Source organism: Ovis aries, chromosome 11 (assembly GCF_016772045.2).
Source record: "Ovis aries strain OAR_USU_Benz2616 breed Rambouillet chromosome 11, ARS-UI_Ramb_v3.0, whole genome shotgun sequence".
Lineage (NCBI taxonomy): Eukaryota > Metazoa > Chordata > Mammalia > Artiodactyla > Bovidae > Ovis > Ovis aries.
This window is the reverse complement of record NC_056064.1, coordinates 62,305,344-62,532,925: the sequence shown is the minus strand read 5'-3', so window position 1 is coordinate 62,532,925 and position 227,582 is coordinate 62,305,344. Positions and strand designations below refer to the sequence as shown.

Genomic DNA, 227,582 nt, shown 5'->3' with positions numbered 1-227,582 from the left:
GTCCAGCGGTGGGCTTGCTGGGTCATATGGCATTTCTATTTCCAGGTTTTAAGGAAGCTGCACACTGTTCTCCATAGTGGCTGTACCAGTTTGCATTCCCACCAACAGAATAAAAGTGTTCCCTTTTCTCCACACTCTCTCCACCATTTATTGTTTGTAGACTTTTTGATGATGGCCATTCTGATTGGTGTGAGATGGTACTACATTGTGGTTTCGATTTGCATTTCTCTAACAATGAGTGAAGCTGAGTGCCAGGGTCCAGCTCCAGCAGCGGGGGAATCAGTCTGAAGAGATGAGCGGTGTCAGCGGGGAATGAGGTAGTCTCTGACTCAGGTGCGGGACTACATGTTTATTTTAAGCATCCGGTCTTCTTTTATACTTTGACAAAAGCATTAGGTCAGAGGCTTGACATTTTCAGCTCCCCTCACCCAGATTTACTGTCTCCTTGTTGCCCTTCAGACAGAGCTCCTGCTCCGGGGATTCTCTCAGAACCCTGTTTCCTTGTGATGACACTGTGACCCATGCTTATGTCTGGGCTGCCTACCACATTCCTCAGTTTATTTCTTATCTTTCTGAATCCTGCTTGCCCCTAGGATCCTAAGCTCACTATCTCCTAAAAAGGCTTCTGACTACCCTTGCATGTTGAATGTTAGTCACTCAGTCATGTCCGACTCTTTGTGACCCCATGGACTGTAGCCCACCAGGCTCCTCTGTCCATGGGATCCTCCAGGCAAGAATACTGGAGTGAGTTGCCATTCCCTTCTCCAGGGGATCTTCCCGACCCAGGGATCGAACCCTGGTCTCCTGCATCACAGGTAGAGTCTTTACCATTTGAGCTACAAGGAGATCTCTAAACTATTCTTAATAATCCTAAACCATAAACTCTGCAAACTTCCTTTGCCATAAACATTTCCCTCACAAACAGGTCCCAGATAACAATCCTTTCCATGGCCTCAAGCTGAGGCCTACCTGCTCATCCTGGGACATTCTTTGTAAAAATCCTTGAACAATGTCAATGGTTACTTTATAGATTATTTTCTGGGCACAATTGTAGAAGGCTTTGTGCTTTCTCATGCCTCTCTCAAGAACAATAAGCACCTTAACATTCTTTCCAGCCAACTTAACCAAAGAAAGGAAAGACCAAGTCAGAATCACAAAACTTAACTCCTTCATCCTGGGACCATGACTGTGGACTGAGGAGAGGGGGTTGGGGCCATGCCTCCATTTTGTCAGTGATGCCTGACACAGCTCCCAACAGTTGAGCATCTTTTCATGTGTTTATTAGCCATGTGTATGTCTTCTTTGGAGAAATGTCTGTCTAGGCCTTTTACTCATGTTTTGATTGGGATATCCACTTTTGTAGTATTGAGCTGCCTGAGCTGCTTGTATATTTTAGAGATTAATTCTTTGTCAGTTGTTTTGTTTGCTATTATTTTCTCCCATTCTGAGGGCTGTCTTTTCACCTTACTTACAGTTTCCTTCGTTTTACAAAAGCTCTTAAGTTTAATTAGGCCCCATTTGTTTATTTCTGTATTCATTTCCATTACTCTGGGAGGTGGGTCATACAGGATCTTGCTGTTATTTGTGTTGGAGAGGGTTCTGCCAATGTTTTCCTCTAAGAGTTTTATAGTTTCTGGTCTTACGCTTAAGTCTTTAATTCATTTTGAGTTTATTTTGGGGTATGGTGTTAGAAAGTGTTCTAGTTTCATTCTTTTACATGTTGTTTTTCAGTCTCTCAATTGTGTCCAACTCTCTGCAACCCCATGGACTGCAGCATTCCAGGCTTCCCTGTCCTTCACCATCTCCTGGAGTTTTCGAAAACTCCTGTCCATTTAGTCAGCGATGCCACCCAACCATCTGGTCCTCTGTCATCCCCATCTCCTCCTGCCTTCAGTCTTTCCCAGCATCAGAGTCTTGTCTAATGAGTCAGCTCTTCACATCAGGTGGCCAAAGCTTTGGAGCTTCAGTTTCAGCATCAGTCCTTCGAATATTCAGGATTGATTTCCTTTAGGATGGACTGACTGGATCTCCTTGCAGCCCAAAGGACTCTCAAGTCTTGTCCAGCACCACAGTTCGAAAGCATCAATTCTTCGACGCTCAGCTTTCTTTATGTCTCAGCTCTCATATCCATACATGACTACTGGAAAAACCATAACTCTGACTGGACAGACCTTTGTCTTTTCTCCATTGTACATTTTTGCCTCCTTTGTCTGAGATAAGGTGCACACCTTATCTTAGGCCTGCTCTCCCCCAGGGGCCCTTTTTGAAAGTAGGAAGAAGAGCAGAACTTGGCTAGGCTCCTGCTGAATTGGATGCAGTGAAACCAGCAGAGCCGCCCGGCAGAGACAGATGAGGGAATTCTGGCAGTTAGTAAGTCTGCGCAGCAAACAGAGCCCCGGCTGTGCTTGGCAGCCCTCCTCCTGTTTTGATCCGCTTCCCAACATGTGAGCACCTTTGACCTCTGAGCGCAGCCCTCTCATCTATTAGAGGGGCCTTGTCAGGCTTTACAAATAGACAGGCAATAAAATGAATTTAACCCTGAAGCAAGCAGCTCAGCGAGGGAGATGAAATCATCAGAAGCCAAGCTGATGACATCAATAGGGTGGAGCGGCGGTTAGGTGGCCGAGTCCCAGCATGGCGGGTCCATACGGACCCACACAGACCTGCACCCCGCAGGAGAAGCAGGTGCGCCCCACCCCCGCCCCCGCCCACACACACCCTCCCCGGGGCCGAGCTCGCTGGGCGGAGGGAGGGCCCGCGACGCTCCCTCGCCCAGCTCTTCAGCGCCCTGCCACAGGGGAGGGGGCCCGCGGCACGAGGGATGTGTCTGCAGCGCACGAACCAGAGGGCGGACGGGGCTTGGGCGGGGCGCCCCAAAGCGGAGTTCTGGATGGGCATGGCCTCCCAGGGAGGGGCGGAGGGGCTGTTTGCCCAGCCCTCCCCTCTGGCACCTGCCAGGCTGATTTGGGCCCTTCTCTTTCGGTCCAAACAAGGATAAAAGGAGGGTGGCACCCCACTCCCTCCGAAGTCCTGCCCTTCCTGGAAGCTGAGTGCACACACAGTCTGTACGGTGGGCCCAGGTGTGAAGGCTCAGTTGCCCCCTTGGCTCCTGCCTGCTCTGTGTAGGGAATGCCCTCCACTCGGGAGAGCGGCTCCAGGCTCGTGGAAAGAGGAAAGCACTGGTATACGTTGGGGCTGGTGCTCCAGGTGAGGATGACTGGGGTGTAACTGCCAGGGGCTGCCAGTATCAGGGAACAAGCCGAGGATGTGGAAAGCCCAGGCTGCAGATCCGAGTCCACGTCACCCCCAGGTGGCTCTGGGTGGAGCCGAAAGGTCGTGGGCCCGGACTGCCAGCTGCCTGTCTGGAAACTGCCTCCTGGAGAAGTAGTGGGCTGGAGCTGAACTCGGCTGTCACCCACACAAGCGGGGGCTGGAAACGTCAGGCAGCTGCCTCCTGGGAGCGGCTGGACCCAAGGGACCCATGAGAAATATCCCCTGGCACTGCCATCCTGCTTAGGACAAGGCTCAGCGGCTGGAACCAATGCCCTACCGCTGAGAGGCAGATGGAAGTTGGCACCCCTCATGCTGGGTCTGGAGGCGGACAGTCCAGGGCGGGTCCAGGAGGCTCCTGTCCCTGATGCCCCTTCCTCCAGAGGAGGTGCCTCATCCCCATGCACAGGACAGAGAGAGAAGAAGGAGGGTCTGCTTCTCTCTCCTAGGGTGGATTCTAGCACTTGTGCAAACCACTCCCTTCCCCGTCTGGAGAGAGCTTAGTCGCACAACCAGCCTCGCTGGGAGGTGGGAGCTCTGTAGTCCTGGGTGGACGCGTGACCTGCCAAAGCTCAGCCTGAGCTCTGGGAAGTGCGTGAGGCTACTGGAGCCGCCTGGATGCCTTGGCCCCACTGCTTCCAATGTTCCTTCACAACCGCTCCACTCTGTACCTAGGGGTTATGTTTTATGAGAGATAAAATTGCATGAATTCCTGATTCATAATTCAGGAATCAATTGAAAATCATGGGCTGGCGGGTGCCTGTCGTGAGTTTTGCAGATTACTGGCAGGGTTGAGCTACTGATGCTGGAACCTGGAGGCTTCCCTCGGCCCCACAGAGCCCATGGGCATTGGCAGCCAGAGGCGTCCTGTCCAGCGGAAGTTGCCCATGTTCATTCCCTGCTAGTGGCTTCTCTGCTCCCTCAGTCCCTGTGGAACAGAGCTGGGGACAATGAAGGTGACCTGAGGCAGCTGTGGCCCAGCCAGCCCACCCAAGGCTCACAGAGGAGCAGCCAGTCTCCTGTGCCCAGTGTCCGTCATGGGAGCTGACTGCCTTCCAGCCCTGAACTGAGGGGTGTTTCAGTTTGGAGACACGGAGCACAAAGTGCCAGCCGAGGTGGTCCTGGAAGAGAGGGATGCAGCCCAGTGCCCACTTTCCAGCCTCAGTCCTGTGTGTGCCAGACACTCCAGCTTCCCCCTGCCTGGATGCCTATTCCCCAGTCCCTGTGGTCAAACCCATGCGTGGGGACCCACTTCCTTCAAGCAGCTGCCCTGACCCCGCCCCTGCAGGGAGCACGTAGTGTGCTGTGTGTCTTCCTGGGTCCCTGGACCGCTGACTGCACTGTCACTGGGTCCGTCTCTTCTTCCCAGCTGGACTTGGACCTGCACGGTGGGCCTGGAGGGGCCGGCCACAGAGGGTCCTGAAACCTCAGTGAGGAACTGGGACTCACCGGGAGGGGATGAGAGGTGTGGACAGATTTCCAGGAGCACAGCACTGGTTAACGGCACACTGGGCTGCTTGGTGCAGAGAAAGCCAGAGCAGGGAAGATAAAGGGCGCAGCAGGGCCCCGACCCCGTCCCAGCCCTCTTGCTTCCCAGCCCGCTCTCTGGGCCTGGAGGAGGGTCCTCTCCAACTGGTCTGGTGTGGACCCATGGGCAGCGTCACTGCGCAGTGACAGCCGGGCACACAGGGCCCCTGGGCCACTTGCAGCCGCCCGGGGCTTCCAGGAGCCCATGTGCAAGCGCCGGGACAGACATCTGACACACAGACTCACCATCTAAAGAGGAAACACCTGGTTCCTGGGAATCTGGAACTTAGCTTTTTAAAGGCCCTTTCCTTGGCCCTCGCCCTTCTGGGCTGCTGTGTCTCCTGACTCCTCCCCCTGAGACGTGTGGCTCACAGGAGCCTCCCCAGGACCTGAGCTGCTCAGCAGCTCCCACTGTGGTCCAGCCTCTCAGAGGGGCTGCTCCACCGCCCGTTGTAAACAGGGGGACTCGCCGTGGAAAGGTCCCCTGCGCGATGGTCAGGAGACAGCTGCGCAGGGACGGCCACGGCCACACCCACACCGCCTTTTCCGCCTGCCCAGGCCCCTGGGTTCACAGACCCTGTTCTCCTAGTTAAGGGCCTCGGAGATCCCCTCAGTCCTTCTGGAAGTGTTCTGGAATGCGAGTGCAGGAAGCTAGCACACACTTTCCATATTCCAGTCCTGCAATGCGGCTCAAGCCTTTCCCCTTCACGACCACACTGGCAGTGTCGGGAGTCACTGTGATAATTTTCTTAGATCGTTTTTCCATTTAGTTGCTCTGATTAACTCCAAGGGCCACATGCCTACATGCGTCTCTAACTGGAGCATGCACGGCCCCAGTTCCAGGCACGGAGGACGCAAAACAGAGTGTCTGTGATACAGCTTCCTGGGGCATCATGTTTATTCCCAGTGCTTTAGAAAGACCGTCCCCTCCCCTACTCACTTGGAAGAAAGGACAGGGAAGAGGTGGGGAGGGGAGAAGTGCTGCAGGAAAGGCCGTCCAACCTCTGGCAGTCCAGCCCCAACCCAAGGGCTGGGACCAAGGGATGGGCTTGCATCAGGGCGGCCTCTTCTCTTGTCCCCAGGCAGTGCCAGGCCGTCATCTGAGCTGGCCAGGTATTTTGAGTACGATGCTTCTGACGGCCGTGGTGGTGTGGGACATCCTCCTGATTTGAATCTGGGGCAGAGAACACCCCCAGGTTCTCCTGGACCGTGTTCTCTCTCCCCAGGCATCTGGGTACACACAGTGCGCACTGCCTACACCACCCCCAGGGTGCACACAGAGCTGGGCGGTGTGCACCCAGCCCTGGCCTACAGGGGCCCAGGGTTCAGCATCTTCCTGCCCTCCACTTCAATGCAGGAGGTGGGGCCTGACCTTCCTGCCTGGCTGGCCATGGGGAATGACCCTAGGCTCACTTTGTGGTGAGAATTCTGGTTGGGCAGTCTGCAACATAACTGCTTTAAAGTAAAGTTCTAGAATCTCCCAGCCACCCCGACTGTCTCTGGCTGTGGCTGGAGGGGGGCTGGGACACTCAGGCTGCCCAGCATTGGGGTAGCTTCTGGAGGGCAACACACCCATGGCAGATGGTTCCTCTGGGGCCCCAGGCCTGCTGGTGTAAGGGGAGCCCCAGGGCCTCACCAGGGCTGGGGGCATGGACCTCTGACCCTCCGGGTTGCTGCCCCTCCCCCTCACAGAACTGTGCGGGGATAAGTGGTTCATCCTGGGTGCCCACCTCAGGGCCCAAGAGGCTCAACCCATGCTGAGGTCAGCAGAAGGGGAGGGCCTCGGGGTGACAGAATGACCCCACCTAGGGCTCCTATCCCCCTGTATATCCTGCATGCAGGACACATGCAGAGGCCATGTCATCACCTGTCACCCGGGGAGTCCTCGTCACAGGGCAGCGCACTGGGTGGCCTCAGCGGCTCCTCCTGGTCCACGTTCACTCACAGAGGCCTCATGGTCACTTCAAGTGACCCCTTCATTGTGGGGGTCAATGGTTATCATTGTTTCAGAGAGATTTTTCCATCTCAAGAGAGGGATAAAGTGGGAACATGGTGTTGCCCACTCAGGATCCGCTGCTGCAGCTCCCAGAAGTCCAGTCCCATGAAGGGCAGGGACCCAGGCCCCACGAGTACAGAACCACTCCCAGGCTCCACACATCCAGGTGACTGGCCATCACAGAAGGTGCTGACTGAGTGGGAAAGTCTGTGATTCTTATACTCAGCTCAGCATCAAGAAGTAGGGTCTCTGGCCTCAGGTCTCTTCTGCAGCCGACACCTTCTGCTGGCAGCACTGCCCAGCAGGCACCAGCTTCTGGGACAGGCTTTGGCCGCCTCATCTGCCCGGCAGCCACCACCCAGGAAACAGTCAATCACGTCTCGTCCACTCATATACTCCGTGACAAGGAGTAACATTTATTCAGTGTCGATCACCTGGAGGAGCTTTCAAGACCCTGATGCTCTGGACTTTGCAAGAAAAGTCTCTGGAGGCTGAAGGAGTTCTGCTGACTCTTGTTAGTGGCCTTCCTGAAAAGAAGACCACCCTCATCATATTTACCTCAATAAGGTCATCAGCAAGCTCATCATTAGAAAGTTTGGGAGACCAGGAGACAGTGGGTTGACTTACTCAAAGCACTGAAGGAAAAAGTATGTCAACCAAGAATCGTGTGGCTGGCAAAACAGAGAGTGCTTTAGCACTAGGCCCGTTTTGCATAAAGGACACTGGACAGTAACTCAAACACAAATGTATATAAGGGGAAAATAGGAAGTAACCACATAAGCCAAAAGAAAGATTCAGAAAAGATGTGAGATCTTAAGTTTACATCTCAAGCTGGTCTTCAGCTCAGAGACTGCCCACAACAATTACAAGCACAAAAACAGTATCAGTAACTTTCACAAACAGCAAACTCTAGGGAAGAGGGGGAACCTTATTTCCAGAGTTACCACATTATTGCACTCAAAAGTCTAGTTTTCACCAAAAAATATCACAAGGAAGAGGAGCAACATCAAAATCGTGGAACAGGAGATTTCTACTACCTTCCCCCAAAGAAAACCAATTTGGATGGCCACCCACAGACCAAACAGCCTTTGTGAGAGGCCCAGAGTCCAGGAGTGGGTGCCAGCACAAGGCTGGATGAAAACAATCAGGTACTGGGCGCATTCAAGAGGGTGAGAGGAACAGCCGGAGTTTTCTCATGTTGCCCCTCCCTCAAGGGGACAATTTAGAACTAAACTAGGCCTTCCTGGTCTGAAGAGCCTGCATGGTAAGCACCCACCTGACGCCTCCCCCCGCACCCTTCCCTGTGGATGCGCTGACAGCGGTGAGAACACAGTCGGGCAGTCAGGGAGCCTGAGCAGAAAACTGGGTTGGCAGACCTAGGAGAAACCACAGAATGGACCACCGAGCAGGCCCCTAGGGAAAGCAAAGGGATACTGTCAGCCAGGCTCTGCAGGATCCAGAGAGAGCACCTGAGCTTCAGCGTTCGCCACAAGATGTGTGGAGCAGACGTCCCCACAGTAACGATGTGAGAATTCCTAGCACAGCCCATAGAGGGTGTTTCTCTCCTGAAGTCAGCCAGTAAGGACTGGAAGAGGTCACTTCTCTTCAGATGTGAAGACAGCAACACAGGGCTTCAAGGAATATGAAATATCAAGATCAACGGGGAGGTAGTGTAAAGAATAGGGAATACAGTCCATAAAATTGCAGTAACTTTTTATGATGACAAAAGGCTCCTGGACTTATCATTGTGATCAATTCATAATATATAAAAATGTTGACTCACTATGCTGTACACCCCAAACCAATATTGTACGTCCACTATACTTCCATAAAAAATCTTTAAAGAAATAAAATTTAAGGAAACATGACACCCTCAGTGGAACACAGTAACTGTCTAATAACTGACCACAAAGAAATGGAAATCTGCAATTTACCCAATAAATAGTTCAAAATAACTTTTAAGGAATCTCGGTGAGCTAATAACCAGAGGACAATTCACCAAAATTCAGAAAACAATACATGAACAAATGAAAAGCTGTGCAGGAAGAAAGAAACCATTTAAAAAAAATAATTACGTAGACATTCTTAGACTGAAGAATACAATGGATGAAATTAAAAATGCAATGGACAACATCAACAGCAGAATGGATCGAGAGAAAGAACTGTGAAGTAGTAGATAGGATCTTGAAAGTATTCAACCAAAGGAGAAGAAAGGTAAAAGAATGAAGAGTGAAAAAAATCCTGTGAATCCTGTGAACAATCTAAGAAGTATTGGAGTCTCAGAAGAGAGAGACAAGAGGTCAGAAAGTATATTTAAAGAAATAATGGCTGAAAACTTCCCAAATCTGGGGAGAAATTTTGATATCTGAGTTTACGGAGCTCATAGGTCATCTGAAAATTTCAATACGCAACCATCTTGTCCCTATTTTTTAACAATACTGTCTCAAATAAAAGACAAAGATAGACTTTTAAAGCAACAACACAGAAAAGAGTCTATCTCATACAAGGGAACCCCTAGAACGCTATTAGCAGAGTTCTCAGCAGGAAGCTTTCAGGCCAAGAGAGTGGGATGATATAATATTAATACACATTCTAAAAGAAGGAAAACTGCCAACAAAGAATACTTTACCTGGTAAAGTGTTCTCTCAGAAATGAGGTAGAGGCTTTTCCAAACAATCAAAAACAGAGGGAGTTCATTACCACTAAAAACTGAAAGGGACTCTTCAAGCTGCCTTGAAAGGGCATGATACTCATATGAAAACAGAGGATGCAAGTAGATAAAGAAGATAAAGATAAGCTTGTAGCCAAATTCAGCATATGATGTTGAAGCTGAAACTCCAACACTTTGGCCACCTGATGCGAAGAGTTGACTCATTGGAAAAGACCCTGATGCTGGGAAAGATTCGGGGCAGGAGGAGAAGGGGACGACAGAGGATGAGATGGTTGGATGGCATCACCGACTCAATGGACATGAGTTTGGGTGGACTCCTGGAGTTGGTGATAGACAGGGAGGCCTGGCATGCTGTGGTTCATGGGGTCACAAAGAGTCAGACACGACTGAGCAACTGAACTGAACTGAATGCTGAATATGGTTGTGTGTTAATCATTTAACTCTAATATAAATATTAAAGGACAAAGGTAGTAAAAGTAACTATAGCTATAAAATTTGTTAATGAACACATGATATAAAAAGAGGTAAATTGTGGCAACCAAAACATGGGAGGGGAGGTAGAGTTTTAATATACAATCAAAATTAAGTTATCAACATGAAATAGACATATCTGTAAGATGATTCATGTAAGCCTGGTGGCTCAGTGGTGAAGAACCTGCCTGTCAAAGCAGGAGACATGGATTCAACCCCTGATCCAGGAAGATCCCCTGGAGAAGGGAATGGCACTTCTCAGTAAAAATCCACTCCAGTATCCTTGCCTGGGAAATCCCATGGACAGAGGAACCTGGAAGGCTACCGTCCATGGGGTTACAAAGAAGTCAGATGACCTGGGGACATACTGGGCTATGGCTAATGGAAGTTCTTGACTTAAATTCTTACTTATGACCTTACTAATAACTGATAGCTATATTTTCTATGTCACTTGCTTCAGAAATTTGTACCAAATACGCAACTGAACCTCTGATAAAATGATGCGTGCATGTTAAGTCACTTCAGTTGTGTCCGACTCTTTGTGACCTCATAGACCATGGCCCACCAGGCTCCTCTGTCCATGGGATTCTCCAGGTAAGAATTCTGGAGTGGGTTGCCATACCCTTCTCCAGGGGATCTTTCCGACCCAGGGATCGAACCTGCACCTCTTACACCTCCTGCATTGGCAGGTGGGTTCTTACCACTAGCACCACCTAGGAAACCCCATAAATTATCATGCTGCTGCTGCTAAGTCACTTCAGTCGTGTCCAACTCTGTGTGACCCCTTAGATGGCAGCCCACCAGGCTCCCCCGTCCCTGGGATTCTCCAGGCAAGAACACTGGAGTGGGATAATCCCACTACTGGACATATACCCTGAGAAAAACATAATTGAGAAAGACAAATGTACCCAATGTTCATTGCAGCATTATTTACAATAGCCAAGACACAGAAGCAACCTGTATATTCACCAACAGATGGATGGATGAAGTCGTGGTACTATGCACAGTGGAATATTGTCAGCCATGAAAAAGAACACATGGGAGTCAGTTCTAACGAGGTAGATGAACCTAGAGCCTATTAGGCAGAATGAAGTCAGAGAGAGAAAAACAAATATTATAAATTAATACATATATATGGAATCTGGAAAGATGGTACTGATGAACCTATTTGCAGGGCAACAGTGGAGATGCATACACAAAGAACAGACTTGCGGACACCAAGAGGGAAGGCGAGGGAGGGATAATTCAGAGAGTAACACTGAAACATACACAGCACCATACGTAAAATAGACAGCCAATGGGAATTTGCTGTAAGACGCGGGGAGCTCTAACTTGGTGCTCTGAGACAATCCCAGAATGGGATGGGATTGGAGGTGGGAGGGAGGTTAAAGGGAGGGGACATGTGTATACCTAGGGCTGATTCATGTTGATGTATGGCAGAAACCATCTCAGTATTGTAAAGCAATTACCTCCAATTAGAAATAAAAATGAAAAGCATCTCTATTAAGTCAATGTCCTCCAAAACACAGGGCCTCCCTGGTGGCTCAGACAGCAAAGAATCTGCCTGCAATGCAACGAACCCGGGCTCTATCGCTGGGTCAGGAAGATCCCCTGGAGAAGGAAATGGCAACCCACTCCAGTATTCTGGCCTGGAGAATTCCATAGACAGAGGAGCCTGGGTTCATGGGGTCGCAAAGAGTTAGATACTCCAGAGAAAATGAACCAGTAGGTTACACATGTGGAGAAGGGAATGGCACCCCACTCCAGTCCTCTTGCCTGGAAAATCCCATGGGCAAAGGAGCCTGGTAGGCTGCAGTCCAAGGGGTCGCCGAGGGTCGGACACGACTGACTTCACTTTCAGTTTTCACTTTCATGCATTGGAGAAGGCAATGGCAAGCCACTCCAGTGTTCTTGCCTAGAGAATCCCAGGGACGGGGGAGCCTGGTGGGCTGCCATCTATGGGGTCGCACAGAGTCGGACATGACTGAAGCGACTTAGCAGCAGCAGCAGCAGGTTACACATGGATGGCTAGAAAGAGATTTTTTAGGTGGGATTGGCTCACATGATGATGGAAGCTGAGAAGTCCCAGAAACCGCCGTGCCATCTGCAAGCTGGAGGCCTGGGAAAGCTGGTAGTGTGGTTCCTCTCCAAACCTGGAGGCAGGAGAACGGGGGCAGTAGCAGCACAAGTCCCATTCTGAGCCTGAAGGCCTGAGAAGCAGAACCAAAGGCAATTTTAGGAGACAGAAGTCCAGGCTCAGAAAACAAGCTCCATCCTCCACCCTGTCACCCCGCTAATCCTCCGTGCTTCTTCCCCCAACCCTGCCTTTTTGCTGTCTCTGGGCCCTCAGAGGACTGGGTAAAACCCTCACTGATGACCATGACCCTTTCCAGAGTCTCTGAATTCAAATGCTAATCTCTTATGGAAACAACCCCACAGACACACCCAGAATAGTTCTACCAGCCTTCTGGGCATCCCTTAGCCCAGTCAAGTAACCATCTCAGCACTGAACTCTGCAGTCTGGGTCCACTCCCTGCTGCCCACACTGCCCTGCTGGGCCAGCCACTCCCCCACCCCCACGTTGCCTGCCTTCCTCTGGGGAGCCCCTTTTGGTCCATTTTCCTTTCTTCCTGGGCCTTTCCCTGATGCCAGCATCCACCCTACTCTCCTCCATCTCCCTCCTTCTGTTACTGAATAACGCAAGTCCCTGTGGCCTAAAGCACAGTTCAGTTCAGCTCAGTCGCTCAGTTGTGTCTGACTCTTTGCAATCCCATGGACTACATACAGCACGCCAGGCTTCTCTGTTCATCACCAACTCCCAGAGCTTACTCAAACTGATGTCCATGGAGTCGGTAATGCCTTCCAACCATTTCATCCTCTGTCATCTCCTTCTCCTCCCACCTGCAATCTTTCCCAGCATCAGGGTCTTTTCCAATGCGTCAGTTATTCACATCAGGTAGCCAAAGTGTTTGGAGTTTCAGCTTCAGTATCAATCCTTCCAATGAATATTCAGGACTGATTTCCTTTCGGGTGGACTGGTTCAATCTCCTTGCTGTTCAAGGGACTCTCAAGAGTCTTCTCCAACACCACAGTTCAAAACCATCAATTCTTTGATGCTCAGCTTTACTTTTAGTCCAATTCTCACATCCATACTTGACTACTGAAAAAACTATAGCTTTGACTAGATGGACCTTTGTCAGCAAAGTAATGTCTCTGCTTTTTATATGCTGTCTAGGTTATTCATAGCTTTTCTTCCTAGAAGCAAGCGTCATTTAATTTCATGGCTACAGTCACCATCTGCAGTGATTTTGGAGCCCAAAAAAATAAAGTTTGCCACTGTTTCCACTATTTCCCCATCTATTTGCTATGAAGTGATGGGACCAGATGCCATGATTTTAGTTTTCTGAATGTCAAGTTTTAAGCCAGCTTTTTCACTCTTCCACTTTCATCAAGAGGCTCTTTAGTTCTTCACTTTCTGCCATAAGAGTGGTGTCATCTGCATATCTGAGGTTATTGATATTTCTCCCGACAATCTTGATTTCAGCTTGTGCTTCATCCAGTCCAGCATTTCTCATAATGTACTCTGCATATAAGTTAAATAAGCAGGGTGACAATATACAGCCTTGACCTACTCCTTTCCCAATTTAGAACTAGTCTATTGCTCCATGTCCAGCTGTGTTTCTTCTTGATCTGCATACAGATTTCTCAGGAGGCAGGTGAGGTGGTCTGGTATTCCCATCTCTTTCAGAATTTTACACAATTTGTTGTGATCCACACAGTCAAAGGCTTTGGCATAGTCAGTAAAGCAGAAATAGATGTTTTTCTGGAACTCTCTCGCTTTTTCTATGATTCAGCAGATGTTGGCAATTTGATCTCTGGTTCCTCTGCCTTTTCTAAAAACCAGCTTGAACATCTGGAAGTTCATCGTTCATGTAATGTTGAAGCCTGGCTTGGAGGATTTTGGGCATAACTTTGCTAGCGTGTGAGATGAGTGCAATTGTGCAGCAGTTTGAACATTCTTTGGCATTGCCTTTCTTTAGGGTTGGAATGAAAACTGACCTTTTCCAGTCCTGTGGCCACTGCTGAGTTTTCCAGATTTGCTGGTATATTGAGTGCAGCACTTTCACAGCATCATCTTACTGTAAAGCTTAGTAAGGCCAAATAATACTAAAACATTGGAGTCTGGGGCAGAGAAAGGTTTGTTACAGGCCATGTGAGGAGATGGGTAGCTCATGCCCATAACACCAAAGTTAGTAAAAGTTTTCAGCAAGCCTCTTTAAAAACAAAAGGTGAGGGAGGGGAGTGGTTAGTTGTTGCGTATTTCTTGCTGTCAGATCCTTTGTTCCTGAGGTCAGATCATAGTCTGGTAATGATGTTCCTGTAAATTGCTACCAAACGATGTTATTCTCTGTCCTGACAAGAAAGGGCAAGGTCCCGCGGCCCAGCTGTCACAGGGTCTCAGCCCTGGCTAAGAAGAGGCAGAGCTCAGCTCACAGCTCCCTCAGAGCCAGTCCCCATAGCCTGCCCAGCTGTCATCGCTGAGGCAGCCAGGCACCCAACCCAGCTGGCCCTCAGCCACCCAAAGGCAGAGAGACCAGGTCTCTCAGACTGCGACCCAGGCAGATGGCCACTGCTACTGGGTCACAGGCCAGCATGGAGGCGAGGTTTAGCACTCCTCAAGGCCTCGGCCTCGGCTACGGGGTGGTCTTGGCAAGGGCTCTGGAGTCCTGCAGGACACAGTCCCCAGCCTGTTCTCTGGGGCCCGCAAGGCCAAGTGAGCTGGAGGGCTTCGGGGAGAAGGCCGGGATCCACCTCTTACCTCACTCTCCTCCACCTCAGGACCGCCACTCGTCTGACTCCTCTAACTGTCACTCCTTAACCGACTGTTACTTGTGGGCGGGGCTCACTGCTACACTGTCCAATGACTGAGCAGAACTACTAATGGCAGCTCACTGACAGTTGGTTGCCAGTGGGCGCAGTCCCCGAGGCACCAACCAATGGCTGAACAGGACCTGCCCTAATGGTGCGGAGAGATGATACACAGCAATGGCTGCTCTGCTAAGGGCGGAGCTCGCTGAGCGCTGCTACACTTCCTCCTCTCTTTCCTCCTCAGCTCCCCACCCCCAACCTGGACATTCAGGGGATGAAATGAGGACGCCATCACCCAGAAAGGCACACTTGCCAGTGAGAACTCAAACACCCCTTGGGAGGCAGGGCCAACGGGGTGTCACAGGAGAGGGGCCGGTCTGGAGGTGCAGGGGCCTCTCTGAGGGGTGACGTGCAGGGGACACTGGGGAGGGGCAGGGCCTGGCTGTGGGAGGAAGAGGGGGTTTCTCAGGAGAGGACTGGCGTCCAGGGAGGTCCCGGAGGGGAGAGGCTAGGAGCCGGGGAGAAAGCCCACCCCCCAGAGGGGACCTGACATGTGTGGGCTCAATCAGGAGACCCAGGTGCTACGCTGTCCACACGGGCCAGAGTGCCAAAGGGCCGGTTGGGGGATTAACAGAAACGGCCTGGTACCTGGGGCGGAGCAACCCTCACCTGCCCTTCTGGGGACTAACCTCAGCCTGCACAGGCCAGTCAGTGTGTGGTTTCCTGGATGATGCAGCTCCTGCGGAGCCTGTGAGATGATACTGAGCTGGGAGGGAGGGGAGATGCCCGCCTGGACCTGCAGGGAGCGTCCAGCTCTGCAGGAACGCCTTGATGGCCCCAGCAGATGGCTGCTCCCGCCCTGACTCCACCCCCACGGTTCCTGACCTGCTCCAGCCCTACTCCCCTCCCTGCTGGGCCCCCCCACAACTGGTCACCCTCCCACTGCCTGCACCCTGGGCCAACTCTCATTCTACAATAAGGAAAGCCCAACCATATGATCTGGGGCATTGGGTATTATATCAATTTTCCAGTAGAATCTATTCCACAGTAGAGGACCTGGTTTCCCTGAGGGCCAGCTGTCAGGAGGGGTCCCACGGAACTTTCTGCGTTTGGGGAAACATCATTGTTATACCGAGGATGACCCACAGTTTGGCTCTGCTGGAGCCCCTCATGGAGACGAAAGTCGGCCATTCATCTCCTCGGCATAGTAAGTGAAGTCAGAGAGAGAAAGATAAATATCACTGAAAACTGGGATTTATAAATTCATACAAATGAGCTCATTTACACAGCAGAAACAGACTCACAAAGTTAGAAAAACAACTTAGGTTTATTCAAAAAAGTATTGTGTGTGAGTAACTCGCTCACTCCTGTCCAACTCTTTGCAACACCATGGACTGTAGCCCGCCAGGCCCCTCTGTCCATGGAATTTTCCAGCCAACAATTCTGGAGTGATTGCCATTTCCATCTCCAGGTGACCTTCCTGACCCAGGGATTGAACCTGGGTCTCCTGCATTGCAGGCAGACTCTTTACCATCCGAGTATTAAGGAGGAGGGATACATGAGGACTTTGAAATCAATATGCACACATTAACATATATCCAAAAGATGATGAAAAAGAACCCACTGAGTCGCACAGGGAAGTCTACTGAATACACTGTAAAAACCTCTGTGGGAAAAAGAAACTGAAAAAGAATAGACACATGTCTATAGATAGATGAAGCGGGTCCCTGTACACCTGCCTCCAAAAAAAAACACAATGAAATCAAGTCTAATATAAAATTACAATGAAATTACCAGAAAAACAAAACAAACAAACAAACAAACAAACATGGGACATGAAGAAATGCTGCCACCTTGTGGCCATTTCCCATAACAACACCCTTAAAAGCTGTGCTGAACGGCACTGAAGATTCACAAGGCCTATGGGGCTCGAAGTGAAAAACATTTGCCCTCAAATAATGTCATAGGCGGAGTCACCAAAAAAGGATTGAAAATTGGACAATCCTTCAAGAAGCCAAGGTCCAAAGGTACGTATAACTTACACCCTTTGAAGAAAAATCACATGAATAGAGGCCAACGGCACTAAATATTAGAAAAATGCAAATCAAAGCTACAAAGAGCTACAAGCAGTAAGTGTTACAGAGGGTGTTGAGGGAACCCTCCTCCATGGATACAGGGGATGTCAACTGTTCACAACCACTATGGAGGATAAGGTGGAGGTTCCCTAAACAATGAAAACCAGCATGAAATTAGAATACTCCTACCACCATACCTAAAATAAACTCCAAATAGTATAAATATCTAAACATCAGGATGGATACTATGAAATACTTGAGGGAAATACAGGCAGAACATGCTTTGATGTAAATTACAGCGAGTGCTTTTGGATCCGCATCTTAGAATACCGCAAAGCAAACCTAACATAAACTGAGACTGAATTAACCTGAAAAGCATTTGAACAGCTAGGAAACCCTGAAGGAAAAAGGCAAGACTCAGAATGGGAAGTTACAATATTTGAAAACGAAGATACCCACAAAGAATCCATCTCCAAAACATACAAACACACGTTGCTAAGTATTAAACAATAACAAAATCCAACCACACACACAAAAAAATGGGCCACAGTTCAAAATGGACATTTTCATGTAGAAAACATACAAATGGCCATGAAGCACATGGAAAGATACTCAACATCACTGCTTATTACAAAATTGCAAATTAGATGTCCAATGAGGTATCACCTCACATCTGTTAGAATTGCCATCTCAAAAATTCTCCAACAATAAAGCTTGAGCTGCTGTGGCGAGAAGGGAATCCTCCTACAGTCCTGGGACTGTAAATTGGTAATTGGCTGGAAAGAACAGTATGGAGGTGTTTTTTTTTTAAAAAAAAAAAAAAAACCTTAGAACTACAATAATGTCCAGGACCGCAGAAGACAATGGGAACTCACTCCAGTACTCTTGCCTGGAAAATCCCATGGGGTCGCAAAGACTCGGACACGACTGAGCGACTTCACTCTCATTTTTCACTTTCATGCATTGGAGAAGGAAATGGCATCCCACTCCAGTGTTCTTGCCTGGAGAATCTCAGGGACAGAGAAGCCTGGTGGGCTGCCGTCTATGGGGTCGCACAGAGTCAGACATGACTGAAGCGACTTAGCAGCAGCAGCAGTGTCCAGGACTCCCATGCCTAGGCATAAATCCAGAGAAAACCAACATTTTAAAAGACACTGGCACCTTTGGGAATCCCACCTGCACCAGGGACCAAAGCCAAGACACGGAAACAACCTAAGTGGAAAAGGACAGACGAAAGGATAAAGGAGATAGGGTGTGTATGTTGTTGTTGTTCAGTTGCTAAGTCCTGTCTGGCTCTTTGTGACCCCATGCACTGCAGCACACCAGGCTTCCCTGTCTTTCGCTATATCCTGGAGTTTGCTCAAACTCATGTCCATTGAGTCACTGATGCCATCCAACTGTCTCATCCTCTGTTGCCCACTTCTCCTGCCCTCAGTCTTCTTCTCAGCATCAGGGTTTTTTCCAATGAGTTGGCTCTTCAAATCAGGGGGCCAAAATATTGGAACTTCGAATGAATATTCAGGGTTTATTTCCTTTAGGATTGACTTATTTGATCTCCTTGCTGTCCAAGGGACTCCCAAGAGTCTTCTCCAACACCACAATTCAAAAACCACCCCCAAAGAAACAGAAATGCAAGAAGGCAAAACGGTTGTCTCTGGAGGCCTTATAAATGGCTAAGTAAAGAAGAGAAACGAAAGGCAGAGAAAGGGAAACAGATACCCAACGCATATGACTGAGCCATCAAGAAGGAGGAAATAATGCCACGTCCAGCCACACGGACACGGGTGAAAGCAGAGGTGATCATACCAAGTGTGCTAAGGGAGTCAAGGAGAAGCTACTGTTATATGACCTCACTGCTAGGTGAGATCTAAAAATGTAACAAATTAACTTCTTATCCAGGGTAAATAGCCTCACCTGGCTTAGAAAGTAAACATAATGTTACTGAAGGAGGAAACAGAAAAGGCTCTGTCTTAAAAGCAGGACTCCATCTTGGGCCGGACTGTGGACTTTGAGCTATATGCCCAGTATCTATAGAAGTATCAACTGGAAAACCAGGCCCTTGGAAGGAAGAGCCCCAGGGCTCTCCATCACCTAAAAGAATACCCTGATTACCTGTGTAACTGAATAGAATCATACATTCTATTATGTTTATTGGGGTATGACCATAAGACTATTGATAATTGTCCACTATTAACTACCTAGGCTTAAGGCTTATGAATCACGGGTTAACTTTGTGACTTTCTTTTTCCTTTGTTCAGACTAGTTTCAGGGAATTTTGGGGAGGTGGGTTTGGGCACATACACTTAGGGTATATAAGGTTTACACAAAAACTGGTCGGGGTCCTTGGCTAAAAGCAGACTTGGCCTTGGGCCCACCAGTGTAATAAACTGCACCCACTGTCTGCATTGTCCTTCTGAGTGAGTTTGTTTCCCGAAACGCATGGCTACAACATTACCAGTAAAGACAACGGGCGGCAGGGAGAAAGGGGCCTGTTCATACTGACATATGCGCACTACTATCTATAAAAACAACCCACAGGGGTTACAAGAACCCTTGTTTGCCTGGAGAATCCCAGGGGGGCTGCAGTCCATGGGGTCACAAAGAGTTGGACATGACTGAGCGACTTCACTTTCACTTTTCACTTTCATGCATTGGAAAAGGAAATGGTAACCCACTCCAGTGTTCCTGCCTGGAGAATCCCAGGGATGGCAGAGCCTGGTGGGCTGCCATCCATGGGGTTGCACTGAGTCAGACATGACTGAAGCGCCTTAGCAGCAGCAGCAGCAGCAATAACATATATTGGAAAAGAACCTGAAGAAGTAATTCATAGGGCCTGGACTCCATCTTAGGCCTGTTCATGCTGATCATGCTCGGCCACCTTTCCAATGGACTCTGAACTCTGTGTTTAGCGCCTATGAAAACAACAACAGAAGGATAAGACCCCCTCCAGACAGAGGAACCTTGAAGATTGTATCTAGGTTACTCATCGCCTAAGAGAAAACATACACTAATCACCCCTTTGTCCAGACAGGCCATAAATTTTTCTGTATCTATTGGAGTGTAACCTCAGGTTTATTGATTATCGGCTAATTGTTTGACTGTTTGAGCACATGAGCACATAGTACGTGAATAATGGGGTTATTGGGATTGTATTTTCCTTGGTTTATGTACGTCTCAAGGAATTTGGAGTGGTGGGTTCAGACACGTACACATGGGGTATTTAAGATTTTCACAAATGCTGGTTGGGGTCCTTGGCTAAAAGGAGACTCTGCCTTGGGCCCACCGGTGTAATAAACTGCACTTCACTATCTGCATTGTCCTTCTGAGTGAGTTTGTTTCCTGGAACGTGTGGCTACAACAAACCCAAAAAATAACATATATACCTATGTATTATTGAATCATGTTGTTGTATATCAAAAAGGAAAAAAACAACCTCAAAACACTGAACTTCATCCATATAGGACAATGCAAGTTATAGAAGAAGGAGAAGATGAAAAGAGGAAAAATGCTGACTCTACTCCTCTCTCGCCATGGTGACCTGGGCTTTGTCACACCCCTGGAACCTAAGCAGGCTTGCATCCCAAGGCCGGGTTGTCGTCTCACTGAAAGAGCTGGGAATCCGCTCTAATGCGGTGGATGAACCTAGAGCCTATTACACAGAATGAAGTAAGTTGGAAAAAGAAAGATAACTATCGCATACTGATGCACATATACGAAATCTAGAAAGGTAGTGCCAATGACTGTATTTGCAAGGCAGCAATGGAGAAACAGAGAGACAGACTTATGGACATGGAGAGGGGAGGAAAGAGTGAGAGGTATGGAAAGAATAACATGGAAATTTATTACCATATGTAAAATGGATATTTGCTGTATGTCTCAGGGAACTCGAACAGGGGCTCTGCATCAACCTAAAGGGGTGGGATGGGGAGGGAGATGGATGGGAAGTTCAAGAGGAAGGGGACATATGTACACCTATGTCTGATTCATGTTGATGTTTGACAGGAAAAAACAAAATTATGTAAAGCAATTATCCTTCAATTAAAAAATAAATAAACTTTTAAAAGATATTTTTTTAAACCTGGGAGATTTGTGCCAGGCAGGCGCCTCCGATGTACCAGGAGCAACTGTTGCCTTCTTCCTGAGCTTGCATTCTTTAGACAGCAGTGAGCCTTACTGCAGAGAAACCAAGCCTGCTGCACCCAAAGTACAGCAGAGCCTCTAGGCTGGAAGAGCTTTGAAAAGTTCCCTGGGCTCAAAGTCTCCTGCTGGGGGGTTCCCACTTCCAGCCTCCAGCCTCAGGGTCACCCCAAATGCAGATGACTGCACCCTCCACACAGTTCAGTTCAGTTCATTTCAGTCGCTCAGTCGTGTCCGACTCTTTGCGACCCCATGAATCGCAGCACACCAGGCCTCCCTGTCCATCACCAACTCCCAGAGTTCACTCAAATTCACATCCATCGAGTCAGTGATGCCATCCAGCCATCTCATCCTCTCTCGTCCCCTTCTCCTCCTGCCCCCAATCCCTCCCAGCATCAGAGTCTTTTCCAATGAGTTAACTCTTCACATGAGGTGGCCAAAGTACTGGAGTTTCAGCTTTAGCATCATTCCTTCCAAAGAACACCCAGGACTGATCTCCTTTAGAATGGACTGGTTGGATCTCCTTGCAGCCCAAGGGACTCTCAAGAGTCTTCTCCAAAACCACAGTTCAAAACCATCAATTCTTCGGCACTCAGCTTTCTTCACAGTCCAACTCTCACATCCATACGTGACCACTGGAAAACCATAGCCTTGACTAGACGGACCTTTGTTGGCAAAGTAATGTCTCTGCTTTTCAATATGCTCTCTAGTTTGGTCATAACTTTCCTTCCAAGGAGTAAGCGTCTTTTAATTTCATGGCTGCAGTCACCATCTGCAGTGATTTTGGAGCCCCCCAAAATAAAGTCTGACACTGTTTCCCCTGTTTCCCCATCTATTTGCCATGAAGTGATGGGACCAGATACTATGATCTTCGTTTTCTGAATGTTGAGCTTTAAGCCAAGTTTTTCACTCTCCTCTTCCACTTTCATCAAGACGCTTTTTAGTTTCTCTTCACTTTCTGCCATAAGAGTGGTGTCATCTGCATATCTGAGGTTATTGATATTTCTCCCGGCAATCTTGATTTCAGCTTGTGCTTCTTCCAGTCCAGCGTTTCTCACGATGTACTCTGCATATAATTTAAATCAGCAGGGTGACAATATACAGCCTTGACATACTCCTTTTCCTATTTGGAATCAGTCTGTTTTTCCCTGTCCAGTTCTAACTGTTGCTTCCTGACCTGCATATAGTAGTCTTGCAGAAATTGAGATGTGTCCTAGGGATAAAGGGGGGAGGAAGTTCCTTAACACCAGCCTTAGGTGTTTCTTCTGGCACATTCCACTTTTAACTGACAATGCAGGAACAGGCTTTGCCTAAGGCTCTGGTTGCCCAAGCAACAAGGCAGGAAGAAATGCTGTTTCCTTGTTACTGCTTCCCTTAACTTTAAAATCGGTGCTGATGGGCTTTTGATATTCACAAGACCTTTGGGGCTCTAAATGATACCTGCCCTCAAGTAACGTCCTGGGGTAAATCATCAGAATGGAATTCACGATAGGGCAGACTTTCAAGAAGCCGATTTCAAGAGATAAATTGCACCACACGGTATAAGATCAAAAACACCTGGAAAAATACTCCAACTCACTAAATAGTAAATCAATGGAAATCAAAACTACAATGAGGCATCAACTCATATTGGTCAGAATGGCGATCATCAAAAAGATCTACCGAGAATAAGTGCTGAAGAGGGCATAGGGAAAAGGGAATCCTCCTACACTCTTGGTGGGGATGTAAATGGCTGCAGGCACTATGGAAAACTGCATGGAGGTTCCTTACAAAACAAAAGGAGAGGAACCATATGACCCAGCAACCCCACTTCTGGGCTTAGATCTGGAAATAATCATAATTCAAAATGAAGCATGCAACTCTTGACTTAAAAAATAGTTACAACCTACAATTTGTGTTTATGTTTTATTTGGTGGGAATTTTCAGGACCTCACACCTGGGAGACAGCATCTCAAGTAACCCTAGAGAACTGACCCTCAACTTCTAGGTTGTGACTATTTTTTAAGTTGACAACCTCTTTTCAGGGCAGCACAATTTACAATAGCCAATACATAGGATCAACCAAAATGTCCATCCACCAAAAAATAAGACTAAGTGGTACACCTCTACACAGGAATACTACTCATCCACAAAACAGGACAAGATAATGCCATTGGCAGCAGCACACACAGGGCGAGTGATTATCATACTAAGTGAAAGAAACCAGAGAGAGAAAGACAAATATCATGACATATCACTGACAAGTGGAATCTATAAATTTATACAAATCAACTCATTTACAGAAGAAAAATACTCACTAACTTAGAAAACTTACTTATGATTATCCAAAAAAAAGTGTTAGAGCAGAGGGACACATGAAGAATTTGCAATTAACATATACACATTAATATGTATCCTATAGATAAGCAAAAAAACCTACTAGAAAGCACACGGAAGTCTACTGAACACACTGTAACAAAAACTTCATGGGGAAAGAACCCTGAAAAGAATAGATACACATATATGTATACTGAATTAAGTTTCTCTATACGCACACAGAGAAAAACCCCACAACATCCGAAATCAACTCTAATATAAAATAAAAATGAAATTCCAAAGTGTGGCACATGAAGAAATGCTGCCACCTGTGGCCATTTCCTGTAACAACTTTAAAAGCTGTGCTGAGGGGCACCACCAAGTCCTGTACAGCTGTAAGTAAAAAACACCTGCCCTCAAGAAATATCTTAGGTGTAGTCATCAAAAAAGGATTCAAAACAGGGCAGTCATTCGAGAGACTAATTTCAAGAAGTAAGGTTAACTCACATCCTTTAAAAAAAAAAACACACATAAAGATGCCAACAGCCCTAAATAATATTTAGGAACGCAAATGAACACTACAATAAGGTATCATTTCACTTTGGTTGGAATAGCCATTGTCAAAACTCTGAAGACAATAAATGCTGGAGAGGGTGTGGGATAAAGGGAACCGATGCTGGGAATGTAAATTGATTGCAGCCACTATGGAGGACGGTGTGGAGGTTCCTTAAATAATGACAACCAGCATGAAATTAGAAGACTCCCTAAGCCATGAAATTAAAAGACGCTTGCTCCTTGGAAGAAAAATTATGGCCAACCTAGACAGCATATTAAAAAGCAGAGACATTACTTTGCCAACAAAGGCCTGTCTAGTCAAACTATGGTTTTTCTTATAGTCAAGTATGGATGTGAGAGTTGGACAATAAAGAAAGTTGAGCGTCGAAGAATTGATGCTTTTGAACTGTGGTGCTGGAGAAGACTCTTGAGAGTCCCTTGGACAGCAAGGAGATCCAACCAGTCCATCCTAGAGGAAATCAGTCCTGAATATTCATTGGAAGGACTGATGCTGAAGTTGAAATTTCAATACTTTGGCCACCTGATGTGAACAGCTGACTCATTGGGAAAGACCCTGATGCTGGCAAAGATTGAAGATGGGAGGAGAAGGGGACGACAGAGGATGAGATGGTTGGATGGCGTCACCGATTTGATGGACATGAGTTTGAGTAAGATCCAGGAGTTGTGATGGACAGGGAGGCCTGGTGTGCTGCAGTCGCAAAAAGTCAGACACGACTGAGCAACTGAACTGGACTGGACTGAACACCATACACCAGAATAAACTCCAAATAGTGTAAAGATCTAAACAATAGCATTAGATGCTGCTGCTGCTAAGTCGCTTCAGTCGTGTCAGACTCTGTGCGACCCTATAGACGGCCCCCCACCCACCTGGCTCCCCCGTCCCTGATACTATTAGAGTTTTCAGGAAAATATAGACTGAACATGCTTTGGTGAATTTCAAGAGAAAAAAAAGCAGATTGGTAGTTACCAGTGACAAGAACAAGGAGAGAATGAAAATAACTGTTTAATGTATATATGAGGTTTTATTTTGGGGTGATAAAATGTTATGGAACTAGACTGATGTGATGTTTGTACAACATTGTGAATGTATTATTTTCCACTGAATTTTTTACTTTAAAATGGTTAATTTTATGTGAATTTCACCTTAGGTGTTTTGGGTTTCTTTTTAAATAAGAAGATAGGATCACAACTCCTGTGAACACAAAATACACACATCCAGGACAGGTATTATTTGCATCACTAGTGGGCAGAAATATGAATTAATCTCTGCACCAACCGAATTTCAAAATAGCACAAAATCAGAATCAGTACTGCCCAGAAAGAAACCTCAGCAATCTTTCACCTATTTTCAAGTTTTAAATACTTTTCCTATGCTTAAAAGTTGTTTAAATGGTACATTTTATGTTATTATATTTTACTGTAATGAGAAATAATACATACACACATACATACAATACTTTCTCTGATACTGTATATAGCCCAGGAGAGGAAGGGCTAATCATGTGGGTAACAGGTAAAGTCTCATTAACGATGAGCAAATGGTCCTTCTGGTGTCATGCTCCAGTATTGCAATGGAGACAGTGAGCAGCGACAGGGTCGATACTGCATCTCCCTCCTGGTAGTGCCTTCTCCTCCTTTTGAGCCTCCCTGCCCTGGTCCCTCACTCCCACCCACTGAAATCCTATTTCCTAACACACTGGTAGCACAAAGCTTCTGCTTCAGGCTGTGTTTTCGAGAGAACCCAGGCTAAGACAACTGATACTTTCCACATGATTACACTCATTTTAAGCCATTAGTAAATCTTCCTAGTGATCAACATATTTTATTTTTAATAAAACAGTGAATTCTTGGGATTGTAAAGGATGGTAAATAGCAAATGCAGACCCCTCCCTACTCTTTAGGACCTGAGAGGTATGAGGATGAGGGGGTCTTCCCAGGTGGCGCTAGTGGTAAAGAATCCGCCCACCAATGTATGAGACACAAGAGACAGGCTCCATCACTGGGTCCAGAAGATCTCCTAGAGCAGGAAACGGCACCCCACTCCGGTGTTCTTGCCTGGAAAATTCCAGGGGCAGAGGAGTCAAAGAGTCAGACGTGACTGAGCAACTGAACAACAAGAGGAGGAAGGGTCTAGGCAGAGGCGAATACGTGGACACAAACATTTCCTCTAGTCTTGTTCACTGTGTCTGCTTCTCCCCTTTTCTCTCATGTGCCCTGTGACCTGTCCTTCATCTCTGCCAATTTTGAAGAGGCCTTTTGGAGGACATCCGTGCCCTCTAGCGTGTCATATCCAATGGCCAGGTGTCCTGCTCCCATCTTACTTGGTTTCTCAGGAGCATTTAGCTCAGCTGCCTTGTTGAAGCCTCTTCTTGGCTTCTCCGCCAGAGTCACCATCACACTCTGCCTCAGGGGCTGTTTCTCCAGCAACGTCATCAGACCAGTGGCTCTGAGTGGAGGGCCTGGGTTTCTCCGCAGCCGTCTCCACTTCTCCACCCAGACTCTCTCCCTAGAGGCTCTCATCCAATCCCTTGGCACTAGACACACGTCTAGGTTGATGACTTTCAAGTCACTATCTTCTACCTTGCTTCGAGGTTGTTCAAGGTTCTCTCTTGAACCTCAGACTCCAGGCATCAACTCATTTCTACTTGAATATCTAACTGGATATTTTCAACTGTCAACTCATTCCTCCTTGCACATCTCTAACATGTTGACTCCTCTTGGGTCAGCATCTCTCACATGCTAATGTCTCTCGTCTGAGACTGTTCCCCAGATCGTGGCCCAGCTGGCTCTCCTTGGGCTCTTTCTTCCCACTTGGGTCTCTGTCAAATGCCATGTCTCAAAGGACTTCCCTGGCCTCTCCGGTTAAGGTGGTCCTGAGAGCCTCTCTGTCCCACTTCCTAGATTCATTCCAGTCATGTCGTCTGCCACCGTCTGAAATGACTGCATGCCTCCTTCTTTATCTGAGCACCAACTGTCCCCTGTCCTCTGTCCTTACTGCTGCTGCTCCCTACTGTGTCCCTGGAGTTCTGTTCTGGAAACACAATCGGATCTTTATTCTTTGGATACAAAATACATACTTGTGGAATTAATGGGTATGTGTGGTAGCATTCTGAGTTGGTTACTTCCCTTTGGCAGGCTGTCTTAAATGACTTGAAACAAAGGAGATCAGAGGGTGGTTCGCAATCTTTGGAAATAACTGTCTTTTCTGCTAGAAAAATTTCTGCCAAAGAAAAATTTCCCTGGCCTTCATTTCTTTACAATTATTATAATTTGGTCCAATGACCTAGAGTCACAGGTTGCTTACTGGACTGTGGGAAGTAAAAATCAGTTTGTGCCTCCCTCCATGTCTGATGGGTATGGAGAATGTCAGAGTTTCGAGGGGGGGGCCGAGACACAGATGAGGGAATATTGGTAAGCCCAGAGGACAGGAGGGTCCTGAGAACCCTAAGTCTCACTGCTGGTTGGCTCAACAGAGGAGTTAACATGTGGTCCTGTGCCCAAAACTTGGACAGGATCCCAATTTCAGACTCAACAGCTCAGCACCCCCAAGTAAGTCGGGTTACCTCTCCTTACTCCAGTTTCCTCATTTCTATGGGGATGATGATGATGATCAAAATAAAAGTGCCTCTGTCTAGGTTTTATGTAAGAATTCAATAAAATAACCTATCCCAGTAAAATAATGCTTGATACAGTTACCAAGCTGACTTTCTAGCTAGTTTGCTAAAAGGTGCCAAACTTGAAGTGTCACAGAGCAAGCAGACTAATGGTTCTTTCATGGGGATGTTTAATTGCGCCTTTATCTAACATGTAGTTAAATGCCCCTCCCATCTTGTTTCTCTGCTTCCCATCTCCTTCCTCTATTCCTCAGCACTATAGGGAGGAAAAGGAAGAAAAGAGAGAAATCAATATTCTCTCCAATAGTTAATTTTTTAAGTTTTTATTTATTTTCTAAGGAACTCTTAAAACATGACTTGGGCTTCCTAGGCGGAGCTAGTGGTAAAGAATCTGCTTACCAATGCAGAAAATGCATACGTGGGTTTGATCCCTGGGTCGGGAAGATCCCCTAGAGGAGGGCATGGCAACCCACTCCAGCATTCCTGCCTGGAAAATCCATGGATAGAGGAGTCTGGCAGTCTACAGTCCATAGGGTCACAAAGAGTCAGACATGACTGAGGGGACTTAGTACCCACGCACACAAGACATGACTTCCTGGAGAAGCCGGCCTGGCCCTAAGGAGCCACTAGAGGGCAGCTCTGCGCTCTGGTCCCAGCTAGCTCTCCTATCACCTTCGCTGTAAGAAAGATCAAATCCTTTCTCCCAAAGAAAAGGGCTTCCCACGTGACACAGTGGTCAAGGATCCCTGCCACTGCAGGAGATGCAAGAGACGTGGGTTCAATCCCTGGGTTGGGAAGATCCCCTGGAATAGACAGTGGCAACCCACACCAGTATTCTTGCCTGGAAAATCTCATGGACAGAGAAGTCTGGCAGGCTACAGTCCATGGAGTCATGAAGAGTCGAAGAGTCCTATACGGCTGAGGGACTGAGCAAAAAGGCTAGGAAAAGCGGGTCGGCACTGAGCAAGCTCTCTGATCCCTCTCACAGCTACAGGAACCCGCTGTTTTCTCCTTCTGTAGTCTCAGGGGCCCAGCGCAGAGGGGTTGAGTCGCCCAGAGCTTTGGGACCAGTCCCTTTTGTTAGGGCAGCCCCAGGAATGAAGCAGGGTCCCCAGAGAGGCAGGGCTGGGCCCTGGGGAATTTCCCTTTGTGACCTGGAGGGACAACAGGAGGGAACCAGGTGGAGAACAGGAGGAAAGGAAGCAGAAGGACAGACCCACAAGGTCGGCCCAGCTTCAAGGTGGGCCCCAGACCAGGTTTGGGGTGGATGTCCCCATTCCCAGCAGGAAATCAAAGGGCTCAACTCGCTGTCTGGATATCTCATGGACAGTGGACAGAAGGGTGCTGCTTCCACAGTTCGTTTATCAGCCCCTCCACCTCAATAGACAACCTCTTGCCCACCCAATGTGTGTGTATGTACGTGTGTGCACACGTGTATATGTTGCCCCAAGATGAAGTCCAGAGGCCCCTGGGCCCAGTGAGGACTGTGGGACTATGTACTAGTTTGCTCAGGGTGCAATCAGAAAATACCAAACTCAGTGGTTCCAACAGAAATCCATCTTCTCACAGGTCTGGAGACTGGAAGTCCAAAGTCATGGTGACTGCAGGGTCAGTTTCCTCTGAGGCGTCTTGCTGCCACTTCACACAGTTATGCCTCTGACCCAGGAGGCCCTCCCTCTGTTTGAAAGACACCAGGCATGTTGGGTTAGGACCTCATTTAAACTAACTACCTCTCAAAAAAGAAAAGAAAAAAAAATAAACTAACTACCTCTTTACCGACTTCATCTCCAAATAGGCTACATTCTGAGGTACTGGGGGTTGGGCTTCACTGAACCTGAGAACACGATTCAGCCCGTGTGACTCAGGGGCTCACTTCTCTTCAATGTCAACAGCTTAAAGGTCCACCAGAAAGTTCACATCCTCTGACTGAGATGACAGAGGCAAGGAGGGGAGGCGAGGGTGGGGAACTCTGATGAGGATAAGGATGACTTCAGCTGGCGGGAAGGCTGAAAGGGATTGTGATGCTGCTAGTTGGGGGAGGGGCAGAGGATGCTGTGAATTGTGCCAACTTCGTGTGGTCAGTGCCCTGCTGGTGATGGGCAGAGGTGGGGCTGTCCTTCCTGCACTGTGACAAGAGTCAGGCCCTGCAGAGAGACCCAGGACATGACGCAAAAAGGCGCCTCCTGCAGTGGCTACCTGGTCCCTTGAGGGGGATTCTGATGCGCTTCTTAGTCTTATCTTCCCAGGATGAAGCCCTGTGTCTCAGGGGAAGGACAGAAAGCAAAAAACATACTCAGGGTCCCATTCAGGCCAAGGGGGCTCACCAGAAGCCCAGGAAGAATGTTAAAGGGCCCATACCTGATAGGCAGGGGTGGGGGAAAACCAGGACCTTCCTTGACATTTAAGCCCTCCTCCTGCCCTCTTTCCTTCATTCCCATTCCTGGAGTAACACCTTGAGAGATCATAGCCGGAGACACGATGATCTGAAGATGCCCCCTCCTCCCATCTGCAGTAGTGTGTGTGTGTGTGTGTGTGTGTGTGTGTGTGTGTGTGTGCACGTGCGTGCCTGTGCACATGCACGTGTGCAATTGCACGCCTGTGTGTGTGAGATCAGGCCATCGAGACGGCTGTTTTCCTGCTCTCTGTCCATTCCTGCTCGACCATTCCCTGGCTATTGTGTGCCCTACTCACCTGGCTGGCTGCCCCTCTTAATTGAAGAGCCTAATCAACAAATGGCTACATCTTTGCCCCTGCTGCAGCTAGTGACCATCCAGATCTTCAGATCAGAACCACCTGCACCGTGGCAGCCCATCAGAGGGCCAACGGGGCGGGGCGGGGGCCGCCTTTGCTGTTTTCTCTGGTAACTGCTGTGCCCACTTGACATCAGTCTCCACTTTACCTGGTCACTGCCCTCTCTCCCAAGCAGCAAAGGCTGCTCCCATGTCCCACCTGCTGTCTGCAGCCCATGTAGGGTGTTCTCCAGGACCCTTGAGTAAGATCCGTTAAACCACTGATATCTCTGTCACTGACTGCAGGCTCTTTGAGTCTGGGCAAGTATTGGGCATGCAGGCCTTCAGGGGACAGCCGCCCGTGGGTGTGTGTGCGTGTCACCCCTGGAGGTGCTGCCCCTGTGGCAGAGGCAGCTCACTCTCCCCACACACTTTTCTGCTGGGCTTCAGTCTCACCAGCATCTCCTCGCGGTGTTCTCTGCTGTTAGACCATCCTCCAGAGCAACTGGAACTCTGTGTCACATTCTGGGGTTCCCTCCAGCCCGCCCACGGACCCCCACCATGAGGCGAGAGTTCTGAGGAGGCAACTGGAAACTGACTTGTGAAGAGGCCAGGACTCCTCTGTTCAGCATAGTGTTTACTGTAAGGCGGCCCCGGGGGCCATGATGGGCCGCCCCTCCTCTCCCGCCCCCGTCGGGGGGGAAGTCCCTAAGGGCAGGCGCCTCCCAGATCCCGGGGGCCAATGACAGCACATTTCACCAGCTCCAGCCGCCCCACTCCAGCCACGTAGAGGGACTTGTCAGCCCGCGACGCCTCGGCCTGGCGACCTATCCGAGCCCCCGTCCATCTAGCCTGACCATCCCTCGCAACTAACGTATAAAAACCACCCCCAACACCGTCTGGGCGCAGACTTCCTCGACCTGCCTTGTTCGGTCCGGGAACCCCGCCTGGGAGCACTTTGCCATGAAAAAGCCTGTTAGACACTGTTTTGGTGTCCTGGTCGTCTTTACCTAACATTTACGTGAAGAAAATTCAATATTTAGGCAATTAGGGACCACAGAAAAATGTCTAATGATAGATGCTGACTTCCCTGGCGGTCCAGGGCTTGAGACTTCGCCGTCCCATGCAGGGGATGTGGGTTCCGTTCCTGGTCAAGGAGCTAAAAACCCACATGCCTTGGAACCAAAAAGCCAAAACATAAACCAGAAACAATCTGGTAACAAATTCTATAAAAACTTTAAAAATGGTCCAAAAGTTTTTTGTTGAAAGTCTTAATAATAATATAAAAAGCCAAGAAACGGATTTCTGTGGAACCTAGAGATGACTGTACTGGCCCCAGCTCTGCCCTGTTTCTTGGGATGAGCTCCGTTTTTCCTAAGGAACTTGCCGAGTGTCTCCCAAGGACAACCTGTCTTGGCCGTTTTCCACAGCGGTGGCTGGCCTGAGCAACACGGTCCACACTCGGCGAGGCGGCAGGAGGGACGGTTTAAGCGGAAGCAGAAAACGGAGGCCCCACCCCAGCCGCAACGTGGGCCACAGGCTGAAGCGCCCAGACGGGGTCTGAGGAGGGGCGCCGGGAGGGCGTCTGTGGAAAGGCCCCGGAGTCCCGCGCGGGCGTTCTTCTGAGGAAAACCCATCTGCAGCTGCGGATCTCGCTGTATGGGCGCGCGCTCAGGGAAAGCAGAGGGCCTGCGGGAGAAGCCGTGAGTGAGGCCGCAAAGCCTTCCCGGCGGTGCCCTCCCGCTCGGCCGCCGCTTTCTCCCCGCCAGACACGCCCGGCCGGCCCGCCCGCCGAGGGCTGGGGTCCGCACGCGCCCGCGAGTGCTGAACCCGCCCTGTGGTCGGAGGAGACGTTAACAGCACAGAAGACGACGTGAAGGGAGGTAAGCAATTACCTGTCGTCCGTCTGCGCAGGCTCCGGGAGACGGTGACGGGCAGGGAGGCCTGGCGTGCTGCGGCCCCGGCGTCGCCAGGCCGGGGACTGAGCGCCTGGACGCCGGGGACTGAGCGCCTGGACGCCGGCGGAGCCAACCGGCCGGAGAACGGCTCTGACACGACTGTCGTGCGTTTCTCCCCGGCCTTGTCCGTCAACGCTCGGTTACCTTGACCTCTCCTTCCACATGCACCACGAGCCTTTTCCACAGGCGGCGCCCTTTTGAGAGACCCCGCAGACGCTGGGGAGCCTACCGCGCAGAGCCTGCGGGCCGGCTGCCCCTTTCCTCCCCCGAGGGAGCGCGCGGTGCGGACGACGCCCAGGCCTGGACCGCACCCGCCCGGCGCTCCCGACGCTTCGCCGCTCAGGCCAAGTTTCCTCCCCTGGGACCTTCTGAAGCTTTCACAGCTTCAGTATCAACGACACTTTTGTCTGTGCCCCTAGGGGGGGGAGGGCTGGGCAGTCTGTTTTTTGTGTCCCTGATGGATCCAGCCCAAGGTCGATGGACCCCTGGACTTGATCAGTTTCTCCTGATGACCCCGCTCCAAGCACAGCGCTGAAGCCAAGGAAATCAAAATCCCTGCCTGTGCAGCCAAAATGGACAGGCTGTTTCCTAACCCTCCGTGTGTTGTGTGTGTGTGTGTGTGCGTGCGCGCCTGCGTGTGTGTGCATGTGTGGGTGCGTGCCTATGTGTGTGTGCATGCCTGCGTGTGTGTGCGGCCACAAACTGTGATTTTTATATCTGTCGTAATATGAAGCTGTTTAATGCAGTTTTCCCCCTGCTTTCGTTCAAATAGATGATCTACTCTTCCCCAGCTGACTCAGTTGTGAAGAATAAGTGACGGGGAATGGAAATTTTTGCAAATGAATCCAACCAACGACTGAGCCAAGGCTTTGCTGGTGATGAGAATAATGTTTCAGTAGATGTATAGGTGCTCCCTCACGTGTGACTATATTACAGGTAATTTGTTTCTTGTAATAAAATGCCAGTGTTTGTGAATAGCTTATTTTTTACTTGTGATAAAAGACTTGCCATCCTAACCAAGTGCACAATTCTAGGCATTAAGTCCATTCACAGTGTTGTGCAACCATCACCACATATCCATCTCCAGAATTTTTTCATTTTTCCCGATTGAAATTCTATATCAAATAAGGTATAACTCCCCCTTACCCTTACCCCTTACCCCAGCCTCCAGCAACCATTCTTCTACTTTCTGGAAAATGACTCATTTTCACATCAGTTAGAGTATATTCTAGAGTATCCTTATATCATCACTCACATTCATTCCCTCGTGTATTCATTTTACAAATATCTGCTGAATGCCTGTACTGGAAAATAGAACAAAACACCTGCCCATGTGAAGCTTACATTCTTAAATGGCAGACTGATCTAAAAAATAAAAGTAAGTGTAGGATGGTAATAAATGCTATGTAAGGAAACAGTTACCAGGTGGTGCAAGAGGGTTTCTCAATGGATATGAAATTGTTGTTGGAGCCTTAAGTGAAGTGAGAGGGAGTCAAGCAAGGACCTAATGGAGGAGAATGTCGGGGAGGTTCTGGGAGGGGAGGAGGCCTGGAAGGAACGGATGCATCAACCCTGAGGAGGTGTTATCAATTACAGGATTTTCACTCCAGGTAGTAAACCCAATCAAGAAGGGTTTATGGGAATTCCAGTGGTCAGGATTCCGCACTTCCACTTCTGGGTTTGATCCCTGGTCTTCCCTGCAGAAGGAAACGGCAACCCACTCCAGTACTCTTGCCTAGAAAATCCCATGGACGGAGGAGCCTGGTATCCATGGGGTCGCAAAGAGTTGGGCACGACTGAGCGACTTCACTTTCACTTCACAGGGAACTAAGATCCTGCAAGTCCCTGGTACAGCCAAAAAGAACTGCTTAGACCACCACTGCTCAAAATGAGATTGGGGGAATTCCCAAGGATTCCTACAACACTTTTAAGGCATCCATGAAGCTAAAGCATTTTTACAGTAAGACTGAGACCCCTTCATTCTTCCAGCGGCTATGTGATATGTGCCAGCACAGAGATCAAGTGCGGGGCGGTTATTGTTAGAGTCCAGCCATCTCCTGTTCCCTCAGACATTAAAGGGGTTTGCAGAATGGTAGAATAACCACTCTTCTTACTAGTTCTTTTTCTTTTAGAAAATATCATCATGTTTTCATAAATCCATGTTGTTTATATGAACATCAAATGAGTTTATCTTTGCCTATAAATATACAAACTTTGTCTCAGTTTCTAATATGGTAAATGCTGATCCATAGCACACTCAGACAGAAGCTCTTTGGGGTCCTTGGTAATTTTCAAGACCCGAAAGGGGCCCTGAAACCACTAGCATAGCCAATAAGGATATTTATTATTTCACATGATCAGAGGTTCAAAGGGTCAGTGGTGGGCCCTGGGGTAGAGGCAATGGTTCAACTACAACTCTGAGAACAATGGTGCTTTCCAATTTCTGACTTTCCATTTGTCTACTCTCAGCTTCTCAGCAGTATCCCTTCCTTATGGTCAAAAGACAAAGTTGAGCATTTATAAACACTGCAGGTACTCACACATCTAGCCAAGAAAGGAATTTCCTCTCTTGAATCTGCAGGAGGGGAAAAATTGTGCCTAAATGCTTTCCCACAGAAACTGTTGGCCAGGATCAGGCCACATGCCCATCCATACTCCAGCCCTACAGAGTCTGAGAGGCGAGCCTTGGCATTTTTAGCTTCTATGACAAGAAAGGTGGGGGGGGAGGGTACTGTGGGACTGGGCCATTGGAACAGCTTGGCCTGTTGGAGAAGCGGCAAACCATCAGACCGGGAGCATGGGAATACTGTTGGCGACACACGCAAAGAAAAGTGGGGAGAAGGGTAAGATCTACTACTCTAGCTTAGAAAATGTTATTATACCTGGGTCTGAAGTTGACATGCATCTTAGGTACTTTGTAACAAGGTTCAGTCAACAGCAAGAATGAGGTCCATCTGATTTGCTGGATGAAAATTTGATACGAAGTTTGAATCCATTATCCTAAATTCCTCAGGGGCTTCCCAGGTGTCTCAGTGGTTAAAAACAACAACAACAACAACAAAAAAAAAACCCACCTGCAATGCAGTAGATGCGGGTTCAGTCCCTGGATCAGGAAGATCCCCTGGAGGAAGAAATGGCAATCCACTCCAATATTCTTGCTGGAGAATCCCATGAACAGAGGAGCATGGTTGGCCCCAGTCTATGGGGTCACAAAGAGACAGACATCACTTACATGTGGAATCTAAAATATACAACAAACTAGTGAATATAACAGTGTTAGGGGAAGCACACCGATTGAAACCGCCCACCCTGGCCAGGCACCATAGTAATCATTTGCATGAGCTGTTTCACAACAGGAGGTCCTGGTAAAGAACACGGAGCTGATAAGCTCCCACCAACCAGAAGAGTTCAGGAAAGGTCAAAAGGAGACATCTCATGTCCGACCACCTCCCAGAATCCTTCTCTCTGGCATCCATCTTGGCTGAACAAGGTGTGCACCACCAGGAAGGACTGGCTAGTCAGAATGATTGGCTAACGACAACCCGGAAACTAATCCTATCACCATAAAGCCTGAGACTGCAAGCCATGTGACAGAGCTGTTCGCCTGGGTTCCCTTACCCTCCTGTTCTCCCCTGGGGGCCCTTTCCAATAAAATCTCTTGCTTTGTCAGCACATGTGTCTCCTCGGACAATTCATTTTCGAGTGTTAAACAAGAGGCCGGTTTCAGGGCCTGGAAGGGGTCCTCCTTCCTGCAACAATAACAACCACCGAAAAAACAGACTCACAGATATACAGAACAAACTAGCAGTTACCAGTGGGGAGGGGCAAGGTAGGACAAAGGGATTAAGAGATACAAACTATGTGTAAGACAAATAAGCTATAAGGGTATATCATACAGCACAGGGAATATAGGTAAAATTTTATGAAGTAACTGTAAAGGGAATGTAATGTTTGGAGCTGTGAAGCACTATGTTGTCCACCTGAAACTTACAGAATATTGTACTGTGTTGTTGTTCAGTCTCCAAGTCATCTCTGACTCTGCAACCCCATGGACTGCAGCGTGCCGGGCCTCCCTGTCCCTCACTCCCTCTCTTGGAGTTTGCCCAAGGAATATTGTACTATACCTCAATTAAAAGGAAAAAAAAAAGGTGATCTGATGAAGGGAGGTGGGGCAGGAAGGACTGCCAGAGGGTGGGAAAAGACATTTTGTAACTATGGCAGGAGTACCAGGCTTTTCACCTGGAAAGTCTAGTGAGCTGTGCCTGCATCTTGGACTTGGCCTGCAACATCCCCAGGCAAAGGGCAGAAGTGTGTGACCCCTGAAGACAGTTTTCCTCTGTGCTCTTTGCTAATGAGACTTGTCAACTAAAAATTACAGTCACAAGCTGCAAGTAGAGAGTGATTTTATTTGGTGGGAATGTTTAGGACTCTGACCCCAGGAGACAGCATCTCAGTAGCTCTTAGAAAACTGCTCCAAGGAGGCAGGAGGGGGAGTCAGGCTATATGCAAGTTTGCAACAAAGGGAACAGGCTGGCTGAACAGTAAAGATCAGATATCCAGTTAAGGAATTTAGCATTCTATCTGTGAGAACTTGCAAGCCTCTGGGCTCACTGCATCCATTCCTTTCTTATGCACCTCAGCTATCTGGGGCCCATCCTGTTTCCTACTTCACCCTGCTTCTTGCATTCCCCCACCTCCTCAGCAATCACCGTGGGGGTGGCAGCATCCTCTGGAGCTCAGTTTGGGGAGCCCTCATTCACATTTGGAGGCCAGAAATCGCTGATGGCTGTGACATTTCTTGTTTATTAATATGGCAGTCATTCACAGTCTGGACTCCAAAAAAATACCCAGATAAATCCAAGTCAGATGGATCACAATTTTGTTTGTCTTTTGTATTACCATTTCACATCAAATGATCTTTAAAAAAAAAAATTCAATCACATGTTTATTGATAATATTCTAAATCCTGGTTAATTGACCCTTGACACAAAAATAGACTTGATCAAGTATCAGATAAGGTCAAGAAATCTCCAAGTGGAAAAAATGTCATGCCCTTAAAAAGTTGTGTCACATGAGTGTATGTGCCTCGGTTCTTTGTCTCGTCACAACAAAGATTTGGAGTGACGGACATTAAAGCCCCCTCGGCGTGTCACAGCTCTCAGGTCTTGGATAGACCGTGTTATAGCTCTCAGGTTTCTAATGGACCATGTTATAGCTCTTAGACAAATCAGTGTTACAGCTCAGTGTTACAGCTCTACTTTATTTAGAAGATAGCAGGAAAATCCATCTTCCAGGCGTGAGGGCACGTCAATCTAAAGACATGAGAAGAAGAGCACCCCAGCACGCAGGAGAGAGAGAGAGCTGGCTTTGGCTCCCCTGTGTATATGTTTATCTCTCTCTGGGCCTGTCCTATGTAAATTGGGCCAGCCAGGAGTGTTGTTTGTTTTATCTGAGGTCCTCACTCCTGTCCTCGGACCTTCTTTTGTTTCATTTTCGCGGGCTTTTCGCTTCTTTGTCTTGTAGCCACCGCCATTTTGGACTCCTTTTCCCTGTTCTACCTACCTGACATTCCCCCCTCAAGAGATGGGAGGCCCAATTCATTGGGAGTAGGGGCGTCGAGGTCTTTCTGGCTACTTCCTGCTGAACTGGGACGGAGAGGGGTATTGGGCCTCCCCCTCTTGCTACTCTCAAGCCTGAGTCCTTATAGTGGTGTCCATTTAAGGATATTGTCGTGGTCGGCTGTAGTTTTACATCTTTGTTGAACTGGCACTGTATGTTGCAGCTTGTTGACCTGGGCAGAGACAAAACAGGTTAGACAATGGACAGCACATGGAAGAATCATAAGCATCATCAATGTAGCATAACTAGGACTAGTAGGGGCATTAGTCGATTTTAAATTCACATTGCCAGGATGGCTCAAGTCCCTCCTTGTTCAGGGATCAGAAGATCTATCTCCTGTCTGTTTTGGAGTATAATCTGTCAAGCTGTGTTGGCTCTTTAGAGCTATCTTGAGAAATCTTATCCCCATAAACTAGATTTTGGGGGTGTTCATTAGAATGGCACTCACCTGTAGTCCTGAATAGGCATCTGAGATCTCCCAGGGGCTCACGGGTGTGTTGATTTTGGGGGTGTTCATTAGAATGGCACTCATCTGTAGTCCTGAGTAGGAATCTGAGATCTCCCTAGAATGGCACTCATCTATAGCCCTGAGTAGGCATCTGAGAGCTCCCAGGGCTCACAGGTGTATTGAGTGTCCTCTTCTGTTTTCTTCTATGGCTTGACTTGTGAGTAGTGAATCCAGGTGTCATGCCCTGGTACCTTGACTGCTGTGGGGGTAGAAAGTATTACAGGGTAGGGGCCCTTTCATGTGGGCTGGAGTTGAGCTTTTGGGGACCCATCTTTCCAGACTTTAATTAGGACTTGAGTTCCTGGAGCATATAGTGGTGACTCCTTAGAATCTTTTGGGTCCTGGTTTATACCCCACAAATGTATATCCTGTTGGAATTGTCCAATCGCCATGGTATAAGACTGGAGGGTCTGAACCTCTGGATCTAGGAAGAGGTCATTGACATAAACAAAAGGTCTCCCGTATAGCATCTCATAAGGACTAAAACCAAGCTATTCTTTAGGGGCAATGTGGGTACAGAGGAGAGCTATCAGTAAAGCCTCCTTTCATCCTAGGGAGGTCTCCTGGGTTATCTTTTTTTATTGCTGATTTTAAGAATTGATTGGCTCTTTCTATTTTTCCTGAAGATTGAGGCCTCTAGGCACAATGGAGATAATAAGTAATGCCCAATGCTTTCGAGACCCCCTTGGGTGACCTTAGAAGTAAATGATGTCCCATTGTCACTTTGTAATGACCTGGGCAGACCAAATCTTGGAATGATTTCATGGAGCAGCTTTTTTCACCACCTCCTCAGCCTTTTCAGTCAGGGTGGGAAAGCCTTCAATCCATCCTGTGAATGTATCTATCATGACTAATAGGTATTTACACCCTTGAGAAACTGGCATCTGGGTGAAGTCCATCTGCCCGTCCTCTCCTGGGTAGGCCCCATGTCGTTGGATGGGCTGGGCCAGCTGGGGTCTTCGAGCTCCTTGGGGGTTGTTTAATTGGCAAGTGGGACAAGAGGAGACCACCTGTCTTATAGTTGTTTGGAAGCCTGTTCCTCTGAAGGACCTTTTTAGTAATCTTTGGAGGGCCTTTTTTCCTAAATGCGTAGTGGCATGTAAGGAGTTAACCAACTTCCATTGGAGGTTCCCAGGCAGAAAAAGGAGTCCCTCCTTTTGGAACCACCCCATATGATCTTCTTGAAAGCCCTCGCTCTTAGCTTTAAGAGTCTCACCTTCAGTATATGAAAGAGTTTTTGGCAAATTAGTCTGTGGAACTAGGGTGGCAACCCCTACTAAGTCATGGTTCTGTAACGCTGCTCTCCTAGCTGCCTGATCAGCTGCCTGGTTCCCTCGCGCCACTTCTGTGCTCCCTTTGTGGTATCCTTTCCAGTGGGAGACTGAAACCTCAGCGGGCAGATGGACTGTCTCCAAGAGCCTAAGGATTTGATCACCATATTTGATTGGGGACCCTCAGGTGGTCAAGTGGCCCCTTTCTTTCCAAATAGCCGCATGTGCATGTAGCACCAGAAAGGCATACTTGGAGTCAGTGTAAATGGCTCTTCTTTCTCCTTTTCCCAGCTCTAAAGCTCGAGTCAGGGCTATGAGCTCAGCTAATTGGGATGAAGTACCTGGTGGCAGAGGCGTAGCCTCTATGGTCTCAAAATTGGAGACCACTGCATACTCGGCTCTTCTTTTTCCATCCAAGACAAAGCTTCTTCCATCAGTGTACCAGATTTCCTCAGGATTGGTCAGAGGATCTTCTGACAATCCTTTTTGGGGTTTTGTCCAGTGGTCCAAGGTTTCTAGACAAAAGTGAAAGGGGAGAGAGCCCTCGGGGGTAGGCAGGAGGGTGGCTGGGTTAAGAACCTCACAAGGGGATATAGTGAGGCCTGGATTTTCCATCAGCATTACTTGATATCTGAGGATTTTTTGATCAGACATCCATAAATGGCCTCTCCCATTTAGGAGTTGTTTTACTTGGTGGCTGGTAGAAATAGTTAGTTTGCCCCCAAAGGAGAGTTTTAAAGCATCTTCTATCATGATTGCAATAGCTGCAAGATTTCAAAGGCAGAGGGGCCAGCCTTGGGTAGTTGGATCAACCTTTTTGGATAAGTGAGCTACAGGCTGGGGCTCAGATCCCAACCTTTGAGTTAACACTCCCAAGGCTATTCCCTCTCTTTCATGGACATAAAGTTGGAATGCTTTTTCTGGGTCTGGCAACCTCAAAGCAGGTGCCTGAGTTAAGGCCTGTTTTAGTGTAGCCTCTGCCTTCTTTTGAGGAGTTCCCCGCATCAGTGGGATTGAACCATCTCGTCCCTTTAAGCTTTCGTATAAGGGCTGGGCAATTAGACCATAGTTGGGTATCCAGATTCTACAATATCCAGTTAGCCCCAAGAAAGCTCGCAATTGTTTTTGAGTCGTGGGGGAGGGCAACTGGAGGATTCCTTGTACCCGATCAGAGGGCAGCCTCCTGGACCCGTGAGTAATCTGAACTCCCAGGTAAGTGACCTTTGTCTCGACCATCTGTGCCTTAGCACGGGAGACTTTATATCCTCTTTCTGCCAAGAAGTTTAGAACCTGAATTGCGTGCTGTTGGGCACTTTTCTCATCTGGACAGCAGATTAGTAGGTCATCTACGTATTGTACTATTTTCCCATTAGGTCCCAGGTCCAGATCTAGGAGATCCCAGCTAAGGGCCTGTCCAAACAGGTGGGGGCTGTCTCTGAACCCCTGAGGTAATACTGTCCAAGTCATCTGTTGGTGTTTTTTCCCTGGGGCCTGCCACTCAAAAGCAAAAAGATATTGGGATTTTTTAGCCAGTGGTATGCAAAAAAAAATGCATCTTTGAGATCCAAGACTGTAAACCGCTTGGCACTGGGTGGGATTTCTCCCAAGATTACATAGGGATTGGGTACTGTGGGATGGAGGGGGACTACAGCTTCATTTATGATCCGGAGATCTTGAACCATTCGCCGGGTACCGTCTATTTTCTTTACTGAGAGGACTGGGGTGTTACGTGGTGAACTGGTGGGGACCAATAGCCCACAAGCAAGGAAGTTATTTATTAAAGGCTGTAGTCCCTCTCGAGCCTCTCTTTTGAGAGGGTATTGTTTCCGGTTAGGAAACCGAGTGGGATCTTGGAGGACAATGATGACTGGTTCAGCTTGGGGGGCTCGTCCAGGAATCCCCTGGTCCCACACCTGGGGGTTAATTTTGTCTTCCCATAGTTTTTGGTCCCTCTCTATTGAAGGTGTAATGGGTTTTTCAGTAGTAACCAGGAGCTGCAGGGCTCTAGGGGCTGAAAAACTTCCCATCACAAGGGTGGTTCCCAGTTTAGTGAGTATATCTCTTCCCAATAAGGGAGTACGACACTCAGGGACCACTAGAAACTGGTGGGAAAATATTTGTCCATCCCAGCAACAAAGAAGTGCGCGGGTGAATCTTTTAGTAGTTGCTTTTCCTGTAACACCCACAATGGCACAGGTTTGGGAGGAGAAGTGTCCGGAGTAGGAGAGCAAGACAGAGTAGGTAGCCCTGTGTCAACCAAGAAATACTTGGCCCTACCTGCCACATCCAGTTGCACCCTTGGCTCCAGCCCCATGCTGGTTATCTGTGACAGGCAGGCTGGCTGAAGCGGGTGCTTCAGTCCTGTTGAACCATCGTGAGGGTAGGCTTGGCGTGACCTTCAGGCTCTTGGGTCCCGAGGGCAGATTGCCACCCAATGTCCCAGTTGATGGCATTTGTGGCAAGCCATTTTAGGAGACTTGTCACGGTTTGGACACTCTTTGGCCCAATGCCCCGCCTGTCTACAGATCAGGCATTTGTCTCATGCCTTGTCCTTCAAGGACTCAGGGTTTGCCATAGGGCTTCTCTGGAGGGCGGCTAGCATCTGGGCATGCCTTGTCTCTTTCTTTTTCTCCTTCTCCTTCTCCTGGGCCTTGGCCTCCTTCTCCTGTTCTCTGTTATAAAAGGTATTGGTGGCCGTCTGGACCATCTCATCTAAAGAGACAGCGGGGTCCTGCTGTTGTAGCTGTTGTAACTTAATTGTGATATCTGATGCACATTGGGACAGGAATTTGTCCTTTAAAATCACCTGTCCCTCGTAAGAGTGTAAGTCCAGATTGGCAAACTTTTGGAGTGCCTCCTTTAGCCTTTCCAGAAAGGCAATGGGGTTCTCATTGGGCTCCTGAGTTATTGCTGAGACTGGGCACAGTCTCACAAGTAATAGGCTTCCTTTTGTTTCCATGGGTAGACTTCCTTAGGGGTGAATTTTTCTGACGCTTATCCTACCCAGAACTGTTGCAACCTGAAAGCCAGGCATCCCCGGGTCAGGGTGCAGATCCCCAGGCAGGCTGAGGCGTGACAGCCTCCTAGAGATCGAATCCCCAGGCAGGTCGAGGCATGACGGCCTCTCGAGAATTTGGTCCCTGGGCAGGTCGAGGCGTGACGACTTCCTGGGACTCCTGGGACTGGCGGATCCCTGAGCAGGTTGAGGTGTGACAACCTTTCGAGGATCAGATCCCTAGGCAGGTCAAAGCGTGATGACCTTCTGGGACCCCTGGACTGGAGCTGGGCGTCCCCAAGATCTCCAGTGTGACCAGTACCGTGTAGGAGTAGGGGGTTGGATATTATAGAGTATTTCCCTCCCAAGACCAGTTATTTTCTGGTTGTCTCTCCAGAAGATTGTAGAGGCAACCTTGTGGGTCTGGATGGGGCTCAGGAAAAGAGCATGAAACAGGAGGGAAGGGGGCAGAGCACAACCTTTGAAAGAATGACATAGCGCAAGGGGATAATGTAAACCAGTTAAAATCAACTGGGTCTAAGATGACAACTCAAATTCAAGTAAAACTTAATCTCCAATCTATAAGCCAACAGACACACCAGAGGTGGCAGGACAGCTCCAAGGCACTGTGAAAGAGACGGAGGAGTGGGTGGTTCCCCAATGGCTGGGATGATCCTCCCACTCATTAGCATATGAATTCACCCCTTTCGCAAAACCTAGCCAGGCCGCATTCAATGGCCAGTACAGTACCCTGTAGAGTGCAGCGCTTTTCTCTGAATCTTAACAAGTCTACCTCTTATCTATCGCTTTGACTCTCAATGAATTTTTGTAATGTGACCTCAGAGCCTGAACTTTATTAGTTTTGGCCGGGCTTGAGTCCCGGGAGAGAGCTGAAGGACAAGAGGGAAAAGCAGTGGGAAAAACGTGCCAAGGGATCCCCTTCATAGCCCTCCGGAAAATTTGTTAAATATCTGACCAGTGCTCACCGTTTCTTTGGTCTGATCCTTGGCACAGAGAAGAGAAAGGACAGAAGAACCCCACCGGCTTGTGTAACAGCTACTGGGGCTCAGCAGATAACACATTTGGGACATGCTGAGGAGTAGCCTCTCCAGAGTCCCTCAACTGTGCCCCCTGCTGCCTGCCTGTTCGCAGGTGGTTCGAGGAAACAAGAAACAAGAGATTGTAAAGGAAGCAAGATTTTGTTAGGCATGTCCCTCCAGCCAGAGGAGCGAGGACCTCCGACCTTAACTGGAGGTCTTCTGGGATCTGAGACTGGGCCGCGTGGGCTTTCCGCTGTCCCAGTTTCCAGCAGGATGGGCCTTTCCCTGCACTGGATTTTCTTTCGAGTTCCGCCTCTACCGCAGGAGCTTCGCTGAGCTGGGCTCCGGCTGTGCTTGGCCTCTTCCACCCGGAGGTTGTTTCAGCCAGGTTATATCCGAGTCACGGCACCATAGATGTCACGCGAGTTTATGTGCCTCGATTCTTTGTCTCGTCACAACAAAGATTTGGAGTGACGGACATTAAAGCCCCCTCGGCGTGTCACAGGTCTCAGGTCTCGAATGGACCATGTTATAGCTCTTAGACAAATCAGTGTTACAGCTCAGTGTTACAGCTCTACTTTATTTAGCAGATAGCAGGAAAACCCATCTTCCAGGCGTGAGGGCAGGTCGATCTAAAGACACGAGGAGAAGAGTTCCCCAGGGCGTGGGAGAGAGAGAGAGCTGGCTCTGGCTCCTCTGTGTATATGTTTCTCTCTCCCTGGGCCTGTCCTGTGTAAACTGGGCCAGCCAGGAGTGCTGCTTGTTTCCCCTGAGGTCCTCACTCCGGTCCTCGGACCTTCTTTCGTTTCCTTTTCGCGGGCTTTTCCCTTCCTCGTCTGTAGCCACCGCCATTTTGGACTCCTCTCCCCGGCTCTGCCCGCCCGACAGCTGGTTTTTAGATATAGTGTCGCTTGATTTCCTTTAGTCAAAATGGCTCTAAACCTAAATACCTCTGTTAGAATGTGCTTTGCTTAATTTTACAAAAACTCTCAAAAGGGCAATCATGGGGTTTTATGATGGGAATTCTGATTTTGAAATTGATGGCCCGAAGATGGGAATGTCAGGGTGTCAATAATATGTATGTATTTCAAAGGCAGAACACAGGACAGTCTGTACGGTAAACCTGATCATCTGGCCTAACACAGATAATCAAATCAAGCCTTAAGAAGCACAGATTTGTTGCTGTATTTATGTTGTTTTGTAATCGATGTTCTAGTTATTAGAGATTTATATTTAGGTCAGACATTTGCTGATTCAGTTTTTAAAGAATTTGCAAACAGTGCTTCCTCTGGGCTCCCCCAGCCAGAGGGGTGTAGAGCAGAGGCATGAATGCTAATTGCAGTTGGAATGAGGCCTGTGGTCAGAGAGAAACTTGCTTGTAATTTGCACTACCAGCACTGCCAGCTGAGGTAGGGTGCTTTGTCTTGCATTGGAGGTCAAAGAAAATGCACAGGTTTACGAAGCGCGGGTTTTAGCAGATTAGTTATGGGACCAGTCAAAGCTGTGTTAAAAGAAGGAATGCAAATTTCCTATGGAGTCTAGAAAGGAGGGGGTTTGAGGAGAAAATTAATCCTGGTCAAGACAAGAGATGTTTGGTTTTAAATAGGCCAAGAGAAACCAGCAGCTGTTCCGAGTGGAACTCCCCCATCTTTGAAATCAGAGCTGATTCTTCCCCTCTCCCTGGGAAGCACTGAGTTCCTGCAGCACACTGGCCACGCTGCAGAGGCACCGGTAACCTGGCGCAGGAGAAAGGCGTCAACTTCCTTTTGACACCAGAGGCTTGTGAAATTTGTAAGACAAAAGAAGGAGAAAGAGGGAATTGAGGCTTGATCCTTCCTGTAAAGGAGGGTCATGGATGGGGGAGAGAGTAGGGAGTCTGGGAAAAGGAAGGGGTTTACCCGCAAGAGCTGCCTGCAGAGAGGGAACAGAGAGATCTCAAAAAAAAAAAAATCTCTAATACAACACAGAATATGCTATTTCTAAATTGGCAAAAGAAAAAGGTTGAATTGTATTCAGGATTCGATAGATTTAGTATACTTTACAAGTAGCAAAGTAAAGTGTACTCAATCTACCCGTGGTGGCTGTGTGGTAAAGAATCTGCTTGCAATGCAGGAGACATGGGTTCAATTCCTGAGTCGGGAAGATCCCCTGGAAAAGGAAATGGCAGTCCACTCCAGTATTCTTGCTTGGAAAATTCCGGGGACATAGCAGGCTGGTAGGCCTCAGTCCATGGGGTCGCAAAGAGTTAGACATGACTTACCGACTAAAAAACAACACCAACAACTTGTAGCAAATGGCTAGGTGTTTGTGGCTAGGGCTTGGAGATTCAATACAAACTCAAGACATTCCCCAAGAGAAATGGCAAAGAGAACTTTGAAGGATGAGTAGCTGAACCTGCCTCCGTGAACGGTTTCAGCTTCTCCATCAGGCCTGCTCCTCTTGGATGTAAATGCTGGACGCTGGTTGCCCTTAGTTTATTTTTTGAAGGTGAAACAGAGACGTAACACTGGTGGTAAGAGCCCATCCTCGTGTCCAAGAGAAGAGTAGTGGCAGCTTTGAGGCAGATGAGGTCAGGGTAGGTGGCTCTAGTTTCTACGAAGGCACCCTGGGAGGCTCTGTGCAACTTCCTCTCCCTGGCAAATCTGGCCTTGGGTTCCAGCCTGGGCCAGGAGCTCCGTCGATGCCAGGCTTGAGGGAGCATGTGCTTCGGTCAGCAGTTTCATGGCAATGGAGCAAGAGTGAAACTGGGTCCCAAGCAAGAGTGGGTCACACCTGGATTCTGGGTCACAGTGTAATGTGGAAGCTGGTGTTGCATCTTGGGAAGGGGCCAAGAAGGAAATAAATTTGAAACCAGGATTTGAAGGAGTAGGTTGGTAGCCCTGAATTGGGACCAAGATGAGGCTGGGAGAATGACCTCTGAAAGATTCCAGAAGAAGATCTATGTAGGCAAGAAATATGGAGTGGAGTGGATAGAACTGTTAAGAAGCAGCATAAGGACTGTGGAAATTAGGACTTGCTCGGGCCCTTGGAAAACCAGAATGGCTAGGTTGCCCAAAAAGAAAGGGCAAATCATCTGGGCTTCTTCCCGGGGGAGGGCAGAGTCTGCCTGTGTCCAGGGAGCCTTCCCTCCCAGCACTCCTCCCCAGGTCCCAGCCTTCTCGATCTACACAGTGTCTCTAGTTGTTCTTTGTGGAGCCAGTAATTGGACAGGTTCCCCTGATGTGCAGTCACTCAGGTAAGCGTTCTTTGCTGCCAGTGACCCATGAAGAGGGGGTTACTGATGCCTGCAGGGGATTTTGGACAGAAGAGGTCCCCTCTGCCTGCTCTGCAGATCTTGAGTCTTTGCATCCTCCAGCATTGTATGAGCCACTTCCTTAGACTGTCACTCTCTCACACATACACACAGAGGAGATACGGGAATCTAAATCTGTATATTCTGTATATCTATATCTTTCTGGTCCTGTTTCTCTGCAGAACCTTCACTGATGCCCTCTCTACCTCAGCCCTCCGTTCTTTTTAATTTTTTAAAAAATTTTATTTATTTATTTATGGCTACCCTGGGTCTTCATTGTTCTGGGCAGGTTTTCTCTAGTTTCAGTAAGTGGGGACTTCTTTCAAGTTGCGATGTGCAGGCTTCTCATTGCTGTGGCTTATCGTGTTGCAGAGCGCAGGCTCTAGGGCATGCAGGCTTCAGTACCTGGGCTGAACAGGCTGAGTTGTTGCAAGGCATGCAGGGTCTTCCACATGGACCAGGGATCGGACCTGTGCCTCCTGCATTGGCCGGTGGGTTCTTAACATTTGACCACCAGGCAAGTCCCTCCCCTTCATTCTTACTGCTTCTCCTGTGTGACCTCTTTTCCTTCCAGTGTCCCTCCCCTCTCCTGCTCTTTCTTCTTCCCTATGCCAACAAAGGTCCATCTAGTCAAAGCTATGGTTTTCCAGTAGTCATGGATGTGAAAGTTGGACTATAAAGAAAGCTGAATGCCGAACAATTGATGCTTTTGAAGTGTGGTGTTGGAGAAGACTCTTGAGAGTCCCTTGTACTGCAAGGAGATGAAACCAGTCAATCCTAAAGGAAATCAGTCCTGAATATTCATTGGAAGGACTGATGCTGAAGCTGAAATTTCAATACTTTGGCCACCTGATGCGAAGAGCTGACTCATTGGAAAAGACCCTGATGCTGGGAAAGATTGAGGGTGGGAGGAGAAGGGGATGACAGAGGATGAGAGGGTTGGATGGCATCACCGACTCGATGGACATGAGTGTGAGTAAGCTCAGGGAGTCGGTGATGGACAGGGAATCCTAGCGTGCTGCAGTCCATGGGGTCACAAAGAGTCAGACACATCTGAGCAACTGAACTGAACCGAATCATTCTTACAGAAATAGTGAAGTTTCAGAAATGGCAATCTGCTCCAGTACTCTTGCCTGGAAAATCCCATGGACAGAGGAGCCTGGTAGGCTGCAGTCCATGAGGTCGCAAAGAGTCGGACATGACTGTGCGACTTCCCTTTCCTTTCCTTTCCAGCCCTTTTTATTCTCTCTTTCAGCTGTGCCTCTGAAGCTGGTGTAGAAGGAAAAGCTGCATCTGAGTAAAGGCACCAGATTTTTAATCCTGGCTTTTTCATCTATTAGCTATGTTGACTGGACATGTGCCTATGAATTGGGGCTGGATGTTGATCACCACTGTGGTTAAGCTGAACAGAGACCTCACCACGCCAGGACCCGTGTGCTCTCAGCACCCCAGGAAGTGCTCTCAGACAGATGTCCCCTCAGCCTCCTGAGAACAGACTCTTGTCTCGTGCTGTGATGGTCCCTTCAACTCCACAGATGTGTGGGACACAGACTAGGTGTTCAGCATATGAATGCCTTGTGTCAGGAGCACAATGTTATAAGCACCAAATTTGAGACCAGCTGTGCCTTGAACCCACCTGTGAGACACAGAAATGAATGTTTGAAGGAGAATGCCTGGACTTTCTAAAAGGCTGGACAGTGGGAAAAATACCCATTTGTCTCTAAATCCAACTATAAGGTTACCTAGGCTCCCAATCATAATGTCGTCTCTGGTTTATCTCATGTTTTATTACCCTCCTGGTTTTAATGTCTCTGTTTTATCCTGCCTTCCTAAGTCCTGACATTGGGTTCCTGATACATCTCTCCATCCAGTATTCTTGCCTGGAGAATCCCACGGACAAGAGGAGCCTGGTAGGCTATGGTCCATGTGGCCACAAAGAGTTGGACACGACTTAGCAACTAAATAGCATATCTCTCTATTTCACTGCAGTTTTGGCCCATCTATCTCTTTGGCCTGAAGTCCCTGCTCCAAACTCCTTGCCTTGGAATCCACAGATAATTCCTCCCATTCCTAGGCCCTTGCTGGATCCTGACAAACTGCATCACTAGGGAGAGTGCAGGGGCTCCCGTTCTGCATTGTGCGTAGTTTTACAAGTCAGTGAGTACAGATGAAGCCTCATTTCAGTGAATGCCCAAATCTTAATTGCTGAGCTGTCGCCTTTCCAATCTTTCATAGTAGCCATTCCTACTTTTGCTAGCATGTGAGATGAGTGCAGCTGTGCAGCAGTTTGAATATTCTTTGGCATTGCCTTTGTTTGGGATTGGAATGAAAACTGACCTTTTCCAGTCCTGTGGCCACTACTGAGTTTTCCAAATTTGCTGGCATATTGAGTGCAACACTTTAACAGCATCATCTTTAGGATTTGAAATAGCTCAGCTGGAATTCCATCACCTCCACTAGTTTTGTTCTTAGTGATGCTTCCTAAGGCCCACTTGACTTAGCACTCCAGGATGTCTGACTCTAGGTGAGTGATCACATCTTGGTTATCTAGGTCAATAAGATCTTTTTTTGTACAGTTCTTCTGTGTATTCTTGCCACCTCTTCTTAATATCTTCTGCTTCTGTTAAGTTCATACCGTTTCTGTCCTTTATTGTGCCCATCTTTGTACAAAATTTTCCCTTGGTATCTCTAGTTTTCTTGAAGAGATCTCTACTCTTTCCCATTCTATTGTTTTCCTCTATTTCTCTGCATTGATCAATTAGGAAGGTTTTCTTATCTCTCCTTGCTATTCTTTGGACCTTTGCATTCAGAAGGATATAGCTTTCCTTTTCTCCTTTGCCTTTTGCTTCTCTTCTTTTCTCAGCTATTTGTAAGCCCTCCTCAGACAACGATTTTGCCTGTTTGCGTTTCTTTTTCTTGGGAATGATTTTGATCACTGCCTCATTTCACACACTAGGAAAGTTATGCTCAAAATTCTCCAAGCCAGGTTTCAACAGTATGTGAACAGAGAACTTCCAGATGTTCAAGCTGGATTTAGAAAAGGCAGAGGAACCAGAAATCAAATTGCCAACATCCACTGGATCACAGGAAAAGTGAGAGAATTCCACAAAAACATCTACTTCTGTTTCACTGACTACGCTAAAGCCTTTGACTGTGGAAATTGTGGAAAATTCTTAAAGAGATGGGAATCCCAGACCACATTATCTGCCTCCTGAGAAACCTGTATCCAGGTCAAGAAGCAACAGTTAGAACCGAAAATGGAACAATGGACTGGTTCCAGATAGGAAAAGGAGTATGTCAAGGCTGTATATTGTCACCCTGCTTATTTAACTGATATGCAGAGTACATTGTGTGAAATGTCCAGCTGGATGAAGCACAAGCTGGAATCAAAACTTCCGGGAGAAATATCAATAACTTCAGATATACAGATGATACCACCCTTATAACAGAAAGCAAAAAGGAACTAAAGAGTCTCCTGATGAAGGTGAAAGAGCAGAGTGAAAAATCTGGCTTTGTTCAGAAAACGAAGATCATGGCATCCGGTACCATCACTTCATGGCAAATAGATGGAGAAACAATGGAAACAGTGACAGAGTTTATTTTCTTGGGCTCCAAAATCACTGCAGATGGTGACTGCAGCCACAAAATTAAGATGCTTGCTCACTGGAAGAAAAGCTGTGACCAACCTAGACAGCATATTAAAAAGCAGAGATGTTACTTTGTCAACAAAGGTCCCTATAGTCAAAGCTATGGTTTTTCCAGTATCATGCATGGATGTGAGCTAGACCATAAAGAAGGCTGAGTACCAAATAATTGATGCTTTTGAACTGTGGTGTTGGAGAAGACTCTTGAGAGTCCCTTGGAGTGCAAGGAGATCCAACCAGTCAATCCTAAAGGAAATCAACTCTGCATCTTCATTGGAAGAACTGATGCTGAAGTGGAAGCTCCAATAGTCTGGCCACCTGATGCAAAGAGGCAACTCATTGGAAAAGACCCTGATGCTGGGAGAGATTGAGGGCAGGAGGAGAAGGGGGCGACAAAGGATAAGATGGTGACAGAGGATGAGATGGACAAAGGATTGGATTGTATCTATCACCAACTCAATGGATGTGAGTCTGAGCAAGATCCGGGAGATAGTGAAGGACAGGGAAGCCTGCTGTGCTGTAGTTCATGGGGTTGCCAAGAGTTGGCCAGGACCTAGCGACTGGACAACAACAGCAAGTTCTCAGAACTATTGTAAAACTCAGGTGCTAAGACAAGTCAATGAGGGAAAAAGTAGTCTTTTCAACAGCTGTTGCTGGGACAACTGAATATCCACATTTAAAAGAGCTAAGTTGAGGGACTTCCTTGGTGATCTGGCAGCTAGACTCTGTGCTCCTCAGCTCCCATCCCTGGTGGGGGTACTGGATCCCACATGCTGCAGCAAAGATTCCGTGTACTGCAACTAAGCTTTGGTGTAGCCAAATAAATAAACAAATATCTTTTAAAATTTATTTGAAAGGAATTAAGTGGAATTCATATCTTATACCATACACAAACATTAACTCAAAATGGCAAATAGACTTAAATGTGAGAGTTAAAGTTATAAAAGTCTTAGAGGAAAAGGGGAATAAATATGATCTAGGGTTAGGTAACAGTTTGTTAGATATGACATCAAATGCACAAATGATAAAAGGAAAAATTCACAAATTGGACTTTATCAAGGTTAAAAACTTTTACACTTCAAATAACATCATCCAGAAAGTGAAAAGATAACTCACAGAACAGAAAAAGTTAGCAGATTATACAACTGATAAGGGACTTTTATCCAGAATATATAAAGAAAGAACTCTTACAGCCTAAGAAGAAAACAAATATTTCCATTTTTAAAAAATGGGCAAAGGATTTGAAGAGACAGTTCTCAGTGAAGACATACAAATGGTCAGTAATCACGTGAAAAGATGTTCAACATCATCAGTCATTAGGGAAATGCAAATGAAACCAAAATGAGATACCACTTCATACCTACTAGGGGGACTAGAATAGGAAAGACAACAGCAAGTGTTGGTGAGGATGGAGAGAAATGGAACTCTCATTCACTGCTGGAATGTAAAATGGTGCAACCCCTGGACAGTTTGGCAACTTCTCATAATGTTCCCACATGACACAGCGATTTCACTCTTAAGAAAATGTCCATACAAAGACTTGCACAAAATGTTCACAGCAGTGTTGTTCACAATAGCCAAAAACTGGGCACAAGCCAACTGCCTGTCAACTGGTGAATGGATAAATAAACTGTGCTATTTCCACATAGTCTGATGCACTGCTCACAGTGAAAAGGGATGAAGCCCCGACAGGCTGCAGCAGGGAGGAACCGGAGCATTAGGCGGAGTTGAAAGAAGACAGCTGTAAAAGACCTGGCATTACATGTTTTCCGTTTACAATAAATGTCCACAAGAGGCAAATCTATAGAGACAAAAAGTAGTTTGGTGGTTTCCAGGGACCAGGGGAAGGGTGGGGAGTGACTTCAAGTGGCTACAAGGTTTCTTTCTGCAGTGATGAAATGCTCTAAAATTAGATAGTGGTGTTGGTTACACAACTCTGTGAATGTACTGAAGACCACTGAATCCTATACTTTAAATGGGTGAATTTTATGGTATGTAAACTGTATCTCAATAAATTTTTTTGAAAAGAAGTTTGATTAATTCAGAGATATTTGTCTCCCAGACAAATAAAACTTCTTGCAACTTAAAAATAATTGACCAGTTATTTCAGATGCAGTTCCTAGGGCCTAGGAGATTTGCGAGAATCTACAAAAAGATATATATTTTTTTGAGACCTAAAAAAAAAAAATGAATTGGGTTTAAACTGTAAAGATTTGAAATAAAAGCTGACAAAATAGAATATCATGTCAACGAGACAATGAAAACCAACTCATCTGAAACTAACACGCATACACACCAACTGATGCAAAATGGGAATATGGGGTATTCACGTTTGACATAAAAAGGGCTGAGACCCCCACGAACAGGGGGCTAGGACTACGAGGGTCTCAGGACAGGGAGGCCGCTTCACGTAGCTGGTTCTTCCTTTCCTGCGGCTCCCATAATCCTCTGCGGTAGTCTCGCCCTGTCTGCGCTTCCACGTTCGTCAGTCAAAACAGTGATAGGGCTCGTTTTTGCCTTCCAGAGAGTTTGTGATCCTACAGAAAAATCAGTGTGTGCAACGTGGCTTTATGACAGCAAATCAAGTGCTCTCATTCCACTCCAAGTTCCTCAGGAGGAACCCAGCCCTGCCACACAGGGTACCTGCTCCTACAGCTGCAACGGCCCTTGCTGCGCTGCAGAAAATACGCGCTCACATCTCTGCCCCTACGCCGGAAACAGCGTGCTCCCTGAGGATCCGGGTGTATCTCGTTCACTTTTGAATCCGTGGCCCGGCATGGCGCCACGCACGTGCTCTGGGCCCCCAGAGATTTCTTAATAGTGAGTTATTTTTATTTATAGTGTTCACTGTGACAGTGACCTGGGTTCTTGCTTTCATCTTAAAATTCCAACCCTCACATGCCAATAAAGCAGCTTCTGCTAAGTCGTTTCAGTCGTGTCCAGCTCACTGCAACCCCGTGGACTATAGCCCTCCACGTTCCTCTGTCCACGGGATTCTCCAGGTAAGAATACAGGAGTGGGTTGCCATGCCCTTCTTCAGAGGATCCTCCTGACCCAGGAATCAAACCCACGTTAAAAAAACTAAAAACTTTTAAAATAAATGATTTCAATCCTCTTTTGGAAAGAATATGAGAGAAAAAGTGTTATCATATCACTATTGGGCAGCCATTAAAGTAATATTTTCTTCATGCAAGGAATGGAAGCTTGGAAGCTCAAGTTAGTGGGTGAAAGTTGAAGAATTAGCAGGATATCTGCCCAATCAGGTTTCCCAGGTGGCTCAATGGCAAGGAGTCCACCTGCAGTGCAGGAGACACACAGGTTTAACCCTGGCCCAGGAAGATCCCCTGGTGAAGGGAATGGCAACCCACTCCAGCATTCTGCTGCTGCTGCTGCTGCTGCTGCTGAGTCGCTCCAGTCGTGTCCGACTCTGTGCGACCCCATGGACGGCAGCCTACCAGGCTCCTCCATCCATGGGATTTTCCAGGCAAGAGTCCTGGAGTGGGGTGCCATTTCCTTCTCCGACTCCAGTATTCTAGTCTGGATGATTCCACAGACAGAGGAGCTTGGCAAGCTACAGTCCATGGGGTCGCAGGGTTGGACATGACTTAGTGACTAAACAACTACACCGTCTCAAAGTGTCTTTCCACAAGATTGTGACATCATGATTTAACAGAGATAAGTATTTGATCATTCGGATGATCAAAAAATTTATTTCTCATTTATTTGGACTTCATCTACAGTTCTGGCTCCCTGCTCCCCAAATATTTGGGATTTCTTGAGCTATAAGACAAGTGGGATGATATTTGGTCTTTCCTCAGCTCCTCAAAACACTTTGGGGAAAGTGACTCTTGGATCCCACCCAAGAGTGGGCATCAGCTGCCCGGAAAACCAACCATGATATTAGAGGGTTCGAACTTCAGTATCACCCCTGTCTCAGTGGTAGGGGGCTGCAGGTGCAGTGAATCACTAATGGCCAACGATTTAATCAATTGTGTCTAAGGAAGCCTCCAAAAAAACCCCACAGGAGAGGGTTTGGGGAGCTTCTGGGCTGGTGAACACGGGGAGATGTGTGAGTGGAGGGACCCCTTCCCATACCTCATGCTGTGAATCTCATCTAGTGGCTGGTTCATATCCTTTAATACCCTTTTTGTAGTCTGGTGAGCAAACAAGTTTTCCTGAGTTCTGTGAGCCATTCTAAAAACTTAATCAAACCCAAGGAGGGGTTGTGGGAGCCTCTGATTTGTAGTCAGTTGTCAGAAGCACAGGTAAAAATAACCTGGGCTTGTGACTGGCATCTGAAGTGGAGGCCCATCTTGTGGGATGAGCCTGATTTTATTTCCAAGTAAGTGTCAGAGTTGGGTTGAATTCTTGGACACCCCACTTGTGTCTAAGAATTGCCTGTTGGTGTGGGAAGCCTAAACACACACACACACATACTGGAACTGGGTCCAAGGGCCTTTTTCAAAGGTACTAATAATTTTACAAGATGAATAATTTTCAGAGCAGACACCATTCCAACCCACGATCACCGTCAACATCCCCAGTAATGAGACAGTGGCCTCCATATACGCCTCATGAAAGGACACGCTGAGACACACAGCAGTACTTCTGGAAGATTCTGGCGCAAAAATACAAAAAAATGAATCTAATTGTGAGAAAAGCATCAGAAGTACCCAAATGGAGGGACGTTTCATAAAATAACCGACTCCTCAAAAATGTCAAGGCTAGGTAAAACAGGGCAAGACAGAAATTTTTGCAGGTTGAAAAGGACTAGGAAGACACTAGAACTGATGGCAACATATAATTTGGGGTTTGCTCTTGTTTGTCTTTTGGGGTATTAAAGGACATTATTGGGCCAACTGGTAAAATCTGACGAAAGCCTATAGGTTAGCTCATAGTATTGTATGAGGGTGAATTTTGCTTGTCTTCCTGTGGTTACTTTGCACATAAGCCCTTGTTTTTAGGAAATAGCCACTTAAAGTGTTTCTGGGTAGAGGGGCAGTGCCTCTACAACTCATTCTCAAATGCTTCAGACAAGAATTGATATACAAACAATGATAACGTGAATGTGCTAGTGTTAACATTTGGGGAATGCTGGTAGAGGTTAAATGGAACTCCTTTCACTGTGTTTGCAAGTTGCTGCTAAGTCTGTAATTACCAGCCCCCCACCCCCCAAAAAAAAGATTAGGAAAGTTAACATATCTTCTGTCTTTCACCATTAAAGCCATTATTGGATGTCATTTGTGACACCAAAGGAGTCTAGTAAAGATGAAAACTTGTCAGAATGACTTGGAGTCATTAGAATATCTTACCTTTCTACTTGTTCTCTTGGCAAGGCCCATCCTCTGCTGTGTACAGATAAATGTGACATGTGCAATATGAATTTATAAGTTCTGTATGTTAGAATGTACCTCTGGATATGTATCTGTAAAAAATAATAATGGCTCAAATGTGATAGAAGTTTAGTTTCTCCCTCGGGTAACAGAACTGGGCAGGCGGTCAGTCCAGGGCTGATCTGGAGGGAGGTTTAGACCGTGTCTTGCTACACCCCTCCCATGTGTGCAGCCTGGGGTCTCATGATCCAAGCCGGAAACTCAAGCTGCACACAGCACATCTCCATTCTAATCAGCAGAAACTGGGAAGAACAAAGAAAGGCATCCAAACCCCATTTAAGGACACTTTCTGTACACTGCACAACAGTTTCAGTAACATCCTTTTTTCCAAGACAACTTCTAGCTTCAAGAGAGGCTGTGCATTGCAGTCTGGGCTGTCAAGTTCCATCCAAAAATTAGAGAGGAAGAGAGTGGTAATTGGGACATGTAACAAGCCTGTGTTCTCAGGTGAGATATGTCCCCTGTAAGGAAAGTCCTGCAACGGTGACTCCAGGGACAGTGCTGGTGCCGCCCAGCGGCGTGAAGGACAGGCTGTTGGGTAGGTGGTGGAGGACGTTGAAGTGGAGACAAGTGCTGCTGGCAAAGAGAAGAAAATGAAAACGACCACACGGACGCCAGGACGCAAGAGGAAATATAGCTACGGCTTCTGCTTAATTGAGTGCGACTCCATCTGAATAGGGAAAAAAGGAAGATATGGGAAGCAGGGCAAAGGGAAAGACGGGACGAAAGGACAAGAGGGCTTGAGCAAGGGCGGGGGGTGGGCAGGAAGAGCAGGAGGGCGACGTCCAGCTGCTGGATCCACTGGCGGCTGGCTCTGTGGTCCCTGGGGCTGAGGCCTCTTCCTCATCTGTAAGCAGAGTTCCGGGAAGCAGAGCTGGGTCTGGGTTCAGGAACCATCGTCCACCTCCAGTGGTCATCTGTAGTGCTGGACGTGCTCCTGACTTCAAAGAAGCCTTTATACAACTAAGTTGTGTGAGCGAACACAGCACAAGGGCCAGAAAAATAAAACAGGCTACACTGAAAAGAAACCCAACTCTGTTCAAGTAGGAACTGTAATAACTCCTGACAACTTGATCCAGGCCTGAGCAGCTGTCTTCAGGGGCACCACAGTGACTGGAAGGCTTCTTCCTTGTGAGGAGAATCAGCAGGGATATTGACGTTTCAACCAAGCCTATGGGTCAAAAAGATGGACTGAGGTCAAATTATGCAGTTGACCTTTCCGAAGGTATAGGCAAGCTGGTTAACAAAGTACTTCATTTAGAGAAAAATGGTTCTACTTCCGCATCCGAGAGCTGGAAGGGACTCTTCTTTGGGTACAGATGTTTTCACAGAAGGCTGGGGAGACTGGAGTTTGCTTTATGGAAGTCTGCCCCACCCTGCCCCGGAGAATTTCACAATGGAGGACCTTTCCTGTGCGGACAATTCCCAAACCTAAAACTGGCGTGCATTTGCAGGCTTTTCAGAACACCAATTAGATCCGAACTCGAAGCCACGGTCGAGGGCCTCGCCTGCTCCCAGGACGTCACACCCGTGTGGCCTCAACTGTTCTCTAGAAACACAGCCGGGGGGTGGGCAAGATACCAAAGAAGTGACGAGGCAGCGGGGGGGTCCCAGGGTCTCTGAGTCTAGACCCAAGCACTGCAGACTGCCTGTCCGATACAAACACACTGAGAGCAACACACGCTTGTTTCATAACATATGACAGGGCAGGAGGCCAAGTCCTTGGTCATGAGCGTGGAACCCATTTCAGCCCTGCGTGTGTCATCGCCCTTATGCTGGACCAGCCCCGCGGTGTCAGAAGTGGCGCCAGGGATCCCCGCAAGTCTCTTTAAAGTGATGCCTTCTCTCTTGGCAGCAACTTTCGATAAAATCCAGCGAGTCCCTTCTGGTATGTAAACTGGCCTGTAGGTAGAAAGTGTGAGAAACCTCCCCCAAGCCCTTCAACTGAAGAGATATCTGCTGGGGAGAAAGATTAAAGTTAAACTAAACAGAACAGAAAATGCCTAAGGGTTGTTTTTTTCCCTTGAAACTGAAATTCGACTTGTAATTTAAAAACACACTTTAAAAAAAAAAAAAAAAGACCTTCAGGGCCTATTTTTTCCCCTGGCTGGTTCTTAGCCCAAACCTTCATGACTCCTTTTTATTTTGCGGGTGACATTGCTGCTGCTGCTAAGTCACGTCAGTCGTGTCCAACTCTGTGTGACTCCATAGACGGCACCCAACAGGCTCCTCTGTCCCTGGGATTCTCCAGGCAAGAATACTAGAGTGGGTTGCCATTGCCTTCTCCAATGCATGAAAGTGAAAAGTGAAAGTGAAGTCGCTCAGTCGTGTCCATCTCTTAGTGACCCCATGGACTGCAGCCTACCATGCTTCTCCATCCATGGGATTCTCCAGGCAAGAGTACTGGAGTGGGTTGCCATTGCCTTCTCCAGGGGTGACATTAGGAATCCTTAATTATTGAACTGAAGGAACTTTAAACACCACTTAATCTAATGTGCCTATCTAACAGGCAGGAAAGCCCAGGAAAGCGAAGTAATCAGCCCAGGGTCTCATCCAGACTGAAGCCTGGGTCACCCACCTTTGAGTTCAAGCTTTTCCCAGTACATCCTAATGCTTCTACAGACCAGGCTGCCACATGAGAGTTCATCACTGAACCGGGTACTTTCTGCTGTCTGTGCATATGAAAAAGCTCCACTTTGAACCTTCAACGACTAGAAATAGGGGAGTTAGACTTGTGGGCCCTAAATACAATTGCCAGTTACAACCAGGTCTAGGAAGGAAATGTCCTTAAACACATTATCCTGTTTAAGTGCCACTTTCCCATGAAAGAAATCTTGGTTCAACTGCAAAATGCCAAAATATAGGTTACTAGGGTGGTTCAGGTTTTTTTTTGTTTGTTTGCTCTTTCGGTATCAGTTCTTAACCGGAACATGGCAGAGGAAAGGCAGGAAGAAAATAGATGGGTATTTTTTTAACTCCCCTCTTAGAAATCTTTGAAAGGAGTTAGCGCTAGCCCTTGTGCAGACTTTTTCTATCCAGGCCATGGCTGTTGACGCCTGAGATCCTCGCACAGCCATTCTCACTTTATATCTGGGCAAATGACTGCAGAGAGGCAGAAGGCTTGCTCAGGGTTGGCTGACCCAGGAGCCAGTGTTTCAGGGGCCGTGTTTTGGAATCAAAGGAGTGGACTCTCCTCCAGACCTACAGAGAAGTGTCAATTCTGCCTGTAGGTTGGCAGCTTCCTCTCTGACTGCTCTGTGGCCTTCATTTCCTTTCCACTCTGCTGACTCAGGACCCAGGAAGCCCAGCTTCCTGTCAAGATCAGTGTGAGGACCGCCAGCAGAGAAGCAGACTCAGCAAAGCAGCCCTTGCCCTCCGAGAGAGGCTGCAGGAGGTCAGAAAGCCAGAGGCAAAGGCAGACCCATGGAGGCGCCTGTGCACGGCTCATATGTGTAACTGGCCAGGGGAGATGGGAAGGGCAGATGTGAGAAGGGCTGAAAGGCAAGACAACACGGAAGCACCCAGAGGACACAATGCGAAGAGAAGCTAGCTGGATACAGAAAGACAACCACGCTGTGATCTCACCTACATGTGGAATCTAAAGAAGTCAAACCCCTAGAACCAGAGAGTAGAATGGTGGTTGTCGGGGGCTGGGGAGTGGGGGAAATGGAGAGAGGTTGGTCAAAGGGCACAAACTTTCAGTTACAAGATGATGAAGTTGTAAAGATCTAACTACAGCATGTTAACTCCAGTTAACAACACTGCACTGAGCACTTGAAATCAGCTAAGAGAGTGGATTTTTAGTGTTCTCACTCCTCCCCCAAAAGGTAAGGTGATGAACGTATTAATTGTAATCATTCCACAATGTGTATGCACGCTAAGTCATCGTGTGATACACCTTAAAAAACTTGCTTTGTACAACCTAAAAAAAACTGAGAAAAGCAAGTAGGCAACTTTGAGGATGCCAGAAATCCTTTAAAAATCTATTTCCTTTCAGAAAGAAATATATGCCTTTGTTAGGAAGGAGAAAAATATGGTCTTTTGTTTGTTAAATCTATCCAATGAGTTTTATTTGTTTTTAAATTGGGATGAAACTCACATAAAATTAATCAAATTTAGTATGCCTTCGTGATGTGCAGCCTCCAAGTTTGGTTTCAAACATTTCCAGCACTCCAAAAGAAAACTCCACACCCACCAGTCACTGCCCCGCCTTCCTGCCCCAGTACCTGCTTACACGGCTGCTCCATGAGCTCAGGGGCTGCACCCACAAACGGCTGGGAAGAGTGACAGGACTGCTGCAGGAAGGGGGACCCCTTCCAGGGCCTGAAACTGGGCTCTTGTCTAACACTTGGAAATGAATGGTCCGAGGAGACACGTGTGCTGACAAAGCAAGAGATTTTATTGGAAAGGGCCTCTGGGGGAGAGCAGGAGGGTAAGGAAACCCAGGAGAAAGCTCTGTCACATGGCTTGCAGTCTCGGGTTTTATGGTGATAGGACTCGTTTCCAGGTTGTCTTTAGCCAGTCATACTGACTCAAGTCCTTCCTGGTGGTGCACACCTTGTTCAGCCAAGATGGATGCCAGAGAAAAGGATTCTGGGAGGTGGTTGGACACGTGGTGTCTCCTTTTGACCTTTCCCGAACTCTTCTGGTTGGTGGGGGCTTATCAGTTCTGTGTTCCTTACCAGGACCTCCTGTTGTGAAACAGCTCATGCAAATAGTTACTATGGTGCCTGGCCAGGGTGGGCGGTTTCAATCGGTGTGCTTCCCCTAACCGGACCATGAAACTAGAGTACAGGATGGCGCCTTCCATCTGCCTTCACTGGGGCTGGGAGGAAAAGCCCAGCGCTGCTTGTTACACGGCTGCTTCCGCTGCTCCAGGGCAGACTGGCGCCCTGTGCCCACTCTCACTGTCTCTTGCCCCCAGACACTACTCACCCCCAGATTATTGTCCTTGATGCCAGTCTGGCCAGGGACCAGCAGGTAAATGTTAGGGCCCTTCACAGAGTATCATGGGCGTGCGCTAAGTTGCCTCAGTTGTGTCTGACTCTTTGCAACCCCATGGGCTGTAGCCTGCCAGGCTCCTCTGTCCACGGGATTCTCCATGCAAGAATACCGGAGTGGGCTGTTATTTCCTCCTCCAAGGGAATCTTCCCAGCCCAGGGATCAAACCTGCATCTTTTATGTCTCCTCCACTGGCAGGCAGGTTCTTTACTACTAGCGCCACCATCACTGAGGCTTAAAAAGACTAAGACAACAGTCCATACTATAGATCCATGTTAGAAAACGTCACCTAAGGCAACTCAGAGCGTCCACATGTGCTTTTCACCTCCCTGTGAAGGTGATCTCAAGCTGAATTTTATGGCAATCATCGCCTTGCTAAATGTGTATCTTTCAACACCATAGCTTAGTTTTACTTGCATTTTGAACTTTGTATAAATGGATCTACAAGGCACGGACTCTTTTGTAATGAAGTGTGTTAGGCTTAGCATCCTTTGTGAGATTTGTTCATGCTGTTGAATGGAACAGTTCCTCATTTTTTTTCATGGCTGCATAGCTTGCCACTGTATAACTTAGAGTAGTTTACTTATTTTTGTATGGATACACTTTTAGGTAGCTTCTTTTCCCCAGCTTTTATAGTTATAATTGACAGACTAAACTGTATACATTCAAGGTGTACAATATGATGATTTGATTATTTTCCTGCTGTGGCTAACAGGTTCTACCCAACTCCTGATTGTTACAAATAGTGCCACTATGAGCACTCGTGTACATGTCTTTTGCTGTACAAGTTCACACATTTCTGTTAGGCATATTCCTAATGTGAGATGGTGGATTATAGTGCAGGTTCATTTAGCAGATGCTGCCGAACAGATTCTCAAAGTGGTCACACCGATTTAAACTCTCCCTAACTCCATCTGAGAGATGCTCTTGTTCCAGTCTTATCACTAGTCTTGTCAATTTTTTATTGGATTTTAGCTATTCTGCTGGGTGTGCTGTAATAATTCATGAAGATTTCAGTTTGTGTATCCCCGATTACTGGTGAGCTTGAACACTTTTAAACATGTTAATTGGTCATTTGGATACTCTCTTTGGTGTGCTGCCTGTTGAAGTCTTTTACATACTTTTCTTCAGGATTTTTTTCTTTTTGATCTGAGAGTTGTTTATAAATCCGGAGATGAGCCCTTTGTGCTGCAAATCTCTCTTCCTACTGTAGTGTGCCTTTGTGCCTCTTTCTATTGAAGTATATCATGGTATCTTTAAATGCACAGAAATTCTTAATTTTAATGCAATTTTTTTTCCCTCTTTTTGGTTAGTGGTTTTTGTATCCCACTGAAGAAGTCTTTCACATCCTCAGGTCATGAAGAGTGTTTGATATTATCTTCTAATTCTGAACTGTTGGCAGCCACTTGGGGCTATTTAAGTGAAAATTAATTAAACAGAAATAAATTCAGTCCTTCAGCTACCTGCACTGGACAGTACAGGTCATGGAGTATTTCCATGTCCTCTTCAGCTGCGCTGTTCTAGAAGCTTTTAGTGTTTTGTCCTTCACAGTTAGATATAAAATCACCTGATGCTAATTTTTGTTTATGGTGTGGGGTGGTCAGGTTCCATTTTCTATAAGGATATCCAACTGTCCTAGCACCATGCAATGACAAAGACGTCTTCCACAGTCTAAAGTCCCACCTTTCACAGAAGTCAAGCATTCAAAAAGGAACTGTGCTGTGTTTTCTATTCATGTATTTGTTTTTTTTTTTTAATTTATGTTTTTGGCTACATCAGGTCTTAGTTGAGGCACATGGGATCTTCATTGCAACATGTGAACGTAGTCACCCTGTGGCACGTGGGATCTTACTTCCCTAACTAGGGATTGAACCTGTGTCCCCTGCATTGCAAGGCGAGTTCTTAACCACTGGACCACCAGGGAAGTCCCTATTCATGTATTTGTATCCAAACCACATTGTCTTCATTTCTGTAGCTTTATACTGTTTTCATATCTGGTAGAGCAAGCCCACCTACCTCCTGTTTCTTCAACAGTGTCTTGATAATTCCTCACCCTCTGCATTTCCTAACACATTCAGAATTGCTTTACCATTCTATGGTGTTTGTATCTTTTTGTCTATTTTATTCTTTTTAAAATAATGTTTGCATTTGTCCTGAATATATATATATATATATATATATATATATATATATACATATATATATATATACATACACATACATATTGCATAGTATATAAAGCATTTCTCCTCCAAATCTGTCAACCCTTAAATACAGCCCCACAGAACATTTGTTAACTTCCTACTTTCAAAAACTTACTATGGGAAATACTCTTTGGAAATAAATGTGTTTTAGTGCAAAAAATATTGCATAAAGATCACTTTTTTGATATGGTTCATATAATCTATAGAGCATTCAGCAGTGAACTGACCTCTTGAACATTCCGAGTCTTTAAAAACCAGGAGTATGGTATGCAGGTCATGGTGCAGAAACGGATGCTTAGTGGAATCTGGATGGCAAAAGTTTACGAGGGAAAAGGCAAGCCCCAGAATTGGGCAGAGGAAGCAATCTGAGCCAGACCAGAGCGCTGGCTGCCCTAGTGTGCTGCTCTGGGGCAGCTGCTGTTGTCAGAGTGTCCTCTGTTGGGCTGCATGTCCATGCTGAGTCACAGCGCAGGTTGCCCTGGGCAGGGCGGGCCGAGTATGACCCCAGGCAAAACAGCACCCGGCAGCCCAGCCAGGCCCCAAGGTGCTGCCGGCTCGAAGCTGTCACTCCCCACAGCTGGGCAGCATGTCCCTCCCCAGAAGAGGTGGGATGTGTCTGGTTATTTCCAGGTCTGCACAGTTCACCCTAAAGCCTTCTGCTTCCCGCACCTCCTATCCTGGAGATCCTCCAACTCCCACTTTTCTAACAGTGAGCTTGACCCGGAACCCTTAAGATGTTAGACCCTGCATCTCGAGAGCGCTCTCCCAAGCCAACAGACTTTTCTTCACCCAGTTTTATATTTCAGTCCCTTGATCAAGCACGCTTAGAGTTCAGTTCCCGGATGCTGGCGAGGGCCTGCAGGTCTTCTGTGGGATGTAATCCCTTAGCGTCCCTAATCCTATGTACTGAGAGTTCAGCCAGTGATAGGCCTAGTGACCCAGGAGGGAACCTATGCTCTTCTCAGGGGCAGGCTTCTGTGTGGTGTGTTCCAGAAGGTTGGGAGTGTTGGCTCTTCCAGCGGGTTTGGGGATGGGCCACTTCTCCAGGTTCAGAAAGTCCACAGGAAGCTGGGGAGTCAAAATCTTCCTCATCGGCCATCTGCCTCCATCCCATCCAGGGCCTGACCTTGGCATGAGACCGGCCTTTGCTGGGTGCTTAATCCGCATGGTCTAGGTCCTCAGCTTTCTCTGCCTTGTCACTGTAGGAGATGAGAGCTTCATGCAACCAGGGAGGCCTCTAGTCTTCACACCTGGCTTTCAGCTGCTCATTACTTTCGGCTCTTTGGCATCTTTCCATGGAACACGGACAATGCACATCATTGGCCGTCCAAGCCACTCATCTCTACAGCAGCTGCTTCCTCCACTACGCCTGCCAGTGCTTCCACTTTGACCAGCACACCCCCCTTATGCACCAACAGAGTGTGAACAACTGGCCCAGCACCTTCTGCAGAGCACTGCCTGAGACCCACCTGCCTCCACCAGGGTGGGGGGCCTCCTCTGAACCCATCTCATCACTTGCTCTCTGAGACCTCTCCTGAGTCAGCTGTCACAGGTTAGTCTTCAGAGGCTGAGTTGAGGTGCACAACGTTTATGAGGGATCAACACTTGTGGGAGGAAGTGAAGGCAGCAAGATCAGGCTCAGGAAGGGGCCAAACAGCAATGCTGGCCCCACAGAGCTCCAGTCAAGGCAGCAGGGAGTTGCCCAGGATTTGGGGGTGCCCTGTATTTGGTAGAAATGGCCCTAAGGATGCCCCTGTCTCGCTTCTCACTGGTTGTATGCAGCTCTGGGACCTGCGTCGCCCCAGGGAAGGGAGCTCTCCGCAGCTGGAGGCTTCGTGCAGGCCACACCTGCATGGCTGAATGGAAAGTTCCTTCCTGAAGGGCAACTAGAGGACAGTTCCCTGTCTGCCACACACGGTGCCCTCTAGTTTATTTAGGCTTTCCTCCATTCCCTTCCAGAATGGTTAGTTTTGCACAGAATTCTGGTATATGTTTCAACTCATATAGTCTTCTGTAGCCAATATTTTGCCATTGTTGTAGGCTCTGTTTTTGTGTGATCACCTTTAAATTAAAAAAACTGAACTGTAGATGATTTATAATGATCGTTTTAGGTATACAGCAAAGTGATGCATGCATATATATGTGTGTGCGTGCGTGTGTATATATATATACACACGCACACACACACTTTTTCAGACTCTTTTCCCCTACAGGCTATTACAAGATATTAAATACAGTTCCCTGCACTATACAGTAAATACCTGTTTATCTGTTTTACATATAGAGGTGTGTATCTATTAATCCCATACCCCTAATTTATACCTCTCCACTTTCCGCTTTGGTAACCGTAAGTTTGTTTTCTATGACTGTGAGTCTATTTCTGTTTTGTAAATAAGTTCACTTGTGTTATTTCTTTTAGACTCCACATGTAAGTTGCATCATACACTGATTTTCTTTGTCTGACTTACCTCACACAGCATGATCACCTCTAGGCCATCCATGTTGCTGCAAATGGCTGAGTAATCCCCCATACCTTGGTTATTGCAAACAGTGCTGCTACAAACATTGCTGCACATGTATAGGATTTCTTTTTAAACTTTTTATATTCTACCTGATTATTGCTTTATATAGGATATACTAGTATGTAGAAATACATTTTAATATTAACAACCTTGCTAACCTCACTTGTTAATTCTCATTGTGCATTTGTGGATTTTTAAACACATGTATCAGGTTATCCTGTAAACAGCATTTCTTCCATTTCAGACCTACACCTTTCAGTTGTCTTTTTTGGATTATTTATTGCACAGGCTTGGTGCTCCACTGTGACAGTGAATGGAAGTGGTCAGGGTAGGCATCCTTGCTGTCAAGCCAAAGGGACAGCGTTTAGCATTTCACTACTTGGTAAGATACGTATGTCTGTACACTACTTAGTGTGTTTGTTGAAGAGTGTGTGCGCCATTTATCAAGTTCAGAAAATTCCTCTTTATTCCTACTTTGCTAGTACTTACATAAAAAAAAAAATCATAAGTAGTGCTGAACTTTATTCACCATCTTTTACTGATTTTTGAATGTCAAACCAAACTAACATTCATTGAAAATTCCACCTTGGTTGTGATGTACATCAGCTTTACACATTGCTGGATTCATTCTGCTAATCATTTGTTTAAAGTTTTATGAGTGAGATTAGCTTGTTATATTTTTGTAATGTCTTTGCTAGGTTTTAGTATCAAGGCAGTGTGGCCGTCATAGAATGGTTAGGGATTATTTCCTTTTTGTAGTCTTTGAAAATAAGATTGGTGCTATATTTTCTTTAAACATAACTCACTGAACTCACTGATGAAGCTGTCTGGGCCTGGAGTTCTCTTAGTAGGAAGAGTTAAAATTATAGACTTAATTTAAAATAGAGGATTTAAGACCAGTCAGATGTAGGACTGATCGTGCCAGTTTGGAAAAACTGTATTTTCAAGAAACTTGTTTATTTCAATCAAATTTTCGTACTTATTGTCATAAAGCTGTTCATAATATTCTCATTATCTTTTGAAAAATCTGTAGAAATGTTTTCATTGTTTTGGCTATTTGTGCTTTAATTACTCCCCCATGAGGGGTTTATTCATTTTATCACTTTTCAATTAACTTTTGACTATTTCCATTTATTTGCACGTTCTTTGTGCTTAATTGTTTTAGGTATACAGCAAAGTGATGCATGCATATATATATACACACACACACACTTTTTCAGACTCTTTTAAAATACTTTATTTGTATTTCAAGCTTATTTTTTAATATATGCTTTAAAAAACTTTCCAAGTTAGCATGGCCCTAAGGAACTAAAAAGCCTCTCGATGAAAGTGAAAGAGGAGAGTGAAAAAGTTGGCTTAAAGCTCAACATTCAGAAAACGAAGATCATGGCATCCGGTCCCATCACTTCATGGGAAATAGATGGGGAAACAGTGGAAACAGTGTCAGACTTTATTTTGGGGGGGGGCTCCAAAATCACTGCAGATGGTGGCTGCAGCCATGAAATTAAAAGACGCTTACTCCTTGGAAGAAAACTTATGAGTAACCTAGATAGCATATTCAAAAGCAGAGACGTTACTTTGCCAACAAAGGTCCGTCTAGTCAAGGCTATGGTTTTCCAGTGGTCATGTATGGATGTGAGAGTTGGACTGTGAAGAAGGCTGAGCACCAAAGAATTGATGCTTTTGAACTGTGGTGTTGGAGAAGACTCTTGAGGGTCCCTTGGACTGCAAGAAGATCCAACCGGTCCATCCTGAAGGAGATCAGCCCTGGGTGTTCACTGGAAGGAATGATGCTAAAGCTGAAGCTCCAGTACTTTGGCCACCTCATGCGAAGAGTTGACTCACTGGAAAAGACTGTGATGCTGGAAGGGATTGGGGGGAGGAGAAGGGGACGACCCAGGATGGCATCACGGACTCAATGGACGTAGTCTGAGTGAACTCTGGGAGTTGGTGATGGACAGGGAGGCCTGGCATGCTGCGAGTCATGGGGTCGCAAAGAGGTGGACACGACTGAGTGACTGAACTGAACTGAACTGAACTGAACAACATCTTAATTACGGGATGTAAGTTTCAAAACTTTCAGCATATTTCCAGTTCCCACTGTGATTTTCCAAATCCATCAGTTATTCAGGAGTATATATAGACTTCAAATGTGTAGATATTTTCTACTTACTTTTTCTCTTGTTTTCTGGCTTAATTGCATCACTGTCTGAGAATGTACTCTATATGACTTAGAGCATCTGAAATTTGTTGAGACTTGCTATATGGCCCAGCATATTCATAAACGTTCCATGTGTACTCGGGAGAGCTCTGTGATCTGTGGTTGCGGGTGTAGTGTTCTGGGTCTCTGTCTATAATATGTATCTTTTAGGGCAAGTCTGCTTATCCAGTTGTTCAAATCTGCATCTTACCATTCTCCACCTGCTCCTTTGAACAGTTACTGACACACACATCTCACGAGGCATCTGCAGGTCTGTCTCTACCTCTTTGTAACTCTGCCCATGCTTTCTCCTTTGTCTCATATGTGTTGAGGCTATGTGTGCTGCTGCTGCTGCTGCTAAGTCGCTTCAGTCGTGTCCGACTCTGTGCGACCCCACGAACTGCAGCCCACCAGGCTCCTCCGTCCATGGGAGTTTCCAGGCAAGAGCACTGGAGTGCTAGGCACACACAAATACGAAACTGCTGCGTCTTCTTGGTGAATGAACACCTTTATCATGGAGTGTCCCTCCTCACTTCTAGCAATGCGTTTTTTTTTGCCATAAAGCCTACTTTCTTTTGGTCATTTTTGCATGGTTTATCTACATTTTTGTTTTTCTTTTAGAAATTGTGGTAAAATGCACAGAGAATTTACCATCCTAACCATCAAAAATTTTCAACGTTGTGCTCAACACTACGTAACAAATGCACCATTCGACAGCTGTGCCGCTCGGCGATGCCAAGCGCTTACATTGTTCTGTCATCTCCAGAAGTCCTTTCGTCTCACCAAACTGAAAACTCTACTCTATAGTTCAGTTCAGTTCAGTCGCTCAGTCGTGTCCGACTCTTTGCAACCCCATGAATCGCAGCACGCCAGGCCTCCCTGTCCATCACCACCTCCCGGAGTTCACTCAAACTCACATCCATCGAGTCAGTGATGCCATCCAGCCATCTCATCCTCTGTCGTTCCCTTCTCCTCCTACCCCCAATCCCTCCCAGCATCAGAGTCTTTTCCAGTGAGTCAGCTCTTCACATGAGGTGGCCTGAGTACTGGAGTTTCAGCTTTAGCATCAGTCCTTCCAAAGAAATCCCAGGGCTGATCTTCAGAATGGACTGGTTGGATCTCCTTGCAGTCCAAGGGACCCTCAAGAGTCTTCTCCAACACCACAGCTCAAAAGCATCAATTCTTTGGTGCTCAGCCTCCTTCACAGTCCAACTCTCACATCCATACATGACCACAGGAAAAACCATAGCCTTGACCAGACGGACCTTAGTCGGCAAAGTAACGTCTCTGCTTTTGCATATGCTGTCTAGGTTGGTCACCCAGCTAACAAATCCCCACCCTTCTTTCCCCTTACCCCTTGGCAGTCACCCTTTCTGCTTGCTGTTTAAGAGTCTGACTACTACAGGTTGCTGCGGTTCAGTCACTAGGTTGTGCCCAACTCTTTGTGACCCCTAGACTGCAGCACACCAGGCTTCTCTGCCCTCCACTATCTCCTGGAGTCTGCTCAAACTCATGCCATACAGCTATCTCATCCTGTGTCATCCCCTTCTCCTCCTGCCTTCCACCTTTCCCAGCGCACATAGAGAGTGAAAGTGAGGGGCTGGAAAAAATATTCCATGCGAATGGAACTCAAAAGAAAGACTGAGTAGCAGTACTCACATCAGACAAAGCAGACTTTAAAGATTATCATAAGTGATAATAAATTAAAGACCCTTGCTCCTTGGAAGAAAAGCTATGGCAAACCTGTGCTGTGCTTTAGTTGCTCAGCCATGTCTGACTCTTTGCGACCCCACGGACTGTAGCCAGCCAGGCTCCTCAGTCCATGGGGATTCTCCTGGCAAGAATACTGGAGTGGGTTAGCACACCCTCCTCCAAGGGTATGGCAAATGTAGACAGTGTAGTAAAAAGCTGAGACATCACTTTACCGACAAAGGTCTGTCTACTCAAATGCACCGTTTCTCCAGTAGTCATGTATGGATGTGAAAGTTGGACCATAAAGAAGGGTGATTCAAGATGGAGTTTGAAAGACAGGAGTGATTGTGGCCTGAACAATTAAAGGATGGAGTCACAGCAGGGGAGCTGGGGAAGACCGTGGTGGAGCACGTTTGTGGGGGGAGGTCAAGAATGCCCCTCTGGACATGCGAGTGTGACTCTATCAGAGGTTCAAGTGGGGATGCTAAGAAGTTGTTGGCTAAGAGTCTGAAGCTCAGGAGAAAGCTCTGGCCTTGAACTACAGCTTTAGAGTTCTTTCTCAGGGTAAAGATGGTATTTAAAGCCTCAAGCCTTGAAGAAGGGCTTCCCAAGTGGAGCTAATAGTAAAGAACCCACCTGTCAATGCAGGAGACATAAAAAACATGGGAGTGATCCCTGGGTCAGTACTGTTCTCTGGAGGAGGGCATGGCAACCCACTCCAGTATTCCTGCCTGGAGAATTCCATGGACAGAGGAGCCTCGGGGGTATAGTCCACAGAGTCAGACACGACTGAAGCAACTTCGCACAGCACAGACTGGATGAGAAGGGGAGGCGGTATAGCTAAGTAAGAGAGACCCAAGGGCTGAGCTGCGGGGCTGCGAGGAAGACAACGCAGCCTTTGCAGGGCGGGGCTGAAAACACGCAGGAAGCAAAGAGGGGTGACTGGGGAGTTATCTGAAGCTGTCCTTCTTCAGATTAGAATCAGAATGGAGTCCCATTAATGGTGGTCAAGGAGTCTGTGTTCCTCAACTCCAATCCTGCCTGCCTGCCTCCAGCTGTGTGTAATCCGAGTGTTCTGGTGCGCCCGCCTCTCGCTGCTCATTCCATGCTTCTGCACTCTCACCACCACCCTCACTCTCATAAAGGTTTGGTCATTCATTCAACAAATGTTTGCTGAAATGTTTTTGTATGCTCCAGGCCCTGGTGGAGGCACTGAGTGAGCAAGCTGAACAAAGCCTGTGCCCCTGTGCAGCTCATTCTCCAAGGCCGTGGGCAGATTAACAGTCAATCAACAGACAGACAGACAAGAGCATTTCTAACCCTGCTCTGGTTAAGGGGATCAGGAAAAGTCTCTTCCAGGAGATGCCATCTGAGCTGTGCGAGTGCTGAACAGATGATGATCGTCCCATCTGGGGGACAAGGATCCGGCTGGAGGGACACAGAAGGCCAGCGTGCTGCCATGGTGAGGGGCGGTCCCAGGAGCTCCCAGACTGCTGTTAGGGATCTGATTTTATTCTAAGGTGTTGGGGACACCTTCCTGGCGACTGAGGAGTCAGGTGATAAATTAACATCGCACAGACCTCGCTGGGTTGGTGGGTCAGATGGAGAAGAGACTGTCAGGGGCAAGGCAGAGGCAGGGAGAGGAGTTTGTAGGGTTTTCTAGTTCAGGTCACAGTCTTGGAGGAGGACTGGCCAGACGCACCTTGGACTGGATGAATGGGTGCAACAGTCGCCAACATCGCTCTTCTCTGGGTCCAGGCCCACACGGGGCCAAGAAAAGTGCCTACTCAAGAAATGCTGGTCCAGGCACAGTTGTTGCCCTCGGCTTACTGAGTGCTGAATTATAGGAAACTCAGACCACACATATAAACGTCCCGGGTAAACACAGGGCAAGCAATAAATCAGTGCACAGGAGTGGGTAGCCAGGTGCAGAAGAGTGACGGGCTACCCTGTGGAGAGGAGTCTTTGGAGCCTTCTCTAGCCCAGAGAGACAGTCCATTTCCCAGCGGGCAGGGGCTAGAGGGTCGTGAGCAGCGCGGCCTCCGCTCCTCTGGTCAACGCCCCTCCCGGCAGCAGGGACGGTGGGGGTTGGATTGTCTAAGAACCTGGCTCCAGGCTCCAGTTTCCCAACTCTGTCGGAGCTCAGAGAAGCGGTGACTCAGGGGAGGCCGGCCTGGAGTGACTCATTACCTCGCTCCCTCCCTCACTGCTGACCCCGGGCCAATCTCTTAATGAGTCTACACCCCACTCTTCTCTTTTGGCCGGGACGATTGCCTGGTGGAGTTTTTAATTCCCCGGGGGCAGGGCTCAAGTCAGCAACCGTCCAGGTTCCTCGAGAGAGGCTTCTCCTAGGGTCTGGAGGAGCGGAAAAGTTGGGTGGACCCCAAAGCCCCTGGCGCTCCCCGTGCACTGAACGGGGCGTTTAATGCCTGTGCATTCCTCTAATTTCAGAGCCTTTCAACAGCATTCACACAGAATACAATTTCGCAAGTCTCGATGTCCTGGAGGATTTTCCCTTTGTAAAAATCTGCTTGGGGGTGGGGAGGAGCAATCTGAGTCTCCAAAGTCTGCAAAGCACAGCCTAGAGGCAATGAATGAGAGCTCCGCAGACTGACCTACGCTCCCCGGGGCAAGGGGCCCGCTGCGCGAGGGCGCCGGCCGGTGCTTGGCCCACCCGCGCCACGGAATGCGGGCGGAGGGCGCGGGGGACCGTCTCGCCGCCCCGCGAGGGGCCCTCGGGCAGCAGCCGGGGTGCGGGCGTGGGCGGCGGGGTCGCTAGCCCGGGTCTCGGCCGGGCGACTCAGAGCGCCCCCCACCCCCCCGGGACCCGGCAGGTGGACCGTGGCGCGCGCTCCCCCTCTCGCCCCAGCCCGGCGCCGGGACCCTCCCCCGAGCCCTTCGCGCCCCTGCGCCCCGGCCCGAGCGCGCAGGCGGCGCCCCCGTTACCTGCAGGGGGGAAGTCCTAGCTGGCGCGCGGCGCGGACTGCAGAAGGGCGGACTCGGCCGAGCGAGGCCACATTCCTAGGGGAGGGGTCTCCGTCTGAGGGTCGCGGATCGCGGTGCCGGCCCGGGAGGAGCCCGCGGAAGGGAGCCGCAAGCGGGTAAAAGTTGCTTTTCGCCTCGTGCCCCCTGCCCCTGCCGCGAAGCCGGCCTCCGCAGGGTCCTGGGCCGTTGGGCGGCCGGACACACCTTCCGTCCGCGTACGCGGAGGCCCAGCGCCGGCGCTCGGGCCCCGGCCCGGGGAGCAGAAGCCCGCCGGTGGGTCCGGGGCCGAAACCGACGCAGCAGCGCGCACAGACCAATCTGAGCGGCTCCTCGCCGCCGGCGCGGGTAGCCCGCGGCCGATCAGACGCAGACTCGGGGTGTCCGCCCGCCCCGGGGGTCGCCGGGGCCCGCGTGGACGCGAGGGGTGGGGGAAGGGAGGCCGGGAGCGGCGGCGGCCGCAGAGACCCGGAGCCCCGTTTTAAAGATGGGGGCGGATTTTAAACGCAAACAGCCGGCGGAGGGGAGGGGCCGCGCGGCAGGCGGCGGGCAACTTTCCGCGCCGGAGGTGCGGCCGGAGGGGCGGCGCCGGCGGAGGCGGGAGTCGGGGGCCGAGGGGAGTCACTTTAAAGGCTCTTTCTTACCCACAATGCTTTGTGGGGACGTTGACAAGTGGATCCAAGATGGCGTAGAAAGTAATGACAGGTAAGTCCTGACTTCCCCTTTCGCCGCCGCCGGGACCGCTCCGCGAGCTGCCGGCGCCCTCCGGGGAGGCGCTGGGCTCCCCTCCGGCCCCTCGGGCCCCGGCAGGGGCGGCCCCGGCGCGAGCCGGGGGCCGGGGCGGCCCGCGGTGGGGCCTGGGAAGCGGGGCTCGTCGAGGCGAGGCCCGGACGCTGGGGCTGTTTACAGCCGCTTCCCCTCCCGATCCCCTTCCCCTCCGCCGGGGGCCGCGCCGCCCTCCGCCCAGGCCTCGGAGCAGGCCTCGCGGACCCCGCCGCGGGCCCGCGGCAGGCTCGTCCGCGCCGGGCTCCCGGGAGGCTCGCGCCCCTCGGCGGGGTCGCCGCTGGGGCGGGGAGCGCGCGGGCCTCCCACGCCCCGCTCGATTGCCCCTCTGGGATCCGACTTCTGCCCGCGCGGGGGTGGGGGCCGGGAAGAGTGGGCCGGGGGCCCCTGCCTCCCCAGCCGGGGGCTGTTTCCTGAGCTTCACTTTCTTACCCACCCCCCTTTCTCCGCCCCCTCCTCGGAAATTCTCATTGGCCCACGAGCGCATCAACAAAAATAAAAACAGACGATCTTTTCCGGAGATTCCTCTAAGACTGCCCTCTTTTAGACCTAAAGGACTGCAGTTTCATCTAAGGAACTTTGATTCCTCTCTCCCCAAATTATTTGAGCTTTCTGCACCCTCTCCTTTGCTGAGGATCCTCCAGCCCGGTTTGGAAATCAGGGTTTTAGGATTCTTCTTGGATTGAGATCCTCAGGTTTTGTTTGAAATTCAGAATTGTTGTTCCTTCACCCTCGCCCCTTACACTTTTCAGGCAAATCATTAATATAATAATGTATAACTCCAGACATAGTGGATTCCTAGAGTTGGGTGTGGGGGAGGGGGTTGGGGAGTAGAGTTGTCCTGGCTCGCTTGTTCTGAATTTTGCACTCCCTTAAACTCATATGAAAGGATTTCGTCCCCTTTGTCTCTTCTTTTTAATTCTTTTTGAAAGTCCAGTCTGTAAGAGATGACTTTTTTATGTTTTGGATTTTAAGAGTGTTTTATAATCTATTCTTTTATCACACAGAGAGGAAATGTTTTTATTTTAAAGTGAAACAAACAGACCCATTTATAAAGCTGCATACTGTACCATTTTGGTAGCTTTTTCCATTTGAAATTTAGGTGCCCTTTCACGTCACGCTGATAGAACGTTTGCTACTACTGATCTTGTCTCTTACTGTTCTTGTATAGACACATTTTACTTTTCTATTTGCCTCAGGAATTGGATGAAGTAATTGATCACTAAAGAACTACAGTGCTGGTGAGATGTGTAAGGTGAGACTGCAGTTAAAAATGATTTACCTTTTTTCCTTTATTTTAATCAAGTCATAAGGGTGAGACTGAAGCTAAGTAATTGGATGGGACTATCTTATTTCCAAATGAGTCCCTCTGTCAGATGGGTGTAGAGGCTGAATTTGGAAAAGACGACTGTGTCAAGTGTACAGACTTTTCAGGGACTCCAGCACACACAACGGTAGTGGAGCTTATCCAGAGCCAAATGTTATTTGCAGCCATCCTTGATGAGTGTCTTCTCCAGGGGTAATTATAGTTTTCCTATTTAAATTTCCTTGTGTAACTTCAATTGAATGTCTTAATTTTATCTGTGTCGTCGTGTTTCTCTCTCACTGTACATGGAGTGCCACTGATTGTGTCTGTGGGTTTTGTGTGTCTTGTGTCAGGTACACCCTTTCCATTGGAAAGAATTACTTTAAGCAAATCCTGCTTTTATTTTCTGAAAAATGGAATAATGCTGGTCTCCTAATTATTTTCAATTATGATAGTGTTGAGTTTTGGCTAACTTACTGTGGAGAAGACTGGCTTTTCATTATTTTCTGGTCACATGTAATATGTGAAATCAAAGTGCTGCTTTATTTAAGCCAACTTATAAGTCTTTGGATTTATAGAACAGCACTGATATAGTGTCAATGAACAGTACTGGGGAGAAGGAGACTGGTTTGCTAATTTTACATTCTTCACAAGCAGTTTTCTCAACTTGAAAAAATAACTTTTAAAAAAAATTTTGGGCATTGTAGATGTGCTATACAGTGTGTGTGTCTATAAAAATATTTTACTATGGTTTATTGAGAACATGTAAGTTTTGGTAGATTGGTTACTGTAGGTTCCCCCCCCCCCCTTAATACAGCTGGATAGCCTTTGTATTTTGAAATCCTCTCTATCACATGTCTAGAAGAATAAGCTGTGCTTTATTTTTTTTCAAGATTGAGGCATACAATTGACATTTTTGCCTTAAAAAAAAAAAACTTGGGAGAGGAAGGTGGACATAAACTAAGGCCCTTTCTAAATGCACAGACCACGCGTGGATGCGCTTTGAGACTCAACAGTGCCTATGTGTGTCACGTGTATTTTTTATTTTTATCCTTAGAGCAAATATGGATTTAAAATTTATTTTCAGCTTACTAATGGAGGCATATTCATGGCTTAGATCCACCAATGTGTACCTTTTTTTAAAAAATTTACATATTTGTGGAAAGAATCACTTAATCTACTTTTTGGCCTATGGAGATGTTTGTTTATAATCCAAAAGGGAATATTTAGAAATAGGTAATCTTATATGGCTAGTGTTGTTTGGCCTAAACTGTGTTAAGACATTTTCCACAAAGATGTTTTCCACAATTTTCACACCTGTAGATCCTGTGAAGTGTTAGTATTCACTTCAAAGTGAAGCTGGTATTTGGCCACCAAGCAGGTTTTTACACAAAGCATTCTCAAATGCTTTAGTGTAGTGCCATAGTGTAGAAGTTTGGATGAAGTGAGAGCCTGTGTCTTTGACATGAATGAAGACACAGCTTTTTCAGTCTGTCCTTTTGGCTGGGGAGTAGGACACTGTTTCAGGGAAGGCTGTAGGTTTTGGGAGTCAGTAAGTACCTATCAGCTGGTACACTTGGATTTTGCGATTGTTACCAAGAAGTTTCATTTCTGATACCATAAATACTCAGTCTGGATTGTTTTAAAGTCTGCACACAATTTGTGGACAGTCCAGTGTTTTACTGGAAAAGGGAGTGATGCCAAAGTAACAGGAGAAATCATTCCTACTTACAAAGTGCCTTGTGGAGTTTAAGAATATAGAGCATACTCACGAAAGGCTAAGAATGTTGAGGAGGGCTCTGCAAATAGGTAGACCAGACCTTACACGTGCAGTTTTGCTCTCCGTTTAAGAAGCAGGCATGGCATTGATATCAAATGCAAATAAGCCTGTCATTATCTATCAGACTCTATTTTTAAGACTCCAGATACACGCCCAGCACAAGAAATAAGGTCCTTTGTCTGTTGTTTTAATGCATAGAAAATTTGGGGCCAAGTTTATCAACTTGACAAACGAGAGGCAGAGGAGCTACTTAAAAGTTATAAACAGATTGTTATGGTTGTTTATTTCCATCAACTTAGATAAGTGTACATGCAAATATTTGATTTCTGAGTAATATTTTGAAATGTTTTCTAGGAGGGAACTATGATATGTGTGGAGAGTGTGGCCCCTCCAGCTTACGTCCGTCTGAGTTGCTGGGTGCAATCAGGGTGATCTCTATAATGCTGGCTAGGGGCAGCGTAAAGCTCGGTGGTCTGTCACCTCTGAGGTGGCTGGGATGATACCTCTGAGTTATTACCTCTGAATTTAACAGAGTTAATATTCCTCTTTCAGTAATAAATAGTAGATGTAACATGAAGATTTTTAATTTCTATATATATATGTATACATATGTGTGCATATATATATATATATTTTTTTTTTTTCTTTAAGCTACCAGTTGTCTAAAGCACATTGAAAGCTTTTCAACATACTACTAAACAGTCACACTAACTGGTTTGCTCATGTAAGTGGTTCTGGGTCAGTTTCTCCAAGAGCAGGAAGTTGTCTGGTAAAACCAGAGTTGGTGTGTTCAACTTGTTTTGACCCCTAGAAACCCCTGATTCATCATTAGGTTCTTCAAAGAATGCATGGCATATTTTTTGACTGAGCCATTCTGAAGTGTGAATGTTTGTGATTTTTGTCATTTCTATGCCATATTTTAGGTGTTCTCTGCACATCTGAAATTGCCTTTTTGCTTTCTTCTGTGGATATTCTCCTTGTGTGACAACATTCCTGTGAGGCGAGCTTCCTATCAGTGAGCAATATGTGTAAATAATATAGGTTTAAAAAATTACTTATTTTTATGTAAAACTGATGCATGCCACAGTAAGCAAACCTGAGCCGAGCTTCAGTGTATAAAGTAGACAAGATGAAGGAAAAAGCCTCTCCTCCTTCCGCCACCTGCGGCCCTGCCCCGTGACCTGAGGCAGAAGCAGTTGGTGTCACTCGGCCTCTGGAGGAGCTCTTTGCTGCAGCCCCCTGGCAGCAGTGGCGGGTGGGGAAGGCACGGCCACCGGGCCCGCTCGCGTGTTGTGCAGGGATGCTTCTGCCCTTGTTTCCTGTGATGTTGAGTGACGTTGACAGTCTTGCACTTCCACCACTGTGAGACAGCTTTCATCGAATTGTTTCCTGTGATGTTGAGTGATGTTGACAGTCTTGCACTTCCACCACTGTGAGACAGCTTTCATCGAATTGTTTCCTGTGATGTTGAGTGATGTTGACAGTCTTGCACTTCCACCACTGTGAGACAGCTTTCATCGAATTGTTTCCTGTGATGTTGAGTGATGTTGACAGTCTTGCACTTCCACCACTGTGAGACAGCTTTCATCGAATTGTTTCCTGTGATGTTGAGTGATGTTGACAGTCTTGCACTTCCACCACTGTGAGACAGCTTTCATCGAATTGTTTCCTGTGATGTTGAGTGATGTTGACAGTCTTGCACTTCCACCACTGTGAGACAGCTTTCATCGAATTGTTTCCTGTGATGTTGAGTGATGTTGACAGTCTTGCACTTCCACCACTGTGAGACAGCTCTCATCGAATTGTTTCCTGTGATGTTGAGTGATGTTGACAGTCTTGCACTTCCACCACTGTGAGACAGCTCTCATTGAATTGTTTCCTGTGATGTTGAGTGACGTTGACAGTCTTGCACTTCCACCACTGTGAGACAGCTCTCATCGAATTGTTTCCTGCGATGTTGAGTGACGTTGACAGTCTTGCACTCCCACCACTGTGAGACAGCTCTCATTGAATTGTTTCCTGTGATGTTGAGTGACGTTGACAGTCTTGCACTCCCACCACTGTGAGACAGCTCTCATTGAATTGTTTCCTGTGATGTTGAGTGATGTTGACAGTCTTGCACTCCCACCACTGTGAGACAGCTCTCATTGAATTGTTTCCTGTGACGTTGAGTGATGTTGACAGTCTTGCACTCCCACCACTGTGAGACAGCTCTCATCGAATTGTTTCCTGTGATGTTGAGTGATGTTGACAGTCTTGCACTCCCACCACTGTGAGACAGCTCTCATTGAATTGTTTCCTGTGATGTTGAGTGATATTGACAGTCTTACACTTCCACCACTGTGAGACAGCTCTCATTGAATTGGTTCCTGTGATGTTGAGTGATGTTGACAGTCTTGCACTCCCACCACTGTGAGACAGCTCTCATTGAATTGTTTCCTGTGATGTTGAGTGATATTGACAGTCTTACACTTCCACCACTGTGAGACAGCTCTCATCGAATTGTTTCCTGTGATGTTGAGTGATATTGACAGTCTTACACTTCCACCACTGTGAGACAGCTCTCATTGAATTGGTTCCTGTGATGTTGAGTGATGTTGACAGTCTTGCACTCCCACCACTGTGAGACAGCTCTCATTGAATTGTTTCCTGCGATGTTGAGTGACGTTGACAGTCTTGCACTCCCACCACTGTGAGACAGCTCTCATTGAACTGTTTCCTGCGATGTTGAGTGACGTTGACAGTCTTGCACTCCCACCACTGGGAGACAGCTCTCATCGAGTTGTTAGTCAGACACTGAGACTGTTCATCGCATTGTCAGGTTGGCACAGTTCTGATTTGTTGATCTTCTAAGAAAATAAGTATTTGGAAATTGTATTCATGTGACCTTAGGGCTGGGAGTAATGTTGGTAATTACCATCTGTGGAATTTTATGGTGAGACGCACAGTATATTTACTATAGACTTGTTATAACTCATTATCTTTCCTTTAGTTTTCAGAACAATTTCAAGATAGTTGTTATTTCCGCTTTGCAGAGGAAATTTAGGCTAAATGTGAATTTATTCACGTAATGTCACAAGACTAGTAAGTAGCGGTGCTGGCGTTGTGCCTTGGAAGGGGTGTGCTCTTTGCATGTTATGTGCTCTGAGGTTTGTGTCTAGTCTCTCTTATTTTCCGCACGAGGAAATTGAGGCCTGGAGGAGGCAAGTGACTTGCCCAAGGTCACACAGCTAATCAATAGCAACATTCAACCAAGCTTTTATCTCTGGACCCTTATCTCAGGACTTTTGGTCCTGGCTGGTTATGCTACATTTTACTGAAATACTATGGACCAAAAGACCATCTTCTGTGACTACTGGATACAAATGCTTCAGAACTGATACGTCAGCAATCCTGTTTTCTACTCTGTATTAAAAGATTCCTTCTCTCTCTTTCAGAAATTATAAAGAGCTCTGATGGGCTATTTGGGTAATACCCAGTGCAGTGAACTGCAGGTGAGTAAGGCTTGGGAGAACCTTATTTAGAAAGAAAGAACTTGATGGTGCGTGAGAAGAGTCTGAAACTAGAGGAGTGTCTGCTCAGGAGGAGTGAGGTGGGACAGGGTGGAGTGAGCAGGGCTCTGGCGCAGCAGTTGGACCTGGAGCTTCGGGTACTGATGGGATGATGGTGAACAGTCCACCTGACTCTTCGTCAGTGTGTTTGAAGAGAAGTGAGGATAGGTTAATCTTACACTTCTGTTTTGAATGAGTAACCGCACAGGAGTTCAACCTATCTGCACAAGATGGGATCTTAAGAGGTGCTTCCGGTTTCCTGTCAACATTCTTGGGTGGTGATCACCCTGTGCTCTGATGAACTGGTTAAGTATTAACTTGCTTGTTTCTCCTGTTGTCTGCTCTGTGCGTGTTGTCATGAATGACTGTACGTGTCTGCATTTCTGAGGACCTAGGTACTGAGAGCAGATCAGTGGAATGCAGGTTCAACTTTTTTTCTGATGGTTGTGTTCCCTCCATGCAATGGCGGTTTTAGTCTTTCAGATTATTTATTTTTTGCTGAAATACCCTAAGAAAGACAATTTAGTCTTGAGTGTTATTTCACAGTAATTAGTATTCTTAGTCTGTTACAGTATCTTGACCATTCAGTAGTAAACCTAGAAAATGACTGTACTACAGAAAAACAGTTAGAAGACTGCTTTAATATTGTCCTTCTGGGACATCAGCGCTAAAATTAGTTTTTGATGTATTTTCAGTGCTAGCTGCAGAGACTTGATGTGACAGTGCGATATGTTTTTGAGGTTTGTAGTTACACTCTGGCTTGGCTGCTTGTTGGTGGCTGAAGTGGAGCATAGTTGTAGGGTGCTTTGTTTCTTTTGCGGGATTCATTGTCCACAGGCTCCTGGGGATGATCAGAAGACTAGTTGAGCTAGTTTGTTAGTCCTTGGAAAGCTGGAGTCTGGGTGGTTGTTGTGATAAAACAAGTACATGAGGGCTCTCAGTTAAGGCCAAAATGAGTAGTAGAAGAGAGGCATGGACCTCTTCTTGAGACTGTGTCAAATTTCCTCAGTATGGTAAAATTTTGTCTTGTATTATGAAGTAACTTAAAAGAATTAATATTAAGTAAATTGTTAAATATTTGAGGTACCACCCTCAAACAGTTGATTTTCCTTTTGGCATTCCATTAAAATATATATACCTATTTACTGTACTCATTTTAAATTATGATGCACATAATTTGTATTTTTCCCATATACTAGATATGAAACATTTCCATATTATAGGTGTCACAATTTTAATTTACATGATTACACTTTGAGAGGCTGCAAAATATTTTATCAAGTCATGCTGTCAATAATTTATGTTAATCTTTTTATCTTAGATATTTGTTTTGCTCGATGATTTTCAGTTAATACTTTAATCTACATTGTTGTAGTTATATTTTTTCTAGCTAATTATATCTCTAGGATAAATTTCAGAATGTATTGTTGTGTTAAATGATGTGAATGATTTTATGGCTTTTGATGTTGGGTTGGCGATAAAGTTCGTTCTGGTTTTTATGGAAAAACCCAAGCAAACGTTTAGGCCACCCCAGTACATACTGTGGCACTGTTTCTCGAGAGTGTTACACTGGTTTGTACTAGTAACAGATACACAGATTTACCCCTTTGACAAAACTGGATAGAAATACTTTTCTCTTTATAAGCCCTTCCTTGTTTCATAGTGTAAAGTGGCGCTTGCCCTTCTTAGTTCCATAATGTTGAGTTTTTCTCTTTGAGTCTCTTCATGGTGAATTGTTTGTTCCTATCGTTTGCAGTTTTAATCAATAAACTATTGATGTGGGGCTCTGGTTGGTAAGGCAAATAGAACCAGCTAATAAACAGGTAGTTGTTAAAAACATGATCGGAACAAGTTCAGTGAGAGTATCTAAAGAGAGCCGGGTCTGGATGGTGAGCTTTCTTGGGAGGAGTGGGGAAGGGGAACAGGCGAGTTATGTAAGGTTCAGCTCCTCAGTTACCGCTAGGTGCCCGCTGTGCACCACGCGAGGAGCGAAGGCCCGCTTAGGCTGGCGGGGCGCGTCCCGGGCGAGGAGGAGGCTGCCCGGGCCTGACCAGCTGCGGGCGCTGGCTGCCGAAGGCGCGCTGCAGGGCAGAGGGGAGCGCTTCCCGCAGCCGCGTGCGCTCGTGGCCGCTGGGCTTCGGAGGCTCAGTTCAGAGGGACGCAAAGATGAACAAGGCAGCGTTTCCTCTTGCAAGGAGCAAATCCCCTAGTGGCGAGAGTTAGGGGCACCAGAAAGGACTAACGGGAACTTGAAGGGTGCCGTCAGAGGGGCTCAGTGGCGGGGTGACACTGCCCCTCTTGGGGCTGTCGGGGAGCACGTCAGCTGAAGAGAGGCCTTTAAACGGCACCCGCGTGAACGCGAGAGGCCGTGGAAAGAGGAGGGCGCTCCGGAGCGCTGGCCAGCCTGAGCAGCGGCGGCGCCGCGGGCCGGAAGCGAGGCCGCGTCCGGAAACCGCGTTATCCCGGTTTCCTGGACTCTGGTTGCCTGAAGGAGTGTGTGGAAGGGGATGATTCTGAGAGGTCGGGACTGGGTTTAGGAGAATGAACGTGAGGGATTGGCACTGGGGCTTTTAGTTAGGTCCGTGGTGATAGCCCAAGACAGGGGTGACTGCCTGAATTGGTGTCCCTGAGAATGAAAAGAGGTGATGGAGTCAAGAGAGATCTTGGAGGTTAAGCATAGAGATGTGCTGATTAGGTAGGAGGGAAGGGAACCGTCAGTTCCGTGTCTCAAGTCAGAGATGAGGCGGAGGTTTTTATGGCCGGATAGCTGGAAGACATCAGGAATATGGCAGAACTGGTCTTAGGGGTTCAGAATAGAGAAAAGACAAGTTTCATTTTGTGTGTTGAGTTTAAGGAACTAGTAGGAAGCCGAAATGAGTATTTTAACCCTGGAAGGAACAGATGAGTTTAGGGCCCAGAGGAGTTAGAGGAATCAGTGAGGCCTCATAGTTAAATCAGAGTGAAGAATGAAGGGTCCTGATTCCCAGTCTAGCTTTCTCTTCACTGCCTCATACAGAGAAGGTTCTCTGCTGTGGTATGCTCAATAGAAAGTTAGAAGTGGCAGAGTTTATGTTGGGAGTAAAGAGTTTATTTTTTATTTCCTTTTTTTTTTGCTATGGACAACTTCAGACACACGGGAAGTAGGGTATAGTCACTCTCACTGTACCTATTAAGCCAGCTTCAGTAGTTATTACTCTTGTGTCACCTGTTTCCATCAGTTGTACTGAAGCAAATGGGATACAGCCTCTCGGTGCACTTGGGTTGTGTGTATTTGCAGGCAAGGGGAGCTGAGCAGTTTAGCGGGGTGTGTGCTGAGCTTTCTGAGTGGGGGTCTGTAGTGAACAGAAGTGGGATTAATTGCCAGAATCCCTTGGGCAAATCACTTACATCTTCTGAGTATTACTTTCTCTGTGAGATGGAGATAATAATGCCAGCTTCACAGAATCACTTGAGATGAGATACATAAAAACCATCTGTGAACTTTGAGGCTCAAGTGTGATACAGATTTAGTTGTCCATAACAACAAAAAGGTAGTGCTGTTCCTTTGGGCTTCTATGTTGCTGGAATGAAATTTATATTATCCAATACATTTTTATTCAATAAATACTTATGTGAAGCACCTGAGGCTTCAACAGTGAACAAAACAGACAAAATTGCAGCTCTCCTGGAGCTCATGTTCTAGGTCTAGAGGATAATAGGAAGCTCATACCTTAATAGTGCTTAGTGTGGGCCAGACACTGTTCTAAGTGCTTTCATATTTCACCCTATTTTATTCTTACAGCAACGGTGAAGTGTAGACTGTTATTATTCCCATTTTGCAGATTTGGAGATGGAAGCAGATTTTTAGGCAGATAGCCTCAGGTCACAGTGCCATGACTCAAATGCTGGCAGGTCTGGCTTCAAGCCTTCACTCTTACCCCTGTGCTTTAGAACTCTCCAGCTCATTCATGGCATACTAGTGTTTGATACAAATAAAAAAGGTAGGCCCAGATTGAAATTGAAATGAAGACACAAACACAGATGAAAAACATGGCAGTACATAGTTCTCTGTGGATGGGGGTATATTAGTATTCTTACATAGGGAAGTAGTTTTCTCCCTAACTTTTTACAGGCTTCACCAGCTTTCTTGGATTCTTTAGATTCAGACGGCCACGGCAGGGGAAGGAAGTCATTTCTCTGCTGGTGCTTGGGGAGAATCTCTTCTTGAAAGAATCTCCTTGTTTACAGTTCTTCTTCCTTTTTTCTCTTACTCCTCTCTCTTTCCTTATCTTGAGGAAATTCCCTTCTCTGACTTGCCTGTTCTCTGACCCTCCTTTTCCTCACAGTCTCCCTTCCCAGTCTCGTCAGCTGCCCACATTCTGAAGGACTTCCTGCCTTCTGCCTCTGCCTTCTCCTCCCTAGTCTGCCTCTGTCAGCCATCCTGGGCCTTGCCCTGTGTTTTGACTCCCCTAAGTTTGTCCAGTGGGACTACTGTCAGGGCCTGTTTCCCGTCTCCGGCCATGGCTCTGCCAGCCCCCAGCCCTCGTCTGTGGGCAGGGGAGGTTGGGAAACGGGCCGCGCACGTTCCTCCAGTTTGCGCCAGGGTTAGGACGCGGGCCTCACTGCTTTCAAGGAGGGTGGGAGGGTGTCATGACTTGTATACTTGAGGTTGTTTTTTTTTCTTTAATTCTGGTAAAATATACGAAACATAACATTTATTTTAGATCATTTTAGAAGGCAATGGCAACCCCCTCCAGTCCCAGGGACGCAGGAGCCTGGTGGGCTGCCGTCTCTGGGGTCGCACAGAGTCGGACACGACTGAAGCGACTCAGCAGCAGCCGCAGATGCAATTCAGTGGCATTCAGTGCTTTCACCTTGTTGTGCAGCCATCGCCACCGTCCACTCCATCTCAGAACTTTGTCATCGTTCGAACTTGAAGTTCTCTACTCATTAAACACAAACGCTCTGTTCCTGGCTGCCTCCTGGCAGGCATCGTTCTCCTTGCTGTCTCTGTGATGACTGTAAGTGAGGTCCATTCACACCATGGGGATCTCCTATAAGTGCACTTAGGCAGTGTTTGTCTTCTTGTGACTGCCTTATTTCACTTAGCATGTCTTTGAGGTTCATCCATGTTGTAGCGTGTGGCAGGACTTCCTTACTTTTTAAGACTAAATAATACTGTTGTATTACTTGCTTCCCAGGTGGCGCTGGTGGCAAAGAACCCCCCTGCCAATGCAGGAGACCTAAGAGATGTGGGTTCGATCCTTGGGTTGGAAAGATCCCCTGGAAGAATACACAGCAGACTACACTCCGGTACTCTTGCCTGGAGAATCCCATGGACAAAGGAGCCTTGTGGGCTGTGGTCCATAGGGTTGCATAGAGTCGGACACGACTGAAGTGACTTAGCATGCACACATACAATACTGTTGTATGTAAATACATTTTTAAAAATCCATCCAACTTTTGATAGACACTTGGGTTGCTTCCGCCTTTTGGCTTACTGTGAATAATGCTGCTGTGAACATGGGTATACACATATCTGTTCAAATCCCTACTTTCAGTTCTTTGGGAAATACCAGAAGTGGAATTGGCAATTCTGTGTCTGGTGTTCTGAGGAGCCCCCGTCACTATTCTCTGTAGCAGGGACACCGTTTTATGTCCCCCAGCAGTGTGCAGCGCCCTAACTTCTCCACTGGCTTGCCAGCACTTGCCTTCTGGTTTTTGATAGTAGCCTTCCTAATGGATGTGAAACGATAATGTATTCTTGTTTTAAAGGTATTTTATGTAGAACTATGGGCTTCCTTCGTGGCTCAGTGGTAAAAGGATCTGCCTGCCAATGCAAGAGACACAAGAGACACGGGTTCGGTCCCTGGGGATCCCCTGGAGTAGGAAATGGCACCCCACTCCGGTATTCTTGCCTGAGAAATCCCATGGCCAGAGGAGCCTGGCAGGCTGCAGTCCATGGGGCTGCAAAGAGTTGAACACAAGAGCTGAGACTGAGCAGCGAAACAACAGCAACATGCACAATCGCAGGATTCCAGGCCTAGAGCCGGTGTGAAGACTTCAGTTCAGTTGGCTGCCGACAGGAGAGAGTGCTCTCCTGTGTCGGCGTTCCCACCTCTCTCCCCTCTGAGAAAGGCGTTTTGGGCAGATGGGTCCATAGTGAGTCTTAGGGTCAGAGTGAGCTATGTCTGACCCAAGGTTTGTGGAATACAGCTTTGTAAGAGATCTGCTCTTCTGTTCAACCAGTGACTATTTCCTAGGCTTCTTTTACAGTTTCCAACTGTGTCTTCTGAGTTATTTCATCATCTTTCCAGCTTCTTTAAGGGATGAGGTAATGGAATTCAAATAAACAGATTTCTTTTTAAAAAACTAGGTAAGTTAGAAATTAATGAGCCGAAGATCAATATAAACTGCTCCGATGATAAAATGACTATATTCAGTATTAATTGGAAGGAAACGTAAATATTATTTCTGGGTGTTAGCTATAATTTCTTAATATGTAAAATAAGCCATCCCTTTTCAATCTTTTTTTTTTTTGAAAAGATGAATTAAACTATAAAATACTTTATATTTTATATTTATGAGAAAATTATAACTTCTGGCCTAGTTTGGGTTTTGGATCATTTTTTTAAGTTAAAGAAAATTTAGTTTAATTTATATTATGACAATCTTTAGGCCTAGAGCAAAGTTGTAAGAATAGTATAATCAATACCCAGTTCTTTGCCTTGTATCAAGATTTGCCTTCTCTCTTTCTCTGTTGAATAGAATTTTTTTTCTTCTGAGCCAGCTGAAGGTAAGTGGCAGATATCTTAGATGGCATTTCATTCACACTTCAACGTCTCCTAAGAAGGAGGGCATTTCTCTTTCTAGATATAATACCATTGTCACACCTAAGAAAATAATTCAGTACTACTAATGGTTATCCTGCCAGATATCAAGTCCATATATAATTTTTCCCATTTTTCCCCACTATATTTATTTTTATCTCTTTAATTTCTCTTGATCTAGAATAGCTGTCTTCTCCCCTTTTTGTCTTTCAGATAACTAAGCATTTAGAGTGAAAGTCGTTCAGTTGCGTCAGATCTTTGTGATCCCACGGACTGGACAGTCCATGGAACTCTCCAGGCCAGAATACTGGAGTGGGTGGCCTATCCCTTCTCCAGTAGATCTTCCCAACGCAGGAAGTGAGCCAGTGTCTCCTGCATTGCAGGCGGATTCTTTACCAACTGAGCTATCGGAATTAATAAGCATGTTGCTTGTTAAAAAATTAGGAAATGCAAATGAATTTTTAAAACTCTGTCATCTACCACTCAGAGATACCTACTTTTAATACTGGAATAACTGTAGACTTAGAGAAAGTTGTAAATGTAGGTGAGAGTTCTCACATATTCTTGACCTGCCATTGTTAATATCTTACATTTTTAAGATACATTTGTCAAATCTAAGAAATCATCATTGGAAAATTAGTCTTAGCAAACTTCCAGACTTTATTTGAATTTCTCATTTTCCCAAAAAGCCCGATTCCTGCCCAGCATCCACACTGGATGTTGTCGTCATGTCCTGTGGGCTCTGACAGTTTCTCAGATTTTTCTTTCTTTTTTTAATGACAATTTTGAAGAGTCCTGGTTCAGGTATTTCATAGAATGTCCCTCAATTTGGATTTATCTGACGTTCTCCCCATGATTAGACTGGAGTTAAAACTTTGGGGAAGGAGATATTTACTTTTAATATTTTGTTTCATCTCTCTCTCTCTCTCTCTGGACTTTTTATATAAAATATTCTCTCTCTATATAGATAAAATGATATATATAGATATCTCCCTCTATATATTATCTCTCTATAGATATATAGGGATCCAGGCCCAGGATGTAGACTATTACTTTACACTCTGCTAGTTTTCACTTATAAAATGGGACTCACTATAGATACTATTTTATAATATGCTTTTGTTATTTCACATCTTTCAAGTAACCCCTGGTCTTAGTTTCTGTAAAACACTGCTCTGAATTTCAAACATTTATTTTGAAATTATAGTTCTAGAACATAGACTGTTGGTAATTTGAAGACGGCCTTTGAGAGGGATGATGGTGGTCATTGCTGCGGCGCCCTTTTAATTGTGCAGTTGGCTCTCTTAGGTTGGTTTGTGTTTAATTACTGAAGCTCAGCTGTTTTGGATCATTATGTGTTTGCAAGGCTACACAGATAATCTGGAAGGGAAAATGAAGAAATACAAATGACAGAAAATGTTTCATAATAAAGTTCTCTTGGGAAGCAGCAACCTTATCGCAGAGTCAGCCTTTTAATATAATTTACTTGCTTTATAAATATGGGTTTTTGTTTTTCCATGTCTTTATTGATTAGTAAGCATGTTAAATGATTTCGGAGGAGGCTCAAAGTCTTCAAGAAATAATTTGGAATTACTGATCCAGAACTGCTGACAGTCCTCAAAAATGAGTTAGGAAAAGTCAAAGTGATGGATGGAAAAAAAGTCTTAATTTTAGCTCGTGATGTAACTTTTCTTAAATTTAGAGTTTCTTTTTTTATAATTTAAGTTACTAAAACAGATAGTAGACTGTCCATCAGGATATTATTTTATGTATTTAAAGCATTTTGCTTTGCTATATTGAATTTCATTCATTCTGGAAATTAGAATTTGCCTCTTTATGAAAGAGATTATTCAAATTAGAACATGATTGATGACCTTGGCTTTCAGTTTTCTTCTCAGTAGGCATACTCTTCTAATACTTCTTGCAAACTCAGTGATTTATAAGTTTTAGACAGAAATGCAAGTCTGGCTGAATATTAGGCACAGTACAATGAATAAAGCTTTTTTACTTCACAGAATATTCTGTCTGTGTATCCCATAGATTCATCACAGATTCTAGTTTTGGATAAAAGCAAGTGCACTTAAAGAGAATACATCCCTCTATGGCACTGCCGTTTGAATGAGAATTGAGTTTGGTTCAGGACAATTCTTGGAATGCTTGGCATTTAGGTTACCTTAGGTCAACTCTTTTGGAAACTCAATTAAAGTATTTTTTGAATGGTTTTAGTGAATAGGATGGTTGTCATGGGAATATAGATGATATAAAACAGGACTCCTATTTCTAAGATAGTTGTGTTGGTCAGATAAGGCATCCAAGATACTGATGATTAAGAGGGAGACCATCCGTTCAGTTCAGTTCAGTTCAGTTCAGTCGCTCAGTCGTGTCCTACTCTTTGCGACTCCATGGACTGCAGCGTGCCAGGCCTCCCTGTCCATCACCAGCTCCCGGAGTTTACTCATACTCATGTCCATTGAGTCAGTGATGCCATCCAGCCATCTCATCCTCTGTCGTCCCCTTCTCCCACCCTCAGTCTTTCCCAGCATCAGGGTCTCTTGAAATGAGTCAGCTGTTTGCATTAGGTGGCCAAAGTATTGGAGTTTCAGCTTCAACATCAGTCCTTCCAATGAATATTCAGGACTAATTTTCTTTTTTTTTTTTTTTTGGCTATTACAAAAGTTTATTTAACAAAAAAGTTAAGAAAATGTACACAACCCAATTTTTCTGGTAATAATATGTGGAGAGGGGACACATGGAAGCGTTGATTTCTCTGGTGAACACAGCCATTGTTCATACTCGTTCCAAGGCTTCTAACATGATGATACTATTTCCTCGTATTACCACCATTCCAATATTGTTCTGTTGCCCACTAGTTGCCATCTCCACACATTCATCTATCACAAGATTCATAAAGGGATCAAGTCCCCGCAATATTCCTTGGACATGTCTGCCACCATTTAATTTCAATGATAACTTCTTGTCCATAAATTTCTTCAACTCGGGAGGGTGAGCTTTGCTCATGATGTCTACTGTGAGAGATCAAAGAAGCCTCCAAACGCAGGACTAATTTTCTTTAGGATTGACTGGTTGGATCTCCTTGCAGTCCAAGAGACTCTCAAGAGTCTTCTCCAGCACCACAGTTCAAAAGCATCAATTCTTCGGCTCTCAACTTTCTTTATAATCCATACATGACTACTGGAAAAACCATAGCCTCTACTAGATGGACCTCTGTTGGCAAAGTAACATCTCTGCTTTTTAACATGCTGTCTAGGTTGGTCATAACTTTTCTCCCAAGGAGTAAGTGTCTTTTAAAAAATCTCATGGCTGCAATCACCATCTGCAGTGATTTTGGAGCCCCCAAAAATAAAGTCTGACACTGTTTCCACTGTTTCCCCATCTATTTGCCATGAAGTGATGGGACCGGATGCCATGATCTTTGTTTTCTGAATGTTGAGCTTTAAGCCAACTTTTTGACTCTCCTCTTCTACTTTCATCAAGAGGCTCTTTAGTTCTTCACTTTCTGCCATAAGGGTGGTGTTATCTGCATATCTGAGGTTATTGATATTTCTCCCGGCAATCTTGATTCCAGCTTGTGCTTCATCCAGCCCAGCATTTCTCATGATGTACTCCGCATGTAAGTTAAATAAGCAGGGTGACAATATACAGCCTTGATGTACTCCTTTTAGGAAGACCATCCTATAGGAAGTAATTTTGGTTTTGGGAGGATCATTGTTAGGGAAATAGACCTTGAAGTGTGCATTTAAAGCTGGGCAGGATTTAGGTCCACAGAAAGGAGGGAAGGGTGTTTGTGTCGAGCAAAGGCGTTGGCAGAGACTCAGGCCAGACTGTGCTTGGGGCGTGTGTGGAGAAAGGTGGGAAGGTTCTGCTGTAGTCAGACTGTGAGTGGCCTGGTTATTTGGTGAGCTTGGGTCTGTCGTTTTAGAGGCTGCATCCTGACCCCTGTCTGTCTCACTCCCGAGGAAACAGCACACGCTTTACTGGCCCAAGGTCTCCCCCTGCTGTGCTGCCCAGCGGGGAGGAGGAGGCACGCTCTGCGGTGGGTCCCTTAATAGCGGATCCGTCTGGCTTTTCTTTCGACACAGTACAGTCACTTTCTAAAACAGTCTTGTTTTCAGGATAATAATTGGGTTTTCCACAGGGAAAATAACGTGTGAGGCAGACAAAACGCAAATTACAGGCTTAAAAAAAATAAATCTCTAATTTTTTTATAGTACTTCTTTTGTTTAAACTTTGTTATGTAAAAAACATGTATTTTATTGTATTTTTCTTCAGGTTTCATATGGTTTTTATTATTTATATAGTTTAATAATTAAAGAGAAGGTGGGATCTAATGAAGGACTGATCATGGATGTTAGTAATTTCTGTTCAGGTGGAAATAATGGTAACGTTTAGTACAACTCATCAGTCTTCTAAAACTTTTACAAATGCAGTCTGATTCATTCCAGCCAAGTTAATTATGAGGTAGATAATTCTTTTCCCCTAATGGAGACAAATGTAAAAGACAGAGATAGAGAAATAATCTTCAATTTAAGCTGGAGAAATTTTAGTTACTGCTATTGGTTCCTGCTGTTTGCTCATAGTTCCTTTTTGTTTTTTGAAGTCTGTCTCTAATCAAGTAGATTTAATTTTTTAGAAATAAAAGAGGGCCATGACTAATAAGAAAAGTCAATTTAAGGATAATAATTGAATATTTTAAAAAAGTAATGGTATTAATACATTTCTTGACTTGATTTCAAGGTGATCTGTTGGTTTTCCTTATACCGTCGCAGAAAGAAGTCCACGCTGGTGTGAGAATGATGCTTATAAAGCACCACCCTGCTTATCAGCTGTCACTGAACATGTCATAGTCCAGGCCATTCTGCCTACCACCTCTGTGGTGAACTGCTGATTTCATTTTTCTTCCAGTATTTACTTTTGGTCCTGGACCAGTTTTCTAGCTATGATGGAATTCTTCAAAAGTATCATATGTTTTTTACGTAGTGAACTACTCATTGATCTATTCGGAGAAATTCTTTCTGAGGCTACACTCTTGCCTCTGAAATGTATGCAGGGAAAAGTACAGGCTTTCCATTTATTAACAAGCTTACCCTTCTTTATCTCTTTGCAGTTTTTAAAATCCATGTCCATTGTGACACTGATACTCATATTTTAAAAATGAATAACATTTTTTTCTTAGAATAATCAAACAGTAAAATGGACTTTTTCCTTTAGTAATACAGTCTGTTAATAGAACATGTATAATTGTGCAGCCATCAGTACAATCAGAATACAGAATATTATCACCCCCTAAAATTCTTTAATGTTATCCTTTTAGTTAGCTGGCCCCATCCTATAATCTCTGCAACCACTGACGTTTTCTCCACCCCTTTAGTTTTGTCTTCTTGAGGGTGTCATATGAATAGAATCAGGCAGTAGGCAAACTTCTAGACGGGGCTCTTTTACTCTGAGCTCCATCTAAGTTAGGGCATAAATTGAAAGCTTGTTCCTTTTTATTACTGAGTAGTTTTCTATGATCACTAATTAAAGGACATTTGGGTTGTTTCCAGTTTTTTTCAACGTTTTTGAATAGAGATGCTGTAAACATTTGTGTACAGATTTTTGTGCAAACATAGATTTCATTTCTTTAAGGTATCTGCCTGTAGGGAGGCAGGATTGCTGGATGATACACTAAGTGTATTTTATTTATTTTTTTTTTTTGGTTTTTTTTTTTTTTTTTTGGGTGTATTTTAAATTTTATAAGAAACTGTCAACCCTCTTCCCAGAGTGGCTATACCATTTTATATTCCTACTAGCAGTGTAAGAGAGTTCCAGCTATTCTGCGTCACTGATATCACCATTATTTTTCATTTAGCCATTCTAATAGGTCGGAGAAGGCAATGGCACCCCACTCCAGTACCCTTGCCTGGAAAATCCCATGGACGGAGGAGCCTGGTAGGCTGCAGTCCATGGGGTCGCTAAGAGTCAGACACAACTGAGCAACTTCACTTTCACTTTTCACTTTCTTGGATTGGAGAAGGAAATGGCAACCCACTCCAGTGTTCTTGCTTGGAGAGTCCCAGGGACGGGGGAGCCTGGTGGGCTGCCGTCTGTGGGGTCGCACAGAGTCGGACACGACTGAAGCGACTTGGCAGCAGCAGCAGCAGCATTCTAATAGGTATATAGTAAAATCTAATCACGGTTTTGTGTTTCTCTAATGACTGATGCCATTGAACATCTTTTCATGTGCTTATTTGCCATCATTATATGTTCTTAATGGAGTATCTTTTGAAATCTTTTGCCCAGCTTTTCATTGGGCTGTTTTCCTACTCTTGAGTTTTGAGAATTCTTGTGTATATTTGGATACAAATCCTTTTTCAGATATTTGCAATTGGTTTTCTCTGCAGTTGCAGTAATTTGCAATTGGTTTTCTCTCAGTCTTTAACTTTGCTTGTCATTCTTTTTCATTCTTTTAATAATAGCATTTTTCAAAGAGCAAAAATGTTTAATTTTGATAAAGTCCATTTCATGCTTTTTTTTTTGTATTATACTGAAATGGAAAAAAATTTTTTTAATTTCTATTTTATGAAAGTGGTAAAAAGCAACTTAGTGATGGGAATGTTCTCATAAAGTTGACTTTCGGGGAAGGTGTGAATTTTATCATTTTCTGGAAAAGTGGTGCTAATTAATATATTCCTTAGTTTGGGGACCATCTAGAACTTTTGCTTAACAAAAGGATGCGATTGGTTTAGGTTGGTGAAAGTCTTCACACTTTTTATAAAAAATGGTAATCACTAGCTGGTCATAATGGAGAACTATGTAGGAATTAGTCCTTAAGACTGTTCCAGGGTTAAAGTAGTGATATATTATATTCACAATTGATGCTTTGGGGAGTGTCTTCAGTTTCTGCTCCACTGGAACATCATTAGAACTCACAGTCAGTGTCCTAGCTAAAAGTGTGAGCTACATCAGAATGTCTGGATTTGAATCCTGCCCTTTATGTACATTATACCTGTGGGTGAGCAACTTCACTTCTCTGTGCTTCAATTTCCTTATCTGTAAGTGGGAATGATAATAACACCACCTTGTAAGGTCATTATGAGGAAATGAGATGACACAATATACATTATGTATCTCAGCAGCGTCTGGCACAGCATGCATTCAGCAAATGGCTCTTGCTATTTTATTATTATTGCTGAAATAGCTTTATGATAAAATTATTTAAACAAATGTTTTGGAATATTTTCAATAGTCAAGATACTAAGTCATTTTTCTTCCATTTTTTCTCTTTATACTAGTTATTATTAAAATGCCCACATTTTTCTCTTTATACTTTTTATTATTAATCAGTAATTGTGGCCTAATTGTTAGTAATTATCATGTATATATACACTGTTTTGTAAGAGAACTATCAGTTTATTTTTCGCATCCTGTGAGGTACTAATCAAATATGCACATACACATCAGTTAGCTTCCCGCTGCCTGAAATAGCACCAAAACTGGCTTAGTCCAGAGAGAAATTTGAATTAGGCTCACCTGACGACAAAGTCCAGGCCCAGCAGGCTGGATTCGGGACTCAAGTGAAGTTGTCGGGGCTCAGGTTCTCCTCGTGACTCAGCTCTGCCTTTTCCTGGATGGACTTAAGTTGTTGGCATTGCTTATATAAAAATGACTGCAGCATATCCACCCCCTGTAGCCGCTCAGAGTTTAGATTCAGCGGGAAAGAGCACCAGCCTATTTCCCAGAAGCCTCAGCAAAAGTCTCATGATGTCTCATTGGTTCTTATGGGGTCACATGTCTGACCTTGAGCCAATCAGTCCCTGAGTTTGGGGCTATGAGACTCGGATTGGCCAGTTCTGGTCACATGATACCCCTTGATTTTTTTTTTTTTTTCCTTTCCTTTCCTTTTTTTGGTGGAGCCTCCTCTTCAGGGGCCACGTTTCCTCAGAGCAGGGGAGAGGTAATGACTCAGAGGGGAATCATGGGCTTTTATTACCAGAAAAGGGGGTGGATGGATACTGGGATGGAAACAGCTTAATGTGACAATAAGCTCTTTCTGTAGATCAGAAGGGGATCGTAGGAGTCAGTGGATTTGGATTCGAATTTTGGTTTCTGATTCCAGCTTTTTTGTCTGTGAAGTTTTTTGTATTGGTGGGCAAAAATCCCACACGATACTGACTTTGATTCTCTGTAGCCTTAGTTGCAGAATTATTAGACTGAAAGTTGGAGGTTGCATAGGAAGCATTTCTCCACCTTCTGGTTATAAAAGAAAAGAGGGGCCTTATGGCTTGCTAGGCTTTGTAATACTCAGCATCGTGCTTCATTCATAAATTTGCCTCACTTGTAAATCTGATGCATTGTTGGTAGTGTGGTCCTGAATTGGGAAGTATAGATTTTGTAGCATCATTAGCTGCTGCTCAGCTGTGACTTTGATCAAAAGGCTGGTTGGGAGTAACTGTTCAGATAGATAATTAAGCCAGCTGAGATAGGAATGGGGCTAGAATTTACAATTAATAGGTTTTTGAAACCTCCGCTTGCTCTTTCTCCATGTCTTTAGGATTCTTGTCCCTGAGTCATGGAAGACAGAAGAGCTGAGAAGTCATGTGAACAAGCATGTGAGTCGCTGAAGAGGCAGGACTATGAGATGGCCCTCCAGCACTGCACAGAGGCCCTCCTTTCTCTCGGCCAGTACTCCGTGGCTGACTTTACAGGGCCCTGTCCGCTGGAGATAGAGAGCATCAAGATCGAGAGTCTTCTTTATAGAATTGCCTCCTTTTTGCAGCTGGTGAGTAGACACTGTCAATGAGCCAATGGTAAACCATGTTAAATGACCTTTTTCTTTGAGTGGGGACTGTTGGTGGTCGATCCCTCTGCGTGCGAATCACCAAATTCTGGGCTGAGGAGCCGTGTGAAGTGGCTAGGGATTGCTGAATATCTTTGATGGCAAGCAACTGTGTTTTTAAGATCTGAAAGTTTTACTGTTGTATAGCATTTTTGACTGTCCGCTCAGTTCAACAAATATTTATTGAGTGCCTACTATGTGGTGGACACTGTCCTAGGTATTTGTTTTATGTTGGTGAAAAAGAGGGATCCCTCCTTCGTAGTACTGTTTCTAGTATTGTGGAGGGGCAGGCAATAAAGAATACCCATTATAAGTAAGTGAACACTTTGGATTGTTAGAAGGTAACAGTTTGCATGAGAAAAGACATAAAATTGAAGGTTTCTAGGGTTAGGGGTAGGGTTGCAATTTTTAAGTTACAGGCAGAGGGAGCTATCAGTACAGACTTGCTCAGGCAGGAGCATGCCCGCTGCATTTGAGGGACAGCCCTGGAGTCCGCAGTGTGGGAGTAAAGCACCCTGTGGGGTCTCCAGCTCACTGTGAGGTCTGGTTTCTGTTCTGCTTGAGGCAGAGCACTCCTGTGGGATCTTGAGCAGGGCCGTGGCGTGATCTGATATAATAGGAATTATTTGGTCTCTGTTGAGAATAGAGTTTAAAGTGTAAGGGTTAAGAGTAGATGCAAAGAGGCTAGTGTGGAAGCTATTAGAATAATCTAGGCCAGAGATTAAAAGATGCTTACTCTTTGGAAGGAAAGTTATGACCAACCTAGACAGCATATTAAAAAGCAGAGACCTTATGTTGTCAACAAAGGTCTGTCTAGTCAAGGCTATGGTTTTTCCAGTGGTCATGTATGGATGTGAGAGCTGGACTGTAAACAAAGCTGAGCTCCGAAGAATGGATGCTTTTGAACTGTGGTGTTGCAGAAGACTCTTGAGAGTCCTTTGGACTGCAAGGAGATCCAACCAGTCCATCCTAAAGGAGATCAGTCCTGGGTGTTCATTGGAAGGACTGATGTTGAGGCTGAAACTCCAGTACTTTGGCCACCTCATGCGAAGAGCTGACTCATTTGAAAGACCCTGATGCTGGGAAACATTGAGGGCAGGAGGAGAAGGGGACGACAGAGGGTGAGATGGTTGGATGGCATCACCGACTCAATGGACATGGGTTTGAGTGGACTCCAGGAGTTGGTGATGGACAGGGAGGCCTCGCGTGCTGTGGTTCATGGAGTTGCAGAGTCAGACACGACTGAGTGGCTGAACTGAACTGAACTGAGGCCAGAGATGAAGTGGCTTAGATCAAAATGGTAACCATGGAGGTGGTGAGAAGTGGCTTGGTTCTGGCTATAATTTGAAGGTAGAATGAAGCAGATTTCCTAGTGTACGGAAGGCAGAGAGTGAGCGATCTAGAGCAGTCATAGTTCACTTACTTTGACTTTTTCTGTCTGAGCATTTGGAAGAGTGGAGTTGCCTTCCACTGAGATGAGGTTCTGTGGATGGGGAGCAGGTTTTATAGGAAAGAGTTCGTTTTGGACACAGTGAGTTTGAGATGACACTTAGATACCCAGCCAGAGATGCGGAGTAAGCAGCTGGATGTGCATGTGTGAAGTCTGGGCTGCAGATGTTACTTTCAGAGCCTGTGGTCTGTGGGTGATAAGAGCCTCAGGCCTGGGTTAGATCACTAGGGAGTGAGTGTAGACAGAGAGGAGGAGATGACTGAGGACTTGGTTTTACGGCACTGGTTTAAGAGTTGGGGAGAAGAAGCAAAGCATCCTGAAGAGCACCCCACGAGGCTAAGGGCAACCATGAGAGCAGGGTGTCCTGGGAGCCAAAGGAGGAGAACCTGTCCAAGTGAGCAGATGTTCAGCATGGCCATTGCTGGAATAGATGGGGAGAATTGAGAATTGACAAAAAATGACAGTGTATCTAAATGGGTGCATGTAAATATATCTGACTGGTGGCAGCCACTGGTGATTTACATGGTGTGGGGAGTGAAAGCTTGATAAAAAAGAGTTTAAGAGAAAGTCAGAAAAAAAAAAAAAAAGAAAGTCAGATGGAAGGGATTTGAGTACATGATACAGACAGTTCTTGAGGAGCTTTGCCCCATTGAAGCACACACTCACACAAAAAGGAATGGAAACTAGTGGGAGAAGTGAAGTCAAGAAAAGGATTTTTTCAGATGAGAGAAATAAGAGCTTGTTTGTTTATAGGACTAAACTGAAAGAAAGCAAAAAATTAATGATGTATGAGAAATAGAATAGGCTTGCCAGAGTGATGTTCTTGAGTAGGCCATGGAGCATATCTGCTCGGGTGGTAGGCCTGGCTCTACCTGGGACAGGTGGGAGGCAGAGGGGGGGCAGGAAGTAAGCAGCCAGGGTGGTGACCCTCATGGACAGTCTCTGCAGGACAGCCGTTCACTCAGCAGAGTGAGGAGCTGAGAATGAGGATGGGGTAGAGGGTTCTGGTGGCTTGAGGTTAGAGGAGGTGAGAAACAGGGAGTATATGGCTAGGGAAGTATGCGGTGAGGTTTACTTGGAAAGGATTGTGTAATCCTCAGCACATGAGTTAGCCTTGGTCTGTAAGTAGTAAATTTGCAACATTAATGATTAAACTTTGAAACAAAGCTGCAGCCTTTTGATGAAATCTCTGTTTTAAGAGGCCTTGAACTACTTAACTTTATCTTGTATCTTTTGTTTTGCAGAAAAACTATGGGCAAGCTGATGAAGATTGTAGGCATGGTATGTTTAAAAACAAGATTCTCTTCTGCTGTGAAGATTTTGAATTATTTCATTGAGTAATGTTTAAGATTTGATATTTTCATGTACTGATTTCAGTGGTGATTTTAATATGAAAAAAAACCCCACTTTGTGGTGCTGACTAATCTGGGTGGCTCTCCTGGCGTGATGGGTGTGCACGTGAGCACGGTCCCTACTCCCGAGTGGTGGCGTTGCTACCACTCCTTTGGGAACAGGGATAATGCCCTTTGAAAGTGTGTAAGTATTTTCAGTCAACAGAGAGCTATATTTTAAGAACTATAACACATAACACACATTAGTTAAAATGTTAAGCTTGGATAAGTTGGAAAGCTGGACCTCTTTTCCCCTTCAGTAGAAGATTTTCCTTGGAGAGAAGAGACCTCCTAGGACGCTCGTCGGTGCTTTTTCCTGTTTTCTTGTGGTCAGGAAAGTGGTTAATAAGGGTCTTGCTCTTTGGTGCTCATTGACTAGAAATCCTCTTCGAGATAGCTCCGTTCTCTAGCGTGAGTCTAGGAGTGAGTGGGAGAAGCGTTCAGTGTGCGTTCTCACGCACTCTTGGTGAGAGTTTTGCACAGCTCAGTGATTTGGATAATGGAGTGTCTCAGTCATCTAACTGCGGAGGAGGGCCGAGGTGTTTAACGCGAATGAAAGTTCTCTTCCTGTTTGCTCTTTTGTGTCAGGACTTTTCAAAGTGCTGGCTGTTTTTGTTGTGAACCTTACAGAACGTAAATCTTACCTACTCCTGTGACATATTGGACACATCGAACCATTCATTGACGATTCAGTGACCTCTCTGTAAACCTGGCTTCATAGAATTGTGCACTTTGGGAGATGACCGGCGTTTGAGAGATACTGAGTACAGTCTTTACTACCTATAGACGTTTAAAAGTTACTAACAAGCCAGATAATAAGTCAGATAACTTAGAAGGGCCCACTACCCATGAGAGGAAGTCGTGCCATTAGTTTGCTGCGTCTCTTCACCTTTCTCTATAGTGAGCACAAATGCTTGTAATACGCTACATACATACGTAGGGTTCTTTCTTTAAAAATTGAAAAGAATTATGTGATCATAACAAAATTGCTTGCTTTCTTCTGTAGCAATATAGATCATGGCTATCTTCCTGAGTTGATGCGTCAGCTCCAGCTCCTGCACCATGTCCATGGTGTAGATAGCCAGCATTTACTCAGCTGTTCCCATGGTGGTGGGCATTCGAGTGGTTCTGGTTTTCTAGTTTGTCACAATTCACCCTGTAACAATCATACATTGTTTCTCACTGCTGCCTTTGTTTCTGTGTGGTAGTCTTAAAAGTTAGATGCCTGGATGAAGGAGTTTTAAAAGTTGAATGTCTGGGTTAAAATATACATATAATTTTAACAGACACTTTTAGACTAGTTTCAAATGCACACATGTTTAAATAGTTCAGAAAAAAATTAATGAAGTAAATATGGCAAAAGATGGCAACCTAAGTTTCAAGAGTATGAATGCTTATACTATTTCCCCCAGTTTCTCATTCTGTTTTTCATAATTTAGAAAATTATGAAAAATTCTCATATCTCATTTCACAGTGTCACATATCAGCAATATGTGAGAATGCCTGTTTCCTATGATCTCACTAACTGGAACCTCTCAGTCTTGACATTGTGACAATCTCATGTGTGAGAAATTACCTCTTTCTTTAATTTTCGCTTCCTTGAGTACTAATGAGGTTGATACTTTTCGTTTGGAGACATACAAAGTCCCAGTAGATTAGATGACTTGTAAGAAGTTGTGGAAGAGTCGGTGCTGTTGGTGCAGGAGCGCGTGGAAGAGTGTCACACTCTTTGCTAATTGCTTTACTTGGCGTTTAAAGGCAGGTGTTATTTTACAACTGCTGGATCAACAGTATAAAAATTTAACCTGGAAACCTTGGAGATGAAGGCTAGGTCTGTTACCTGGATTGTGATCATAGTAACATGAAAGTTTGTGTATGTCCAGACTCGCCAGATGGTACACATCAGTCACATGCAGTTTTTGTGCACTGATTCTGCTTCTGTAATGTGGGCAGAAAACCGCTGTCTCAGGTGAGGTTGCAGTGAGGTGAGTGCATGCTTGTGATGGTGGTGGGGGGTACGAGGCAGAACACAGCTTGGTAATATGTTCATACCTTTGACCCACTAATCTCAGTTCTGGGAGACTGTCCCAAGTAAATATTTCAAAAGAAGGAAAAAATTGTCTGTGGAATGGTGTTCACTGCGGTACTGTGTGGAAGAGGGGGAAATTGGTCAGCTTGCAGTAGTGGTTCAGTGATTACATTCTGTGCATTCCTTGCTACCACTTATGTGACAAGTAAGAACATGGAAATGCTTGTTTAATGTAAAGTTGTTCCTTTGAAGCAGATTTTGGGAAATATTGTGAAAAGTTTATGTGTATATTGCTGGTTGTAGAGCTCTGCTTTTATATTACATATAATTTTTTCCTCTTCCCTTTTGGTAACTTTTTTTTTGAAGTATGGTTGATTTACAGTATTACTTTAATTTCAGGTGTACAGCAAGGTTATTTTTATATAAGATAAAATGCCACGGTTAGGCAGTCAGTCAGTAATAAACAACAAGACCCGAGTCTCGGCCTTCGTTAATCATCACACTGGTTTGTGTGCTGGGTGCCGAGCAGCCTCCTCTGCAGGGCCCCAGACCTTGTTTGCATTTGATGTGCTGGGGGATCCCTTGCTGTCAGTATCAGCTTGCAGTCCTTGCAGCTCTCAACAGGCCTCACTGCAGCTACCCTCCCCGCTTCTCCCTCCACTTGCTGCTTCTGACCCTGATTTCACTTTCTCACACAGGGATGGGAAACCCAACAGGCAGTCTTTGTCATGGAGTTAAAAAATGTAAATTCTTTTTCATTATGAAAAACTTACAAGGAGAAACTAAAGGAAATAGTATAATAAGCATTCATATTCTTGAAACTTAGGTTGTCACCTTTTGCCATATTTACTTAATTAATGTTTTGTTTTTTCTATTTAAAAGTAATTATAGATACCATGATATTTATTCCTAAATACTTCAGTATGCATCTGTAATAAATAAGATCATAACTGTATAACCACAGCATTATTATTAACCTAATAAAAGTGACCATAATTCCCTAATATCCAAAACCCAATCCATAGTCAGATTTACCTGGTTGTCCCCAAAATGTGTTGTGTTTTTTTTTTTAATGGCTGATTTTTTTAAGCCAGGAACTACTCAGAGTCATAAGATTTGAAAGTTGGAGTTCTCCTTAAATAAACAGATACTGAGTGAGGACTCAAGGGCATCTTGAAAATAAACTACACAGACTTTAAGTTCAGAGAGTTTAGTTCTGAGTTTGGTGTTGTGTTCTGGATAGTGAGGATTGTCAAGCCAGTGGCAATGAGTAAGTCTGTTTCATTACCTGAACATAAGCTGTATTTGGCATAACAGGAAAACTTCCATAAAATAAAGATTTTTCCTGTGCTTTTGAAATATTCATCATATAGGAAACTCACATTTTTTACACTAACAAAATAGAATGAGGTAAATGGAGAAAGTGAAATCAAATAGGAGTCTTAGCAGCTGAAAGAGATTTGTGCTGCATGTAATGTGTCAGTCAAACTCACGTCATGATAACAGCAGATATTTTTCATACAGCTGCAAGATCCTTAAACTCTAGCTGAGAGTGTCATTAATTAAGAAAGTAATACAAGCAGGAGTTTGGGGCGTCTGTTGAAATCTATTATGCTAATACTTCCCCTGTGAAGTGATTCTGCAACCAAAAGCCCGCTGGACAGATGCTGACTGCCTGCCCTGGAAAGGCAGATTGATGCATGATTGATGGAGCCTTCCACGCCTTCCTTTCTAGCTGAAGAGTTTTCATTAAATAGATTTTATGGTAATTAAACATTTTGGGGGAAAAATAGTTAATAAGGGTAATAATATTTATTCAGAATTTTCTCTAGGTCAGACCCTCTGAAATAGTTTGTTTAACCACATTGTAATATCATTCCAATTTTACAGGTGATGAATGAGATTAAGTAACTTGCTTAGGAGCACAGAGACTGTCCAGAACTGGACTGTGGTTTCAAAGTGAAGTCTTTCTGACCTGAAAGGCCGTGCTCCTTCTCTTTTATCTGTCCTAAGCTATAATCTGTATATTCTTTGGAGTTTTATAGACATTATTCTGTTTAGTATAATAAATTTGGGGGAGGAAAGGTATATGGGTATTTTATATTCTAGAAAGGATTAAAAAAAAAACTGAGGCTCAGGATGACATTGATAATCATTAGTAGAGTTGGACAAGAATTTGGATCTTCAAGCCAGGTTTTTCTATTGCCAAGACTTTTAAATAGTGGAGCAGTTGCAGTAATATTTCTTATTCTTCAGATCCAGTCGCTGCAGAGTCACTGGACGTTGCAGAGATGGTGCAGAGTGACCCCATGTGCTGTTTCCCCCACTGGTTGCATCTTACGTAACCATGGTACATCTGACGTAACCATAGTACAATCCCAAAGCTAGGAAGTGGGCTTTGGTTCAATGACTATGTGTAATTCTGTGTCATTTTACTGTGTGTGGATTCATGGGACCACCAGCACAATTGAGGTTCAGAACTGTTCCATCATGTAAAGACCTGTTTTTGTGCTACCCTGTATAGTGACACTCATGGTCCTACCTCCCTGTGTAACCCTGGCAACCACTAGTCTGTTCTCCATCTCTGTAATTGTGTCCTTCTGAAAATAACGTACAATAGAACCATATTGTTTGTGACCTTTTTAAAATAACTTTTTCCCCTCTCACCATGTATTTGAGATCCATCCAAGTTTTTGAGTGTATGAATAGTCCATCCGTTTTTATGGCTGAGTAGTATTCCACGGCCCCTTCATTGATCATAGCCTTGTGGTGGTGAAGGGGCTTACGTAACCCAATGAGGCTATGAGCCACCCAAGACAGACAGGTCATGGTGAAGAGTTGTTACAAAATGTAGTCTACGGAGGAGGAAGTGGCAACCCACTCCAGTATTCTTGCCATGAGAACCCCACGAACAGTATGAAAAGGCAAAAAGATATGACACTGGAAGATGAGCCCCCTAGGTCAAAAAGTTGTCCATTCTGCTACTGGGGAAGAGTGGAGGGCAATCGCTCTAGAAAGAACACAGCAGTTGAGCGAAAGTGGGAATGATGTTCAGTTGTGGATGTGGCTGGTGGTGAAAGTAAAGCTAGATGCTGTAAAGAACAGTATTATATAAGAACCTTGAATGTTAGGTCCATAGATCATTGGACATGGTCAAGCAGGAAGTGGCACCAGTGAATATTGACATCTTAGGAATCAGTGACTAGAATGGATGGGAATGAGTGAATTTATTTCCGAGGACCATTATATCTACTGTGGGCAAGAATCCCATAGAAGAAATGGAGTACCCCTCATAGTCAACAAGAGAGTCTGAAATGCAGTATATTGGGTGCAACCTCAAAAATGACAGAATGGTCTTGATTCTTTTGCAAGGCAAACTATTCAGCATTACAGTGATCCAAGTCTGTGCCCAGCCACTGATGCTGAAGAAGCTGAAGTTGACCAGTTCTATGAAGACCTACCACACTTCTGAGAACTAACACCAAAAGATGTTCTTTTCATCACAGGGAATTGGAATGCAAAAGTAGGAAGTCAGGGGTTACCCAGAATAACAGGCACATTTGCCCTTGGAGTACGGAATAAAGCAGGGCCAACAGAGTTTTGTCAAGAGAACACACCGGTCACACCAAACACCCTTTTCCGACAAGCCAAGGGACAGCCCTACACGTGGGCATCACCAGATGGTCAATGCCAAAATCAAATTATGTTCTTTCAAACTGTGGTGGTGAAAAAGACTCTTGAGAGTCCCTTGGACAACAAGGAGATAAAAAGGACATCAATTCCAAATATCCATTGGATAGACTGATGGTGAAGCTAAAGCTCCAATATTTTGGCCACCTACTGCAAAGAGTTGACTCTTTGGAAAGACCCTGATGCTTGGAAAGCTTGAAGGCAAAAGGAGAAGGGGACAGTAGAGGATGAGATAGTTCATCACTGACTCAATGGACATGAATTTGAGCAAACTCTGGGAGGTAGTGGAGGACAGAGGAGCCTGGTGTATTGCAGTTCATGGGGTCACAAAGACTGAGACACGACTTAGTGACTGAAAACAATAACAACGTGTTCCACAGCGTGGCCGCACCACAGTCGGGTCTCCAGCAGGAACCTAAGGCTTTGTGGAGTAGGATCTCCACTGTCACTCTTCATTTGCCCTTAATGCCTATCAACTATTTTAAGTAAAGTTCTTATATTTAAGTTGATAGGGATTAGAAAGTTAAATTATAAAATGCTAATTTTGGAATAGAATGAAAATCAGGAAGGTGAGTGAATACTTAGTGTTTGAGGACTGTTATCTTTCAAGTGTGCAGACTCCCTTTTTCCTATGTGTAGATGTTTGAGAAAGCAATAGTCTTTGAACTTAGGTCCTCTGAACTCCATTGGAAGAGGCTTATCGTGGTCATATGACTGTTCTGTGCCTTTTCTCATTTATGCTGAATGTCAGTTACAGTCAGAAGTGACATTATACGTTTATTCCATGTTGTTTTTCACTCATGGGATAAACACTAGCATTACTTTTATATTAGCTGAAATTATACATAAAAAAGAGATTTAAAATGAGTGGTAGCTTGCCCTTTAAAAATTTCAATTGAAACTATGCCAGAAGAGGGCGCTGAAGTCAAGATGGCTGTGAACACCTGAGCACAGTGCTCTCCCCCAGGGCCAGGTCAGTGGAAGAGCAGCAAAACATGGGTGTTCCTCCTCAGCAAGCAAATCAGCCAGGGAAACAGTGAAGTGAGGGACGGTCTTAGCACAGAACTTCCCATAGTCAGGGTTTCTTCCGAGTGCTTGACAGTGGAGATGGCAAGATGGTGGCTTTTGACACTGAAATGAAGGCTGTGAAAGAGTTTTAGATTAACAAAAAAATACAGTTAAATTGATCTTTTTAAGTTGAAAAAGCTTCTTCCAGTTTTTGAATAGTTAACACAGATGAACTTTCCGGTAACTATATAGCAGATGCATCGTGGAAATTAGAATTCTTTTTGAAGAGAAGGTTGAAGTCTCTGCAAGCAGCGTATTCTCTCTCTCTTTCTAATGCACACACAGTATGACAGGTACTTTTGCAAATACTGTTTTAACAGTGCCTTATGTGAAAAGTTAATTCAAGCATGTAGATGAAATAAAAACCTTTTATGATATGCTGGTGAATGAAGTTTCAGGTTTGTTTCTATGATTATGTGTGTTGTTAGCTTTTTACTGTGTATAATTTTATATTTGTATAGTGATGAGGAAGTTGAGGTATATTCATTGTGCGTCTCTTGCTCCTTGGAAGAAAAGTTATGACCAACCTAGACAGCATATTAAAAAACAGAGACATTACTTTGCCAACAAAGTTCCATCTAGTCAAAGCTATAGTTTTTCCAGTAGTCATGTATGGATGTGAGGCTTGGACTGTAAAGAAAGCTGAGTGCCCAAGAATTGATGCTTTTGAACTGTGGTGTTGAAGAAGACTCTTGAGAGTTCCTTGGACTGCCAGGGAGATCCAACCAGTCCATCCTAAAGCAAATCAGTCCTGAATATTCATTAGAAGGACTGATGCTGAAGCTGAAATTCCAGAACTTTGGCCACCTGATCGGAAGAATTGACTCACTGGAAAAGACCCTGATGCTGGGAAAGATTGCAGGTGGGAGGAGAAGGGGACGACAGAGGATAAGATCGATGGATGGCATCACCAACTCAATGGACATGAGTTTGAGCAAGCTCCAGGAGTTGGTGATGGGCAGGGAGGCCTGGCTTGTTGCAGTCCATTGGGTTGCAAAGAGTTGGACGTGACCGAGCGACTGAACTGAACTGAACTGTAGTTGCTTCAGTAATGTCCAGCTCTTTGTAACCCCATGGACTGCAGCCCACCAGGCTCCTCTGTCCATGGGATTCTCTAGGCAAGAACACTGTGGTGCGTCGCCATGCTCTGCTCCAGGGGATCTTCTCAACCTAGGGGTTGAACCCCCTTGCTTCTCCTGCTTTGGCAGGCGGGTTCTTAACCACTCGTGCCACCTAGAAAGCCCCATCTTACTGAATTAGCTCTAAAATTTAAGCTGGAACACTGAAAATAAGCCAGGAGAAATAACCTGCTTTTCTATAGTATGAAAACATCCAGAAGAAAGTAGTCCCAAGAGCCTTTACACTGAACTACAGTTGAAGGAAAGTGTACTTTCAAGAGTATACAATAAGATCTCAGCTTTAAAGTGTACTGTATACGCAAGGGGTGGTGAAAGAGATAACAAAGATTGTTGTGACTGGGTTGAAGGACCAAGTACTGACACAGTAAGAGCAAGGTAGCAGGGATGTGGGGACAAAAAGAGAAAGCGAGAGAATGAGAGGAAGTATATTAGAGAATGGAACCCTAGGGGGAAACACTTAGAAGAGGTCGAATGGTCCCAAGCATTGAATTTTGTTACGGCCTTTCATTTTCCAAAAGCATTTTATTAAGGAAATATTTTATCTGCAAAAGACTTTGGTAGGAAGGACATAAAGTTTCACTAAAGCTGCAGCCCACATGCCTTAAAGTATTATGTATTACAATTGGAAAAAAAGAGAGAGCAAGGGTAAGAAGGGTAGAGACAGGAGAAGGATAGTGGGGAAAAAAAGACTGGTAACATGGACACTGGTGAGAGATCTGCCACAGAACTGTTATTTTGATTTATGTCATGTTTTCTGATACTTGTTATAAATGGACATTTTGAGGTGATTTAAGTCTTCCACCATTTGGAGTCTGTTTATATACTCCTCCCCCATCCCTAGGATATATTCAGCTACAAGTTTATGGCCAGAGATTAAATGGCTGATATTTAGGAAAGAATTTATTTATAAATTACAAATTCTTAGTGTATTTATTCAATGGATCTATTTCTATTTATTTTAAATTGGAGGATAATCGCTTCACAGTGTTGCACTCCTTTCTGCCATACAGTAACATGAATCGGCCATAAGGATATATGTGTCCCCTTCCTCTTGAGCCCCCCCCCCACCTTAGTTTTGATCCAGTCCCTGATGTTTGTTTTGGGGAACGTGATCATGTCCAAGTGGTAAGCAACTTCATTTGGTTAGTGACTCAGAGACTTAGTTTAGTGATGATTCAAAAGTTTCTTTTGAGAATATTGGAAAAATACCACCTTGATTAGGCTATGGTCTTCAGTACAAGATTTTAGAAATAACTAGGGACTTGATAAGAGAAATCATGTAAAATGGTCATGTTACTGAAAAAATGCAGACTAATACTCAGCACTTACTGAACTTTAGACTTGTTGTGAGTGATCTTACTCGTGGCGGGCAGTGCTTTGCAGGCAAGGGGGATTGGACTTCAGTTGTTTGTCCTCTCTTTTTGGTGGCCGGGGGCTGCCTTACAGAGACTGCTTTGGTCAAAGCAGTTGAATGAATGCATGCGTGGATGTCATTCAGTTGTGTCCAACTCTTTGCGACCCCATGGGCTGCAGCCTGCCAGGCTTCTCTGTCCATGGGGATTTTCCAGGCAAGAATACTGGAGTGGGTTGCCATGCCCTCATGGACTGCAGCCTGCCAGGCTCCTCTGTCCATGGGAGTCTCCAGGCAAAAATACTGGAGTGGGTTGCCATGCCCTCCTCCAGGGGATCTTCCCATCAGGGATTGAACCCAGGTTTCCTGCATTGTAGGCGGATTCTTTACTATCTGAGCCACCAGGGAAGCCCAAGAATACTGGAGTGGGTAGCCTATTCCTTCTCCAGAGGATCTTTTCAACCCAGGAATTGAACCAGGTTCTCCTGCATTGCAGGTGGATTCTTTACCAGCTGAGCTGCCAGGGAAGCCAAGTTGAATGAATGAATATTCCTTTAATATTACTCATTTTCTGGTCCAGAACATTCCAAGTAAGAGATATTTTAGGTCTTAGCAAATCTTACAAAAACTTAAGAATGAAAAGGGATAGAGCCTTGAATTTCACATCACAGCTAAGGTGCAGGAAGGAGTTCTGTGCTCACAAAGTTCCACAGATAGCTGGTGGGGAGAGAATTTATTTGTAAGGAAACATAACTTTTTTACAGTTGCCCAAGATTAGACTATGTTTGGCAGGTTCAATAAATGAGGCAGATTTTATTATATACTAGGCCATACTTTGTATTCTTTCAGGCTTTTTCAAAATGTTAAAGATAATACAGTACCAGAGAGGCAGCATTGCAATTTGATTGTGTCGTATGACACAACAGCAGGGTAGCTTTTTACCTAGAGTCGTTGACTGTTTCTTTGCCACAGTTCTTCATGTGGGGTCCTACAAGGCATAAACTGAATCGCACTTAAAGACAACAGTTAGAAGGAAGTGCATCAGCAGTGTTTCTTGTCTGAAAGGTTTAGAGAGAGGAAAAGGAAAAGAATGATATGGAGACATTCAAATACCGAGAGAGTGGCAGAACTTTTGTAAAATAAAATTCAGCTAATACCTTGTACAAACCAAAGACCTTTGAAAAGTGTTTGTAAAATATGTTGTTTAATGCTTTTTAAACAAAGTGACATACTCATCTGAGACTGAAATATTCTTAAAAAATTTTTTTCATTTCCCTGAAACATTCCTCAGCTCTTGATAACTAGTTTCTTAATATCCCAGCTACTCAAAAGGAGCTCAGATGTTTCCTCAAGTTTTTGATGCTATTTTATAATTTTTAGAGGGTTAGGGAACATCTAGGGAACTCTTATGAGGGGATTGTGCTAGCTATTTCATATAGTCAGTCTTTACCACAGCCTCGTTAGGGAGCTGTGGTCACCTCCGTCCTCCAGGGGAGGGAGCAGGCTTGGAGAGTGTGAATGATCCAGACTTTGGCGGGACTGTTGGTTCCTTTAAGACGCTTTCCTGGCTTTCTGTCATTTGATTCTTGCAGCACAGTTTTCGTGTTTCAGTTCCATAAATGACCGTGCTGAGGGCCAGAGAGAGAAGATGACCTGCCAAAGGTCACATTTGAATAGTTTCAGGAATAGTAAGATCAGAGGGAGATGTGGGCTTACTGTGGAATTTTCTAAGGTGCTCAAGACATTCTCAAGGATATGTTACTCATGTATTGGAATTGTCAGTTGAGCACATGAGTGATCTGTAACATGGATGGAGTGAGAGCAAGTTGGTCTAAACTAAAAGTAATTGAACAAAACCTTCTTGAATATAGAGACTACAACTTTCAAATCAGTTGCAGTTGCAAAAATCAGTTTTTAGTAGAACTGATGCAGTACAGTGAAACCCAACATTCAAAAAAATAAGATCATGGCATCTTGTCCCATCACTTCATGGCAAATAGATGGGAAAAAAATGGAAGCAGGGGTAGACTTTATTTTCTTGGGAAAAATCACTATGGATTGTAACTGCAGCCTGAAATTATAAGATGCCTGCTCCTTGGAAGAAAAGCTATGACAAACCTAGACAGTGTATTGAAAAGCAGACATCACTTTGCCAACAAAGGTCTGTATAGTCTAAGGTATGGTTTTTCCGATAGTCATGCATGAATGTTGCCCCATAAAGAAGGCTGAGTGCTGAAGAATTGATGCTTTCAAACTGTGGTGCTGGAAAAGACTCTTTAGAGTCCCTTGGACAGCAAGGTGATCGATCCTAGTCAGTCCTAAAGAAAATCAGCACTGAATGTTCTTTGGAAGGACTGATGCTGAAGCTGAAGTTTTCATACTTTGGTGACCTGATGCGAAGAGCTGACTCATTGGAAAAGACCCTGATGCTGGGAAAGATTGAGGACAGGAGAAGAAGGGGGTGACAGAGATGATGGCATCTCTGACTCAGTGGACATGAGTTTGAGCAAACTCTGAGAGACAGTAAAGGACAGGGAAGGCTGGTGTGCTGCTGTCCACTGAGTTGAAAAGAGTTGGACATGACTGAGCGACTGAACAACAACGAGGGATGAGGGAGGATGCTGCATGATGATCAAGGGATCAACTGAAGAGGATACAACAGTTGTACATATTTGTGGACCCAGCATAGGAGCATCTCAACACGAAAGGTAAATGCTAAGTCATAAAGAGGAAACTGAAGTAACACAGTAACAGTGCGGGACGCCAGCACTGCACTTACGCCAGTGGACAGATCGTCCACACGGAAAATTAATAAAGAAATACAGGTCCTAAATGACCCATTGGATCAAATAGACGTAATTGATGTTTATAGTATAAATATACTAAAACATCCATCCTAAAACTTCAGAATATACTTTCTTCTCAAGTGCACATGGAACATTCTCCAGGATAGAGCACATCTTGGGTCACAGATGAAACCTTGGTAAACTTAAGAAACTTGAAATCATGTTAGGTCACATGTGATATGTTACACCAGTTCTTCAGCACTCAGCCTTCTTTATGGTGCAGTCATATCTGACGACAGTACTATGAGATTAGGAATCGATTATAGGAAGAAAAATTGTGAAAAATGGAAACACATGGACGCTACATAGCACGCTACATCATAACCGAGAGATCACTGGAGAGATCCAAGAAGAAACAAAACGAACGTCCAGAAACAAAGACAACGAAAATATGGCGGCCCAGAACCTATGCGGTCCACCAAAAGCGGTTCTAAGAGGGGAGCTTACGGCTGTGCAGCCCCACCCCAGGGAACAGGCGATTTCAGATAGGCAGCCTAGCCTACACCCAAAGCAACCAGACTCAACAAAAAACCCCAGAGTTAGTGGGAGAAAAGAAATCATAAAAATCAGAGCAGAAATAACAGAAATAGAAACCAAAAAAAACAATAGAAAAGATCAGTGACACTAAAAGCTGATTTTTTTGAGAAAGATTAACAAAATGCCTAAACCTTTAGCCAGACTCATTATGAGCAAAGAGGGGAGCACTCAAGTTAGAAGTGAAAAAAGAAAAAGTTACAACTGACACCACAGAAATACAAAGGCTCATAAAGACTACTACAAGCAACTATATGCCAAGAAAATGGAAAACCTGGAAGAAATGGACAAATTCTTAGAAAGCAAGCAACCCAATCAAAAAATGGCTGTAAGACCTAAATATACATTTCTCAGAGAAGACATACAGACTACCAAAAAACACATGAAAAGATGCTCAACACCACTAATTTTTAGAGAAATGCAAATAAAAACTGCAATGAGGTATCACCTCACACAGGTCTGAATGGCCACCATCCAAAAAAAATCACTGCAGATGGTGACTGCAGCCATGAAATTAAAAGACTCTTACTCCTTGGAAGAAAAGTTATGACCAACCTAGACAGTATATTCAAAAGCAGAGACATTACTTTGCCGACTAAGGTCCGTCTAGTCAAGGCTATGCTTTTTCCTGTGGTCATGTATGGATGTGAGAGTTGGACTGTGAAGAAGGCTGAGTGCCGAAGAATTGATTCTTTTGAACTGTGGTGTTGGAGAAGACTCTTGAGAGTCCCTTGGACTGCAAGGATATCCAACCAGTCCATTCTGAAGGAGATCAACCCTGGGATTTCTTTGGAGGGAATGATGCTAAAGCTGAAACTCCAGTACTTTGGCCACCTCATGCGAAGAGCTGACTCATTGGAAAAGACTGTGATGCTGGGAGGGATTGGGGGCAGGAGGAGAAGGGGACGACCGAGGATGAGATGGCTGGATGACATCACGGACTCGATGGACGTGAGTCTGAGTGAATTCCAGGAGATGGTGATGGACAGGGAGGCCTGGCGTGCTGCGATTCATGGGGTCGCAGAGAGTCGGACATGACTGAGCGACTGAACTGAACTGAAATGCTGGAGAGAGCGTGGAGAAAAGGGAACCCCTTACACTGTTGGTGGGACTGTGAGTTGGTGCAGCCACTATGAAGAACAGTGTGGAGGCTCCTTAAAAAACTAAAAGCAGAATGGCCATATGACTGAGCATATGCCCCGTGAAAAGCATAATTCAAAAATTACATGGACCCCAGTGTGTATTTCAGCTCTATTTACAGTAGCCGGGACATGGAACAACGTAAATCAACAGAGGAATGGATATCTGGTACATATTACAATGGAGTATTTGTTGTTTAGTTGCCAGGTTGTGTCCCGACTCTTTGCAGTCCCATAGTTTATAGCTTGCCAGGCTTCTCTGTCCATGGGATTTCCCAGGCAAGAATACTGGAATGGGTTGCCATTTCCTTCTCCAGGAGATCTTCCCAACCCATGGATCAAATCGGTATCTCCTGTATTGGCAGGCAAGTTTTTTACCACTGAGCTATGAAGGAAGCCCACAAATGAAATATTCAGTTCAGTTCAGTCGCTCAGTCGTGTCGGACTCTTTGCGACCCCATGAATCGCAGCACGCCAGGCCTCCCTGTCCATCACCAACTCCCGGAGTTCACCCAAACTCATGTCCATCAAGTCGGTGATGCCATCCAGCCATCTCACCCTCTATCATCCCCTTCTCCTCCCAGCATCTGCCCCCAGTCCCTCCCAGCATCAGAGTGTTTTCCAATGAGTCAACTCTTCTCATAAGGTGGCCAGAGTATTGGAGTTTCAGCTTTAGCATCAGTCCTTCCAAAGAACACCCAGGACTGATCTCCTTTAGAATGGACTGGTTGGATCTCCTTGCAGTCCAAGGGACTCTCAAGAGTCTTCAACACCACAGTTCAAAAGCATCAATTCTTAGGCGCTCAGCTTTCTTCACAGTCCAACTCTCTCATCGATACATGACCACTGGAAAAACCATAGCCTTGACTAGACAGACCTTTGTTGGCAAAGTAATGTCTCTGCTTTTGAATATACTATCTAGGTTGGTCATAACTTTCCTTCCAAGGAGTAAGCGTCTTTTAATTTCATGGCTGCAGCCACCATCTGCAGTGATTTTGGAGCCCCCCCCCCCCAAATAAAGTCTGACACTGTTTCCCCTGTTTCCCCATCTATTTGCCGTGAAGTGGTGGGACCAGATGCCATGGTCTTCGTTTTCTGAATGTTGAGCTTTAAGCCAACTGTTTCACTCTCCTCTTTCACTTTCATCAAGAGGCTTTTAGTTCCTCTTCACTTTCTGCCATAAGGGTGGTGTCATCTGCATATCTGAGGTTATTGATAGTTCTCCCGGCAATCTTGATTCCAGCTTGTGCTTCATCCAGCCCAGAGTTTCTCATGGTGTACTCTGCATATAAGTTAAATAAGCAGGGTGACAATATACAGCCTTGATGTACTCCTTTTCCTATTTGGAACCAGTCTGTTGTTCCATGTCCAGTTCTAACTGTTGCTTCCTGACCTGCACATAGCTTTCTCAAGAGGTAGGTCAGGTGGTCTGGTATTCCCATCTCTTTCAGAATTTTCCACAGTTTATCATGATCCACGCAGTCAAAGGCTTTGGCATAGTCAATAAAGTAGAAATAGATGTCTTTCTGGAACTCTTCCTTTTTCCATGATCCAACAGATGTTGGCAATTTGATCTCTGGTTCCTCTGCCTTTTCTAAAACCAGCTTGAACATCTGGAAGTTCACGGTTCACATATTGCTGAAGCCTGGCTTGGAGAATTTTGAGCATTACTTTGCTAGCGTGTGAGATGAGTGCAATTGTGCAGTATTGGAATGAAAACTGACCTTTTCCAGTCCTGTGGCCACTGCTGAGTTTTCCAAATTTGCTGGCATATTGAGTGCAGCACTTTTCACAGCATCATCTTCCAGGATTTGAAATAGCTCAACTGGAATTCCATCACCTCCACTAGCTTTGTTTGTAGTGATGCTTTCTAAGGCCCACTTGACTTCACATTCCAGGATGTCTGTCTCCAGGTGAGTGATCACACCATTGTGATTATCTTGGTCGTGAAGATCTTTTTTGTAAAGTTCTTCTGTGTATTCTTGCCATCTCTTCTTAATATCTTCTGCTTCTGTTAGGTCCATACCATTTCTGTCCTTTATCGAGCCCATCTTTGCATGAAATGTTCTGTTAGTATCTCTAATTTTCTTGAAGAGATCTCTAGTCTTTCCCATTCTGTTCTTTTCCTCTATTTCTTTGCATTGATTGTTGAGGAAGGCTTTCTTATCTCTCCCTGCTATTCTTTGGAACTCTGCATTCACATGCTTATATCTTTCCTTTTCTCCTTTGCTTTTGGCTTCTCTTCTTTTCACAGCTATTTGTAAGGCCTCCCCAGACAGCCATTTTGCTTTTTTGCATTTCTTTTCCATGGGGATGGTTTTTATCCCTGTCTCCTGTACAGTGTCACAAACCTCCGTCCATAGTTCATCAGGCACTGTATCTATCAGATCTAGGCCCTTAAATCTATTTCTCACTTCCACTGTATAATCATAAGGGATTTGATTTAGGTCATACCTGAATGGACTAGTGGTTTTCCCTACTTTCTTCAATTTCAGTCTGAATTTGGCAGTAAGGAGTTCATGATCTGAGCCACAGTCAGCTCCCAGTCTTGTTTTTTCTGACTGTATAGAGCGTCTCCATCTTTGGCTGCAAAGAATGTAATCAATCTGATTTCGGTGTTACCATCTGGTGATGTCCATGTGTAGATTCTTCTCTTGTGTTGTTGGAAGAGGGTGTTTGCCATGACCAGTGCGTTCTCTTGGCAAAACTCTTGTTAGCCTTTGCCCTGCTTCATTCCGCATTCCAAGGCCAAATTTGCCTGTTACCCCAGGTGTTTCTTGACTTCCTACTTTTGCATTCCAGTCCCCTTTAGTGAAAAGAACATCTTTTTTGGGTGTTAGTCCTAAAAATGAAACATACTCAGCCATAAAAAGGAACAAAACCATGTCATTTGTAGAGATGTGGATGGACCTCGTGTTTTTCAATACAGAGTGAAGTAAGTCAGAAAGAGAAAATACATGTTAACACATATTTGTGGAATCTAGAAAAATGGTAAAAATGATCTCATTGCAAAACAGAAATAAAGGTACAGAGGTAGAAAACAAATGTAATGGATACCAGGAGGGAAAAGGAGGGGATGAACTGAAAGAGTGGGATTTGCCGTATACACTACCATGTATAAAACAGGCAACTAACGAGAACCTGCTGTACAGCGCAGGAGACTGCTGGGTGCTCTGTGGTGACCTACATGGGAAGGAAATCCAAAAACCGGATATATGTTGATGTCTGGCTGGTTTACTTCGCTGTAGAGCAGAAACTGACTCAGCGGAGTAAAGTAACCACAGTCCAGTTTAAAAAAAAATAAGTCATGCCTAGGACAGCGTGCTGACAATGAAGTTGAGAAGGATGTGTTTCGACTGCCGCGCGGTTAATGCTGGCTGTTTCTCCAGGACAGTGGGATGTGTTTCGACTGCCGCGCGGTTAATGCTGGCTCTTTCTCCACGACAGTGCTGGGAGGAGGACTGGCCGAGGGGGATGGCGCCTTCCAGGCGGTGCTCTGCTGCATGCAGCTGGAAGGGAAGCTCCAGCCTGTGACCCGCATTCTCGCCAAGTCGCTGACGGGAGAGTCCCTGGTATGTTGGCTGGTTCAAATTTGAATGTCCGAAAATGTATTCACCCACTGGACTTCTTAGGTGTATGCCTGCGTCCTGTAGGTCCTGCCGGAAATCAAAGTCTATGAGTAGCTACTTACTTCTTTTCAACATACTCCTATTTAAACATTGGATTCTTTTATTAATGTAGTTTGTGATTAAGAGATAATTTTTAAAACTTTGGAAGTATAGAATAACTGATTTTCTTTAAAGGTATAATTTAACAGAACCTGAAGGTATTTTTGAGTTTTAGAATGCTTCTGTGGATGTATGATCTTATATGTTTCTTTAATTTAGTCATTTATTGTATAAAATGCTTAAATTTATCTAAACAAAGTAATAATTACTTTTCTTTCTGACGATGTTCATATTCATGGCTGCTCTGATGAAGTTATCTCATTCTATTCAGACCTTGGGATAAATTTTTGTATGCGCTATTAAATTTTCTAGAGTTTTTATTTGTTTTTGGATGACTTAATGGAAAGACTTCCTTTTTTGAACTTTAGAGTTGGCAATCTATAGAAATTGGAAGAAAAGATATGTTATGACTTTTTTTCACCAGTTGGTAACTGTTACAAAACTGATACTTTTTGAGTCATAATGAAATATGGTGAAAGTAAAAAAAACACATATGTATACTTTGTTATACAGCTTGAGTTCTCTATACTTCTGAATTATCATAAACTGTGGAAAACAAAGAGCAAAGTTGTGTTTTCACTGCAAATAAATATATACATGGTGAAAAAGAAGGAAATCAGGAAAGTACTTTGTATATTGTTGAGTGTAATATAATGACCCATCTTGGAGGGTAATTTAGTTATTTTCTAAGGAATTATTGTGCAGTGAATTATTTAATTGGTTTAATAGTATCTTTTTATTTTACCATCTTAACAAATGAATATAAAAGCTAAGGTATCTTATTAATATAGCAAAATTGTATGGGTCAGTTCAGTCGCTCAGTTGTGTCCGACTCTTTGCAACCCCATGAATCACAGCACACCAGGCCTCCCTGTCCATCACCAACTCCTGGAGTTCACCCAAACTCATGTCCATCGAGTCGGTGATGCCATCCAGCCGTCTCATCCTCTGTCGTCCCCTTCTCCTCCTGCCCCCAGTCCCTCCCAGCATCAAGATCTTTTCCAGTGAGTCAACTCTTCCCATGAGGTGGCCAAAGTATTGGAGTTTCAGCTTCAGCATCAGTCCTTCCGATGAACACCCAGGACTGATCTCCTTTAGAATGGACTGGTTGGATCTCCTTGCAGTCCAAGGGACTCTCAAGAGTCTTGTATGGGTATTGAGTTCTAAATTGGTGATAAAGAATATTTCTCTTCTTTATTGTTTAGATAATTCTATCTTTAAGGATCTTTTCTATTTAAATTGAGCATATTACACTGTTTTACCTGTTGGATTTTTAAATTTAAAATTAAGAAGCAGTTTGCTTTCAAATCTCAAGTGAAATGTGAATTTCTCAAGAGCTAATGTTTTGTTTTCCTTCAACAGCTTTAATGAACCGTCTTTAGGTAGGGTGACCATTGTATGTGGATCTGAATCTCAAGTGACCGAGCTCACCTGTTTGGTTTAGGAAAAGGAGTTTTAAAAAGTTAAAGTTTATTTTTCTTTTTGCTTATCCTACTTTGAGTGATACTCATTGTGAACATGTTATTGAATTAATCTTAAATTCTTACAAGTTGAATCCAGTGTTTTAGGGCATACTGTATATTTTAAAGATGTTCTGTTCGTCTTTTTAACTTCCCACACAGAAGGTTGGCTTTGTTATCACCGCTAATAGTAATGAGGAGAGGAGAGGAGCATAGCACTGGTTTTCTTTTTATGGGTAAACCTTAAAAATAGCCAAAGAGTCAAGTTCAGAGTAAAAAACTAATATGCTGCTTGGTTTCCCCCTTTTTCATTTGCCCTTTCAGAATGGGATGGTAACAAAAGATTTGACAAGGCTAAAAACACTTCTCACAGAAACAGAGGTAAGACTATTTCAGCCAATCTCTTTGGGCAGAGTCTGACTTATTCTGAACGGCACGTGTTCGGTATTAAGATGTGGATGCTCACTGGGCATCAGAGGCTTTAGCGGTGGGCGGGGAAGCTGTCAGACTTTCTGTAGCCGAGCTTGCTCCCATCCTAGGAGCTGTGCTTCCTCTCAAGGTGCTTGTGCATCCCAGGCCTTCTGTTTTGTCCCTGATTCTTTTTAGCTGTCTCTGTCCAATAAATGGAAAGGCGACTGGGAAATTTCGGTTTTTAACTACATCTGGCTATTAGAAAATATTTTCTAAGTAACTAATAAAAGTCTGTGATGTTTTTATGGAATGAGTTTAGGTGATGGAAATAATGTGTAACAGGGTAAATGGTGAACAAAAATATGCTCTGGTGATGAGTTGAAGGCCAGGGACATCAGGGTGTGTAAAAGGCCCGTGGATTTGAAAGTCTCAAACTCCTGTTCTCATAAAGTCATGTGAATGTATTTTTACTTAGCTGTCTCATTTTATTTTTTGTCTTATTTTTAAAATAGCTGTTTTGGTCAGCTTTTATCATAAATGGAAATCCATGTAAAATGACTGACTGATTGGCTTATTTATTTAAAAACTGGCACCTACTGTATGCTAGGTATTATGCTTGGTGCTGTGGGTTCAGCCCTGAACGAGACACTCGTGGTCCTTGTCCTTGGGGAGGTTAGAGTCTTGGGGAGGACATAGACAATAAACTAATTAATTAAACACAGGCACAGGTGTAATTCACATTGAGGTACATGGGATGAGCTTTCTGTGATGGAAAAATAACTGGAATGGTAGTGAGGGGATGAGACACTTAAGCTCAGTTGAGAATTAAGAAAGTGCTGTGTCCTGGAGAGTGAGGTGAAGGGTGTTCCCGTCAGGCCGAGATGATGAGAAGAGCACCCAGGTGTAAACCTTGACCTCCTGTAGGTTACATTCACACTTCAAATCTCATAATGCATTACAGTTCATAGCAACAAATAAGTATGCAGAGAAGACAGTCATCTTGAGTTACATAAGCTGGATAAAGGTACTGTTTTGCTACAATTCAATAGGCTTTTAAAATATATTATTTTTTTAGTCTTATTATGAATTAACTGAAAATCAAAAAGCTCTAACTTCAGAGCCATTTCCCTCTGGTATTTATGTGGTCTTTATAATTTCTAAGAAGTAAAAGAAGACAATTATAAATGTTTTAGACTTTTAAAATGGAAACATAAAATAAGATGATTTTTGTTTTAAGATTCTTGGCCTTGTTCTCCTCTCTTATCACCTTGATTGAATTAGCAGCTTTACATCTGATAATCATGCACAAATATATGTAGAGTTTTATTTTTGATATTTATAATCCTTTTCTGTATAAGTTCACAAATATCATTTGACTCTCATTTTGTTACCGTACTTTTGGAATAAGTGACTTAAGTTTTGTTTATAATTTCTGTGTAACCAGAGTAGTAGTATTTTTGGTTAGTGAACTGGTACTAATAAAAAAATCCATCCAGAAAAAGCTAACAGACAGTGTTACTCTTATTTATAATTACACTTGATGTACTTAAAAATAGCAACAATTTGTTATTTAAAGATTGGGCTAAGCTGATATCTAACCTGTAAGTGCTAGTGGATTGGAATAAAGACCTGAAACTAAAGGCTGACTAATGAAAACAGAGAGACAATACATATTCTTCAGAGAAATTTCAATTCCAAATCAATATTTGATTCTAAGAATTCTAGCAGTGTGAAATGTGTCTGCTTTCCCTGAAGGTCTCAGTAAAGACCTTATTGATGCTGCCTTTCTGTCTTGGGGTCTGAGCATATAAAAAGGGTGTTTTAAAATATACAATACGTTGGAACCTAAAAGCCACAGTGGCCAATTTTCTTATTCTTACCAGCTCTTCTGATGCGGGTGGGCAGTTCACCAGCACCCCTGCCTCCCCGCCCCCCTGCCCACGCCGAGAGCTACAGTGTCAGCACAGACGTACCTGCCACTGCAGACTGTCGTAGGTGCGGGCTCAGAAGCGCGCCGTGTGTCTTTCCCTTTTAGCAGCTGCAGATGCTTTAAGCTTTATTTCATCACTAAAACACCTTCCCCCATTTTCTCTTGCATATTTGGTAAATTTATTTTGATAAATTTTTTTAGAGGAGATACTTTCAATTCATGCTTGAAGTGAATTTTTAGCTCTTATATTTATAAATTCTGTGTAATTGGAATCATATTTTAAGGGCTAGTGTGGGACTATACCATTTAGATCTTGCTTATAGAATTTTAAAGGATCATTTAATACGTATTTTTGGTGGGTATAGAGTCTTCATAATGTGCCAAGGTCTAGCCCCGGTGGATCCAGGGAATTCAAAGGGGAGACAGTGTAGGCGAGGAAAAACTTATTTATTTAGAAATATAAAAGAAATTAAGAAGAAATACTATAGTAGGAAAATTTAGTGGAGAAAAGAGGCTGAGTAACTTGGTTTACGGGGAAAGCCAATAAAACTTCAGGACAAGAAGTTTGCACCGTGGGCGTTAGGCCACCAGTGCTCCTTTGAATAGCGGAGGGTGCCCCGCCTTGGGCTCCCTCTCTCACGGGGCGGGACTTAAAAGCCAGGGCAAGTTAGTAGACTTGGCGAGCCTCCCCGCTCCAGATGGGAATTCAGCCAGAAAAGGAGAGGGAGGGAGAGGGAGAAAGAGAGAGAGAGAGAGAGAGAGATGGGGGAAACCAGATTTCCAAGAAAGTAGTTCGAGAGACTAGTCCGAGAAACTGGTCCATCCCTTATTGTTCAGAAGGCCTTTTATACTTTTGATTGTACATAGAGATCAATGGATAATACAAAATTATGCAGTGTCAACCACCCTGACTCTTATCGAGACCAGGCTTTCTCTGTGCATACCTAGTTGTATACATAAGTCTTAGGTGATTTACATCATCTTCTGGCCAGAAGGCCAATTAACATTTTATGGCCCTTTTCTGATAAGGGTAATAGTGTTGTTCTTCCCAAAGTCTGGTGCCACTCTCAGAAAGCACTAAATAAAGTTACATTCTTACATAGCAAGGACACAACAATTTATAACAATGAAAGAAGTACAGTGATTTATAACAAAGAAAAAAGTAATTAACTCAAAAGTCTAGTGTTGCTAACATCAAAACTACTATATTCCTATTTCTGCATCCCGATTACATTGATTAATATCCTCCCAGGTGCCTAAAAGATAAAGGATATGGAGGCCTGGCAGCAAACATTAACTCAACAAACTCTTCACCAAATTAATTCTTAACTCTAAAAGGCTCTATATCTTTAAGAAGTTTAAGCTTTGTGCCTCTCTCGGTTGGGGGACTGTAAGCAATTCACAAATTGTAAAAATCCGGGGAACCTGTCAGGCAAGTTAGAGAGCCATCAAAGGGGTTTGAGCTGAAACATTCCTTTCATATGCAGGAGACTGAAGCCCTGAGTTAACTTTTTTCCAGAGAATGTTAGAAGAGTGGAAAGCACAGTAATGAAGCAGGCAGACTCTGGTTTTTTGGGGGTAGATGTTCAGGAAAACCCAGGGGAGCCCCTGAAGCCTGACTCGCCTTGCCCATCAGGCCTCTCCGAATGACCTTGTCATGGGTGGGGTCTCCCATGCTGGCTCCCGGCAATAATGTGAATTATGTCCCGATTTATTTGCTAGCTTCTACATAGTCTTAAACTTGGTCCTCATTTTATGAAAAAAATTGAGTTGTCTTCAAAAACTATTTAGTAAGTAGTTTGAGAATCAGAAAGCTTTTTCCTGGTTTAATTCCAGCCCAACCTCAAAAGGGTCCAGTTTAATCAGTGACATGTAAATTATGGTGATATTGCTTCAGGCATATCCAATTACCATTTACGACATTCTATGAGAAAAAACATTCCAAATTTCGTCTTGGGGTACTGTTTGCTCCTTGTGATTCAGTTCAGCATTTACTGAGTGCTATGCTGTTCACGGGTCTGTGGGTTTTGGAAAGCTGAGAGATCCTTGGAAAAGTCTGAAGGGCCAACCCAAGCTGTGCGTAGTTACTGTGCCCACAGGGCTACCTGTGGTCAGTAAGTGCTGTACCCGAAGAACAAGCAGGGAGAGGGGAGATGGAAACCAGGGAGGCTAGGGTGTGAGAACTGCAGTTAAAGGACGGAGGCGGCTGAGGGCAGACCCAAAAGTGACTTGCTACTAAGTTGGCAGTTGGTTGGCTTTGGGGCAGATGAGACGAGCAGAATGAGGTGCTTACAGGGCAGTGGCAGTAGGGTCAAGTATGAGAGAGACACGAGGGACGTTCTAGGCCTCGCTGGGCAAGATTTGGAGACTGGTCAGAGCAGAACAGAAAAGGGAGGGCTCAAGATGTCTTTCAGGATTCCAGTCTGGCTCTTTTTGGGGAAGGTGAATCCATTAGCTTGAGACAAGCAGCCCTGGAGCATGATGAGGTTTGGAATTAAAGTTGGTGAATTTTATTTTAGACATACTGCAGTTTGAAGTGCTTGGGTAGTTACCCAGCCAGCCAGCCAGCCAGCTACCCACCTTCCATCCATCCATCCATCCATCCATCCATCTATCCACCTTCTATCCATCCATCCATCCATCCATCCATCCAGCTACCCACCCACCCATCTACCCATCCATCCATCCACCCATCTATCCACCTTCCATCCATCCATCCATCCATCTATCCACCTTCCATCCATCCATCCATCCATCTATCCATCCATCCACCCAGCTACCCACCCACCCATCTACCCATCCATCCATCCATCCATCCAGCTACCCACCCACCCATCTACCCATCCATCCATCCACCCATCTATCCACCTTCCATCCATCCATCCATCCATCTATCCACCTTCCATCCATCCATCCATCCATCTATCCATCCATCCACCCAGCTACCCACCCACCCATCTACCCATCCATCCATCCACCCAGCTACCCACCTTCCATCCATCCATCCATCCATCCATCCATCCATCCACCTTCCATCCATTCATCCATCCATCTATCCATCCATCCACCCAGCTACCCACCCACCCATCTACCCATCCATCCATCCACCCAGCTACCCACCTTCCATCCATCCATCCATCCATCTATCCATCCTTCCACCCAGCCACCCACCCTTCCATCCATTCATCCATCCATCTATCCATCCATCCACCCAGCTACCCACCCACCCATCTACCCATCCATCCATCCACCCAGCTACCCACCTTCCATCCATCCATCCATCCATCTATCCATCCTTCCACCCAGCCACCCACCCTTCCATCCACCCATCCATCCACCCATCCATCCACCCGTCCAGATTTACTGGGCCTTCATTATGTGCCAGACCCTCTGAGGCACAGGAATGCAGACAGGCAGTTAGGTGTAGGCTGTTAACAGTGGATCCGTATGTGGCTGACAGGGACCTAGCAGGTAAAATGCTATGGAGTCGTTAAGTGAAAATGCTTTAGCTGGCACTCAGTTGAAATTGGGGATGTGGAGCTTACTTAGAGTAAAGTAAGAGCCAAAGGGGCAGATGGAGGACTTGTCTGCATTAGAGGAAATCAGAGTGAGTGGGTCCTCAGCCACGGCCTCTGCTGTGGGAGAATGGCTGATCCCAGGCAGTGAGCAGTGGTTATGCACTCGATGGAGGTGGGGTGGGGGTGGGGGTGATGCCGCCCCAACTGGCCCTGCTCCAGATGTTAGAAGAGAGAGCTATATACACAGCAGGGGAGGGTGCTGCTCCCTGGGGCTCAGGACTGGGGGCTGAGACTGCTTTTGCGCACAGGTAATTTTTATGTAGGGAGTTTTTATCAGTTTCCTTAATGAGGGCCACACAATTACTTCTTTTTCATATTTAAATATGGAACCATAGAGCAAAGAGCAAAAAATACCACTTGCAATATTAGTGTTATTAAGTTTCTAAATTTTCCATCTCAAGCTTTTTAAAATGTTGAAATTTTCCAAGTTTAATTCAGATCAGCTAGCTATTTCTTATATAAAAATTTCTTTCATTTGAAACATTGCAGACAGCAACTAGTAACGTCCTCTCTGGATATCATGTGGAAGACTTAGAGGAGGGTAAGTACTAAACTGTGCACCTTCTGTAGCTGTAATCACACTTGGGCATTGCTTCTGGTTGATTAATGGGAGGAAATTTCTGTGTTACAGTACAGGTTAGTGGAAGCATAGAAAAGAATATAAACATTTCATTTACGAAGTGTGGATGAAAGCAATTTTTCCCTAGCCCCTATTCATAGAATAATAGAGGAATGGAGGTGGGAGGTAATTGCAGAAGTCATCTGTTTCATCCCTTTTCCACCATATATGTAGCTTTAACTTTAAACCCCATTCGTAACGATCTGTGGAGGGAGGTCTTTTCTCCTCTCTCACGCTCTATCACATGCGGTCGCAGTTATTACCTTTTGGAAATTGTCCTGCCGGTTTAAGGTCTGTGGGCTCTTCTTCTCTTCCCGGAGGAAGGTGGAGAGAGGCCAACGCTCACTGAGTGTTTGCTCAGTGACGTCTGCCGTTCAGTGGCTTTCACAAAACGAGTACTGAGTTCTTAGAGCCCTTCTCCATCTTTTTGATAGGTGATGAAACTGATGTTTGTTAAGGTCCAGTAATTTCCCAGTCACACATACAGTAAAGGGATGACTCATAGTTTTAAGCTCAGTCTAGCTCAGTGGATTTTGTCAGGAGGTGTGGGCTGGGCACAGTGACTTGTGAGGAGGCAGGAAACAGCCTCAAGGCCCTGGAGGCTTTGCTGCTGTTGAGCCTTGATGGCTCCAGCCTTTTTTCTTGGACACTTTGTTTCCCTTGGATTATTTGGAACCTTTTATCTGAGTGCATCAAAATTCACTGTATTCAGAAGTAAACACATGTTATTTTTAGCTCCTATCTCAGAATTCACCTTTATGAACTTGAATTGTTAAAAAAGGATTACTTTATGCAACGACGTGTGTCAGACACCCCCTAAGGAACGTGGATGGTTATGTGAAACTTGCTCCATATACGGGACTGGGATTTGTTTTACAAAATTTCCTCTTCCCAGGAGACCATAATTTTCTGATGATTCTGGAAGGAGTTCCTAATAGAGATGTAACTCATACCTAAGACGCGCAAGCATGCCAGCACCTCGCCCTTTAGGTGCCAGGGGAGAGACTGCACTTGGGAGTATGTCCACCAGTTGCTGGGATAGAGTGAGGGTCGTTGACTTGGTACAGCGGTTGTGTAACTGCTCCTTCAGGGATTTCTAAGGTTCATGTGGCTAACTGATTTAATTCGTTTGATTGGTGAATTACTTTTTTTGGTAGAGACAAGCATGTCATGTTCATTTTACATCATCTGAGATGATGTGTATGGAGCGTTAATAGTATTTCTTACACATTAAATATCAGAATTATCAGCAAGCCTCAAATGATAAGACTATATCCTGATTACTCTCTAGGATCTTGTAATGGTTGGCATTTCCGCCCACCACCTAGGGGAATCACAAGCAGCGAGGAATATACTTTGTGTAAAAGGTAACGTGATTTTTTTTTTTAAACCAATGACATATCTTTATTCCAAAGGATAGTTAATTTTCCTTCACTTTTTGAAAATAATTCAAATTTAAAGAAGATAAAGGAAGCGAAGGAAGAAGTATAATGATTGAGAAAAATGGTTTATTTTCAGTTTGAAACAGAAGCCATAATGGTTATTATCATTAAATTAAAAAAATCAAAACCATATTGATGATCCTTCTTTTACTTATAAAGAACAATGATCTAAATGGAAATTGTTAAGACTTTTGTCATACCAGTTGGAATAATATGATTTAATTACTGGTCTCTTGTTTATGTGAAATTTACCTAACCTAAATTATGATTTAAACTGGAGTTACCTTATATAAACTGAAATAGAGCATAAAATAGATACATGTTGAATTATTTTGATAACTTTTCTAAGGAAAAAGAAAATCTATTACCTTCACATAATCTTATATAGAATTTATGAGTAGTTTATATTTGAAGGGCTAACCTTTCAAAATTTAGTGATTATGTTAAGGTAGAAAGAATTATTAAAGTCACATCAGAAGGTTCTTTTTATAAGAACTAAGTGGTTTTTTAGATACAAGTTGTAATTACTCTAGATTGCTTTTGATAATGAAGGAAATTCGATATGTAGTTTTGATTTTATAGTAAAACATAAAGAAACTGAGAGGAAATTTGAAGATTCCGGTGGTAGAGAGGTAGGACGCAATCTGATGCGAAGGATGCGTAAGAAACTTTGTAGTCCAGATAGAGTATCAAGCCTTCCATTTTTAGGGAAATAATTTAAAGCAATAGGAAAACAATATTTGGCTCATTAAGATATACTAAAGAGGAAAAAAATGCATGATTTTAAATGTCTTATATGACACATATGAGAACTTAATAGCATAGTTTAAGTTCAAATACTTTGTATGTCATCAAAAAAAAGCTTTAAACACACTTATCTTTTCAAGTAGGATGAGCCACTTGATGGTTCATTTTGTATTTCTTATTGTCCATATTTTCCCAATTGAAAAATTATCTAAAACATAGCATCCTTTTTAACACTTTTGCTATTTATAACTTGATTTTCATTTTTTTTCCTCTCAGATCTTTCATTAATTTTGTAATGTTTCAATTGTTTAAAAACTGGCTGGATCTCTTATTTCATAGAGTATTTAAGACTTAAAGTTACTGATCAGTCTTGAATTTTTATCTGTTTTGACCATCGAATTGTCAGTTGAATTTTCTGAGTCATAAATGTTGAGAAATCATTAAATATCTATCCTTTAAAATGAACATTTGTGAATTTACCCATTGAAGAACTTAATCTATGGAAATAATTAAGATTCTTATATAAAACTTTTATTCTTAATTTATTTAAAACTTAAAGCAAATTAATGTAGTCCAGTATTTTCAATGAAATATAGGTAATAGTAACGTAGAGAAGAGGGAAGGGATTACATTTGAAGGTGAAACGTAGAAGTTTTGAAATGTTAATTCAGTGACATATTATATTTTTTTTTCAGAACAAAATTCCTAGGATGTGGAAAATTTTCCGTAGATGCTTTTAGTTTGGGAAGTAGGGCATACCTGTGCTTGACAGACTAACCCTCTTGATGTCAGTGATGCTTTAGCGAGACTGCTCTGGCAGGAACTGTCCAAGAGAGCTGTTCTGTCACGAAGGGGACTGCCTCCAATGCCCATTTTTGCGGGTGGGGCTGGTTGTGGATGTGTTCTGCTTTCTCACCCCTTATTCCAGGGAAAGAGGTCAGTGCACGTTGGGCGGGGGGAGAGGGGCTGCTGCCTCATTGACTGCTGTGAATGTTCTCTAACCTCTTCTTCCTCCTCTGTGATAAACAAACCCTTTCAGGAGATGAAGTTTTGTTTTTGTTTTTGAAGAGGCAGAGGGCAAATGCTGGAAGTTTATCTTTTACATCGTCCAACAAAGTATATGATAAACAGTCTCTCCTGTTCTACTTAGATTTTTAGAGCGAGGAATCTGTAGGTATGGCGCGCAGTGTACTTCAGCACATTCCCAGGAAGAGCTAGCAGAATGGCAGAAAAGATACGCTTCACGGTTGATAAAACTGAAACAGCAGAATGAGAATAAACAGCTCTCAGGCAGTTACATGGAAACCTTGATAGAAAAGTGGATGAATTCATTATCTCCTGAGAAAGTGGTGAGGAAAATAAACTGCATTTTTTTTGTTTGTTTGTTTTAAACAGTGACCTTGTTTGAATTTTGACTTTATTTCATGCTGTCTTTTGGTTTATATCCCTATCCTCTATGAAACACTTGATTCTTGATAAAGTGTTTTGGTAGCAAAAGTAGGCCCATTTACTACAATAAAGAGCAGAGCTAAGCCACTTGTCTGGAGACTTGCAAGAGTTACACTGACTTGCCTTCACTTTTGCTGCCACTTTGTCGCTGCTGCTGTTAGTCTTTCTATGTCTCTTAGTTTAGCTTTATTGTATTTTGTACTTATAAAAATAACTGAGAATTAATGTATACAGTACCTTGCTTTGTAAACAGTTCCATCAGCATCTGTACCGTTGACGTTTATTGACCATGCCAAAGCGCCTGTGTTCTTAGGAACGAGAGCGTAACGGGACCTGCTCTCTGTTTTCAGCTCAGTGAGTGTGTGGAAGGAGTGAAGGTGGAGCATGACCCCGGTCTGTCCGTCACCGTCAACACCAAAAAGTCCCACCAGACCTGGACCTTCGCTCTCACCTGTAAGGTATGAGTTTTGTGATAGTTAAACAATGTGAATTGCTTTCCATTTTCTTAGAGTTTTATTGGACCTTTAAATCTGTACATTGAAAGAGCACTGAAAATTATGTAGGTTCTATATTATAATAAAGTGTATTTCTGTATTTTGGTCATCAAGGCTTTATATATATATATGTATATTTTGAGATTTTGGGGATAAAATCTTTGTAAGTACTGAGATACTTGCTTATTTATTTATTTATTTGGTGAAGATATATTTGACATATTTGACATGTTGTCTTCCAAACTTGAAACGTAGGATGGGGTTCATGGCTTATAGTTAACTATTTAAAAGTTGAATTCTTTAATCTGGCAGTTCTAAACTATTAAAACAACTTGTTTTTATTTTTGATTTTGTGAAATCACAAATTCTGTGATAACAGATTTTTTATTTGAGGCATTTTCTGCAGTGCTTCCTATCTTGAATTATAATGTTTAAAGTTTAATAATGAAGCAAAGTAAACAATTTCTGTTAATATGTGCAGTGGAAAAGTTTTGTGTACTTTTTTGTAATGTCTCCTCCACTGTACCATCTGCATCTTGGGATGAGACATCTGGGAACATCTGGCTTCAGCTGTGAACCCAGTCGAGCGCTTTCAGAAGCAACTGCTCTCCTGAGAGGATGTTTCACTTGGGGCCAGGGGTGGGAAATTGGAGGTGCTGGCGGCACAGGGTGAAAGCGTCTCCACAGTGAGGAGGGCCGTGTCGCCGGGAGCAGGGAGGCTAGAGATGTAGTGCGGACAGATCGCTTTTGGAAGTGGCGACGTTATTGAGATATAATCGGCATCATGAATATATCATTTTAACAAATGATTTTTTAACCGTTTTGATTTTTTTTTCTTAAATGGCTTATGAGTACAATTTGTATTTTTAAAATAGTATCTTAGAAGCGTGGGAAAGTAAACGTCCCTTATAGAAATATTTTCATTGAAGAGCCCAATTACAACTGGATTTTCAACCCCTTGTACTCAACGAATCATTCTAACTTCCTTGTAGCCTGCAAGAATGCTGTGTCGTGTAGCATTGCTCTATGACGCTCATCGTCCTCATTTTAGTATTGTTGCAATATCTGCCGGAGATAGCACTACCCAGGTATCACAAGAAGTCCCGGAAAACTGTCAAGAATGGATAGGAGGGAAGATGGCCCCAAATGGATTAGATCATTACGTGTATAAAGTCGGGATAGCATTTAACACAGAAATATTTGGAACTTTTCGCCAAACCATAGTTTTCGACTTTGGATTGGAACCAGTACTCATGCAAAGAGTAATGATTGATGCAGCTTCTACAGAAGGTAATATTTAGACTTTTTCCCCCTGATACTATGTATTAAAAGGCACTATAACAACATTAAAAGATATGTATTGGCCCCTAAATATTCCATGGATAGGGAGGGAACAGGAGGGAAAAAGATCCCAAGTTCTTTGACTCATTTACTGTGTGATGGAATTGGAATGTTTGCGTTATACCCTGGTCACTTTATATAGTCATCAGGCAAAGCTTGCTTTGAGGTTCCCCAGGCTGGTATGAGCAGGTGATCAGGCCTCTTTTTGGTCTGCCGACTTCATTGGTTGATTTTATTCAGCACAGTAAAACCTTCCAGTATTAATTTGGGTAGAATATAATTTTAATAGTAATTGTGAATACACCTACAGTGTCTATTTCCATGTTCTACTGACGGTCCAGTTAACTTTGTTCATATTAGTACATTACCTCTGAATGAAAAGTCTTAAATAGTAGCTTTCATAAGTTGATTTCACTAGTATAAAGGAGACCAAGGCGCCTTTACTAGGATCTGCTTCTTACTCTTGGGAAGAGGTCCTGGTTTCAACATGTAGGCACCCGTGGAGATGCTGAATTTCTGTGTAAATTGTCTATTACTGCCTCAAGTTACACTTTATGCCAAGATCCAGCTGCTGAGGGAAGGGCACGTTAGTCTACATTTCTTTGGCTCTTGGTTGGATTTGGTGGTGGTTTAGTCACTAAGTCGTGTCCGACTCTTTGAGATCCTGTGGACTGTAGCCCCCCAGGCTCCTCTGTCCAGGGGATTTCCCAGACATGAATACTGGAGTGGGTGGCCATTTCCTTCTCCAGGGGATTTTCCTGACTCAGGGATTGAACCCACATCTTCTGCATTGCAGGTGGATTCTTTACTGCTGAGCTACCAGGGAAGCCCCATATGAATTTTAAAAGTTTAGCAGAGGGGTGAGGGGGGGGGTGGTTAAAGATGTGCTTCTCACAAATTTGTGGAAAAGGACATTTACAGAAAGAGAAAGTTAGTGACTTTTCCCCTTACTTAGGACACAAACTGTTTTATACACTTTATACCTCAGCTTTGAGTAATGGGAGATTTTTGCTTGACAACGTTGATTTGGAATTCTGCTTTGAATATCTGGAAGCTATATGTTGGAAATTCTTACATTTAAATTTGAAAACTTGATATTATTCATTACTTTTGGGCTAGCAATATATGTTAACATTAGCATTAAAAGTTTGTGTCTTAAAACTTATCTCCAGCTGTCAAAGTTGTTGGTAAATTAAGGACATGTTTATACACACACACACACACACACACACATAATTATACATATATAAATATATAATAGAAAATTATAGGAAATTTAATAGAAAATAGATTTTTAAATTTTAAATTATTAAAAATAGATTTTAAAATTATAGGAAAATTAATAGAAAACAGATTTTAAAATAATCTAATTGTCAATGAATACTGAATATAACTGAGTAGAAGCATGTAAAAAGTGTGCTATTACTCCACTCTTTTAACTTTCCATCAGCCTCATTGGGGTGTCCATCTTACCTCTGTGTAGCTGTCTTAGTGAAAGGAATGATGTTGAAAAGGATAGCTGAAATCCTAGTGTGGGTTTCCTTTGGGATTTTGTTTTATTAAAGCCACAGACCCAAATGTTTTCTAAGGAAGAATGTTGTGTCCAGTTCTGGAATTAGGAATCATTTCATCTCATTCTCTTTAAGAACTAGAGGAATATCCCTGTTTTTAATAAACTCCACGTTTCCCATGCATTTATGGCATACCTCTTCACCCCTTGTGCTGAGTGCAAAGAACACTGGAGTTTTTCCTCCTCACTTCTTATCTTATCCACTGTCCAGGTTTTGTTAATTTTGATAATTTTCAAGTCTGCCGTCCTACATACTTCAAGAGAAAACGGACCAACCCTTTGGATACTTTATTAGAATAGTAACTGTATGGCTGAAATGAGAGCATTTCACAGTAATCAGAGGGGTGAGGGAAGCTGGGTAGCGAGTCTTGTGTCCTGCTGGTTGGCTCCAGCTTTGAATTCTATTTTTGATAGTGGCAGTTCTTCCCTTATGTTATCTTCAGGAAATTAGGCATGTTCTAACTATCTTTAAGTTTTTCTTATGAATGTCTCTTAAAATACTTGTGTAGCTTCTACCCATCATATCTCAGGGTAACAAGTTCCATAGGTTTATAATTTGTCAGGATTTCAGTTATTATTATAGAAGTTGGGTAATAAGGCAGCATTAAACTCTTCCTAAGTGATTTTATAAATATTGATTCTAACCTGTTCACGTTTCATCTTCCCAGAATTTCTTTCTTTTTTTTTTAGCCCGATCTAGATTGAAGAAAAGTACTTAATTATCGAGAATGAACTGGTTCGGGCCGCCCTGGGTGGTGCACACATCTGGGTTAGACATGGGCAGGTGTGCATGTGTGTGCACGTGGGATGAAACGAGCCCTAAGAGTGGTTGTGTCCAGCATCCCCGGGGGAGCCTCAGCTTCCTCCTCTGTTTGAAGAGGAGCTTTTAGGACCTAATGACCTTTAAAGGTTGTTAAATGGAAATTAAACAAGTTTAATTTAAAGAAGCTTTTTACTGCTGAGAGGACTGGAGGCAGAATTTTGTGTCAAGACCAACATGGCTAGGGAAACAAGCGGTTCTTACAGGAGATTCCTCAGTAGTCTCTGGCCCGGCTCTTGCTGGACACCTGAGCTAATGGCCGAGATCCATAGTCTGTAGACTTTATCTGATGCCGGCACGCAAGGATTTTCTCAAGATTGTTCTTTCTGCTCCCCTAGCTCTCCTCTCTTCTGTATTGTATTTACAGTTAGTAAAAAGAGGGAATAAAAGTTAACATTGTTTTGGATTTGTTTTGAAATTCTTGTGCTTCCTGCTGAAGATACTCATTTAAAAAATTTCATAAAATCATGGCACTAAGTAGATAAAATGAGAAAAACAAATACTATTGCTCACGGCACTTTTACCAAAATGCCTGAATACTTTTAGCCCAGGGTGGAATGGTTTTCTGTATAATTTGTTTTATATATTAAATAGGTAATACTAAAAGTTTTTTTTTAGAGGAAAGTTATACCATTTTAGTTTTGTTTTTATCCCAGTTACTTAAATGGGAAGAGTAACTAGTGACTTTTTAAAGAATGGGAATATAATATTGATGTAGGCATAGTGTGAATCCATTCCTTATTTAAAATAAATTTAAGAAGTATAATTTCCCTATGCCCAAAGAATACACATCCTTTTATTATACATTCAATTGTTCAGTACTACGCAGAGTTTAGTTTTTCCCTTTCTTTAAGGGGTGGTTATTTGGGTTGTCACTGCACCATTTGTATTTCTCCTTTTGACTTTTGAATTAAAGAAAAGTAAGTACATTCTTGCTGCTTTGTTAATAGTATCTGATCTTTCGTGACATGGTATAGTCTTGTTTTAGGAATGTTGGCATTTGTATAATTTAAATATCTTTTATAGCTGTGCTCTAATGAATGAGTAGGAAAGGCCCAATACTAGTGTGATTTAGGATGAAAATGCTTATTTTATGAAACTTCTGCTTTTGAGGCTATCGCAAAAACCGACCATCACTGTCTCTTCCAGAGTGTTTTTAAAATGCAAAATTTCGATGAGAAAACCATCTTTGTATCTTGATGGTTACAGTAGTGTTGATATAGCTGTTTGGTGAGTAAGAAAACTTGGTTCCTTTTCAAGGAACAAAGACTAGAAATTAAGACTTTCCCATTTCAATCTTTAAAGATAATTAGGATGCACTATTTTCTAATATTGAGAAATTTCTCTTGGAGGATGATTATTCTTACATGTTTATAATTTATATATAGCATTTTAATATAGTAACAGCTCTCACTAAGCAAGACAAGACAGTTATACAGTCTGCTGTCATTTCATAGATAGCACAGGTTAACTTTGTACTTTGGAGACTAACCTCTGTTTAAACTTGTTATTATTTCTTCCTGAATTTTAGTAAGTTGCAAGACCATCTTTCCAAGTATATCATATAAAAACTGGCCAGGTTTCACCCTGAAGGTGTCTGTTTTCCACCCAGCAGAAGGCTGAGACACACACACACAGGGAGCCTGTCAGGCTCCAAGTTCACGTCGCAACGCGCTTTGCCCTGTGCCGCGTTCTCCCTGGAGCTGGCAGCCTCGAACAGCCGTTCATTTTGACATTGTGCCCTGCTCACCATGCAGTTTAACTGAGGCTAAACTGGATTCATCTGAAATGGCATTTGAATAGTGCATTGTACCATGCTTTAATGTGCAGTTTACTGTGGGAAAAAGACACGGAAGGTTTCCGTTTGTTGTCGGTTGATTTTCAGAGAGTTTCACTGTGCTTTACCACACAAGACCCAACCTCTCACAGTTTTCTGATCTTTTTCTCTAATGGGGCAGGTATTGCTGGCAGGAGGAGAAAAGTCATTATCGCCTAATAAAGATGTCTTATGAAAGATTTACCATACTTTCTTTCTGCAGATCAGATTTCTGACTGAAGAGTTAAATTCTAAATTCTGCTCTGTATTTTTAAAATGTTAATAACTATTTCTGGTGTGTCCTAGCCTGAGGTAGAGAAGAATATTTTTTACATGTATTCCTATTTATGTTATTTTGTTAATCTAGACCAAAAAAAAAGATTTCTGATGTGGGAAAAATACTCTGTCAAATGGGGTTTTGTACTGTTTCATATTTTAGAACTTTAGCTCTAGCATACAAAATTCTCATACCAAAATGCATAATGTATTACTTGAGAATTTTAATGTTGTGTTCCTTTATAAATGTGTTTTTTGTTTCCATTTAGATCTTGAGTACCTGATGCATGCCAAACAACAGCTAGTAACTACAGCTAAACGTTGGGATTCTTCTTCTAAGACTGTTGTAGACTTTGAACCTAATGAAACTACTGATTTGGAGAAGAGCCTTCTTATCAGATACCAAATTCCTCTCTCTGCTGACCAGCTGTTTACCCAGTCCGTTTTAGACAAATCATTGACCAAGACCAACTATCAGTCACGGTTGCATGACCTTCTTTATATTGAGGAGATAGCCCAGTATAAGGAAGTAAGCAAGTAAGTTACTTTAGAAACACTTTTCTTTCTTTCTTTTTAAAAATCTCCCCTTTGGATGGTATTGTTCATATTTAAACTAAGGAGGGGTGCCTTAGTGAAGTCAGGTAGTGAAGTGGCTGTTACTCAGTAGCTGTTCTTCAGCACTGGTGCATGAGCCTCTCCAGGCAAGCACTGAGCTGGCCGTCCGGGCAGGCACTGTGCTGGCCGTCCGGGCAGGCACTGTGCTGGCCGTCCGGGCAGGCACTGTGCTGGCCGTCCGGGCAGGCACGGAGCTCGCCATCCGGGCAGGCACTGAGCTCGCCGTGGCGTCTCGTGTTCAGTGCCGCTTTCCCGTTCCACGTGACTCTGCGTGTTCTGGGAGTATGAGTCCATACGTGGTCCTTGCTCTTCAGGAGCTTCCTCCCAGGGGTAGAGCAAGCACTCAAAGATTATTTTTTGAAAAATGTACAAAAACTGAAAGAGACCACATATTTTGAAAAGTAATCATGAGAGTCGTATTGAGGGAACTCACACTGGTCTCTTACATTTTAATTACAAGTGTCGGACTGTAGGAGCACCTCAGAGGTGGTGCAGGTTCAGTTCCAGGCTCCGCAGTAAAGGGACTATTGCAGTAGTGCAAGTCGAGTGAGCGCGTTGGTTTCCCAGTGCACGTGAGTTAGTGCGGTGAGCCTACACTATCATGTAGGCTGTTAAGTGAAATAGCATTATGTCTGAAAAAATACACATATCCTAAGTAAAAATCCTTTATTGCTAACAAATGCTGGCCATCGTCTGGCAGGCCGTCATCTTTTTGCTGCTGGGGGGTCTTGCGTCAAGTGTCGGTGGCTGCTGACTGATCAGGGTGGTGGTTGCTGAAGGCCGGGTGCTGCGGCAGCTTCTTAACAGGCAGCAGTGGAGTCTGCTGCATCGATCTACTCTCCTGTCATGAGCAGTTTCTCTGGAGCATGCCGTGCTTCTTGGCAGTATTTTATCCACAGTTAGAACTTTTAAAATTGGAGTTAGTCCTCTCAGACCCTGCCACTGCTTTATCAACTGAGTTTATCTCATGTTCTGAATCCTCTGTTGTCATTTTGAGTCTTCACAGCCTCTTCACCAGGTGTAGATTCCATCTTAAACCACTGTCTTTGCTCGTCCGTAGAAAGCAGCTCCCAGCTGGTAAAGCTTGGGCACGGTTGCAGCAGTCCCGTCACGTCTTCAGGCTCCACTTCTGCCGTGCTCGCTGTCACTTCTGCACCTGCAGCTCCTCCTCCACTGAAGTCTTGAACCCCTCCAAGGCACCATTCCAACAAGACTGTGGCTAATTTTGATATTTTGACCTCTTCCCATGAATCATGCATGTCTTAATGGCATCCAGGATGGCAGAAGGTTGACAGAACCTTGACAGGAGGTTTCCAGTTTATTTTGCTGAGATCTGTCAGAGGAATCACTGTCTATGGTAGCCTTAACCTCCCAAAATGTATTTCTTAAATAATGAGACTTGGAAGTCGAAATTACTCCTTGATCCATGAGCTTTAGAATGGATCTGTGTTGGCAGAATGGATCAGCATTAGTCGTGTTGTTCATCTCCATCAGACCTCTTGGGTGACCAGGTGCATTGTCAGTGAGCAGTAGTATTTTGAAAGGAATCCTGTTTGCTGAGCAGATCTCAACAGTGGGCTTAAAATAGGTAGTAAACTGTATTATAAGCAGATGTGCCGTCATTCAGGCTCTGCTGTCCCATTTATAGAGCATAGATGGAGCAGATTTAGCATACTTCTTAAGGCCTTAGGGTTTTGGGGATGATAAGTGAACATTGGCTTCAGCTTAAAGCCATCAAATGCTTTAGCCCATCATGAGATTCAGCCTGCTCTTTGAAGCCAGGCATTGACTTCTCTCTGACTCTAAAGTCCCAGGTAGAGTCGTCTTCTGATAGAAGGCTGTTTCGTCTACACTGAGAGTCTGCTGGTTAGCGCAGCCACCTGCATTAATTATCTGAGCTCCATCTTCTGGGTGACTTGTTACAGCCTTCATATCAGCGTTTGCTGCTTCACCTTGTACTTTTACATTATTGAGATGGTTTCTTTCTTAAATCTCATGAACCAAAGTCTGCTAGCTTCCAGTTTTTCTTCTGTGGCTTCCTCCCTCTCTCAGTTCAGCTCAGTTCAGTTACTCAGTCATGCCCAACTCTTTGCGACCCCACGGACTGCAGCACACCAGGCCTCCCTGTCCATCACCAACTCCTGGAGTTTACTCAAACTCATGTCCGTTGAGTCGGTGATGCCATCCAACCACCTCGTCCTCTGTCGTCCCCTTCTCTTCCTGCCTGCAATCTTTCCCAGCATCAGGGTCTTTTCAAATGAGTCAGTTCTTCACATCAGGTGGCCAAAGTATTGGAGATTCAGCTTCAGCATCAGTCCTTCCAAGACTCATTTCCTTTAGGATGGACTGGCTAGATCTCCTTGCTGTCCATGGGACTCCCTCTCTCAGCCTGTATAGAATTGTCAGGGCTTATTCTGGATGAGGCTTTGGTTGAAGGGAGTGTTGTGGCTGGTATCATGTATCCAAACAACTAAAATTTTCTACATATCAGCAATAAAGCTGTTTTTCATTCTTACCATTTGTGTGTTCACTGAAATACAATTTCTAATTTCCTTCAAGAACTTTTCCTCCACTTTCACAACTTTGGCTAACTGGTGCAAAAGGCCTAACTTTTGGCCTGTCTTAGCTTCAGCAGGCTTTCTTCATTAAGCTTATGAATCATTTCTAGCTTTTGATTTAAAGTGAGAGATGTTACTCTTCCTTTCACTTGAGGCTGATTATAGGGTTATTAATTTGCCTAATTTCATTATTGTTGTGTGTCAGGGAGTAGGAGGCCTGAGGAGAGCAAGAGAGATGGGGGAATGGCCAGGTGTGGAGTGGTCGGAACACGCATTTGTTGACTGTTGGTTGTCTTGAATGGGAGCATTTCATGGCATCCCAAAACAATTAAAGTAGTAACATCAAAGATCACCACCACATGTGTAGCTGTAGTGGAAAAGCTTGAAATACTGTGACAGCTAGCAAAATGTTACACAGAGACACGTTATAAGCAGTTGCTGGAAAAAATGGTGCCTATAGCCTTGCTTGCCTTAGGGGTGCCGTAGACGTTCAATTTGTTAAAAAATAAAAAAAATAAACAAAAGCAATACCTGCAAAGGACCATGAAGTGCAATAAGATGAGCTCTGCCTATGCTTTTACATGGTTGCCTTAGAACCCCTTTCTGAAAATAGATTGGATGAAGCCTCTCAAGATTAGCAAAATGTATTTTGACCTGAGGCTGAATTTGATAGATATATATATATTTTTTTAATTTTTTTAAGAGATTTTTTTCAAAGAAGTCCAGATATTAAGATTCCTTTTTATGTTAACTTTTAGTGTGAGATGTTTGGAGTTGGTAAGAATAGTGCTGCATTTCATTTAAGTTTTAAAAGATGCTTCCGAGTTCTTTCAAGATTTTTTTTTCAACGTCTCTTGTCCTCAGCTACATATTGCTCTGCATTCAATAGTGATTCCACCTTGAAGTGAAATCAGTTTCGTTCTAAGATAAACATTTTCAAAAGGAATTGGCCTTGGCTGAAGCTGCTGTGTGCATGCGCATCCGAGTGTGTCATGGCCTGCTGGGTCGGGCTGCCAGCTGAGAGCTGGCAGAACAGGCCTGCTGCATGGTTGCTTGTTGGGGCATTGCGTTGCAGTGGCTCAGGCCTCTGCTGGTTCAGCCTAGCTTGGCCTCAGGAGACCCAGGTGCTTTTTGACATATGACCTTGGTTGACTTTTGTTGTCATTTATTTAGTCAGCAATTGCACAAAAGGAAATTGACTATAGCTTTGAAGTTTTTTTAAAGTTACACTCAAGAGGGCTTCTCTGGTGGTTTAGACAGTAAATAATCCGCCTGAAATGTGAGAGACCTGGATTCAGTCCCTGAGTTGAGAAGATCCCTTGGAGAAGGGAACAGCTATACACTCCAGTATTCTGGCCTGGAGAATTCCCTGGACTGTATAGTCCATGGGGTCGAAAAGAGTCAGACACGACTGAGTGACTTTTTCAAGAGGTTTCACTATTTTTAACACTGATGGAACCATATATCATTTATCTTCTTGTTTAGTTGCTAAGTTGTGTCTGACTCTTTGCTGCCCCAGCACACCAGCCTTCCCTGTCCTTCACTGTCTCCTGGAGTTTGCTTACACTCATGTCCATTGAGCCAGTGATCCCATCCATCCATCTCATCCTCTGTCACCCCCTTCTCCTTTTGCCTTCAGTCTTTCCCAGCCTTAGGGTCTTTTCTCATGAGTCGGCTCTTCTTATCAGGTGGCCAAAGTATTGGAACTTCAGCTTCACCATCCTTCCAGTGAATATTCTGGGTTAATTTGCTTCCATGGGCTACTCTTCTGCCACTTCCAAAAATGTTAGAAAGTCTGTAAGCTTTAAAGTTGATTTCAAAGTGTGGCATGTAACAATGGAAATATCTTTGCCAATTGGGATGTATTTTATACTCTAGGTATTTGAGTTATTAAATCTCAGAAATACATATTATTTAAAATACTTATAACTTACTATTGTCTTTTTAGTTTCAGCCTATTAGCCTTTTAGAAAAATTAAATATTGGTAACTGTCACTTTGAGAAGGTCTCTGATGTTTGCTTCTTGAACATAACAGTGACTCTTTTGTGGGAGAAGCTTAGTACTTCTATTTTCCAGTCCCTCTGCCTTAAGAGTTTTGTTGCAGGGCACAGTTGACTGTCATAAAAGAACCCTCTTACTGCTTTAAAACTGTGAGATTAATTTTTCATGCCTAAGTTGTGACCAAGTGTTTTGGGATGGCAGATTATAAAACAGGTGTAACAGTAAGACTTTAAATATTACCCAGGTTAGTTGAGAAAATATCATAGGGTTTTAAGAATTTGTTAGGGAAAAATATGAAGTAGTTGAAATGGGAATATGGTGCCTTGGAAAAAGTCAGATTATTACAAACATGTACAGTTAATTCAGTGAATAAAATTACTGAGTATTCAAAGTGTCAGGTTTTAGGCTGGTCTTTGCTGATTCTAATGCAAACAAGTTATGTTTCCTTGCCCCCCCCCCCCCCCCCCCCCCGCCAAAGCTTGAATGGCCTCTCAAGTCTGCTTTCTGGGCTAGCTGGCATTTAAGCTGAATTTTGAAAAGCAGGATTGTCAGGTGGCAAAATAGGACAAAGGTACTTAGTTTGAAGAAGCAGGATATGAGAATTAGAGCATAGAGTTTTGGGGGAAACTGCAAGTAGGTCATCATAATTTTAATGGAAGGTGCTGTGTGCTGGGGTGGGGCTGGTGAGATAGAAAGCTGTTTAAACTTTACCCGCAGAGCTGTGTATCAGACTTGGATTTTACAGAGATTCTCCAGTGGTGGTTTAGAGAATAGATTTGAAGCCAGAGTTATGGAAGGAGTTTGTTACAGTCATCCAGGTTAGAAATGCTGAGATGCAGATGATTAGGAAGAAGAGGAAGTAACAGGGCCTGGTGATTATGTGGTGGGGAATGAAGGTTGGTGATAGAGACAGAGTCAAAGACGACTTTTGACCGGGACCCCTAGGTAAACGGAGAGGGCAGTGGCACCCCACTCCAGTGCTCTTGCCTGGAGAATCCCGTGGACTGACGAGCCTGGTGGGCTGCAGTCCATGGGGTCACTAGGAGTCGGACACGACTGAGCGACTTCACTTTCACTTTTCACTTTCATGCACTGGAGAAGGAAATGGCAACCCACTCCAGTGTTCTTGCCTGGAGAATCCCAGGGACAGGGGAGCCTGGTGGGCTGCCGTCTGTGAGGTCGTGTGTAGTTGGACACAACTGAAGCAACTTTGCAGCAGCAGCTAGGTAAATGGTGCCCTTATCTGGGCTGTGTAACACCCGGGGAGGGTTGGTGTATGGGAGCATGCGGAGAGGTTGGGTACAGTCTCTTCTGTTTGCACCGAGTTTGCAGAGCACATAATCCAGGGTGCGTATTTGGCTGTTGGGTTTACAGCCCTGAGCTGAGACATCTTGGAGAGGATGACCTTGGTTGGTGAGAGGGTGACTTCAGCCAACACAAGAAGAGGGCAGGGTGGGTGGTGCCTAGTTGGGAGATCGAGGATCAGGCGGAAGGGCAGGAAGGGAACTCTGGAGAGTGCGACTGGACAGAAGCCAGTGGGAGAAGAAGTTTAAAAGAAATGGAAAGTGGTTGCAAAGCAGTAATCATGAAAAACAAAGTCAGAAATCTGTTCATCAACTTTGGCAACATAGAGGTCATTTGTGAGTGAAGAATGGGCTGTAAGGAATCTCTTCTCTGAGAAAGTTCTAATGATCACACATCTCAGTTATAAGGATGATAAAAGCAAAGTAAAAATTTAACTTTATATGAAAAAACATGAATAACCTAAGGGTTCCTATTCTTTTATAAAGCTTGTGTTCTGGGTTTTTTTTTTTTTTCTTTTTAAGGAAGGTGAACAGAAATTATATGTAAACTGGGCAGGGTGGTACATTTTTGTTTCACTTTCATTTTATGACTTATTTTTATATGAATCTTTAGTGCATATTCCAGTCTTCAAAGAATCAAATGTATCTAGATAACATCCAATCTATTTCTTTAAATTATATCCTACTTTTCTAGTTTGGATCTAGTGGAATGGTGCATAGAGAATGTGAGAAATAGAATATGGCTTTCAGGGATTCCATGTGTTACGTGTATATGATATACACACTCAGCAAGTACTCCTAGAATTCATCTGATCCTCAAGAAAGCCATATTACTAAATATTAAATGTATATTTATAATAAAACATTTTAATGTATTTTTGTAGCTTTGAGTATATTGTAAGTGTATTTTTAAATAACTTATAATGGAGCTTATAAATACTATGACTTACTACATGCATAAATAGCTGTTTTATTTTTCTTAAATATTTTTTATTGCTGTTTACTTCTCTAACTACAGTTTTCTAACTTTAAAGTATATAAATGGAAATTCAGAATTTTAATATATTTTAATTAGAATTGATTTCCTGATATTATAAACAATACAGATGTTTTTGTATAGTGAAATGTATAATGTTTTGGAAAAGGATATTTCTTTCTTTTTCTTTAAGAATTTATAAGACATTCTGGACATCATGTATCCAAAAGAAGACCTGAACGGGAAACAGTTCCAAAGCACCACTAAAAAGTAGCCTTTCCACAAATGGGTGTATAGATTATAAAACAAGTAAATTTTTTCTTGGAAGTCTTTAAACCTTATTAAGAAAAATAAAATGTTCCTATTGTTACCACTTTGTCTTCTCTCAAACAGCATCGTTTCAGAATGGCAAAGGAGAAGAGCTGTTCGTTAATTAAAATCTTTCTTTCCCTTCGTCTTTCTTGCCTGTGGGTTAATCTTGCCTCTGGGTGCGTCTTGCACACGCTTGTTCTTGTTCATGCTCACCTGTGCGCATGGAGTGGGAATGGGGGATAAGATAGCCCTGAGCTCCTCCTGCTGTGCTTTGGGCATGAGATCTGCCTCGGTGTAGCTGTGAGCAGAAGTGTATTCTGGATGTTACTCATTAACAGTACTGGAAGTGAAATTTTATGGTTAGACTCTTTTGGTAAGAACTACTTAGAAAGCATCAGCTTAATCAAAGTCTGTTGAAGTTTCAACACATACATTTCATTCTGGCTTGGGCGATTTTAAAGTCTTGATTGTCTTACTGGTGTATTCAAACAGGCTTTCACATTAAATAGTACGTGACATTTCATTTTATTTAAAAAAATCATTCTTAACTTCATTTCAAATGCTCAGACTTAAAAACGTGTGTATTCTTCGATACGACTAAGCATGCATTTTTGTAAGCATTCAGAGTTTATTCATTCACTTAAAGCTTTGCTGCTTGCAGCTTGGATTAAAGACAGAAAGATAGTATGTAATTTGTAGCTCAGCAAAGTGTAATGGATAATTAAGTTTTAATTCTTCTGTTTATTTTTATTTTGTTTTATTCTTTTATTCAGTTTTAATGTTTTCAATGTAAAAATGTTTGTAAAAAATTTAAACTCATTTTTCTACTTCTGATTTAGGTTCAATCTTAAAGTGCAGTTGCAGATCCTAGCAAGCTTCATGCTCACTGGAGTTTCTGGAGGCGCAAAGTATGCTCAGAATGGACAACTTTTTGGTCGCTTTAAGCTTACTGAAACACTTTCTGAAGATACTTTGGCTGGACGGCTGGTGATGACCAAAGTCAATGCTGTTTATTTATTACCAGTCCCTAAAGAGAAGTTAGTACAGACCCAGGGAACCAAAGAGAAGGTTTATGAAGCTACTATTGAAGAAAAAACAAAAGAATATATATTTTTAAGGATATCCAGGGAATGCTGTGAAGAACTTAATCTTCGGCCTGATTACGACACACAGGTATGTTTCCAAGAGTGGCGACTTCGCCGTGGTTGGTCTCCTGGTTAGCTGATACTCTGCTTCTGGTTTGATTTCCCTTTCTCTGCTGCAGCGAGACGTGCAGTTGGCTTGGAGCATTAATTCTGGTGGGTGGAGAAGCAGACCTTTGGTGACTTTCAGAGAAAAGTCGATTCTCTTTAAGTAAAATCTAAAATGTTCCATTTTTATACATGGTCAAGCTTTCTGATTTCTGTTTTAAATCAGCAATGGAAAAGCAGTTTAAAAAGAAACTGAGCCAGGTCCTGGGGCCGTTCTTATCTGAAGTTGTATCTGTTCTTGTGCTTTGTGTCTTTATGGATTTTTAGGTGAACTCTGCTCAGTCTGTCTGCCATATTTAAGTGGAAAGCTGCTTTTTTAAAATATCTAAATATAGCATTTGGTGAATATTACTCATTCATAGTAAATCAATACAGTTTCATAGGGTTGGTTTTAATCCTTGAGAGATGGTATTTCAGAGATGCTCTACTAATTTTACCAAATATATTCTTCATAGGAATGGTAGAATCAGATAACCTTTATTTAATGATTAAGTAATTAAGTGCCTCAGTTTCTTTAGTTGACAAATGAGGTTAATCATAGTATACACATCATTGGTGCTATGTGAAGTGAATATAACAGTGCCTGGTACTAAATAAAGCAAATATTACACATAAATAATTATGATTAGACTATGATGACACTTTAAAGGCATCTCTAAACTTGGCTCCTGTAAAAGGTTATCTCCACAGAGCATTCTAGCAAACTGAAAAATATCGGTGTTTACCTTAATGCTTTTTAAAGAACCTTTCTTTTTTTTGTATTTCAGGTTGAACTCCAGTTCCAGTTGAATCGATTGCCCCTCTGTGAAATGCATTATGCGCTAGACAGGGTCAAGGACAATGGGGTTTTGTTTCCGGACATCGCTATGGCTCCAGCCATACCTTGGAGTCCCAACAGGTATAGAAAGTGGCACCTCGCTCAGGAGGCTATGCGGATATTAAACTGAATCTCTGTACCAAGTAACGCAAGCATGTTTGTAAGAAAATTTCCATATATCCTTCAGAGACATGTTCTCAGTTGAGAAAAGAGACTGCAGGGACGCTTAGAATAAAGCCTTTGAAGTTCCTCATCTGCTCTCTTCACTTTCCCTCAGAGTCTGAACGAGTTCTTTTGCTTTTCTCAACAGATATAATTTGATTGATTGATGTCACACAATTTAGGAATATTTCTGAGTAGAAGTTGGATAGGAAATCCAGGGCCTTTTTAAAAGTGGTTCAGAGAGTTAATTTAAAATGATTTTTGAATATGAAACACATTTTTGTAATTTAAGAAAAAATGGAGGATGTATTATAGAAGATGCTATAAAATTAATCATTGTGTAAATATTTTTCTGCTTAACTCTCTTTACACATCGTTGCGTGTAATTAAATGTGACCCTTCTGTTTGTCTCCAGATTGGCTGCAGTGGATGCCCTATGCCTGCACCTTCTTTTCACTGTCTCACTGGTTTATCCTCTTAGCCCCCACCCAGGCTCACTCATTCCACCTTTCTTTAAAATCTCAGTGGCTGTACAAAATGGGTTATTTTTTTCATCACTTGTGTCAATCCAGCCATGGGAGGGGGCCCTGCTCCGTCTCTGACAGAGGCTCTGGTTATCTTTAATAAGTGATTTCCAAGGTCACCCTTGGTGTTGACAGGAGCTGGCAGAGAGGGAAGCATGAGCAAAGAGGACCCCAGGGGAAGTTTCTGTGGGCCAGGCCTAGACGTGACTTACATCATTTCCCCTCACATTCATCTCTTCTAGTCCTAAAAACAGAACAAAGCAAAATACACCTTACAACACACAGTCCACGTCATTTCTCCCTGCTCTCACTGACTCCTCCTACCCCTTCCCTGTTTTTCTTTTTATTGCCAGCATTCTTGAGTGGAAGCAGCCAGCCTGATTCTGGCATTCCTGCTTGCCCATCCTGTGATCTCTGTTCTCTGCGCTCTCGCTCTCCTGAGAGCAGGCAGAGGTCTGCCAGGTGTAGGAACCCCTGCTGTCTTGCCTGTCCAGCTCTCACGTGATCGCTTCTCTGCGTGCTCCCTCCTCTCCGTCTGCAGACCAGCGCGTCTTTAGGGCTGCGCTGCTTCGGTAGCCTTTGAGCCCGTTGTCGGTCCCACTAGCTCTGTGGGCTGACCCACATTTCTTTCTTCCAAAGTTGTTTTGCTAAAATAATCATTTCATTTCATTGCATATACACCTCTGAAGGCGTCTCCTTCATATGTAGATAAAATCTGAACATCCTAATACAAAACTCTCATTGTGTGTCTCATTGATGGACAGTGCTCTCCAACAGTATCTTTTCAGATTTCTTATAGGTTTTCCTGCTTTACTCTCCCTTTCTCCCTCTAAACCCTCATGTACTAGCCATATTGAGTTACCCTGATGTTTGTTCAATTTGCCCTGCACTTACTTGCTTCCTTATCTTTAAAAAAAGACCTCTAAAAAAAAAACAACTGGTAAGATCTACGTAAGACTTACCATCTTAACCATTTTTAAGTGTATAGTCCAAGAGTGCTAGCTATATTCACAGTGCTGCATAATCTCCAGAACTTCCTCATCTTGTAAACCTGGAACTTCATCCACATTAAACTCTGCATTTCCCCCCTCAGCCCTGTGTTCTCGCTCTGTTTTTTTTCGCCCTGAAACCATCTTTGCCCAGTATTGATCTTTTGGAGAATCTGTCTGTCTGTCCTTTAAGATTTAGTTCAGCTTAAGGGCCCTCTCCTAAAGAAAATGAACCTGACCTTTCCATATCATTATTTCACCAGATACTTACTGATGCCTATTACGTGCTTCTTTCAGTCAGTTTTTGTACTTTTAAGCATAATTTCTCCAAAGTTAATTTTTGTCAGTTGTATACATTTCTGTTCTCATTAGACTCTGAGCTTTTTAGAAGAGACCATATCTTATTTCTCTTTGGATCTCCAGCATGGCCTTGCACATTATTAATATATGACACATTTAAGCTAATAAGAATATCATGTTTAAAGAAGAAAATTAGGGTTTTAAATGTGAAGCCATACCAGTAAACTTTTAGGTGTTTCCTTGATATACTCACTTCTGAAAAATATTTTGTATATAGCAGTATATTCAGATTCCACTGATGGTGTTAACTGCAACAGTAAGGAAATGTCAAGTAGCAGAAAACTTTCAAGCAGAAAGAGATTTCATACCACTATAATTTAAATAGCAATTAAAATGTATGAGTCTAGGAGTTTTAAGAAACTGTTAGCTATTTAAAATCTTTTCTGGAATAAGATGAAATATGCAAAGATAAATGAAATTGAGAAGTTATTCTTGAGGATGTAGCCTATAAATTAATAATAACAATGCATTAGACCAGGAAAAAAAAGAACAACATTAAATTGGTTCAGGAAATAAAATAACCTTTAAATGAAGAATAAATGGGGAGACTTTACATTTTTTTTAATTGTGAAAATCAGAGAGAAGTTTTACGAGCATGTTTATTGTAAATCTTCTTCTTTATTAAGCAGGTGGTACAAGAAATAAAGACAGTTTATTTTACTTTCTGGCTTTCTATACAGGTTCATTGTTCATAGACAACACATGATAAAGTTTCTGATCTGCTCTGAAGCATTTATTCACACTGAAACAATTGACAAATAGAATGACCAATATAAATAAAACAAAAGATACCAACATACTTCAGAATTATCCCTATAAATCTATCATTAGTCTCTTAGATTTTACTTAGGTATATATCAATAATCTAATATCTGTCTCATTAAAGTTCCCAAATTTGAGAGATGAGAGGGTATTTTAAGAACATTCTTTTATTTTCAAAAGTGTGCCCTGGTCAAATAATAGAATAATATCTTACTTTTCTGAAATCTTCAGAAAATATTATAGTAATAGAAGTCAGCATTAACTTTGCACTTGTTGCTCAACTGTTTTTCTTAACAACTTGCATGCATTAACTTATTTGATCTTTAAAATATCTATCTGATGGAATGTGATTATCTCCATGTACAGATTAGGGAGCTCTTGGGGTGAGGCATCGTAGAATCACAGTGGTCAGTATGGATGCAGGTAGCAGTTTGCTGAACTAACTGTGCCTTAAGCAAGTAGCAACTGAGACCCAGAGCTCGGAGGTCCAGGGCTGGTGCAGGGGCTCAACAGTGCCAGTGAGGACAAGACCTCCTTTTCTTCTCCACTTAGACCAGAGTTGGGTCTCCAGAGACGGGAGAAAGGAGTCTTATTGCTGGCTAGGCTCACTGACCGAGGAGGTAGAGAAGGGTGCTGTGGATGGTTTGAGGGGGACCCATTCCACAGTGTCTGCCACATAGATTGGATCTGGACTCAGGATTCAGCTAAAGCAATTTCCTTACTTACAGAAGATGGGAGCATTGCTGGGTGCTGGCAGAATTGTGAGTAAATAAATTGGATGAGGGAGTCCTTGAATTTTTAGTGAATTGCTTCTAGGAAATCTAGTGTCACTGGTCAGAGTCCTTTTGGTTTTTGCTTAAAAAAAATGTAAATATCAGAAAAGTAATGACGTGCTTATATGGTTAAAATTTGTTTTCTAAGGTTTTACATTAGTAGAATTTGTTTGAAATTTTCTATAATAATGCATAGCATTTGTTATACTTTTTTAAAACTGAGTTAAGAAGATTTTCCATAAATAGCGAGCTTCTAAGTACAGCGTAGCCTCATAGAGTGGGAATTGTTCTGTCTAAACCGTGTTCTCCTATTTCAGGATTGTTTTGTAGGCATTTTGCGGAATTTCCAAGAGTCTCTTTACACACACCCTTCCTATTTTGGTTCACATCCCTATCATTTTTACCATAGTTGTTGCAATCTTTAGCACTATAACTGTAGTTGTGAGAAAGAATGCTGTTGATTCTCTGCTTGTTTGATCCCTTTCAGCATCTGCTGTCCATTTAAATCTTCAAAATTAGCAAGTCAGAGAAGTGGCGCTAATGGGGTGGACCTCCTTACGGAGCCATTCGTGTGCCGTGACAGGTGTCTCTGCCCTGAAGAATACGACACACCTGCCTTATCGTGTGTGGAGATGCTAGAAAGCATTTCATCTTGTTTGGCCTTAAACCGTTTTCTTTTTTAAATTATGAGAGTATGATAGTACATTTATAGGAAACTTGGAGAATACAGAACAAAGTTACGTAAAGTTCTATAAAATTATTTTTTGGGTAGATGAATTAAGATTTTTAGTTGAAGTTTCAGTATCAAACTCTCAAAAATTAATAGAATGAATAGAAAAGTTAAAGGGCATGGTAGACCTAAAAAGCACCATGAACAAAACCTCTTATTTTCTAAATTAAGATCTTTATAAAAGTTTGATATCTCTTAATCAGTGTCACACAGAGGTTTTTATTTTTCTTTTGTTTTAGATTTTACTGAAAAATCTTGCAGTGGTTTAGAATTTGAAAATTAGTTTCCCTTTGGCATTTAATTTCCTATGCAAAGAAACTGCTAATACATTATTACCAGAAAAAAATTTTCTGGTGCTTTTATGTCAGGAAAGTGCATTTTTGAGACATTGCTATTACTGTTTATAGACACGGCAGCAGCTTGGCCAGAAGGGTGTTGTGGCGTCTTTAGGTCAGTTATCAGGGTCTTGTGTGCCTGCAAAGGACAAGGCAACTGCAGTGAATTCTGATCCTCACAGTGAAACACCCTATACTGGCTCTGTTCGGGGAATTTTTAACATGTAGTTTTAGAATATGCAGTTGTTGTTATAGGTGCTACGTTATCTCAGTATTTTTAATGGTTCATTGAAATTCAGGATACCTATATGTCATGTTATGCTTAAAATAACTTACATTTTAATTTTCTTTAGGCAGTGGGACGAACAGCTGGATCCTCGGCTAAATGCAAAACAGAAAGAGGCTGTTCTGGCCATTACAACCCCACTTTCAATACAGCTGCCTCCTGTCCTCATCATCGGCCCATATGGGACAGGCAAAACATTCACTCTAGCTCAGGCCGTCAAGCACATCCTCCAGCAACAGGAGACCAGGTAAGACGGCGGTGCACGCGCTCTGATCTCATCAGTAGGGCACGTCCTGTGTCCTTGTTGTGAAAGCAAAGCAAGGGCTAGCAAGACAATTTTCATCTTGCTTGTAAAGTTTTTAAAAGTAAAATTATAAAAAGACCCCAAAAGAGCCCACACTCAGACCCCAAAGCACTAAAATTTGAATTCTCTGAAAACATACTGTTTTTAAAAATTGGTAACATAGAGAATGGTAGCTTTTAAATCGTCATCAAAATGCTGAGTCTGCTAAGAGTTGTGATAAACATTAGAGTTAAAAGGGTTGGGTTTTTTAAAAATAATTTTATATGATTTAAAAAATAATTTGGGGGAAGTCTCTTTTACAGCTTAGAGAGTAGTTAAGCTTTAAGAATAATTACCTAAAAGCATAATTGAATATGTTAGAGGTTACTGAGTAGGTTGAGGGAAATGTATTATATTAAAATGGCCACTGCTTTTTTTTTGGTGTTATACTGCTTGAATAGTTTTGTGTTGTATCATTCTTTTTATTTGCACCATTTATTTCAGCAGGATTCTCATTTGCACCCATTCTAATAGTGCTGCTGATCTCTACATAAAGGATTATTTACATCCATATGTAGAAGCAGGCAATCCCCAGGCAAGACCTCTCAGGTATTTTTTTAAGGCTTATTATGTATCTGTATCATACTTTATTATTCTTAAGAAAAGGTGTCTATCAAGATTTCAGTAACATTGAGAAAACCAAAATCTTTAACTGTGCATTGGCATTTGGAGGTTATGCCTTTTGAAGAAACTATTTAAGGAAAAATTTAAAAATTTTTGACCATTCATTTCTTAAACATTAAGAGAAAGACATCCTTTTTTAAGTTTTGTATGTAAAAAAATGTTGTTACAATCTAACCCAGTTTTGATGTGTTCCTCTAAAAACTACTATGACAAAATAATACATTTATGATTATACCAATTTTAATTAAATTTGTAGTATATTTTGCATGGCAGAGTAGTCATGCAGTGATAGTTCAGTATGGAAATAAAATTTTGACTGTGATCATGCAGGTAATTTAATAGGCACTATACATTAGAGAAGCGTGAAATTGAAGTGATTTCTGCAACAAAATGTAATTGACTGGTATTTACAACGCTTTGCTATCATTTAAGAGATAAAGTGTCAAAGAAAATTCTAGGTTAATGTAGGTCCTCTAAGTGTATATGGATATGAAATGTTCTTAAATACAGGATTGTGGGGGAATAAAATCCTTTTCTTCAGAAAACAATAAAGAGTCATTAAATGGTTATTTATTATACCATTTGCTTTCATTGTTGTATGAATTAATATTTAGTTTTGCCATTTTACAAACTAATATGTCATGCCCTGTGTTGTTCAAATACAATTATTGTTTAAAAATTAATTTCTAATCACACTTTTGAATCATAATTCACTAACGTTTTATTTCTAGCTGAGCCTAGGCATGGAAAACTGAGGTTACGCTATTTAATTCTTGAATAACCATAAGCAAAGCCATTTGAACGATGTAACAGTTCCATGAAAAAGAGCAAAAGGGAACACACGGCACGGCCTGTTAGCACAGGTGTCCATGCGGTACTGCTTCTACTCTCGAGACGGATGAGAGAAGAGATAATTATTCTAAGTAGAATTCAGTTTTATTTGATAAGAAAATATCACATGGATACAATCACTATAAATGAAAATGTGGTATTTACCAGTGGATAAATTAATCAGTAAACTAGTTTGCTTCATATTCTAATATTTTTTAGCTCATAAGTGAAATTGAGTTAGCAATAGCATTTTTCCTATGTGTGTTCTTACTTCAGTGGAGATAAGATATTTTACTGTTGGTAGAGCTTGTGTGTGTGCTTATGTTTGTGTGTTTGTATATGTGTGTTATGTAGGAACTGTGACAGTCTCATTTATTATTGTACTTGGCTTGGGAACAGTGGGGTGAAGGTCCCTCAACTCTTGGCTGACCCGCCATAGGTCATTTGACACTGGGGGCATGACAGCTGTTGCTGATCAACACTGAAATCCATTAATAGGCTAGCATGGTGTTTGGCTTTTCCTGTGTAAAACTATGTTTGATGAGTTATAATCCAGTGTATTCCAGTAGAGTGGCCCAAGTACAGAAACTTGCCCTCTGGCAAAAGACACTTAAATTTACTTAAATAAAAATTTCATGTTATTTCCTTTAGTAAGTAGAATAAAATAAGAAAAGGCTTGGCTTCCCCATTTATTTTCTTTATGTGGCCTTATATTTTCGCCAGTTTTATGTTGAGGAAAGATGTTGACTTGTGAATGTATTTCCTAGAAAGTTAGTGCATTGAAATGTTAGGGTTTATTAGTACCATCTATTATAGCCAGTGTTGGTTGCTCAGTCACGTCCAACTCTTTGCGACCCCGTGGGCTTTAGCCCACCAGAAATTCTCAATTCCCGCCATGGAATTCTTTAGGCAAGAATATTGGAGTTGGTTGCCGTTTCCTCCTCCAGGGGATCTTCCCAATCCAGGGATCGAACCCAGTCTCCTGTATTACAGGCAGATTCTTTACTGTCTGAGCCACCTGGGAAGCCCAATAATGATATTACCTGAGATTAATTAATGATATTCCTAGTGGACAACAAATACGAGCGGTGTGGGGGCTGGAATAGAGAAGATTAGAATGGCTGAGCACTCTGGGGAGATGAGCTTTACCTGAGTTGTCCCAGGGTGCAGGGGAGTGGACACCAGGGGGCACTGACTGTCCGCACATGACCTTGAAGGTTTGTTGTCTGGAGTGTGAGTGACAGTGGCAGCCGCCTTCTCAGCCCGTGGTTTAGAGTGGGCCTAGCAAAGGCGGTGAAGGGGGAGGGCAGCCAGAAGGGAGAAGCAGCTGGAGCAGTGAACGTGTGTAAATATGCACACTCAGGGTTAGAACAGATAAAATTCCATAGTTAGCAGGAGTTAAGCTTAGGTTGGGCTTCCCAGGTGGCGCTAGTGGTAAAAACACCCGCCTGCCAATGCAGGAGCCACACGGGTTTGCTCCCTGGGTCAGGAAGATGCCCTAGAGGAGGGCACGGCGACCCGCTCCCGTCTTCCTGCCTGGAGAGTCCCACTGGACAGAGAAGCCTGGCGGGCTACAGTTTATGATGTCACAGTGTCAGACACAGCTGAGACGGCTCAGCACGCACTCACAACCTTAAATCGGAGAAGGTGATGGCAGCCCACTCCAGTGCTCCTGCCTGGAGAGTCCCAGGGACAGGGGAGCCTGGTGGGCTGCCGTCCATGGGGTCGCGCAGAGTTGGACACGACTGAAGTGACTTAGCAGCAGCAGCAGCAGCACGACCTTAAATTATTTAGGAATGGAGGTTTTAGAATCCACTCGAATGACATTTAGTTTCAGTGTTTACTTACTACTTTGTTAGAAGATTTTAAAACGGAATAGAGAGGAAAACATAGCTTCTTTCTATGTGTGGTTCTGAAGGTCAGTATCTGATTCTGGCCGAGTTCTTACCTATTAGATAAAGGCTATCTGTGCAGAAAGTGTAGTGTTTCCTGGACAGATATAAAATATCATTTTATAAAGATTTTTAAATAAATAGATCGGATCTTTCTGATTCTGCATATCTTAAGTAATAATATTTGGGGGTACTCATCACATACGTATTCAACAATAAATAAAATTTCATCGACTTGAAATAATACATTACCAGATAGTCTTTGTTTTATATTTCATGATAACTCTTGGGGGATATACGGACAGTTTGTTTCTAGAAGCATGTAAATTACTTAGTTGGTGTCACTTTTACATTTTATACTATGAAGTTGAAAGTGTCAGTTCTCCAGTTTTGAAAAACGTTGTTGCTGCTGCTGCTAAGTCACGTCAGTCGTCTCCGACTCTGTGGGACGCCATAGACGGCAGCCCACCAGGCTTCTCCGTCCCTGGGATTCTCCAGGCAAGAGCGCTGGAGGGGGTGAGAAATGGTGTTGGATGTGTTTTAAATGATCTTCTAGATGGTGTCTCCCTTAGATGTTTCGCAAAATGAAAGTACTGAGGACGATTTAAGTCTTTTTGAAGTTAGCCCTAGACTAACTTGTATTTTTCAGGAAAGGGGCCTAATGATCAAACTTTGTATTCTCTCTAGCTTCAGCTTGAGGACACTTTCTGGGGTAACTATAGAAAGTCAGTGTTGAGGCTCAGAGCTTCTATTTTTGTTCTGTCTTTGAGGGAGAAGCAGTGCCTGGAGTTAGATCGGATGAATAATTTGAAAACTACTTTTTCAATTTTATAATGAAATGTTCATTTAAGAAGATATAGAAAAACATAAAGAAGAAAATAAAGGTTATCTGTAATCTGGCCAGTCAAAGATAAATACTAACATGTTTGAGTTTAATTTCTGGTAATTTATATGTTTAAACACATAACACTGAAGTTAATGGAATCATAATTTGTAAGTTTTTTTTTCAGATAATTTGTAAAATTAGGTTTTTCGTATATTTAAAAGTAAATTCTGACTTGCTGATCTGCTTAAATATTTTTTATTAAAGCCTAAAACATGTTTAAAATTTTTACATCTTTTAGGAGTGGTATTGGTTACTTTCACAGTCCTTCCTATCATGGTAATGTTTTTGAAATACATTACGTTATTTCCTCTATTATCATTATAAATTAGGGACATTTATTAAATCCTTTTTTCTTTTTTGCTTTGCTTAAAAAAAAGGACAGCCAGTTTTAATTGTTTCAAGGAGGGTTAGAACACATTCTAGAAGATCATGAAATGAGTGTTCGTGCACATTACATCTGAACTGCCTTTGAAACATTCTAGAAGAGACAGTTGTCAAATAGTTAGATATGCATCCTGGAGCTGAGGTGAGGTCTTGGCTGAAGAGAGGAGTCATCAGGGTGGTCATCGGTAGTAATTGAAGGCTTGGGCCTGGGATGACAGGGGAGAGCGCTAAAGACTCAGCCTCGAGAAACCCCAGCCTGGCAAGGAGCAGGAGAAAGGAGAGCAGGGAAGGCTGAGTCCTGGCAGCCGGGAGAAGAGGGCATTTCAGGAAGGGCACAGCCAGAGAGAGAGGTGCTGCCGCGAGTGACTTGACGGGCCCGGAAAATGCCCGCACAGATGCACTGCTGCGGCAGCTCACGTTCCCTGACCGGGCCCCACCGTCTCCTGAGTTCTCTCCTGCTTCTCTGAGTGCTGTTTGCTAGGCTCCCCCCGCGCCTCTCCTTGCCCAGTCTCCTCTCCATTTCCCAGGCTCCCCCCGCGCCTCTCCTTGCCCAGTCTCTGCATGGCGAGATGGTCCCTTGACCATTCTTCCCGCTGGTTTCCTCTCTAACTACTCTGTTCTCCAGACGAGCTCTTCTAGTCTTCAGGGCTAACTCTATTCTATCTTCTCATCTAGGGCGTTCTCCATGCTTACAGGTGCCTTTTCTTACTGGATATCTCTACTTGGGTGTCTGCTACTAAATATATTCAAGACTGAATTCTCGATCCCCACCCCAAGCTTGTTCTTCCGTATCATCACCACTGCCATTCATCTAGTCTCAAAGCCATGGGATCACCCTTTCTCTTAAACGCCGCATCTGGTGGGTCGGTGAATCCTGTTAGGGTTCCTCTCAAAGGGTACAGTGGGTATGACCACTTCCACATCTCTGCTGTTACCACCCTGGTTCGCACGCTTGGTTTCTCTTACCCAGACCCTTACAGTCACCTCCTAACTGGTCTCCCTGCCCCTGTTGCTGCCTCTGCCTCTCGTGGTCTGGGTGGGATGGAGCAGCTCGTGCTGGTTTGTGAGAGCCAGCCATGTGCGTGTCTTCCCAGCTCCTGTTTGGTAACATCGTGTTGGTAGCTTGAGACAGGCCATGATAGCAAGTTTTATGGCACAGAGACCAGCAAATACTACAGATCAGGCCGTGCCCCCTGCTCCTGAAAGCTGGCTGTTCAGCATCTACCAGCACCCCACTGTCCAGCCATCTTTCCTGCCTCCGGAACTGTGCATTCTGTCTACAGAAACAGAGTGGTCCTCTAACAACATAAGTCATGTCATGTGACACGTGCCTTGTTACAACTCTCCGATGGCTTTCTGTTAAAATCACAGTAAACCCGAAGTCTTTATGAAAGCTCGCAAGCCATGGGATTTGCCTCTGCACTGGGCTGTAGTGGATAGGTGCCCAGTGGGCCTTTGTGCTGGGGCGAGTCAGAGACGGGAGGAGGCGGGTGGGATGTCCGTAAACCATCTTAGTAATCTGCTGCATGAGTCCTGTTTATATCTTTCTTTTGCAATTAATAGAGGAGATGCTTTTAAGAGTTTCTGGTTGTCCAGAATTTAAATTTATTTTTGAATCTCCAGAACTTTAGATAAAGATCTGCTTAAATATAGGTGTAAGACTGTATTCTAAAGTGAAAATGCAAGTAACTTTTGAAATCTCTTGTAAGTATGCAATTCATTGTTTTTTTATTAGCATAGACAATTAAAATGTTATTTTTGTAAGATATTCCAGGGAAAAAAGTAATTGGAAATGTTTTCAATTAAGAAAACCAGTGCTTATGAAACCTTTTGTGTTATTCTGTTGTAAAAATAATCTGAACACTTAAAATAATTTGATATTTTTCATATCATAGTATATGTACTTTCTGCTTGATTCTGGGGGAAGTCACCATTGTATGTTAAATTCTAATCCAGGAGACTGTTAGCAGTTATCAGATTTATTTGTTAAATTCCAGGTATTGCAGTCTTAAAATTATACTCTCAGTGTTTTGATAATCAGACACAATAAGACGCTAATCAGCATAAACAGGACCTGTTGTCTTCTTTTATAGGGTATATTTCAGAAACCGCTGGGTGAAGACTGTCCACCCAGTTGTGCACCAGTACTGTTTGATCTCAAGCGCACATTCCACCTTTCAGATGCCACAGAAGGAAGATATTCTGAAGCACCGAGTGGTAGTGGTCACGTTGAACACTTCCCAGTACCTCTGTCAGCTGGACCTCGACCCTGGTATGCGGATCAAGACACAGAGAGAGGGGATGCGCAGGGCTTCTGTATTCAGCGTAGGCCAGGCGTTGGCGTGTGGGCCGTGTCTGGCCTACTGTCTTTGTAAATAAAGTTTTATCGGATGGAACACAGTCATGCCCATTTACTCCCTATATTTTCTGTGGATGCTTTTGTGTTACAGCAGCTGAGTTGAGTAGTTGCATCAGATTGCATGGCTAGGAAAAAACCTGAAATGTCACTGTTGGGCCCTTCACACAGAAAAAATGATCGATCCCTAGTTTAGACATTTTAGTGACTGTTGCTTTGTCTTGTTCTCTGATTGATCAGATGATATTTAATATTGATCATGTGAGAAATTCAAAGTTGGACAGTTTGGGTTTTTTTTTTATGGTTTTCTCAAGTATATAGTTTTAAAATACTTGTGCATTAATATAGTGTGGAGACAACAATTATGATAGTTTTTTTTGACATACTGTTAAAATTATTATATTTAATTACAGGAACTATGTAAAATCAAATATAGAAAGTACAGATATAAGGTAACAAAAAGCTCTGATAAATACGGCAAAGCTTAACCGTCAAAAAGTGGTGTCACTTCAGGGTAGTTGCTTTGGAAGGTCATTCACTTGCTGTTCTTATATTACAACTGTTGGCATTGCTCAACGCGTTTTTGCTCTCTCCTTTTGGAATTGCTTTCAGAGCCAGTACCAAGTTCTTTTCCATTTCTGAAAGGTAGAGACAGTTCCTTTCACCTTGTATTCCTGGCACCTGACCCAGGGCATAGACACCTGGAGGCCCTTGATAAACCTCTGTTTATCTTAAAAAATGAACAATGGCCAAACTTTCTCTTTTGAAGGTAGATTTAATTTTAGAAAAGCTTCAAAATCTTTCGGAGACATGTCTGGTAAATAAGGTAGGATATCAAACTGAGCAATACCATTAGGGGTATTAAAAAAAAGAGAAGAGAGACGTGCCTCTCATGTAATGAGATTTATTTTTCTTGTGCACGCAGCTCATAGCTGGCTGGTGAGGGCAGTTACAAAAGCAGAGTTTCAAAAATGTTTTGAACAGTGGCTGCATCCATTGGAATGAGTTATATTTCCTCTCAACTGACTTCTTTGATGGAACAACACTTATTTGCAATGTTAATTTTGGTATGTTTATTTAACAATCAGTCTCATTACTTTATGATTATACTCTGCATATTTGCCACGTAAATTAAATACCCAAACCTCCTAAACAGTATAGTTTTGTGAAGAGTAAAGAATGGCTTTGAAGAGCAAGAGTGTAGTACACTTATTGGAAGTCAGCTACCTGATTTGTTTTTGGCATTGTTTATACTTTAATTCTCATGTCAACTCATGGAGGGTTATTTTAGAGGCTAGGCAACCAAGGCCCAGGCTAAATCAGTTTGACTAATTTAGGTTTCTTTTACTAGCTTAAGCTGCAGTATAACAATTTCAGGATTTATTCAATTCCTGATTTAAGCCTGACTATATTTAATTAAAACATTATCTAACAGAAACAGATTTTTTTTCACTAGTTTCAGTTTTTCCAATTAGACCCTGTAATTATATAGTCATCTTTTAATTATTCTTATAGAACAGAAAGCACAAGTCCTCCTAAACAGGGAGAGAATTGCGTGTGTCCACATCGTGCCTGGGCCACTGCCATTAAACAGACAACAGTCACTGAGACTTGTGCTGTCAGCACAGCCGTTTGTGTGAAGGCACCACGATGAAGGTGGTGGTGGTGGTTACTCCTGACAGTCAGGAAGATTTAGAAAGTTTCCAGCCTAGAAGCAAGTTGCATTAGAAAGCTGTATAGACGGACTGTTTGGGACTCGTTGCTATTCAGAGAAATAGAGGTTAGGTTCTTGGGTCAACTCACAGGAGGTTAAATAACCTAGAGCATTTATAGCTAGCTGTTCTGTTGAGAAACTGTTCTCTGCTGTGGAGTGAAAGCGGGGCCCCCCCGCCCAGGGAGCTGGCAGCGGGGGCAGCATTCACTCCTGCACGTCGAGACAGCAGGGAGACTCCCACTCTGTTCCCCCTCAGGAAAGCACACAGGTTCTTCATCCTGTCCACAGATTCCTGTGTTCAGCGTGAGCGACAGCAGTGAGCCAGACCTGGGATGTTTGCATCTGGGGAATATTTGATAATGTACATTTTTGATGCTTGTTGTATCATTTTTTTTCAGACTGATGATTTTTTTTTCCAACCAGGATAGGTTCTTAGACTAAAAAATTATATATAATCTGTACACACAAACACACGTGCGCGCGCACACACACACACACAAACCTAAATACTCAAAATAGTGAATTTGCTAATAGATAACCTTTGTTTTTGGTCAAGGATGGATTATAACTTTCTCTTTTATATTAGATTTTGGGTATGATATTCTTTATCTTAATGTCTAATATGCAGGTTTAAGCTAAAGTTACTCATGAACTACCATTGTTTTATTTTTGGTGTTTTAAAAGACATTGGGCCTGTCACTGTTTCATTGCTAGCTTTTCTTTGTGGTGAAAGCTGCTATCTTGAGGAGAAGGCAATGGCACCCCACTCCAGTACTCTTGCCTGGAAAATCCCATGGACGGAGGAGCCTGGTAGGCTGCAGTCCATGGGGTCGCGAAGAGTTGGACAGGACTAAGCAACTTCACTTTCACTTTTCACTTTCATGTATTGGAGAAGGAAATAGCAACCGACTCCAGTATTCTTGCCTGGAGAATCCCAGGGACGGGGGAGCCTAGTGCGCTGCTTTCTGTGGGGTTGCACAGAGTCGGACGACTGAAGCGACTTAGCAGCAGCAGCAGCTGCTGTCTTGAACTTTAAACTCTCTTTCACATGCAGTGATGGAACTTGTTAGTCTGGAGGCTAGGAGGTCCAGGTGCCATTTATTGTCTGTTATGGAGTAAAATAGTTATTCTTTTCAACGTCTGTTTTCTAAATAATGACTGGAATGGACATACAGTCTTCTGGACTGAGGACTGGCATCAAAGCCCTCAGAACTCTTACAGTAGGCTCTGAATTCTTCCCTTAACAGAGGGGGGAGGGCTTCCTCGCTTCACTGCTGCTGTAACGTGCCGTCCTGTGTGCCCTGTGCCTTGTAGGGTTTTTCACTCACATCTTGTTGGACGAGGCTGCGCAGGCCATGGAGTGTGAAACCATCATGCCTCTGGCACTAGCGACTCGACACACGCGGGTTGTCCTGGCTGGCGACCACATGCAGGTAGGCCCCCTCCAAGGCATCGGAAGGGGCTTGTGCTACGTTTCGATGTTTGGTGTCTTGTTTGTTCTCTAAAGCACCCTGTGAAATTGTGCCATGCGTTCCAGTTCAAGTACTTGAAATGTCTCTCTACTAATAGTGGGAGAAGGCAGTGGCACCCCACTCCAGTACTCTCGCCTGGAAAATCCCATGAGTGGAGGAGCCTGGTGGGCTGCAGTCCATGGGGTTGCTAGGAGTCAGACACGACTGAGCGACTTCACTTTCACTTTTCACTTTCACGCATTGGAGAAGGAAATGGCCACCCACCCCAGTGTTCTTGCCTGGAGAATCCGAGGGGCGGGGGAGCCTGGTGGGCTGCCGTCTCTGGGCTCGCACAGAGTCGCACACGACTGAGATAACTTAGTAGTAGTGTTAATAGTGAAAAATGTTGGTATTTCTGAAGGAAAATTGCTACCTACCACTTTATTTCCTTTGGATAGAGAGTAGAATGGATGGTTATCAGTGGTACCATTTTCATGTTTGCTGATTTGAAGTTCAGTTCTCTACAGTAGGGATATTTGATTCTTTTCTTTATGAATAAATTTAAATCATCCTCCCTATGATTTCCCAGTTCCTGTCCCCAACATTTGTTTTCCTGAAGCGTTAAATTTTTCATTACATGGGAAACTAAAATACAAAATGAGTCAAAATCTCAAGGAACTTCTGATCTTCTTAATACCTATATATGAAAGAGAACTACAGTTTTTCTAATAAAATATCAGTTTTACAAAGCTGCAAATTAAGGTTCTTTCTCTCTTGTCACAGTTGATTGATTGAACGTACAGAGTGTTGTAATTGTCCAGACCTTTAGGAAAGAGCTGAATGTAGAGGAACAAATTCTGTGTTTATTACTTTGCCTGAAGTAGTTTAGTTTTTGTTCTTAGCATCTAAGTTATAGCCAAGAATGGTTTGTTACACTTTACAAGATAAGTACGGCTTTCTGCTAATTATTAAAAAGAAGTTTTTTAGTCATAGGCTGTATATGTTGCCAGCTTACCATTTGAAATAGTTGATTAATTTTAGTGAAATAGTCGATTGACTCCACCAGTGATACAATGGGTCACATTCCTAAAATTACTAAGGTGGTAGCTATTTATTATTAAGTCAGAGAAGTCCTTTATTAACCTGGATACAGAAACTCAAGGTTAGTGTTGACATACTGGAAGGAAAGTTGGAAACCTTGGCCTCATTATTTATAGTAGTAGAGTTTTTCCTAGAATATATGTTTGACTTGCTTATTGCAACATTCAGCGTGCTGAGGTTTAGTATATCAGACGTTTCAGCATGGTGGATTTTTTTTATAAGTATGTCAATAAGAATGCTATTTGGATATCTAGTTACATCTTCTCCCATGTGTTTATCTGTTACAGCTCAGCCCTTTTGTTTACAGCGAGTTTGCCCGGGAGAGGAACCTTCACGTGTCATTACTTGATCGGCTCTACGAGCACTACCCTGCCGAGTTTCCCTGTAGGATCCTCCTGTGCGAGAACTACCGCTCCCACGAAGCTATCATCAAGTAGGTGTGAGCTGCCAGCTCTGGTGCGCTGTCTGGCCTGGTGGGAGGTGACTGAGCACAGCACTGTCCCAGGGACAGGTTATTCCCAGCAGAGCTACATGGTGTCCCTAGTGTTGCAAATTATGTTTCATTTTATGTCTGTAACTCAAGAGTTAGCTTGGAGAAGGCAATGGCAACCCACCCCAGTACTCTTGCCTGGAAAATCCCATGGACAGAGGAGCCTGGTGGGCTGCAGTCCATGGGGTCTCGCAGAGTCGGACATGACTGAGCGACTTCACTTTCACTTTTCACTTTCATGCATTGGAAAAGGAAATGGCAGCCCACTCCACTGTTCTTGCCTAGAGAATCCCAGGGACGGCAGAGCCTGGTGGACTGCCATCTATGGAGCTGCACAGAGTCAGACATGACTGAAGCGACTTAGCAGCAGCAAGAATTAACTGTAATTTTCTATAGCAGGGCTGTTCTGGAGACAGATCTTCAGTTTCTACTAGCTATAACACCTTTTTCTGTGACTGAATACATACTGTGTATGTAAAACTACATGATATAATAAGCAAATATATTGACAGACTGCATAATGGCTTATGAAGGTGTGTCCGGTTGTGTTACGTGAGGAATCTGTTTTGAAGAAAGGGAGGATGGGAGGGAGAAAGGAAGGAAGGAAAACCATGAAACTTAGTAATAAAAGTTTTAAAAGGCTTCTATTAAATAGAGTGCGCATCGTTGAAAGTATCCTGAGCAGCAGCTCACTGAATAGCCACAGGCCAGAGTGCCCTCCAGCCTCATCCAGACCAACCCCGGGGAGCCCTCTGTGCTGCGTCCCATCACGATCACCACCAAAGTTTAAGACTTTTTCAAATTTACTGATACTGATTATGGCGGTCGTGAGAAAATCGTTTTAGGCTTCTGTGAAAGCAGCAGGAGAGAGAAAAATGGACTTAGGCTTAACTCCGGCTCTCATCCTCCTCTCCGCCTGTGGCTCCTGTGTTGTTGCCGGTCGACTGCTGCGGTCAGTGATGAGCCAAGCACCGGGCAGGGTCTCCCTTAGTGAAGAGCGTTCATTCCACAGTTGAAGACTGGCATGACCCTCAGCTACGTGCATTGTTTCAGTGTCTGTAGATCTTTGTTTGCAAAAGTATATGACCCGCATAAATCAAAATACACATTTAAAATAATTTTAGTGTAGAGAACCGTAACAGCTAGCAAATTTCCTCATAGAGCAACATTCTCTTTTAGAATGGAACCGTCATTATTTCTTCCTTTTCTTTCTGTATTCTGGCTTCATGCCTTCCCCAGGTCAGTTCATATAGCAGTGGTATACCAGGAGCCTGCAGTATTTGTATTGCTGTCATTAATTTTGGAGGAAATCTTAACATCATGGATATTAGATGTTTGGATTAAAATTAATCATGGGCATATAGCAACATTAGATTTGACTGGTAATTTTTGTTTCTTATGGGTAAAATTAATTTTGGAGCTCAACTACTTTTTACTTATTTATTTATTTTGGTCTTTTTCTGCAGTTACACCTCTGAGCTCTTCTATGAGGGCAAGCTGATGGCCAGTGGAAAGCAGCCAGCACACAAGGAGTTCTACCCACTGACCTTCTTTACGGCACGAGGGGAAGATGTGCAGGAGAAAAACAGCACAGCTTTCTACAATAACGCGGAGGTACCTTAGTTCTTCTTGCACATCGTCAACACTGTTGCAGTCAGAAAGCCCGGTCTTATTAAGCATTTGCTTAAAATTTGGGTTGATGTTTCATCATGTGTTGACTTGATTTACATAAAAATGGCATGAAAGTTTGTTCTTTTTTGTGTGACATTGACTTGTTAAGATGACTCTCCCGTGAGAAACAAAAATTTCGGTTTACATTCTGTCTTATGCAGAAGTACAGAGCTTAATTTAAAAGGCAGTGTTTTCATATAGGTTATTATTGTTAGCCATCTAAAAAGGATTATGTCAAATTCTATAGTGCAAGCCTGAATCAGGCATCAACTCTAAACATGTAAGACTGGACCAGAGTCCTGTGCTCCAAGAGGCCACACGGATGACGACGCCGCTGAACCATTATGTGCTGTAGCTTATATGGTTCTCTTACAGTTTCTGACTTGTTAAGTTTAGAGAAAACGTGGATAGTATGAGGGGTCAGATCAGGCAGCAGACAAAAGCCTTGGTGTCTTCAGGGTCTCAGACCAGAGACCCTGAGGCTTGTTTCTGGCTGTCCCGTGGGAGTGGAGCTCTAGACTTCAGGAAGCCCGGGGGAGGCCGTGCGCGTGGTTGGTCACTAGGGGAATGATTCCTGATCTATGATACCTGTCTCCATCTCCTCCCTTGGGTCCCATGCTTTACTCATTTCATTTACAGAGAAACGGCTTTTATTATATAATAATAATTCATCTTTCCCTTTTACAATTGATCAGAGGCCTGGAGTTAGAAGTCAGTACAAGAAAATTGACAGTACCCATTTGGTAAAATCCTAGCCAGAAGCAAAGCAACTTGACATTTTAATTAGTCTGTGCCAATTAATTTTAGGAAGAGGTAAACTTTTCTTTATGTTTGAAATATTGACAGATAACTCTGAGGGTTTCCTTTATTACTTTTGCACTCAGGTTGGAAGATGCTGGCTGGAAAGGCAGTTAAAATGAGAAAGGAGAATAAATACACTGTTTTAACATCTTTATGATTAACCATGCAATTGGGTTTAGCAGTATGCTTTGTTTGTGTTGATTCGAATTACTGTCTAGAGTCACCTGCCTTCAGCCTGAAGAATTTCAGTGTTTCTTTTAGGGCATGTCTGCTAGTAAGGAAACCTTTCCATTTTTGTTTTTCTGGGAATGTCTTTATTTTGCCTTCATTTTTGGAAAATAGTTTTGCTGGATATTGGATTATAGTTTGAGTTGTTTCAGCACACTGAAATGTGCTTTCCTGCTGCTTTATTGCCATCGCTGTTTCTGATGAGAAGTCATCTGTTAATCTTGTTGGTGTTCTTTGTAAATGATGAGTTTTTTTTGTTGTTGCTGTTTTCAAGGACTTGTTTTTGTCTGTGACTCCCACCATGTTGACGATGGTATGTCTGGGGGTGGATCTCTTTGCATTTATCTTACTTGAAGTTCATTGAACTTGATGTGTTGATTATAGTTTTTCATAAAATTTGGAAAAATTTTAGCCATTATTTCTTTGAATTTTTTTTCTGTTCTTTTCTATCTCTTCTGGGTCTCCCCGTATATTGGTGAGCTTAATGGTGTTCCACGTTTCTCTGAGGCTTTGTCTATTTTTCTATCCCTGCTCTGTCCTCAAATCACATGATATCTGTCTGGATACTTTTGTTTGCTAGTTTGTTTTTCTCCCAGCTCAGAGCTGTTGTTGGGGCCCTCTGGTGAACTTTTCATCTCCATTATTTCACTTTTCATCTCCCCGAGGCATCAATCACTCTACAGTGCAGTCCAGCTGAAGTTGGGCCCTTGGCAGGGACAGAGGGGTGCCACCTTATGAAGTTTGCTCTGATCTCTGGGGCAGAACTCAGGGCACAGTTGCTGCAGGAGGGTGTGGGCTTGCTCTTCACCGGCTATCTCACTGCATTGTCCTGCAGAAAGAGCTCTGAATGTCAAGTGTGTAGAATCTGTGCTGCTGTCCAGAAGCTGCTGTACCCCGGAGAGTGGACCCTCTGCAGCCCGAGCTGGGAGGCGAGGTCTGCTGTTGTCCATTGGCTGCTGAATCCACAGAGTGGGTCTTCTGTCCTCGGAAGCTGCGGGAGGTGGCAGCTGCCACCTGGCTGCCAGGCTCACCTGATCAGCTCTCCTGTCACACATCCTGTCTGAGCAGAGAAGGCCACCAGCCTCACCCACCGTCCGCTCAGGTCCTCGCTGCAGACCAGGGCTTGGGAAGGGGAGGAGGAGGTGCTGCCCAAGTGCTGCTAACTGCTCACAGGCCTCCTGCCGCGCGTTGCTGCAAAAAGGAGACCTCTGATGTTCCGCTGCTGCCCACGCCGCCGGGAGTAGCTCTTTCAGCCCAGGGAGCATGAGCAGATGGGGCTGCCCCTTGGCCGCTGACGTGGTCCTTGAGACTCTGCTGTGGAGAGGCGGTGCAGTCCCAGGCCTGAGTGCCCAGCCTTCCACTCTGTGCTCTGACTTCCTGTAGGTTTTGTTGAAACAGGGCTTCTCCATTTCTTGTAAACTCTTTGACTAATCTCCAGAGACTTTGGATGATTATCTGTTAACCTTGACGAGCTTGGTAGAGTCTGTCTAGGAGAGAGGCTCCCCGAACTCCTCAGAGCATTCCAAGTCTGTGCATTTTGACTACAGTTTTCTGCTGCTTACGACGTAAAGGGCAGGGGAGAGACGAGATGGTTGTGTTGCTTAGTGCGGGGACAGTGTGTGGAGGTGGTCGGTCGGCAGAGGTGTGGCCCTGCCGTTCACTCACCACCGCACCTAGTGCAGGGCGCGCGGTGTCGTGCCCGTGTTCCTTGCTGTGAAGACTCAGACGCGCCTTGCTCACGCCTGCGGCGAGAGCACACTGTTTTCAATCCGGTGGGCTCGCCGGAGCCCCCGGACAGTCTCTGTCTCACCTGCTGCCATTTCATTAGAGCAGTAGGGCGACCGGAGGCTGTTCCTCTGCCGTTCACTTGTGTTTGTGTCTGCAGGTGGGAGCTGCATCCCGGCCAGTAAGCCTCAGGCTCTTAAAAGGAATAGAACTGTCAGATTTTCGTATAGTTACTCTTACAAATTTGAATAGATGTTACTGACAAATAGTGAATAAATAATGTATTTAAAATACATTAAAAATTGTCTCCTTCCTCTCCCCTTAGACTCTTGCCTGACCCTCTGTTGAGCTTGCCTTATATATCCATTTTAAATTAGGACAATATTTTCTAAATATACAGTAATCTTTTAGCAGACAAGGAACCTATTCTGTTAATCATTTTATCACCCATTGTACCAAGCATTGAAACTGATCGATTCATTGAGTTAAAGTAGTTTGAACTACACTAAAAACCGTGTTATGATTCAGTAAGTGGGGTCTGAGGAATTCAAATGGGGGAAATGTGGTATGGCTTGGTTGCGCTGGTCCTGAAGTGGCCTGGGTGAAGTTGAGCTGCTGGAAGGCAGTGACTGCTGAACATCGGTCCCTCCGTCCAGGTGTGTGCTCATCCCAGCTGCAATTTGGCGGCCCCAGCTCTCGGCTGCTCTATTGAGCTGTCAGTTGGGGTGGAGGTGGTGGTAGCCCTTGTACTGCCGAGACTCGATGGGAGGCCCTGGCTCTGGGAGTCTGGTGGTTTCATTGGCTTGACCTGCAGAGATGGACTGAGAAATGCTGGTGATGTGGGAACGTGCTTCCCTGTTTCCCCAGTGGGGTTGCCAGGTTCATGCCCTTCTCTCCAGGTAGGAACTCAAACCTGTCCTCATGTAGGAATGGAGGTGAGGCAAAGGGTGGGGGCCAACTGCCAGTTACATCTTCTCTGATTTCCATATTTTCACTGGGTGCACTATTGTAGAGATTTGCTGCTTGAAGTGGAAATCACTGGGTGCACTATTGTAGAGATTTGCTGCTCCAAGTGGAAATAAAAGTTTTTATTCTCCCTGTGTTCATATCGGCAGAGCAGGACTCCTGTTTAGAGGTTGTTTTAAACTGACATTTGCTGATATGGGATCATTTGCACATCTATTTCAGTGACCATATTTTTCTGATCCCTTTAATCTGTCTGTGTGTATGCTTATTTAAAGGTATTTGAGGTGGTGGAGCGTGTGGAAGAGCTGAGAAGGAAGTGGCCGGTGGCGTGGGGCAAGCTGGATGACGGCAGCATCGGTGTAGTGACTCCATACGCAGACCAGGTGTTCAGGATCCGTGCCGAGCTTCGCAAAAAGAGATTGTCTGATGTTAACGTAGAAAGGGTGCTCAATGTTCAAGGTAACTGTTAATTGAAATGAATTGCTTATTCAAATGCTCAACTTTCGAAGCATCTGCACTTCTGACATTTAGGTTCCAAGGTTTCTGGACAAGCATCTGTGTATTCATTCCGCATCAAGCTCTTTAATGCCAGCATTGGCAATTAGACGCTGAGCTCATTTACATGCTCATTAATTTCTTGTGTCTGAGTGAACAAGCATGAACAAGGGGACGTCTTCTGTGACTGTGACTGTGTGAGTCTGTGTGCTGTAGTTACAGTCACAGTGGCACCCAACACTCATTGTCACTGTAATGTGTCCAAGAACTAAAGATTTTATCTGTTCATAAAGATTTTTTAAAACTGGCGCCTGTCAAGCAAGGCATAGGCATAGCTTATTAAAGGCATAGTTTGTTCTTTATCTAAATTTTCCTAAGTGAGTAAAGCACCTCTTAAAAATTTTCATGTGATTAGTTGCTATGAAATTTCTGCGTTTAAGTAAGTAAAGCAGCATTATAATGTGAGTGCCAGAGAAGCCAAGTGCAAGGTTAGGTTCCTGGGAATATCCAATAATAATTTCTAAATTAGGACGGGGATGGGGGATAGGTCCACTGTACCACACATTCAGATCATGCAGAACTTGGGTGTGCGTTTTAGGAAAAATACTGCTAGTAACCCAGGAAGTGTCCAGAGAAGACCTAGCCTGGTCAGTGGTCTAGAGCCTGCATGTGGAGTCAGAAACGCTCGAAAGAGCTAGGATTGTTTGGCCTGGAGAGGAAAGGACTAAGAGTTGGCACTGAAACTGTACTCACATACGTGGAGGCTTGTCACAGAATGAGGGATGGATGTGTCAATGTGAGAAAGAGTCTGGGGTGAAGTGCATGAACTGGGCTCTCAAGGCTTCCTCCTGGCGTCAGGTCTTTCAGCTACTTTGGAAATTATTTCCAGAAGTGGAATTTCTGCATCATATGTTAATTCTGTGTTTAATTTTCCAGACACTGCCATACTATTTTCCGTACCTCTTTACATACCATTTTACATTTCTACCTACAGTGAACAAGAGTTCCAATTTCTCCACATCCGTAACAACACCTGTTACTTAGCAGTAACATTTTAAAAATGAAATTCTCTTATTAGATTACTGGTTCAGAATAACAATCCTCTTTTATTTTGTTGTAGGAAAGCAATTCAGAGTTTTGTTTCTTAGCACAGTACGTACAAGGCATACTTGTAAACATAAACAGACACCAATTAAAAAGAAAGAGCAGCTGCTAGAAGATTCCACAGAGGACTTGGATTATGGTTTTTTGTCTAACTACAAGCTTCTCAACACTGCCATCACAAGAGCACAATCGCTGGTTGCCGTGGTGGGGGACCCCATTGCTCTATGCTCCATTGGGAGATGCAGGTAATTATGTGTTAGTGTTGGACATGTTGAATGGAGAAATGTAGTGATCTGTATCCCTGTGTACATGTTTATTTACATGACCTCTTTGGTAATTAAAGTTTAGTCTTACCTGATATCCAGTGGGAACCAAAAATATATTGCTTTGAGTATGTTCATTGTATATATACACTAGTGTATTCATTGTTCATCGTCATTCATTCGATATATCCTGAGTGCCTGCTATGTTCTGAGCACTCTTCTAGCCACTGAGGATGCTTCAGTGAACAAAACAGACGAAAGTCTCTGCCTTTTAGGGGGGCTTAACATTTTATTGGGGAAGAGAGGAAGACCGACAATAAAGAAAATAAAAACACTTTGTAATATTTTATGTGGTAAGTTCAGTGGAAGAGAAATAGAACGTGAAGGGGGATTAAAAGTGATGAGGGTAGGTGGACCAGCTTGTGATTGTTGTGTGTGCTTAGAGTCGGCCTCTTGGAGAAGCTGACCTTGGAGGTGGGGGGTGTGCTCTGCGGGCATCTGGGATGAAAGTGCTGCAGAACAAGCGGGCACCCAGTGGGCCCTGAAGCTGACTTTGTGGACGTGCGTTATCTTTGATAGAGACTGAATTTTATGCAGTTACTTCCCTTTGTTCTCCTTCAATATTGCTTTAGCTTGTTTTTGATGAATTTCCTTCCCATTTTTTCTCAAGGCTTCACAGTGCAAATAATTCTTTGTGTCTGGTTAATTCAGAGAACCTTTAAATTAGGGGGTTAAGAAGGGTTGTTACTTGGCTTTAGAAAAAACTGGTAATATTCCTTAGATTGTAGTCATAAGGAATGTTAAAATATCAGCATATATACAAAGATGGGCTCAATAAAGGACAGAAATGGTGTGGACCTAACAGAAGCTAAAGATATTAAGAAGAGGTGGCAAGAATACACAGAAGAACTGTACAAAAAAAGATCTTCATGACCAAGATAATCACAATGGTGTGATCACTCACCTAGAGCCAGATACCCTGGAATGCAAAGTCAAGTGGGCCTTAGGAAGCATCACTACGAACAAAGCTAGTGGAGGTGATGGAATTCCAGTTGAGCCATTTCAAATCCTAAAAGATGATGCTGTGAAAGTACTACATTCAGTATGCCAGCAAATTTTGGAAACTCAGCAGTGGCCACAGGACTGAAAAGGTCAGTTTTCATTCTAATTCCTAAGAAAGGCAATGCCAAAGAATGCTCAAACTACCACACAGTTGCACTCATCTCACATGCTAGCAAAGTAATGCTCAAAATTCTCCAAACCAGACTTCAACAATAGGTGAACCATGAACTTCCAGATGTTCAAGCTGGTTTTAGAAAAGGCAGAGGAACCAGAGATCAAATTGCCAACATCTGCTGGATCATCGAAAAAGCAAGAGAGTTTCAGAAAAACATCTATTTCTGCTTTATTGACTATGCCAAAGCCTTTGACTGTGTGGATCACAACAAATTGTGGAAAATTCTGAAAGAGATGGGACTACCAGACCACCTGACCTGCCTCTTGAGAAATTTGTTTGAAGGTCAGGAAGCAGCAGTTAGAACTGGACATGGAACAACAGACTGGTTCCAAATCGGGAAAGGAGTACGTCAAGGCTGTATATTGTCACTGTGCTTATTTAACTTATATGCAGAGTACATCATGAGAAACACTGGGCTGGATGAAGCACAAGCTGGAATCAAGATTGCTGGGAGAAATATCTATAACCTCAGATATGCAGATGACACCACCCTTATGGCAGAAAGTGAAGAACTAAAGAGCCTCTTGATGAAAGTGAAAGAGGAGAGTAAAAAAGTTGACTTAAAGCTCAACATTCAGAAAACGAAGATTATGGCATCTGGTCCCATCACTTCATGGCAAATAGATGGGGAAACAGTGGAAACAGTAACAGACTTAATTTGAGGGGGCTCCAAAATCACTGCAGATGGTGATTGCAGCCATGAAATAAAAAGACGCTTGCTCCTTGGAAGAAAAGTTATGACCAGCCTAGACAGCATGTTACTTTGCCAACAAAGGTCTAAGTCAAGGCTGTGGTTTTTCCAGTAGTCATGTATGGATGTGAGAGCTGGACTGTAAAGAAAGCTGAGCGCTGAAGAATTGATGCTTTTGAACTGTGGTTTTGGAGAAGACTCTTGAGAGTCCCTTGGACTGCAAGGAGATCCAGCCAGTCCATCCTAAAGGAGATCAGTCCTGAATGTTCATTGGAAGGACTGATGATGAAGCTGAAACTCCAGTACTTTGGCCACCTGATGTGAAGAGCTGACTCATTTGAAAAGACCCTTCTGTGTCTCCTCCCACATTGTTCCAGCACTGGAACAGCAGGAGTGATGGTGCCTCACTTCTGAGATTAGGTCCTAAAAGAGACTGCAGCTCCGCTCTCTCGGTTTCTTTCTCTCTCTCATGACTTGCTCTGGGTGAAGCCATTATGGGGGCAGCTCTGTAGAGGGATCCACATGGTGAGGGGCTAAACCTCCTGCCAATAGTCACATGGATAATCTTGGAAATGGACTGCCGTCCACCCCAGACAAGCCCTCAGATGAGACTATAGCCCGGCTGGTAACTTGACTTCAACTTCACTGGAGACCCAGAGCCAAAGAAAAGACCCTGCTGGGAAAGATTGAAGGCGGGAGGAGAAGGGGACGACAGAGGTTGAGATGGCTGGACGGCATCACCGACTCAATGGACATGAGTCTGAGTGAACTCCAGGAGTTGGTGATGGACAGGGAGGCCTGGCGTGCTGCAGTCATGGGATCACAAAGAGTTGGACACGACTGAGCAACTGAACTGAACTGATAAAAAGTTTCTCTTTGTACACTTATGTTTTAAACTAGTTAATAGGGATCTTAACTGTATGAAGCCAGTAATGTGAGACCTGGCCTATGCAGCGCTGAAAGACTGTGTTAGCAAAAACATTGAACAGAAATTTAGACAATTCTTAATGAAAAAGGACAAAATGTACTAGAGATTAATTAAAATTTTAAAAGTATAGTAGTACCTGTCAAAGTGAGTTCAGAAAAGTAGAATGACCTCAAATACACCGTGGGCAGTTACTTCTTGATGTGTTGAAGTAGACAAAGCTGTTAGCAAGTGGCCCTTTTAGACCAAGTCTTTTGTTGGAGGACAGATAGAGCAGCAGTTTATTACCTGTTTTCCTGTCTCAGCAGAAAAAAAGTAGTTTTGGGGAAGGGAGACAGTTTGGGACCTTTAATTTAAGAGTAAGCTGTGTATATTAGACTCCAAACAAAGTTAATATACTTTATAGGGGAAAGCTATTAACAGTGGAGTCAGGTAGAGTTTAATTTATGGCTACATTATGAACAATAACCTTTTATTTTTAAGGAAATAAAATTTGAATGGTCCACAGTTTGTTTTATATAGCTAAACAATTCTGTTGTAAAATATCTTAAATTTCACATTTAAAAAATAATTTCCATTAATTTTTAGCCACTAATGACAAAAAGTGGGGAAGGGAATATGTTAATTACGAGACACAACTGAATAAAGTTAAGTGTGTTAATCTGGCTTCCCTCTGAGAAGTTTACTTTGGTCACTTTACTGTTCATTGAAAATATATTTGGTTAGAATATTGCTGGGATAGTTTACCATTTTTGTTTATATTTATCATTTTATAAATGAGGAACACATACAGTTGGATTAGAATTTAATAGATTAAAACAAATGAAACCAGTTGACATACATTAAAAATCAGCTGAAAACTTTTGGGGGAATAAATAGGTGTAACAGTGGTCTTACATGACATTACCTTTGGATGTTCTTTATAAATAACGCCAGACATTTACCAAGATGCATATTTTTTTTAAACTATTACCCCTCCCATAGCGTCACACTATACTGTGAATTATGTGGGATTAACATTGTTCAGGAGAAGGCAATGGCAACCCACTCCATTGGGATTGCCTGGAAAATCCCATGGACGGAGGAGCCTAGTAGGCTGTAGTCCACGGGGTCACGAAGAGTCAGACACTTACTGAGCGACTTCACTTTCACTTTTCACTTTCATGCATTGGAGAAGGAAATGGCAACCCACTCCAGTGTTCTTGCCTGGAGAATCCCAGGGACAGCGGAGCCTGGTGGGCTGCCATCTGTGGGGTCGCACAGAGTCGGACACGACTGAAGCGACTTAGCAGCAGCAGCAGCAGCAGCATTGTTGACCCCTTGTCTGAGCCGAGAGGTGGAGGGATTCTCCTGAGGCCGTGCTGCCAGGCTGATTTTTACCCTGAAGCTGGGCCTGTTGGTTGTTCATTTCTTGCTGCTCAGTTGGAGTGTGCCAAGGACCTCACATTAATGTACAAGCGGGTAAAATATTTTCAAAGAAGTCAGCACAGTGTGTAGGAGAGGAAATGGCATGCCCTGTAGCTGAATGGGAATGCTGATTGTATCATTTGAACAGTTTAATGAACTGTATAACCCAAGTGCTGATAGTTGAGGCATATGGATATTTATGCTTCACTCTTTCCAGTTACGTTAGGAATTAAATTAGTCTCGAAATGCAAGTGAGCCTGGAGGATGTATCGTGGTTCTTGGGAGCTGCAGTGATGAGGTGTGGGTTTTTTGTGGCTTGACGTGGTCAGACTGTCCCACGCGTCCGTCATGTGATATTTATACAAAACTAATCTAATGCGTCCAAATACTGATCAAGTTTTTAGGAATAATTACTGTGTATAGTGTATCGGTTTAAAAGGCAGCCAGTTATATAATCTCTTTTTGTTGTAAAGTATTTTTACACAGAATTTTCCTGTTAACTCTCAATGAATGTGGGGAGCTTTCCCTTCTCCTGCTCACCAAACCAGCAAACATTTAATATAGTAACTGCTGTCTGTTGAGAGCTTTCTCAGTGCCAGGTGCTGGGTCAGGTGCTTTGCACACTCAGCCTCTTCAATCATCGCAGTAACCCTGCAATGTGGGTATTTTATTTGCATTTTAAATGGGCAGCCTGAAGTAGAGCTTCAGTTTCTGCCCAGGGCCACATAGCTATTAAGAGACTCATTCAAACAGATGTCACATTGACTTCAAAACCCATACTCTTCTTGCCGAGTTACCTTGCCTCTCCCAGGAGATGGTGCCTGTGTGGATAAAAGTGCCCTGAAGACAGAGAGGCAGAGGGGGCCGGTGGGGGGGGGGGGGGGGGGGGGGGGGGGGGGGGGGGGGGATCGTACGTTTTCTCCAAACAAGCATGTTTGGAAAAGGTCTTCTTTTGAAGTGAACTTGTTAGTGAATTCCACCTATTCTATGAGACATAAACGTTCCACAGATGTGCAGATGCGTGTGTGTGTGTGTGTGCACACACTCCCTCTCTCTCTGTGAAATAAGGGCACCAGATGAATTTTCAGTGTTTTACCCGTGATCCTAGAAGCAACGTTGGCATGAACGTAAAAGCAGACTTTGTGTTCACGTACTGAGTGAAAGTAAGGTTCTGTTTTCTCAAAGTAACTCTTCCATTACCACGTAGGGGCACACTTGTGTTCTCTAACCAGCATTGCGTAACGTTAGCATTTTATGGAGCAGCTGAGAATCGATGAAGCGTTTAAATAACCCTAGTGGTAAATTTTTCAGTCTGAGTGTTGAAATTCTCAAGTGATCTTCGAGTTAGGTGTTCTGAAATGCCTCATAATACCATGTGTGAAAGTGAAGTGAAGTCCTTCAGTCATGTCCAACTCTTTATGACCCCATGGGCTGTAGCCTGCCAGGCTCCTCTGTCCAAGGAATTTTCCAGGCAGTAGTCCTGGAGTGGATTGCCATTTCCTTCTCCAGGGGATCTTCCCAACCCAGGGATCAAACCCGAGTCTCCCGCACTGCAGGCAGACGCTTTACCGTCTGAGCCACCAGTATTTCATTAAAGTTCTGAGTTCAAGAACAGTGTGAAATAGTCTGTGAAAGAGCCTTAACAGAGAGAAAGGAATCTTTCTGGCTGTAAGAATTTTTGAAGGAAAAAATACATTTCTCTCAAGGTTTAAAAGTGGAGAAATAAAGCATTTTTGTTAAGTGATAAAGTATAATAATAATATTGTTGGTGCCCTGTTTTACACATGAGGGGGCTGAGGTAGGAGGAGAGGGTAAATAACTTGCCCAGCTGACTGAGCCTTGACTGAGGCCCAAGCAGCCTAGATCTGGAACCCCTGTACTTGACCTCCCCCGGGCAATCAGGAGACAGCGAGATTTAAGACGGAGATTCCAGGCTGCTTTTGGAGTTGTTTTAGCTTGATGAGCTTATAGCCAGTGATCAGTGTTACTTCTGAAATGGTGTCCTTTAACTTGAAATCTGTTCCTTGATATCCCTGGGATCATATAGACCAGGGTTTCTCAGCCCCTGGGCCACAGAGCGGGCTGCACCTCAGGAGGAGAGCAAGGCGGGCAAGCTCCATGCCTGTGGACAGCCTTTCCCTGTGCTCACGATACCCCCTAGCTCCACATCCTGTCAGATCAGCAGCAGCTTTGGATTCTCAAAGGAGCTCAGCCCTGTGCTTGAATCATCCCTAAACCATCCCCTTCCCCTGTCTCTGTCCGTGGAAAATTTGTCTTCCATGAAACTGGCCCCTGGTGCCCCAAAGGTTGGGAACCTCTGGAGCCTTGTCAGGAAGCTACTAGCTTCTTGTGACGCACGAGGCTGGTTCACAGTTCTGCTTCACTTGACGTTACTCAGTGCATTGAGGTCGGTGAGAGGAGTGTAGGGGCAGGGTATGGACTTTAAAAAGGAGCTTGAAATAGAGCAAGTTCTAGCATTTTGGCTATGTAAGCTGGGAATGAAACACATTACAAGAATTTAGTATTAAAAACTGGGGTTTGAGAAGTCAGTCCACTCTCTCCTTGTTTTGCTATGTCTTTAAGTGCATGTGAATATGGAATGCCACTCTATGAAATTGTTGCTTTATCAATTAGACCAAAAAAACTTCCTTTTTAATACAGCATGTAGTGGAATGTGTTGATAAATATTAATGCAGTTGAACATTGTGGGATTTTATCAAAAGGATAGAGAGTTCATGGATTTTTAGATCCTGAGTGCTGTGTTGACAACCGTCTTTCCTTTGCTATCAGACTATGAAAATAAAAAATTGATTCCTGTGGAAAGGTTCTTAAGAATAAAAATAAAGAGCATTTCTTAGTGACACACACTTTCACGGGCTCAGTGACCATTGTGTTAGCCTTTATGTCTTATTGTCAGAAATACTTACTTACTCAGCTCAGCTCAGTTCAGTTGCTCAGTCATGTCCGACCTCTGTGACCCGGTGGACAGCAGCACACCAGGCCTCCCTGTCCATCGCCAGATCCCGGAGTTTGCTCACTCATGTCCATTGATGGTTGGGTGGTGATGCCATCCGACCATCTCATCCTCTGTCGTCCCCTTCTCCTCCCGCCCTCAATCTTTCCCAGCATCAGGGTCTTTTCTAATGAGTCAGCTCTTCGCATCAGGTGGGCAAAGTATTGGAGTTTCATCATCAGTCCTTCCAATGACAATTCAGGACTGATATCCTTTAGGATTGACTGGTTTGATCTCCTTACAGTCCAAGGGTTCTCAAGAGTTTTCTTCAACGTATTTATTATCTTGTAGCATTTTTACTTTTCCTGTTGATGTGGAGGCCTGAAATTTTTTCTGTACTGATTTCTTAAACTCATCTTTAAAAAATTAGAAAAGATGGTAGAAAGCATATGTAAGAGAAATATAATTTAAAATTAATATCTGCAGTTTTATAAATACTTTAACTCCACTCCCATTCATATACTGGCTTTTGTAATATACAGCTTTGTATTTATGCTTCTTGAAGCCATTTTGGTTACCTGCCGTCCAACTGGACACAAGGATACCAACTCGGGAAGAAATCATCTCACACAGCTTTCATAACATAATAAAGCATTATTTGAACCTCATATTAAAAATAGGTATGCATATTTAAAGAAAGCTGAGCACCGAAGAATTGATGCTTTTGAACAGTGATGTTGGAGAAGACTCTTGAGAGTCCCTTGGACTGCGAGGAGATCCAACCAGTCCATCCTAAAGGAAATCAGTCCTGAATGTTCATTGGAAGGACTGATGTTGAAGCTGAAACTCCAGTACTTTGGCCACCTGATGGGAAGAACTGACTCATTTGAAAAGACCCTGATGCTGGGAAAGATTGACGGCGGGAGGAGAAGGGGACGACAGAGGATGAGATGGTTGGATGGCATCACCGACTGAATGGGCATGAGTTTGGGTAAATTCCGGGAGTTACTGATGGACAGGGAGGCCTGGCGTGCTGCAGTCAGGGGGGTCGCAAAGAGTCAGACACGACTCACTGAACTGAGTTGAACTGATGCATATTTATAATAATCATTTAAAAATCTTTAAACTTTTTATATGTTGTCTTTTGTAATATATATGTAATATTTCTACTATTTGGAGATCAGTTTTCAAAACTTTAGGAACAACAGTGTATGACTGGAACAATTTTGAATGTATTTTTCTCCATTAGTATTTTTTAATTTGATTAGGAGATAATCACTAAAATTAGCATTCCAACTTCCTGTATTTTTCATAATTTAACTTAGTCAATTAATGTTAATAAGCTGTGCTGTGACAGGCATCAGTTAATTAAAAGAAAAGTATGGTAGTAACTAGTTATTTCTTATCAGTTCTGAAATCCTTGCTTATTGTGTGGATAACAGCCCTTTTTGTATGCATAGTTGAGCACTGACTGTGTGATCAACCAGGATGAATTTAGAATTTGTATATCCCACGGTACTAGATGTGACTGAGCTTCAGAACCACACTTCCAAAGTCCTGTGATCTGGTGGGAAGATTATACCTGAATCATAGATGAATATTGGACCTAAGGGTTTGGGGTTGGAGTGGGAGAGGGGACCCTAAATTATCTTTAGTTGCTTACAGTCATTTCTGTGATCTTGTCCACTTTAATTGCAAACTGATCTAAATCTTTTCTGTAGGAAATTTTGGGAGCGGTTTATTGCCCTGTGTCATGAAAACAATAGCCTGCATGGAATCACTTTTGAACAGATCAAAGCTCAGCTAGAGGCTTTAGAACTAAAGAAGACATACGTGTTGAATCCACTGGCACCTGAATTTATACCCCGGGCTCTAAGAGTACAGCACACAGGAAACACCAACAAACCACAGCAATCACCCCCCAAGGTAAAGCCCATTAGAAACATTGAAGAGGTTAAAGCGAGAGAACATGCTGAGGTGTCAGAGCTATTTTGGGCCTCGGGTCACTCTAGGTATTGGGGTTGGCAGCCAGCAGGTTCTGCACGGAGCGTGTCCAGTGTGGGCACGTAAGCGAGAGTGCGGTGTGGTGGTCAGCCATGCTACTCGATGGTATTATCACTCGCAAAGCGTTTCCAAGGACCTGATTGGGTCCTTTGTCTAATATAATCTCCCAGTCCTCTCTAATGATAGACATAGTTTAGCAAGAGACGAGTAAAGCAGCTTAAAAACCTGTCACACGTATTAAAACCATGCTCTTACAGCGCCTTTTTTTTTTTTTACAAGGAATAGTATTATAACAATATTTGTATAAAGAAAATAGCTCTCATCTGTTGCTGATGATCAGCTGGTTCCCAGTGGTATTTGACACAGTGAGAAAATTGGCCAACTTCCTGAAGATAACTTGAATTGTTTGTTGTTAAGTATTTGTTGTAAGAAACAGTCCAGGCATTGGGATTGGATGTGGGGGAATCAAGGCCATTTCTACTTTTGAACTATAGTTATTTTGGGCAGAAACAGCTGTTTATTTGCTAGATTGCCTGAAAAAAAGAAATGCTTGCACTTACCATCTAGAAAAGAAAGCTATGAGAGTGGCCTGTTTAGTATTTATTCTGGTTTGGGGGATATATTTATAGTCATCAGCATGATATTAAACTTACTGACATGGATTGAGAGAGTATGCCAGTTTGGGGCTTCATTTTAAAAACTTAAAACATAAGGTGTAAGAAGTAATTATTGGTTTAATATCTTGAACCTTTTAGCTGAGTAGGTATTAAACTGAGATGAAAACTGATTTTCCTGTGTTAATATACTGTTGTCTGAGCTTAATAGAAATGGACCTGATGTGCAGTAATGCTTCAGTGATTTGGGGTTGCGAGGAGATTAAGCATTTTGCATAACTGAATCCTCTAGATTTCTAAAGTTTAGACTATGAACAAACTAATGATCAACGTGTGGATCAAATGCTGCGTCTCTTCTCTGTGGCAGCCATTGCAGTGTGTGCTCGAGAAGCAGATTAGCTCCAGTCTTGCTGTGGCAGACGCCGCAGGGACGATGGTCGGAGGAAGCACGTTCCTCAAGCGTGGACGTTTAGGGTCGTTTCCACTATGGAGATGCTGCTTAGAGAGCGCCGAGAGAGTGGAGTGAGGGCAAGAGTGGGGAGATGTGTCAGAAGCTCAGCCTCTGTGCCCAGAACAGCATCTGGCTTACCGTAGGTGCTTAGAAGATGAGTGAGTGATGCCCAGTAAGGAGCTCAGACGAAAAGCAAGAGGCATGAGAGAGTGCGAGCTCTCAGGAGCAGCAAGTAGCTTAAAGTGTGTGAAGAGTGGAAACCCAGTTAGAAACTCTGAAACTTTATTGTTTTTTATTTAAAATGTTGCAAAGACATTATACCTTTTGCACATTCTTAAAATACCATAACTACGATAAACTTTTAATTGGCCAGTGTTAACGTTAATCAGCGTATGATAGGTGTGGCTGTATTTAAGCCGTGATACTGATATGCATTGGCCCTAAGCAAGATCCTGAAGTTTGCTTTTGTTTTTATCTTAAAGGTAAAGAAAATATGTATTGAATCCACTTGCTTTTCTAAAACTATAAGCTCCCTGAAGCCAAAAATCCCAGTCTGTGTACTCTTTATGGCACCTAGCGCCTAGCCCCTTTCTGCACAGAGTGGTTGCTCAGTAAGGGTCTGATAAGTAAATAAAGATTGTGATGCGTCCAGGAGAGTGCCATGTGGCTTTCTTCTTTCAACTGGAAGATTAAAGGCCACAGTAGCTGCTTTCCGAGTTTTTTCTTTTTAACTTTTTAGGAAATTTTCTTCATTGATCCAGTGGATATCATTTGTTATTCACTGTCACTAACACAGTGGCTCACTAAATTGTTTATATCCCTGGCTATTGAAAGCTATTATTTGTTCATATGTAATAATAGTGACTTTAGATAACTAAGGTCTAGTGAGTCAAAGGTTATTTTTGTCATCATCTTTCCCTTCACTCCCCAGTACTTTATTTCTATTAAATTGTTTTGAGGATTGAATTTGTACTGGAATCATTTTTTTTTAATCTAGCTTTCTATTGTAGAAAATGTCAAACATATACATATATAGAATAGTATAAGGAAGTCCGTATCATTTGGCTTCATTTAACTATCAATTTATCTTTAATTTTGCTTCACCTACAGCCCGCTTCTCTCACTCTACCACCACTGCATATACATATTGGAAAATTTTGAAACAAATTTTGGATAATTTATTTCATATGCTAGAATCTTTTGATGAAGGGTACTTTACTTCACTGCAATAAAAATGCTATTTCTGAAAACATGACATTAGCCATGTCGTTTCCCCCCCCAAGTTTCCTTAGTGTTTGACCTTTAATACAGTTCTGTGCGTAAGAAATGTTAAAGCTTAGTGTTGTTAATGTTGGGCTAAGACTTAAAATCACAGCTAGATTTAATGTAGATAGTCATCCAGGGCTGGGTGACGCTTGAACATGCTCTGGGACCTGCTTCCTCAGGACCGTCTTTGGCAGGAAAGCATGCCCCCTGCTGTTTATCAATCAGGTAGCTTTTTTTCTCCTCGCTGAGATGTTGGTCCTATGGTTTAGTGAAGGTGCAAAATATTACAGACGTGAGGAGCAGCGGGTAGTCCTAGCTAAGCTTTCATTGCCTCACTGTCTCCAGGCATCATGTATGTATTGGGAAGCACCTGTTTCCCGGGTGCCTACAGAATGCGTATGGAGGACTTGATTTGCCTGTCTTCGGTCTGCTTACTCCTAGGCTCCACGCTGGAGCAGTGCTGAGAAGCTGCTAAAATGGAAAGGGTTCATTTGTACCTCCCTGAAAGGTGCTCAGAGGGTAGATAGTATTCAGAAATGGATCTTTGGAGCAGACTGTAGCGTTGTTTTCTGGATTGCAGTTTGTGGGCCATTCCTCACTGTCTCCAGCCTTCTGTGCTGTGTCTCAGTCTTACATTAGCCTCCGCTTTCACTTTGCACTTTCGTGTACTGGAGAAGGAAGTGGCACCCACGCCAGTGCTCCTGCCTGGAGAACCCCAGGGACAGCGGAGCCTGGTGGGCTGCAGTCCATGGGGTTGCTAAGAGTCGGACACGACTGAGCGACTTCACTTTCACTTTTCACTTTCATGCACTGGAGAAGGAAGTGGCAGCCCACGCCAGTGCTCCTGCCTGGAGACTCCCAGAGACGGCGGAGCCTGGTGGGCTGCAGTCCGTGGGGTCGCTAAGAGTCGGACACGACGGAAGGGACTTAGCCGCGCAGCAGCAGCAGCCACGGTGGGCATGTCGTGGGCCCTCACTGACATTTGTTGAAGGAATAAATGGAAAGTGATGAAAGAATGAGTGAATGAAAAATAATTAATTGACTGAATAAATGGTGGGGTTAAAAAAAAACAATCCTCAAAAAGTAGATGATATGAACTGCATTTACTTATGATCTTTCTACCAAAGGTATGCGTACTTTCTGAGATTTATTCACAGAAGTTTGGAATTACCATCATGGAATGACTTTTACAGTTAGTCCCAGCTTACTGGTGCATTATTATTTTGTTCATATGCTACCAAACATTGTGCATTTTGCATAGACCATGCACACTGACTGCCCTGCCATTGCACACTAGGCCTGAATACACTGGGCGAGTTTCCCTGCACTGAACCACAGGGAACCATACCGGTGCTGGTTGCGCTTGAAGATAGTGTACTGTCTTTAATGTGAGAGTCCCCGGGTTTCTTTCTTCCCCCATTTATTCAATATTCATTGGGCCAGGAGATGTTGTAGGTTCAGGGAATCATTAAGGACATAAACAGATAAAGTCCCAGATATTTAGGTCCTTTCAGACTTTACGTGCCCCGTCTCCATCAGCAGAGTCATCACAGCAGCACTGAGCTGCGGATGCTTCCTTTCCAGGTTTCTTTTCCGCTCAGGTGATCAGCGTAGCACCCACGGTGCTGGTGTGTATTGTCTGCTCTAGACGGTGCTTGCTCCCTGTGCTGGTTGTATGTTGTCTGCTCTAGACGGCGCTTGCTCTCTGTGCTGGTTGTATGTTGTCTGCTCTAGACGGCGCTTGCTCCCTGTGCTGGTTGTATGTTGTCTGCTCTAGACGGCGCTTGCTCCCTGTGCTGGTTCCCTATTGCTGCTGTAACAAGGCAGCAGACACTCGGTGACTTGAAACAACACGCGTTGACTATCTCACATTTCTTTGAGTCAGATGTCCAGGCTGTTTTGGTTGGTTTCTTGGCTCTGTGCCTCAGGAGGCCAGGATCAAGGTGTTGGTCAGCTGGGCCCTTAGCCAGGGTCAGGCAGGGTGTTGGCAGAATCCAGTCTTCGTGGCTGTAAGGACTGGGCTTCCTGTCTCTTTGCTGGCTGTCCCCTGGGAGCCACTTTCAGCCTCTGCTGACTTCTCCCCAGGTCCCCCTGTGGCCCCGCGTCCTCTGCTGACTTCTCCCCAGGTCCCCTGGGAGCCTCGTGCAGCCTCTGCTGACTTCTCCCCAGGCCCCCTGTGGCCCCGCGTCCTCTGCTGACTTCTCCCCAGGCCCCCTGTGGCCCCGCGTCTCAGAGCTGTCCGCATGCCGCCTTCTGTCCCTTGGAGTCTCTGACTTCCCCTTCTGCCACAGCCCTCACTGCCTTTTCCACCGCATCTCTGACTCCAGCTAGAGAGATTTCTCTGGGTTTAGGGCTCACGTGCCTAGACTGGATCCACCCAGATAATCCAGGACAGTCTTCCTGTGTTGTCTTTAGTTAGGTCTTCAGGGTCCCCTTTGCCCCATGACATGGGCCGAGGGATTGAGGTGGACGTGTCTCTGGGGGGCTGTTCTGCCTCCCACACTGACTGCACTGCTGTGTTTTCTCCACGTGCTACACAGTTGCCCCTGTTTGACAGGTTTACCGGCTAACAAATCTGAACAGTTTGTTAACCTCTTGGACCGATCTTAGCTCTGTGCCACTGGCTCTCCTTTCTTCTGCCGAGCGTCTGCCTGCGGCTGCTCCCGTCCTCACTTCTAACTGCTTGTGCCTCTCGTCTTCCCGCTGGGCTGCCGTCCTCGCCGTGCGCGCCTTCTCACTCTCTCTCCTCTCTTCTGCCTGCTTTTCTTTTCACTTCTCTCTTCCTCAGAAGCTCATTTTTGTTTTAGTTTTATAGCTAATGACAGTTACTGTGAACCTCCTCTGGTTAATGAACCGACTGTGATTCTTCTTGGACTGTTTTGGGGTTTTTTTTAAAACTTTTTAAGAGTTGGAGCTTAGCCGCCCTTGCATACCCATCTCTAACCAGCTGGACGATCTGGGTATTTCGAGTGCTAACTGATAGGGAGATAAATGAGGCATCACTGACCTTTGCTCTGGTCAAGAATGGACTTTCCTTCTGGCTGTAGCCATTGCCCCTACTTGAGTTTTCAGGTGTGAAATACGAAATAAGACATTCGTGTGGCTGAAGGGTGAGTTGTGTGGTGTGCTTACTTGTGCTGTACAGTGACTTAGTGTGTTCAGTTCAGCCCATGAAAAGGGGAAAAAAATGTGTTAAAGTCTAGACACACACAGCCATTGTTTCTTCAAATGTTATTTCTGCCCCAGAGACGTCATTTTTAATGCCACTGTATGAATCTGCCATTGCTTATTTTAGTAAATTTCCTATTGATGGACATTTCGATTCCCACACGTGCGATTACTGTGTTAAAGTGTATGTCCATTTCTGATTCTTCTGACATGCACTGCCACATTCCATTGTAGAAAATCTGTACATTATCTTAAGCAGATTATGACACTATATATTTTCCTGTTCACTCAGTAAATTTTACAGGGTAAGACCACCATGAATCATACTCAAAATATCGTACACCCAAAGCATGTTTACGTCCATGTCATTATTTTAAAGGTTCTTATCCTCAAGAGTTGAAGACTGATATGTTTCCCTCGAAAAGAGCTTTTACATCCTCATCTAGTTCATAGAGAATTGATAGAGAAGCTGCAAAGGAATAGAATTTAGGTATCAGTCATATTGGTGCATATTTCTTTTAACACAAAAACTCATTTAAAAAGAAAAAAGAATTTTAAGTACCCTTAATTTGAAGTTGAGGAAACTTGAGGCCTAGCACCATGACTTAGTGTTTAAAACAGAAACTCAGCTCAGAGGCGTCTAATGGTTATTAATTACAGACTCACAGTCTTTAAATTTTAATTGCTGTTACATACATTTCTTTTGCATGGGACTAGGAAAATGGTTATTGTTCTTTCATATTAGGTATGTTTAAATTATACATTTGTGTTTTTCTGTAAAGGGGAAAAGCCTCCATCATAACCAGAATGATCATTTCCAGAATGATGGAATTGGTAAGTGGAAGAATTAGTCCTATGAAAGCTTATTTTTGTGATGTAAGACATTTATCCCAAATTTCATGGGGAGAGGGACACACACACACACACAGACACTTTGGAACTCAGCCAAATTTTATTTAACACAACTGTTCTTACGAATGCTTTGATATGTCTGTCATATCTGTCAAGGGGTGGTTTTATGGGCACCAAGATACATACTATAGACGTTGTGAGGATGAACATTTAGCCTCCTGTGCAGTATAAGGTTTTGGATATAATATTGATATATCATTGATATCTTACAAAAGTTTGTTTATACATTTTAAGATAAAGTTTATTTGATTCAAAATGTTGCAGAATTATAAAAGGAAAAGCACAAACAATTTTCAAAATTTTCAGAATTATGCTTTTAAAACAATAATTGCTTAACCATTTTGTACATGACTGTGTAATAGTTGCAGGGCAGAAGTTGATTCTGAAGAATTGTGTATGTTTCCTACTCTTAGGAGAGTGTTGGCTGTGCATGCATGTATATGGTTGTCTCTCTTGAAGGACATGTCCCTGCTCCTTGCAAGACATTTAAAATTACGCTAGTGTATAAAAGGGCTTCCCTGATAGATCAGTTGGTAAAGAATCCACATGCAATTCAGAAGACCCCGGCTGGATTCCTGGGTCTGGAAGATCCGCTGGAGAAGGGATAGGCTATCCACTCCAGTATTCTTGGGCTTCCCTTGTGGGGAAGTTAATAAAAGGAATACATCGTACCTCTCAAGTCAAATACTTTCAGTGACTGTGGTAAAATGAGTATGTTTTTTTAATATGCTTTACTCTTCCACACTGATAACTCTTTGATTATAAGATACCTCATAGCAAACCTAGGAAATATATTTTGCTGTGGGATGACTTTAATTATTTTTGTCTATGTCAGTATGTAGAGCTCTTATGTCCTTTTTCTATTCGTTTTTCAGTTCAGCCCAATCCCTCTGTGCTTATTGGCAATCCTATCAGAGCATATACTCCTCCACCTCCTCTTGGACCTCACCCAAATTTGGGGAAATCTCCAAGCCCTGTTCAAAGAATCGATCCTCACACTGGGACGAGTATTCTTTATGTACCTGCTGTCTATGGAGGGAATGTCGTTATGTCCGTGCCTTTACCTGTAAGTAGCTGTTTAAGAGACTCTCTATCGAATGAGATGAAATGGGCTTCACTAAATTACTACCCAGTCAGTGTTCTACCAGTCTCTTTTTTCAGCTTTTCAATGCCTGTAAGCTTCTTTAAAAGCAGCTCTTACGACCCAAAAAATGTGAATTGTTGCTTGCGGTTTGTTACTGGATTGTCATTGGCTGTGAAGAAATCTGTAGGTTGGATGTCTTGATTGAGAAGCCTTTGTATTGTTTTAAATATTTTTACTGGGAAAAGTTGGGCTAAAAGTTAACAGAGCTAGTAAATTGGACTCTTGTTTTGTAAAGTAATGTTTTTATTTCATCTTTTGCTTTTTCATTCTTATATAATTTACTAACGCTTCCTAAGAAGGAGACAGAAAGGCATAGAGTAGTCTAGCTCCCTTGGATCTAAACATATCTGAGGAATTCCACGCCTTCCTTGCGAAATCCTGCCTGTACTTAAAAACATTATTAAATATTTCTAAGACTGCCTAGATTTTTAGAGGCTTCCATCTTATGTAAAGCTCATTTTTATTTTCTTTAAGATTTTTGAATATTTTGGTAAGTGAAAAATTTATTGTTAAACAAATATTTCCAAATTCAGGAATTTTTAGCCTAGAAAATATTTCTTTCATTTAAGACAAGTACTGTAATTTCAGATAGAGGTGATCGTTGTCAAGGATCTTGGACACCCCTGTCCACACGCCCAGAATGGAAAAATGCATAGCTGCTGACATTTTTCAGCCGTATTGGTCATGATAGTTCAGTCACGGGGGCCAGTGAGGACACCTGTCAATAAGAAGTATCTCATTTATGTCGACTCCCCATAGACTTTCAATTTTAGCTGAGTTATTTCCTCCCAGACAGCCTGGCAACATTATATATCATCTCCTTTAAGTAAGTCGCTTAGGGTCTAGATTTCATTTCACTAGGTCACAGAGGCTTTTATTATATAAGATTTCTAAGAGTCTGCATTTAACAGTTATATTAAAATAATAGAGATGGTAGCTCAGATGTCATTGTATTTATTCCTTTTATGTTAATATGCAGCAATTATATATTTAGACACACCTAAAGAAATTTTCTGTTTCTGTAGTTTAATTAATCAGAAGCATTGGTAAACTAGTGACATGTTTGAATTTTGCTGACAGTAAATGAACCTTAAATGATCTGGTTATTCATATGAAAGAGTAGTCATACGTACTTTTTTGAGTTGAGACTCTTTAGACTGAATTCTTTCTTAAATTTTTTCCCTGTTCTTTTATTCAGGTTTATTAACCCATATATCTATACAGTTATGACTTTAAAAGGCAATTTTCATGGTGATCTGTTACATATGCACATTCATATCGAAGGAAAATGATTCAAGTCTACAAAATGATTTCATGCCTCAAAAAATAATTGTTAATACCTATGTTTAAGTCCTTGATTTCTTCCTAACCTAGTGTGTACAGGAAATGATCAGTTTTCCCTTCCACACTAAAGATTCAAAGAGCCAGTTAAGATATAACCATCAGTCTTCCAATTGTTACTACCAACATTCGTTTTGTAGTTATTCAGTTTGGTAGAATTAACATCTCTGTGTGTTTGCTCTTTCCTAATTAATAGCACTATAGCAGGTTGACTGCCAAAATGTCCTTAAAGCAATTAATGTATTTCTTGTAATAACCTAGGTGCCATGGACAGGATACCAGGGCAGGTTTGCGGTCGATCCTCGAATCATTACACACCAGGCAGCAATGGCCTACAACATGAACCTCTTACAGACGCATGGACGTGGGTCTCCTATTCCTTACGGCCTCGGGCACCACCCACCTGTCAGCGTAGGGCAGCCACAGAGTCAGCATCAGGAGAAGGACCAACATGAGCAAAGTCGAAACGGTGAGCCACTCCGCTCTTCCCATGCTCATGAGCTGATGACGTGCCCAGCAGTGTCACCATGTGAAGCTCCCTAGCAGGACGATTGCTGACTCGTTCGTGGAAGACCTCTTTGAGAAGGAATCTGATGTGGAAACCCTGGGTCCTCTCTCCAGAACACACAGATATGTGCACAGATGTACAGAATTTGCATGCAGCCTGTCACTTACGATTGATATTATCCATTTTCTGAAAAAACTGTTAGTAGATCATTGTAAATGAAAATCATTTAAAGCTGAGATAGTAAGCCCTCTCCCATTAAATGCTTCTGTAGCATACTGAACATGAATGGCTGCTCTGCAATAGCTGATCTAAAGGAGTTATTTCTTGTGCAAATCCTGGTCTCTTGTCCACTAGAGTTTATAAATAAGGAAAAATTTCCCTCTATATATTTTAAAGTCTAGTCTATTGGGGTATAATTTATACATGGTAAAATTCAGCCTTTTAAAATGTAGTTTGATGTGTTTTGACCCATATATAGAGGTGCTCACCACCACCAGTGCTGAGATTCAGAGTTTTCACGTTACCCTGGAGACACCCTCTTATGCCTTTGCAGTCAGTCTTCTCCTCCAGCCCCAGCCCTGGGCGACTGCTCCTCTGACTTATGTCCCTGTACGTTTGTCTTTCGTCTGCCATGTAAATCAAATCCCAGTGTCTGGGCTCGTTCACTTAGCTTAATCTGAACTTCTGAGATTAATGTGTGCTGCCTAGATCAGTTGTTTGTTCCTCTCTGCTGTTGATTAGTAGTCCCTTGTATGGATGAACTGCACTGTCTTTGTCTCTCCATTGATTGTTTTTATCTGGCCTTAATTATCTCTGATTTTTGCCTGTCATGAGTAAAGGTGCTATGAACATGTGTCGAACATATTTTCATTTCTCTTGGGTAAATACCCAGGATTGAACTGTTATGTTGGCACTTTTGTTAACTTTGTAAGAAACTGCCATACTGTTTTCCAAAGTGACCAAAACCATTTTTAATTTCTACTGTGTGTGAGATTCCTAGTTGCTCCTTAGTGCTCCTTAGTTCATAGCGCCATCAGCTTTTTAAATTTTACCCTTGCTCATGGATATCTGATAGTATCCAATTACTGTGTTGTTCTGCATGTTACTGGTGACCAGTGAGGTTGAGTGTCTTTTCATTGGGTTTATTTGTTATGTATACGTCTTTGATGCGGTGTCTATTCATATCTTTTGTCTACTTTTTTACTGGCTTGTCTTACTAAGTTATAAGAGTTCTTTATACATTCTGGATAAAAATCTTTAATTAGATGTGTGTTTTGAAAATATTTTCTAGGTTGTCTCTTGCCTTTTAATTTTCTTAACAATATCTTGCAAAGAATGGAAGTTTCCGTTTTTGATGAAGTCCAGTTTATTCATTTTTTTTTCTTCTGTGTACCATATTTTTGGCATTATGTCTGAAACGTTTTTGCCTTCTGTGTTTTTTTCTAGAAGTTTAGTAGTTTCAGCTGTTATATTAGCTGTTATATTAACTCTGCTTTGAGTTAATTTGTATATATGGTATGAGGTAAGAATTGAAAATTTCCTTTAGGGTCATTTTATTTTGCATTTATGTATGGTCAGTTGTTCCAACACCATTTTTTAAAATTTATTCTTTTAAAATTAACTCATTTTAATTGGGGGCTACTTACTTTACATTATTGTGGTGGTTTTTGCCATACATTAACATGAGTCAGCCATGGGTGTACATGTGCTCCCCATCCTGAACCCCCCTCCCACCTCCCTCCCCATCCTATCCTTCAGGGTCATCCCAGCGCACCAGCCCTGAGTGCCCTGTCTCATGCATTGAACCTGGGCTGGCGACCTGTCTCACACACGGTAATATCCATGTTTCAGTGCCGTTCTCTCAGATCATCCCACCCTCGCCCTCTCCCAGAGTCCAATAGTCTGTTCTTTACATCGGTGTCTCTTTTGCTGTCTCACATACAGGGTCATCGTTACTATCTTTCTAAATTCCATCTAGATGCCTTGATATACTGTATTGGTGTTTTTCTTTCTGGCTTACTTCACTCTGTATAATAGGCTCCAGTTTCATCCTCCTCATTAGAACGGATTCAAATGCATTCTTTTAAATAACTGAGTAATATTCCATTGTGTATGTGTACCACAGCTTTCTTATCCTTTTATCTGCTGATAGACATCTAGATTGCTTCCATGTCCCGGCTGTTGTAAACAGCCAGCACCATTTTTCCTCCGTTAAAATCACCTGGTGCCTTTGTTAAAATCAGTTTCCCACGTATGTGAAGGCTGCTGTCTTCTGCTGGTACACGTGCTTATTTGTGCCAAATATGCTCCTCCTGAGTGCTATAGCTTTATGAAAGTCTTAAAATCAGGTAGTATGAGTCCTCCAACTTTATTCTTTTTCAGAAGAATCTATTCCAGGTCCTTTGCATTTTCACCTACATTTTAGAATGAGCTTGTCAGTTTCTACTAAAAAGCCTGCTGGGATTTTGATTAGAATTGGTTGAATCTGTGGGTCAGTTTTGGGGGAGAACTGACATCTTAATATTTAATTTTCTGATATATGAACAGAGTGTCTCTCTCTTCTTTAAGGTCTTTACTTTCTCCCTTAAAAAAAATATTTTTCAAACTACAAACCTTGCATGTGTTTTGTTAAGGTGAAGGCCTGGATTGGTATAGTGTCTCCCCAGTAGTGCATCCTGTAGAATCCCAGGGTTATATCTTTATTTCATTCAGTCCAGGACATTTTCTGAAAGGTGAATTTAGGTATGTTATTAGAGATTTTCCTAAGTATTTTTCTCTTACTGCTTTCTAGTTTTCAGTCAGTTGTGATAAGGGAACCCACTTTGCATGACTTGAATCCTTTTGAACTTATTGAGATTTGTTTTACAGCTCAGGATGTGGTCTGTCTTTCTAATGCTCCATGCACATTGGGTGACAGTGGAGCACTCCAGTGCTACAGGTCAGGTTGCTTGATAGGACTGTTCAAGGCTGCTTTGTCTTTGCTGATTTTCTGTCTACCTGTTAAAAAATGGATATTGAGAGAGGAATACTGAATTCTCCAAATATCATTGGTGTTTATCTATTTTTCCTTTGATTTTTGCTTGATGATTTTTGAAGTTTCTGATGTTGGGTACATAAACATTTAGGATTATATACTCTTGGACGTGAGTTTGAGCAAACTCGGGGAGTTAGTGAAGGACAGGAAAGCCTTGCACACCACAGTTCATGGGGTCGCAAAGAGTCAGACACGACTTAGCTACTGAACAGCAACTCTGATTAATTAACTCATTTTTCATTATGGAATGAACTTCTTTTTCTCTGATAATATTCTTTGCTCTGTGCTCTACTTTGCTGAACATCAGTGCAGACACTTCAGCTTTCTTTTGGAAAGTGATAGCACAGTATTTGTTTTAACTTTATTTTTAATCTATTTGTGTCTTTATACTTAAAGTGCATTTCTTTTAGTTTACAAAAAATCTGATGTGACAATCTCTGCCATTTAGTTGGGAGATCTAGAACATTTCTACTTGATGTGATTATTGATAGTTATAATTTTATCATCTTCCTATCTGTTTTAAATTTGTCCAATCTGGTTTTGTCCCTTTTTCCTTTGATTCTGCCTTCTTTTGAATTAGTTGCATGTTTTTTGTTTGCATTTTATCTCCTTTGTTGGATTATCAGCTGTAGCTCTTTTTATTATTTTAGTATTTGCTTTAAGGCTAATAGCATTCATCCCTAATTCACCACAGTTCCCTTTCCCTCCTATGTCTCATCGCTCCAGGTTAGCAGGAGAACGTTACAGTCTTTCCGTTTTTCCTCTTCTGGCCTTTAAGTATGGTTCTCATGCATTTTACTTTTACGTATGTTATAAGCCCCAAACATTGTTATTATTTTCACTGAAATAGCCAAGTACCTTTTTAAAGTGTTTTAATAATAAGAGAAATAATCTTTTGTATCTCCATGTAGTTAGTATTTCTGATAATCTTGATATTCCTGTTTCGATTTGAATAAGTTTTCTTCTGCCTGAGGGACTTCTTTTAACACTCCTTGTACTTCAAGCCTGTTGGTGATGAATTCTTTCAGCATTTATATGTCTGAAAGTGTTTTTATTTCACTATCGTTTTTGAAAGGTTTTTCCAGGGTAGAGAATCTTGGTTGATAGTTTTTATCTTTTCGTTTTCTTGCTTACTTTGTTTCCAGTGAGAAATCTGATATCATCTTTATCTTTGTTTTTCTGTATATAACATGTCTTTTTTTCTCCAACTACTTTTAACTACTTTTAAGAGTTTCTTTTTATACTAGTTTTAGTAGTTTGATTATGATAATATTCCTTGGAGTAGTTTTATCCATGCTTCTTGGATTTAGGGTTTGTTGAGCTTCTTGGATATGTGGGTTTACAGTTTTCATCAAATTTGGAAAGCTTTGACTTATATTACATTAGAATTTGTTTCTGTCTCACCTCTTTTTCTCTTCTGGAATTTTAGCTACCCATTTATTCAGTTCAGTTCAGTTCAGTCAATCAGTCATGTCTGACTCTTTGAGACCCCATAGACTGCAGCACGCCAGGCCTCCCTGTCCATCACCAACTCCCGGAGTTCACTCAGACACATGTCCATTGAGTCGGTGATGCCATCCAGCCATCTCATCCTCTGTCATCCCCTTCTCCTCCTGCCCTCAATCTCTCCCAGCATCAGGGTCTTTTCAAATGAGTCAGCTCTTCGCATCAGGTGCCCAAAGTATTGGAGTTTCAGCCTCAGCATCAGTCCTTCCAATGAACACCCAGGACTGATCTCCTTTAGGACGGACTGGTTGGAGGTCCTTGAGGTCCAGAGGACTCTCAAGAGTCTTCTCCAACACCACAGTTCCAAAGTATCAATTCTTTGGTGCTCAGCTTTCTTTATAGTCCAACTCTCACATCCATACATGACTACGAGAAAAACCATAACTTTGACTAGACAGACCTTTGTTGGCAAATAATGTCTCTGCTTTTTATTATGCTGTCTAGATTGGTCATAACTTTTCTTCCAAGGAGCAAGCATCTTTTAATTTCATGGCTGCGAGAAAACGGGACGTTCGGCTTGTGAGCGGGAACTTCTCAGTCGCGCACAGAAAAAGAATGATTTTAAAATGGGTGATGTTGAGAAGGGCAAGAAGATTTTTGTTCAGAAGTGTGCCCAGTGCCATACTGTGGAAAAGGGAGGGAAGCACAAGACTGGGCCAAACCTCCATGGTCTATTTGGACGAAAGACAGGTCAGGCTGCTGGATTCTGTTACACAGATGCCAACAAAAACAAAGGTATCACCTGGGGAGAGGAGACGCTGATGGAGTACTTAGAGAATCCCAAGAAGTACATCCCTGGAACCAAGATGATCTTTGCTGGCATTAAGAAGAAGGGAGAAAGGGAGGACTTGATAGCTTATCTCCAAAAAGCTACCAATGAGTAATAGTTGGCCACTGCCTTATTTATTATGAAACAGAAGTGTCTCATGACTTTTTATGTGTACCATATTTAAATTGATCTCATACACTAGAATTCAGATCATGAATGGCTGATGGAATAATTCTGTTGGACAGTCTTGATTTAAATAAGATTGGTCTGTGGCTAAACAAAACAAAACAAACAAACAAAAATTTTGTGGCTGCAATCACCATCTGCACTGATTTTGGAGCCTCCCCCCAAAAATAAAGTCTGTCACTGTTTCCATTGTTTCCCCATCTATTTGCAATGAAGTGATGGGACCAGATGCCATCTTAGTTTTCTGAATGTTGAGTTTTAAGCCAGCTTTTTGACTCTCCTCTTTCACTTTCATCAAGAGGCTGTTAAGTTCTTCTTTGCCTTCTGCCGTAAGGGTGGTGTCATCTGCATATCTGAGGTTATTGATATTTCTCTCGACAATCTTGATTCCTGCCTATGCTTCATCCAGTCCAGCATTTCTCATGATGTACTCCGCATATAAGGTAAATAAGCAAGGTGGCGATATACAGCCTTGACACCCTCCTTTCCTGATTTGGACGCAGTCCGTTGTTCCATGCCCAGTTCTGTTGCTTCCTGACCTGCACACACACTTCAAAGGAGGCAAGTCAGGTGGTCTGTTAATCGCATCTCTTAAAGACTTTTCCACAGTTTGTTATGATCCACACAGGTAAAGGCTTTGGCATAGTCAGTAAAGCAGAAGTCGGTGTTCTCCCGGAACCTCTTGCCTGTCCCGTGGTCCAGCGGGTGTTGGCAGTTTGATCTCTGGTTGCTCTGTCTTTTCTAAATCCAGCTTGAACATCTGGAAGTTCATGGTTCATGTACTGTTGAAGCCTGGCTGGGAGAATTTTGAGCATTAGTTTGCTAGTGTGTGAGATAAATGCAATTGTGAGGTAGTTTGAGCATTCTTAACAGTTCTTTTCTTTGGGATTGGAATGAAAACTGACCTTTTCCAGTCCAGTGGCCACTGCTGAGTTTTCCAAATTTGCTGGCATACTGAATGTAGTACTTTCACAGCATGATCTTTTAGGATTTGAAATAGCTCAACTGGAATTCCATCACCTCCACTAGCTTTGTTCTTGTGATGCTTCCTAAGGCCCGCTCGACTTCGCATTCCAGGGTATCTGGCTCTAGGTGAGTGATCACGCCATCGTGATTATCTGGGTTTTTCTGTATAGTTCTTCTGTGTATTCTTGCCACCTCATCTTAGTATCTTCTGCTTCTGTTAGGTCCGTACCATTTTTGTCCTTTATTGAGCCCATCTTTGCATGAAATGTTCCCTTGGTGTCCCTGATTTTCTTGAAGAGATTTCTAGTCTTTCCCATTCTGTTGTTTTCCTCTATTTCTTCACACTGATCACTGAGGAAGGCTTTCTTATCTCTCCTTGCTATTCTTTGGAACTCTGCATTCAAATGGGTATATCTTTCCTTTTCTCCTTTGCCTTCCACTTCTGTTCTTTTCACAGCTATTTGTAAGGCCTCCTCAGACAACCATCTTGCCTTTTTGCATTTCTTTTTCTTGGGGATGATCTTGATCCCTGCCCCCTGTACAATGTCATGAACCTCCATCCATAGTTCTTCAAGCACTCTGTCAGATCTAATCCCTTGAACCTGTTTGTCACTTCCACTGTATAATCATAAGGGATTTGATTTGGAATTGTCCAGTGGTTTTCCCTACTTTCTTCAATTTAAGCCTGAATTTGGCAATAAGGAGTTCATGATCTGAGCCACAGTCAGCTCCCGGTCTTGCTTTTGCTGACTGTATAGAGCTTCTCCATCTTTGGCTACAAAGAATATAATCAGTCTGATTTCGGTATTGACCATCTGGTGATGTGCATGTATGAAGTCTTCTCCTGTGTTTATTGGAAAAGGGTATTTGCTATGACCGATGCGTTCTCTTGGCAAAACTATTAACCTTTGCCCTGCTTCATTCTGTACTCCAAGGTGAAATTTGCCTGTTACTCCGGGTATTTCTTGACTTCCTACTTTTGCATTCCAATCACTTATAATGAAAAGGACATCTTTTGGGGGCTTTAGTTCTAGAAGGTCTTATAGGTCTTCATAGAACCGTTGAACTTCAGCTTCTTCAGCATTACTGGTTGGGGCATAGATTTATTAGGCTTCTTGAAGGACTGATGTTGAAGCTGAAACTCCAATACTTTGGCAACCTGATGCCAAGAGCTGACTCATTTGAAAAGACCCTGATGCTGGGAAAGATTGAAGGAGGGGGGAAAAGGGGACGACAGAAGATGAGATGGTTGGATGGCATCACCGACTCAGTGGACATGAGTTTGGGTGAACTCCAGGAGTTGGTGATGGACAGGGAGGCCTGGCGTGCTGCGTGCGGTTCATGGGGTCGCAAAGAGTCGGACGCCACTGAGCGACTGAACTGAACTGAGCTAAAATTTTCCCACAGTTCATGCATGCCCTTTTCATTTTAAAAAAAAACTCTTTTTTCCTTTTTGTGTTTCATCAAGCCTTGTTTCTCCTGCTAATGCCTTCAGGTTCACGGTTTTTCTTCTGCAGTGTCTAATCTGCTGACTCCATCTGGTTTATTTTCATCTTGGGTGTTGTAGTTTTCATTTCTGAGGTTTAGTAGTGAAGCTGTTTTGGCACAGAGTTCCACCGGCATTCTTAAAAGAATGTTTTCAGGGAAGAACTCAAATTAAGGATTCTTTCAAGAGATTTAGAATATCCAGTAGTTAGTTCTTATAGATTAAAAGCCTTTCACATGCATGAACTAGCATTATTTGTCTATTATAATTGTGATTTTTTAACCTTAATACACTTCCTTTATTATTTATCATCCACTTATGTTTAGTTTGATAGCTGTTACTTTTGAAAATATAACTGCATTCTTTTCAGAATATCTTTTATTTAGTTTAGATTCCTTTGCGTGCATGTGTGCTAAGTTGCTTCAGTCATTTCCAGCTTTTTGCGACCCCATGGACTGCACCCCACCAGGCTCCACTGTGCATGGGATTCTCCAGGCAGGAATACTGGAGTGGGTTGGCATGCCTTCCTCCAGGGGATCTTAGATTCCTTTACTAAGTAAAACTGACAGATTATTTGGATTTTCACTTAATTGCACTTGTAAGTGGCCAAAGTATTAAGCCATACATAGGCAGGAACACGAAGGCCTTTTCTATGTCTAGTCTACAAAAATGAGGCTGGAAACTCCTGGAGAATGGGAAGTTATCTTTCGGATTATTTGATGTTTTAAGGTTATCCCTTACTGAGTTTTTGCCTTGTCAAAGAAATTTGCTTCATTTATAAATTTTCTTTCTTGCAGAGAAATTGCAACTCCAAAATTTTAAGAGCAAAACCAAAGTAGTAATAATCAATAATGGGTGAAAAAATGTTTAAAATATGCTACTTTTTATCTAATATTAAATAGTCATTGGAATTTGTGACGTCTACTGGAGACAGTGTATAACAGCTTTATAATATCTCCTTAGGTAAGAGTGATACAAATAATCCTGGCCCTGAAATCAGTCAGGTTCGGACGCCGGAGAAGAAACCTGCAGAAGCCAAACAGGTACGAGATTTACCTTCAGTGAGTGCATTGTGCTTATGGACTCAGTTCCCCTGAGCGTCTTAGAGTCCTGGCGTTTCACAGAAAGCTAGCTCCCCTTTTACGTCTCGCTGTTTGGTGAGGGTCTAGTGGGCACGCTGCACTCTCGCCCTCTGCTGCTGCTTTGCGGCATCACTGTGTCTATCAGAGTGCTTTTCTCAAACTATGTTACTCAGTGATGGACTCAAACTTAGAGACTTCTTATGGTAAAGTAGCAGGTGAAGACATAGCTGTAGCTGTGTCATTAAACATTGCCTCCGATTGGGAAGGGCTGCTGAGTGAAGGGAGACTCCATGCTCTCAAGTCCCTCTCTCGCCGTGCCTGCTGTGTCCATCCTTAACTCTCACCCTGTCTGTTCATCTGCGTCTGTGCTCATGGACCAGGCAGGGGAGAACCGCACCCTGGTTGAGTGAGCGCTACTGGAGGGTCACGTTTTCTGCTCTCAGGGGACCCGTGGGGCACCTCCATGTGTCTCTTGCGTGTGCCAGGCTCCCTTTGCCCAGTTGACTCAACAGCTCTTTTGATGACTGGGTACCTTCTGCCATTATTCTCAGGATCAGAAGATGACCTCGCCTTAGAGATTAAACCCTCAGGATTTCACCCCACTAGCTGAGAACTTTGGACTTGACACTTTTTGTCCTCAGACACCCTTACTTCTTCATCACCAGCCTCAGAGGAAGTTTCCGTGAAAACTAATCTCTCCTCTTGCAGTCACGTCCCTTGTGTTTCAGGAGGAAGATAGCACTCCGTAGCTTAAAAACCTTCAGTAGCTTACCACAGTTTATGAGATTAAAAGAAAAATGTTTATATTCAGTATTGAATCATCCCAGGTCTTGTGTAATTGGGCTCTTGAAGTTTCATTTGATGTGAAAGTGAAAGTGAAGTCACTCAGTCGTATCCAACTCTTTGCAACCTTGTGGACTGTAGCCTACCAGGCTCCTCTGTCCATGAGATTCTCCACGCAAGAATACTGCAGTGGGTTGCCATTTCCTTCTCCAGGGGATCTCCCTGGCCCAGGGATTGAACCCGGGTCTCCCACATTGGAGGCAGACGCTTTACCCTCTGCGCCACCAGGGAAGCCCATTTGATGTCAAGGAGGAGGGAATTAGCATGCATGCCTAGCTGTAGCTCTGTGTACACAAAACTCTCATCCCCGCAGATCCACCGTACTTTTTCTCTCCTCTCCTATCTCAGTGTGTAAGCTGTTCCCTTTATCTAGCATGTCTTTCCCTCACTGCAAAACTCCAGCCTCTTGTAAAGATTCAGCTCAAGCGTCATCACCTCTGTGAAGTCACCTTTGACTTTCTCAGGCTGTGGGCTCTCACGTCACATCCTCTTACAGCATCTCTGATTTTACGTTTACGTGTTGATGTCCTCTACTGGACTCCGAGCCAGATTTTAGCAAACTTTCTGTAAGAGGCCAGATAGTAAATTTTCAGACTTTGTGGGCCATACGGCTTCTGTTGCAACTATTCACCTCTACCATCATCGTGAGAAAACAGACACAGACGACATGTAAACGAATGAGTGTGGCTGTGTTCCATTAAAACTTTCTGTACGAAAATGTAGTGGACGGGAAGCGGCCTGGGAGCCATGGTGCCAGCCCTCGCTCTGCACTCTGGATGGTACAGAAACAGACTCCCTGTGCCTTTAATCTCTCACACCGGGCACAGTGCCCTTGGTGCGCCCTCAGTAAGTGTTTGTTGAAGGAATGACGGCAAAAGTCAGCAGGCAGACTGGTTATTCAAAGATGATGCAGTACTTATTTTTTTGTTCACTTCAAAGTTATTTGAGTTGAGACAAGTTTTTTATTTTAATGTAGATATGTTTGAGGAGATGTTTGAAGAGATGTATAAAAGCAATAAAATCAGAAAGAAAGAATACACTTCAATGATTTATATCAGAAGGAAATAATTGGTTATCTTTCCAAGGAAGGGAGTGTTTAAAAAAAATGGTGTTTTCAAAGTCAATATGCTAATAAAATAGTAGTATCTCTCTTTATGACTCAGATGTAATATGCTGTTTTTTCCGTTTCATCTTTCCTGATGTAAAGCATGTGCTCTTGATTGTCAGGGAGTGATTTACCAGGCAGCAGCCTCCGGCTCCTACTGATGAGAATGGAGCACACCCTTTAGAAGTGCTGAGGGGAGGAGCGGTGGGGAGCCACAGGGCTTAGAGCTTCTGCAGCTAAAAAATATTTCTCCGGTTTTTTTTTTTTTAGATTGATTTGGAATCAAACCCACAGAACAGAAGTCCTGAATCACGTCCTGGCATTGTTTATCCCAATCCCAAATTTCATCGCAAAGATAATCTCACCCCAAGACACATAAACCTTCCTCTCCCGGCCCCCCATGCACAGTACGCCATCCCCGGTCGTCATTTTCATCCGCTCCCCCAGCTCCCGAGACCACCCTTCCCAATCCCGCAGCAGCACGCCTTGCTGAATCAGCAGCAGAGTACCTTGCCTGAACAGCCGAGCCCCGTGCCTGCCCAGCCCAGTCAGGTGGCCCCTCAGCTGGGCCCGCCACCGCCTCAGCTCTCCCCTGCCTACCCAGCCGGCCCCGGCAGCGCTTTTTTCAATAACGCGGTTCCCCACCGACCGCAGTCCCCGCCCGCGGAGGCTGTGGTTCCCGAGCAGCAGCCCCCACCCGTGCTGCCGGAGGGCCACAGTCCCCTGCGGGCCCTCGCGCAGCCGGGCCCCATCCTGCCTTCACCTCTGAACAGCTTCCCGGACGAGAGCCCCCCGGGCCTGCCGATGGGGGAGGCTTTGGGTGAGTTCTCCGGTCCCCGCAGGACAGGACGGCGTCTGAGAGTTTCCTTCCTTCAGTGACGTGTGCTGTACCGTGTTCATTGGAATCAGGATTGATTCGTTTCTTCACATAATGCTGGCCGAAAGAATCACTTAGTGTAATAATCAGAATCTAGCTCCAAATGCTATATAGAACCAAGTGCACAGTTGGTGCCAGGTTGCGCCATGCTGTAGGTGAGGAGGAATCCCCATCATCACGGCGATTTAGTTACTGGCGAAATTAGAAGTCCTGCTTTCTCCAAACTCACATGGTAGCTGTGCCTTTGTGGAGAATGTCTGATTGTAAACCTTCTTGAGGAAGTTAACGTGAAACCCTCAATGCTGGAAACTCAAACTTGTTGCAAATGTGTTTGCAGATCGTGTGCCCGGGAGCGTGGCTCTGGAGACCCTGAGGCAGCAGCACGTGCGGCTGCAGCAGTGGGGTGAGCACCACGCCTGCCTCAGGCAGGGTGGCCTCCCGTACCCGCACCACCCCCACCCGCACCCGCACCTCCAGCACCTTCCCCAGCCGCCCGTTGGACTGCATCAGCCCCCAGCGAGAGCGGACTGGAAGCTCCCCAGCAGTGCCGAAGATGAAGCGGAAACAACTGACTCACGGTCAGAAACAGCTGACTCCCACTCACTTCAGCAGGCTGAGCAGGGCCCCGAGGCGGGGCCTCCTCGCTGTTTTCTCTCTTGAGTGTCGTCCTTTTAGCCTCATACGGGAATACTGTCCCAAAGAGACTGGATGCCAGCCTTCTAGGCAACTGCGGCACAGTTCTGTCGATTGACTCTAAAATACAGAACACCTTTTTAGAAGTAACTTTTGTGAAAACCTAGGCGTGGAAGGTCTGCTGCGGACCGTGCATTTATGTGGCCTCTGGCTTTGCAGTCTCTTGTGAAAGAGACATGTACCATCACTGTGGGTGTTTTTTCTGTATTCAGTCATAATGCAAAAAATGCAAAGAGAACAGAATTAAATTAGAGGTTAAATGTTAAGCATTATAAATTTACTATCAGTATATTTTTTGCACAAAACTCTACCCTCTTTTAAGTCAGATGCTTGAGTCTTCAGTGCTCATTCTGAATTTGGTTTCATGGTGTGTCATATGACTGCAGTGAAACGTTTCCTAATCCCTTCTGAGTAAGATCCCCTGTTACGGTGACCTTCTGTAGCTGCCAGCTACCAAACGCATGGAAAGACAAGGACAGTTGCTTTTAAAGCCAAGGGGAAGAAAGAAATCAGATACTTGGGCATATTTAGTGTCTTCAGTTCAACATCTGTGAGCATTAATGCTTGCTTTTGAGATGAGTTAATGCTAGTTCTAGTTATTATGCTTTTGTTTGTAAACATTGCACATGTAGTTGACTAAGCTCTCCTCATATTTCATCGTCCTTACATAGGTTTCAAGACTTACTCAGAGAACTGTCCAATCGTGAGCAAAGTGAAACACGGGAACTAGCTGACATGCCACCACCTCAATCAAGACTTTTGCAATATAGACAAATTCAGACTAGGAGCCCACCAGCAGCCCCCTCACCCCCGTCCAGCGCAGACCCCAGCACCCACTTTCCAAACTTCCCTGACAGCAGCAGAGACCTGGAAGTGGCCAACAGCCCGTCGTTCCCACAGCGCCTGCCGCCCCCAGTGTTTAGCTCTCCTTTCTCGTTGCCATCAGAGCACCTCACCCCTCCTCTGAAATACCTGGCACCTGATGGAGCTTGGACTTTTGCTAACTTACAGCAGAATCACCTGATGGGGCCGGGTTTCCCCTACGGCCTACCTCCATTGCCTCACAGGCCCCCGCAGAACCCTTTTGTGCAAATGCAGACCCACCAGCCCGCTGTTGGCCAGGAGCCGCTCCAGCCGCTGTCCTCTCGGACAGTGTCGTCCTCTTCGCTCCCCAGCTTAGAAGAGGTGCGTTTCTTTCTTCTCCATTTCTCCTTTCAGCAGGAGTTGATTGTGAGAAAAAATCAATATTAATTCGTTTGGTAATGATAGTAGACAGATCTTATTGAATTTAATAGTCTTAAATTCTTGCAACTTAAAAGATTATCTTACGTAAATATAATCTTTTCTTGCAACTTATTTTTCAGCTTCATTTTAAAGATTTGTTTGTTTTTTATTGAAGCATAGCTGCTTTACAGTATCGTGTTAGTTTCAGGTGTGCAGCAGAGCGGTTTAGTTATATATGTATACATACGCATATTTCTCAACCTGTTTTCCATTGTGGGTTATTACAAGATACTGAATACTGTTCCCTGTGTTACACAGCACATCTGTGTTGCTTATCTGTTTAATTTACAGCAGTTTGTATTAGTTAATCCCGTACTCCCAGCTTATCCCCCTACCCCCCTTTGATGACCATGAGTTTTCTACATCTGTGTGCCTGTCTCTGCCTCGCATATAGATCCATCTGTGCTGTTTTACAGATTCTGCATATGAGTGGCACCACATGAGACTTTGTCTGGCTTCACTTAGTGTGATAATCTGCAGGTCCATCCGTGTTGCTGCAAATGGCAAAATTCGTTTTTTTTTGTAGCTGAGTAGTATTCCATTATATATATATACACACGCGCACACACATATACACATACATATATTCCACTGTGTGTGTGTGTGTGTGTGTGTGTGTGTGAGTGTTAGCTGCTCAGTTGTGTCTGACTCTTTATGACCCCGCAGACTGTAGCCCTTCCTATCTGGGCCATCGGGAAAGCCACACATCCTCTTTATCCATTTATCTGTCGATGGACGCTGAGTTTGTTTCCATATCTTGGGGTACATGTATCTCTTCAAATGAGAATTTTTGTCTTTTCCCGATGTACGCCCGGGGGTGAAATGGCTAAATCACGTGGTAGCTCTAGCTTTAGTTGTTAAGGGACCTCCACACTGATTTCCACAGTGGCTGCTGCCCCACCTTGCATTCCACAAACTGTGTGGAAGGGAACCCTTTTCTCCACACCCTCTTCGGCATTTATTATTTGTAGACTTTTTAATGGTAGCCAGTCTGGTCAGTGTGAGGTGATACCTTATTGTGGTTTTAATTTGCATTTCTCTAATAATTAGCAATGTTGAGCATCTTTTCATGTGATTTTTGGCCATCAGTATGTCTTTGGAGAAATGTCTGTTTAGGTCTCCTGCCCATTTTTTGATTGGGTTGTTTGCTTTCTTGGTACTGAGTTGTATGAGTTATTTGTGTACTTTGGAAATTAACCCTCTAATGGTGAGATCATTTACAAATATTTTTTTCCATTCCCCTGTTACTGTGCTATTTCAGACCTTGTAGAAGGGTCATTGTTAAAACATGAAGCCTGCCAGAGCATTTTATTGTAACTGTTTTAGAATATTTAACATCTGACTGACTTGAGGAGTCTGTTCATTCAAGAAGCTTTGTCCAGTCTAATCTGGGGAAATGGATTTCAGTGTCTCGTCTTTTCACTCACTTTATTTTCTTAATCACAAGTTTGCTTGTTAGGGTCCCTGACCAGCGTAGGCTTTCTCAGCCATCAGTGCCTTCTCCTGGCACCCATCCCGGGGCTTTCTTAGCCTGGGGCAGTTAGCGTCTGATTCCCAGACGTCAGAATGTGCAGTGCTTAACCTAGAATTGGCATTGCCAAACAAAGCATTTTAAGGTAAATGAAATTTTTCTTAAAATATATTGGTGTTACCAGAGAGCATCTTTATGGATCTTCACTGATATAAAAATCATAGCAATTCTGGATTATAAAACTTCAAAAATGGTACTATTTGCACTATAAAAATGTTGTCTAGCTATTCCTTTTACGCTCAGTTATTAGAAATAAGAATGTGTAAAGTTCGTGTGATCGTTATCAATCACAGATGTCTTAAAACAGGGTAAACATTTAGAATTTTGAGATATGAAAAAATATTTTTTTTACTTCATTTTGGTGGTTCCTTTGTGATTTCTAAAGGCTTTAGAAATGATTTATTCATATTTTGCAAATTTTTTGCTATAGATGCTGATTTTAAAGTGTCATAGGGACATTTATATATATCTGATTTGTCTGTTTTGGGGGTAATTTGTTCCAATTCACTATTTTATTCACTTGAAAGTATCCATTTTAGAGTAAAATTTAGTGGATTTTCGTATATGCACCATGCCGTGCAGCAGCCGCCGCCATCTAACTTCAGAACATTTCTGTCACCCTAAGAGGGTCGCCGTGACCGTGGGGCAGTCACTCCCCAACCCTCTCTGCCTCCAGCCCCCAACAGCTAATGGCCTGCTCTCTGTCCCTGCAGAGACTGTTGGTGCAAAGGGGACCATACCCGTGGCCTTCTGTGTCTCTCTCGGTTAGCGTCACGCTTTTGACGCTCCTCCGCTTCGTAGCGTGCATCGATACCTCCTAGTTTTTCACGGCTGCGAGATGCTCTGTTGTATGCATATACTGCCATTTGTTTATCTCTTCATCATTTGATGGACATTTGGGTTGTTTCCTTTTTTTTTTCTTTTGCTATTATGCATAATATATCTGTGTGCATTCATGAACAAGTTTTGTGTGAAAGTATATTTTCAGTTCTCTTATACCTGAAATTCTTGGGTCATATGGTAACTCTGTTTTTGAGAGGTAGCCAAACTGTTATCCACAGTGTCTTGCATCATTTTCTATTCTAATTTGTCCTTTTTTTAAAAAAAAAAATTATAGCCATCCTAGTGGGTGTGAAATGGTATTTCATTTTGATTTGCATTTCCCTAACAACTAATGATTCTCAACATCTTCTAATATGCGTATTGGCCATTTGTACATCTTCTTTGGAGAAATGTCCATTCAGATCCTTTGCTTTGAAAAACGATTGTCTTTGTGTTGTGGAGTCGTAAGAGTTTTTATGCGTGTCTTAGATACTAAGTTCTTCTCACATAATCTGCAGCATTTTCTCCCGTTTTGTGGGCTGTCTTTTCGCCCTCTTGAGAGCACCCTTTGGTGCAGCAAAGGCTCTGGTTTAGATGAGGTCCAGTTTGTCTGTCTTCCCTTTGATCATCATGCTTCTGGTGTCATGTCTAAGAAGTGGTTGTCTAGTCCAAGGTCACAGAGATTTACCTCTGCCTTTCCTAGTTCTTTAGTTTTAGTTCTTACGTTTAATTCTCTGATCCATTCTGAAATAATTTTTGTGCATTTTGTGAGATAGATGTCTTAAATCAGCTCTTAAGTTCTGTTCACTGATCTGTGTGTCCTCGTGCCGACCACGCTGCGTGTGTTACTGTGGCTTTGTGCTGAGCTTCCTGTTGGGAAGTAGGAGCCTTTGTACTTTGTTCTCCTGTTTCAAGATAATTTTGGCTATTCTGGGTTCTTTGAATTACCTAAGTTCTTTGAACTTAGGGTAGTTTGTCAGTTTCTGCAAAAAAGAGCGAGCTGGGATTTTAAAAGGGATTGCTTTAAATTTGTAGATTAACTTGGGAAGTATTGACATCTTAACAATATAAAGTCTTCTGGTACCTGAACATGAGATGTCTTTGAAAAGTCCTTTCAGTACTGTTTTTTAATTTTCCAATTATTTCTTACACTTCCTTTGTTAAATTTATTCCAAGTATATTTTTTGTGCTATTGTAAATGTTTTCTTAATTTCAGTTTTTTTGATTGTTCACTACTAGTGTTTAGAAATACAGTTGACTGTGTATTGATTGTGTATCTTCAGACTTGCAGAGCTCTTTGTTAGCTCTAATTGATTTTTTTGTGTGGGTAATTTGGATATTTTATATAGAAGATGATGCCATCTACAAATATAATTTTGTTCTTTCTTTCTAACGTAGATGTCTTTTATTTCTTTTTCTTGCTTAATTGCCCTGGCCAGAACTTCTAGTTCCATGTCTAAGGTATATATATTTGGCAAAATTAGAGAAAACAAATATTGCTCCAAATTTCCTGCTGTTATTGATTTCTTCTGATTTCATCCCATATGGTTGGAGAACATACTTTGTATAATTGTATTATTTAAAAAGTTTTGAGACTTGTTTGGTGCGCCTGAAACACTGGTGCTCTGGAGAAGAATGCGTGCTTTGCTCTTGCTGGACAGAGGCTCCTGTGGACTTGACAGCTCTTTTTGGCTTATATTGTTGTTCACAATGTCTCTTCCCCTTGGATCTGTTGTTCAGGTCTTATATCTGTTACTGAAAGGAGGATGTTGGAGTCTCTAGCTGTTGTCGTTGACTTGTCTGTTCCTCCTTTTAATTCTGTCAGTTTACACTTCACATGTTATTTTGGAATTCTGTCCTTAGGTTTCATGCATTTATAGTTGTTACATCATCTTGATAGATCAGCCTTCCATCATCATGTGACGTCCTTTGTCCCCTTAGGTTTCATGTATTTATAGTTGTCACATCATCTTGATAGATCAGCCTTCCATCATCATGTGACGTCCTTTGTCTCCCGTGACAGCTCTTGTCTTCGAGTGTGTTTCTCTGGCGTTTGCATAGCCGTTCCAGCTCGCTTTTGGTCACTGTCTGCCTGGAATGTGCCTTTCCTCATCTTTGTGTTTTTTTACTTTGCTGTCATTTGTTTGTCTAGCAACATTTCTGAACTAATTTTTAAATTTAAAATTGTGAAGTAATTTTTTCAAGTCTGTAATTGTTATGTGTGGCCTCTTGATGTTTTCCTTCGAAGGGCTGAGTAATTGGCTAGTCATTGCCAAGAGATCTGAAAGGCTCAGGACCAAAGACATTGTCCAGGTTTTGCAGAGGTGTGTGTGTGTGTGCACGCGCACATTTTGCACGCTGAGCTGGGCAGTTCACGTGTCTGCTTTAGCTTTCACTTCCTGCCTCTCCAGGCTCTCGCTCAGCCAAGGGGAGAACTCTTCAGGCCTGTTCTGAGTGCGTGCGCAGCATGTTTGTGGTCTTCTGGATTCCCAGGAAGGAATAGGTCAGAGCTAGTCAAGGTCTTTCTTCCCTGAAGTATCTTATACCTCAGCCTTTCCTCCAAAGCTTTCTGGCTGGTCTGTTGCTCAGTCCAGTTGCTGCCCATTGCTTCAGGCAGCAGCAACTAAAGCATCTGCCTTGTCAGTATTTTCAATACAGCACCTTCGGCACTGGCTGAGTTCTGGGGTAGATAAGATAAGGCAGGTGTTGTTTTGAACCAGAAAGGCTGAAATAAATGATTGCAGCTCTGTGACAGTGAGGCCCTTCTGCTCTGATACTGGTGCTGGAAAATGGAGGGTCTTATTTTTAATGCCACCAGGGGAATGGGACTAGGGTAAGTTAAAGCACCCCACATCTTGCTGTCCCTACAAGTTTTCCTGGATTTTCTTGAGGACGTGCTCCCCGGGTTGCTGCAACTTTAATTTTCTGAATTCCAAGAAGGTTGATTGTGACAGTGTTTGTCAGTTTTTTTCATTGCTTTTATGGTGTTCCTTATTCCACCATTTTTACTGATAGCACTTGTGATACTTGTAACTAGTCAGGTGAATTCATAATGTGTGGGGGAAGTAGCATGCCAAAGGTTTTATACGGTTTCATAAAGCTTCGTACTTTGGTAAACAATGCTGAATACTGAGTTAGTGCACTTAGAATCATTAATCTGTTTAAGTGTTTCTTATTTTTGGAATTTAGTTCTTTATACCTTCAAGCTCTCAAGACTTGTTATTACTATTCAGCTGTGAGGGTATGCATAGGTGCTTTCAATTGTCCTTGGGTTCTAAGAGTGAAATTACTTTTGCAAAAGCATTTGGTTATCTTTATTTTGATGCATGCAATTCACAAATGATGACCAACTTGCAACACTGAAGAAAATTCCTCGACAAAGAAAAATATTATTCTCACCACGTTTTCAGGCATTGGTGTTCTCAGTACACCAGGATAGCGTGTGTGTGTTGTGTTGTAAAGGGGATTTTGCATGAATCAGCTCACAGAGTGAATGGTTTGTGTGTGTGTTGTGTTGTAAAGGGGATTTTGCATGAATCAGCTCACAGAGTGAATGGTTTGTGTGTGTGTTGTCTATTTCTAACCTTTTTAAATAATTTCTTTAATGTTAACAATAGAAAAATGTTTTATTTCCTTACCTCCTGTGAATTCCTTTCTTGCTAGAAGCCTTGATAGATTAAGCTTAAACAGGGTGAAAACGCCTAGATGTGAATAGTTAACTTGAGCAGATGGTTCTGCATACTGTGTTTTGCTTGTTTTTTCTTTTTTTATAATACTTTTGATTTTGTTTTAACAAAAGATGTACCTGTTCAGCATGGAAAATGTGGAAGCTAGAGCAGTTATTCCTAATTTTGTTATACCAAGATAGCTACTATAATGCCAGGAAGGAGGAAATTTCCTCTGCCCTTCTAGGTTCTTCCAGCTGGCCTAAGAATTAAATTGACATGATGAAACAGATGAATAGGAGAAACATCAAACCAGGTTTAATAACTGTCTGTATATGGATGAGATCCAAGAAAACTGAGTAACTCACCAAAATGGCTGAAGCCCTTACCTTAAGTACTGTCTTCAACTGAAGACTAAAGGCCGTGGGGTAGTAGCTAGGTGTTTTCGGAGTGGAGGGAGGCAGCTGACACGGAGAGGGAGGAGACACAGGGGTGGTGTGGTGCTTGCCACAGTGCAGAGGCGAGGGGACTGGAGAGGACTCTTATCAGACGGCTTTGCTGGCTCCCTCCCTGGCTGGGCCCCTGGTTTGCACTGTACTTGTCTCAGGCCCTCTAGCTGCATTCTTTTAGACGGTTAAGGGGAAGGGAAGTTCCTCCTGAGTCTTTGAGGCCTTACAGACAGTCACCCTGTGAACCCTCACGCCACAGAGACGGTTCTGGGGGCGGCCACTTCTGTCCTCCCGCAGCAACAGGCAGCCCCGTGGCACTCGCAGCTGAGGGCAGGTGACGATGAGTGGAGGGGTTGCTTGCTGGACGACATGAAGCAACTTCTTCCCTAGCTGGTGTGCTCAGTCATGTCACCCCCATCAGACCTTTCTCCCCACCAGGCCAAGATCTCTAAAGGTGACCTTCATCCTATTCTGTGACACTCTTTGCAGCTTAAAACTGATAGAACCTTTAGTATTTTTAGGTGCTTAAAGCTTTACTCCATGGGTTTCCCTCACCTGCTTCACTGGGCCCTCAGCTGCCTGGATGAGGCTGGGGCTCTGGGTCTGGCACAGGTGTCTGCGCTCTCTCCCACGTCTAATTTGCCACTGGGATGGAGTAAGGAGAACAAAGGGCAAAGGGTCTTCCTTACCTGGCCCAGGTTACAGACCCACTCCTGATTGGCTCCAGTTTGATTTCAGATTTCAGTGTAAGCTTGAGGTTATGATTCAGTTTTCTCCAAATATTTAGCCATTTGTTTTCATGCTCTTTATTAAATTATTGCATTTTCACTGAATAGAATAGTAGCTTTCTTGTCAAATACTAAATTCTTTATAACAGCACTGAAATGCAAAGAGAAGCAATAGAAGTTAACTCTGACTTCTGCGCTTCCAAGGACCCAGTCTCTAGTATTTTGGCGTGACTTGGATTTTTTCGGGGGTGATCTTGCTCTGAGCGAGGTTTGCACTTTGCACGAAACTGCAGAGTCTGGTCTCTGAGTTGCCGCTCTTCGGGGTAAACCGCAGGCCTTCTGGACTCCAGCCTTTCGCCTCGACTGTCTGTGTGTTTCTGTACCAGAATTACACTGTTTTAATTTTTGAGGCTTTCTGGTCTTCTGATTGGATGGTGTGAAGTGTCTCCCTTATTACTTCTTTTTTTCCTTCCAGTCACTGTTCAAAAGTACAGGACAGAGGAGGTTATTCTCTGTTTTTTGTACTAGAAACTTAGAATACCTGTATGAACGCCTCCCCCTGAGACAGAAACTAAAACCTTTCTGAGGTTTTAATTTTAGTTACATTGAGTGGGTAGCTTACATTGGAGGAAATTTTGTCTTTAAAAATATTTTAAACCTCTGATTTAGGAACTGGTACAGTCTTCAGTATTTTAATTCCTTTTTCCTTCTTCCGTCCCTCCGTTCCTTTTTTCTTTGTTTTCTGAATGTTTTCTGAATGTTCCTCTAAAATTCTGTAATATTTTCATTTCTGGTTGAATTTATCCTTAGATTGGGTTTTCCTTGCTGTTTATTATGAATAGGACCTTTTTTTCCCCATTATACTTTCTAGTCATTTTATCTTGAGACACAAATCCTCATTCTTCTTAGGTGGAGATAGTTTTATCATGTAAAAAAACTTTTGTTTAACATAGAGCCAGCACTGCTGATACTGGTGCAGAGCCAAGTTCTTGTCATTTAAGATGTACTTTATTATGAGATAGCTTGATTAAAAGTGCTCAATTAGTAATAAATGGAAAATTCTTTTTAAAATGTCATTGTAAAAGTCTCCAAATGTTTATGAAGCTGCACTTGTTTGTGCTGCGGTTGGTGGTATTGTAGGTGGCCTGCTTAAGAAAACAGAATTCTTGTAAGTCACCAATTTTGATCAGCTTCCTATAAATCATTTACTTATACCATCTTAGAGATGACTTGCAAGTCTCTATGATGTTATCTGCTTTGAAATAATTCTGTCTTATATGTAGGCTTTTGAACAAAGACACTTTTTGACCCATCTATTTATTTTCATTTTTTTCTTTGAATCAGCTCTAGTTTTGAGCTTAGTTTTCAGTACTATTTTCAGGAAGTACTTGTCCTTCAGTACTCGCTTTCAGTACTGTTATCTGATCACCCTCCCACCCCCCCACTCCAGCTCTCCAGCCAGGTCCCCTTCTGTGGAACACGGTCCTGCTGTGCAGACGGAGCTGGAAGGCTGCACTCTTGGCCGGCTGGCGCGCTCTGCCTGTGCTGACTTTAAAGGCGGATGACGACAGCTGACGATCGTTGTCGCATAACCGGCTAGCGCTGTCTTCTCAGAGAGTGCGTCGTGCGTGGTCCCCCAGACATCTGATGCATATCACGGAGACAGTGACTGACAGATTAATAAATTGGATCTCTCTTCATGCTTAAATTATCAAAGCTAATCATTTAAATGAGATGTTCTATTTTAATTAAGGGTTCTGGCATCATAGTTAATGAGACTTGGAATTTCCACCAGAGCATTTAGCTCTTCCTTAGTGATCAGCTTTGATAGTATAATTGTAAGTAGAGCCCTGATGCATGAAGTTGCTAACCTCTCGCCCAGTTTTTATTTATACATATACACGTGAAATGAACGGCCAGCTAACCTTATATATTAGAGATGGACCTTTTATGACAGTGGTAAACAGACTGTGAATTTTTACTTAAACTGACAGCAGTCTTTAAAAATAGAAATTCATACATGAAGTTAGTCATTTAGCTTTTTCTTCTTAAATGGCTTTTGGAACTTCAGCATTATACTCTGATTTTTAGAAGGAAGTATTAGCAGTAGAGTTAGAAAGTAATGATCATATGTTCAGCAACATAATGAATTCGCAGTTTAAACACGAAGGATGTCTGTAAGCACACAATATGTGTGAAGTGGATGCTGAACCCAGGTGTAAGGGTCTCTGACAGAGGAAAATAAGACTTTAAGGAGCAAGCAGTGGAATGCTTTCAGACCTGAGGACTCTGAAATTGAGCTGCATGCCAGTCATTGGTAGAGCTGCCATCTAAAAGCAGCACAATATCCGGCCTGGCAGGAGATGCAGGGAGAAAGAGCAGTCTCTCTAGGGAAAAGTGCGAGCTGGGCAAAAGCAACAGGAAACAAGAAATGGTCGGGAAATAAGAAAAGAAGACACAAACAATGAAAAGTATAACTTACATATTTAAACAGCCTGAGGGCCCTAAGTGTAGGTGGAAATAAAAGGACATTCTCTGTCAAAAATACATGAATTTTTTATAGGCAAGGGATCTTTTTCTCAAATTTTTGTTAGCGAGCCCTTCTTTTTCAATGTACTTCATAGGAGTTTCCGTCTGAGGGGAAACTATCTGAAATTTTGAACTCATTGCCAATGGATTTCATTGTGTTGGGAGAGTGTAATTTCAATTTCCTCAGTTCTGTCTCAGGACGGGGGACCAGGAGGACCAGTGTGGTTCTCCCTCAGAGTTTTATTTGGCAGAGGATGGTATACCCTCGGGGCATGAGGGTCTTGCTTTCTCTTTTTATAGGTTTTGTCTCTTCCCCAGAGCCTGCCCTATGCAAATCAGGGCTAGCCTGGACAGGGGCATGTTCGTTCCACTTAAGGTTCTCACTCAGGTCTGTGGATTTTTCCTTTGTTCCCTTCTCACGGACTTTTCCCTTTGTCTTTTAGCCATTGCCATTTTGGAGTCCTTGTTCCTGTTCTAACTGCCTAACAATTGTAATCAATTCGCGTGCTGTCAGCAGTTTTTTTGTTTTAATTTAAGTAACTTAAATAGGCTTTATATGGCATAACACTTTATTTTAGCAGATACATCAAATTGTTGATGATTGTTAAAGTTGATGGATTATGTTTGGATATTTTAATAATAAAAAGTTTAAATATATTGTCATTGATTAGGACTTTGATGTATTGAAGACTTTAAAGTAAAACTTGGAACGCTGGAATTAGCTGAGGCCTTAAGATCATTTATTCTACGTCTTCCTTTTAAGGCTGTAACAGACGTTAGTTTTGTGCTTGACTAGAACAATAACCACCGTTCACACAGAAAGTCTTTAGAATGTGATCCCCTACGGTTTTTGATTGTGCTGAACACGCAGGGCATGGTAATGAAAAGAAGAGCTTCGTTTTGATTCTGAGAGCTCATCTTCCTCGGGGCAAACCTCGGTAGGAAGGGCACACCGCGCGAGCTGCTGTGGCCGTTCGTTCACGCACTGCCCGGTCAAGGAGAGCAAAGCAGTCGGGAAGGCGGGCCGCTCCACCCAATACCATGAAGTAATAACTTCAACCAAGAAATTTCAGCTGTACTGATTAAATTCACAGTTGACAGTAGTTAGAATGGTTAATATTCTAGAAAATAGGGAATTCAGAATGATCTTAACCATTGGGAGAAAAAATACCTTTAAAGCCGAGTAAAACTAAAGTTGAATTTAGACGCTCTGCATAAAGACAGAACAGTCGAAGTATATGAGAAGGGAATTGATGAGACGGAGCGTTGCCACTTGCCCTTCTCATCCAGTAGCTGAAACGTCCGAAATGCAGAAGTGACCCGGACATTCCTCATTTGACAGTTGAGAGTCTCTCTCCCTCCCTTCCCTTCCTTTCTGCCTCAGGGCAGCCAATCCAGGCCCATTCCCTTCCCCAGCTGACACCCTTGTGGTTCCATCTGTGGTGACGACTCTCACGTGCTTGCTCTACAGGTTCCCGTCTGATTGACCTGACAGTTTCTGCTTGTGCTGGCTTGCATTTTATCCCCCCCAAATCCTGCTATTTCTGTGCTGTTTCTCTCTCTCTCTCCTTTGTAATCTAACCTCCAGTTCCTGATTTCCAATTATTTGTAACAACAAAGGGAAAAGGAAGTTCCCTCCCCGTCATATTGTTGCAGAAGGGGCACCCCTTCCAGGGCCCGAAACTGGGCTCTCGTGTAACTCGGAAAGGAATTGTCTGAGGGCACACGTGTGCTGATGAAGCAAGAGATTTTATCGGGAAGGGCGCCCTGGGGAGAGCAGCAGGGTAAGGGAACCCGGGAGAGCAGCTCTGCCGCGCCGTCTTGGCGTTTATGGTGATGGGACTAGTTTCCGGGTTGTCTTTAGCCAGTCTTTCTGACGCAGTCCTTCCTGGTGGTGCACGCCTTGTTCAGCCAAGACGGATGCCTGTGAGGAGGATTCTGGGAGGTGGTCGGACATGCAAAGTCTCTTTTTGACCTTTCCCGAACTCTTGCAGTTGATGGTAGCTTATTAGTTCCATGTTCCTTACCAGGCCCTCCTGTCATAAAACAACTCATGCAAATGGTTGCTATGGTGCCTGGCCAGGGTGGGCGGTTTCAATCAGTGTGCTTCCCCTAACAATAGTGACTAGAAACTGAATAGCAAATCTGTTATTACAGGGAGAGGGAGAGGGGGAAATGAAAAGCCAGTCCCACCCTGTCATTTAAGATCTAGCATGGAAGTTTGTCTTTTATGTTAGGTTAACAACAGACCTTTCCAGTGTTCTAATGGCCCTGTGTGCTGAACTCATTGGATTCTCACAGTCCTAAGAGCTGCGTACTGTGGCTTATGAAGAGACACACACGGTTGAAGTTTCCAAGAGGTGAAGTCAGTTGCCCAGGGTGATGTTCCCAGTAAAAGCAGCCTGAAGTCTACCCAGAGAGTCTGGTCCTAGACCGAGGCTGGACACAACTCAATCTGCTACGTCCTGCCTTGCTGTTAGGACTGAGATTGAGCTGTGCTCCCAAAAGTCAGGCCAGGAGACTTGGAGGGCACTTGAGGAATTTCTGACAAATGCGTCCTGACAGAGGGCTAAAGAAATTTTTGTGCAATGTAGGGAAGAGAAAAATGTTAATTGCGTCTCAGACATACAAAGGAGTGGTTGAAGAGTAATGAATGTTCTGTTTTCTTTGAAGACGATTTCAAGGAAGACTGCAGTGGGGCCGATCAGGTGCACCTCTTGGGGGTGGGGAGCCCTGTCTTGCCATCGGGTCTGAGGAATAATAAACCGGGAGCTTGTGAAGCACCCACAAGATGAGTCTCAGATGGATGAGTGTGTCCAAGACGGTGTGGTTCAATTGATTGTGGCCGTAATAGCCCCTTTTAATGTTGAGCAGATATGCTTCCTCATGCTTAATTTAATGTCACCTAAAATGTTGATGGAACTTTGGAACTGGAGATGGGCGCTTCAGCCCTATATCTTACAAACAAGAAAGCCGAGTTAGAATTAGATGCGTCATGTGATAGGGCTGCCTGCCAAGGGCCGGACCTGCGTTTGAATCCAGGTCTCCAGACACCACGTCCACAGCTCAGGCTGCTTTGAGAGGGTGTTTCATAGCCACAGAAGAGAGTGGTTTTGAGAATTTCTACTTGATACAGTGAGATTGCTGTGTACATAAGAGAGTAGGGTGTAAATTTCACAGATTTATGAAGTGTCCTTCTTCTTTGTGTAGTATGAACCCAGAGGACCTGGTCGGCCCTTGTACCAAAGAAGAATCTCATCTAGCTCAGTGCAGCCTTGTTCTGAAGAAGCAAGCACTCCTCAAGACAGTCTTGCTCAGCGTAAAGAGCTTCAGGACCATGATAACCAGTCTCCTTTCGCCTTTTCCTCCCCGGAGTCCTGGGTGAACGCCACCTCATCCAGCCCCTACCAGAACATTCCATGCAGTGGATCCAGCAGGCCAGCCCAGCCCAGAGAGTCGGCAGGTGAGACAGGGCTGGTGGTGGCCACAGCCGCAGCACTGACTGGCCAGCTCCCGCTGCTTATGGGCTTTCTCTTCTCCCATTTCTTCCGTTGGCATGATTGTCTTTGAACAGTAGTTAATGATCATTGCTCACAGCTGTGCCTCAGGATTCATATTAATTTAGGACTATATAGGTTCGATATATATGATCTGGAAGGTAAGTAATCTATCAGTATTTGGGAACTGATTATTTTGATGATTGTAACCTGTGAGTGGGTGAAAGAAGTAAGGGCAACAAAAATATATTTCTAAATAGAATCACTTTTGCTTGGGAAGAGCTTGCTTTCGGGATTTTTGTCTCTTTTTTTTTTTCCAGTTAAGGGTGGGAGTTGGTTAGGTCAGTGTCAGTTTTCAGTAGTTTTATTGTCAGTCAAGTTGTGACAGTCACCTGTCAGTAGAGTTTGGCCATGAGAAAGACCAGTAGGGCCTAATATTTTGAGATTAGAAATCCAGAGGTTATTTCTTGTATTCTGATGAGGTAAGAAATCCAAGTCCAAAGAAGAAAAAGAAGACACAGGAAGGCGTTGGAACCGACATGGCTGTGAACGTGTATGGTGGGAAGTCTGAGCACCATTGTCTTTCCTTTGTCTCTTTTTATCTTTTATGTTGACTGTAAAGAAACGTTAAATGTAAAGAATGATATTATTTGATTCTCTGATCTATCGCCTTCTCTCTGTAGGCTGTAGATGTTGATCTTTGTGAACAAGTCTGTAACTGTTGGTAAATTTCTGCCTTGGTAGCATCAACCTTTGTATTTTGTTAATTTTATTCCTCATTAGAGTGTGAATCCATTGTTTCTGTAACTGACCCATTTTGGAGAATGTGCATACAAGCATATTTTTAGTACAAGAGGCATGGTAGATCAGAAAGCATTAAATAGGTATTAGTTTCATTCCCAGCAAGAGACATTGTCACTTTAAACACTCATTAGGACCTTCTGTGTTTAAGCTGCTGTATTTCACCTGGATTGCTTTGTCATTTTCGAGGTCTAGCAAAGACACGCTCATCATATTTGGACTTCCTGAGAAGCATCTAAATTACAAATAAGCGGTGAAAATGTGTTCCTTTTTAGTTGTTTTATTTATTATAATTTATTTTAAAGACAACATCGTTTCTCCTTTTTCTTCCAGCCTAAACTTTAAGATAGCTTTTGGCCAAAATCAGTAAGAGGTTGATGAGGTAGAAATTTCTGAGCAGGTGCCCACGCGTGTGTCACGCGTGTGTCACGCGTGTGTCTTTTCCACGAGTATGAAGTCACCGCTTGCTTCGTTGTGCTGTTCAGTCACTGACTCACGTGTCGTCGTGCAGTCGGTAAGTCGTGTCTCACTCTGTGACCCCAGGGCCTATAGCCCGCCAGGCTCCTCTGTCCATGAGATTTTCTAGGCGGGAATGCTGGAGTGAGTTGCCATGTCCTTCTCCAGGGGATCTTCCTGACCCAGGGATAAACCTGGGTCTCCTGCATTGACAGGAGGGTTCTTTACCACTGAGTCACCGGGGAGGCCCGTTTTCGTCATTGCTAGAAGACAAATGGGAGTGCCTTTAGTTGAGGGAACACTTACCTAAGGGATTCCCAGGCAGCAGTAGCGGTAAAGAACCTGCCTGCCACAGCAGGAGACGCGAGGACCTGGGTCGGGAAGATCCCCTGGAGAAGGACATGGCTGCCCACTCCAGTATTCCTGCCTGGAGAATCCCGTGGACAGAGGAGCCTGGCGGGCTACTGTCCATGGGGCCGCACAGAGTCAGACATGACAGAGCACACACACACACACACACACACACACACACACACCCCACTCACACCAGCTCAGTGTTTAAAAACTAATTCAAAAATCACCAATATCCTGTAGCACACCTTCTGGGCTCAGCACATGTGTGTGTGTATATGTATTTATTTTATGTTGTCTTATTTTACGTGTAGAGGAATGTAGCAATTGCCAGTAGTAAATCAGAAGGAAAATTATCACCACTTGGGAAAGTTCTTTCTAAAGTTTGAGACTTATTTCTTGCGTTGAAGGAAACTGTTTGTATTAATGTTGGTTTGGAATTTAAAGGAGGTCATGACATGGCATCAATCAAGATTGCCGGGAGAAATATCAATAACCTCAGATATGCAGATGACATCACCCTTATGGCAGAAAGTAAAGAGGAGCTAAAAGCCTCTTGATGAAAGTGAAAGAGGAGACTGAAAAAGTTGGCTTAAAGTTCAACATTCAGAAAATGAAGATCATGGCATCCGGTCCCATCACTTCATGGGAAATAGATGGGGAAACAGTGGAAACAGTGTCAGACTTTATTTTTGGGGGCTCCAAAACCACTGCAGATGGTGATTTCAGCCATGAAATTAAAAGACACTTACTCCTTGGAAGAGAAGTTATGACCAAACCTAGATAGCATATTCAAAAGCAGAGACATTACTTTGCCGACTAGGGTCCATCTAGTCAAGGCTATGGTTTTTCCAGTGGTCATGTATGGATGTGAGAGTTGGACTGTGAGGAAGGCTGAGTGCCGAAGAATTGATGCTTTTGAACTGTGGTGTTGGAGAAGACTCTTGAGAGTCCCTTGGACTGCAAGGAGATCCAACCAGTCCATTCTGAAGGAGATCAACCCTGGGATTTCTTTGGAGGAAATGATGCTAAAGCTGAAACTCTAGTACTTTGGCCGCCTCATGCAAAGAGTTGACTCACTGGAAAAGACTCTGATGCTGGGAGGGATTGGGGGCGGGAGGAGAAGCGGACGACAGAGGATGAGACAGTTGGATGGCATCACGGACTCGATGGACGTGAGTCTGAGTGAACTCCGGGAGATGGTGATGGGCAGGGAGGCCTGGCGTGCTGCGATTCATGGGGTCGCAAAAGTCGGACACGACTGAGCAACTGAACTGAACTGAACTGATGACACGGCTGTATTTCTCCACAGTTGCAAGCCTGAGAGCAAAGGTCATGCTTCTGACCTTTCTGAACTTTGGATTCCCATTTTGGCACTGGTCGCTCTTCCGGCTCTTGGTGAATGCCTGACTGCCGAATAAGGGGAACATGAGGACAGATCCCGTGCGATCGCGGAGGTGGCCGGTCTCAGTGTGGGGCCTGATGCCTGACGGCGCCTGCAGTGAGGGCGGGGTTCATTCCCCGCCACTGGGTGTTCCAGTTCGATTCTCTTGTCCTGGTGACAGAGCGTACTTTATCAAGCATTTTCTTTTCATAAACAGATGAAAGTTAAAAATTAGGTAGAAAAATGTATTTTGGAAAAGAAAAAAGCATTGGTTGCCAAGTTAGTAAAATTCATAGTTTTGAAGACTAGTTTGTCTCATCTGGAGTACATGCAGTCAGTCAGACTGGCAGACATCTCTACTTTCATGGTTAGATAAGCGGGGAGGCATGTAGGCATTAGGTTAAACTGCCGCTGAAGTATTATTTTGTATGTATTATTTAATTAAAAACATTCTAAACTCTGATGGTCATGAAAATGAAAGCATGGTTAAGTAAGAAGGCTTGGTAAATAAAAATAGTTTTGAACAGCCAATAAAGTACTTATTTTGTGTATTGGGCAGTGCAAGACCCTTCTATATTGAAATGTTTGTTAAACTAATGCTTTTAAAAGCAATTGTTTTCATTCACAAAATGACATTTAGACAGGAAAGGTGATAAATGTTCCAGAAAGCTGTTAAATGGCTTAAAATAATTTTGAACAATTTGTCAATTTTTAAAAGTTTTAAAATAGTAATATGAAATTAGCATACTGAGTCAGTGAAATACTAACACTAACCTTTCCAATCCACAAACAGGTGATAAACGTAGGGGAAATGTCCATAAATAGCAGTAATCAGAGACGTGCAGAGTAGAACTGTAAGATAATTATTTACTTATAAACTCGGCTAAAGGTAAATAGTTAACACTGGTGTTGTGATGTAGTAGAGAAACGGGCAAGGTTTCCCACAGAGTGATTTGGCCACAGTTACTGTAGTTGGCACTGTGTATCCCTGGTGGCTCAGCTGGTAGGCAGAGAATCCACCTGCATTGCGGGAGACCTGAGTTTGATCCCTGGTTTGGAAAGATCCCCTGGGGAAGGGAACAGCTACCCACTCCAGTATTCTGGCCTGGAGAATTCCAGGGAACATACAGTCCCTGGGGTCGCAAAGAGTCGGACACGACTGAGTGACTTTGACTTTCACTCTGATGGTTAGGGTGTGTTTAGCTTTGTAAGAAACCAGCGAACTTCCGCACCGCTGTGCCTTCCCACCAGCAGAGAACAGGAGTCCCTGTTGCTGCGCGTTTCACCAGCATTTGGCAATGTCAGTGTCCCAATGTGGGCCATTCTGATAACTGCTCAGTGGGGTCTCATCAGATGGGGCTTCCCTGGTGGCTCAGCTGGTAAAGCGCCTGCCTACAATGCAGGAGATCTGGGTTCAATCCAAGGGTTGGGAAGATCCCCTAGAGAAGGGAATGGCAACCCACTCCAGTATTCTGGCCTGGAGAATCCCACGGGCTGTCACGAAAAGTTGGACACGACTGAGCAGCGTTCACACACACATGTACTGTATGGCACTTTTAGGAATTTATCTCAAGGAAACAGTTATGGATATTTAGGAAACTTTATCTTTTATAACATTTGAAAAGTGAAAAATTAACTGCTATCCAGATTTCTAAAAATGAGAGGTTCCTTTAAAAAGTTTCGAAATGTCTGCATTATTTGACATCCTTAGGGAAAATGTACCAATAGGTTAAGGCTTAGCTCTGATATTTGGAAATCTGAATGGCTGATTTTCTTCTTTGGCTTCTGTGTGGTTTCAAGTTATCCTCAGTGACTATGTATTATGATTATCACTCAATATAATGGTTAAATTTTTAAAACATTGGAAACAAAGTCAGTGTTCACAGCAAATTACGATGCAGTGGGCCATGAAGTGAGTTAGGAAGAGTGGAGTCAGTATTAAAATCAGGCAGATTTCAGGAGTGTGAAGTGGCGTTCACTGTGCTGCTCTCCCTTGATTCCATTTTTACTTACATATCACAAGAAAAGGCGGCACTTTTAAGAAACAGAATGTGATGCTGCTGCTCTTCGGTTAATAATAGAAGCTATCTCAACCAGACGACTGGCTGGAGAGCTCATTTTTATTTAAGAAAGAACTTTGCTCCCATTTTCAGACTATGAGTAGTTAATAAATATCAAAGTATACAGTTAAATTAGTTTTTTGAAGCAGACCTTCAGACTTGACCTTCAGCTTTTAATATGTCTAGTTATTGCAGCTCACATAGTTAATTTTTTTCAAGTGTTTCTGAGATGGAGAAGTTTGCCTAGATATGTTGTGATTTCAGGGTTGTGTGGCAGAAGCCGCCTGTCCCTGAGTCCCTGGAGATGAGAACCAGCAGACACGGAGCTAACGAGGCGCCTGGGCGTTGCTGGGCTTGCCCCTAAATCGGTGTTCCTGTTTTCTGCTTCTAGCTCCACCCAAGACCGTCAAAGCCCCCGTGGAGCACCTGAAGCCTGAGAGCCTTGAGGGGCCCGGTTCCTTCGATTACAGCGTGCTGCAGCATCTCGGCCAGTTCCCCCCGCTCATGCCCGCCAAGCAGGTCGCCGAGTCGGCCAGCAGCGGCAGCCCGCAGAGCTCCGGGGGCGGCAAGCCTGCCATGTCCTACGCCAGTGCGCTGCGGGCCCCGCCAAAGCCCAGGCCTCCGCCCGAGCAGGCCAAGAAGAGCAGCGACCCTCTGTCTCTGTTCCAAGAACTCAGCCTGGGGAGCTCAGCCGGCAGCAATGGCTTCTACTCCTATTTTAAGTAATCCCTTTTTTCCTCCAGGGAGAATGTTCTAATTTCTGTATCAGTAGAGCTAAGGTAGCCAGCCTTCACCTGTAGCTGCACAGTTTCCTTTGTTTTCACGTTAAATATGTTCTCACTTAATTGCTTTGCTGCTAGACTTGCAACTAATTTTTTTAAAGTATATTCCATTATTTGCATTTTTGACGTGAGTCAGAATTTTGACAGCTTTTATGTGGAATAAAAAAATATTTTTAAATTTGTGTATTGTTATATATGTTTGCATCAAGCTAGCAGCTAAGAAGTTAATTGTGCAACTATTAAAAAAAAAAAGAAAAAAAAGTTTGTCTAAAATGTATTTAAAGAGAAAAAAAATTGTAAGTAGCATTTACATTTATTCAATAATATTACCATATGCTGGGTTTCTGTACCAGAAATGGCCAGTTGATGTACAGATGTATGTTATTTTTGCTTAAATTCATTGAAAATTTTTTAAAATAAAGGGGCAGCATCTTCTGAATACTTTTAAGTTTCATCAGCTTTTTTTGGTGGCAAGATGCTGCCCTTGAAAACTTTTATAGGTTTAGACTGGATGACGCGCTGTCGTCCTCTCCATCCACCGCAGGACAGAAGCAAAGGCATTCTTTGCAGGTGTATGTCCTACGCCACAACATGGGCATACATAGTTATTTTTTGGACAAGCTACTCTTCAAGCTTGTTTTTAATGTTAATTTGATAGTGTGGTTTTTTTTAAACAAATCATGAAGCTGAAAAATTTTTAGGATTGTTGGTGCTTAGTAGACTTGATAACTATTTTAAAAATGCGTGAATTTAGTAGAATCTTTTCTCCCCACTCTGCATGTGTGGATGTCTGTAATCTGCCCCCCCCCCCCCCAGTGGTATAAAGAACTGTGCCGCTCTAAGGTGTCTTTTCCCTCCGGTAAAAATTTTGGTACCTTATTTGATGTTTACATTAAAATGTGACATTATACATGGCAAATTCAAATATTTTGCTAACTGTTTTGTTTGAGGAATATCATTAAAGAAGAAATATAATGTTTATCAAAGATGTATCAAAATTCATCAAAATCTGGGGCAAAAACTACCCTTGTTTCTCGTCTTTCAATTCTTCTGGAAGAACCCCACTGAACTTGTACAAAAATATAAAATTTAAACAGCTCTCCTAAATATTCTACATTCTAGACATTGTTTTGAGTGAACTTTGGTAAAATCCAAAGAAACGCGCTGACCCTCTTCAAATGTGTGGTCTTGTGACACTTTTGAAGCAAAGCATGTCCGTATTGTTTTCCTGACCTAGTAGTACTACTTTTATATTTCAGAGGTGTCTTGAAACTACAATATAACCTTTTTAAAAAAATAAAATAATAGGATAAGGTTGGGAAGCATTGCAAATCCTGAATGGATCCTGAAGATCCGTTCAGAAATAGTGTTTTGGAAGGCTCCTTTTGAGTAGGCCATCGCATACTCGCAGTCCATTTGCAAAGCAGCTGAAAAGCAGAGGGATAAAGGAGGACTTGTGCAGCAGGAGCTTGGCCGCAGCAGCAGCCCCTGGAGCCGTAGCTCAGGAGAGGAGGGGAGAGGGCCTCCGGTTGGAGGTGTCCAAGCCGCAGGACCAATGGGGAAAGCCTCTTCTGTCCAGAGTGTGGCTGGCTTGTGTGTGGCTGCACCGCAGAGGCCTGGGTGCTGTGTGCAGTGGCAGGTGTAGACGTGTAGACGGCACACGTGGTCACGGTTAGTACAAGTCACAGTTGGAAAACGAAGCCAGCAATTGAACAGCACCTCAGTTTCTCTGCACGATGTCAGATCACCACATTCAGCGGTGTTGGATTTTTCTCAACATAACTTTAGTCATGAAACAAGAAGAAAAAATTTTGCTGCATAGCTGCGTATTTCCAACTTGGTGACAAAACTCAAGATAGAGCCCAAATGAAAATGAGATCCCCCTGGCGTGAGGGTGTCTGTGAAAAACAGCGTTCTTGTCGGTGAGGACCCTCCTCCCCCACAAGTATCCAGGACTGCGGCACAGCTGGGTGAGTGGTCGAAAGTATGTTGGTGAAGACAGCTGTCGCCTCAGGGCTGTCAGTTAAGCCTGTGTCATGAAGCAGCTGCCTAATTACCTGTTTTCCATAGCTGAACCTTTAAAAAGTACTAGTTTTAAAAGTATTTAAGTGTGCCCACCCTACCACCTTATATAAGTATGTTGATGATGGATGCTTTGCGTAAGGAAGCTTGGGTCATTGTGACTTCAATGTGCTAAGCAGTTATTTCTGAAAAACTAAAAAGAATAGCCACTCCCTAGTGCACTGCTGTGCTGAGCATGTCGAGCGGTCCTCGTTTCCTGGTCGTTCCTGCAGCCAGTCAAGGAGTCATGACGTTGTTCCCATCCAGGACTCTCTTAGATTCAGCCTCAAATGCGTACTCCAGCCTCTAACAGGCTTAGTCCTCAGCTTTCCTTAATGCCGTATTTCCAGCTGTGCTTTGAGTATTATGTATGTGTGATATCTTGTGACAGTTTCGAGGAAGTCTTAACTGCAAGAATCATTGCAGGTCTCCATTGCAGTGAGGCGTGGCTTCTGAGTACCATTCCTGCTCCTGGGTCTGACTTGGGCAGCATGAGCAGGCGCCCACGGATCAGACTGATGCAGTTGGTGGTCGGCCCCCTTGTCTGCGGGGCCCGTGGTCACAGAGTCGGCCAAGTGCAGATCAAAGATGCTAAAAGCGATCCCAGAATGTTCCAGAAACGAGCACTTGGACTCGCCAAGCACTGGCAACCGTCCACATGGCATTGATATTGCATCAGGCATTATAAGTGATCTAGAGGATGACTTAGAGTATATGGGAGGGTGTGTGAGTTACATGCAAAAACCGTGTCATTTTATAGAAGGGACTTGGACTCTAGCCCCTGCAGATACCAAGGGATGACCTTGTTTCATATAAAGGTTCAACCTTAGTTCAGATGGAACTTCCTTATTTTTAAAGCTTGATGTTACCTCTGGGATAATACCAAGTGTTACCAACTTCCTTCTCCTGCAATACAGATTTCTTCAAGTGAAGTTAATTGTTCACATGATGTCTTTCTGCTTCTTTGTTCTCTGTATCACTCTGAAGTTTCCTTTTCTTTTGCCAGAACTATTTTTTATTCATTTTACTTTTTAATTTCAGTGCTACTGAGGTTTTTTTTTTACATTAGACTTCTTTTGGATGATAGAATTTGTAGAGTTTTCATGCTAATTTTTTTTCCTCATCTAAAAATGAATTTCTATTAAGATTTGAAGAGTTTCATTCGCTGTAACATGGATATTTCTGGTGTGTTTTAAAGGGGGTTTTGGTTGCTATTTTGGCATTTTGGCTTGTGCTTTGCCAAATTGTTGTAGCAGAGCTTGGTTTTTGATTAACCAGAAGTTAATTATTGACCATTTAAACAACATAACCTTCTTTTTCCTTTTCTCAGACAGGTAGGCTTTCTTTCTATCTGGGTCATTGTATGTGTGAAATAACAAACTGCCTTGTGTGGCTTTATTCATCAAAGATTCTAGAATAAGTTTGGGTTTGATGTAAACATCAATTGGTCTTTTTGGTTCAAAGAATTTCAGAATAAGTAAAATAAGCAGAATTCCCACTGAATAAGCATTACCTAATTAAACATAGCAGTCTCCAAGACCTACTTGTGAAAATAGTTTCCGTGTTTATGGAGGCATTGGAATTGCTGAGAAAGTTAACCGAATTTCCTAACTTGAAATAATTAATATATAGTGTTACCTTGCTCTCGTGTAGTTGATTTTACATGTTTCATATTTTCCATGTGTGCACATCTGAGAGCAAAGCTATAAACATGTAAGAATTCATCTCTAGCCACCTTGACCAAAAAGAGCCACTTTGCCTAAGAGCCAGAGTGTGAAAACCAGTTTCAAGATAAATGTTAGATTTCAGCTACTGTCATGAAGATTAGATTTACTGAAATCATCATTTTAATAAGAGACACCTGTTATCCTTAGCATTTTTTTTCAAACTGGAGTTGTTTTTAAAAAGAGAATCCAGAAAAAACCTATAAAAATACAAGATTAAAACTTTAAATATATTGAAAGATACAAATTGCTACCTTAAATGTTACTTAGGCTATCTGGTTTTTCTTCTAGTTCCACAAAGGTAGTAATTTGTCTTTTGTAAGATTTACCAGAGATGTTTCTTGCTAACCATCCCTTTAAAGTAGGAGAACCCTCAATTTCTAGCATGACCCTAAGTGTTCCTAAATCTCAAAATAAACGTTTGAGTGGATCTGATGGTTTGCTCCACTCTTTGCCACCTGATCCACAACTATTTAGCTCTTAGAAATAACGGATAATGTTCTAACTATGATTTCTTGTTCAGAATATCACTCAGTGATGTCCGTCACACACTATAAAGACTTCAGGAAGTAGCGGCATTTCAGCCGCCAAAGTGCACCCTGTGCTACGGCTCTCAAACTCTCCCTCTGCTCGAGGTTGGATATTTATGTGCTGAGATTTCACTGTCAAGCTGCTAAATTCACACTTAACTACTTTCATACCTGTTTAATAAGCAGTTTCAAGACCACTGTTACAAGGAATGAATCTTACTAACATTTTTATAAAACACATTCAGGAAATGGCATTGTTATTCCTTTAAATTAGAATATCAGATTAAACAATTACAAAAATTTTAATGTATTTAAATTTTTTGAAGTGTTTGAAAATAATCTACTTTGGAATAAATGTTAAGGAAATAGTCACAGGAGTTTCTAAATTTCTTTGAAAGGAGGTACCTAACAGAAGAATCTAGACTCAGTAACGTGAACTGTGGTTAAATCCTAAACTCAGTTTTACAGTGTTAGTCTAAAGCTTTTAAAACGGGAGTGTTGAGAAAACCCAGAGACATGCATATACTTACAGTTCCAGTAATGCGTTAGACCAGACTTTATTTGCAATTTGTTCAACAGAGAGATTTTATTTTGATACAAATATTAAGCATAGTAAGTTTTATATAATTCTATAAGTTCATTAAACAATATTATGGACTTTTCATTATATTCTTTGGGAGTCTTTTAGCTGTTTCTACACCTCATATGAGGTGTCTTTTGTATTTTATTTTACATACTAGCATGTGACTGCCTGCCTTAGAACTATGTATAGGAGAGGAAACCAATATTAAATTTTTTTTGATTTTTTGAAATAAATTTTGCCATTAACTTTTTCTTTTTTTTTTAATGTCTGAGCAGTGGAGGGGAAGGGGTGAATTCCATAGGTTTCCACACAGAATAGAAAGAGTCTCTGTTTACACGTCTGTCCTGACTGAGTAGGACAGAGCAGTGGGTCTCAGAGTTGAGCGCCTGCGTCAGAATTGTCCAGGAGCCTTGTCAAGTACAGGTTGCTGGACCCACTCCCGCCACCTCTGACTCCAGGCTGGGGCCTGGTCGTCTGCATTTCCAAAAAGATTCAGACAAGGCTCAGGCTGCTGTCCAGGCAACACACCTTGAGAACCACTGGTCGAGAGAAAGTCCGAGGGTCTTTTTAATCATGCATGTATTTATTCAGTGTGCAAAACTGATCTCTTGAGACATTTTTACAATTCGGGACGTTCATGGAGAAAGACCTTTGGAGCCAAGAGCCCTCTGGGTGGGGGCCGCCGCCTCTCCCCACCAGCACTCGCCCTCTGAGGCCTGTGCTGCTCGTCCAAGTCGGGGTGGGAGTGCTCTCATTTCTAGGGTTAGTTTGGTTTCCTGTACCCTGCAGCCTGGGCTTTTGTCTAGAAGCCAAGCGTTTGTTTGGAGAGCTTAGAGTCAGTCTTGATGCTCCGCACACAGAGATGAGCATTGTGGTAGGAAGCCATCGGCCTGGCACGGGAATGCCCTTTGCGTTTATGGAGGCCCTAAGTATCAGAGGCCCCAGACTAAGATGGCAGTGACATTGAGCATGGAAAATAATAGATAATCCCCAAATGATGTCTCTGTGGTTTTCATGTTTTGGGGGATGAGAGGTGAGGGCAAAGGATTTGCTTTTCAAATTATGTGTTTCTCAGGTTAAACTTATTTTGGATTCTTTGCCAATAGGTGTTAGGGGAGCCTGCAGTATTGTTTAGGGAAGAAAATTGACAATTGTCTCTGATTTCTCTGCTCCCTTAAAAAAAAATTTATATACGTTTGCAAGAAACAGTCTAGAGGAATCCACCACCTACACAGCATGAGTTATTCATAAACTATAGGCGCACGTGTATGAGCAAGATATTTCTGAGAGAAACTGCCTATGATATAATAAACCTACAGGTCTATGGATATTTTAAAATTTGTGTGTTATTGTCGTTAATATTCCCCTGGAGTGGCGCTTGAGAGGTATTGGTCTCTGCCTCTGGTTTTTTGTTTGGCTTTGAATTTACTGAGACTAGAAAGAGAGAAAAAATTATTTTTAAGGTAATAGATTATAGAATGACTTAGATGTAGACCATATGATAAGCAACCTAAAACACACAGCTTTGGAATTCTTAAAACACAGTACTTCCTCCTTGAAAGGCTTGATAATCTTTGGTGGGACTGTTCGTATGCTCAGCACAGGTTACTGCATTCAGCTGCAGCTCATAGGGAGCTTCAGTCTATTTATCCTTTGCTTTGCACGATGCCTTGGATGCAGAGACCTCTCTCTGTCGTTCGTTTGGTCGGGGGGCTCTGTCCAGGTTGAAGTCCTGAAGGTCAGCTACACCTGAGAATGCTTCTCAGCCCCCACCCCCAACAGAGGACGAGTCAGGTTTTCATGTATCTAGACCATGCCAGCTTCTCATAGCCCGTGTGTATGACAAGTACTGTATCCGCTTTCTGTGCCAGTCATCCAGTCTGATTCTCTGAAACCCACGAAGGTACTGGTTAAATGTGGTAGTTATATCCTAGGTAAATAGGGTGAATACAATACCTCTCCTCCAAATTATAAAGGTAATGGATTTTGCATTTTATTGAAGGCTTCATTAGTGACACAGTGTTTTTTTTTCAATGCTTCAAGAATACAGTTCTTATCTAAACTTGTTCAGCTAACTTCATACAGTCATTTAGCAAATTCATGCAGGGTCTTAGTTTCACAAGCCTTCCAAAGGAAGGCTACATAAAACTGATTCCATCCGTTTCCGTCTCTTCAAAAAGTACCAGCTGTACAGCCATCTATCTAATTAATCATAATTTATGGCAAAATTATTATTTTTTTCTTTGTGGTTAATGATACCTCATCTGAGAATTCTAATGCCTAAAGAGTTTATCCTTAAAAGTAAAAATGACTTTGTACCATAAAATAACCCCAAAGCCACTCTCTAGGGTTTTTATTTCCTTCTCTTTTTTGTCATTTTCTTTTAAAACTTAGTTTTGGAATTAGTTTGGCCACATTGGTTCCTTAGAACAAGGTTTCAGTTCGGAGTCTACAATTCCTACATTGCGATCATTGTCTCAGTGAAATTATTTTGTTTTAAAAGATTCATGGTAACAAAATGTATTTTACTGCTACAACTAAAATGTATTTATAATAAAATGCCTTTTTAATGATTTGGAGATCTGTTTATTATCTGTGAAACGCTATTCCCTGCTTCCTTTGAAGATCAAAGGTCTGACAGAAGTTAAGCGCGGCACTTCGATTTTATTCATGATCTTAATCAGTAAAACCAGCTAAAGTAACAGAACTGAGTATTAATTTGTAAAACTGTGGCTCTAGTTTTCAGAAATTTGCAACTTAAATCTCTAAACTTCAGCGGTAGTAAGGGCCTGAAGGCTTCAGTTAGTTACCTGAAAGTTTAAAGATCTTCAGCCCTTTTCAAATTAAAAAAGTAACCCAGATGGCTCAGTGGTAAAGAATCCTCCTGCTAATGCAGGAGACGTAAGTTTGATCCCTGGCTCAAGAAGATCCCCTGGAGGAGGAAATGGCCACCCACTCCAGTGTTCTTGCCTGGAGAATCCCATGGACAGAGGGGCCTGGTAGGATGCAATCCAAAGAGTCGAAAAGAGACACGACTGAGCTGAGAGAGAAGAGACAGTCATGAATTGCTCTTAACAAGTCCCTTATTAATGCTGGTCTTGTGCAACCCAGAGTTTATTTCAGACATTGTAAACCTAGTTGACGTCAACTTATTAGGGGGTGT

General features: G+C 43.6%; 4 protein-coding genes across 20 annotated transcripts; 2 read left to right on the top strand and 2 right to left on the bottom strand.

Annotated features, from left to right (window-relative positions):
- Positions 1-29,207: 29,207 nt before the first annotated feature.
- On the bottom strand, positions 29,208-38,275 carry LOC105610541 (uncharacterized). Its single transcript, XM_060395920.1, has 3 exons — positions 38,256-38,275; positions 32,126-32,571; positions 29,208-31,919 (listed from the first exon to the last, which is right to left on the bottom strand). The coding sequence occupies exons 1-3, from the start codon at positions 38,273-38,275 to the stop codon at positions 31,717-31,719; spliced, it is 669 nt and encodes a 222-aa protein (XP_060251903.1). The 3' UTR covers positions 29,208-31,716.
- A 34,244-nt stretch (positions 38,276-72,519) lies between these two features.
- On the top strand, positions 72,520-226,992 carry HELZ (helicase with zinc finger). Of its 17 annotated transcripts, none has more exons than XM_060395909.1 (33): positions 72,520-72,670; positions 74,534-74,589; positions 79,858-79,914; positions 95,332-95,559; positions 98,311-98,347; positions 115,701-115,825; positions 117,766-117,822; positions 123,850-123,901; positions 125,271-125,346; positions 127,319-127,517; positions 127,968-128,075; positions 129,104-129,401; positions 134,204-134,471; positions 142,541-142,874; positions 143,719-143,849; positions 148,757-148,936; positions 149,480-149,581; positions 155,743-155,921; positions 159,034-159,152; positions 160,559-160,704; positions 162,228-162,375; positions 166,428-166,611; positions 167,768-167,996; positions 176,949-177,153; positions 183,513-183,564; positions 184,518-184,708; positions 186,389-186,596; positions 195,546-195,625; positions 197,883-198,432; positions 198,827-199,067; positions 199,854-200,367; positions 213,401-213,653; positions 219,131-226,992. In XM_060395909.1, exons 4-33 carry the CDS (start codon positions 95,350-95,352, stop codon positions 219,463-219,465), a joined length of 5,811 nt encoding a protein of 1,936 aa, XP_060251892.1. In that variant the 5' UTR covers positions 72,520-72,670; positions 74,534-74,589; positions 79,858-79,914; positions 95,332-95,349; the 3' UTR covers positions 219,466-226,992. The 17 variants fall into 17 exon arrangements, with proteins under 17 accessions (XP_060251892.1, XP_042112475.1, XP_060251891.1 ...); XM_042256541.2 differs by having other exon boundaries at positions 149,477-149,581; XM_027973968.3 differs by lacking the exon at positions 72,520-72,670 and adding an exon at positions 73,222-73,256.
- On the bottom strand, positions 89,422-89,834 carry LOC106991442 (small nuclear ribonucleoprotein G-like). Its single transcript, XM_042256547.2, has one exon. It carries the CDS (start codon positions 89,796-89,798, stop codon positions 89,568-89,570), a length of 231 nt encoding a protein of 76 aa, XP_042112481.1. The 5' UTR covers positions 89,799-89,834; the 3' UTR covers positions 89,422-89,567.
- Positions 191,673-192,246, top strand: LOC101118037 (cytochrome c-like). The gene has a single exon (XM_042256546.2). It carries the CDS (start codon positions 191,742-191,744, stop codon positions 192,057-192,059), a length of 318 nt encoding a protein of 105 aa, XP_042112480.1. The 5' UTR covers positions 191,673-191,741; the 3' UTR covers positions 192,060-192,246.
- Positions 226,993-227,582: the final 590 nt, after the last annotated feature.

What these genes read in the sequence shown, in the direction of transcription:
- HELZ (XM_042256542.2), top strand. Translation starts at nt 95,350, where the DNA reads ATGGAAGACAGAAGAGCTGAGAAGTCATGTGAACAAGCATGTGAGTCG. An exon ending in CACTTCTCACAGAAACAGAG is followed by an intron (nt 117,823 to 123,849) that starts GTAAGACTATTT and finishes GAAACATTGCAG; the next exon opens with ACAGCAACTAGTAACGTCCT. An exon ending in TGTGGAAGACTTAGAGGAGG is followed by an intron (nt 123,902 to 125,270) that starts GTAAGTACTAAA and finishes ATTACTCTCTAG; the next exon opens with GATCTTGTAATGGTTGGCAT.
- LOC101118037 (XM_042256546.2), top strand. Translation starts at nt 191,742, where the DNA reads ATGGGTGATGTTGAGAAGGGCAAGAAGATTTTTGTTCAGAAGTGTGCC.
- LOC105610541 (XM_060395920.1), bottom strand. Translation starts at nt 38,275, where the DNA reads ATGCCTATTCAGGACTACAG. An exon ending in ATGCCTATTCAGGACTACAG is followed by an intron (nt 32,572 to 38,255) that starts GTGAGTGCCATT and finishes TTGATACTGAAG; the next exon opens with CTGTGAAAGCTTCAGAAGGT. An exon ending in CCTGCGCAGACGGACGACAG is followed by an intron (nt 31,920 to 32,125) that starts GTAATTGCTTAC and finishes CTTCTCCCGCAG; the next exon opens with GCCCTCTGCTTTCCCTGAGC.
- LOC106991442 (XM_042256547.2), bottom strand. Translation starts at nt 89,798, where the DNA reads ATGAGCAAAGCTCACCCTCCCGAGTTGAAGAAATTTATGGACAAGAAG.